General features: G+C 44.6%; 6 protein-coding genes and 1 pseudogene across 9 annotated transcripts; 3 read left to right on the plus strand and 4 right to left on the minus strand.

Annotated features, from left to right (window-relative positions):
* Positions 1-19,584: 19,584 nt before the first annotated feature.
* PROCR (protein C receptor) lies at positions 19,585-23,157 on the plus strand (the record flags this gene model as incomplete). Its single annotated transcript, XM_079719743.1, has 4 exons — positions 19,585-19,663; positions 21,863-22,114; positions 22,506-22,784; positions 23,039-23,157. The coding sequence occupies 4 exons, from the start codon at positions 19,585-19,587 to the stop codon at positions 23,155-23,157; spliced, it is 729 nt and encodes a 242-aa protein (XP_079575869.1).
* Positions 23,158-64,202: 41,045 nt separating this feature from the next.
* MMP24 (matrix metallopeptidase 24) lies at positions 64,203-109,027 on the plus strand (the record flags this gene model as incomplete). Its single annotated transcript, XM_079718800.1, has 9 exons — positions 64,203-64,427; positions 84,765-84,913; positions 90,586-90,702; positions 92,364-92,668; positions 100,049-100,210; positions 102,295-102,509; positions 104,925-105,063; positions 106,475-106,741; positions 108,690-109,027. The coding sequence occupies 9 exons, from the start codon at positions 64,203-64,205 to the stop codon at positions 109,025-109,027; spliced, it is 1,917 nt and encodes a 638-aa protein (XP_079574926.1).
* Positions 109,028-110,698: 1,671 nt separating this feature from the next.
* On the minus strand, positions 110,699-112,299 carry MMP24OS (MMP24 opposite strand; the record flags this gene model as incomplete). Its single annotated transcript, XM_079719091.1, has 1 exon — positions 110,699-112,299. The coding sequence occupies one exon, from the start codon at positions 112,297-112,299 to the stop codon at positions 112,063-112,065; it is 237 nt and encodes a 78-aa protein (XP_079575217.1). The 3' UTR covers positions 110,699-112,062.
* A 784-nt stretch (positions 112,300-113,083) lies between these two features.
* EIF6 (eukaryotic translation initiation factor 6) lies at positions 113,084-119,631 on the minus strand. Its single transcript, XM_079719423.1, has 6 exons — positions 119,317-119,631; positions 119,093-119,178; positions 116,953-117,128; positions 116,237-116,413; positions 115,868-116,049; positions 113,084-113,358 (listed from the first exon to the last, which is right to left on the minus strand). Exons 1-6 carry the CDS (start codon positions 119,421-119,423, stop codon positions 113,349-113,351), a joined length of 738 nt encoding a protein of 245 aa, XP_079575549.1. The 5' UTR covers positions 119,424-119,631; the 3' UTR covers positions 113,084-113,348.
* Positions 119,632-122,109: 2,478 nt separating this feature from the next.
* Positions 122,110-127,198, minus strand: FAM83C (family with sequence similarity 83 member C; the record flags this gene model as incomplete). Its single annotated transcript, XM_079719744.1, has 4 exons — positions 122,110-123,544; positions 124,059-124,183; positions 124,400-124,663; positions 126,728-127,198. 4 exons carry the CDS (start codon positions 127,196-127,198, stop codon positions 122,110-122,112), a joined length of 2,295 nt encoding a protein of 764 aa, XP_079575870.1.
* A 10,454-nt stretch (positions 127,199-137,652) lies between these two features.
* UQCC1 (ubiquinol-cytochrome c reductase complex assembly factor 1) lies at positions 137,653-228,759 on the minus strand (the record flags this gene model as incomplete). Of its 3 annotated transcripts, none has more annotated exons than XM_079718570.1 (10): positions 137,653-138,270; positions 141,148-141,261; positions 147,152-147,229; positions 179,225-179,333; positions 192,237-192,294; positions 198,551-198,623; positions 204,817-204,924; positions 205,843-205,926; positions 217,412-217,516; positions 228,721-228,759. In XM_079718570.1, 10 exons carry the CDS (start codon positions 228,742-228,744, stop codon positions 138,136-138,138), a joined length of 888 nt encoding a protein of 295 aa, XP_079574696.1. In that variant the 3' UTR covers positions 137,653-138,135. The 3 variants fall into 3 exon arrangements, with proteins under 3 accessions (XP_079574696.1, XP_079574694.1, XP_079574695.1); XM_079718568.1 differs by having other exon boundaries at positions 205,843-205,917; positions 228,721-228,744; XM_079718569.1 differs by lacking the exon at positions 147,152-147,229 and having other exon boundaries at positions 228,721-228,744.
* Positions 209,363-209,913, plus strand: LOC307062735 (large ribosomal subunit protein uL5-like; annotated as a pseudogene). Its single transcript has one exon. The product of its transcript is annotated as a large ribosomal subunit protein uL5-like (transcript).
* Positions 228,760-239,098: the final 10,339 nt, after the last annotated feature.

Genomic DNA, 239,098 nt, shown 5'->3' on the forward strand with positions numbered 1-239,098 from the left:
TATAGATTGCCTGGGGTAGTATGGCCATTTAAAAATATTAATTCTTCCAGGCTTCCCTGGTGGTGCAGTGATTGAGAGTCCGCCTGCCGATGCAGGGGACACAGGTTCGTGCCCTGGTCCGGGAAGATCCCACATGCTGCGGAGCGGCTGGGCCCGTGAGCCATGGCCGCTGAGCCTGCGCGTCTGGAGCCTGTGGTCCGCAACGGGAGAGGCCACAACAGTGAGAGGCCCACGTACTGCAAAAAAAAAAAAAGAAAAAAATATTAATTCTTCCAATTCAAGAACATAGTGTATCTTTCCATCTGTTTGTGACATCTTCAATTTCTTTCTTAGCAACAGCATTTTAAAGGACTTGTGTACTAAGACTGTATGGGTACTTTAAATATATTATCTTTTTTTAAAACCACCTTATTAAGCATGAAGGCAGAGACCAGTGGGGCCTCAATATTTATTAGTGGATGTATTTAAAGATGGATGAAGAATGTTCAGCCTTTATCATAATTAGAATTTTATTGAGTTTCCCAAAACGAGTTCCTTGCTAATCATGTAAGATACAACTTACTTCCAAAGCTGCTACTCTCAGGATTTTCAGAAATCCCTTCAGTTCTAGGAATTCATGAAATCTTGACATTCCTTTCCTCCCATTTGGGATATGGTCACATCATCATGGTCTCTTCAGTTTCGTCCCAATGCAGAAGCTACCCCCTCCCAATCCCCTGGACCATCTCAGCCCTGCACCTCAGGGCTGCAGCCCTGTAGGTTACCCCATGTGAGAATGAAGACCTGGGACACTATAGCTTTGAGCAGGTCATGACCCATTTTTCCATTTTCCTTCTTGCAAGTTCCCAGAGTTTTGTCAGCCCTTTGGACCATAGCAACACACATGACTTTGGGCAGTGTGATGTGCAGTAGAATCAACCCTAGATTTGAAGTGCGACCAGGACTTCAATCCCAACTTTATCACGTAAAGCCTCTATATGTGACCCTAGGCAGGGCCCTCTCCTTCCGTGAGCCCAGCTTCTTCATATGTACAATGAGGAATTTGAACAAATGGATCTCTGAGGTCCTTTTAACCTGAGCTTTCTGTGATGCTAGGATTGGCCATCCTCTTCTCTTTGCTAAAAAATGGCAGCTCAGTTCCTTGAGCTGTAATGAAGGCATGTTTGGTCTCCTTTGGTCCAAAGTCCTTGAAAATATCCCTCAGATATATATCCTGAAATTTCGCCACTAGACACGAGAATTAAAACCTTGACTTACCGCAGAGATCTTGAGGTAGTACAGTACAGAAGTTAAAAGTGTGGGCTTTAGATTTGAGCAGACCTGAGTTGGAATACTAGCTCCATCACCTGTTAGGAGTGTGGCCCCACCAGCTTTTCTTCTGAGCCTCATTTTACTCATCTGTAAAATAGGAATAATATTAGTATTATATTCACCTAATAGGATTATGAGGGTTCAGTGAGCTACTGCATACAAAGTGCTTGTCACAGTGCCTTTCAGAAGAGACAAACAAAAGATATTAGGATGCTTTTGGAAACTCTTCTTGGAAGTGCCAGATGGAAGGGAAAGGAGATGACAGTAAACTGAGACTTGGATAACAACACAGGGGCACGGTGTTAGTTTTCTGCGATTATGGTAACAAATTATAATTACCACAAACTTGGTGGTTTAAAGCAACAGAAATGTATTCTCTCACAGTTCTAGAGGCCAGAAGTCTGAAATTAGTTTCACTGGGCCAAAATCAAGATATTGGCAGGCCCGGAGCCTCTAGGGAAGAATCTGCTCCTTGCCTCTCCAGCTTCCCAGGGAAAAGAGAATGTTACTGACATTCCTTGGCCTGTGGCCGTGTCACTCCAACCTCTGCTTCCATGTTCACATCACCTCCTCCTCTGTGGATTAGTATCATAGCTCCCTCTGCCTCTCTAAGGACACTTGTGACTGCATTTGGGCCCTACCTAGATAATACAGGATAATCTCCCATCTCAAGATCCTTAACTTGATCACATCAGCAAAGACCCTTTTTCCAAACTTAAAGATTCCAGGGACTAGGACCTAATTGTCTTTAGGGGGCCATTTTTTTTAGCCTAGCATAGGTACTAAGCATTTTTCGGGTCTGGGCCCTTCCATGCTATGAAACTCAGCCAGGACTAAGTGTCCTTCTCTACATAAGTCCTGTCACTTATCTTCTTGTCTCCATTCAAAACTCTCATGTGGATTAAATGTTTGCAGGGAGAGTGGGGCCAGGTTGCCTGGATTTGGTATTGATGGGTCTCTTTTGATGAGCAAGATTGAAATACTCATAATTTTTCTTTTTCTTTTTCTAGCTTGATAAAAATGTGCATTTCCACATTGTCACAGAGTAAATACAATCATGACTTATATTTTCACAATTTATATGGTTGATTTCATGGTTTTTCATGAGAAAAAAACTCTCTTTTTTTAAAATTTTTAACCTTTTGGAATGTATTAGGTCTCTTCCTTCCTGGCTTTACCTCTCACTCTGTGATTATCATATTAGATTCTAAAAGGTTGTAGTCCATCAGAGAAATGTCAATCTTGAATATTTACTCATGAAGACTCAGAGTAACCTTAATTTCCTGATTCAAAATCTGGAAATTGACAATGCTACAACGGATGTCTGGGGATTAAATGGGATAGTGGTGAAAATTCTAGCACAGTGACTAGAACGTATTAATTTCTTAATAAATATTCTCTTCCCTGTGCCTCATTCCTCTTTTTTTTAAAGTGGGGGTATGTTAATTAGTTCCATTTATTGAGCACCTGTCCCTGATAATCCCAGCTGTTATAGGCAATAATTTCTGCCCTCAAGAACTTGAAGCACAGTACTGGGTATACAACGAAGATTACAAATCAAGCCACAGACCTTTCCCTTGAAGTGCCTGAAATTTTGATAGAAAGGAAAGACATCTTTTGGAGAACACCTGGAATCACAGAGTGTTCAAGTTTTCCTGTGCGTATTTGGAGGATAGGCAGAGTGTATTAATACCCCAGGTCAGTATTCTTGAACTCTGTGTCAAGTGGAGCAAGCCGTGGACTTGTGGTCAGAAGTCCTTCGTTCTATTACTGGTTTAGTCATTGTCTCTGTGTGATCTTAGACAAGTCACTTTCCCTTTTGGGGATTCAGTTTCCAAATCCAGAAAATGAGAGAATGAGACTACCTTTCAGTACAAGGAAAATGTTAACAGATTCATAGAGTTATTGCAAAAAATCAAGAAGCAGAATTCAATACACATTAACTGCAGAAATTTTCCCCCAGAAACAATCATGAAGCAGAATAAAACTATAGGATGACACTCCAAATAAAATTTGATTATATCCCAACTGAATAATAATAATAAAGAAGAGGAGAAGGAGGGGGAGGAGGAGGAGAAGGGGAAGGCCAAAATGTATTGATAACAGCAAGAATTTATATAGCATTTACTATGTCCCAGGCTCTGTTCTTGGGACGTCAATCCTCACCACGATCCTCTGAGACAATACTATTATTATTACCATTTTAAAGATTTTAAAATTTGAGACACAGATTTTAAAAATTGAAGATAGGTTTAGTAATAATCAACACCTCACACTGAATAAGTTGTAGAGCCAAGATTCAGACCTCGTCTATATTCTACTACATTGATGAAACTAATGACAACTGTATAAATAAAAGTCCAAAACAGAATTAAAACGTGGGGATCTGATTGACTTCGGCAGTATCCTCTAACTTTAGCTTCATGTGATTCTACATTCACCATTCCCTTCCGTTTTGCTGGAAAGTCAGAATAAAAGGTTCGATTCCCTGAAGCTGGAAGCCCAGGCATTTTAGTTCTCCTTTGGCCCAGTACTCTTAACTACTTTTAGCAGGGAAGAATCTGGAAATTCCTTTTCTAGCATCTGGAGGTCATGTGGTTCAAGCAGATTCTCTCAACTCCCAGAGCAGAGCTTGCATACTACATACTTTGGGACTGCCAAGAGATAGCTAGTTTGCTCCTGGGAAATTTCCCATCTGTTGCTTTGTAGAAATGCCCGAATTCCCCTGTCCCCAGTATACACAAAATTTAGAGCATGTCGGAGCCCTAGAACACGCTTTTAATGCTCATATTCCATGTAAGCATTCTCTAGGCTAAATCTTCCTGGAGAAACTTAGTCATCCTGGTTGTATTTAGGCAAAAGTACAAAATCAAGAAATGACCACCCACAGATGGTCTCATAGTCTGGTTAGTCCCAGGCCCTGAGCCAGATTATAATCTTTGAGATCTCAAGCCTTGAAAATGGTATCCATCCCTCATATGCAATTCAAAACAAAAAAAATCTTATTCTATAAAATAAAGGGAGATGATAGCCAAAAGAAAGATGGAAGCAATGCAAGCATCCATCAATGGATAACTGGATAAACAAAATGTGATATAAATACAATGGAATATTATTCAGTGTTAAACAGGAGGGAAATTCTGACACGTGGTACAACTTGGATGAACCTTGAGGACATGATGCTCAGTGAAATAAGCCAGCCACAAGAGAACAAATGTTGTATGACACCATTTATATGAGGTACCTAGAGTAGTCAAATGCATAGAGACAGAAAGTAGAGGGTGGTTGCCAGGGGCTGGGGGAAGGGCAATGTGTTACTGTTTAATAGGTACAGAGTTTCAGTTTTGCAAGATGAAAAGAGTTCTGCAGATGGATGGTGGTGATCGTTGCACAACAATGTGACTGTACTTAATGCCACTGAACTGTACACTTAAAATGGTTAGGATGGTAAATTTTATGTTATATGTATTTTCCCACAATTTTCTAAATTGAAAAATTGAAAAAAAATAAATGGGCAACCTTGTCTTGTTCCTGATCTTAGTGGAAATGGTTTCAGTTTTTCACCATTGAGGACGATGCTGGCTGTGTGTTTGTCATATATGGCCTTTATTATGTTGAGCAAAGTTCCCTCTATGCTTACTTTCTGCAGGGTTTTTATCATAAATGAGTGTTGAATTTTGTCGAAAGCTTTCTCTGCACCTATTGAGATGATCATATGGTTTTTCTCCTTCAGTTTGTTAATATGGTGTATCACGTTGATTGATTTGCGTATATTGAAGAATCCTTGCATCCCTGAGATAAATCCCACTTGATCATGGTGTATGATCCTTTTAATGTGCTGTTGGATTCTGTTTGCTAGTATTTTGTTGGGGATTTTTGCATCTATGTTCATCAGTGATATTGGCCTGTAGTTTTCTTTCTTTGTGACATCCTTGTCTGGTTTTGGTATCAAGGTGATGGTGGCCTCGTAGAATGAGTTTGGGAGTGTTCCTCCCTCTGCTATATTTTGGAAGAGTTTGAGAAGGATAGGTGTTAGTTCTTCTCTAAATGCTTGATAGAATTCGCCTGTGAAGCCATCTGGTCCTGGGCTTTTGTTTGTTGGAAGATTTTTTTATCACAGTTTCAATTTCAGTGCTTGTGATTGGTCTGTTCATATTTTCTATTTCTTCCTGATTCAGTCTTGGCAGGTTGTGCATTTCTAAGAATTTGTCCATTTCTTCCAGGTTGTCCATTTTATTGGCATAGAGTTGCTTGTAGTAATCTCTCATGATCTTTTGTATTTCTGCAGTGTCAGTTGTTACTTCTCCTTTTTCATTTCTAATTCTATTGATTTGAGTCTTCTCCCTTTTTTTCTTGATGAGTCTGGCTAATGGTTTATCAATTTTGTTTATCTTCTCAAAGAACCAGCTTTTAGTTTTATTGATCTTTGCTATCGTTTCCTTCATTTCTTTTTCATTTATTTCTGATCTGATTTTTATGATTTCTTTCCTTCTGCTAACTTTGGGATGTTTCTGTTCTTCTTTCTCTAATTGCTTTAGGTGCAAGGTTAGGTTGTTTATTCGAGATGTTTCCTGTTTCTTAAGGTGGGATTGTATTGCTATAAACTTCCCTCTTAGAACTGCTTTTGCTGCATCCCATAGGTTTTGGGTCGTCGTGTCTCCATTGTCATTTGTTTCTAGGTATTTTTTAATTTCCTCTTTGATTTCTTCAGTGATCACTTCGTTATTAAGTAGTGTATTGTTTAGCCTCCATGTGTTTGTATTTTTTACAGCTCTTTTCCTGTAATTGATATCTAGTCTCATAGCACTGTGGTCGGAAAAGATACTTGATACAATTTCAATTTTCTTAAATTTACCAAGGCTTGATTTGTGACCCAAGATATGATCTATCCTGGAGAATGTTCCATGAGCACTTGAGAAAAATGTGTATTCTGTTGTTTTTGGATGGAATGTCCTATAAATATCAATTAAGTCCATCTTGTTTAATGTATCATTTAAAGCTTGTGTTTCCTTATTTATTTTCATTTTGGATGATCTGTCCATTGGTGAAAGTGGGGTGTTAAAGTCCCCTACTATGATTGTGTTACTGTCGATTTCTCCTTTTATGGCTGTTAGTATTTGCCTTATGTATTGAGGTGCTCCTATATTTGGTGCATAAATATTTACAATTGTTATATCTTCTTCTTGGATCGATCCCTTGATCATTATGTAGTGTCCTTCTTTGTCTCTTCTAGTAGTCTTTATTTTAAAGTCTATTTTGTCTGATATGAGAATTGCTACTCCAGCTTTCTTTTGGTTTCCATTTGCATGGAATATCTTTTTCCATCCCCTTACTTTCAGTCTGTATGTGTCTCTAGGTCTGAAGTGGGTCTCTTGTAGACAGCATATATATGCACTCTTATTCAACATAGTTTTGGAAGTTTTAGCCACAGCAATCAGAGAAGAAAAGGAAATAAAAGGAATCCAAATCGGAAAAGAAGAAGTAAAGCTGTCACTGTTTGCAGATGACATGATACTATACATAGAGAATCCTAAAGATGCTACCAGAAAACTACTAGAGCTAATCAATGAATTTGGTAAAGTTGCAGGATACAAAATTAATGCACAGAAATCTCTGGCATTCCTATATACTAATGATGAAAAATCTGAAAGTGAAATCAAGGAAACACTCCCATTTACCACTGCAACAAAAAGAATAAAATATCTAGGAATAAACCTACCTAAGGAGACAAAAGACCTGTATGCAGAAAATTATAAGACACTGATGAAAGAAATTAAAGATGATACAAATAGATGGAGAGATGTACCATGTTCTTGGATTGGAAGAATCAACATTGTGAAAATGACTCTACTACCCAAAGCAATCTACAGATTCAATGCAATCCCTATCAAACTACCACTGGCATTTTTCACAGAACTAGAACAAAAAATTTCACAATTTGTATGGAAACACAAAAGACCCCGAATAGCCAAAGCAATCTTGAGAACGAAAAATGGAGCTGGAGGAATCAGGCTCCCTGACTTCAGACTATACTACAAAGCTACAGTAATCAAGACAGTATGGTACTGGCACAAAAACAGAAAGATTGATCAATGGAACAGGATAGAAAGCCCAGAGATAAACCCACGGACATATGGTCACCTTATCTTTGATAAAGGAGGCAGGAATGTACAGTGGAGAAAGGACAGTCTCTTCAATAAGTGGTGCTGGGAAAACTGGATAGGGACATGTAAAAGTATGAGATTAGATCACTCCCTAACACCATACACAAAAATAAGCTCAAAATGGATTAAAGACCTAAATGTAAGGCCAGACACTATCAAACTCTTAGAGGAAAACATAGGCAGAACACTCTATGACATAAATCACAGCAAGATCCTTTTTGACCCGCCTCCTAGAGAAATGGAAATAAGGACAAAAATAAACACATGGGGCCTAATGAAACTTAAAAGCTTTTGCACAGCAAAGGAAACCATAAACAAGACCAAAAGACAACCCTCAGAATGGGAGAAAATATTTGCAAATGAAGCAACTGACAAAGGATTAATCTCCAAAATTTATAAGCAGCTCATGCAGCTCAATAACAAAAAAACGAACAACCCAATCCAAAAATGGGCAGAAGACCTAAATAGACATTTCTCCACAGAAGATATACAGACTGCCAACAAACACATGAAAGGATGCTCAACATCTTTACTCATTAGAGAAATGCAAATCAAAACTACAATGAGATATCATCTCACACCAGTCAGAATGGCCATCATCAAAAAATCTAGAAACAATAAATGCTGGAGAGGGTGTGGAAAAAAGGGAACACTCTTGCACTGCTGGTGGGAATGTGAATTGGTACAGCCACTATGGAGAACGGTATGGAGGTTCCTTAAAAAACTACAAATAGAACTACCATATGACCCAGCAATCCCACTACTGGGCATATACCCTGAGAAAACCATAATTCAAAAAGAGACATGTACCAAAATGTTCATAGCAGCCCTATTTACAATAGCCCGGAGATGGAAACAACCTAAGTGTCCATCATCGGATGAATGGGTAAAGAAGATGTGGCACATATATACAATGGAATATTACTCAGCCATAAAAAGAATCAAAATTGAGCTATTTGTAATGAGGTGGATGGACCTAGAGCCTGTCATACAGAGTGAAGTAAGTCAGAAAGAGAAAGACAAATACTGTATGCTGACACATATATATGGAATTTAAGAAAAAAAATGTCATGAAGAACATAGGGGTAAGACAGGAATAAAGACACAGACCTACTAGAGAATGGACTTGAGGATATTGGGAGGGGGAAGGGTAAGCTGTGACAAAGTGAAAGAGCGGCATGGACATATATACACTACCAAACTTAAGGTAGATAGCTAGTGGGAAGCAGCCGCATAGCACAGGGAGATCAGCTCGGTGCTTTGTGACCGCCTGGAGGGGTGGGATAGGGAGGGTGGGAGGGAGACGCAAAAGGGAGGGGATATGGGAACATATGTATATGTATAACTGATTAAATTTGTTATAAAGCAAAAAAAAAAATAAAAAATAAAGATGACCAAAAAAAAAAAAAAAAAGAGACCCACTTCAGACCTAGGGACACATACAGACTGAAAGTGAGGGGATGGATAAAGATATTCCATGCAAGTGGAAATCAAAAGAAATCTGGAAAAGCATTCTCATATGAGACCAAATAGACTTTAAAATGAAGAAAAATAAAAAATAAATGGATAGTGGTCCCCAAAATTTCTGATGTTTTTCCAGACTGCCTTTTTGGAAATATCCAGTTCTTTCAAAAAATATATATATATGTTCTTATGAAGGGGAGGGATATGTGCCTGCTTTGCTGATGCCCAAAGCAGATACTTCTTATGCCTATTTAATGAGACAGAATTAGCATTACTACACCCCAGGCTGAAGGAAGGAAGAGCATAGGGTCCTGCAGGGTTCCCCACTCAGTCTACCAGTTCTGTAGGTCCCAACTCTGACACTGGGGAGAAGGAAAAAAGCCTAACAGAATGAAAATCCTTTCAGCAAATATTTATTGAGAGCCTTATAATAATAACAACAGTATCTACTAAACTAAACTTACCAGTGTTAAGAAAAACTATCTAAAACATGTTAGTAAAGTAAAAAGATGATTATGTGACCTTTTGATGTCACAATAAAGCATTGATCAGCAAGTCTACTTAAGAGTCATCTGCCTCTGAAGAGAAATTTAACATTATTTACACAACTGATTAGGGCCCAGACATTTCACAATTCTGTTAAGTAATAGGACGGGATGATTTCCTTTTCTGTCTAGTAGAGAAGATAATCCTTAAGGTTATGGTTTTATTACCCTGTAGGACCTTAATCCATTTGAATATAATTTAGCAATATCATTTCAATATTTTTCTTTCTCCTCTCATATTATATTCTTTTGCACCTTCTTCTCCCTCTATCTGAAACAACTCTTCCCCACACCTTCTGCCCTTCCCCCACTGCCATCCCTCATTTGCTCTGCAGGACCACCTTAGGCATCACCTCCTCCAAGAAGCCTTCTCTGACCCCCAGGCTAAGTTAGAGGACTCTACTCTCATAAGCTCGATCCCCCTCATGCTCCCCAACCCCAGACCTCCACCTCCCTGGCCCTCTCTCTTAACACTTCTCACACGGTATTATCACTGTCTGCCTATACGTCTCTCTCCCCTGCTTGATTGTCTGCTTCCTGAGGAGGGATCTTGTCTGCTTCAGGTCCTAGTACACAGTAAGTGCTCAATAAATGCCGACTGAATGAAAGAATGAAGCAGCCTATGAACAGATTTAGAGGAAATAAAGGAAGATGAGATGGCTCTCAGAAGTCCGTGGAAATAGGGAGTTCCCTGTTGGTCCAGTGGTTAGGACTCAGCATTTTCACTGCTGTGGCCCAGGTTCAATCCCTGGTTGGGGAACTAAGATCCTGCAAGCTGATCCCACATGGCACGACCCCCCCCCAAAAAAAGAGGCTCCTCTTGGAAAATGAATTGTGAGCAGTTCAGAGTAAGAGAAGCATAGAGTGAAGTGGCAATTGCTATGGACTAAGATAGCAAAAATACTACATGCCCGGATCTGTACTAAGTGGTTCACTTATATCATTTCATTCTCACCACAACTCTATGAGACAGGTATTATTATTCTCCCTATTTAACTGATGGGCTCAGGGAGGCCAGGTGGCATGCCCTATATCCCAGAGCTAGCAAGTGGTCAAGCTGAGATGTGAGCCCAGGCAGCTTTACCCCAGAGCCCATGGCCTCATCCTTGGTGTTACACGCAATATCATCTCTGCTCTGGGTCCTGGGAGGAGGAAGCAGCCTGAGAAGAGAGCACAAAGATGGCCTCCGGAGTTTACAGTCCAGGAGAGAAGACAAGGGGATAGAAGGTGACAATATAGCTACAATGAAGCTACCAGGGGAGGCAAAGTTCCATTGGTTTTGTGAGTAGAGTGAGAAGTCAAATACAGCTGGGGGCATACTGGAAGGCTTTCAGAAGGAAGTGGTATCCCAGCAGGGCTTTGAAGGAATGGAGAGGACATGGAGAAGTCTAGAGAAAAACAGAAGAGTAAAATATATGTAACAAGGATAGTACCTCATGAAGAATTGTCTTCAACAGCGCAAGGTTAGTTTAACACTAGAAATAATGCATTTGCCACATTAACAAATTAAAGATGGAAAATCATATGATCATTTCATTAGATGATGATAAAGGATTTGAAAAACTCAAAACATTTATGATAAAAACTCAGCAAACTGGGAATAAAAATAATCTTCCTAAAGAAAAAAAGAATCTTCCTTACTCCAATAAAGGGTACCTGGTTTTTTTTTCAATATAGCAAACAACATAAAAGCCTTCCTTTTTAAGCCAGGAAAATGAAAAGAACACTCACTTATATTTCCTTCATTTCTGTTCAACATTGTACTAGAGATCAGAGCCAGAACAATAAGTTAAGAAAAAGAAACTGTATAAAAACTAGAAAGGAAGGAATAAAACTATCACTATCTACTAATGATGTGACTATGTATATAGAAAATCGAAAGAATCTACACATAATTATTGAAATAAATAAAATAGTTAAGGTTTCTAGATACAAAATCAATGCAATAAAATTATCAGTATCTCTATTTACCAGCAATAAACAGAACATGAAATTTCTTGTAATTACCTTGTCAATAACATTTTAAAATATGAAGGACCTAGGGAAAAAAAATCTAACAAAGGATGGGCAAGAAGTCTAGAGAGAAACTCATGTAACTCTGGGAGACATCGAAGGAGATAGAAATAAATGAAGAGATATACTCTATCATGTGTTGGACAATTCAATATTGTGAAGACGTCAATTTTCCCCAAAGCCATTAACACATTAAATGCAATACCAACTAAAATCCCAACAACTTGACAAAATTATTCTAAAATTTATGTATAGAAATTCAAGATTCGAAAATAGCCAAGACATGGGAATTCCCTGGTGGCCCAGTGGTTAGGACTCCGTGCTTTCACTGCCGAGGGCCCAGATTTGATCCCTGGTCGGGGAACTAGGATTCCGCAGGCTGTGTGGTGTGGCAAAAAAAAAAAAAAAAAAGCCAAGACACTCTTGAAGAACAAGGTGGGAAGACTTGATCTGCAAGAAATGAAGATGTATTTTAAGTCTATACTAATTGAGAGGCTGTGACATTGGTGTAGGGAGAGAAGAATAGGCCACTGAAACAAAAGAAACACATTTACTATAAGTCAGAGATGTCACTGCAGATCAGTAAGGCAGGGCAGACTTTCAAGAAGTGGTGCTGGGACAATGGGCTATCCACATAAAGGAAACTAATCTTTTCTTTTTTTTAATTTAATTTAATTTATTTATTTTTATATAGCAGGTTCTTATTTGTTATCTATTTATACATATTAGTGTATATATGTCAATTCCAATCTCCCAATTCATCCCAACACCACGACCACCCCACTTTCACCCCTTGGTGTCCAAACATTTGTCCTCTACATCTGTGTCTCTATTTCTGCCTTGCAAACCGGTTCACCTGTACCATTCTTCTAGATTCCACATATATGCGTTAATATACGATATTTGTTTTTCTCTTTCTGACTTACTTCACTCTGTATGACAGTCTCTAGGTCCATCCATGTCTCTACAAATGACCCAATTTCATTCCTTTTTATGGCTGAGTAATATTCCATTGTATATATGTACCACATCTTCTTTATCCATTCGCCTGTGGATGGACATTGAGGTTCCTTCCATGAACTGGCTATTTTAAATAGTGCTGCAATGAACATTGGGGTGCATGTGTCTTTTTGAATTATGGATTTCTCTGGGTATATACCCAGTAGTGGGATTGCTGGGTCTTATGGTAATTCTGTTTTTAGTTTTTTGAGGAACCTCCACACTGTTCTCCATAGTGGCTGCATCAATTTACATTCCCACCAACAGTGCAAGAGGGGTCCCTTTTCTCCACAACCCCTCCAGCATTTGTTGTTTGCAGATTTTCTGATGATGCCCATTCTAACTGGTGTGAGGTGATACCTCATTGTAGTTTTGATTTGCATTTCTCTAATAACTAGTGATGCTGAGCAGCTTTTCATGTGCTTCTTGGCCATCTGTATGTCTTCTTTGGAGAAATGTCTATTTAGGCCTTCTGCCCATTTTTGGATTGGGTTGTTTGTTTCTTTAATATTGAGCTGTTTATATATTTTGGAGATTAATCCTTTGTCTGTTGATTAGTTCACAAATATTTTCTCCCATTCTGAGGGTTGTCTGTTCATCTTGTTTATGGTTTCCTTTGCTCTGCAAAAGCTTTTAAGTTTCATTAGGTCCCATTTGTTTACTTTTGGTTTTATTTCCGTTACTCTAGGAGATGGGTCAAAAAAGATCTTGCTGTGATTTATGTCAAAGAGTGTTCTTCCTATGTTTTCCTCTAAGAGTTTTATAGTGTCCGGTCTTACATTTAGGTCTTTAAACCATTTGGAGTTTATTTTTGTGTATGGTGTTAGGGAGTGTTCTAATTTCATTCTTTTACATGTAGCTGTCCAGTTTTCCCAGCACCACTCATTGAAGAGACTTTTCTCCATTGTATATCCTTGCCTCCTTTGTCATAGGTTAGTTGACCATAGGTGTATGGGTTTACCTCTGGGCTTTCTATCCTGTTCCATTGATCTATATTTCTGTTTTTGTGCCGGTACCATATTGTCTTGATTACTGTAGCTTTGCAGTATAGTCTGAAGTCAGGGAGTCTGATTCCTCCAGCTCCATTTTTTTCCCTCAAGATTGCTTTGGCTTTGGCTTCCCTGGTGGCGCAATGGTTGAGAATCTGCCTGCCAATGCAGGGGACATGGGTTCAATCCCTGGTCTGGGAAGATCCCACATGCTGCGGAGCAACTAAGCCCGTGTGCCACAACTACGGAGGCTGCGTGCCACAACTACTGAAGCCCACGCACCTAGAGCCCCTGCTCTGCAACAAGAGAAGCCACCACAATGAGAAGCCCGTGCACCGCCACAAAGAGTAGCCTCCGCTCACCACAACTAGAGAAAGCCCGCGCACAGCAACAAAGACCCAACCCAGCCAAAAATAAATAAATAAAATAAATACATTAAAAAAAAAAAGATTGCTTTGGCTATTCAGGGTCTTTTGTGTCTCCATACAAATTTTAAGATTTTTTTGTTCTAGCTCTGTAAAAAATGCTATTGGTGATTTGATAGGGATTGCACTGAATCTATAGATTGCTTTGGGTAATATAGTCATTTTCACAATATTGATTCTTCCAATCCAAGAACATGGTATATCTCTCCATTTGTTTGTGTCATCTTTGATTTCTTTCATCAGTGTTTTATAGTTTTCTGAGTATAGGTCTTTCACCTCCTTAGGTAGGTTTATTCCTAGGTATTTTATTCTTTTTGTTGCAGTAGTGAATAGGAGTTTCCTTAATTTCTCTTTCTGATCTTTTGTTGTAGGCATATAGGAATACAAGAGATTTCTGTGCATTAACTTTATATCCTGCAACTTTACCAAATTCATTGATTAGCTCTAGTAGTTTTCTGGTGGCATCTTTAGGATTGTCTATGTATGGTATCATGTCATCTGCAAACAGTGACAGTTTTACTTCTTTTCCAATTTGTATTCCTTTTATTTCTTTTTCTTCCCTGATTGCCACGGCTAGGACTTCCAAAACTATGTTGAATAATAGTGGTGAGAGTGGACATCTTTGTCTTGTTCCTAATCTTAGAGGAAAGGCTTTCAGTTTTTCACCATTGAGAATGATGTTTGCTGTGGGTTTGTCGTATATGGCCTTTATTATGTTGAGGTACAAGGAAACTAATCTTGACCTCTATTTCCCACCATACACCTAAAGGTGAAAGACAAAAGTATAAAGCTTTTGAAAATAAATAGGAGAATATCTTCGTGAACCCAGAGTAGGGAAGGATTTCTTGAACAAGGAACAAATAGCACGAACTAACAGAAAAGATGATAAAGTTGACCATCTTAAAATTAGGAATTTCTGTTTATCTAAAGATAAGATAAAGAAAGTGAAAAGATAACATTTGTGTGCTCTGTGTTCAGGAAACCAGAAGGAGCAGGTTTGGCTGAGACTGGAATACGTGGAAAGATAAGCCTGGAAAGATAAGCAGGTACCAAGCCAGGAATGCCAGGCTCCCACCACTTGCTAGGCAGGCAGGAGCTGGAATCAGCCTACTTTAGGGGCTTCTTTTTGTGTTTCCTAAGTTGGGGTGTGTGAGTGTGTACAGGGGGAAATCTTGAGGAAGATTCATATCTATTCCTTTGCCTCTCCTTCAGGAAATCCTACTTAATGTCTGCCCTCCACTCTTCCTGTTGCACAGTCAGTTCTGTTTGCTGCCCCCAAAGCCAAGTTCCTTTCTTATCTCTCCCACCTACTGAATACGTACTGTGTTCTGGCACTTTGTATGAGTCATCTCATTTACTCTTTTAGGATGGCCTGATAGTTAAGAAAACATATTTGGGATACAACTCACTTGGATTTGAGATCTGTCTTTACTAGTTGGGTGTCTTCCAGCAGGTCAAGTCACTGTTCTATGCCTCTGTGTCCTCAACTGTAAAACGGGAGTAATGGCTATGTCTTCCTACTTTTCACAGGGCACTAGTGAGAATAAAACACAAGTACTCTGCTGACTTAATACCATGCTTAGCACATTGTAAGCTCTCAATACATGCTATTGTTATTATTTCACATCTTAAGGGGTAGGTGATCTCTGAAGGGACCACACTCCGCTGTTATCTGTTGTTATCTGAGTTGGCCCTGGTTGCTTCAACTGCCTCTCTTCAGTAGCTAACAGGGAGGGAGAGGGCTGGTCCTGTGAAGTCCCGCCAGGCACTCTGCCAGTCCCCAGCTCAGCCTAGCTCCTACGGCCCTGGCAGGGCCTCTCCTCACCTACTGGGGCTGCACCGGCACTGGCCCCTGCTCAGCTTCCTGTCTCCCTTATCTACCCCCAACATGTGTGCTCTGCAGTGGGAAATGCTACCGCTTGCTTCCTTTACTCAGCAGGACCCTCATTCTTTAGGCCGCAGTCAAATCCCAGCAGCTGGCCCTGTGCCCACTCTGCTCAGGGGTTTTCTGCCCCTCAGCCACCCAGGCCAGATGCAGCAGAGGCTCTTCCCCCAACCCTCACCCCTGGCTTTAGAAAGGGAATGGGGACGCCCCTTAAGCTGCCCCCACTTACCAGCTTCCCCAGCCCCAGTACTCTTTGTTCTCCCTGTACCCAACCCCATACACCCATCCTCTTTGAGTTCCAATCTCTGCTCTGAACTTCTCAACTCTGTGACCTTGGGCAAGTTAATTACACTTTCTATCCTTTAATTATCCAATCAGTCACATGGAGACAACGAGCCTGGTGCTATCTGCCCCAGAGGAAGCGATAAAGGTGTAGCACTTAGTATAAATTTTTGGCACATTTTATATTATACATAACATAAATATTCAAGCACGTTGGAAGTATGTGTTCAAAAATATACTGATGGAGAGTTATCTCCTCACAGTTTTGAGATACTATGTGGTGGTTAAATTCACAAACTTTGGCATCAGAGAGATGTGGGTTCAGATTATAGCTTTTGCTATATGACCTTAGGTAAGTCACCTACCCTCTCAAAGCCTCAGTTTCTTTATTAGTAAAATGATGTTAATGAAACCCACCTGGTAGGGCTGGTATATGAATGTGAGATTATTTGTGTAGAGAGCTTAACACTGTTCCTAGCCACGATAAATGTTACCTATAATAATTGTTGTCTCTGCTATTTAATTTTCAGGACACTGGTGTGTGAGGAGGATGCTTGGGAAATAGCTGTAGCTGCTGCCACTTCTGTCCATGACAGATCTTAGCTTGGTGGGAAAGATCTCTCTGTAATTAGCTCTGTGCATATTGGTGTGGATCCACTTTAACCCCAGTGACCCAGGCCCTATCTGCTTAGATCAAGACTCACAGCTCTCAATTCCAAATTGGTTCAATCATATGCTTTATTACCCTCCATCCCAAAGTACCCTTCTAAGCCCCCAAGGGAGAAAAAAGGCAAAGCAAAAATGCACAAACTCACTAGGAATCAGAAAAAGCAAAGTAAAACCAAAACAAAGTGCCATTTTACACCCAACCATCTGACGTCAATGGCTAGCAAGGAGGTAGACCTAGGGAACTCTCACGCACTGCTGGGGTATAAATTGGCCCAACCTTTTTGTAAATCAGTTTGGCAATATCTAGTAAAATTGAAGGTATGCATATACCCTATGACTCAGCAATGCTACTCCCAGGTTTGCACCTACAAAAACTCTCCCACCCATGCACAAGAAAATGTTTATAAGAACATTCATACCAGCACTGTTTATAACAGCAAAAACCTGGAAAAAAGACTGTAATGTCTAACAACAGGAGAATGGATAAATAAATTGTGATACAGTCATAAGATGGCATATTACAGAGCAGTGGAAATTAATGGACCTACACAGGGCAACATGAATGAATCATTAATATGTCAGGTAAAAAAAGCAAACTGCAGAGAAATACGAGCACTTCAATACTATTTCTATAAAGCTCAACTTATGCAAAATACCACTATATATTACTTAAGGATATATGCATATGTTGTGCAAGTATACAGAAATGCAAGGATATAAAAAATAGCAAATTCTGATTAGTGGTTACTTTGGTGGTGGGGCACGGGGGAGAGAGATGCAGTTGGGGAGGAGTACAGAGGGGGCTGCAATTATATTGGTAATATTTTATTTCTTATGCTGAGTAGTGGGGCCTTGTATGTTTGTAATAAAATTCAAGCGTGAATTAATTCTTCAAATATGAATTATTTCATAATTTTTTTTTACAAAAGGCAAGACAATATAATTGGCAGTGATTTAAGTCCTTTTGCTTTCCTGAGTCCCAGTCCAGGAAAACAAGGCCCCCATTCTCCTTCTAACTAGACCACTTTGACGAACTGGAAAAAACTTTGTTATTTCTATGCTGGTTTATAACAACTGAGAGGTGAGTACGGACACTCTTGCATATTTTCAGCTCAGAGACTGGGAGTCTGGTATGTGCCTAGGGTTTGCCCCAATTCTGCTATGACATCTACTCTCCCTCCAAGAAACAGTACATAAAATAAAAAGTTAAAGTCCCCCCTCAGCCCTTTATCTAATCCCATTCCCCAGAGGTAATCTCTACAGATGGTACCCTTCCAGGCATTTTCCCTATGCATATATAAATACATAGATACACACATAAAGTTTTTTTAAAATATAAGAATGGAATTAAATATGGATTACTTGGACAGAAGTAAAAATTTTAAACTAAAAATATATGGAATTTTACTATATGTATCATTTACTATATAAATTGTTCTACAGTTCCTTTTTTCATTTATCAGTCTCATGTCAACACATCAGTTCATAATGTGTCTTCTACCACAATCTGTTACTTAAACTTCTATTTTTAATTCAACAAGAGATATACGATCACATTCTAGATGCAAAATTTTCAAACAATACAGACAGAGTGATAAAATCCTTCACAAAATAGAGTGAGAAAGCCTTTCACAAGATTGTCACCCCTAACGCATACACCAAACACACACACACACACATGCACACACACACACATACACTTAATCTCAGGCCCCTCCCTGGAGATGAACTACTGCTATATTTGACGTACATCTTTCCAGATTCCTTTACTCCCATAAAGAAATAGGTTGTTTAGTTGTTGTGTGCGTGGCTGACACATAAATGGTTCTAAACTGTACATAATATTCTGTAACTTACTCTTGGTAATTTATGCATATAATCATTATCTCACTGAGTCATCCATTAGCTGATATTTATTATTTATTATGCTATTATTTATGATGTGCACTGTTCCAGGCACAGTAGCAAATAAGATGGACAGCCTCTATCCTCATGGAGCTTACATTCTGATGGGACATTCAGACAATAAACATGTAAATGAATAAGTAAAATCATTTCAGGTAGTGCTAGGTAATATGATGAAAACAGAGTGGGCATTGGGCAGAAAGGGTTTTTTTAACAACTGCACGGTATCCCACAGTATAGATTAACATAGTTTGGGAGAGTGACTTTCAAATTTTTCTACTTGCTTCCTAGAATAAGAAATAAACTTTACACTGCTACCCAATATCCACCATAGAAATATACACACACAGAACCAACACACACACATATACAACTGAACAAATATTTCATGAAATAATGTTTACCCTTATTAAGGGTGATGCACTGAAAACTTTTATACTGTTCTATGTCATTCTTTTATTATTTTTTTTAATTCCTTACATCTCTCTGAGCCTCAGTTTCCCCACCAGGAACATGCTGATCTCAACGTTCTAGAATCTGCTCTAAGTTGATGCCCCACCCCCTGACTCAGCGAAGGCAGGACTTCTCTCTGGCCCTTCTCCCCCTTTTCCGCTCCCTGTTCCTCAGAAGTGGCCAGGGAAAAGGGAAAAGGCAGGTCCCTGCAGGCAGGAGAGTGTGATTCAGGGTGGGGCAGAGGGAGGGAAAGAGAGAGGCCCGCCTCCTAGTAGGAAATGAGACTGGGTAAGAGTAACACTTTATAAGCCTGCCGACCTCTTTCTCTTCCCATGCCCTGGCCACCTTCCAGCCTCCTCCGTCCAGTCTCCTCCCCTCCCAGACAGTCCTCACTTCTTTTTCCCCTAGGCTGCAGTCAGCCTGAGCCCCCAGCCTGCCAGAGCCAAGAGTCCAGGTGGGGTAGAGAACCTCAGCTACAGGATGTTGACAACACTGCTGCCCCTGCTGCCACTACTGCTCCTGCCCCGCTGGGCCCTCTGTAGCCAGGAAGCCTCAGATGGTGAGTCCAGGGCACATCTCGTGCCCCGGGATGGTTCTGGAGACTCTCAGCCTGTCTGGGTACACAGGCAAGACCAGAGGGGAGCTTATCCCACAGTGTCTGTGTCTGCAGCTGGCTGGATCTCTCCAGGGGGCAGGCAGGTCCTGGGGACTGGTTCGTGTCCCAAAGCCAAGGTGAGGAAGCATAGTTCAGCCCCTGGGAAGGGGGAGATGCAGGAGGCTGGGGGGAAACAAGAATGGAAAAATGGGAAAGGGGCTTGTAGAAAGGGTGAGAGAATTAGCCATGGGGAGAGAGGAAAGATGGGGCGAAGTCTGGAGAGGGAGGTCTGGGGGTGATGGTGGATGGAGGTGAGTTTAGGGAAGATGGGAAGAGACTTAGGGATGAGACGAGAGATGGAAGGAATGAGAGACACTGGGAGAACTGATGGGAGACTTGGGGAAAGACTGGGGCTGAGACCTGTGAGGCAGAAGAGGAGACTAGAGAAGGTGGAGGAAGACTGGGGGCAGCTGGTGAGGGGAAGCGCAGGGGAGAGACAAGCTGCGGTGGATGGGAGAACTTGTGAGAGATCAGGCTGCCACAGTGGCTCCATTTAAGCAGGGGAGGGGAGTTACTACCTTGCACTGTAATTGCACAGGGGCCTCGTCTCCTCTCTCCCACAGCCTCTGTAGCTTCAGTCTCCCCCTCAGAGAGGGAGCAAATAATAACCAGTATTCAGTCAGTGCTCACTATGCTTAAGACGTGTATTGACTCATTTCACTCCCACAAAATCTTTACAAGGTGGGTGATATTATTACCTCCATTTTACAAAGGAGGAGACTGGTCAAAGCAGTTAAGAACCTTGCCTGGGGGTGACCCACAGAGCAATACTCGTTCACATCTGCAGACACAGAGCACAACTTCTCAGAGGCAAACGTGGACGAGACACACGCCCCCACGGAGATTTACAACGCCAGACTCATTCCCCCCTCAGACATTCTCTGGGCACCAACTCCATGCCAGGCCCTAAGTAGGTGTAGGAGGCAGAGATAACCAGACATGATTCTGTAGCCTATAGGAATGGAAGCCTATGTGTTTGGAGACAGTTATGCAGAATCTGGGATCGCTGAAACTGACCCACTGTGTCTGGGAGGGTAAAGAGGAGAAGCATTAGGAAAACTTCTTCAAGGGGAGGGCAACAGAGCTGGGTCTTAAAGCATGAACAGAAGTTTGCCAGGAGGCACAGCAACCCTGGCATGCTATTCACATGTTACCTGAAAGGCAGCATGACGGACTCCAAGTACTTTGAGGTACTATCTAAGCACAGGGAAGAGGCCAAAAAAGGCAGGTGGGGCCCAGTCTCCGGCAGCCTTGAATGTCAGGCTAAAGACTTTGGACTTGATTCTATGGACAGATATCCTATGGGGAGACAGTATAGTTGAGTGGCTAAGAGTGCTGGGCTCAGACTGCCTGCATGCTAACCTTGACTCTGCTATGCCACTTTCACCTGTTTTCCACATGGACTGGGGTTAATAACAGTAGCTACTGCATCAAGTTAATGGAAGGAAGGCACAAATAAGATAATGATGCATGTAAAGTACAGTGCCCAGGTCATAATAAGCACCTAATGGCTATTACTATTGTTGTTGTTGATAGGGGACTGTGTCCCTGGAGGATTTTTAAGCAGAAGGACATAATCTTATTTCTGGGCCAGGTGGAGGGCAGATTAGAAGGGGTGAGACTGAAAGATGAGTGGAGGGGGGATGAGGAAGGAAGTTACTACTCCAGGACAGACGAGAACCACTAAGGCCTGAAGTGGGGCAGTGGCAGAGGAGACAGAGAACAGGAGATGGAATTGGGACTTCATTGTAGGTCAGGATTTGTTAACCAACCGGAAATGGTGGGGGGAGGAAGGGGTGAGAGAGAGAAAGCAGACCAGAGTGGCTCTTCCACTGACCGTCTGGATTATCCTGGGGCAAGTGGCTCCTGCACTTCTAGCCTCAGTTTCCTCATCTGTAAAAACAAAGATAATAGCCTCTGTCCTGCCTTCCTGGCAGGGTTCCTGAGAGCGTCAAATGGAAGGAAGGGTGGGAGGGCACTTTATGGTTTAGGAAGGGCCAAGAAGGTGGGCGGCCGACCTCTGGGTGAGGAGTTATTATCTCGGGTTACACGCCGACCCCTCCCACGCCGGCCTGGGCCCGACGCGCTGACTCCTGCCCCCAGGCCCGCGGTACCTCCACATGATCCAGGACTCCTACTTCCGCAACCCCTCTCAAGTGTGGCACCGGGGCAACGCGACGCTGGGGGAGGTCCTGACGCACGTTCTGGAAGGCCCGGGCAACAACGTCTCGATCCAACAGCTGCAGCCCTTGCAGGAGCCCGAGAGCTGGGCTCTCACAAAGAACAGCCTGAATCGCTACCTGCAGGAGTTCCTAGGCTTGGTGCAGGTGGTGCACCACGAGCGGGGCGTGGCCTGTGAGTGACGCACGAAGGGGCGGGGGCTGGCGAGGGTGGGCCCTTGAGGTGGGAGGCGCGGCCTATGGGCGGGACATAACTGGGGGGCGGGTCTGTGGAGGAACCGGGCGGGGCCAAGTTCTGGGATGGGTGTCCTTGCCGGGCGTGGTCTTTTTGCCTTTGCTGATTGCTGGGTGGGAGATTGAGGCTGGAGAAGAGTGGGTGTCCTCGCTGACGTACTGTACTGTCCGTCAGGCCCTCTTCCTGCTGGCATGACCTCGGGGTAGCCCCTGTTAAGAGGCCCTGTCCTGATCTACCCTGCACCCTGAAAGCTCACTTCCCCCTGACGGACACGCCCCGAAACCTGACACCCTTCCACATAGCCCCCTGACCCTGAATCCCCCTTCTACAGTTCCTCTGACCATTCGCTGCTTCCTGGGATGTGAGCTGCCTCCTGAGGGCTTGAAAGCCCGTGTCTTCTTCGAAGTGGCTGTGAATGGGAGCTCCTTTTTGAGTTTCCAACCGAAGACAGCCTCATGGACAGCAGGGCCTCAGGCACCTTCCAATGTGGTCACCTACGCCATGGAGCAGCTCAACAAGTACAATCGTACTCGGTACGAACTGCGGCAATTTCTGCAGGACACCTGTGTGCAGTACGTGCAGAAGCACATCACTGGGAACAACTCGAAAGGTATGGTGGGATCGGGGAGGGTCCTGTGTGTTGGGTGGGTTCCAGGCAAATGCGTGGACCTGAAGGATGGATACCTTGAGCAACAGGAGGCCCAAGGCTGGCGGTTTGGGACAGAGTACACACACCTTCCGTAAATTGGTGAACTAGCCCTCCCTGCCCCGCTTCCTTTGGGGAAGGAATCCCTTGGGGTTTGATTCAAACCATGGACTCCTTGGGGGTATGTTCTTCAAGCTAACTCTCCGCATGTTCTGCAGGAAGCCAAGTAGGCCGCTCCTACACTTCGCTGGTCCTGGGCATCCTGGTCGGCTGTTTCATCATCACTGGAGTGGCTGTAGGCATCTTCTTGTGCACAGGTGGACGGCGGCGGTGTTAATTACTCTCCAGCCCTCTCTGAAAAAGAACTAGACTGATGGGGCCTGGCAAAGGAAGATCTCAGCTCAGTGCAAAACTGTGCAGATTCTCCATCTGGGACATTATACTCCAGAAGATTTAGAATGGCAGCTCATTTCTTCTCCGAGACCCGCCCACCAAGATTTTGAGGGAGGGGAGGGGAGGAGTCTAGGTAGACAGGGTAGTTGGTTTGCTAAGAACCTAAGAACTGGCACCTTCACTGAACTGGTCTGAGAAGTGAATGCTTATCTATGTTTGTGGAAAACAGATGATGGAGTTGGGGAGACGGAGGTGGTCTGTGGCTCACCCATCTTCCAAAGACAGAATCACCTGAGGCGTTCAAAACACATAACCAAATAAAACAAGTCATCCACAACCCAAACAACCAACATTCAGTGCTTCTGGGTATGTTAGACTTGGGAAGGGACACTGGTATTATACAATAGAGGTAGAAATAACCAGAGAAATGATGGAAGTGTGCAATCGAAGTAATATGGGAGCAAGGAATTATTAATTAATCAATTAATAACATTAATAAGATTCCTTACTTATGAATACAGCATTATTATTTCCTCTACTTTGCAAAACTTTGGGGAAAGTAGCCTATACCCTTTGCTTCTGCTTCCTCACCACCCACTCTCTCTTCAACCCACTGCAATCTGACTTCTCTGTAAACCGCTCTAAGATCATCAATGACCTCTAATTGTGAAACCTTCATCTCCCATGATATCTGCAACATTTCACTTTGTGGACTAGGACTCTCTTTTTACCCCAACTTCTGAGACAGCATACTTCTCATCTTTAAAAAACTGTTCTGGCTGCTCAATCAATCCCATTGCCTATGTCATCTTCCTCAATTCACCTTTGAAATGTTGACTTCCTTTTTTTGGCTCCTTTTGTTCCCCTTTAAACTGTACCCTTTCTGGTGACCTACTAACTTCCATGACTTCAAATACTGTCCCTGTTTTACCTCTATGAGCCAGGCATTTAACTTCTTCAAGTCTTAGTTTCTTCATAAACGAAAGGTATAATAAAATATACTAAAAGGGTATAATAAAAACAATACCTATCTCATAGAGGCATTATAAGTATTAAATGAGATAATATATATAAGGTAACATATATATACTCAATAAATATAGCCCTTGCTGCTGACCTCCAGACCCCCCCATTTGCCTTGCTTCTTGAAAATCATCTGTACCTTAATATTTTGCAGACATTTCAGAGTCAACATGTTCAAAATGAAATTCCATATCTGTCTCCCCAAACCTGGTCTCCCTCTTCTGTTTACTCTCAGTTAAACAGAATTACCATCAAATCATATCAATGTAGAGACCTCACTGTTAACCTTTATTTACTCCCTTTTTATCCCAACCTATAAAATACAATATCTGTAGAATCCTCTCCCTCCTTTCCACTCTATTGCTTTTGTTCAAGATATCATAATTCATCTCTTTCTCTCTGGTAGGCACAGAGGTGTACCACCCAGTTCTGCCTTCAAGGAAGGATGTGCTGTTCAGCTACAGGAAGTATAGTCAGCAGATATCCTCTAGCTGCTTCAGTTCCTTTAGGGTCTGCCTCACCCACAGAGAACAGTCCTGCACAAGGTCATGCTCATCCTGGGGCTGTCTTCATCCAGTGCCTGAACGAAGCAGGGGGTATAAAGTTTCAGCCATTCTGACCCACTGTATTTCTGATGAGCTGTGTTCATTCCAGAGCTCCTCACCAGGTTGGCTGGGTCTTTATTGGATCTACACTACAGTCTGATTTCTTCCTCTATTCAATCCTGCTTCCTCCCCATAGTTAATAATATCTTGCACCTCAAACCCTGTCTTGGCATCTGCTTCCAGAAGGCCCAACCTGTGATTGACAATCTCGCTCTCTGTCTGTCTCCAAATTGAGAAAGTCTATCAATCTTTTGACTGGACCATGGCAATAGCTCTTCCTCATTTTTCTCCTGGTCTCTAATTTCTCTAATCCTCTACATGGCAATAAAAATATATACTTCTGATCATGTCATTGTTCTGTTTTTCCAATTTCCCATATTTATTGAGCTAAATTCAGAATCTGCAAAATGACTGTCAAGGCCTTGTAAAATCTGGCCCCATCTTACTTTTCAAATTTTTTTCCCTACCACTTCTCTTCACCCAACTGTGCTTTAGATTTACCAATTTTAAAAGCATATTTTTATTTTTATTTTATTTATTTATTTTTTATGGTACGTGGGCCTCTCACTGTTGTGGCCTCTCCCATTGCGGAGCACAGGCTCCAGACGCGCAGGCTCAGCGGCCATGGCTCACAGGCCCAGCAGCTCCGCAGCACGTGGGATCCTCCCGGACCGGGGCCTGAACCCGTGTCCCCTGCATTGGCAGGCGGACCCTCAACCACTGCGCCACCAGGGAAGCTCTTAAAAGCATATTTTTAAATGACAGAAGTAATACAACAACAGTAGCAACAGAGAGGTTTACAAAGAGAAAAGTGAAAGACCCCTGCTTTCCCCTTCTCCCAAAAACCTTACCTCAAAGTTATGCCAAGACTCTTAGTTGCAAGCAATAGAAATCAGCTCTGCCAACTTAAGGGGGAAATAAATATATCAGAAGGCTATCAAGTAATCCTCAGAGTTTGGGGGAAGGCCAGCTAATCAAGCTCAGAAAATAGAACCAGGGATGACAAAGTCACAGCACAGGAATGGTCTAATTAAGGATACCACAGCTGAAACCACTACCTTCATCACCACTGCATGGTGCCATCTTAAATGAATACTACCCTGTCCCTTGTGTCTTACACTATTTGTTCAAGATTCAAGGTCCTAATGGAAGCATTCAAATGGTCACGCCTAGATCATGTTGCCTTCGCCATAGTTATAAGGAGGTGGTGGGGAGGGAAACTTTAAGTATCTTTGGTTTCTTTGAATTAAAACTCATGCCTTCATGTTCTAGAATTTATGCTTTTTCTAGTCTTTCTAAAACTAAGGGAATCAGAGGAATCTGAGGGGGAAGGGGTGGGATTTGTGTATGGGTAAGATATGACCATGCACAGATAGGAAACATAGACGGAATAGCTTAAATAATGGCATAGAGTTAGAAAAAAGCAGAGTAAATTTTAGGAAGGATAACCAGCCCAGTGGGACTGGAGAATGGAAGAATGGTGGAAAATGAGACTGGAAATCAGGCTGGGGTTTCATTGTACTGGGCCGCTAAAGCCTGGTGAAAGAGTGTGTTTTTTAGGTGGTAAAAACCTGGGGAATTATTAAAGCTGGTTGGATAGAAAACTGCTGAAGTCTTCTTTCCCTTTCCAGCTGCGTTGCATTTTTCTTTTGGCTGCACCCTGCTGCATGTGGGATCTTATTTCCCTGACCAGGGATGGAACCGCGCCCCCTGCAGTGAAAGTGCAGAGTCTTAACCACTGGACCACCAGGGAAGTTCTCAGCTACATTGTAAAAAAGAGGCTTCAGATAGACTGAGACCCATCGACCCCAAGCTTAAGGACCTTGCCTCAGCACTGTTCAGATCAAGACTAGACTAGACCTGGGACTTCTCTGGTGGGACAGTGGTTAAGACTCCGTGCTCCCAATGCAGGGGGCTCAGGTTCAATCCCTGGTCTGAGAACTAGATCCCACATGAATGACACAACTAAGAGTTTGCATGCCACAACTAAGGAGCCAGCAAGCCTCAACTAAGGAGCCCACAAGCTACAACTAAGGAGCCCGCCTGCTGCAACTAAACCTGGCGCAACCAAATAAATAAATTAAATATATTTTTAAAAATTCTAGACTAGGCCTTCTCCCAAGTTAGGGAGCAAAAGGGAAAGGAGAATGTGGGAAGAAGTCAGCCTGGAAAAGAGTGAAATCTTGGGCTTCCCTGGTGGCGCAGTGGTTGAGAGTCCGCTTGCCAATACAGGGGACACGGGTTCGTGCCCCAGTCCGGGAAGATCCTACATGCCACGAAGCGGCTGGGCCCGTGAGCCATGGTCACTGAGCCTGTGTGTCCGGAGCCTGTGCTCTGCAACGGGAGAGGCCACAACAGTGAGAGGCCCACGTACCGCAAAAAAAAAAAAAAAAAGTGAAATCTTGGAGAGTGAGTCAGATGTACTCAGGCTCTGAAATATTACACCACCCCATTTCATCAATGCTGGAACCGCGGTATTTCAGACCTTCACCAACTCTAACTTAACCTATTAGAATCAGAGCTTACTCTCTTTTAGTCCCCTCAAAAAGTTGCCATCAGAATGTTTTTTCTAAAACATGCTAGTCTTCTGCTCAGAATTGTTTAGTTATTCCATTGTCTATAGGATAAAATTTAAACTCCTTAGTATGGAGTTCAAGACCATCCACAATCCAGCACCAACCTATCTTTTCTCTGACTTCGTCTTCAACCCCTCTGTCTTAGTCTGTTCAGACTGGGTGGCTTAAACAACAAGCATTTATTTCTCACAGTTCTGGAAGCTAGGAAGTCCAAGATTGAGATGCTGGCATATTCGGTGTTTGATGAGGGCTCACTTCTTGGTTCACAGGTAGCCATATTCTCAGTGTCCTCATAAGGTGGAAGTCAGGAGGGAGCTCTCTGGGGTCTCTTTTTTAAGGGTACTTATCCCATTCATGAGTGTTCTACCCTCATAACCTAAGCACCTCCCAGAGGCCCCATCTCCAAATATCATCACATTGGGGATTAGGTTTCAACAGATGAACTGGGGAGGTGAGCACAAACATTCAGTCTATAGTACCCTTCCTCTCTCTCAACGTACCTTCTAGCTGCTCCAAACCACCTTTGTTTTCTCCAACATACCTTGTCCTTTCTGGTCATGCCATTTCATGTCATATTTTTTTCTCTCCCTGGCAAACTCCTATTCAACAATAATAGTTGCAGAGTCCAATACTCCATTTTTAATAATGGCAGAAAATCAATGACACAGAAGACTTGAACAACACTATAAAAACCAACTAGACACATCTATAGGATACTCCATCTAACAACAGCAGAATATACATTCTTTTCAAGCACACATGGACAATTTTCAAGGACAGATCATGTGTTAGGCCATGAAACAAGTCTTAATATTTTAAAAAGAAAATCATTAAAGGCATGTTCTCTGAGCACAGTGGAATTAAATTAGAAATCAACAATAAAAGGAAATTTGGAAAATTCACAAATTTGCATGTAAACAACACATTCCTAAATTTTAAAATGGGTCAAAAAAATTATGAGGTAAACTAGAAAATAGTTTGAGGTGAGTGAAAACAAAAACTCAACATATGAAAACTTATGAGATGTAGCTAGATTAATTAGAGATGGGGGAAATGTATAGGTTTAAGTGCCTATATTAAAAAAGAAGAAATATCTCAAATCAATAACCTAACCTTCCACCTAAAGAAGCTAGAAAAATAGGAGCAACCTAAACCTAAATCAAGCAGGAGAATGGAAGTAATAAGAATTAGAGCAGATAAGTGAAATAGAGACTAAAAAAACAATAAAGAAAATCAACAAAATGAAAAGATGATTTTTGAAAAGATAAACAAATTTGACAAAACTTTAGCTAGACTTATCAAGAAAAAAAGAGAGAAGATCAAATTACAAATATCATTACAGAAATAAAAATGATTTTAAGGAATACTACAAACAACTATATGCCAACAAATCAGACAACGTTGATGAAACTGACAAATTCCTAGAAAAACACAATTAACACAGACTAAGAAGAAGTAGAAAATCTAAATAGACTTATAACAAGTAAAGATGTTAAATTAGTAATTTTAAACTTTCCACAAAGAAAAGCCCAGGCCCAAATTAATTCACTAGTGAATTCCACCACATTTAAAGAAGAATTAACATTAATCCTTGATAGGGGCTTCCCTGGTGGCGCAGTGGTTGAGAATCTGCCTGCCGATGCAGGGGACACGGGTTCGAGCCCTGGTCTGGGAGGATCCCACATGCCGAGGAGCGGCTAGCCCCGTGAGCCACAATTACTGAGCCTGCGCGTCTGGAGCCTGTGCTCCGCAACAAGAGAGGCCGCGATAATGAGAGGCCCGCGCATCGCGATGAGGAGTGGCCCCCACTTGCTGCAACTAGAGAAAGCCTCGCACAGAAACGAAGAGCCAACACAGCCATAAATAAATAAATTTAAAAAATTAAAAAAAAAAAAAAAAAAAAAAAAAAAAAATCCTTGATAAACTCTTCCAAAAAACAGAAAAGGGAACACTCTACAGGTCATTCTATGAGGCCAGTATTACTCTGAGACCAAAACCATATAGATAGATTATAAGACAACTACAAATATCTTACAGACACGAAAATCCTCAACAAATTCTAACAAATTGAATCCAACAACATATAAAAAGGATGATATACCGTGAACAAGGGAGATTTATACCAAGGATGCAAAATTGGCTCAATATATGAAAATCAGTCAGTGTAATACACCATATCAACAAAATAAAGGACAAAATCAACATGATCATCTCAGTAGATGCAGAAAAAGCATTTGTTATAATCCAATACCCTGTATGATAAAAACACTCAACAAACTAGAAACAGAAGGGAACTTATTCAACCTGATAAATGTTATCTACAGAAAAACCCACAGCTAACACCATACTTAACCTTTTCCCTAAAATCAGAAACAAGACAAGAATTTCTGCTCTCCCTACTTTTTTTTCAACATTGTACTTGAGGTTCTAGCCTGAGCAATCAGGCAAGAGTAAAATCAGGCAAGATAAAAGGCACCTGTATTAGAAGGGAATAAGTAAAAGTATATCTATTCAGAAATGACATGATTTTATATATGGAAAATCCTAAAGAATGTACTAAAAAAACAATTAGAGCTAATAAATAAGTTTAGCAATGTTGCAGGATACAAGATCAATATATAAAAACCAATTGTAGGGCTTCCCTGGTGGCGCAGTTGTTGAGAGTCCGCCTGCCGATGCAGGGGAGACGGGTTCGTGCCCCGGTCCGGGAAGATCCCACATGCTGCGGAGTGGCTGAGCCCGTGAGCCATGCCCGCTGAGCCTGCGCATCCGGAGCCTGTGCTCCGCAACGGGAGAGGCCACGGCAGTGAGAGGCCCGCGTACCGCAAAAAAAAAAAAAAAAACCAATTGTAGGGAAAAGAATCTAAAAAAGAATAGATATCTGTATATGTATAACTAAATCATTTTTCTGTACACCCAAAACTAACACAACATTGTAAATCAAATATATCCCAATATAAAATAAAATAATATTTAAAAAAATAAAATAAAATATTGATTAAAAACATTTGTATTTCTATGCACTAGCAATAAACAATCCAATAATGAAATTAAGAAGAGAAATCTATTTATAATAGCATGAAAAAGAATAAAATACTTAAGAATAAATTTAACAAAAGGAGCATAAGATCTACACACTGAAAACTACAAATCCTTATTGAAAGAAATTAAAGAAGGCCTAAATAAATTAACAAATGCTGTATTCTTTGGTCAGATACTTAACATGTTAAGGCAGCAATATTACCCAAAGTAATCTGCAGATTCAACGCAGTCCCTATTAAAATTCATATGGAAGTGCAAGGGACCCAAAATAGCTCCCAAAAATATCTTGAAAAAAAAGTTGAGGACTCACACTTCTTGACTTAAAAACTGACTACAAAGCTACAATCATCAACACAGTGTTTTACTGGCATAACAAGAGGTATATAGATCAGTGGAAAAAGACTGAGACTCCAGAAAGAAACCCTTATGTTGTGGTCAATTGATTTCCTACAATTTGCTAAAGTAATTGAATGGAGAAGGAATAATTTTTTCAACAAATGGTACTGGGACAACTGTATATCAACATGCAAAAGAATGAAGTTGGGATCCCAACCTCACGCTCTAAACACAAATTAACTCAAAATGGATCAAAGTACTAAATATAAGATCTAAAGTCATAAAACTCTTAGAAGAAAACGTAAGTGTAAATACTGCCCTTAGATTAGGCAATGGTTTCTTAGATATGATAAAAAAGTACAAGAAACAAAAGAAAAAAATAGATAAATTGCAATTCTTCAAAATAAAATATTTTGGTGCTTCACAGGACACTATCAAAGTGAAAACATATCCCACAGAATAGAAGAACATATTTGTAAATCATATATCTCATAAGGATCTAGTATTGAGAATATATAAAAAGCTCTTACAACACAAAAATAAAAAGACGGATAACCCAATTTAAAAATAGGCAAAGGAGGGCTCCCCCGGTGGCGCAGTGGTTGAGCGTCCACCCGCCGATGCAGGGGACGCGGGTTCATGCCCCAGTCCAGGAGGATCCCACGTGCCGCGGAGCGGCTGGGTCTGTGAGCCATGGCCGCTGGGCCTGCACGTCCAGAGCCTGTGCTCCGCAGCGGGAGAGGCCACAGCAGGGAGAGGCCCGCATACCGCAAAAAAAAAAAAAAAAAGGCAAAGGATTTGAATAGGCATTTATTAAAGAATATATACCAGTAGTCAAAAGCACATGAAAAGAGGCTCAACACCATTAGTCATTAAGGAAATGTAAATCAAGACTATAATGAGATACCACTTCACACCATCAAAAATGGCTAAAATTAAAAACGACAGACAATAAACAAGTGTTGGTGAGGTCGTGGAGAATGTGGAACCCTAAGATATTGCTGGTGGAAATGTAAAATGGTACAGCCACTTTGGAAAACATTTGACAGTTCCCAAAAAGTTAAACGCAGATTTACCAACTGACTCAGCAATTCCATTCCTGGTATGTACTCAAGAGAACTGAAAACACGTCTACACAGATACTTGTACATGAATGTTCATAGCAGCACTATTCATAACAGCCAAAGGGTGGAAACAATCCAAATACCTATCAATTGATGAATGGATAAACAAATTGTGGTATATTTCTACAATAGAATACTCTGCAAGCATAAAAATGAATGAAGTATTGGTACATGCTACAACATGAATGAGCCTTTAAAACATTACAATAAATGAAAGAAGCCAGTCACAAAGAACCACACCTTGTATGATTCCATTTACATGAAATGTCCAGAATAGGAAATCCATAGATATAGAAAGTAGATTAGTGGTGCCTAGTGCTGGGAGGAGGAGGTGGTGACAGAAAGTGACTGCTAAAGGACACAGGGTTATTTTGGGGGTGATGAAAATATTCTAAACTTAGACTGTGATGATGGATGCACAATATAGTTAAAACATTGAACTACATACTTTAAATGGATGAATTTTATGGTATGTGAATTATATCTCAATACAGGTGTACCTTGTTTTATTGTGTTTTGCTTTATTGCACCTCACAGATATTGCAGTTTTTACAAACTGAAGGTTTGTGGCAACCCTGCATTGATCAAGTCTATCAGAGCCGTTTTTCCAATGGCGTTTGCTTACCTCCTGTCTCTGTGTCTCGTTTTGGTACTTCTCACAGTATTTCAACTTTTTCATTATTATTACATCTATTATGGTGATCTGTGACCAGTGATCTTTTTTTTTTGTGGGATCCTCCCAGACTGGGGAAAGAACCCATGTCCCCTGCATCAGCAGGCGGACTCTCAACCACTGAGCCACCAGGGAAGCCCGATCAGTGATCTTTGATGTTACTATTGTAATTTTTTGGGGCTCCATGAACTGTGTTCATATAAGATGGCGAACTTATTAAATGTTGTGTGTGTTCTGACTGCTCCACCAACTGACTGTTCCTCTGTCTCACACCCTCTCCTTGGGCCCCCCATTCCCTGAGACACAACAACATTGAAATAAGGCCAATAATAATCCTACAGTGGCTTCTAAGTGTTCAAGTGAAAGTTGCATGTCTCTCACTTTAAATCAAAACCTAGAAATTATTAAGTTTAGTGAGGAAAGCATATTGAAAGCCAAAATAGGCTGAGAGCTAGACCTCTTGTACCAAACAGTTAGCTAAATTGTGAATACAAAGGAAAAGTTCTTGAAGGAAATTAAAAGCACTACTCCAGTAGCACATGAATGATAAGGAAGTGAAACAGCCTTATTGCTGATATGGAGAAAGTTTGCTCTGGAGAGATGATCAAACCAGCCACAACGTTCCCTTGAGCCAAAGCCTCATCCAGAGTAAAGCCCTAACTCTCTTCAATTCTATGAAGGCTGAGAGAGGTGAGGAACTACAGAAGAAAAGTTTGAAGCTAGCAAATGTTAGTTCATGAGGTTGAGGAGAGAAGCCATCTCTGCAACATAAAAGTGCAAGTAAAGCTACCAGTGCTGATGTAGAAGCTGCAGCAAGTTATCCAGAAGATGTAGCTAAGACAATTAATGAAGGTGGCTACACTAAACAACAGATTTTCCATGTAGATGATACAATCTTATATTGGAAGATGCCGTCTAGGGCTCTCATAGCTAGAGAGGAGAAAATGCTTGGCTTTAAAGCTTCAAAAGACAGGCTGACTCTCATTAGGGCCTAATGCACCTGGTAATTTTAAATCGAAGACATGGTCATTTACCATCCTGAAAATCCAAGGGCCCTTATGAATTATGCTAAACCTACTCCGCCTGTGCTCTATAATGGAACAACAAAGCCTGGATGACAGCACATCTGTTTACAACAGGGTTTACTGAATATTTCAAGCCCACTGTTAAGACCTATTGCTCAGGAAAAAAAAAGATTCCTTTCAAAATATTACTGCTCATTAATGCACCTGGTCACCCAAGAGCTCTGATGGAGATGGACAGTGAGATTAATGTCATTTTTTTAATATACTCTGCTTGTTGACACTTTATTTCTTTTTTTAATTGAGATTAATGTTATTTTCATGCCTGCTGACACAACAGCCATTCTGTAGCCCATGGATCAAGGAGTCATTTCAACTTTCAACTTTATTTTTTTTAGAATTTTATGTATTTATGTATTTATTTTATTTCTTATTTATTTTTGGCTGCATTGGGTCTTCATTGCTACTCACGGGTTTTCTCTAGTTGCTGCAAGCGGGGGCTACTCTTTGTTGCAGTGCGCAGGCTTCTCATTGTGGTGGCTTCTTTTGTTGTGGAGCATGGGCTCTAGGCCCACGGGCTTCAGTAGTTGTGGCACGTGGGCTCAGTAGTTGTGGCTCGCGAGCTTAGTTGCTCCGCGGCATGTGAGATCTTCCTGGACCAGGGCTCGAACCCGTGTCCCCTGCATTGGCAGGTGGATTCTTAACCACTATGCCACCAGCCAAGCCCTCAACTTTCTTTATTTAAGAAATATTTTCCGGGGCTTCCCTGGTGGCACAGTGGTTAAGAATCCGCCTGCCAATGCAGGGGACACGGGTTTGAGCCCTGGTCCGGGAAGATCCCACATGCCGCGGAGCAGCTAAGCCCATGCACCACAACTACTGATCCTGCGCTCTAGAGCCCACAAGCCACAGCTACTGAAGCCCGCGTGCCACAACTACTAAAGCCTGTTCGCCTAGAGCCTGTGCTCCGCAACAAGAGAAGCCACTGCAATGAGAAGCCTGCACACCACAACGAAAAGTAGCCCCTGCTCGCCACAACTAGAGAGAGCCTGCGCGCAGCAACAAAGACCCAACTCAGCCAAAAATAAATAAATAAATTTATTTTTTTAAAAAAGAAATATTTTCCGTAAGCCTATAGCTGCCATAGTAGTGATTTCTCTGATGGATTTGGGCAAAGTCAGTTAAAAACCTTCTGGAAAGGATTTACCATTCTAGATGCCATTAAGAACATTAAAGGGATTAAGCAACATGAACAGGAATTCGGAAGAAGTTGATTCCAACCCTCATGGGTGACTTTGAAGGGTTCAAGACTTCAGCAGAGAAAGTAACTGCATATGGTGTGGAAATAGCAAAACAACCTGAATTAGAAGTGGAACCTGAAGATGGGACTGAATTGCTGCAATCTCGTGATAAAACTTGAACAGACGAGGAGTTGCTTCTTATAGATGAGCAAATAAAGTAGTTTCTTGAGATGAAATCTACTCTTGGTGAAGATGCTTTGAAGATAGTTGAAGTGACAGCTAACAATTTGGAGTATTACATCAACTTAGTTGATAAAGCAGAGGCAGCCTTTGAGAGGACTGCCTCCTATTTGGAAAGAAGTTCTACTGTGGGTAAAATGCTATCAAACAGCATTGCCTGCTACAGAGAACTCATTTGTGAAAGGAAGAGTCAATCAATGTGGCAGACTTCACTGTTGTCTTATTTTAAGACATCGCCACAGCACCCCAGCTTCAGCAACCACCACCCTGATCAGTCAGCAGCCATCGCATCAAGGCAACACCCTCCACCAGCAAAAAGATTACTGCTTGCTGAAGGCTCAGAGGATAGTTAACATTTTTTAACAAGAAAGTATTTTTAAAATTAAGGTGTGTACATTGTTTTTTTTAGTCATAATGCTATTGTACACTTTCGAGACTACAGTATAGTTTAAGTATAACTTTTGTATGCACTCAGAAACCAAAAATGTCGTGTAACTGGCTTTATTGTGATACTCACTTTATTGCAGTGGTCTGGAACCAAACCCACAATATCTCCAAGGTATGCCTACAAAGATGTTACAAAGCGGTACCAATAAAAAAACTTGAATATGAAAAAAGAAAGCAATAGATGCTTAAATCAGAGGCCAGCAAAAAAATGTTAACGATTATTTGAAAGAAAAAAAAGAGCCTCTAGAGTGAGGTTAGGGAAGTTAATTCTCTCTCTCTTTTTTTTTTCAATATTTATTTATTTATTTATTTATTTATTTATAATAGATCTTTATTAAGTGTAATTGCTTCACAATACTGTGTTAGTTTCTGCTGTACACCAAAGTGAATCAGCCATATGCATATATATATCCCCATAGCCCCTCCTTCTTGAGCCTCCCTCTCTTTATGCTTTATCAACCCACAGTCGGATTACTCTTCCTCTGAGTCCACAGGGAAAATAAAGAGGCAGAACTGTAAAATGTTATATCGTATATTCTTTTTTTTTTGGCTGCTTTGGGTCTTCATTGCTTTCTCTAGTTGTGACGAGCGGAGGCTACTCTTGGTTGCCGTGAGCAGGCTTCTCATTGCGGTGGCTTCTCTCGTTGCGGAGCACAGGCTCTAGGCCCGCGGGCTTCAGTAGTTGTGGCTCACAGGCTCACTAGTTGTGGCTCACGGGCTCTAGAGCGCAGGCTCAGTAGCTGTGGTTCATGGGCTTAGTAGCTCTGCAGCATATGGTATCTTCCTGGATCAGGGCTTGAACCCATGTACCCTGCATTGGCAGGTGGATTTTTAACCACTGCACCACCAGGGAAGCCCTACATCATATATTCTCGACCTGATGGTAAAATTGAATCTGGGAGAGACTAAGCAGCTTGTCCAAGTTTCCACAGCTATCTGGTGTAGGAACTAGCACTAAAACTTGGGACTTCTGACTTTTGACCCTGAGCTAATGCTGCTACACCATGCTGTGAGAGGTGGTGGGAGTCATAAACTGTAGAAGTAATGGGATTACTTGCAGGGATTTTCTTTAAATTCTTATTCACATTCCAAAGAAGGAGAGGTAAAGCATCAGAAAAACTATGGGATGAGTAACTCTGACCTTCTAGGGAGACGATACGATCCTCATTTGTAGAAGGTTCTACACGGAGTAGAGAATGAATGGAAGGTTCATTGCCTATGCTTACACGTGAATATTTGTTCAGAGCTGTGTGACCTTGGCTAAGTCAGTGCCCCTCTGAAAGGGAGCTTATAATTTCTAAGATACTTTCCAGTTCTGATAACTAGGATTCTAAGTTCCTAAGTCCAGACAGCCGGCCTTTGGGCAAATGTAAGAGTTCTAGGAGTCCTATTCTTCTTCCCAGACAACTGCAGAATGTTTGGCTTATGCCTACCTTCCAATAGCCAGACTACTGGAGGCCAAATTTGAGTTTGCACAAGAAGTAAACAAATCGGGAATAAATTTAAACAAGTGACTCCCTAGCATATTCTAAAAGCCTCCTTCTGGGTAGCTTGGCTTACTGTCTTCCCCATCCTTTTAATTCAGTTCAATGTGTATGTTTTTATGGATCAGTGGAGCAGAATAGAGAGCCCAGAAATAAACCCACTCACCTATGGTCAATTAATCTTTGCCAAAGCAGGCAAGAAGATACAAATGGAGAAAAGGCAGTTTCTTCAGTAAGTGGTGTTGGGAAAGCTGGACAGCCACATGCAAATCAATGAAGTTAGAATACTCCTTCACACCATACACAAAAATAAACTCAAAATGGCTTAAACGCTTAAATATAAGACAGGATACCTTAAAACTTCTGTAAGAGGGCTTCCCTGGTGGCGCAGTGGTTGAGAGTCTGCCTGCCGATGCAGGGGGCACGGGTTCGTGCCCCGGTCTGGGAGGAGCCCACGTGCCGCGGAGTGGCTGGGCCCGTGAGCCATTGCCGCTGGGCCTGCGCGTCCGGAGCCTGTGCTCCGCGGCGAGAGAGGCCGCAGCAGTGGGAGGCCCGCATACCGCAAAAAAAAAAAAAAAAAAAACTTCTGTAAGATAACATAGGCAAACATTCTCTGACCTAAGTCATAGCAATGTTTTCTTAGGTCAGCCTCCCAGCAACTGAAATAAAAGTAAAAATAAACAAATGGGACCTAATCAAACTTATAAGTTTTTGCTTAGGAAACCATAAACAAATGAAAAGACAGCAAAGGAAACCATAAGCAAACAAAAAGACAACCTACAGACTGGGAGAAAATATCTGCAAAAGGTGTGACCGACAAGGGCTTAGTTTCCAAAATATACAAACAGCTCACACAACTCAATAACAACAAAATATCAAACAGTCCAATCAAAAAATGGGCAGAAGCTCTAAATAAACATTTCTCCAAAGAAGACATACAGATGGCCAGTGGGCACATGAAAAGATGCTCAACTTCGCTACTAATTATCAGAGAAATGCAAATCAAAACTACAATGAGGTATTACCTCACACTCAGCAGAATGGCCATCATTAAAAAAGTCTACAGGGCTTCCCTGGTGGTTGAGAGTCCGCCTGCTGATGCAGGGGACACGGGTTCGTGCCCCAGCCTGGGAAGATCCCACATGCTGCGGAGCGGCTGGGCCCGTGAGCCATGGCGCTGAGCCTGCGCGTTTGGAGCCTGCGCGTCTGGAGCCTGTGCTCCGCAACGGGAGAGGCCACAACAGTGAGAGGCCCGCGTACCACAAAATAAATAAATAAATAAATATTTTTTAAAAGTCTACAAATAATAAAGGCTGGAGAGGGTGTGGAGAAAAGGGAACCCTCCTACAATGTTGGTGTGGGAGTATAAATTGGTGCAGCCACTATGGAAAACAGTATGGAGGTTCCTTAAAAAGCTAAAAATAGAATTCCATATGATCCAGCAATCCCACTCCTGGGCATATATCCAGAGAAAACCTAACTCGAAAAGGTACATGCACCCCAATATTCATAGCAGCACTATTCACAAGTGCCAAGACATGGAAGCAACCTAAATGTCCACTGACAGATGAATGGATAAAGAAGATGCGGTAGGGTTTCGCTGGTGGTGCAGTCGTTAAGAATCCACCTGCCAATGCAGGGGACACGGGTCCAAGACCTGGTCCGGGAAGATCCCACATGCCGTGGAGCAACTAAGCCCGTGCACCACAACTACTGAGTCTGCGCTCTAGAGCCCGCGAGCCACAACTACTGAAGCCCACACGCCTAGAGCCCACGCACCACAAGGAAGAGTAGCCCCCACTTGTCGTAACCAGAGAAAAGCCTGCGTGCAGCAACGAAGACCCAATGCAGCCAAAAATAAAATAAATAAAATAAAATAAATAAATTTATATTAAAAAAGGAAGATGTGGTATATACATGAATACTACTCAGCCATAAAAAAAGAATGAAATAATGCCATTTGCAGCAACATGGATGGACCTAGAGATTATCATACTAAGTGAAGTAAGTCAGACAGAGAACTACAAATATCACATGATATCACTTTTATGTTGAATCTAAAATATGACACAAATGAACTTATCTACAAAACAGAAACAGACTCACAGACATAGAAAACAAACTTATGGAGAAGCGGGGTGGGGAGGTGGGGAGAGGGATAAATTAGGAGTTTGGCTTTAGCAGATACAAACTACTATATATAAAATAGGTAAACAGCAACGTCCTAGCATATAGCACAGGGAACTATATTCAATATCTTGTAATAACATATAATGGAAAAGAATATGAAAAAGAATACATATATTTATATTCTTTTCCATTATACATATATACATCTATATATAACTGAATCACTTTGCTGTATACCAGAAACTAACACAGCATTGTAAATCAACTATACTTCAATTAAAAAATAATAAATAAATATAAATAAAAACAAAACGCAAAAAAATGTGTGTTTTGATTTTATGCCTCCTGCCAGGTCTGAGGTGTAGGTTTCTGTAACTTATTCTTCTTCCAATTCAACCAGCTGTTGCTGGGGCCTATTTGATGTAAAGTATCGTGTTAACTGCTCTCAAGATGCAGAAATGGGTAAAACATGATCCCTGAAAGGAGCTCATAGTCTAGAAGGAGAGGCACACAAAACAGTTTATTTTCACACAATAGGAATGAAAAGGATACAAAGTAATTATAAGCCATGTACTGAGGGAAAGGATCTGGGAAAGCTACACAGAAGCCATAGATTCACCTGGGCCTTGAAGAAGGAGAAGGATTTCAGTAGGTGAAGGGGGGAAAGATGTTTCTCCCCTCCCAGGCTAAGATCTTTGAGGGCAAAGTTTATATCTTATTTATAAACATGTTCCTGGGACTTCCCTGGTGGTCCAGTGGTAAAGAATCCGTCCTGCAATGCAGGGGACACAGGATCGATCCCTGGTTGGGGAACTAACATCCCACATGCCACGGGGCAACTAAGCCCTGCGCCATAACTACAGAGCTTGCCCGCACCTCAACTAGAGAGCCCCGTGTGCTGCAAACTACAGAGTCCACGTGCTCTGGAGCCCATGCGCCACAACTAGAAAAGAGGAAAAACCCCAAGCCACAACTAGAGAGAAGCCCCTGTGCCTCAGTGAAGAACCTGCGCGCTGCAAATAAACACCCTACGCAGTCAAAAAAAAAAAGTTCCTGACGTGTCCCAGCATAAAACACAACACAAGGAAAGAGTCCAGTACATGTTTGTTCGATGAATGAATAATGACTGGATTCTGGATGGACATAAAAGTATAAAGGCAGGGCCTCCCTGGTGGCGCAGTGGTTGAGAGTCCGCCTGCCGATGCAGGGGATACGGGTTCGTGCCCCGGTCTGGGAGGATCCCATATGCCGCGGAGCGGCTGGGCCCGTGAGCCATGGCCGCTGAGCCTGCGCATCCGGAGCCTGTGCTCCGCAACGGGAGAGGCCACGGCAGTGAGAGGCCCGCGTACCGCAAAAAAAAAAAAAAAAAAAAAAAAAAAAAAAAAAAAAAGTATAAAGGCAAAGAGAGTGAAAGAGAACCGTATGTTTGAGGAATAATAAATGGTCTCATGTGGCTGCTCTGAGTATAGTTTACGTAAGGAAATGTCATGGGAGATAAAATGGGTCATTTGAGTACCAGATTAAGAATGCCATGCTGGGGGCTTCCCCGGCAGTCCAGTGGTTAAGACACCATGCTTCCACTGCAGGGGGCAAAGGTTCGATTCCCTGGTCAGGGAACTAAGATCCCACATACTGGGGCTTCCCTGGTGGCGCAGTGGTTAAGAACCCGCCTGCCAATGCAGGGGACACGGGTTCGACCCCTGATCCTGGAAGATCCCACATACCGCAGAGCAACTAAGCCCGTGAGCCACAACTACTGAGCCCACGTGCCACAACTACTGAAGCCCACGCACCTAGATCCGTGCTCCACAACAAGAGAAGCCACTGCAAAGAGAAGCCCACGCACCGCAACAAAGAGTAGCCCCCGCTCACCGCAACTAGAGAAAGCCTGCACGCAGCAACAAAGACCGAACACAGCCAAAAATAAATAAATAAATAAAAATAAATGAATTAAAAAAAATAAAGATCTCACATGCCGTGTGGTGTGGCCAATTAAAAAAAAAGAATGCAATGCTAAGAAGTGATACTTAATTCTACAGGCAGTAGTTAACTAGTTCCTTCTCTAGGGAAAAAAAAAACTCTTGTTCATCGTTGTAGCCTTAGTATCTAGAAGAGTACCAGGGATCTAGAAGAGTGCCAGGGATTTAGAAGATAGACACCAAATGACTAGATGAATAAATAAATGGACAATTTTTGAGAAAGGAAGTTATTTCATCCAGTCTTCCACTAACTTTAATAATAATAACCCCTTTTATATATAATTTTATCATTACAGAAATATTTTTATTCTATTATCTTGTTGAAATTTTTGTTGATCTGGCAAACAAGTTTATTAGGGAAGAAGGGAAGGTATTATCTTCATTTCCTGGCAGATGTTATTAGTCTCATTTCCTGGCAGATGTTACTATTCTCATTTCCAGTATCCAAAACTCATTTCCACAGAATCCAAAACTCTGTTTCCTCTGATCTCCTCTCGTCTGGCTGAAGGACTGATGTATGTGGACCTGGATATGACGGCCCTCTCATGAGCAGCCTCATCCTGGCTCCACACCCACCAGACTCAAGACTTCTACATATTCCCCCCCAAAATAGATCCAACTCTACAATGCAGGAATATTGTACTGATTACTTAATGGAGAGCCTAGTAAAAAGGTTCATCATGCCTGCCCCATACAGCAGAAAGTTAATCAAATTCTCCCTTAGATATTTCTGTCCTTTTCCCCAAGATTCCTCTCCCGAGCCATCAACTCATCTTTCTTCTTTGTCTTTCCTCTCACAACTTCACAATACCTTCCCACTTACAACAAGCAACAACACCCGTGATTTTTTCAAGCCTCCCATTTTTCCGTATGTGTATTCCTTTCTGCAAAACAAAAGTCATGTCATTTTTTTGGTTTTATTCTGTTTTTTAAATTTCCTCAGGCATACGTGTTGGTGTTCTCTTTCTCTCTCTCTCTCTCTTTTTTTCTTTTTTTGGCCACGCCATGCAACATGTGGGATCTTAGTTCCCCAACCAGGGACCGAATCCCAGCCCTTGGCAGTGAGAGCCTGAAGTCCTAACCACTGGACTGCCAGCGAATTACCCCTATTGGTGTCTCATTTCATCCAGTTAGAGGTGAAGAGGGAAGGATATTTGGTCTGGAAGCTCCGGAGAACAGATTAATGAATAAGAAGAAGTCATAGAGAAATAAATGTTAGTTCAGTATAGTAACTTTCTAACAGAGCAATCCAATAACAGAACTGGCAGCTTCAAAAAATAGTGAGCTCCCTGTCACTAGAAGTATTCAAATGGGTCAGGTCCAAGTTCTGACCTCCAAAACCACATGTGACAGCCCTGCATACTTTTGAAGACAGTGATCCTGTTCCCCCAAATATTCTCTTCTTTAGGTTAAACATCTCTGGCTCCCTCAAGTGTTCCTTATGTGATGTGGCTTTTCAGTATCCCAGTATTATTCTTCTGGACTTATCACGTCTTGTCAATTTATATGAGTTTATTCCAAAAATATTTATTGAGTGTCTACTATGTTTCAGACACCATTTGAGGAGCTGGGACTATAGCAGAGAACAAAATGAAGTGTCTGTCCTCATAGAACTTACTGTCTACTGGGAGAGAAGACAATAAACAAGTAAAGTTTTAAAATGTCAGTGATAATAAGTGCTATGTGGAAAAGTAAAGGAGGTGAGGGACAGTAATAAAGGGATAACATGTGCCAGGGTGTGGTGAGTTGCTGGTTTATACAGCACAGTCAGGGCAGTCCCCTAAAATAGGATGACAGGTGAGCAGAGATCTGAAGGAATAGAGAGAATGAACCATCATATGGCCATGGGAAGAACAATCTAATCTAAGTAGACAGAACAAATGCAAAAGTCCCGAGAGTAAGCTTGGTTTATTTGATTAACAAGGAGGCTCGTTTATCTATAGTACATGGTTGGGCAAAGGAGAGAGAAGTAGCAGGACGCTCATCCCTTACAGCCTTGTAGGCCAATTATAACTCCTTTGATTTTTATTCTAACTGAGGTGGGAAGCCATGGGAGGCTTTTGAGAAGAGGAGTGATGTGATCTGATTTTTGTTTGAAGAGCATCACTGTGGCTACCATAGGGGAAATAGGGCTCAGGGGCAAAGACACACTCAGGGAGCCCCAAGGACACATACATTCCTCTTGTGAAGCTACTATAATAATATGGGTGAAAAATGATGGTGGTGTGGACCAAGGTGTTTGCAGTAGAGATGGTGAAAGTACATTGATGCTGGATATATTATGAAGATAGAGCTGATAGAATTTGCTGACAGATTGCATGTGGGTATGAGAGAAACAGAGGAATAAAAAAGTGACTCTAGAGCTTCCCTGGTGGCGCAGTGGTTGGGAGTCCGCCTGCCGATTCAGGGGACATGGGTTCGTGCCCCAGTCCGGGAAGATCCCACATGCTGTGGAGCGGCTAGGCCCATGAGCCATGGCCGCTGAGCCTGGACGTCCGGAGCCTGTGCTCCACAACGGGAGAGGCCACAACAGTGAGAGGCCCGCGTACTGCAAAAAAAAAAAAAAAAAGTGACTCTAAGAAATGAAAATTAAAGCCACAATATGATGCCACTTCTTACCTACCAGAATAGTTAAAAAAAAAAAAAAAAGACAAGACTAGGGAGGAAGGGAAGGAGAGAGGAGGGAGGGAAAAACAGTATTTGTGAGGCTATAGAACAACTAGACCCCTACTACTCTGCCGTGGGTAATGTAAACTGGTACAACCAGTTTGGAAAACTGATAGCACCTACTAAAGCTGAATATATCCCTCCTAGGTATATTCGTAATAGAAATGCTTACATATATCCATTGAAGAACACACATGTTTACTCATAGCAGCATTATCTGTAATAGCCCCAAACTGGACACTACCCAAACAGCTGTCAAGAATAGAATGATTGTGGGGACTTCACTGGCAGTCCAGTGGTTAAGGCTCTGTGCTTCCAGTGCAGGGGCCGTATGTTTGATCCCTGATGGGGGAACTAAGATCCCATGTGGCACGGCTTAAAAATAAATGAAAAAAAAAAGAATAGAATGATTGAACAGATTATGCCATATTTACAAAATAGAATATACAACAATGAAAATGAATAAACTTAAATTATGGTGATTGGTTCAAGATGGCGGAGTAGAAGGACGGGCTCTCACTCCCTCTTGAGAGAACACTGAAATCACAACTAACCGCTGAACAATCATTGACAGGAAGACACTGGAACTCACCAAAAAAGATACCCCACATCCAAAGACAAAGGAGAAGCCACAATGAGACAGTAGGAGGGGTGCAATCACAATAAAATCAAATCCCATAACTGCTGGGTGGGTAACCCACAAACTGGAGAACTCTTATACCACAGAAGTCCACCCACTGGAGTGAAGGTTCTGAGCCTCACGTCAGGCTTCCAAACCTGGGGGTCTGGCAAAGAGAGGAGGAATTCCTAGAGAATCAGACTTTGAAGGCTAGCGGGATTTGACTGCAGGACTTCGACAGGACTGGGTGAAACAGAGACTCCACTCTTAGAGGGCGCACACAAAGTAGTGTGCACATCGGGACCCAGGGGAAGGAGCAGTGACCCCATAGACACTGCACCAGACCTACCTGCTAGTGTTGGGGGTCTCCTGCAGAGGCGGGGGGTGGCTCTGTCTCACTGTGAGGACAAGGACACTGGCAGCAGAAGTTCTGGGAAGTACCCCTTGGCGTGAGCCCTCCCAGAGTCCACCATTAGCCCCACCAAAGAGTCCCGGTAGGCTCCAGTGTTGGGTACCCTCAGGCCAAACAACCAGCAGGGAGGGGACCCAGCCCCACCTATCAGCAGACAAGTGGATTAAAGTTTTACTGAGCTCTGCGCACCAGAACAACACCCAGCTCTATCCACCACCAATCCCTCCCATCAGGAAACTTGCACAAGCCTCTTAGATAGCCTCATTCACCAGAGGGCAGATAGCAGAAGCAAGAAGAACTACAACCCTGCAGCCTGTGGAACAAAAACCACATTCACAGAAAGACAGACAAGATGAAAAGGCAGAGGGCTATGTACCAGATGAAGGAACAAGATAAGACCCTAGAAAAAAAACTAAATGAAGTGGAGATAGGCCACCTTCCAGAAAAAGAATTCAGAATATTGATAGTGAAGATGATCCAGGACCTCGGAAAAAGAATGGAGGCAAAGATGGAGAAGTTGCAAGAAATATTTAACAAAGACCTAGAAGAGTTAAAGAACAAGCAAACAGAGAGGAACAATACAATAATTGAAATGAAAAATACACTAAAAGGAATCAATAGCAGAATAACTGAGGCAGAAGAATGGATAAGTGACGTGGAAGACAGAATGGTGGAATTCACTGCTGCAGAACAGAATAAAGAGAAAAGGATGAAAAGAAATGAAGACAGCCTAAGAGACCTCTGGGACAACATTAAATGCAACAACATTTGCATTATAGGGGTCCCAGAAGGAGAAGAGAGAGAGAAAGGACCCAAGAAAATATTTGAAGAGATTATAGTGGAAAACTTCCCTAACATGGGAAAGGAAATAGCCACCCAAGTCCAGGAAGCACAGAGAGTCCCATACAGGATAAACCCAAGGAGAAACACGCTGAGACACATAGTAATCAAATTGGCAAAAATTAAAGACAAAGAAAAATTATTGAAAGCAGCAAGGGAAAAATGACAAATAACATACAAGGGAACTCCCATAAGGTTAACAGCTTATTTCTCAACAGAAACTCTACAAGCCAAAAGGGAGTGGCAGGATATACTTAAAGTGATGAAAGGGAAACACTTACATCCAAGAGTACTCTAACCGGCAAGGATCTCATTCAGATTCGATGGGGAAATCAAAAGCTTTACAGACTAGCAAAAGCTAAGAGAATTCAGCACCACCAAACCAGCTCCACAACAAATGCTAAAGGAACTTCCCTAAGTGGGAAACACAAGAGAAGAAAAGGACCTACATAAACAAACCCAAAACGATTAAGAAAATGGTCATAGGAGCATACATATCGATAATTACCTTAAACGTGAATGGATTAAATGCTCCAACCAAAGGACACAGGCTTGCTGAATGGATACAAAAACAAGACCTGTATATATGCTGTCTACAAGAGACCCACTTCAGACCTAGGGACACATACAGACTGAAAGTGAGGGGATGGAAAAAGATATTCCATGCAAATGGAAATCAAAAGAAAGCTGGAGTAGCAATATTCATATCAGATAAAATAGACTTTAAAATAAAGAATGTTACAAGAGACAAGGAAGAACATTACATAATGATCAAGGGATCAATCCAAGAAGAAGATATAACAATTATAAATATATATGCACGCAATATAGGAGCACCTCAATACATAAGGCAACTGTTAACAGCTATAAAAGAGGAAATCAACAGTGACACAATAATAGTGTGGGACTTCAACACCTCACTTACACCAATGGACAGATCATCCAGACAGAAAATTAATAAGGAAACACAAGCTTTAAATGACACAATAGACAATATAGATTTATTGATATTTATAGGACATTCCATCCAAAAACAGCAGATTACACATTCTCATCAACTGCACACGGAACATTCTCCAGAGTAGATCACATCTTGGGTCACAAATCAAACCTTAGTAAATTTAAGAAAATTGAAATCATATCAAGCATCTTTTCTGACCACAACACTATGAGATTAGAAATCAATTACAGGGAAAAAAACATAAAAAACACAAACACATGGAGGCTAAACAATATTTTACTAAATAACCAAGCAATCACTGAAGAAATCAAAGAGGAAATCAAAAACTACCTAGAGACAAATGACAATGAAAACATGACAATTCAAAACCTATGGGATGCAGCAAAAGCAATTCTAAGAGGGAAGTTTATAGGTATAGAAGCCTACCTCAAGAAACAAGAAAAATCTCATATAAAAAATCTAACATTAGGGCTTCCCTGGCGGCGCAGTGGTTGAGAGTCCACCTGCCGATGAAGGGGACACGGGTTCGTGCCCCAGTCCGGGAAGATCCCACATGCCGTGGAGCGGCTAGGCCCATGAGCCATGGCCGCTAAGCCTGCACGTCCGGAGCCTGTGCTCCGCAACGGGAGAGGCCACTACAGTGAGAGGCCCGCATACCGCAAAAAAAAACAAACAAACAAACAAAAACCTCCAACATTACACCTGAAGGAACTAGAGAAAGAAGAACAAGCAAAACCCAAAGTTAGCAGAAGGAGAGAAATCATAAAGATCAGAGAAGAAATAAATGAAATAGAAACAAAGAAAACAGTAGCAAAGATAAATAAAACTAAAAGGTGGTTCTTTGAGAAGATAAACAAAACTGATAAACCATTAGCCAGACTCATCAAGAAAAAGAGGGAGAGGACTCAAATCAATAAAATCAGAAATGACAAAGGGGAAGTTACAACAGACACCGCAGAAATACAAAGCATCCTAAGAGAGGACTGCAAGCAACTCTGTGCCAATAAAATGGACAACCTGGAAGAAATGGACAAATTCTTAGAAAGGTATAACCTCCCAAGACTGAACCAGGAAGAAATAGAGAATATGAACAGACCAATCACAAGTAATGAAATTGAAACTGTGAATAAAAATCTTCCAAGAAACAAAAGCCCAGGACCAGATGGCTTCACAGGTGAATTCTATCAAACATTTAGAGAAGAGCTAACACCCATCCTTCTCAAACTCTTCCAAAAAACTGCAGAGGAAGGAACACTCCCAAACTCATTCTATGAGGCCACCATCACTCTGATACCAAAACCAGACAAATATACTACAAAAAAAAAATTACAGACCAATATCACTGAGGAACATAGATGCAAAAATCCTCAACAAAATACTAGCAAACAGAATCCAACAGGACATTAAAAGGATCATACACCATGATCAAGTGGGATTTATCCCAGGGATGCAAGGATTCTTCAATATACACAAATCAATCAATGTGACACACCATATTAACAAATTGAAGAATAAAAACCATATGATCATCTCAATAGATGCAGAAAAAGGTTTTGACAAAATTCAGCACCCATTTATGATAAAAACTCTCCGGAAAGTGGGCATAGAGGGAACCTACCTCAACATAATAAAGGCCATATATGACAAATCCACAGCAAACATGATTCTCAGTGGTGAAAAACTGAAAGCATTTCCTCTAAGATCAGGAACAAGACAAGGATGTCCACTCTCACCACTATTATTCAACATAGTTTTGGAAGTCCTAGCCATGGCAATCAGAGAAGAAAAAGAAATAAAAGGAATCCAAATCAGAAAAGAAGATGTAAAGCTGTCACTGTTTGCAGATGACATGACACTATCCACAGAAAATCCTAAAGATGCCACCAGAAAACTACTAGAGCTAATCAATGAATTTGGTAAAGTTGCAGGATACAAAATTAATGCACAGAAATCTCTTGCATTCCTATACACTAATGATGAAAAATCTGAAAGAGAAGTTAAGGAAACACTCCCATTTACCATTGCAACAAAAAGAATAAAATACCTAGGAATAAACCTACCTAGGGAGACAAAAGACCTGTATGCAGAAAATTATAAGACACTGATGAAAGAAATTAAAGATGATACCAACAGATGGAGAGACATACCATGTTCTTGGATTGGAAGAATCGATATTGTGAAAATGAGTATACTACCCAAAGCAATCTACAGATTCAATGCAATCCCTATCAAATTACCAATGGCATTTTTTACAGAACTAGAACAAAAAATCTTAAAATTTGTATGGAGACACAAAAGACCCCGAATAGCCAAAGTAGTCTTGAGGGAAAAAAACGGAGCTGGAGGAATCAGAGTCCCTGACTTCAGACTATACTACAAAGCTACAGTCATCAAGACAGTATGGTACTGGCACAAAAACAGAAACATAGATCAATGGAACAAGATAGAAAGCCCAGAGATAAACCCACACACTTATGATCAACTAATCTATGACAAAGGAGGCAAGGATATACAAAGGAGAAAAGACAGTCTCTTCAATAAGTGGTGCTGGGAAAACTGGACAGCTACATGTAAAAGAATGAAATTAGAGCACTCCTAACACCATACACAAAAATAAACTCAGAATGGATAAGAGACCTAAATGTAAGATTGGACACTATAAAACTCTCAGAGGAAAACACAGGAAGAACACTCTTTGACGTAAATCACAGCAAGATCCTTTTTGACCCACCTCCTAGAGTAATGGAAATAAAAACAAAAATAAACAAATGGGATCTAATGAAACTTAAAAACTTTTGCACAGCAAAGGAAACCGTAAACAAGATGAAAAGATAACCCTCAGATTGGGAGAAAATATTTGCGTATTCAATATTATCCAGAAAATTCTAACTAATGCAACAAGGCAAGGGGGGGGAAAGACATATGGATTGGAAAGGAAGAAATAAAGCTCTCTATTAGTAGCCAACATGATTGCCTATATGGAAAATTCTATTAACTCTACAAAAAAGTTCCTAAGACCAATTAATGAGTTTGGCAAAGTCACAGGATACAAGTCATAATATAAAAATCAATGGTATTTCTATATACTGGCAATGAACAATTGGAAAACAAAACTAAATAAATAATAATTAACAGTTGCACCAAAATAATGAAAGTCTTAGGGATAAATACAACAAAATATATGAGGGATCTTTATGCTGAAAAACTACAACACACCGATGAAGAAAATCAAAGCGATATATCATGTTCACTGATTGGAAGCCTCAATTCTGTTAAGACATCAGTTCTCCCTAAATTGATATGCAGATTCACTACAACCCCAATCAAAATCCCAGCAGTTTTTGTAGATATCAATAAGTTGATTCTAAAATGTATACGGAAAGACAAAGAAACTAGAATGCTAAAACAATTTTGGAAAGGTAGAACACTTGTGGAGAAATACCACTACATTGATAAAGATAGCATAGTACTGGTGAAAGCACAGATGCATAGATCAATGGAACGGAACAGGGAGTCCAGAAATAGATTGACACAAATATGGACCATTGATTATTTTACAAAAGTGCAATGGGAAAGATTGTCTTTTCAACAAATGATACTAGAGTAACTGGGCATTCCTATGCAAAAATGTAAACCTTGACCTATATCTTATACTTTCTATTTTAAAAACTTAGTTGAAATGAATCTTGGACCTAAATGTAAACCTACGAAACTTTTAGAAAGAAGCAAAGGAGAAAAATCTTTGTCACCTTAGGTTAGATAGAATTCTTAAACGCAACATTAAACCAAATTCATAAAAGGAAATCTTGGTAAACTGGACCACAGGGTAGAGAGAACATCAGTGTGGCCAGGGCTTAAGGGTGGGAGAAGGTTTTGGCTACAAAGGGTTAATACATGGAAATTTTTAGGGAATGATGGATCATTCTGTATTTTTATTGTGGTGGTTACATAACGGTGCAAAACTCACAGAACTATACACCAAAAAGTCAATTGTACTGATATAAATTACAATTAAGTTGTATATACAGATATATATATACATATATTATATGGATGGATGGATGGATGGATTTATGAATTTTTAAAGAAGCTTTTCTCCTCATATCAAGTCATATCTAACAGATTTTGTATTTGTACAATTATTTTTCTTGAGACCAAGATTAGGACTGCCTTAATCCCAGTTAACTTTCCATTTTCTTTTATTCTATGGAACCTAAAACGTCATCATTTTAAATTTATTCTTTTTTGAGTAGGTTATTCTGTCTCAAGAAGGTCCAACTCCTATTATTGGGAGTGGTAAAATAACACACTATCTGCCATTAGCACGTTAACAGGCACCCATTTATAGGGTGAACTAGCTGTCATCGTGGATGGCAATGAGTAGGCCTCTGAGGGGCTGGGACACAGGACAGACATACTTTGATGGGAGGAAAGGGAAAGAAAGGCCTGCAGCTCAGGACAATGATAGGGCACCAGAGGCGAGAGGTGGAGGTGGGAGGGCAGTGATCAGAGAACAAAGATACGAGCCTGCCAAGAACACACTGTGATAACAGCTTTGCCTCCCGCTGGCTATGGACTTAGGCCAGTCTCTTCCTTGAGCTTTCATTTCATCTCTTATGAATCTGTCAAGTCTCTGCTCACATCTGATCCATAAGATAACCAAGATCCTCTTCCTCTGCCTCCATTTATTCAACAAATATTTATCATAACTGACTCCAATAACACTCTCTTCTGTTTGCACTAAAGCTCTTTTATATCTGCTTATCCACAGGGAGGAGAATTAGCCCTGATTTCCGAGGAAGGAAATAGAGTCCCAGAAAAGTTAAATCATTTACCTTTCAATACTGAAGTGGACTCTTTCCATTATCTATACTCTGCTGCCCCCTACTGTGCACATAGCATTAGGCACTAAACTGCAGACACAACACACAGTTGCTATCAATACAATCTGACGGTTTACATTTGTTAAGTTAACAAATATTTATCGAGATCCGACTATGTGTCAGAAAAAAGACAAGCATGATTCTTGTGCTTATGGAGCTTGTGATGTAGAGGCGGGGAGAGATCATTACATAAATAATTACATAATTACAATTTGGATGAGTACTAGAAGTACAAGGTGCTATATAAGGGTACAGAATAGGGGTATAGTTAGTCTAGTCTGCAGGCTTAGGGAAATCTTGCATGAAGTGTAATCTATAGGAATAGATTATTTATTGGCTATGGAGCAAGTTAAGGAGGTATCAGAGATGCCTCCCAGGCCTCTGGCATGAACTGGGCAGAAGGAATACTGTGACTCAGCTGGGGAAGCCTAGCAGAAGACGAGACTCTGACTGGGAAGAACATGAGCTTGGCTTTGGTTTTTTTCAGTTTGTAAATTCTGTGGGACCTTCAGGTATAGATATGGAATAATTAATTGGATTTAGGAGTTTGGGAGCAAGGTCCTAGGCTAGAGATAGAAATTTGGGAGTTGTTGGGATGCAGGTGGTATTTAAAATTGTGATTAATGGGGACTTCCCTGGTGGCCCAGTGGTAAAGAATCCACCTTACAATGCAGGGGACGTGGGTTCGATCCCTGGTCGTGGAACTAGGATCCCACATATCGTGGGGCAACTAAGCCTGTGCACCACAACTACTGAGCTCACGCGCTCTGGAACCGGCGCACCACAACTACAGAGCCCACATGCCCTGGAGCCTGTGCGCCACAACTAGAGAGAAGCCCACACCACAACGAAGATCCCACGTTCACAAATAAGACCTGATGCAGCCAAAAAAATTGTTTTAATTAAAAAAATTCTTAAATAAAATTGCAGTTAATGGATGAAATCTTTTTTTTTTTTGCAGTACGCGGGCCTCTCACTGTTGTGGCCTCTCCCGTTGCGGAGCACAGGCTCCGGACGCGCAGGCTCAGCGGCCATGGCTCACGGACCTAGTTGCTCCGCAGCATGTGGGATCCTCGCGGACTGGGACACGAACCCGTGTCCCCTGTATCGGCAGGCGGACTCTCAACCACTGCACCACCAGGGAAGCCCTGAATGAAATCTCTTTGTAAGCAAAGAAGAGGAAGGAAAAGTGTTTCTAGTGGCTGGATTATGAGTCTGGAGAAAATCACTCAATGCCCATTGGCATTTGTTTCAAGTATTACTTTCAAGGAAAAACAAAAAAAAGACTTGTTTGTTAACATAAATTGCTAGAAATAAAAATAACCAAAGGCAGAAAAAAAAACACACACAGAAAGAGAAGAGGGCTTATAACTGCCATGAGAAGCTCTTGAATTTAAAAGGTCAGTTGGAAGAGATGGGACTAGAAAAGGAAAGTTAGAATGAGGGGCCAGAGAGGTTGAAAGGAAAATCAGAGTGTGTAAAAGCCAAGGGAAGAGTGTGTTTTAAGAGGGAGACTGTCGGGGCTTCCCTGGTGGTGCAGTGTTTAAGAATCCGCCTGCCAGTGCAGGGGACACGGGTTCAATCCCTGGTCCAGGAAAATCCTACATGCCACAGAGCAACTAAGCCCATGAGCCGCAACTACTGAAGCCTGTGCATCTAGAGCCCATGCTCTGCAACAAGAGAAGCCACCGCAATGAGAAGCCCACGCACTGTAACAAAGAGTAGCCCCCGCTTGCCGCAACTAGAGAAAAGCCCGCGCGCAGCAACAAAAACCCAACACAGCCAAAAATAAAAATAAATAAAATAAATAAATATATTAAAAAATAATAAGAGGGAGGCTGTCAACTGTAATGGAAGTTATAAAGTAATCAAGTATAAATTAAACAAATAAATAAATACGCTTTTTAAAAAATCAAGTAAAAATTATTTACCTGACTCTCCTAGTAAAATTGAAGTCCAGTTGTAGAGGCCTGGAGCTTGAGAAGCCCAGGATCTCCTAGAAAAACCTCCAGAGGCTACCATAGTGTGTTGTCTTGGACCAGTGGTCTTCATACTATTTTTTTCACATACCACCCAAAAAATTTTCATAAATGATGTAACCCCAAAATTAAAAGGTATTTCCCTGAAAACTATCAACAAAATGAAAAGGCAGTCTACTGAATAAGAGAAGATATTTGCAAATGATATATCTGATAAGGGGTTAAAATATAGCAAGAACTCATCAACTCAATATCAGAGAAAACAAACAACTCAATTTAAAAATGGGCAGAAGACCTGAGTAGACATTTTTCCAAAGAAGACATACAGATGGCCAGCAAACACATGAAAAGATGCTCAACATCACTAATCATCAGGAAATGCAAATCAAAACCACAATGAGATATCACCTCACACCTGCCAGAATGGCCATCCTCAAAAAGACAACAAATAACAAGTGTTGGTGAGGGTGTGAAGGAAAGAGAATTTTCATGAACTGTTGGTGGGAATGTAAATTGGTACAGCCACTGTGGAAAACAGTGTGGAAGTTCCTCAAAAAGTTAAAAATAGAATAACCATGTGATCCAGGAATTCCACTTCTGAGTATTTTTCTGAAGAAAACAAAGACACTAATTCAAAAAGATATGTACATAGCAGGATTATTTACAATAGCCAAGATAAGGAAGCAACCTAAGTGTCCATTGATAGATGAATGGATAAAGAAGATGTGTATATATACAATGGGATATTACTCAGCCATAAAAAGAATGAAATCTTGCCATTTGTGACAACATGGATGGACGTACCTACAGGGTATTATGCTAAGTGAAATGTCGGACAGAGAAAGACAAATACCGTATGATTTCAGTTTTATGTGGAATCTAAAAAACAAAACAAATGAACAAACATAACCAAACAGAAACAGACTCAGAGATACAGAGCACAAACAGGTGGTTGCTAGAGGGGAGGGGGGTGTGGGGATGAGTGAAATAGGTGAGGAAAATTAAGAAGTACAAACTTCCAGTTACAAAATAAATGATTCACAGAGATGAAATGTACAGCATAGGGAATATAGTCAATAATATTGTAATAACCTTGTATGGTGACAGATGGTAACTAGACTTATTGTGGTGACCATTTTGTAATATATAGAAATATCAAATTACTATGTTGTGCCCCTGAAACTAACATAGTGTTGTAGGTCATTATGCTTCAATTAAAAAAGGATGTTTCCCGGGCTTCCCTGGTGGCGCAGAGGTTGAGAGTCCACCTGCCAATGCAGGGGACACGGTTCGTGCCCTGATCCGGGAAGATCCTACATGCCGCGGAGCGGCTGGGCCCGTGAGCCATGGCCGCTGAGCCTGCGCGCCCGGAGCCTGTGCTCCGCAACGAGAGAGGCCACAACAGTGAGAGGCCCGCGTACCGCAAAAAAACAAACAGACAAAAACAAAACAAACAAAAAAAAAGGATGTTTCCCTGAAACTGGTATTTTGAATTGTCTCTTTGTCACTTCCAGTATTTTTTTTTCTTTCTCAGACTATTTTATTTTATTTTAAAATTTTTATTGGAGTACAGTTGACTTATAATGTGGTAGTTTCAGGTGTACAGCCAAGTGAATCAGTTTTATATACATATCTCCATTCTTTTTCAGATTCTTTTCCCATACAGATTATTACAGAATACTGAGTAGAGTTCCCTGTGCTTTACAGTAGGTCCTTATTAGCCATCTATTTTATATATAGTAGTGTATATATGTTAATCCCAATCTCTTAATTTATTACTTCCCCCCATGTTTCCCCTTTGGTAACCATAAATTTGATTTTGAGATCTGTGAGTCTTTCTGTTTTGTAAATAAGTTCATTTGTATCATTTTTAATTAGATTCCACATATAAGTGGTATCATAAGATATTTGTCTTTGTCTGACTGGCTTCACTTGGTATGATAATCTCTAGGTCCATCTATGTTGCTGCAAATGGCATTATTTCATCTTTTTTTATGGCTGAGTGATATTCCATTTTATATCTGTACCACATCTTCTTTATCCATTCCTCTGTCAATGGACATTTAGGTTGATTCCATGTCTTGGCTATTGTAAATAGTTCTGCAATGAACATGGGGTGCATGTATCTTTTTGAATTCACTTCCAGTATTTTGTATTGCCCCATGCAATAAATGTATTTTTAATTGCCCCAGGCAATAGATTACCATAGTAAGATTCATGTTGACCCAGGATATGCCTTTCTTATGAAGATTAGAAGAATTACAATTATGAAAGAAAAGTCAGCTTGGAGCCTCAACACCAGGAACTTTCTCAGGTAGAATGCATATGGAACTTGAGGACCTGGAAATTAATGCCCTTAAAATGATCAGTACATGAGAACTCCATAGAAAGTCTTCCTATATCATAGGGGTGTCGCATACCTCCATTTGAAAGCCAATGTTGCAAAGGATTAGAGGCAATCTGAAACTACTACCAGGTTCCTGGAATCTGGAACTGACTGATGGGGTCAGCTGGACCTGATGAAATCAAACCCCCATTTTTAAATGCCTGAAGGGTATAAGGAGATGCAGAGATAGGGATAGGTGGCTTGGGGGATCCTCCAAAGGCTTTCAGGTTCAGGCATCTCCTACCGCTCCAGGGGACCATCTGAAACTATATCACGGCTCTTAGAATCAAGAGCTAGCCATCAGGGCTTGCTGGCCTCAGTGAAATTAGAGTCCAATTCAATTTAGCAACATAAAGGTGAGGTGTAATCATGAAGCAAAACAACTGATTATTTAACGCACCCACCCAAACAGATCCACTCCAATTCATTCATTCTCTCAATTCCCAGGTCCCCAGCAATGTATGAGGTTCTAGGGTTACTCAAATAAGCAAACAAGCATAACCCATAGGCCAAGACTTTGAGAAGCTTAGAGGGAGAGATTTTTAAACAAATCATCATTATACACTGTAATAAAGAGTTAATAAAACGATGGGCAAGATCTAGGGGAGCACTGCAGAAAGAGTGTCTTGAGTGAGAGGGTCAAAGAAAACTTCCCAAAACATTTGAGTTATTTCTTGACAGGCATGTAGTACATCAGATGGTGGGGAAAAGATGTGGGAGGCGGAGGAAGCAGCATGCCACTTTGGCAGCCAGTGTCTAAGTTGGCACTCCAAGAACAAAGCCAGCTTCACGGGCATGTGACCTCGGCAGTCACACAGGTTCTCACACTTAGAAGGGTCCCCGCACTTGTTTTAATGCTCTGCTGTCACCATCTTGGAATTCGTAATATTTTTTAAACAAGAGGCCCTGAAATTTCATTTTGTACTGGGCCTGCAAATTACACAGCAGGTCCTGCGAGGGGGCAAGATAAAGGCAGGGAAACCTGTCAGGACACTGTAGCCCAAATTGGAGATAATGAGGGGGATAAATTAATCTTGTCATAACAGTAATACAGATGCACACTGTTCTTTTCAACACCTACCTAGTGTTTCTCTGTTTAGATGTAGCAGTTTCCCCAGTTGGAAAATATTTAGGTCGATTTTGATCTTTTGTAATTACAAAGAATGCTGCAGTGAATAGTTTTGTACATTTGTCTGTGTACATATGCAAAGATTATCTGTCTAGGATAAATTCTCAAAATTAGAATTGATGAGTCAAAGGTACGCTCATTTTCAAGGTTGAAAGGCATGGCTAATTTGTGCTCCAAAGAAAGTCTACCAGTTTATATCCCTTCTCGAAGTAGTTTAATCGTGCCCTCTTTAACACTCTGTAATATTCAACTTTTTGATATTTGTAGTCTCGTGGGTGAGAAAGCAATAGCTCATTGTTCCAATTTGCCTTTCTTTGATTACAAATAAGGTTGGACTTTAAAACAAAGAATATAAGTCCATATTTCTGTTTACATGAAGCCCATTTTATCCTTTGCCATTTTTGAATTGGGTAATAGGTCCTTTGCTTAATGGTTTCTAAAGAGCTGTCTTATGTTAAGAAAATTAATAATAAATATTTTACCGTTCTTTTTTTTTTTTTAACTTTATTTCTGGTATTTTTTTTTGGCCAAGCAAATTAAGTCCTGAATTTTTGAAACTGCCCACCTAAGTGAACTGCTTTTGTTTATATCATACCGTAATAAATGCCCTCTTTTCAGGGAATTTCCTTTAGAGACTAATACACTTACTTTTTCAAAAGTTCAACTTATATTTATGTATTTTTTTAATAGATAATATATTCACAGGGTTAAAATGTCATAGAGGTATACAGTGAAAAAGAGGGGGCTCTCACCTTGTCCTCAAGCCACATAGCTCCTCTCCGGGAAGGTATTCACTGTTATCAGTGTCCTGGGTATCCCTCCATATTTGACATGTAAACAAGCAAATGCACACACACACACACACACACACGCACTCTTTTCTTCCCATTACTGCGTAAATAGTAGCATACCATAACCAGTATTCTGCACCTTCCTTTTTTTCATTTAACATCACATTTTGGAAATAATTTCCTAACAGTTCATAAAATACTTTCTCATTTTCTTAAATGACTGAGTGTGTTTTATTGAATGTACATCACTTTGAGGATGTTCTTAAGGGAAAAAAATCTAAGTGGAAAATACCTTGGAGTCATTTGAGGCTGGATTCTGAGACAGAGGCAGGGGACTAAACTGGGGCTTCTCTACATCCTGAACAATCAGACCCTTTCCTTCCTCCATGCCTTCACCCCTATTTTCTGCCAATTAAAACTTCACAGTCTTCCATTGCTTATAACTTTTAAACACATGTGTGGTAATGTTCAGTGTATATTGCATATAAAACAATTAGTTTTAAACATATTACTTGGTTAGATAGGCTCATCTCAAATGCTATTCCTTTTGGAAGCCTTCCTTGATCTCTGATTTTCCCCAGCCAGAGTGACTTCACTCCCTCTGAAATCCTATAGGACGTTATAATGTGTTGTGGTTATTTGTCACATCTTACGTGTGCTCAGGTCTTAGCTCTTTTACCTGAAGACAGTCTCACTCGCCACAGTACCTTCCAGAACGGCAGCTTAGTAATGTTTATAGAATTTTTGAGGTGATTAATGAATGAACAAAAGAACAAGCAGATATGGACATAAGATTTAGTGTCAGACACTTGGGCTTTATTCCCACTTTTGCCATTTTCTAAGTGTATCATTGGGTAAATAGCTTCTCCTCTCACCCTTTCTTTGGAATCTGCCTCATAAGATAACTGTGAAGATTAAGTGATGTAACAAAGATAAATTGCTTTGCACATAATAAGCCTTCATTAAATGTCAGCTGCTGTAATAGGAATTCAGAGGAAGGAGAGAAATCAAGAAGTCTTTCTGAACTGAATCGTGCTCTCCAGCCTCCCATCTATACTTCCTTTCAGACCCCAAATCAGAACTTCACTCTCCTCTCTTCATGTTTTCTTTTTTTTTTAATTTACTTATTTTATTTATTTTTATTTTTGGCTGTGCGGGCTTTCCCTAGTTGTGGCGAGTGGGGGCTACTCTTCATTGCGGTGCGTGGGCTTCTCATTGCGGTGGCTTCTCTTGTTGCAGAGCATGGGCTCTAGGCGCGCAGGCTTCAGTAGTTGCAGCATGCAGGCTCAGTAGTTGCGGCACACAGGCTCAGTAGTTGTGGCACGCAGGTCCTAGAGTGTGCGGGCTTCAGTAATTGTGGTGCACGGGCTTAGTTTCTCTGCCGCATGTGGAATCCTCCCAGACCAGGGCTTGAACCTGTGTCCCCTGCATTGGCAGGTGGATTCTCAACCACTGTGCCACCAGGGAAGTCCCTTCCCTTTTTCTAGTACCTCATATCCAATACACTGTATGTTTGGTCAACTCTACTTTCAAAATCTATTAAGAATCCAACTACATCTCACTATCCCCACTTGGACTCGGGTCCAAGCCACCATCATCTTGCACCTGATGGATTACTGCAATAGCCTCCTAGCTGGCCTTTCTGCTTATGACTTTTCACTTGTTCTCAGCAGCAACCAAAGTGCTTCTGTTAAAGGTAAGTCAGAAGATGTCTCTTCAGTTCTCAAAAGCTTCTATTGTCTTTCTCTCTCAGGGAGAGCACCCCTTCCCTCCATAACCCTCATCTTCTAATACCCTCAACCTTCTTCCACTCCAACCACACTGGTCTCCAAGATGCTCCTCAAACCTCCCAGGCGTGCTCTTGTCCCAGAACGTTTTCACTTGCTGTTCCCTCTTCTGAATTCATTTCTCTCAGATGGCTGCATGATCCACTCCCTTCTTGTTCCTTCAGTTCTTTACTGAAAACACGCCTTCTTACTGAGGTTTTCCCTGGTTATTCGATCCAAAATTACACACACACACACAGCTTTCAGCTTTCATATCCTAGTTCCCTGCTTTTCTCAACAGCTGTTACTATTTAACATACTATATATATTAATCATTTTGCTTGTTTTCTGTCACACCTAGTATAAGTTCCATGAAAGTGGGGCGTTTGATTTGATTTGTTGACTGCTCTATCCCAGCACCTAGAATATGTAGATTATATCTATTGAAAATTACCACACTAAAAATCAAAGCTAAGATTAAAAATATTTGCATATTAATTCATTTAAAATGATAAATGCATCAACATAAATAACATTTTTATGAAAAATAACTATATTTTCCAAAACAAAACAAAAAATTTAGTGAGAAGAGTGGTATTGTTTTACAGTCTTGAAAACCTGTTTAAAGTCTGACTTAATAGGAGATAGGGCTTCCCTGGTGGCACAGTGGTTAAGAATCCACCTGCCAATGCAGGGGACATGGGTTCGAGCCCTGGTCCGGGAAGATCCCACATGCCACGGAGAAACTAAGCCCGTGCACCACAACTACTGAGCCTGCGCTCTAGAGCTGGTGAGCCACAACTACTGAGCCCGTGTGCCCACACACCTAGAGACCATGCTCTGCAACAAGAAAAACCACTGCAGTGAGAAGCCCACGCACCACAACAAAGAGTAGCCCCCGCTCACCACAACTAGAGAAAGCCCGCGTGCAGCAACAAAGACCCAATGCAGCCAAAAATAAATAAATTAATTAATTAAATTTTTTAAAAAAAGAAAACTCCCCCAAATCTCAAAAAAAAAAAAAGAAGATAGATGTCTTCTTATGTCTACTCTGCAGTCAATCTGTCGTGACATGTCATAAAGCCTCTGGTCAATCACACAGTCTACTCATGAGAAAATGAGAGTTAAATATATATATATAATGTCTTAGTATTATTAGGAAAATAGTTTTGATCTCACAGACCCACTAAAAGGGTCAGAACCACACTTTGAGAACTGCTGGCTTAGAACATGAAGTCCAAACTCCTTAGCGTGGCATTCATATATATCCACACCTTTGTGTATACAGTTCCCTTCTCACCCTACCCAGCAAATCCCTGCTGGTCATTCAAGGCCCATCTCACCTCCTGACAGCTCTAGACAGTTGTTCCCTCCTCTCTACTCTCATAATATTTTTCTCTTCTCTCTTATAGCACATACTATGTTATCTTTTTGGTGTCTATTTAAGTGTCTATCTCCTCAAATGACTATCTTTCTAAAGGAAGCAACTATAACTTAATCTCCTTTATATCCCCCAGCCCAGCTAATACCCAAAAGATATTTCATAAATATTTGTTGAATAAAGAAATAAGAGAGGAGGTAAAGGGAAGAGAGGGTTCCAGTTTCCCTACAGGGAGCTCTGGCACTGATATAAATAATGCTGCTTGATAAGATTATCAATACCTAACTTTTTCCTAACATCGGCTCAGTTAACTATATAGTTTACAACGTGAATCCCAAGCATTCACATGGTCCTCCCCATGAAGTGGAGAAGGCAGAGTCATTAGTTTTACTTTACAAATGAGGAAACCAAGGCTCAAAGAGATGAAACGACTTGCCCAAAGATGCACTACAAATTAGTGACAGCCAATATTGAATCCAGGTTTCTGACTCTAAGTCCAGTGCTTTTTCCCTGGAAGAGGAGAAAAGAGAAGTCAGCGCCCTAGTGATTCCATCTTAGGCTGTTACTCTGAAGCCTGCTAAACCCCCTCTTGGGCTGGCTTCACAATGCTCTCTAGACTTTTCCTACTAGGGACCTACCTTAGGGTTACATTTTATAAGCATCCAACCTCTTCTTTCTTTATCATCAATTACCTACAGCTACTCACATCTACCACCTTTGGTAGCTGGCTCATGGACACTACCACTTGAGCCCTACATTCTCATTAGCAGTTCAATGAGCATTTGGCATTAGGAGTAAGGAGATGAATAAGACAGATCTTATTCTTAGATGCTCAGTCCAGTCTGTTTCCTTTCACTCTCTGAATGTACTATTTCCTCCTTCTGGAATATACCCTCTGTGAAATCTTCTACCTTTGAGCAGTTTGTTGCTCTTTCCTCAATGTTTCCATAACACTTTGTTCTCATCACTGCCCTAATTTATCACGTAACCAAAATGATTTGCTTATGTCCGTCTCCCTCCTAGACTGTGAGCTGTTCAATTCAATGGTGTGGGTGCCCTCTTCCATCTCTGATTTCCCCGACACTGCCAACCCCTCTCCCTCTCCTCGAAACGTTTCTCCCCCTTCCTGTATATTCCATAACCCTGATTCCTCAATCGTTCTGACCACTCTTTAGACTGAACATGTCTCAACAGGGGGCCCTCAGGCTTTTGCTCCTTCCTACTCCTATCTTTCAGTTTCAGCTATCATATTGACCTGGATGTTTCCAAAATACCTATTCTCCACCCTCCTCTGAACTCATTGCTGGACCCATCTCACGGATCTTGAGGTCACCTCCACCTCAGCAGGCCTAAAACCAAAGCCCTTGTCAATTCCCTCAAGCTGGTTCCTCCTTATGACAACGCCATTTCTGTGAAGACACCACCACCCATCTTTCTGGACTTGCCATCACTCCAAACTCCTTTCCCTCTTCTTTGCCCAATGTGTCTTAAATTTGTCTCTTTTTTTTCCCCCACCCTTAAAAAAAATTGGGTTCTGAGGTCAGATTGCTTCAGTTCTGCCACTTATGAGTCATGGTTAAATGAGATATAATACAGTAAAGGGCTTAACCCAGTGCTTGATACATAGTAGACATTCAATAAATGCTAATTATGTTTGTTATCATCATTTCCTTGTATGCAGAAGGTTGCAGTAATCTCCCAACTAATCTCTTTGCCTCCTCTGGTCATTCTTCTATATACTGGGAGGGGAACTAATATGGAACATCTATTAAGTGCTGAGCACTTCATCCTTACAGCAACCTTATGCAGTAATATCAGCATCATTTTATAAAAGTGAACAGAGCCAAGAGATCTGAACATAGGTCTGACTCTAAAGCCTGTTCCCTTTCCACACCTCCAAATTACCAGGTAACCATAAAACATCATTTTCCACACACCATCTTGCTCAAAAAAACCTTCAATCGCAACCACTCCCATTTCCCTTCAGAACATAACCCAAATTCATTTTCCTAGGGTTCACAGTCTTAGACTATTTCCTTACATCCCAGCACTTTCCTATGGGAACCCTGTGCTTCAGAGAAACAGATCTACTGCCCCAGCCATGTCTTGTACACCCTCATCTTCCTACCTGACATCATGCCCTCTCCATTCCCCTTCCCTTGTCTAAATCTGGCCTTTCCTTCAAGGCTTAGCTAGAGTTGCCGCCACCCAACCCCTAATGCCTGTCCTGACTTCTCCAGTCCCCCATCAAGCCTCCTCTGATCCCTGGAGCACCTGCCTGTATGCTTTTTGACACTTGGTGTTTGCCACTCTGTGTTTCTTTGTACTTATGCTTTCTCACCAAGCTGTAAACATCTACACTTCAGGGAATCAGCCTCTTTTTTTTTTTCCTTTTTTTTTGTATCCAAGTAGCCCAGAGCCCTACATATATATAGAAAGTGTTCAATAAATATGGGTTGTTTTGGATGAAAGACGATCTTCCCAGCTGGTTGATGTCTCTCCCTCTGTGGGTAAGAGAATGAGCTTCACCTTAATTTCACCTAATGTCTCCAGGGCTACCCCCCTGAAATGCTCCTCGGGTTTATTCTTTAGTTTCTCACCCTCCCTGCCCTCCCTTCTCCACTGCCACCCTCTCAGACCCTCTCCTCCAGGGCCATTTCTTCAGCTCATTCCCTTCAACCTCACCATTACCCCAGGGCAGCTCCTCATTCCCCTCCCCCAGGCCCAGACCCCCTCCTGCAGTGTCCCGCCTCAGACCCTCTCCCCCAGGACTATGCCTTTGGCTTCGGACCCCCAACCCCGGATATCCTCTCCCAGAGCCGCGGCGTGGTTCTATTTCTAGGATTATTTATTTAGCCTCTTCCCCCTCCCCCTGGGCTGCCACTCAGGCCCCCCTCCTCCAGTTCCACCCCTTTGGACCCTGCCTCCAGAGCGGTTCTTTTGGCCTCTGCGACTCCCACCCCAGCGTCGTTCCTCGGCCAGTGTCTCCGGGCTGGCCCGGAGCCGCCGGCTCCGCGGGTCCCGCCTGGGTGCTGCCCCCGCGCCCCTGGCCGTCCCTCGCCAGGGCGCGGCGCGCGGAGGCGGGGGCGCGCTGGCTGCCGAGGCGGCGGCGGCGGCGAAGACAGGCGGGCCGGGCGCGTGTCCGCGGCGCGGTGACTCGGCGGCTCCGCAGCGGCTGCAGCGGGAGGACCCGGCCGGAGCCGCCGCCGCCGCCGCCGCCATCGCAGCCGGGCGGCCGGGCCCCGCCGCCGGGATGCCGAAGAGCCGGGGCGGCCGCGCCGCGCCGGGGCTGCCGCCGCCGCCGCCGGGCCTGGCCCCGCGCTGGAGCCTCTGGCGGGCCCCGGAGCGGCTGCTGCTGCTGCTGCCCGCGCTCTGCTGCCTCCCGGGCGCCGCGCGGGCGGCGGCGGCGGCGGCGGCGGCGGGGGCCGGGGACCGGGCGGCGCGGGCGGCCGAGGCGGAGGCGCCCTTCGCCGGGCAGGTGGGGCTGGCGCGCCGGGCTGGGGCGCGGGCTCGGGACCTCCGGGCAGGGCGGGGGGCGGCGCCGGGGCCGGGCCTGGGCTGGGCCGGGCCGCGCCGGCCGCCCGGGGCGCGGAGGTGGCGTGCCGGGGGTCCGGGCTAGCGGCCCAGGGCGGGGGCTTGGAAGGGCCGCGCCAGGCCCGCGGGGGCCCGGAGCCGCTTCAGCACCGCGGACAGGGGCAGCGGGCGGGGGCGGAGCGGGAGGGTCGGAACTGTGGCGGTGTGGCGTGTGGCCTGACTATGTGTGAGGAAAACCGTACAACGCCTGGGAGTAAATAGTAAGCGCAGCCAGTCTGTTGTGGTTTGGGAGAAGGACCCGAGGATGTTCAGGCTGGAGACGAGAGGACAGGGCGGGAGGGAGCGGGGGGCGGGAAGGGCGGCGGGGGACGGGGGAAGGACTCGATCACTGTCTTCGTATCTGAAGGGCTGTCACGTGGAGGAAGGACGGCCTTGCTCTGCGTGGCCCCGCAGGACAGAACTAGGGCCAATGGGGGTGGGGGTAAGGGTCGCAAGAAGGCGAATTTCGCTCAACATGAGAAGAAGTTTGTAACAATCGGAGCTGCTCATCGCAGACATGTGCAAGCAAAAGCTCCAGGAGGGGACTGGATGGATGGATGCATAATACCTGCCTGGATACAAGCATAATAATAACAATAATGCCAGCTAGCATCGACTGAGCACTCACTATGTGCCAGGCCTGGTGCTGAGTTTTATGTGAATTATCGCGTTTAATCCTCGTAACTACGCTACGAGATAATTGTAATTATTTTCCTCATTTTACAGATGAGGATACAGACTCAGAGAACTAAGTAACTTGCCCAAGATCACACAGCTAGTGAGTAATGGAGCTGGGATTCTAACCTAGGCAGGCTGACTCTAGTCTCCACATATTTAACCATGATATTATCCTATGTCACGCAAGGGGGGCGGGGGGCAGTTAGACTAGGTAATATCTCTGGTCTCTTTCAACCTACAGGACTGCAATTCTGATAAGTGACGTTGAGACGGTGTTTTTTTTGCTGAGGAATATCAGAGTGATTGCCTCACTTATCGTAAGAGATGGAGTGTGTTTGTTGAAGCAGTGTATTTGTTCAGAAGAATCTGCCAGAACAGGAATTCTTAATTGGGCATGGGACTCAGGGAGTCTGAAATCTTGTGTAAAATTGTGTTCGTATGTGCAAATGGGTTTTTCTTGGAGAGGATCCCTAGGTTTCTTCAGACTCTCAAAGGGGTACATGATCCCCCCCCAAATTAGGGTGTGTAGAAAGTCTCTAGTCCTGCTGGTAGTTTTCTTCCAAATGCCTTATAATTGCTGTTGACGTTTAGTGAAAACTTTCCCTAGCTTGTTTGTGTTTTCAGCTTTATTTCCTCTCAAAGTAATGCATTTCATGAGTTTGTACCCTATAAAAAGTAGGATTCCTTTAGTCTTCCTGAATGCACAGGGTGAGGCTGAAAGACCCTAGCCTGGGATTTAGGAGGCCTGGGCTTCTAACACTACCTTGGCTCCTGGTGGCTTCTGTGACCTTGGGCCATTTCCTTGTCCTCTCTAAGCCTGAATTTTACCATCTCTAATACAAAGAGATAGGGCTAAATGATCTCAACTCTGAAACCCTTTTATTCCTATGATATTTCAAGCATTAAGAGGATGCTTTTTGGTTGAATATGTTAGGATTTGGAGGGAAGGTAATGCTACCCAGTCCTTATCTTTATCAGTTTTATAGGCTTTGATTATTTCACCTCTCTTAGCCTTTGTCTTTTCATACTTGTTTCCCCCTTATAATAGGCACCTCTAGAATAGTCACATTCATCCTCGTGAATCATTTTAATTATCCCTTTCTAGATATCCTTGGGTCCTAACTTTCAATGGATGTCAACCTGACCATTCTCCCAGATATGGGACCTTGTCATCTTACACAAAGGAGGATGATTTCCTCTTTGATTTTTAGGTCCCTTCCTGCTTCTGCCTATCTCTTTGTCAGCCTTCCTGATCCCAACACATTAGGACACTGCCTTTAGGAAACAATCCGCAGTAGCTCCCCGATCCCTTTCCTGGGTCAAAACTGATAGCCTGGAACACAGCACCCTATCTGTGTATTATTCTTACCGGAGTACATTGTTACCTTACATTTCCCACGTTGACATTTATCTGCCATTTTGTGTCCCACTCAGTACCTTCCTTCAGCTCTCTCTCTCTCTCTCCCCCTCCCTCCCTCTCTCTCTCTCCTTTGGCAGAGCATGTCCCTACCTGAAAGGGCTTAGTATGATCTGCGGTCCTGAAATGTTCACTTTGCTCTACTTTTCTGGATCACTGATAAAAAATGTAAATCAGACAGGTCCCAGCATGATCTCTTGGGGACCCCTGCATTCTTAATCTCCTTTCATTTAGAGACGTGACCAGCTCCATCTATTTATTTATTTCCACCTATTTATTTATTGCCTTCTATTGTTTATTTCCTTCTACCATTTTCTCTCTGAGTTCTCAGGCCCTCATCACCCTCAGTTCCATGGTGTTTCCATTTTCCATTTCTAATATATTGTCCAAAACTTTCTGAAAGATAATTATATCCACTCCTTCTGTGGACAATTTGCACACTATTATCCCCTCATTGAATCCTAGTGGATCACGTGATTGAAACCTTATAGAAATATTGCTGCTTTTCAGCGAGAGGATAACGTTGCTTAGTCCTCTCTCTGTCTTTTAAGGCCTCTGCAGTCTGACTCCACCCTACCACCTCACTAGAAGCTGCCTTTTCCCCTGCTCATCCATACACATCCTTACTCCAAACAAGCTTGTCTCTCCTTTATCCTAAGATAAGCTCCCCATGTTTCCCTGGACATTTACACATGCTGTACCTCCCCCCATCCATCTGCCTCCTTTCTTAAAGTTCCAGCTCAAGCCCTGCCTCTCTAGGAAACTCTCCCTGACTTCTCTAGGCATTTATTTCTCTCTTCTCAGAAGAGCACTTTGAGGCAGCTCCAGCCAGCTTGTCATTTAATTTTTTTTTTTAATACTTAAACATTATTTTCAGGAAAAGGGTTGTGGTTCTTAGGCAGGGCCTTCCCCAACCAAAGTGCTTTATGTTTTTAGATCCAGCACAGTCCTCAACTCTCAATGTTCGTTGTTAATTACTCAGAAAGCCTCCAGTGATTCTTCTCTTTATCCTTTAGGCCAAAAAGTTACATGCATCTGAAATAGACACTCATGGGCATGTGGTCTCAAGGTGCCTTCTAAAACCCTTCTTAGGGATAAAACTTATTGCCTGCCTGTCCTTCCTTCAATGAAAATAGAGGCTATTCTGCTTGTCAGTGGTTCCACAATGACACCCTTGAGTTCTTTCATATAGGCTGTCATCAAGTGGTAGTGATATACAATAGAGAGGAATTGAGAGGTGGCCATGACCTTAGAGATCCCTAAATAAGCGCACTTAACAGATACTTTGTAAATTGCCATAAGTGAGTTGCCCAAGGTCTCTAAGCCTGATAGTAGGTGATTCAGAACTAGAACTTTTCCCTGGTTTCCTGACTTCTTGGTTGAAAGCGTTTTCACTATCTTTGGCTTTGATTTCATATTTCTGATCTTTTATTACCAAAAGACAAAACCAAAAAAAAATTTGTTCAATCTGTTTTCTCCTTTGCTTTCTTCAGTCTTTCTTTTGTATTTTGCACATTGAGGGGTCCCACTGATTCTCTAATTGGCTTCCTGTGTTTGGTTTATTTAAAGCATCTCTTTCTATTATTATTAGCTGAGTAGAATGCCCCATAAATAGATTTTTGGCCCTCCTAACTTCCAATGTGATTGTGAGGAAGGTCAGCATAGGCAGAAAGAGACAAGCCAATCAGCACAGGCCACATGAGTGACAGAGTGTGACTCCAGGACCCAGGGCTTATTGGATTCCTGCTCTGTAGACTGGTTTTGAGGGGTCTGCTCTGGGCAGATGGAGAAAGTTCCTCAGTTTGCACCTGTAGTCAAGGAAAGTTAGAGCCCTAAATGAGTTTAGGGGTGGGGTAGGCCTATTAAGAAGCACTAACAGACTCCCAAGCCAAAAATGTATTTCAATGTGATCATGGCCTCCAATATATCTTCATTCTTGTCTGAAAAAAAATTCTCACTGTTAGGAAGTTCTTCCTTTTACCTAACCTGAGTCTACTCTGCTGCATTTTAAAATCATTTTCTCTTATTACTACTATGGTTTTTCCTATCACATTAATAGCCTCATATCTGTAAAGCACTTTGCATTTTCCAGATGCTTTTATGTGCCTGGCCCCACTTGATCCTGGCAACAACACCATGAGGTGGACTAGGAAGATACTGTCCTCGTTTTATAGAGGAGGAAACGGAGACTCAGAGAGATGATGTGGCTTGTCCCCACATTGTCCAGAGACCCATATGGAGCTAATAAACAGTAAAACAAGGACCAGAAGCTGGGTTTTCTGTCCTAGATCTGAGGTTTTCCCTATATATGAAACTGTCCTATTCTGGATTATTATAATAGCCTTTTAGCTAATCTCCTCCACTTTCAGGTATATCCCACTCCAGTCATTGAAAGAGGTAGTTTTAGAGCAAATAAATGTAAATTATAGTTGTACCAGAGAGATTAGTCTTAGAGATTAAACCTAGCCTTATGAATGGTATAGTTTAGACTCAAAATCAGAGGAAGCAATTCTTAGTAGACTGCAGCCAATGACTCCTCAGGACCTAGCACAGTGCCTGGCACATTCTAGATACTTGATAAATATTTTAAAATCGATTGTATTATATGTGTCCCCCACGAACTTCTTTCATAGTGCTTGGCACGCAAAAGTCCGTACCTTTTTTGAAGAAAAATTAATGTATGCTAGAGGTTTAAAGGTCTGGGGAAGCACCAAAAGGGGAGGAGATAGGGTTGGGGAAGTTAGGGAATGTTCTAGAAGAAGGTTGGTATCGAAGATGAACCTTTGAGGGAGGAAACGGACAAAGAACAGTGAGTGAGGCAGTCCAGAGGGAAGGAAAACATGAACCAAGGATCCACACACGTGCAGGGCGTATTTAGGAAATGGTAGAGGATTTGATGTGCCTGAGGCCTTGAGTTATTGCTATTTCCAGTAAGAGTGTTTGAGAAGAGGCTGGAAAGGGAGGCTGAGAGCAGACTGTGAAATTGGCTTTTGTCCAAAGACTGAGAGGAATCATGAAAGGTTTCTGAGCAGAGAAGTGACCTGCTCAGGTTCTCAGAGCCGTGTTGAGGGGATGGAGGCACCGAGACCTGTTCTGAGTTGTTCTGGGAGCTGGCTGCTGCCCTGGGCACTTTTAGCTTTCTTCACACAACTCAGGTCTGTATACCTACCTGTTCTAGTGTGTGGATAAAAGTTGTGCACCCCAGCTCTGGCCCTCCCCAGCTGAGCAATTCTGAAACAAATCATTTGGTTTCACTGGCCCTCAGGATCAGTTTCGTTCAAGTCCTTCCCTGGTTTTTCTTCATCATTACTCCATGCATTCATTTTCAAGGGCAACTTGAAACTAGGCTTTGATGATTTATAGGATAACAGCAAAGCCACATTTATAAAAGGTAATATTTTCTCAAAAATCAGACACGTTGTTATAACAAAGTAGGTAGAGAAAAGCAAGGCATGGTTATTAACAACTCTGTTAGCAATAATTTTTTAAATTTATTTATTTACTTTGCTATGCCGGGTCTTAGTTGCAGCATGTGGGATCTTTAGCTGTGGCGCGTGGGATATTTGTTGCAGCACACGGACTCTCGGTTGCGGCATGCACACAGGACCTAGTTCCCCAATGAGGGATCGAACCTGGGCCCCCTGCACTGGGAGCGCAGTCTTACCCATTGGACCACCAGGGAAGTCCCAGCAATAATAATTTTAAAACTCACTTCTGTACCACAAACACTCACATGCATACCATTCTCTGTGCCCCAAAAGCACTGGGACAGAAAGAGCCATCCTTCAGCTGGTCTTCCTCTCACCTGCCTCAGTAGAATCAGCCGCCAGCCCAGCACTTCCACCTCCTGAACAGATCTTCCCTGTGGCCGCTTCTCTCCACCACTGTTGCCTCTACTTTAGTCTAAACTTCCATCCTGTCTCACCTGGATTCCAGAAACTTCCCACCTGATCCGCCTCTCTTGCCTGCCTCTAATCCTTCTTCCCACGGCAGCCAAAGTGACCTTTTAAAAATAAATCTAGGTGCTCTGTGACGACCTAGATGGGTGGGATGGAGGGGGTGGGTGGGAGGGAGGTCCAAGAGGGAGGGGATGTGTGTATGCGTATGGCTGATTCACTTCACTGTGTGGCAGAAACTAACACAACATTGTAAGGCAATTTTACTCCAGTAAAAAATAAATAAATAAATAAATTTAAATAAATAAATACATCTGCATAGGGGCCATTTATATCTGAAGCAAATATGGCAAAAGCCAAGATTTAACAAAGCCGGTTGGTGATTATCCAAGGGTTTTTGTTGTTGTTGTTGTTGTTGTTGCTTTTATTTTTGGCTGTGTTGGGTCTTCGTTTCTGTGCGAGGGCTTTCTCTAGTTGCGGCGAGCGGGGTCCGCTCTTCATCGCGGTGCGCGGGCCTCTCACTGTCACGGCCTCTCTTGTTGCGGAGCACAGGCTCCAGACGCGCAGGCTCAGTAGTTGTGGCTCATGGGCCCAGTTGCTCCGCGACGTGGGATCTTCTCGGACCAGGGCTCGAACCCATGTCCCCTGCATTAGCAGGCAGATTCTCAACCACTGCGCCACCAGGGAAGCCCCTATTCAAGGGTTTTTTAAAAGTTGTTTTTATGACTTTCTGAATGCTTATAATATTTAATTTTAAAAAATTTTTAAACAAAAAAATCTGGTATGTGACTCCTACTCTCACCTTGCTTAAAATGGCTTTTAAGGTAAAGGCTAAACTCATATTACAATACTATGGCCACTTCTCAATTTAAAAAAAATTTTTTTTTTTTTGCGGTACGCGGGCCTCTGACTGTTGTGGCCTCTCCCATTGCGGAGCACAGGCTCCGGACGCGCAGGCTCAGCGGCCATGGCTCACGGGCCCAGCCGCTCCGCGGCATGTGGGATCTTCCCGGACCGGGGCACGAACCCGTGTCCCCTGCATCGGCAGGCGGACTCTCAACCACTGAGCCACCAGGGAAGCCCCTCAATTTTTATTATGGAAAAATTTCAAACACACACAAAAGTAGAACAAATAGTGTCGTAAGCCCCTTGTACCCAGCAGCCCCCCAGGCTGCTTAATCAGGCCTCTGAGCCCCTGCATCACCGAGTCCTCCCCACCTCTCTGCTCCCTTTTATACCAGCTTCTCAGTCAACTCCAGCTGCCCTGGCCTTCTTTCTCTTTTCTTAATAGGCAGGCTCCTTCCCATCTCAGGAATTCAATAAGCTATTCTTTTCCTGGGGCACTCATTATTTGACCTTCACCTTCACCTCTTCTGCTCATACACAGGTCTCAGCTGAGATGTCACATCCCCTGGGAGGCCATCCCTGACGTCACAGCCTAGATCTCCTGTCACACACTTTCTTTCCCAGCACCTTTTCCTTCACTTATCACCGTTGGAATGAAACATTTCTTCTTTCCATGTTTCCCTCCCCCTCCAGGCTGTAAGCTCCATGAGTAAGAGTTCAGTAGCAGTGACAGGCATGGAAACCACTATTGATAATGTACTATGAAAGATGCTGTAAGTAAGGGGTGCATATGGGAGCACAGAGGAAGTCCATTTAACCTTGGATAGTCCTCCCAGGTGAGGTGACACTCAAGTTGCATTTCAAACGAAATTTATCTATTAGTTCATCAGGGAGAGGCCAGTATCCACGTGGGAAAGGCCTTCTAGGGAGAGGGAATGAAAAAAGGCAGAGAGGAAGGAACTTGCAAGATGTGTTCAGGCAACACAAGTAGATCAGTAGCTAGAGGAGGGGGCACTTGGTGTAGGGAATAGACGGGTGGGGCATACAAGTTAGAGGGTAAGGCTAGAAAGGTGCATTGGCATCAGACTGTGAGGCTTGCTGAGTGCCATGCTGAGGAGCTTAGAATTTAAGACTGGCCGTGAGGACCAGCTCCACGCTCAATCCAATTAAGCTAAAGTAATAGAACTTTATATAATTACTTAGAGGTTATCTACTTCAGCCATCTGCCTATTTCAGTTGAGAAACTAAGGCCTGACCACGGTCTTTGTCTTCCTTCTTCCCTTTTCTAAACTCATCAATAAGTTAAGCCCCATCGGACAGAAAATGATGGCAGATTTGCAGGAAGGTGCTGGAAAGGGCAAGGAGGACTAAGGCGCCTCGCTTCTCAGAGAGTGAATGTGCGCATGGCTACCCTCCTGGCCATAGGAGGAAGCCTCCCCAGAATCGGGAAACTCAGACATCCCAGTGTCTGGCTGATCCAAAACCCCTGGGCATGGTGATTGTCTGGCTTGTGGTGGCCTCCTGGGAGTGGGCCAAGGACACGGTGCAGAGCGCCAGGGAATTCCCGCTGGTGCACTTTCCACCCACTCGAGAGATGGTGGCAGCCAAGAGGCAATGCCGTGCCATTAAGGTGTTTGTCAAGAAGCTAAGTTGGGATTTGTGGGCGATCCTGAGGGCCCTTTTTAGACTGGCTGTGAGTGGGAAAAGAAGAAAATTTAAAAAAGACACAGCCTTTGGAGGCAAACCAGAGCTAGCGTGGAGGGTGTAGCATGGTAGAGAGAACCCTCCCTGGGAGGCAGGGACACTAGCCTCCGTTTTCAGCTCCTCCACTAACTTGCTCTGTGACTGTGGATAAGTCATTTCTCCCTGAGTTTTATTTTTCTTTTCCGCAAAATAAGCGTGTTAAATTAGATGATCCCTAAGTATTTGTTGATGAGTGCATTTTCTAGATACCTCCATGGTTAGGCCTTCACGTCTGAAGTTTTAAAAAAATTAGTTATAACTCAGGTGGGTTCAGCGGCAAGGCTGGGACCTCAGTTCTGTGGGTGGAGGAGGAAGCGGGGTTTTGGTGGGACGGGAGTTGGAGGGAACTGCCACAGTGATAAGGCTGATCTCTGAGGAGTCACCAAAGGACACAGTGATTCAGTCCAGCAGTAATGACCAAAGGTGGTGGTCCATGTACTGCTGAAGAGTGTGGGAGAAAAATACAGACAATAACATTGTGAGAACGCTTACTATGTTCCAGGATCTGCTAAATGCTTTACATTCATCTATTAGCTTCTTACTGCTACTGAAACAAATTACCATGAGCTTTGGGGCCTCTAACAATATGAATTTATTTTCTTACAGTTCTGAAATTTATTAGTTCTTATCTTACAGTCTGAAGTTTGAAATGGAACTAAAGGGACTAAAATCAAGGTGTCAGCAGGGCTGCATTATTTCTTGAGGCTGCAGGGGAGAATTCGTACCTTGCCTTTTCCAACTTCTAGAGGCCGCCCCCATTCCTTGGCTTGTGGCCCCCTTTCGACAATGGCATTACTCTGACATCTGCTTCTGTCTTGACGTCTCCATCTCTGACCCTGATGTCCTGCCTCCCTCTTATAAGGACCGTTGTGATTACACTGAGCCCAGCTGGATGAGCCAGGCTAATCTCCCCACCTGAAGATCCTTAACTTAATCATACCTGTAAAGTCTCCTTTGCCATGTAAGGCAACATAGCAGGTTTCGGGAATTAGGATGTGGACATCTTTGAAGGGCCATAATTTTAGCTAGTACTGAATCTTACTGAATCATCATCTTACTGAATCCTCCTAACAACCCTTCTTTTAATATCCTCTATGTAACGGATGAATAAAAATGATGGCTTAAAGAAGTTAGGTCATTTGCCCAAGGACACTCAGCTGGAAGCAGCAGAGTTAAGTAATATTTGGCATGTGGTGGCATCTTGGTCCCAAGTGACCTGTCTTTTCAGATACAACCTCACTCAGCTCCCAGGTGTGTAGGGACTAGAGTGTCACTCTCTGGAGGACACTGAGAACCAGGCAGGGAACATGAGGTCCTGAGAAACAGATTAGCGTCCTTACAATCTCAGTTTAGGACCTGAGTGCCAGCCAGGGAAACTGAGGCCAAAACCCACTTGTGAGGGCTGGCTGAGGAGACAGGCGGGTGAAGGACCCAGGGATGAGAGCAGAGCTGAGGCACAGAGGGCAGGGGCTGGCTTTTGAGCCAACTTTAACAGAAGGCTTTCCTAAATGGCAACATGCTTCCTGTCCTCGCAAATCAGAGGTGATACTGAACGTAACATGCCCGTTCTTTGTGGCACAGGGTCATCAACTCCCAGCCGTCCTTACTGCGGTGGTTCTCAAACTTTGGTAGGCAACAGAATCACTTTAGGTGCTCTCTTTTTTTTTCTTTCTTTCTTTTTTTTTTTTCAGGTGCTCTCTTTTTAAAAATGCAGATTCCGGGCTTCCCTGGTGGCACAGTGGTTGAGAGTCCGCCTGCCGATACAGGGGACACGGGTTCGTGCCCCGGTCCGGGAAGATCCCACATGCCGCGGAGCGGCTGGGCCCGTGAGCCATGGCCGCTGAGCCTGTGCGTCCGGAGCCTGTGCTCCGCAACGGGAGAGGCCACAACAGTGAGAGGCCCGTGTACCGCAAACAAACAAACAAACAAACAAAACACGCAGATTCCTAGTTCCCAACCTCAGAGGGTCTGATTTTGTAGGTCTAAATTCATGTTTGGGAATACGTACTTTTAACAAGTTCATTGGATGATGTGATGCTGACAGGCCATGATGCACAAGGACTGCCCAGTGAGAAACACAGCCTCAGTGTTTGGGACTACAGTGCAGTGAGGGCTTCAGAGTTGTTTGTCACCTATCAGGAAAATAACAGCCATTATTATTGCTATCTTTTACTGAGCACTCAATACCACGTATTATGTTATTTAATCTTTACAACCCCTCCGTGGGGCACATGCTAAGGACATTATGCAGATGGAGCTTGATGTGAGCAGTAGCGAGGCTGAATAATTTGCTGAGGGTTGTGTAACAAGCAAATGGGAGAGTTAGGATTTGAGCGCAGCACGGTGTGTCTCCAGAGCGTGTACTCTTAACCATACCCGAAATGTCCTCTCAAGCTGCCTCGCTCCTCACTGCTCTCCACGCCTCACTACCATTCATGTCCACCTGCTCAGATAAGGAAACCAGCTCTCCTTCTGAGCCCCATCCGAGGAGGCTATTGACTGAATGCCTAGTGCTTTCCCTAAATGCCTAGTGCAGAATTTAGGGTTGAAAGGACCCTTAGAGAATATTCAAGGCAGCCCTATATGGGAATCCCTTTATAATAGTGGTTCTCAACATGGGACAGTTTTGCCCACCGTCGAGGGAACTCTTTGGCCAATGGAGACATTTCTGGTTGTCACAGCTGAGGGGGTGGTGCTGTTGGCATCTTGTTGTAGAAGCCAGGGATGCTGCTAAATGTCCTACGATGCACCGGACAGCCCTGCTACAACAGAATTATCTGGCCCAAAATACCAGTAGTGCCGGGATTGAGAAACTCTGTTCTATAGCAAATTTTGACCAGCAATCACTCATCCTCTCCCTGAGCACTTCAACTTGTTTTATTCAATAAAGAGGTATCTATGCTGGCCCTGTGCTAGGTGTGGGGATACAATAGTGAAGAAGACAAGACTATGGGCCCCGCCCTCGGGCATTGTGTAGTCAAGCAGAGGAGACAAGCAATTCCATTGCAACACTGTGTGATAAGAATTGTGATAAGGAGAAGGATGGGTACCGACCAGGGATGTAGAAGGGACTCCTGAGTTAAGGGGTCAAGGAAGGCTTCCCCAGAGAAAGAGAGAGGAGCGTGATCTAGACAGAAGGAACTATTTATGTCAGGGTCTGGAAGAATTAGAACACACTAGAACACAGAGCGCTAGGTGGGGAGTGGTAAAGGAGGCTGCAGAGGTAGTCAGGGACCATATCATAAAGCCTCTTGGTTTTTTTAAAACCACTTTATTGAGGGATAATTGACATACAAAAAGCTGCACATATTTACTGCATACAACTTAATGAGTTTGGAGCTAAGTATACACCTGTGAAACCATCACCACAATCTATGCCATAAAGAAATCCATCCCCTCCAAAAGTTTCCTCCTGCCCTCTTTATTTCTACCATCATCATCACCACCACCACCACCATCATCATCACCTTGTGCTAAGAACTAAGGTCTGCCCTTTTAGCAAATGTTTTAAGTGTATAATACAGTATTGTTGACTACGGGCACCATGCTGTACAGTAGCCCTCCAGGACTTATTAATCTTGTGTAACTGAAATTTTGTACCCTTTGACTAATACCTCCCATTTCCCCCTCCCTCAAAAGCTCTTGATGGGAAGACGTTGAAGCTGCCTCAGGGTATTTACACTTTCTGTTCCCTCTTCCTGGAACTCCCTTGCCTCCTTCAGGTCTCTTGCTCAGATGTGACTTCCTCAGAGACGTCCCCTGACCATTCTCAATAAAAAAAGTTGTCCCATCACTCTCCATCTCCTTACCCTACTTTATTTTTCATAGCACTTATGGCAACATGGTTCATCCATTAGACTGTAGCTAGAAAGTAAGGAGAGTGTTTTTGTTCGATGTTCTATCCCAGAGCCTAGCCCACAGTGCCTGGACGTTGTAGTAGGTCCTCAATAAATACTTATTGAATGAATAGACAGAAACAGATTCGATGTTTAGGAGGTAGAGCCAATAGTTCTTTGGTAAAAGACAATGAGGACCAAGGAGAGCGGGGAGACGTGTCATATGAAGCTTCTGGTTTGATAACTGGGTGGGGGGTGGCGTAGGAATCACAGCAGAAGGGTATTGAGCTCACTGTGATCTGAGATAAGGTACAGAAAGGAGTGTGAGCTATAGAAAGTCCTGTGAGGGGAAAGGGATGCCTGTCCAGTGGTCTGACAGTGTGAAATGCCTGGTTTCAGAGACAACTGGGTTTGAATCCTGCTACTTATTAGCTTTGTGGCTCTGGATGATTATTTAACCTTTCTGAACCTCAGTTTCTTCAGCTGCAAATTGGGGATCATAATTCCTACCTTGTGGGGTCGTTGCAGCCTAGACTGCCTGGCACAGTGCCAGGTATGTAGTAGGAGTTCTAATAATAGTAGCTATATCCTTGTTACTATAATTAGAACATCTCTGTTAAAAAGCTGTTTATTTGAGTGAGTCAAGATCTATGTCCTGTGATCTCCTGTGCTGGTCTTAGCTTGGCCGTCTGCCAACCAGGATAAATCTCCTTTATCCATAGCCGTTTGGCCTTTTTTTTTTTTTTTTTTTTTGCGGTACATGGGCCTCTCACTGCTGTGGCCTCTCCCGTTGCGGAGCACAGGCTCCGGATGCGCAGGCTCAGCGGCCATGGCTCACGGACCCAGCTGCTCCGCGGCATGTGGTATCTTCCTGGACCGGGGCACGAACCCCCGTCCCCTGCATCGGCAGGCGGACTCTCAACCACTGCGCCACCAGGGAAGCCCCGTTTGGCTTTTTGAAGACCGTCATGTCCCCTGCAGTCCTCCCTTCTCCAGCCTAAACATCCCTCATCTTTCCTCGTGGGCTATGGTTCCTATGAATGACGCCCTCACTCTCCTGGCCACTCTCCCTTAGTCATGCTCTAGCTTGTCGCTGTCCCTCTAGAAGTGGACTTGGACTTCCCATGCATGTTGAGGTCGATGCCTTGTTCCTGTTACTCACATTGTCACCCTAGATTATGACCTCAGCTGCCCAAACTCTTTGATCAAGATCTTTGATTCTTTCTTTCTCATTCCAGCCCATGCTTCCAAATTTAACACCTTCCTGCCTGTCCCTTCTTTGTAGACTTCGCCTCTGGCCTTTCTGACATTACCTTCAGACCCACTGGATTCCTGACCAAACACCAGATCCTAATCATTCCCCTGCTCCTTCTCCAGGCCTGTACAGTCTGGTTTGGGCTCACACCCAACCAGATGCAAATGCTCCTGAACAGCCCCAGGAGACGCTGTTTTGACCGATCCATCTCTCTCCTCCCCCATGGCCATCTCTGTTTTCCAAGAGCAAACGGCAGCACACCAGTTGATCTGCTACTTGCCGCCTCCATTGACACTTCTAATCTCACCACCGCCTCTGCTGTCTGCCGCTCTCTTCCCTCTTCGGGCCACTTTTTTTCTCCTTGTTATTCTCCGCTCTCTCCTTTGCCTGCCGCTGCAGCTAAACGTCTCAGCTTCGGCTTCTCGGGAACCAAAATCCCGCCTTCTGGCCAGCGGACCAATCACGCGGTGTTGTTGGTAATCTCTCCATCTTCGGTTCAGCCCAGCTATTTTGGTCCCTGCTCGCACCCTGAGATCTTTCTCACTTTCCTCTGGGTTTACACCTTTTTCAGCACTTAAAGGGTGACAGACATCTTAGAGTTGGTTAACTGAGCTGTAAAGGTTAGAATTCTGACACGGCTGGTGATTGATTATTGGATCCAGGTGTAAAACGATGAAAGGTAGGTCATTCTGTTTAGAACTGAATGGGGCTTTTTTTTTTTTTTCCTTTAGTGGATTTTATCTTTTTTCAAAGGGGACAGTGGAGCCTCTTGCCTCATCAGGCAAAGAAGTCAAACCACAAAAGATTGAATTTCAGCAAACGTTTTTTTCAGTCCCTAATAGATACCGAGGATTGTGTTTGGTGCTTTCACGTGTGTCACTCATTAAACCTTCCCAAGATGGAATCCCTTCGTTGGTACCCAGACAGTACCTCCTAGACCAACTGTTTTGTTCACTCATTCATTCCTTCCTTCACTCACTCATTCATTCAGTGATTACTTATTATGCCAGGCAGTGCGCTAAGTACTGTAGCAGATATAAAAATAAATGACAGTCTCTGCTCCTTGGGAGCTCAATCTAGTGGGGAAAACATATCAACCAACAGGTGTGATACACCGTGGTAGTTAACGTTTAGAGCAACGTTTAGAGAAGTAAGCACTGCAGGAGTAAAGAGGGTGCCCCCTAGCTCTGCCAGGGAGAGTTAAGGAAGGTTTTCCAAAGGAGGTGACATTTCAGCTAGATTTTGAAGGATGAGTTTGCGAACATGCATAAAGAGAATGGGCTCTGTTGGCAGCAGGAACAGCCTGGAAGTGTGAAAGGGCAGGGAATGTTCTGGACTTGGGACGACTGGAGTGTAGAAGACTTCCTTCAACATCAGGAACTTCTGCTCAGAGAAGTCAGAGGATTGCCTGGACCACAGAGCAGGTGAATGGCAGAGACAGGGTTAAACAGCAGAAGTTGGAACTGTCTGGTACCTAATGCATAGTCCTTAGCCTCCCACCCTGTAACACACACACACACACGCACACGCACTCACGCACAACCCAGGTCCAGTCTCAATGCCCTGTTCCCTGGCTCAGAGCTGTCCTTTGACCAGTTCCTCCCCCTCCCTTTTCCCCTCTTAAGGGTCTGCCCCTGAGCTCCCAGTGAACTTGGGAGGGAAGCAGAACCCAGAGAAGGCTGATCCATTCCAGTGTTTGGCCCTGAACTAGACATTTGCCTAAGACCTGAGTCCTTAGATCCTAACTCCTGACACTGCTGAGAACTTCATAATGGATCCTGATTGGCTTTGAGATGCTCCTTGCTTGAGTATCCAAAAAAAGGAGCTGGGTAAACCAGGTTGCCCTTTACAGAGGAGGAGCTACTTTCAATTCCCCAAAGTTTTAGAAGGCTGAAGAGAGTTTATGCCCAAAATTCCCTGTTCCCTATCTCCTACCATATGTAGTAATGAGGGCAGGAGGGAAGAAGATCCTTAAATTCCATACTAGCTTGGAGGTAGGTGCTCAAAAAATACTCAGTCGGTTGACTGGTTTGTCAGAATTATCTGTCGAAAGTTCCCCAGCCATTTCCCAAATGCTGTAATTCATCCTAATTGGATTTTAAGAGAACTGAGTCCACAGATAGGGAGGAATTGGATTTTAGTTTGTACCATGCCTCTTTTTGGAAGGGTTTGAGGCAGTTTACAGAGTGAAGCAATGTTTTTCAGTGAGATTTTTAAGGATGAAACATAACTTGGTGGTTGGAAAGATGAAAAAAGTAATAGCTACTTCCAAGCACCACCATGTTCAACACTTATGCTATAAATTCGACTGAAAGATTTCAGGCAGAAAGGCCAAAAATGGAAAACCACTGGGTTACCCAGTGCGCATTTTCTGAAACCAGAAAGTATGCAGAATCTCCTGTAGGGAAACCATTTTCCTAAGCTAAAGCTTGATAGAAAGTGATTGTGTTTGGTCCCAATAAAGCTGAGCGACAGGGCGAAGAGAGCAATTCAAGTCAGCTGTCATCTCTCTGCATGCAGTGTTCCCAGTGCTGTGTGAGAGATGGTCATAACCATAGGTCACCCGAGAGCAGGTAGACTTGACTGTGACAGATGCACTACCCTCCATAGGACCCACGAGGACTGGCTCTTGGTCCAGGGGGAGGGTAGGATGACTAGATTTCAAAAGGCAGGGAAGGAGTCAAAGACCATGTTTTCCACGTTGATTTTACAAAAGGTAACAGAGACACCATCCAAAGGGATAACAAACGAATCACTTTTGAGTGATTATATGTCAGGTACATTTGATCATTTCATCTTAACAGCAATCCTGTGGAGGAAGGTCATTGTTTACGTTTTACAAAGAGGGGAACTGAAGCTCAGTTTGTCCAAAGTCACACAGCTGGCAAGTGGTGAAGCCGGGATTCCATCTCAGGACTGTGCGCCTCTTTCCCACTATACCGCCCTGTTTATTCAACCCAGCAATTCTTCATTGAAGTTTCTGTAAAGAAAGAACGGAATGTGGCATGCTGGCTGGGAGGGGCTGAGGAATACTGTGCAGGAACTTAATGCTTTGATGACATAACTGACCTGGGAATAGAAACTGGAGCTGGATGAATGGACAGGCAACTTGTCAGTTGCCCTATCATGTCCATTTCCAGATGCTTTACTTGAGCTTTTTGGCTGATCCGAGACCACAGTCAAGTCACAAGTGATTCTCTGTAAGTTGCCCACTTTGTGAACAGATAATTAATGGCAAATCATCTCTCCCCACTCCCCTCCTTTCCAATCCTCTCCACTCATCACCACACTCTTCTCCCGCAAGTTCCAGCCATTTTAAATACCGCTCAGAATGTGCTATGCATCCCAACACCTCCAGGCAATTGCACATGCTGTATCCTTCAAGACTTAGCTCCACCTGGAAGCCTCCCCTGAGTTCCCCCTTGCTCCCCATCCCCACCCCTCCATGTGGATAAGGCCCCCCACCTTTGTTCTCCCATGGAACCCTCTACACACCTGATTTTTAGTGCTGTATTTTCATGGTGGGTTTACTTGTTGGTCTGTGAGCTCCTTGTTCATCGTTGTATCCCCAGAGACGTGCACAGTGCCTAGCAGGTAGTCAGTGCCCAGCAGGTAGTCGGTGCCCAGCAGGTAGTCGGTGCCCAGTAATGTTTGTTGAATGGAGACAATGATCAGCTACTTTGTCAGGCACTTCCTGGGCACCGGATATAGAGAGATGAGTAAAACACAGACCCTTCTCTGGAGGAACTCAGGGTCTGATACATAAAGTAATGATTAGAGCCCAATATTATAAGAGCTATACCATCTGTAACAGGGGATTTAGGGAGCACAGAAGAGGAAAAAAATAACAGGCTGAGGAGTGAGACAAGTCTTTCAGAGGGAGTAATTTATGGACTGAACCTTAAAATAATGAAAGATTTTTGCCAAACTTAGAAATATGCCAGGCATAGGGACTTCCCTGATGGCGCAGTGGTTAAGAATCCACTTGCCAGGGCTTCCCTGGTGGCGCAGTGGTTAAGAATCCGCCTGCCAATGCAGGGGACACGTTCAAGCCCTGGTCCAGGAAGATCCCACATGCCGCAGAGCAACTAAGCCTGTGCGCCACAACTACTGAGCCCGTGCTCTAGAGCCTGAGAGCCACAACTACTGAGCCCACATGCCACAACTACTGAAGCCCGCATGCCTAGAGCCCGTGCTCCACAAGAGAAGCCACTGCAATGAGAAGCACGGGCACTGCAATGAAGAGTAGCCCTGCTCGCCGCAACTAGAGAAAGCCTGCGTGCAGCAACGAAGACCCAACACAGCCATAAATAAATAAATAAAACATTTCTAAAAACTAAATAAAATGGTTACAATGGTCAATTTTAGAAAAAAAAGAAAAGAAATATGCCAGGCAGATGGGGGAAACAAACAAAGGCATGAAAGAGATTCAAAGTTTGGGAAAGTGCAAGAAGTATTGAAATCCTGTGCCAAAATTTAGAATGAAAAACAGGTTTTGGATCTCAAACCTGAAAGAGGTAAGGTTGTCACTCTGTTGTGGATGTTTTAAGACTTTATTATTCTATTTTGTTTTGGGGTTTTTAAAAAATAGTTAGTTTGTTGTCTTAGTTGTGGCAGGCAGGCTCCTTAGTTGTGGCTCATGGGCTCCTTAGCTGCAGCACGCAGGCTCCTTAGTTGTGGCATGCAAACTCTTAGTTGTGACATGCATGTGGGATCTATTTCCCAGGCCAGGGATTGAACCCGGGCCCCCTGCATTGGGAGCGTGGAGCTGTACCACCACTGTACCACCAGGGAAGTCCCATGACTCTTTTGTTTTTACTCAGTCAGATGGATTTCATCACAAGGCAGTAAAGATGTGATAGCCACCTGGGATGAAATAAATAATAATTTATTTATAGTTTCTGGTCTGCCTCCTTCCCAAAATGGTTTGATTTAACTTGGAACAGATGCATCCACAATAAGACTGTTCATATAGAAACAAGAAACAAAACTATAGATGGGAAGGACATAATACAGCTTCCTAAGATATTTTTGCTTCATTAGCTTACTTGGTGTTCAAGATAATCCTCTGAGGAAGAGCAGCAGGTCCTGTGTGGTTTAGAGACCAGTGTGTAGGTGTGCTCCTTATAGGACATGCTTACGGATTCCATAGATATGTGGATATTTCCCCCATTTTCCAATTGGTGCCACAGATATTTCCTGGTGCTGTGATTTCTTCTGATTTCTTCTGTTTCCATCCCTCGTGCTTGTTGGTGGAAATAATCATCTTTACTTTGCTGTCCTTCAGATTCATTGTTTGTTTGAGCTTCATCCAAGCTACTTTCAGACTCTCTTGCCCTTTTAAAGTTTTTCTCCTTCTTTAAAAAAAATGACTCCATGCATAAAACTTAGAAAAGCACAGAAAAAATTCCCCCAAGATACTATAACAAAGGATATTCAAATTAATTCTTTTTTTTACTGAAAAAAAAATTGACATTATTTTATACTTCCAGAAAAGTTTTCAAGAATAGGACAAAGGGGCTTCCCTGGTGGCGCAGTGGTTGAGAGTCCACCTGTCGATGCAGGGGACACGGGTTCGTGCCCCGGTCTGGGAAGATCCCACATGCCGCGGAGCGGCTGGGCCCGTGAGCCATGGCCGCTGGGCCTGTGCGTCCGGAGCCTGTGCTCCGCAACGGGAGAGGCCACAACAGTGAGAGGCCCACATAACGCAAAAAAAAAAAAAAAAAAAAAAAGAATAGGACAAAGAATTCCTGAATATGTTTCGCCCACATTCCCCAACTCCTAACATTTTACTACATTTGTTTTTTTTTCTCCCTCTCTCTCCTCTCCCTCTTTCTCTCTATTTTTTCCCTGATTCTGTTGAAGAAAAAGTTGCAGACACCGTGTACCGTTATGTAAGCTGAAATACTTCAGCATGTATTCCCTAAAAACAAAGAATTCTCTTACATAACCATACTATTATTATGTTATGTGCGCCCTTCTAGGCTTTTTTCTATGCATATATTTGTGTACTCATATTTAAATTAAATAATATGTTGTTTTGCTTATTTTGTTTATATTTATTTATAATGGCTTGCTCTTTTTGGAGGGATTAACAATAAAGACAGCAGATAATCTCATGCCTATTAATATTCTACAACATGATTCTTCAGCAGACTCTGCCTTTGGACACAGTGAGTTTCTGGGTGGCACAGCGTTTTATCAGGCCGGTCTGCTTCCGAGAATGAACTGTTCTGGTGCTCTTGCATGTCTAGTCATATGTCAGTGGAAAACACATACATGGTAAAGAGGCAGGGTACTGGAAAGCCTGGAATGCAATTTAATCTTTATTCTGCAGCCAATAGAGATCTAGTGAAAGTTTTATAGCAAAAGAGTCAGCCAACAAGAGCTGGGCTTTCTGGAGGTTAATTTGACAGTGTCTGCAGGAGGGAATGGAGGAGGCAGGAATCAGAGGCTGAGTCCATAAGTCCCTCTGGTAAAAAGATCCCTGGTTTCAAGGGCAAATCTCTGCCCAAGTAGAACAGAGCCTTCTCTCGAGTAATGCATCCTTTTCTTTTCATATGTCTTTCAGAACTGGTTAAAGTCATACGGCTATCTGCTGCCCTATGACTCACGGGCATCTGCGTTGCACTCAGGGAAGGCCTTACAGTCAGCAGTCGCCACTATGCAGCAGTTTTACGGGATCCCAGTCACCGGTGTGTTGGATCAGACAACAATCGAGTAAGATTTGTATAGGACATTGTGCCTTTGAACTTTCCAGACTTACATTTGGGTTCACATTTGTCATGGCCTCATCTGTATATCATGCCCATCCTACCTTCCTATCTTTTGCCCCTGCAGTGTCATCCTGGGAGGGAGTACCCCAAGGTGCCCTTTCCTATGTGAGCTGGGGGTGTGCTCTGCCGTAAACTTGCTGTGTGACCTTGGACAAGACTCTTAACCCTTCTGGGCCTCAGTTTCCTTATCAGCACAATAAGGGGTTTGGTTATAGATGGTCTTAAATCTCCTCTGACACTAATAACTTGTGGGTCTGTGAGTCACCCCTCTGGCATTCCTGAGATGTACACATCTCACTTGATACAGAGAACTCTAGAATAATAATGAGTTGGCAAGTCTTATTCCACTATTCCCATTTAACAAGTATTTGCTGAATGCCTGTGTGTGCCAGGCACTGGGCTTGGTCCTTTGATCCCTGCCCTCCAGAGGCTCCCCATTTAGCAAAAAAACACCATCATCTAGCTACACTGGTCTAGAACTCAGAAGGAAACACTGAGGTTCGGGGAGATACTTAGGAGGTAATGACAAGAAAGCCAAGCTACAGGGATGGTTTTATACTCAGGGAGAGGATAAAGAGGAGGGAGAGAAGAGTGCTGGGGATGGAACTCACAAAACAAGCCGAGAAGGAGCAGCCTGAGAGGTGAAGGAAGCCCAGGGCGGGGATGCCATGGCCTTGAAGGGGGATGGTCAGCAGGGTCAGCTGCCATGGTGGTCCAACAGGAGACTGAAAGGTGTCTGCTTGCTGAGTTTGGTAACAAAGAGGCTGGCCGTTGAAACCTCCCTGGAGTGGTGGCAGGAAAGTCAGATTGCGGTGGGGAGAAGGGGAGATGAGGAGTGGAGATGACAAAGGTAGGGACAACTTTCAAGAAGCTGATCCGTGGGAGTTTCCTGGTGGCCTAGTGGTTAGGATTCTGGGCATCCACCGCCGTGGTCGGGATTCAATCCCTGGTCGGAGCTACAGAGGGATGAATTTTTGTTTGTTTAAGTTGGGAGAGAGTTGAGTATATTATATATATTTTTAAGGAATAACCATGAAAGTTATTAAAGCTGTTTAAGAAAAGCCATAACTGCCACGAAGGCACGACCAAGAGCTGGAGTGAGTTTCCCAAGCAGTGGGGGAGGGGCAAGAGCCCGCGCTCAGGTGGAAAGAAGGAGCGGGGCTGGGGGAGGATGCGGGGAAGTCAGTGGGTGGAGAACAGGAAATCTAGCCAATTGTGGATCCAGGATCAATCCATCCCTTGGGTGAGTCACTCCTTGAGATAAGCATCTCTCTGGGCCTCATCTTGTTCATTTACACAGGGGTGGGGGGGGGAAGTGTTGGAGTTTTGACTCTTAAATTCTAGATTCCATTATTCTAAGCTTTTAAAATTTAGTGAGTCTGGGTTTTGTTTTGTTTTGTTTTGTTTTTTGGCTGTGTCGGGTCTTAGTTGCGGCATACGGGATTTTTCGTTGTGGTGCGCGGGCTCAGTAGTTTTGGTGTGTGGGCTTAGTTGCCCCACAACATTTGGGGTCTTAGTTCCCCGACGAGGGATCGAACCCGTGTCCCCTGCATTGGAAGGCGGATTCTTTTTTTTTTTTTTTGGCTGCATTGGGTCTTTGTTGTTGCTGTGCGCGGGCTTTCTCTAGTTGTGGCGAGCGGGGGCTACGCTTCGTTGTGGTGTGTGGGCTTCTCATTGTGGTGGCTTCTCTTGTTGTGGAGCACGGGGTCTAGGCATGCGGGCTTCAGTAGTTGTGGAACACAGGCTCTGTAGCTGTGGCTCGTGGGCTCTAGAGCGCAGGCTCAGTAGTTGTGGCGCACGGGCTTAGTTGCTCCGCGGCATGTGGGATCTTCCCGGACCAGGGCTCGAATCCGTGTCCCCTGCATTGGCAGGCAGATTCTTAACCACTGTGCCACCAGGGAAGTCCGAGTCTGGGGTTTTATGATACTAAAATTCTGTATGAACATTTTCTATTCCTCAGATTCTCTGATTGTGAGATTGTGAAATTCTGAGATAATACATTTGACCGCTCCTATGATGCTGTGAGTACAGTGGACTCCTTGGCCCTGTGGCCTCAGGAGCCAGCTGGTCAAAGAGAGCCTGACCGCCTTTCAAAGGGGAGGTTATTTTGAGGGCTTTGTGCAGGCCTCATGGCAGCGCATCCCGGGGCAGGAGCACTGGTGTGTCTGCTGAGGCACCACCTGGCCTTGGGTTTCGCTCTGTTCCAGAAGCTGCAGGCCTGTTGGACAGGCTTCAGAGAGTGGCAGGTGGCAGCAAGAGAAGGAGGCAGAGGGAAAGATCTGAGGGAGGAAGATGGCATTTCCCACTTGCCACTCTGCCCCCAGCTCTTTGTAGGAAGGCGGGGGAACGCTGTTTTGGAGGCTTGGGAAGGAGAAAGATGCTCGCACTTAATCCCAGACCTGATGCGGAGGGTGTTTGCGGGTAGAACTTGGAGACCTTAGTTTTGGCTCCAGCTCTGTGACCTTGGGCAATCGCTGCCTCTCTCTGGGCCTGTTTCCTCCCTGGGGGCCCTTCCAGGTCTAGTTCAGCCTCCTGGAGGTGCCTCCTGTGTCTCTTCCCAGGGACTGTCAGTGAAAGGAAGCTAGATTAGCACTTTAAAGTAGTATTTTTGAGTGCCTACCTTGGGAAATGTCACACATTATTCACTCCTTCATTCATTCAACAAACATAGTTCCTCTAACCCAAACTTGTACTAAGCACAGAAAAGAAAAGCCCCAGCTTTTTTTCTCAAATTGCATTAATAGTTCATTCATTCATTCAACAAAGTCCCAGTCCTGCCTCACAGTTTGCTATAGTTTGCAAGTTACTCAATTTATCTCTGTACCTTTTCCCTCGTCTGTAAAATTGGGATCAATCATTTCTGATTACCTCACAGAGCTGTTTTGAGAATCAAATTTATTTATTTATTTACTTTTATTTATTTATTTTTTTGCGGTACATGGGCCTCTCACTGTTGTGGCCTCTCCCGTTGCGGAGCACAGGCTCCGGATGCGCAGGCTCAGCGGCCATGGCTCACGGGCCCAGCCGCTCCGCGGCATGTGGGATCTTCCCCGACCGGGGCACGAACCCATGTCCCCTGCATCGGCAGGCAGACTCTAAACCACTGCGCCACCAGGGAAGCCCCCAAATTTATTTTTTTAAAAAAAGAAAGTGAACACTGAAAATGATAAACGTTTATACCCATGCATGTTATTGTTATTATTTTGTCTTTTGTTATTGATTTCCGAGTGTGGGCATTCTAGGTGATGTAAAGCATACAAAATGAGTAAGACCTGGTTAAGTCCCTCAAGTCCCTTAATATTTGGTTAAAAGAGTCTCTGTCTCCTTTTCTCTCTGTTGCCAAAGGCAACTGCTTTCAACAACTGCAAATAAGGCCAGACTGTTTTTCCCCCAGCGATCTCAATCTATAGTTCAGTGAGCTGGTCATTAGGGCAGCACAGAGACATGAAATGCAAGGATGGCCCATCCAATCAGCCATGATCTTTTAAATCTCCTATCCTGGCCCCTATTTTATATCCCCAATGAAGTCCCAGGCTCACTGTTCCCTAATGCAACTTAACCTGACAACAAACAGTTATCAGAATTTACTTAGTTCCAAGCACAGGGCTAGCTTCTAAGGACACGATGATGAATACAAAACAGTTCCTGTTCTCAAAGAATTTACTATTTACTAGAGACAACAGACTAATAGATTTCAAATCACAATACAGTGTAATTAAGTGCTGCAGATAATTACACTCCAAGTCCTACAGTTGTTCAGCCACTTTTTGAACACCTGGAGTGAAAGAGAATTTACTGTCTTCCAAGCTATGCCTTTCCACCATGGGATAGTTCTCATTCATTCATTCAACAAATCATTCTTGAACACTTTCTGAGTCAGGCACTGTGCTGACACTGGGGATACAGGCAAGGTTCCTGTCCTTATGGAGTTAGAACCTGGTAAGAGAGACAAAGAATAAACAAAAAGCTAAGATATGATGTAATTTCAGACAATGATAAAGGATATACAGAGTGAAGTAAGTCAGAAAGAGAAAGACAAATACCGTATGCTAACACATATATATGGAATTTGAGAAAAAAAAATGTCATGAAGAACCTAGGGGTAAAACAGGAATAAAGACACAGACCTACTTGAGAATGGACTTGAGGATATGGGGAGGGGGAAGGGTAAGCTGTGACAAAGCGAAAGAGAGGCATGGACATATATACAGTACCAAACGTAAGGTAGATAGATAGTGGGAAGCAGCCGCATAGCACAGGGAGATCAGCTTGGTGCTTTGTGACCACCTGGAGGGGTGGGATGGGGAGGGTGGGAGGGAGGGAGACGCAGGAGGGAAGGGATGTGGGAACAGATGTATATGTGTGACTGATTCACTTTGTTATAAAGCAGAAACTAATAAAAAAAATCAAAAAAAAATATTGATAGCTATCTTTTGGTAAGAATATTACTCATAACCAATATCTGTCTGTAATAAATTATCTCCCCAATCTTTTAACTACCCAGAAAAATCCTCTAAGGATCATAGTCTCATTGAAAATAAATTAAATTTGAAGCCAAAAAAAAGGATATAAAGAAAAATTAAGCAGGATAAACAGATAGAGGTGGGATGGGGAGGGGGACATTATTTTAGGGAGGGTGGCAGGGAAGTCCTCTTGGAAAGGGTGACATTTGAGCAGAGACCTTCATGAAGTAAGGGAACAAACCGTGTGAAGAAGGGCATGGCAAGCAGAGGACACAGCAAATGCAAACCCTGAAGCTGAATGATCTTAGCATGTTCAAGGCGCAGCAGGGAGGCCACTGGAGCTGGCGCAGAGTGCCTGTGGGGAAGCAGGGGGTGCCGGTGTCATCACGCGTAGGTGGGGGTTAGATCGCGGATCACGCAGGGGCTGTGGGCCAACGTGAGGAGTTTGAGGTTTTTGTTTTTTGGGTTTTTTTTGCGGTATGCGGGCCCCTCGCTGTTGTGACCTCTCCCGTTGCGGAGCACAGGCTCCGGACGCGCAGGCTCAGCGGCCATGGCTCACGGGCCCAGCCGCTCCGCGGCATGTGGGATCCTCCCGGACCGGGGCACGAACCCGTGTCCCCTGCATCGACAGGCGGACTCTCAACCACTGCACCACCAGGGAAGCCCGAGGAGTTTGAGTTTTATTCTAGGTGATTGGGGAAATCATTGGAAGGTTTTAAAGCAGGCAGTGATGTGATCTAATTTCATTTACAGAGCATTTCCACGTGCATTCCCTCCTTGGAGGCTCCCCACAAGCTAAGACCAGCGAGAACTAGAATTCTCACATTGCCGATGAGGAAACTGAGGCTCACATTGACTCAGTCGCTTGCCCGGGCTCCTATGATTAGTGATGGAGCTGGAACTAGCAAGCCCGTGTCTCCTGACTCGCAGTCTCTTATGCAGCAGCACTTCTTCATATTCAGTTAGGAGTGAATGAAGTGATGAATCGAGCAGTCGATCGTGTTCCTTTCGGGGATCCCATCAGAGCCAGGGGCCCAGAGTCTGGGTTGAGTGTGCACGTTGCCATTCAGCCTGGGACCGGGAGCTGCAGTGCCTTCCTAGAGTGTCCAGGGACCACAGTGTTGGTGTGTTTGTGTGTCCTCTCTCTGCCCAGGTGGATGAAGAAACCCCGATGTGGTGTCCCTGATCACCCGCACTTGAGCCGAAGGCGGAGAAACAAGCGCTATGCCCTGACGGGACAGAAGTGGCGGCAGAAGCACATCACCTACAGGTGCCTCAACTCCCTCTCCTCCTCCTTGGCTTTGGCTCCACCCTCACTCTGATTTTTCCTGGCCTGAGTTTCACACTGTAGGTGGGTCTGTAATCAGGGCCAGGCTCTGAGACCCCATGACTTTGTTCTTGTAGCGTCCAGAGGATGCTACGTCTCCAGCTTCAGGTTTGTTTGGTCCTTTAGGGGCTCACGAGTTATGCTCTGTTCAGATTCCTAGAGTTTTTAGTTACGGGAAGTGGGGTATGTTCGGTAACTTTCACCTGGGATAAAGAACCATGGCTGAACCCATCCTCCCTACCGCTGCTTGCCAAACCCCACTCCCTCTGATCTGGATCCCTTCCCCACTTAGCCTGATTGATGGACTTCAGCCGAGATTCCCAGCACAGAGTTCCAGTTGTTTCTTAAGGAACATAAAGAGCTGGGAACTGAATTGCAACACTTGTCATCCTTTGACTGTCTGGGCAAAGCAGGATCAGGCTCCAAGTCAGCCCAGTGACCAAGGGCAGGGATGATGGAACCCATCACAGCAGACGCAGACATCAGGATTCAGGTGGGGTGGGGTCAGGGCCAGGCATAGGGCAGGCTCAGCTGGGCCCTGTTTTGTACCTCTCAAGTCTCTGATTCCATCTCAGGTGGATCCCTGGGTTCAGAAGTAGGATCTGAGACAGAGATCCTTTGGGTTGAGCTAAGGACTCTCCTGCTCACAAGCTGTAAGACCAGAACAGGATTTTTTCAGAAATCTGACAAGAGGAGGAAACTTCAGAAGAATCTGGGTTAGTAACTGCGTAGACTTAGAGTCTCCTCAAGAGTAGAGTTAGAAGTGGCTTCTAACCCAATTCTAACCTTAACTTCTATCACGCAACCTCTCTGGGCTTCAGTTTCCTTACCTGTAGAATGGGTGAATAGTCTTTGCCCCAGGTGTTCATGGGGCAGAGCAGCCAGAAGTGGTGATGCTCCATCGTGGAGAACCATGCAATATGGATACAGTAACCTTACGTAGTTAAACCTATAACTGATTTAATCACATGCCACCCTATACCAGCTTCTATGTAGACAAACAGTAGTAGCTGGTGCCAAAGACTTTTTTACAGGATATTTGACTTAAACTCTCCACTGTTTAAGTGGGTTTTTAAAAAATATTTATTTATTTAATTTATTTATTTGGTTGTGCTGGGTCTTAGCTGCGGCTCGCGGGCTCCTTAGTTGCGGCAGGCGGACTCCTCAGTTGTGGCATGTGAACTCTTAGTTGCGACATGTGGGATCTAGTTCCCTGACCAGGGATCAAACCCGGGCACCCTGCATTGGAAGCATGGAGTCTTAACCACTGCACCACCAGGGAAGTCCCTGTTTAAGTGTTTTTATAAATTTTATAAATGTACATTTTTATGTATTGGGAGAAGAACTTAAAATTTAGGAAATGCCATGCACAACTTAATTTTTTTTCTACAAGTTCAACACAAACTTTTTCAGAGATCAAATATAAAACACTAAGTAAAAGGCAGGGGTGGGGACCCAGAGCCCTGCCCACCCAACCTCTTTATCAACCCCTGAGGTACCTCAGCAGAATTCTAGGCCCACATGGCCTCTGGTGTTCCTTTTAGCTCTGCTGGTCTCTGATTCTTGGTCTGTTCCCCCCTATCAATCCTCCCCTCTCTCACCAGCATTCACAACTACACCCCAAAGGTGGGTGAGTTAGACACGCGGAAAGCTATTCGCCAGGCTTTCGATGTGTGGCAGAAGGTGACCCCGCTGACCTTTGAAGAGGTGCCCTACCATGAAATCAAAAGTGACCGGAAGGAGGCCGACATCATGATCTTCTTTGCTTCTGGCTTCCATGGCGACAGCTCCCCGTTTGATGGTGAAGGGGGATTCCTGGCTCATGCCTACTTCCCTGGCCCAGGGATTGGTGGAGACACTCACTTTGATTCAGACGAGCCATGGACATTAGGAAATGCCAACCATGATGGTAAGGTCATGAGGGGACAGGGGGTTACTTGGCTGTCAGGGAAAGAAGCCCTGAGGAAGAGCTTGGAGGATACCACAGTTGAGTTTCCTGGTTTCTAGAGCTTCTTGTCCAAGAACTAAGACCCTAAGAGGGTGGGAACTGTGGTCTCTGATAATATTCAACAGCTGATCCATCAGGGCCAGGGCCAGGCAGATGGGTCAGATCACTTAGTAGTAAATGGTCTAATTGGACTGAGTTAGGAGGAAAGTCTAGGCCATGAATAAGACGATAAAGTAATGGATCAGAGGCTGGAGGAAAAGGTTAAAAGGCTTAAAGCTGAAAGTGGTAGGCTCTGGCCTGACTGATGAGGGCTTCAAAGGCCATGCTGTGGGAAAACATGACAGACTCTCTCCCTTATGTCAACCTCACAAGTGAATAATAGGCCCCGTAATTACTCTAGCATCCTCTCTGCAGTAATCGTAACAATACTCCTCAGGTTGCAAGAGTTCCTCATCAGTACTTACTTGCAAGGCAGCTGCTTAGTAAGTAGGCAACTGTACACCATTATGCCCTTTTCTAAGATGAAGAGTTTGAGGCTCAGATGGCATAGCTGGTAGGCAGCAGTGCCAGGGCTCAGGCTGTAGTTCAACCACTGGCCATGTGACGAGGGGTGCATCATTCACCCTCAGTCTCCTCATCTGTCAGATGAGGGGCTGGATTAGGTGACTTCTAAAGTCCCTTCCGACTCTAATGGAACATGATGCACGTGTTTGAACATTTAAAAAAGACACAGTCTCTGCCCTTTGGAAGTCCAGAGTTGAGTCGGGGAGACAGATGTATACATAAGTCACCCTGTCGCAAGGCAGACTGTACTGAAGGACGCAGCAGAAGTACCAAGAAAATGCAGTAGGACTCTGGAGGAAGGAGGGACGGAGGATCCAATTCAATTCTATTTTAGATTATAATAGATTAGAATTAGTATGTTAATATTCTGAGGCCCATGTCAAGAGTTTTCCACATACTGTATAATATGTATGTGTTATTATCATCCCCATTTTACAGATAGGTAAACTGCGGTGTAGAGAAACAGTAAGTAACCTACTAAGGTCCCACAGTTGGTGAATGGGGAAATACATTTTCGAACCCAGACATGACGATTCCAGAGCCCATACTCTTTGCTACCATGCTGTTTCCATGGCTCTCCAACTGCAGGGCACAACAGAATCACCTAGAAACCTTTTTTAAGAATTCAGATTCCAGGCTCCAGGCCCCTAACCTCTTGCTATTCTGATTCTCTGGTTCTGGGTTCAGGCCTGGGAATCTGCACGTGGTCTCATAAATTCCCCAAGTGCTTCTGAGGCAGGTGTCCATTACCTTGAGAAACACTGTCTTAATCCCCAGAGTTTCCCTAACTTGCCTGATCATAAGAATCAACCAGGTTCTTGTTATAAACATGGATTCCCAGGCCCTTACCCTGGAAATTCCAATTCTTAAGCTTAGGCAAGTTGGGGAAACACTAGACCTTCTTTTTCCTTGGCGATGCTTCAGGCTGAGAGCAGACTTTAAAGGCCTGTTTCCTCAGAGGCTGTGTCTGCTGTCTGTAGGTGAGGACTGCCTCCTTAAAAGCATTTCATATCATTGCATGGATCAGGGATCACAACTCTTGTCCTGTCTGTCAAAGGGTGGTTCAGGAGGTGATGTGGCCAAGGCTCAGCCTAGGCAAAGTTATGAAACTGCTACATTTCTCTTTGTCCCCCACCCTCTTCTTTGGTCTTCTTTCCTATCCAGCTCCATTTCCTCAGCCCAGGAATCCTTTCCCTTATGTCTTGGATGTGTTTCCTGGCTTTCTGAACACCTATTCTTTATCTTGTTCTTATTCTTGGATCAGTGTCAACCAGTGGAGGTCTGTACTAACTGATAAAGTGTGACGAGAGGAGAACTAACATTTTTGAGCCACTGTTATGTGCCAGGCACTGTTAGCTGATAACAGTCATAGCCCTGATAGAGATACATGAATTATTAAGGACATTCCTCCTCTACCCTGCCTTTCCCAGCTCTGGGTGTTTACTTCCCACAACTGCTCCTTGCTGGTAGAGACCTTGGACCAGTCTCAAAATCCTGAGAACTTCTGGTGGTGTGTGTGGGAAGGAGCTGGGACCTGTGGATGGGCACCATCCCAGCACCCTCTCATCTGTCCCACCCCATCCTGACGAATGACCAAGAATTCGGATAGAAATTCCAAGATAGCTAATGTCTTCTTGGACGAGAGTCAGGACTTTGCTCTGGAAAACCAAGCAGAACTCTATCCAGATGCAGCTCATAACGCCAGCAATAGACTGCTAGGAACCGGAAGGCAGCCATTGCCATTGGACGGCCTTTGGAAGGAGAGGAAAGGAACCAAGATTGATTGAGCACCTATATGTTATCTCGTTTAATTTCCACATAAACTCAGCGAGGGTGTGAGCGCAGCCTCCGGGAATTTTTTGTTTATTAGCTTTCTTCTCTATTCTAAATTTCCATTATGGAAAATTTTAAACTTACCAAGTAGGGAGAATGATCATGTGAACGCCCCCAGGCACCCATCACCCTGCTTCAGCAGTTATCAACATTATGTCAGTGCTGTTTCATCTACCCTCCCCGACCCCCTTTATTTTTTGGTGATGTATTTTAAGGAAAATCTCAGGTCTCACCTCTAAATACTCTAGTACATACCTCTAACAGACTGCCTTTAACACAACCACAAAATCATGACCTACCCGACAAAATTAGCAATAATTTCTTAAAATCCAATACCCAGTTTGTGTTCATTTTCCCAAATTACCTCAAAAATGTCTTTAATGGTTGTTTGCATCAGGATCCAAAGAGCATCCACACATCATTCGTCTCTTAAGGCCCTTTTCATTTACAGCAGTCACCTTGCTTCTCTTTTCTCCCTGTAATTGTTGAAGAAATTAGTTATCTATTTTATATATAGCAGTGTGTATATGTCGATCCCAATCTTCCAATTTATCCCTTGCCCCTCCTTACTGCATGGTAACCAGAGGTTTATTTTCTACATCTATAACTATGTCTGTTTTGTAGATAAGTTCATTTGTACCCTTTTTTTTAGATTCCACATATAAGCAATATCATATGATATTTGTCTTTCTCTGTCTGACTTAGTTTCACTTTTACCATGTCTCTCTTCCCCATATAGCCTGAATAGATCTACAGGCCTGACTGGATTGACTTTTTTGGCGAGAATGCTTCCCAGGTGGTGCTGGTCCCCCCTGTTGCATCACGTTAGGAAGCACGTGTGACACAGGCCTTCCCACTCTTAGTGACGTGAAGTTTGAGCAGTTGCTTCAGGTGTGTCAGCCTGACCCAACCACTATAAAATTCCCGCGGGGGACTTTATTTTAAAAAGGTTGCCTAAGCCCTAACCGCAAACTCCTGAATCAGAATCCCCGCCACCTGTGTGTTGAAAAGGCTCTCCTGGAGAACCACTAGAATGTAAAGGGGACTCTGATTCTCCACTTCTTTGGGGTCTGTGTGAAGGGCGATCTGGCCCACCACACCTTTAAGCTGATCTCGGGGAGTCTCCCAGGCACCCTGTGTCCTCATCCCTTTCCAATGGGTCAAGCAGTGAAGTCAGCAGAATTCACTAAGCTCTGCTGGGGAGGAAGCCCAGCCCTGGGGAAGGTGACAAGACGGGAAGCATCATGGGGACCAGCCCTTCACAGGGGACAGTCCTTCCGCAGTTACTACAGTGATTCCTCCCCACCCTGGGAGCTAGACTGGGCAGGGTGGTGAGGAAAGGAAAGTTCTGAGTGGTTGAGACGTTCACACAGTAAGCGGCAGAAGAATAGAGAAGAAAGCCAACAAACAAAAATTCCCGGGAGGCTGCATCACGCCCTTGCTGAGTTTATGTGGAAATTAAACGAGATAATATATAGGTGCTCAGTCAATCTTGGTTCCTTTGCTGTCCTTCCAAAAACCATCCTAGGGCAATGGCTGCGTCCCAGTTCCTAGTGGTCTATTGCTGGGGTTATGAACTGCGTCTGGATAGTTCAGGCTTGGTTTTCCAGAGCAAAGTCCTGACTCTTACCAAAGAAGACATTAGCTGTCTCAAACCCAGGACTCTGAATTTTTAACAATCACCCCAGTTGGTTCTGCTGCAGATGGTCCAAAGATAACGCCTGGAAAAATACTGAACATTTGGCACTGTTCCATCCTGGCTTGTCCAGCACAGAGCTTTCCCTCAAGGAGCTCATAGTCCTGGGGCAGAAGAGAGTGTGTGCTCCTGGTTATGATGTAGGGTGGAAAGTGGTCAGGGCCATAAATATGGTACAGATACACTGCTGGGAGAGTGTATAGGAGGAAGCAGTCATTGCTGGTTAGGGAAATCAAGGAAGGCTCCCTGGAGGATATGGCATTCAGCTGAACTTTGAAGGAGTAAGGATATTCCAGGCAGAGGGGACAGCATTGGCCAAAGAATAGAGGCAAAAGGAAATGTTGCAACCTTTGGGAGGGTTTCAGGAGTCAATGAGATGGGACTCACCAAAGATGGAGGTCCCAAGAGAAGGAAATGAAGCAGAGACAAGATACACTGGAGTAGCCAAGTAGACTGTTGGGTGCTTGCTAGGAAGCCCAAGGACTTGAGCTCCCAGCTCAAGGGAACTCTCCCTGTTGAGGATGCTGGTCCGTCATACATAGCTTAACGTGAACTTGCTAATTAACCGTGATAGTTCTGTGCCTGGAGGTAGTGTGAGTGCTTTCTGTACCTTGCCTCATTAATCTTCACCCCATTCTTGTGATGAAGGTACCATTAATCCCTTTGTTTTACAGAGGAAGAGATTTAAAATGTCACACTGCTAGGACATGGCAGAGCCAGGAGTCACAGCAGTCAGACACCCAGGGACTACACTTCCGACCACTCTGCTTCTCTGCCTTTCACCCTCTTGGGTGGTGAAGCCCTTACCAGCCTCCTGCCCATTAAGCATGTGGGTCTTCTCCATCCCTCTGCTTTTTCTGGAGTTCTCCTGCCCCTCCCCGCTCTTCTTCCATCTCCCCAGAGCAGCCCCCACTTAACAGGTCTCTCGGGTTTCTGTGCAGTAGGATGCCAGCTCCCCAGCTCTCCTCTGCCTTTTGGTCCCTGGAACAAACCCACAGACCCCTTTCCTTCAAGGGCTTACTCCTGTTCTCTGCAGAGACCCAGCACAGAGGCTTACAGAGTAATAGACACAGGCTGAGGACAAAGGTTTAGAGTCCAGCCAGGCGCTCAGAGCCCCGCTCCCTGGTTCTCAGCTGAAATCCCTGTGGATGCTCCCTGAGGAAGAGCCTAGTCAGGAGACAGAGGCCCAAACAGCTTGTCCCGGGTCACAGAACGTGCCAGGACCAGAGCCAGGACCGGACCCCAGGAAGCAGGGCTGCCTTCCATTGGCGCTAGCAGCCACCTTTGTTTGGGATGGAGCTCAGAGATGAGCTCACCCTTCCCTGCCGCCAGAGGGGCCAGGACCTGAGGAAGGAACTGGGGGCAGCCTGGCCTCCTCATGCCAGCTTTGCCCTGCCCCAGCAGAAGGCCAGCCCCAGGCTCTTGGCCAAACTTCCCCTGATCTTGCCCATCCCCCCTTCGCTGAAGGTACTGGTGGTGTCCGCAGAGCGGCAGGCATGCATGTGTGTGACTGAGTCCGCCCCATAGGGCTCTTCTCTCTTCCCAAGGCCTTAGCCAGGAAGGCCAGACACAATCCCCAGACTCATCTGACCCTCGTGGGGCCCTCAGGCGGGCTGGGTAGGGCAGCTTGGCCAGTGCCACTGGGGCCAGAGTGAGCACTAGGACTCCTGACCACCTCCTGGGCTCTTGGCAGCCTCCCCTGCACTTCAAGGTGGCAGGACTGGACTGTGACAGGCCTTAGGGCTGGGCAACAGAGGCAGGGCTCAAGGGACATTCAAATGCCAGAGGTCAAGGCAAGCAGGAGTCTATAACTGGACATAATATGAGTCAGGACCGTTGATTCGACGGCCTGCTCAACTTCCTGCCCCTTGCATTTCTTTCCCAAAGCCAGGGCTGCTTAATCCCCCCAAAGTCAGGCCTTGCCCTGTCCCAGGCCTGACCCAGAAGTTCAGGGGAGTTGGCTTTAAGAGGATCTGATTGCTGGGACCCCAAGTGCCTCGTGCTTCCTTTCTGGTCAACGGGCTTGTTCCAGGGACCAAGCTCCTGTCTTATGCATGGTGACAATAGCTGCCATGCAGCATCATGCCCTTTACACATCTTATCCTATCCAGTCCTCACACAACCCTCTGAAGTAGGTATGACCTCCGCATTGCACACATAAGGAAATTGGGGCTCAGAGGAGAGACCTTCTGACCGAATTCACAAAACTCACTGGGGTAGAGCTGGAAATGAACGAGACCTGTCCTATTCAGGGGCCCAGGCTCACGACCACTCTGCTGTGTTGCTGCCTCAGCTTCACCCTCAGGACCCCGTGTCCCACTTCCAGTACCTGGACCTTTCGCCTTCACTCGCATTTGAATCCCTGTGTTGATCTTGGCCATAGTTCAGTCCTTTCAGGACTGAGAGCTCCTGCACGACCAAGGCTCCGCCTGCCCCTGGGTCTCTGAAGATGACCGCCAGCCTGCCGCCCCCAGGACTCCCCTCTGCCCGTCGCACCCCCTCTGCCTTGGCTCAGGCTCTTTTCATCTCTCACCGGGACCCTCATACTGGCTTCCAGACCAACCCCACTGATGCCCCTGCCTCTGGTCTCATCACCCCCTAATCCTTCCTCCAACTGCAGCCAGAGTGATTACATCATGTCACCACCGCCCGCCCCCCCCGCCCCTGACACCAACCTGCTTAAACCCCCCACTGGCCAAGAAGCCAATCCAAATTCCTTTGCATGGCATCACAAGCCCTGCTTGCCAGCCTGGCTGACCTCATCTCCCTCCGGCCCTCCCCTCCTGCTTTGTTCCGGAGCCAAGTGGAATGAAACTGCTTGTCCCTGGACGTTGTTCATAGCATTCTCTCAGCCAGGAATGGCACCCCCGCTCCTCTTCCTCTCCTTCCCACTGAATCCATTCTGCTGACTAACTTCTTATCTTTCTAGACTCACCTTAAGCTTCACCTTCATGAAGCTTTCCCTGAACATCTTCCTTCAAGCATAAATGACTCCCTCCTCAGAATCCTCACTCGACCCTTATAGACAGCTGTAGAAGCACCTGGAACACTAATTTCACTTATTTTGTTTCTCTGTCCCTATCCACCACTATATAGAGAGTTCTGGAAGGCAGGGGTGTGTATGTCCCAGTGTCTGGGACAGGGCCTGGCACAAAGCTTATGCTAGGTGTTTGCTGAAGGAATGGATTGACTGACTGACTGACGCCTGAGTGGGTGCCCTGGGCACCTCCCCATCTCCCCCTCCACAGGGAATGACCTCTTCCTGGTGGCTGTGCATGAGCTGGGCCACGCGCTGGGACTGGAGCACTCCAACGACCCCAGCGCCATCATGGCACCCTTCTACCAGTACATGGAGACACACAACTTCAAGCTGCCTCAGGATGATCTCCAGGGCATCCAGAAGATCTACGGTGTGTGGCAGGGGAGAGGGGCCACCGTTCCTTCCTTGGGCTGGGCCATGACTGCCTGCCTGTCGGGGCGGGGGGTTGCGGGGAGGCCGGGGACCTGGGTCTCTGACTGCTGTCTGCAAGGCTCCTCCCCCACCCCCCTCCTTCCCTGCACACTTGGGAAACCTAGGGGAGGGTCTGAGCTGCAACTGGGAGGGACAAAAGTGAACAGAGAGCCTCCCACTCCCCCTACTCTACCTGCCTCCCCCCTCCACACACCTCCCTCTCACCTCCTGTGGTTCCCTCTCAAGGGGTCCCACCTCTAGCCAAGAGACTCACCCATCTGCCCAAGTAATGGTGATACAATAGGATAAGTATTATTACCAGAGCTTTTCTCTTAAACAAGAAAAAGACAAACTAGGCTGATATCTTGATAAGATTTGAGGGGCCTGCTACCATGCCACCCCATTCTCTGTTCACACTGGTGTGGGAAGTTCTTGTTCTTGTGAAGTCGCTTGAGATGGGAAGACCAGTTTATTGCGGCAAACGCATGTCCACATGGCACGGCCACTACAGCCCCCGGGCTGTGGAGTACGGGAGGAGGGCTCTCCTGGAGGCCCTGAGGACCTCACAGAGGAGGTCGCCCCACCCAAAGCCTGGAGGATGAGCAGGATCTCCACAGGTGAGGCAGCAGAGGACTGGACAGGTGGTGGGGACTAGGAGGTATTTTGAAAATAAAATGGAACTTATTTGCTGATAGATTAGACACAGGGGTGAGGTTCCTGGCTTTTGTAATTGTGGAGCAATAGATTGACCTCTGTAGCTCAGAGATCTGGGCTGGAATATTGATCTGGGATCTTTGGTGTTCAATATGGTAGCCACTAGCCACATGTGGCTATTTAAATTTATATTAATTAGAATTAAATAAAATTAATATTTCAGTTCTTCTGCCGCACTAATAACTAGTCGCTCATTTCAAGTGCTCAATAGCCACACGTGGCTAGAGGCTTCTGTATTGGACAGTGAAGATATATAGAACATTTATATCATCACAGAACGTTCTATGGGATGGCTTGAACAGAGGTCTTTAAAGCCATGAACCTGGAAGTGATCACTTCGGGTAGTGATTCTCAACTTGGCAGTGCATTGGAATCACCTTGGGATTTCAATTTTAAAAAATACTGATACCCAGCCTTCACCCCCAGAAATTTGGTTTCAATTGGTCTGGGGTGACTTCTGAACATCAGGGGGTTTAAAAGTTCCCCAGGTGATCCTAATATGCAGCCCAAGTTTAGAAGCACTGACCTAGGGACCAAAATAGAGAGAGAAAGACAGAGAGAGAGACAGAGACAGACAGACAGACAGACAGAGAAGGGGAGGGGAGGGGAGAGGAGAGGACCCAGGGGCATACCGACCTTTAGAGCCGGGTGGATGAGGAAAGGCTGCCAGCAAAGCAGGCTGAGAAGGAACAGTACACGAGGTAGGAGGAAAACCAAGAGAGTGTAGCGTTCTGGAAAAGAGAGAAGAGTGTTTTAAGGAAAGTGTTGGTATGATCTTGCTACTCAAAGTGCGGGCCTCAGACCAGTAACTCTGGCATCACCTGAGAGCTTGAAGAAACACAGAATCTAAGGCCCCATCCCAGACCCTCTGAGTCACAATCTGCATTTTATCAAGATCCCTGAATGATTCATATGGACATCAAAGTTTGGGTCAAGTAATGTTGGATTTGGCAACATGGAGGTCATTGGTGATCTTGACAGCAGTTTCAGTGGGTGACGAGGCAGAGGCCGTACTGGAGCAGGATAAAGAATGGGGAGAGCAGACAGAGAGGGTAGGGGACACTGAGCCTAAGAAGGGACATGTCCTCTCTCGTAACAGGAGAGAAGAAAGAGAAGATACCAGACTTGGGGGTGGAAAGATGGGAGTTCCCATTTAATGGCTCTTTTCATGGATTTTCTCAAAGACTGGGGGAGTAAACAATGGGAGGCGGGGACAGGAGGCTGGAGTGTGACAGGCTTGTCTCAGAGCTGCCGGGGTGAGGATGAGGCAATGGCAGCGGGGGGCAGGGCATGCCTGGCCCTTCTCTAAGATGCAGAACCTCTCTCCAGGACCCCCCGCGGAGCCCCTGGAGCCCACAAGGCCCCTCCCCACACTCCCCGTCCGCAGGATCCACTCACCGTCTGAGAGGAAGCATGAGCGCCAGCCCAGGCCCCCTCGGCCGCCCCTCGGGGACCGGCCAGCCACACCAGGCGCCAAACCCAACATCTGTGACGGCAACTTCAACACGGTGGCCCTCTTCCGGGGCGAGATGTTTGTGTTTAAGGTAGGACCTCGGTGCTGCCCTCCCACTCCTTCCCCCACCTGGGGCAGGAGAGAGCTGCTGCTCTGGGATTAGGCCTGCTGTGGGGCCTGGAGGGGAGCTAGCCCAGCGGCCAGGCCATGGGGTCTCTTCCTGGTGCTGCTGGGTGAATGGACTTGTTTCCAAGAGGGAGGCGGGAAGTGGTGACCCTGCCCCTTCCCGAGGGTTAACGCTGGGGGAAGAGTGCTGGAGACCGGCCTCTGCTCTGTGACTCTGAGCAAGTCACCTCCCTTGTCTGGACCTCAGTTTCTCCATCTGAGAGCTGGGAGGGTCATTTCTCTAACGAAGGGTGTGTGCAGATCAAAGGAGTCATGGTTGTGAAGACGCTGGCTTGGGGTAGGGGCTGGCACAGCAGTACCTGGACCTTTCGTCTTCACTCGCATTTGAATCCCTACGTGGATCTTGGCCATAGTTCCTGCCAGGGCTGGTTCAGAGGAGCGCCTGACAGGAAGCTGGCCAGGCTACATCTTGTCCCCTGGTCTGTTCCTGTCCCTCTAGCCATGGGCTGCAGGGTGGCAGCCTGCTCAGTGTGTTGCAGTTGGGTTCTCAGGGAAGCAGGCTCTGGGACAGTGTTTGGGATGCAGGATTTTGACTAGGGAGCACCTTTGGGATCCACATCTGTGGGAAGGAGGGGTGGGAAGCACGATGGGGCAGGAGAAGATAAGCAGGAACTAGACCCACCGCAGACCCGGCCACGCCCACAGCGAGTTCTGGAGCTAGAATGGCCCATCAGAGTTGTCCCGTGTTGGGCCCCAAATGGCTGGAACTTTATTCAGTCAATGGGTGGGGGGGGGCATGACCTTGGGGGAGCTCTCTGGAGCTAGGTCATCCCCAGCGAGGTTGACAGTTGAAAACTGCCTGCTGACCACACTCCCGGCCACCAGCACAAGAGGCCCTCTGCTGACAGCGTGTCTCTGTCACACTGGCTGGTTGTGGAGAGCTGCCCCACTCACCTTGTGGAATTCTCCCCAGCAAGCTTTGAGCTCTGACCAAGAATCAGGCGACAGGGGTCAGCCCCAGTCCTGCTCTCACCGCGTGGCTCAAGGAGAGTCACTTGGCCTTCCCTAAGACTCTGTGTATCTCAGATCTACTTAACAGGAGTTGTGAAAGTCAAAATAAGGTTTAAAAAACTGGATGTGAAAGTGCTTCGTAAAACACCTTAAAAAAGAAAAAAACTTTTCTAGCTTTTGTACCTTTTTTTTTTTGGCTGTGTTGGGTCTTTGTTGCTGTGCGTGAGCTTTCTCTAGTTGCGGCGAGCGGGGGCTACTCTTCGTTGCGATGCACGGGCTTCTCATTGTGGTGGCTTCTCTTGTTGCAGAGCACGGGCTCTAGGCACGTGGGCTTCACTAGTTGTGGCATGCGGGCTCAGTAGTTGTGGCTCGTGGGCTCTAGAGCATAGGCTCAGTAGTTGTGGTGCACAGGCTTAGTTGCTCCGCGGCATGTGGAATCTTCCCAGACCAGGGCTTGAACCCGTGCTTCCTGCACTGGCAGGCGGATTCTTAACCACTGCGCCACCAGGGAAGCCCCTGTACCATTTTTATGTATCATGTTCTTTCTTCTGCACCCTTGGATCCTCCAACTGAACGGTTCCTAAGCGAGTCTGGGTTTTATCATTCCCATTCACACATAAGAAAACTGAGGTCCTAGGAGGTTACAGGTCTCACCCAGACTGCCTACCAACCAGGGCTGCAGTGGGACCAGGCACCAATTTGAGGAGGAGGGCTTTTTTCACATTCTTGGCCTATTGAGCTGCCATTTACTTAACGTTGACTATGTGCCCTGTACTGTTCTAGGCACTTCACCTATAATCTCTCATCTGACCCCCACTATTACCCCCCTTTGCAGGTGAGGCTCTTTAAGTACTGAGCCCCAGGTCATGCAACTGTAAGAGGAAGAAACTGAATTCACATCCGGGGCTTGGGGGAATTTCCACGGCTTGCTTCCCACAGACCTTACCCTGCTGGCTGGAGCCAGCCATGAGGAGAGCACTCTGCCCGGGATCAGTGACCAGCCCCTGCTTCCCACCAGCCTGGGGAGGGGCCCTGCTGACGTCGGTGACTCTCTGCTGCCCTCATGTGGTCATCCCAGGCCCTGCATCATCCCTTCCAGCTCCCCCCACGCCTCCTCTGCCCACCAGGCCTGTCTGCTGGCTCTGTCTCATGGCCCCTTGGGCAGCAAGAGCCATCAGGAGCCTTATGTGAAGAGAGTTGATGGGCATTTTATCTTCCTCATTGGGCTTTGAAAGATAGAAGCAGACTTCAGGGAGGGTTGCAAGGCTGGGCCCAGGGGAACGTGTTGGGTTGTTGGGGCCTGAGCCCCAGGGCTGAGATCACTGGGTTCAAAGGCTATGCCTCTTTCTTTCCTTGCCTTAACCCCCAGGATCGCTGGTTCTGGCGCCTGCGCAATAACCGGGTACAGGAGGGCTACCCCATGCAGATCGAGCAGTTCTGGAAAGGCCTGCCCGCCCGCATAGACGCAGCCTATGAAAGGGCTGATGGAAGATTTGTCTTCTTCAAAGGTAACGTGGCCTGTGCAGAAGGACCTGGCATGCTTTCCTGCCCTTCTTGGGACCCCCTTTTTCCACCTGTAAACTGGAAGAGGCAGGGTGGGAGGCAGATGAGCTGCAAGGGTCCTTCTAGCCCTAACAGAAGCACTGCCATCTGACAGGACAGATCCCTACAGGCAGGGGAAATTAAGTCAGGGAGTGATTGTTGAGGGTCTGTACGTGCCGAAGTTGGTGGGGTGACAAGCCGCACCCCCACAAAGTAGAGGGTGGTGCAGACAACTGAAGACCATCCAGTGCTCCATGGAAAGCCACCCTGTGAGTTCTGTAGGAGCCTGGAGGGGGGAGGTCACGCAGGCTGGAGAGGCCAGGGGAGGAGGGGGAACTAGCTGTATGGCAGGCCCACCCTGTGCTAGGTTGTTTCACTTCGAATATCTTGACTTGGGCCAGGCCTCAGAAGAGTAAGATTCAGAGAGTGAGGAGTGAGAAAAGCATTCCAAGAGGAAGGAACAGCATGGGCAAAGGAGTAGTTCAAAGGGCTTCAGAAGACCACCAGACAGCCATGGAGCCCCATGAGAGAGCTGTGAGAAGTGGCCTGGAAAGGTAGTTTAGGGGAGAGTCCTGAGGAGCCCTGGCTGCCCAGCCGGACTGTGGTCTTAATCCATCAGGGCAATGCTGGAAGTTCACTGTTTGTTTCTGAGCAGCAGAGAGTCAGAGGGCAGGCGGCAATCCAGGCAGAGGCAGGAGGCTGTTTCTGAGACGGCTGCTGGAGTTGAGGAGAGCGATGTCTGTAAGGCCTGTTCCAGGGAGGAGCAGTGAGGCTAGGAGGCTGGCAAGGCCTTGTGAGAGGCTAAGTGCTGAGAGGAGAAGGAAAGAGAGGGTGATGCCACCTTCTTGGGGACCCTGGGAGGCAGACAGGTGGTGAGGGAGGGAGCCCCTGGGGTGGAGAGGAGGAACTCCGGACGCCGACCTGGAAATGCCCAGAGGACGGTGGGCAATCAGGGTCCTGGGCCTGGTGCCCAGGTCCACTGGGAGAGCAGCAGCCTCAGAGTTGGGTGTCACTGGTAGAAGGCTGGGGGAGTCCTAGTTGTGTGTGAAGCCATGAGAGGCTGAGGTCACCCGGAAAGGAAAAAGGAGCAAGTCACACGAAAGGAAAAGAGGGTGGGGCACGGAGCCTGGGCAGTGTGGGGCGAGTTGCCCAGGATCTGAGACTGGATTCTGGCTTCTTGCCCCCTAAGCTCTGCCTGGGCCAAGGGGCCTCAGCCTCCTCCGCCACAGGGATCAAGCAGGACTAGGGCCGTCTCCCCCTGACACTGGCTCCATGAATTCGACTTCAGTCCCAGTGGATGATGGGCAAGTGGCTCTATCCACAACCTTCAGCATGAATGACCGGGGAAGGCTAATCCTGGGTTCCTCTTGGCCACAGGTGACAAGTACTGGGTGTTTAAGGAGGTGACGGTGGAGCCTGGGTACCCCCACAGCCTGGGGGAGCTGGGCAGCTGTCTGCCCCGAGAAGGCATTGACACAGCTCTGCGCTGGGAACCTGTGGGCAAGACCTACTTTTTCAAAGGCGAGCGGTACTGGCGCTACAGTGAGGAGCGGCGGGCCACGGACCCTGGCTATCCCAAGCCCATCACCGTGTGGAAGGGCATCCCCCAGGCTCCCCAAGGGGCCTTCATCAGCAAGGAAGGATGTACGTAAGAACCCGGCTGGGTTTTGTGAGGGGGGGTCTGATTTCACGTGGGTCTCACCGGGGCCCACGGGCATACTCTCAAGGTATCCAGGTTTGAGAAACACTGCCTGGTGGCAAAGGCAGCTGCCTCATATCGACCCATGTTCACACAGTAAATTAATCCTCTCTTACCAGCGGCCAAGTCACAGTTTCTCATCTGTAGGGATCATCCGCAATTGAGAGATGTTTTCATAGACTGACTTCATTCCCTCAGATAGCATTTCTCAAACAGTGGTCCTCAGGTGTACTCTAGGAGTCCCTCAAGTTATCAGATCTGAAATGATGGATGTGGTGGTTCAAAGGTGCTTTTTCACAGGGCTTAAAGATAAGAGAGAAGCATTTTCTAATTATGAGACATTTCCTAAGCTCCTCCTGGAGGCCAGGCTGACTCACAGCCTCTCTCCGCTCCGGACTAGAAGCGTCTCAAGAAGAGGGGCTGGAACTTACCAGGTGCAGAGTGGCTATCCATGGATATTTGTTGAATCCATCTCTGCTCATCTGGTCAAAAGCACACACCCTGGAGCCAGCCTGGCTGGTTTCATATCCCACCTCCACTGCTTACTAGGAGTTTGTGCAAATCACTTAAGTTTCTTCAGTTTCTTCATCTATAAAATGGGGATAACAATGGTACCTACCTCATAGGGCTTTGTGAGGATTAAGTAAAATAAATTATATAGAGCCCTTGGCCCATGCCATGTAAGTTTTAGCTGTTATCATCATTATTATCTTGTTGGGGTGTTTTAGTTTTTATGGAATGACAGGTGTCATTCATTCACTCCACAATAATTGCTGAGAGCCAGGTTGTGTGGGAGGGCTGGGGATGGAGCTTAGAACAAGACTTGCCTTGCATCCCTGGCTCCCAGTCTAGAGGCAAAAAACAAAGTGGCAACAAATGCAATAAGGGAAAGCATTTGCAAGAGAGCATCTAGGCAGAGGGCCATGTGAGAGAGGGTCGTCAGGAAGGGCTCTCCAAGGAGATGTCACCGGTAAGAAAGCCAGCAGCCACAGGGGCAGAGCTGCTATTTGGTGGCTCTCTTATGTACCTGATGCTTTACACACATGGTCTCACTTTCCGGGGAGCCTCAGAGACAGGTGACATCAAGAACTTCAGCCAATGAAAATCCCAGCCAAGGTGGGGAGCCGGCCAATAGGAGAGTGTGAGTTGCTCTGTGTCTGTGGACTGGCGGGGCGATAAGGCTGCTGCAGGGAGCCTTGTGGTGGTTGCCAAGCCCTGCTGCCTCTTTTCCTTCCAGCCCCTCCCCCAGCAGGGTCCCAGCGACCCTGCAATCTGTGTTGCACAGTCACGTGTGCCAAGCCAAAAAAAGTCTACGATAACTGAGAAGAGGTGGTGCCCTCCGTCAACAGGAGAAATCTTGCTCCCTGCCTCCCTTGGCTCAGGCAGGAGCTGGCTCAGCCCTAGAGCTATGGAGACAGTGCTGTCCAAGCCTTAAGTTGGGGACTTGATCTGACTCACATGGGGGAAGGGGGAGGCTATGGGCACAGGATGGCAGAGCTGAGACCCAGGGCTGAGAAGAGTCCTATCTGGGAAGCACAAAATGAGCTTACCAATGCTACTTCCAGCTCCTCAGTGGCTTCCCAGCACCTTTGAGATGACAGGGTGGGCTGCTCCAGATCCCAGGTGCCTCTCTGCAGCTGGGCAGGTCATCCTCCACAACCAGCCACACCACTTGCAGGGTGTGCGAGGCACCACACGCCTACCTCCAAGAGTTGCAACACGCCCCCACCACGTCATGTGCCCACCCGCCTTTCAGAGCTCCTCTTGGGCTCCCCCCAGGTGGGAGAGGCGCCCCTCCTCCACGCTGCCACAGCACCCTGGGCCCTCTCACGCTGGCGCAGAACAGGTGCAGGGAAGTGTCTGGGATGGTGATGATGGGCCGTGTTTCTGCAGATTACACCTACTTCTACAAGGGCCGGGACTACTGGAAATTCGACAACCAGAAACTAAGCGTGGAGCCCGGCTACCCACGCAACATCCTGCGTGACTGGATGGGCTGCAACCAGAAGGAGGTGGAGAGGCGCAAGGAGCGGCGGCTGCCCCAGGACGATGTGGACATCATGGTGACCATCAACGACGTGCCAGGCTCTGTGAATGCAGTGGCCGTGGTCATCCCCTGCATCCTGTCCCTCTGCATCCTGGTGCTGGTCTACACCATCTTCCAGTTCAAGAACAAGGCAGGCCCTCAGCCTGTCACCTACTATAAGCGGCCAGTCCAGGAGTGGGTGTGAGCAGCCCAGAGCCCTCTCTGTCCACTCAGTCTGGCCAGCCAGGCCCTTCCTCACCAGGGTCTGAGGGGCAGCTCTGGCCACTGCCCACCGGGGCCAGCATGGCCCTAGGCCAGGGGTCATGTAGCTGAAGTGATGGTGCATTGGCCTAGGCTGAGCACGGGGCAGGGCGTGATGGCAGCTGTGCCCCAGGGTGGGTGTCTGGCACCCAGCTGCCAGCCTTCTGTCCTGGGTAAACTGCTCCCTACTCAAGGGAATAGGCCAGGCCCCATCAGGAGGCAGGGACCATGCCAGGAGGAGGCCCATGGTCACTGCGCCCTGTGGCGTCCACGAGGCACCACAGCGCCATTTGTACCTGGCTGGACCCAGCACCTTCTGTGGGAAGCCAGTGCTAGCGCTCTCAGCCCCATGTGGGAGATGCCACCAGTCCTGGTCCCCCATTGCCAACACCTGCTGGTCAGATGTCCCCCCACCCCTACCCCACTGTCCTCCAAGGCTACAGGACCCCTGCTGCCGACACAGTGGGCAACAAGCCTGGGTTTCCTCTGCTGGCAACAGCAGATCCCTCAGGAAACCTGCTCCACACGTCAGGGTCTCCTCTGAGACCCAGGATTTAGGGTCACATGCTGCAGGCAGGGCTGTGGCCCAGCTGGGTCTGACAAGGACCCAGCTGTCATGTCGTGAATATTTCAATGTCCTGTCACTATTGTTTAAAGTCCCATTCTGCAAAGGCTGCTTGAGGCTTTAGGTGAATTAGAGGTGACTGTCTTGGTGATGAGGCCAGCCCTCCCCCCAGCGATAAGGACCAAGGTGCTGTTAAGGCCACTCTAGTGCCCAGACACGCTGGGAGCTGGGCCCTGCTAATGAGGCTAAAGGGCTGGAGCAGGAGCTGACCCCATCTCGGAGGCTGATCTGACTTTGTAGCTGTCCTCCACTCTCCCGTTCCTCTCCCCATCCCCCAAGTCCCTGGCCCTGCTCCAGCCTGTCGCTTGTGGCCTGAGGACACAGCCTGACTAGTGAGGTGAGACGGAAATAGCTCTGGGCCAACATTCTCACAGCCTTGGGTTAAGGGGCCCAGGGCAGCCTTCTGAAGTGCTCAGAGCCCACACCCCTAGCTACCCTGAGACCAATTCAATCTCTCAGCCCAGAAGCAGTGTTTATACCATGAGCTTGGCCCCTGCTAACCCAGCTCTCTGGGCCCATCACTCTGCATTGCTCTTTGGAAAAGAGCAGCCACAACTGGTAACAACCCCAAGCCTAGGGGCCCGCCCGTCTCTGGCAGGAATTCCTAGGGCTCGGCTTGCCTCACCCCAACCCAGTAAGAGGCAGCCCTGCTTGTCACTATGGAGCCGTAGGCAAAACCAATCGGTTCAACTATGTCCACTGGCTCCCTGCCAAATCCAAGCAGAGGTGTCAGTCTTCAGGGTGCCGGCAGGGTCTCTGAGCTTGCATGGGCCTTGCCCCCACCCCGTGGCCTCTGGGCTTTGAGTCTGCTTAACCTGTAGCAGACAGGGACTCTGGGAGCTGTCTTGAGCAAAATCTCTCATCCCAGAGACACCTATATGGGTCCACTGTGTTCCCTGTCATCATCCTTCTGTTTTTTCTCATTTTGGCCAAGGGCGGGCTCCCTGGGGCGGGTGGGGAACAACTGCAGAGATATTAGTGATTCATAGGTTTGTACAGTGTTTTATACTTTGCAAAGCACTTTATTAGCTCACCCCTGTCTGCTCACATGTAACTCATGCAGTCCCTGGGAGGCCAAGGATAACTCTCACTGTGCCCTCAAATGAAGCACAGAGAGGCTGTTACTTGCCCAGGCCATCCAGTGGGCTTGCTAGACCCCTCTAGGGTCCAAGATGAGATCAGAAGTGTCTCTTTTATCCATCTTTTCTTGGCCTCCCTTCTCCCCTTCCGGGTCCCTCTCCACTCCTCAGGTTGGTGCTCTCACTTCTTGAAAGCTCTAGGGCCCCCAGGCTCCCCACTGGCTCCTGGTACTACTGAGGTCAGCTGAGAAAGAGCAGGAGATGGAGGCAGGCAGCCCAGGCTGCAGATGTGAGGGATGCAGGGCCAGGGCCAGAGAGGGCTCAGCCTGGAGGCTTCCAATCATGGATTCTCCTGCCTTGTGGTCATCCGTTTGTCCATCATCCCAGGACAGGGCAGACAGAGGGGCAAAGCACTGGGGGTCCCAGAGCCCAGCTTCCCCTCAGTCTGGGGAACATCACAGCATTTCAGTGTCAGTCACATTTTAAACTGATCAGCCTTTGTATAATGTTTTTTAAATCATTTCTAAATAAAACAAAAATACAGAGTGTGTCATTTCCCTGGGATGTGGGAACAAGGATCAGGTTCTGGGTGGCCTTAAGAAGCTTCTGGGAGACAGGGTGCTTTGGGGTGTCTGCGAGCCGCCCCATGCATCTCATCTGCCAGCCCCAAAATCAGATGCCCCCTCTCTCCAAAAGGCTGGCCCTGGAGGCCCTCTGTTACTGGGGTCTCAGGAAAACAGCCAGATAATGCCAGGGTGGAACCCAGGATGGCGGAGCAACCCCTCCCAGGAGAGGTATGGGCAGATTCACTGTGGCAAGGTCTTTTCTGAAGTCAAGGCACATGGTGCCATGACCAAGGACAAAAGCAAGAGCCCAGTTCTTGGCAACAGGGAAAAATGAGGTGAGATTAGGTCAGCAGCCTTGGGGTCTTCTTATCAAGAGCCCTGGCCTGGTTCTGGAAGCCAGTGACAGGGAAGGCTGCCCCAGCACCCAGACGGCTGGAGAAACTGTGGGGTGGGGATGAACACGAAGGTCTGAGCTGGTCTGGGTGCAGGCTGAGAAGTCAACGAATCTGGGGTAGCGGGAGGGGCCAGAGGCAAGACGGTGACCCAAGGCGAGGCTGCGGAGGAGGCTTCCTTCCAGTCCCCAGCGAGCTCCCCGACTCTCCGCGCGTCTCCGGGGTGGCGGAAGGTGGGGAGAGACGACAAGGACCCGAGCAGAAGAGGCGTACGGGATGACAGGAGGCGGCGGGCGGTAAGTGCGGAGGGCGACGGGTCAGTACCAGGAGGTGCAGACGATAAGGAAGCGCACGTCGTCCAGCGGCCCCCAGGGGCCGGGCTCTGGCCAGGGCCGCCCAGGGCCCTCGGGCGCCGCGGGCTGGGGTTGGGGATGGGTCTGAGGTTGGGGTTGGGTCTGAGGTTGGGGTTGGGGCTGGGGCTGGGGCTGGGCTTGGGGCTGCGCGGGCTGCACCGGCTGCGCGGCGCCCTGGCCACCGCTCAGCTGAGCTCCCATGTTCTGCAGGACGAGAGGCCCGTCAGGTACGGGACGGGCCGCACGCCACCCCCGCCCCGGCCGGGCCCGACCCTCACCTTGCACCGCCCGAGCCGCCGGTCAGGAGAAACCCAGCGCCAACCTCCGCTTCCGGCTCGCCTGCGCAGCGCCGTCTAGAACGACTGGCGTCGTGACGTCACGGCGCACAAACCCCGCCCTCTGACCGCCAGCGAGGAAGGTTTCAGGGCACAGGGGCGGGGCCCAGCAAACCCGACCCACCCACCAACAACCGGCCACACCCTCCCCGAAGCCCCGGGTCCCCGCCCCGCGAGTAGCTCGGAGACGCTTGGAGCCGCCCCAGCTACCCTCGCCTTCTCCAACCCGGCTCCGCACCCACCCAAGGCCCGAAAGGAAAGGGCCTACTGGTCTGAGGCGGTCCTGGGCACCTAGCAGCCAGGCCAGCAAACCTCCATCCACCCTGGATGAAAGAGGACAAGACTGCCCTGTAGCCAGGTGCCCCAGAGCCCTTCAGGATCCTCACACTGGCCTAGGAGTTGAAACAGACTCATCTTTGAAGCCAAAAGTATGAGGCTGAAGTTGTGTGGAAAATGGGAGAAGTACAGTGGAGAGTGCTGCTTCCTCTTGTCCTGGGATGAAACCGCCCACCTGGTGATGGGGGGAGAGGAGTGGGAGACTGTAGAACTAAGGGGTGTGTGTGCATCCTACCCCACCTCCCCCCTGGAACAATGGTGGGGGGCTGAGTGCAGGCTGAGGTTCCCAAAGAACACATTCAGAATGACCGGAAGAAGCTGCCCTTTAATGGGTTGGCACAGACAACAGAGCTCTCAGCCAGAAGCCATAGGACCTGCTGGCCAGCATGATGTGGCAGATTTTTGCAGTAACTATGGATTCAGGAGATGGGCACAGGTGAAGAAGGGCTGTGCATCCAGCCACTGAGTCCAGGTGAGCTCTCTGCCACGGCCCTGCCAGCATCCAGGACAGACTGGGTGGGGCGTGGAGACGGAGCCAAAGTCCAGAGCCAGAAGCCCATGAAGAGTATGGAAGGTGACTCAGGTGAGGCTAGAGAGAGAAAGAGCATTGTCAGTAGGTGCTTCACAGAGCACAGCTCACCCTCCATTCTCAAAGTGCTTGCCTCCACCCTTACCCCAGGACCTCTGTTCCAGCTCAGCCCCGAAGGGCCACACACAGAGGCCCTTCCAGATTCCACTGCTCCCACAAGTCACAAATCCAGTCTAGCACTCTCAGTGCTTAAAAACTAAAAGTAACTCCTCCACTCGGGTGGGTGAACTCAATAACTTATTCAAATCGTTATTGATCATAAATCAGAGCCTCACAGGTCAAGCCCAACAGACAGCAGACAAGGGAACAAGATGGCTCAGAGAGGGGAAGGGACACGTCCAGGCCCCAAATCCTCTAGTGGCAGGGCTGCGGCTAGAACATTCTTCCTGGAGGTGATAATCACGTGCACGATTATAAACATGAAGTACGTATTTCTTTTTTTCGGCCGCCCCTCACGGCTTGCGGGATCTTAGCTCTCCGAACAGGGATTGAACCCAGGCCCTTGGCAGTGAAAGCACCAAGTCCTAACCACTGAACCACCAGGGAAATTCCCTTAAGTACATATTTCTTGTTTGTTTTTCTTTTGTTATCTGAAGTTTTTCTCTCTTTAAAGTATTAAAAAAGTTGGATTCTATCTTAGTTTTCCTAGGATTGGCTTTTCCTCATAAAATCTTAAATAGGAGAAATGAAAGAACTTTGGGGAAGCTGAAGTACATATTTCTAATCCCCTACCTGACACATTCCTTGTGAGGTCTCATGAGCACCTCAAACTCAACAGCTTCAAAACCAAAGGAGGCTAATGAGTTTTGTCTCTTCTTTTCCAACACCCATTTCTTTATCTTAACTGCAATGCTAACCAGGGCTGCTGACTGTAGGCAGTTCTGCCTGGCAGTTTCTGAAGTTTCACCATTAAATACAACACTGGCTGTAGTTTAGTAGGTAACCATTATCAGGTTAGAGAAATTTCTTTCTGTTCTTAGGTTGCTAAGAAGTTTTTTTTGTTTTGTTCTTTAATTAAATGGTTAATTGTGGAAGTACTATTTTCTTTATGAGGTTCAATGTTCCAAAAGGGGAGGAAGGGTACATTTTATTCATCACCCCATCACTACTGTCTGGCACATAGTAGGTGCTCCAAAAAAAGTTGTTGAACAAATAACAAAACCACTGGTACCACTTTCCTGTTCAGACCCTTTCAGCTGCTCTCCAGGGCTGACAGCAGAGTTTTTCAGTGTGGTCTCCAAACTGCCCTCATCAGAATCACCCAGGAAAGATTATTAAAACCACCACACATGGTTGGGTCCCACGCCAAACTGAGGGAATCGGTATCTGAGGGGTGATGGCAAGAAACTACGTTAACAAGTATCCGAACATAAACCAAAGGTCAAAACACCTACAGTCAAAACTTCTTGACATGGGCATTCAGAGTCCTCAACAAGGGGAATAAAACCTTTCCCCTTCACACCTTCCACACTTCCCCATCCCTGGTTCTGTCTGTAGTGCTTCCCCACCCTATCTTCGCATATTCAATTACCTACTCATACCCTGAAGCCCAGACTAAATGATCTGTCCTCCCCAAAACCTTCCTGGATTCCAGAAAGTGTATCACAGGAGCTTCCAAAACCACAAAAGGCACCTTTTACTTCTTTGAAGGTAGCTAAGTTATATATGGCCACTACATCTTCTCTCCCCTGCTACAATCTAAGTCCCTCTCAGAGGCAGGATGTAGCACTAAGCTGCCTGACTACCCCACATGGGGTCTTGTCCATAGGGTTCAATGAACATCAAGCAATTGAATGAATGAAGGAGGGAAAATGAAGGGAAATTCTGCCCCTGGTAAGTAGGGAGTCTGCTACTGGACACTTGCTCTACTTTGGGGTTTCTATCCTCATAAAGACTCCTGTGCTAGCTGGGTATGGCGTGCCTTGAGAAGGATCCTAAATGGGGGGGGGGGAGGCACTAAATATCCAGCACCTGCTGCTCTTCCAAAGGAAGAGATTCTAGAGCCTAACACCCCAGAACCTTCCAGGGTTAGAGCCCAAGAACCCACTCTTGTTTTAAACCCACAAAGTCCAGATGACGGTGATTCTGATGCATTCCCCACACCCTCAAGTCCCTTAGGCACCTGGGTCTCCTCTGTTCCTAAAAGCAGCCTTCCCTCCTTCCTTCAATTAAAAAGCTCTTTCCTGTCTCAGGCTACTGGCTGGGGACACTGACACACAGGCAAATACAAACTGCAAAAGAATGTGGTCAGTGATAAAATAAAAGACAGACTACAGAAGGGATATACTGAGCCAGCGTCTTCAAGGACGGCAGTGGGCAGATACTCAGGAAATACTGGTGGACTGTACCCTGTGCTTGCTCAGCAGTGTGCAGATGTGGCCTCACACGCAAGGAGAACCTACCAGTATGAATACAGTGTGGCTCCCATTACAGGTGGCATCTCCCTCCCCTCCCCTCCCCTCCCCTCTCCTCCCCTCCCATCCCCTCCAAAGAAGAGAGGCCCAGATACCTGTCAATGAGGGAATCCCGCATGCTGGTAGCAATGGTGCTAGGCTGGGCTTCATTCAGCTTGAAAACACTCTCCACCACTGACAGCTCTGTGCTGGTTGTGTCCAGGCCACAGAAGGCACACCAGTCGTTCACTACCATCCCAGCGGCGATCACCTCGCTGCCTCGGTTCACAGTGCCCGCCTGCCAAGGGACGGCTCAGTGTGGATCGTGGCACCAACAGCCAAAGTCATGAGGACTCTCCCCAAACCCTTCTCCCTGACCCTCAGCCCAAACCCAAACTGTGACAGGTAATAATCTAGATTCCCAAATACTGGGCAAAGGGATCTGCTCCAGCAGGAGAGAGAGCTCAGAGAATAAGACTGCTTACCACAAGGGGGACCTGAAGGAGAGAGGACAGCTCATCCTGGTCTTCAATTGAAGTCTTGGGATGCACCAGCCCTCCCTGATTGCTGAAGACACAGTAGCTTCCTACCAGCACATGGTCAGCTACTGTCTGTCTGAAGACTTCCACCTTTAGCACATCAGCCAGGATTTCTTCTGTTTCCTGTCAGCCAAAGGTACTGTGCTCAACGCCCAGAACAAGCAGATCAAAGAACCCAGGACCTCCACACCCAGACCCACCCAGGGCATGACTCCCTAAGCTCATTCCTCTGCTATGTAGCTGCATATGGAAGCTTCACCCGCAAAAAGGAGGGAATACAGCTTGGAGCAGAGTCTAGACCAGCTATGGAGCCCCTAATATCCATGCATGCCCTGAAGAGCCAGAGGCTGGTCTCCACATTACCCTCCTTTCCTCTAACCCACAGGCAAGAGTTCACCTGTTAATCTTCTCTCCTAGCCCTGGCTTCAAGACCAGATGGGTCAATCTCCCTGATTCTGAAGGACTAATACACTCCCTAGCTTCTTTCTGACACTGATCACACCATGGAAGGCCTCTGTTCACTATTCCAACCAATGTCTGAACTGCAGGAGCCCAGGTATAAAGAGAAACCACAAGAGATGCCCCTAATTCCTGTCTGATGGGCAAGAATGGTGGCTAACCACTGACTCGGCTAATATCCTGTGACTCCTGGGCCGCCTCACCCTGTCCAGGTCTGGGTGGACTAAGGCCACGTAGTCGTTGCAGGTGGTGACATTGCCCAGGGCTGAGAGCCGCTCCTCCACCCGCCGGATCTGCACTGAGTCTGGGAGGCAGTTGCGAATGTGTTGCAGCTCCTGGTCCGTGGCGTTGCTGGGCACCAGGAGGCCATGCCTGTTCCCTGGGGAGACCCAAGTTAGGGAAGGTGGGACAAGGATGGACCATGAATACACAAGATGCCTGCTGAGCCCTGGGGGCTGGGGATACAATCCAGCCCAATTAGCTTCCCCAGCAAAGCTTTAGATCCAAACCCCAGTCCTCCAAACCACTGATCCATACAACACCCGGGGGACCAGGAGTCCCACTGGGCAGGCCAGAGATGGCCTAGGAGTTTGTCCCAACACATCCTGCCCAATTCGCCATCATCAGCCAGGAGGAACCAGGACTAACAGGAAGCGCTCTTGGGCATTAGTTGTATTCTAAGAAACTGAAGTAATACTCCATACCTACCAGAATGGCTAAAATTTTTAAAAGAATGTCAATACCAAGTGTTGGCAAAGATATATGGAGCAACCAACAGGAGTATAAACTGGGCAACCACTTCAGATAATTATGTGGCATCATCTACTACATTGAATACCCAGCCATTCCTCTCCTAGGTATTATATATCCAATAGAAATACATACATTTGTTCACTAAGAAACATAGCAGCAATACTCATAACAGACCAAACTGAAAACTACCCAAATACCCACTATCAACAGAATGAATGAATACACCGTGGTATACTTACACAAAACACAGTACACGGCAACATGAATGAACCACAATTATCTTGTGACAACAATGACTAAACCTCTGCCTAACTCTGCAAGGACACAACTCTGAACTTCTCAACTATAAGTTTCTCCCATTATTAAAAATAAACCACCAAAGGTCAGGTTAAGATCTCCCTTGTTACATAAGAACTAGCTTCAAGTCCAAATGTCATGGTTAGGGATAAGAATGTTCTGCCTGACTAAGAAAATACTCAGAGTCCAAGATCATCATCAGGCTTATGATTAAAAATAAAGGAACAAACTCCTATTTGAGCAAAACTAGAAAGAAGGGGAGGCAGTAAAGGCAGACAGATCCAGCTCAAAGAAAGGACAAATGGGCTTCCCTGGTGGCGCAGTGGTTGAGAGACCGCCTGCCGATGCAGGGGACACGGGTTCGTGCCCCGGTCTGGGAAGATCCCACATGCCGCGGAGCGGCTAGGCCCGTGAGCCATGGCTGCTGGGTCTGCGCGTCCAGAGCCTGTGCTCCGCAACGGGAGAGGCCACAGCAGTGAGAAGACCACGTAATGCAAAAAAAAAAAAAAAAAAAGAAAGGACAAATGGCCAGAGTCAACCGTGCTGAGAGATACAGGGGTACATGGTAAAGGGAACTGAAGATCGAAATGCGTAACTGAACAGTATGCCCCAGAATCTTAGCTTGTCTTTTTTTTTTTTTTTTTTTTTGCGGTACGCGGGCCTCTCACTGTTGTGGCCTCTCCCGTTGCGGAGCACAGGCTCCGGACGCACAGGCTCCGCGGCCATGGCTCACGGGCCCAGCCGCTCCGCGGCATGTGGGATCTTCGTGGACCGGGGCACGAACCCGTGTCCCCTGCATCAGCAGGCAGACTCTTAACCACTGCGCCACCAGGGAAGCCCAGCTTGTCATTTTTTAGAGGCAGAAATAGACGCTCAGAAAGTGGAAGCAATTTGCCCAGAGTCAGTGGCCAGGGAGAGATGACAATCCAATCTTCCCTCACACCAGGTGTGGAACTGGGCGAGTCACTTGGGTTGAGTCTCAGCTTCCTCATCAGTCAAATGAGGCCAATAATTCTGACCTCCTAGGGTCTTCGTGAACAAGGACTGAAACAAGGGTAAAAGTGAAACCCCTTAATGTTATTTGTGATAACAATGATCCAGAAGACTTTGCCAGAGGTTGTCCCTGATCTGTTGACACTTAGGGTCCAGCACAGGTCTGAGAGATTCTGTAGTCCCTGGAAATAATGGATGAAAGCCCAGGCATCCCTGGGTCACCCGGGGTCCCTTCTAGGGGTATAATTAAAGGCGCTGGGAGGCTCCATTTCCTCCCTCGGCGACTTCCAGCTAGCTTACCCACACACATGCGCCCGATGATGCGGCAGCCGGCGATGGAGGCGTGCACCACAGGGATAGTATCAGCAAGCTCACCCTCGAACACACTGCAGGGACAAGGACTCCGTGGTCACGGGACTGGGGGGCCTAAGCCCTCCCTCTGCCCGAGCCCCAGGCTCCCAAGTACCCCTCCCAGCCAGCCACCCACCCACACGCTGCCCGCGGGCCCGGGGCTCCCGCCGCACCTGTAGAAGTTCTCTGACCCTCCGATGGCCACCAGGCAGTAGGTGTTGGTAAGTTTAGCAAAGCAGCCGATCTCACAGTTGTTCTCGAACGACGCTCGGACCGCCATGAGGCCTAGGGGCTGCGGGACAGGGAGCTCAGGGCCGGCGGATCCTCTCCCGGGACAGGATGCCCCGGCTTCGACCCTGGGTCCGGGTCCGGGTCCGGGTCCGGGTCCCGCGGCCTCCACGCCTCAGGCCCCGCCGCGACCCCGCCCCTCTCGGCCCCCAGCCCTCGGGGCCCGCCCACTTAGCCCTTCCAGACACGCCAGCCCCGAATCCTTCGGCCCCCACCCCTCACGACCCAGGGCGCCCGGAGCTGACGCTGCCGGTGTCCCGCCACAACCGCTCACCACGTAAACGCAACCTCCCCACGCGCAGGAGACCTCCTCGGCCCTCGGTAGGTTTCCGTTTCCGTCTCCTCCCTGGGAGACTTCCGAGAGAACGCGACGCACGCTGCCACGCATGCGACCACTCTAGCGCCAGCCTCTGGGAGGACTCTATGGCTACAAGTGGTCCGGTCTCTACCCCGCCTGGCCCCGCCTCCAGCAAGCTCGCATTCATTCATTCAGTCAGTCAGTCAGGAGCTTTGTAGGAGATAATATCGACCCAGACCTGTGCTGGTTGGATATGAGGCATCAGAATGGAGGAGCCAGGGATGTCTCGCAGAAGATGGGTTGATGATGGAGTTATATCTTAGTTCCCCCACCAGGCATCGAACCCGCGCCCCCTGCATTAGAAGCGGGAAGTCTTAACCACTGGACCTTCAGGGAAGTCCCAGACGGAGTTATACCTTGAAGTAAAGCCTGAGGAGGAAGAGCAGGTGTGGGAGAGGTGAGGAACAGAGTGAGGTGGGGGACAGATGCCCAGGCCGGGTCTGGAGCCTAGGGGAGACTGAAGGGCTGAGATGTGGAGCTGAAGCCTGGAGTGGATGAAGTCACCCACGGAGAAGGTGTCCATCAGGGAGAAGTAAGACCACGACAGAGGCTGGAGAAGGAGGCGCGGCCAGAGGAGGAAAGGAAACCATGCTGAAGAAGGTATTGGAGAGGAGAGGATGGACGAAGCGGGGTGTCAGGGAGGGTCCAGAGTGGGCAAGGGTGTAGGGGCTGATGGGCAGCCACTTTCTGCCTCCCTCCCCCACCCCCGACCCCGCCCCGCCCGCAGATGGTGGCAGTCAAGAGACCTGCTCTGGTGGACGGATGAACTTGGCCCCCATTTTGTACAAAAGCCCCAGGGTCTCGCAGAATGTCACTCTCAGCGAGGGCAGAGGGAAGCTTGGAGCCCCTTTCCTCCTCACCCCCCAAGCCCTCCTGCAGCCGTCCACTCTCCTCCAAGGACCTCTCCATAGTTGGCCTGAATGGTGCCCTTCCCCTGTCGCCAACCTGCAGTTTCATAACTCTGCCTTCTTCAGGATACACCAGGCTGCTGCTGGGTCATAGCATGTCTGCTTTTATTGATTTGTATCACGTATACTGTCCCAGGCCGGTCGCAAGCTCAGGAAAAGGACCTACATCTGACAGAGCCTATACTTCTAGGGACACTCAGCAAAATGATGCTGGGGTGTGTGTGTGTGTGTGTGTGTGTGTGTATCCACGTCCTCTCCATCCTCCCAGGTTCATCTCAGACCCACTCATTCAGTCCTCTCCATGGTCTCTCTTCAGCTGGTTCCCTCTACCAGGAATTCCTCTAACCCTCACCTCCATCCATCCAAGTCCTTCCCACCCTTCAAGGCTTGGCTCAAAGGCTGCCTCCTCTAAGAAGCTTTTCTCACCACTCCATCATCACCACCACTTGCTGGCCTTCATTCTCTACCACCTTCTGTCACTGGTTAGCCTTTAATTAGATACACCAGTCATTTATGCATTGAATCCTTGTCTCCCAGGGACTGAGTCTGATTCATTTCTCAACCCTATGGCATGTCCGGCACAGGACTGGGTACACAGCTTAGGTACAAAAAGATACTGGTTGGTGCATGCATGCGTGCGTGCGTGCGTGTGTGTGTGTGTGTGTGTGTGTGTGTGTGGTTATGTGCATATTTATGGTCTGTGGATCCTAAGGGGTCTACGGTGTGCACCGAATGTAGCCATTCATTTACCCAAATGACATTTATTGAGTACCTGTAACTAGAATCCTGAGTGTTTTGGTTTATCACATGGACTGCATCTGTGGGTGTAGTTTGTGGGTGTGAACCCTGTCAGTGTGCAGTGTATATTGTGCAGGCATTTGGAGCATCTCTGTTATATGTGGATTTTGCGTGCATGGGGACATGGGAACTGTTGATATTGTGTGTCCTGTCTGCAAAAACACGATCTTAAGAAATTAAGAGTCAGAGACACAGATTTGAGCCCCTGTCACTTACTCAGACCTGATTCCAAGCAAGTCATCAAACTTCCTGGGTCCCAGCTTCTAAATTTATATTATAGGGAAGATAATATCTATGATCCTAGAATTGTACACCTACTAGAGCTCTATCTCGTAGGGTATTGTGAGGATGAAGGATGAGAAGTAACTGGTGAGAAAGGTTCAGCACAGTGACAAACGGCAGGTGCCCAGTAACTGTGGGTTCCATTTCCCCATGTGTGTGCATGTACGTGTGTGAGCAAGAATCCCAAGCCCAAGGAATGTCTAACCTGGGCCTCTAGACTCCCTCTCCTCCCCATAAGGCCCCTGCTCGAGCTCCCACCCCAGAGTCTGGGACCTGAGCCAATCTAGAGTCACAGTGGATGGAGGACAGACATGTCCTTTCTGGAAGCAGGACTACAACTCAAAGCGGCTTCGGAGCAGCTTGGACTTGGACTTGTGGTACTGAATAATGAGGTCCAGTTTGCTGTGGCCCAGGGTCAGCCATTTCTCATCCCCAGACAGGCCATCGCTACTGCCATTGCGCTGGCCACCTGTGGGGCCCCTGGGGAGGCCAGGCTCAGGTCCCTGCCTGGTGCCCTGTAACTTATGATACTTGGTGATGAGGTCCAGCTTGCTGTGGCCCAGAGTCAGCCGCTTCTCATCCCCAGAGTCCACTCCAGGCTTTCTGGCAGGGCTCGGTCTCGGGAGATCATTGGGCCCAGGCCCCTCACCCCGGAATGGGCCAAACTTCATGATGAGGTCCAGCTGGCTGTGTCCCAGGGTCTGCCGTTGTTCATCTGGATCCTGCTTGCCAGGCCTGGCCAAGGAGTTGGCTTCAGGGGGCACTCTGGAGCCCCCAGCCTTGGGGGACTGTACCTGGAGGTCCAGTTGGCCATGGCTGTGGTTTGGGGACAGCCTCTTGTCCTCTGGGGTCCGATTGCCAGGCCTGGGAGAACCTGACTCAGGGGGACCCCTGGCATCCTGGGCCTGGGGCAGGAGATCCAGCTGGTTGTATCTCTGATTTGAGGCCAACCTCCTGTCCCCTGGGGCCTGCTCACTAGGCCAAAGGGAGCCTGAGTTGGGGGTCACCCCAGAATCAGGGCCTCCTGCTTCTCGTGCCCTGGGGAAGGGGACGAGGAGATCCAGCTGGCCATGGCTCTGACTCAGAGACACCTTATTCTCCTCTGCTGCCTCCAGGGCTGTGCCGGGTACCCAGCGGCCTCGTGGGGGGCTAGGCTCCTGGCTTCCTGTGACCCCAGGAAGCCGGGACAGAGCTGAGACACCCCGGGGAAAGGAGAGGAGGGGGCGAGGGCGAGCAAGCAGAGGTGACCCCCCTTCCAGGGTCACAGGGCTGGTGCTATTGGGGTTGAGGGCAGCGGAGGACTGGCACCAGGGGGACGCCCCCAGCTTGCTCAGGTTGGCCCTGTAGGGCCCAAGCAGGGGGCCGTGGTTAGGGTCTGACAGCTGGCATTGCAGGGAGGGCTGGCCATCGGCCCCACAGCGGGCAGGGCCCGGGGAGGAGGATCCCATAGCCATGTCACTGCAGCCGCCGCCTCTTGGCAGAGCGGGGTAGGAGGAATGACCCATGTGAGGTGAGCACTTGATGCTGCTGGGGCTGGTGCTGGAGCGCGACAAGGATGTGGTGCTGGGGATGCCGGGCCCGAAGGCCAGGGCCACTGGGGGAGGGCACGGTGCCCTGGGAGACAGGGGATCTTCACCTCCGCAGAAGCCCTCCACGGGCCGGGACTCGGCATAGAGACAGCGGAACTCCCGGTCAAAGTCTTCCACGATGCAGCCCCTCAGCTGCAGCACCATGCTCGTGTGGGCCTGGCTGCAAAGCCAGGTGAAGCTGGGGACAGAGGATCAGGGTCAGGAGGCAAAGTGCAGGACCTTGGGGCCAGGCAGGAGTCACAAACAGGGGAGCAAGACAAAACCACCACCACCCCGAGGGCCCAAGTGAGGGGGCAGAGCTCTGACTCTGGAGTCTGTTCTAGCCCTAGCTCAGCTTAGTGGACTTCGGCACATGGTTTCGCATCTCAGCCTCAACTTCCCCGTCTGTAAAATGGACCAAGGGCCAGGTTCCTTGAAGTCCCTCCAATTCCGAGGTGCAAAGAGTTATTTTCTATGTCAAGGGCATTAAAGTAATCCTTCCACAGAGTGAGCTCCTCCAGGGCCCAGCCCAGGGCTGTCTTGCTCCCCACACTGGCCCCTGGGCCCTGCACCATGCCTGCCACATGGCGGCTGCTCAGTTCAGGGTGGAAGGGATGGATGAAGGATGGAAAGTTCAAAGCTGCCAGGTCCCAGGCGCCCACGCAAGCCGGCGGCTCAGCCCCAGACACCCTCCCCACCATCCACTTGCTCACCTGTAGCTGCCTGCCACCACCTGCTCACCGTCAATGATGACGAACTTCTCCAGGGCCTGCCCCGTGAAGCGGCGGCCTGCCTTGCTGCAGTATGTGTCCCCACACGTGCTCCGCACACGCATGTTCTGGGCCAAGGAGGGAGGGAGGTTGGGAATTACCTTTAGAGGATGGGGCTCAAGCCATGTCTAAATCCCCTGGGGTCTCTGACCCAAAATAGCTATAGGAGAACCCGGCCTCCCACTCCCATTGACTCCCGATGCTCACAAACCACCCGACTGACTCTCCTGCCCTCCCTGACTCCTCACCCCACACCCCAATTCCTGCCCCCGTCCCTTGCTGACCCATAGGTGCCCTCCATTGAGGTCCATCTTGTAGCACATCTCCAGGAAGTGCCTCAGGTGTTCCTCGGCCAGAAGCAGGTAGACGGGGACACCACGCCAGCCCGAGGCCTCCATGAGGTCACACAGAAGCTCCATGTCGGTGAAGATGTCCATTACCACAGCCACCACCTGACGGGGGTGGGGCAGGGTTGGGGGGAGCTCAGCCCTGCCCGGGGCACTGCTGAGGCCAGGGGCAGAGGCTAGATCCCCGGAAACAGCGCTGGACTGAAAAGCAGGAGGCCAGAGCCCGTGAGAACACCTGAACTGGGAGGGCTTTTAGTGGTGACCAGCCTGGGGGTTCCTGACTTGGAAGCTGGGGGGTTTCACTGTCTTGAAGCCCAGAAGGCTGTTTGAAAGTTTTTGTGTGCATTTTTCTAAGGACAGTTTGTTTATCTGTCATCTGATTCTCAAAGAGGTCTGTGGATCAGCTGTACCAATCTAAAGGTCTACTCTACAGATGGGAAGACTGAGGCGCAGAGGGGGAAAGAGTCAGAAGCAAAACCCAGACCGCACTTCCCAGGCTAGCACCTCACACTCCCCCCAACTAGCTCAAGCTGTAGCTGTGGCTGGCTGGCTGAGGCTCCCTTCTCACGGAACAGAGCTGCAGGCCAATTACTGGCGTCTTCAGTGCCCTTTGCTAGACCCACCTGTTTCCCTGAGAAGCTGCAGAGACCTGCTGTGACCTCTTACAACTGGGACCAAGTTTTCTGCTCGGTGGAGAGGCGGGGCTTGCAGTATCTGCCGTGAGAACCTCCTCTCCCAGTCCAGGCTGAGAGGCAGGAGGTGCGGAGCAAAGCACTCCAGCTCTGGAGCCAGACAGAACTGGGTTTGAACCTGCACTCTGCTACTTCCTAGTGCTATGACCTTAGGTGAATTCCTTCACCCCTGGGAGCCTCAACTTCCTCATCTGCTAAATGGAGATAATGATAGCTACCTCTCAAGAGTTATGGGGAATTTAATGTGAAAATACTCAACACACAACAGAAGCTCAATAAATGTTCCTCTCCTGCTGCCTCCTTAACAAACAAAGCCATTGGGCCACAGGGGGAGGAAGCACTTCCCAAGATCACTCTGAGAGTCAGTGACAGCCCAGAGTGGAAGCTTGGCTCCTGGCCCAGAGGTGGAGGGTCTAGAAGGGAGGATGAGGAACCAAAGCACTGAGGGATGCCCTAGTCCATGGCACAGGCCTGGCCACGGGTGAGGCGAACAGCACAAGCAAGAAAGATCAAAGGGGCAGGGGTGATGACAGCAGCCATCTCACTAATAACCCCATTCCCTGTGCCAGTCAGGTCTGGCCCTCCCCTGCCTGGGACGTAGGTAGACTTGCCAGGGAGGCTCTGGAGGTACCAGCAGGATCCCAGCATCCTGGCTCCTAACATCTGCAGCAGGTACCCTCAGGGCTGCTCCCCTAGCAAGGACACTGAGTCTAAGCTACCCCAAGCCCTGCCTAGGGTCATCTGATCCATCTCCCTGCCTCCTGAGTCAGAGGTCAGGGCTCCAGGAGTGAGGCTGTGCTAGTCTGTAGCTGAAGGCTTCCCAGGTACCAACACCCCACCTGCTCTGCCGCTTCCCTTTCTCCTGAGCCCTGCTCCCCATCCTTGAGCCCAGCAGCCTCCGCTCCTCTTTCCTTTGGGTGCAGAGCTAAAAGCCCAGCCCTCAAGGCCATGCTGAGGCCCAGGCACCAGTGCCCCTTCCCCTGCTTCAGGCCAGTGGAGATACAGTGCACAAAGCGAGGTGCGGTTGGGACCATTTGTCAGGAGGCAGGGCTGTGCCTGGGGCCTGGGGCCTGAGTCTAGAGCCCTTTCCCTCTCCCTGAGCCCCGGGTTCCATTTCACCAACTGACTGGACCTCCTGAGTAAGTCCCAGTCCCTTTCTGGCCTCAGTTTCCTCCTCTGTAACTCAAGGGGGTGGCTCAGATGCTCACCAAGGTTGAGGTTCTTAGTTTGGGGACACAGACCTTTTCGAGAATCTGATGAAGGCCATAGGCCCTCTCCCCCAAAAGAGAGAGGATCCCCCTCTGCAATGAGCACCACTTTTCACGCGTTTTCAGGGTGTTTGTGGAGTCCCTGAGGCCCATCCCCTGTTCTAAGCTTGTTCAGGATGTCCTCGGGTGTCAAGAGGTTACCAAGGTAAATAGAACACGCCCACACTCTAGGAGCTTGTGATCTGATAGGGGGCAGAGGTTCTCGTCCCGTACTGCCCCCAAGCTGCCGTGTGGCCACACTTCCCCTCCCTGGGCCTCAGTTTCCACATCTGTGAAATGAATGTCTGAAGAGACAAGGCCCTTACCGTGCGGGCCTGGCTGAAGAGGAAACGCAGAAGGTCCTTGATGCTCTTGGCTTTGTCCCGCTGGAAGTGGATCACAGCCTGCGTGGGCCTGAAGCCCGTGGACCGTGGCACCTCGGGCCAGCCCAAGTCCAGGTCCGGGGGGTCTATGTCGGAGGCCAGGGGGAAGTAAGTGCCGGAGGTGACTTCGGAGAGCAGGCTGAGGGGGTCAGGCCCGGCAGCCCCTGGCCCCAGGGCCTCGCCTAGCTCAGAGCCCCCGCGCGCATGGCTGGTCATGTAGTCCACATCCAGAGGGCTCAGGAAGGGCAGCTCCCGCTCCTCGGAGAGGACCCGCAGGTAGGCAGCCTCCCCCCGCTCCAGGAGGGCATCGGCCGCCAGCCGGGCGGCCTCGCTGTGCTGGAGCACCCGCGGCGAGCTCTCCCGCCACCGCTGCCGCTTCAGCTCCTCCACCCGGCACCGCAGGGGCCCCGCCATGCCCTGAGCTCCCAGGGCCTCCGAACACGCCTGCCCACCGGCTACCCTCACCCTCCAGCAGGCTCCATGGCCTGCACCCCGCGCTGGCCGCAGCAGGAAGAAGATACCAGGAGAAACTGCCTCCCGCCCGCCTGCCTGCCCCTTGTCAGCGCCACGCTCCACCCCGTTGCCCCCGGCCTCGGCCTCGGGAACCTGTTGGGTCAGCCTCACCTGTCCGCCTGCTGTTGGGACTCGCCCATCCGCTGCCCGGGGAGAGGGCAGGTCCTTACTCAGCACACACTCCCTCCGCCACCCCGGCGTCACCTGCTGCATCCCCACCAGGCTCCCAGCAAGTTTCCTCCAAACCCTGCCCTTCCAGGGAGTCCCAGTGAAAAATGCTGTCGCACCCCTGAAAAATTCTGTTCCGATGTCTGCGTTTCCACCATCCTCAGCTCTGGGGAAGCTCTTGACCTGGTGGCGCCAGACCCCAGCCTTTCTCCCCTCCTCGGGGGCTGAGTATTAAATGGTTAGTGAGAAAGTTGGTTGAGAGGATCGGGGGACGCACTGCATGGTCCGGAGGCAAACAGCAGGCCAGTTTCCGTTCTCTGCCCCCATCAAGGGCCTTAGTCCCGGAGTCCTCAGGAGCAGGGTGAGGCTTTGCACTGGAGAAGGGGGCTCAGCAGATGGCAGCTAGCTGGGGAGGCAGGCCGGGCAGAAGTGGTCACAAGGGTGCCAGCCCCACCTTTCTGTGGAGAGACAAGGTCCCATGAGGGTGGCCGGGACAGCAGGAGACCTAATGCCATGTCTCAACGACCCCGTTTAGTACTGGCTGCACTTGCTTTAACTGATCTGTGATCATGTCCAGATCAGACACAGGTTCCTCTATGTCCACAAAGCAATGCATGCACAGCGGGGCTGGTGCTGGCGAGGGGATTTAGGGGCTCCCTGCGTCAAGCTGGGCCCTGGGACTGAAGACGAATGGGGCTTTGTCTTTGAGGATCCTAGAGGGGCCCAGGAGGGGCAGGAGCAGAGATCCGAGCCCCCGGTACTCTAAGGAGGCCCCTCCCTGGGCGTGGGGAGGCTGCGTGAGGGGCAGGGGGAGGAGTAAGCAGAGCCAGACTGTGGGAGGGTAACAAGCCACGGGGGTAGCCGAGGTGGCAGGGCCTTATCTCTGGATTTGTTTAGGGGGAGAACAGGGGCCGTATCTGGGTCAGAGAAGCACTCCTGGGAGGGGAGGAGTCATGTTTCTGTGTTGCTGAGTTCCTGTGTTTATCCTTCAGTGTGTATATGTCTACCTGACGGAACATATTTTTGGATCTTTTTAAAAATTATTTTTAATTAACATAAAGTTTACCATCTTAACCATTTTTAAGTGTGCAGTTCAGTGCTATTAAGTACACTCATATTGCTGTGCAACCGTCACCACCATCCATCTCTGGAACTTTTTCATCTTCCCCAACTGAAACTCTGTACCTATGAAGGGCTAAGTACCCTGCTCGCCCCCTGATAGCCACCACTGTACTTTCTGAGTGTGAATTTGACTACTCTGGGTACCTCATGTAAGTGGAATCATACAGTTTTTGTCTTTTTGTGACTGGCATATTTCACCTAGCATAAAGGTTCACTCATGTTGGGCTTCCCTGGTGGCGCAGTGGTTGAGAGTCCGCCTGCTGATGCAGGAGACACGGGTTCGTGCCCCGGTCCGGGAGGATCCCACATGCTGCGGAGTGGCTGGGCCCGTGAGCCATGGCCGCTGAGCCTGCGCGTCCAGAGCCTGTGCTCCGCAACGGGAGAGGCCACAACAGTGAGAGGCCTGCGCACCGCAAAAAAAAAAAAAAAAAAAAAAAAAAAGGTTCACTCATGTTGAAGCATGTGACAGGATTTCCTTCCTTTTTAAGGCTGAATAATATTCCATTGTGTGTATATACCACATTGTTTATCCATTCACCCACTGATAGACACTTGGATTGTTTCCACCTTTTGGCTATTGTGAATAATACTGCTTGAACATGGGTGTACACATTTGGCTCTGTATTTTTTAATATTTCCCTCCATGCCCACATTTGTATTAGATTCCATCTTGTTAAGTAAAAAAACCACTGAATATTGACAATTTCATGTGGCTCAACTCGACATATACAGGAACACCTCAGAGATATTATGGGTTCAGTTCCAGACCACTGCAATAAAGCAAATATTGGTATCTCAATAAAGTGAATCACAATTTTTTTGGTTTCCCAGTGCATACAGAAGTTATGTTTATACTATACTGTAGCCTATTAAGTGTGCAATAGAATTATGTCTAAAAAAACAATGTACATATCATAATTAAAAAATACTTTATTGCTAAAAAATGCTGGCCATCATCTGAGAACTCAGGGTTGCTATAAACCTTCAGTTGGTAAAAAAAAAAAAAATGCAGTATCTGCAAAGCACTGTACAGTGAAGTACAATAAAATGAGGTATGCCTGTACACTATACCTATGCATAACTATATACCTGGGCATGTGTGTACATTACATACTGTCTATTTGTGATGTTTGTGTGTCTGCTTGGCTGTCTTTAAGTATCTAGCTGCACATCAGTGTATATTTACTTGCATGTGCATCTGTGTATGTTCTCGTGTATGTGTCTGGGTGCATATCTGTGTGCATGAATGTCTGGGCGGCAGGGGTGGTCTTTGACCCTAACATTGGACTGTGGTACTAAGTGTCTGTACAAGGGAGCTCAACTGAGAGGGGCAAGGATGGGAAGACTGAGTTGAAAAGGGCTCCAAGGGCTCCCGGATACCCTGATAATAAAAGCGTATAAATCAAACGAAATCCCCCAGGGCTGCAGGACTGTGCACCCGTCCTATGGGCTGAGTGGGTAAAGGGCAATGGGAGGGCAGACAAGTATATCCTAGCCTTGGGACTGAGCCTAGGGGTGGGGACCCAGGGTGACAAGAGCCATACAGATAGCTAAGCCCAGACCCTGGATGCAGTGGGTCGGGCACAGGCCCCTTAATAACTGTTATTAAGAGGAAGAAAAGTATTTTCCTGTCCAGGGGGTGTGTCAGGCACCTGCCTGGCATCATTCTGCTATCCTAGGGGCCATTTAGCCTTGTCTGTTCTCTCTTAGAAGCTGAGTGGCACCTGGGCAGGTGAATGTCATGTGGGGCTGGTGGGAGCAGAGGCTGGGCTGCAGCCCTTCAGTTGCAGGCTGCTCTGATGCCAACACTGCCACACACCTTTACCGTGGCACCTCTGGGTCAGGTGAGACAAGATTCCTGTGAGGAGCAGCCAGGGCTAGTAGGGGCGCCAGAGAGTGCCTAAATCCCTTGAATCAAGGCAAAGTGACCTAAGAGCCTGACACAGGGACAAGTCGTGAGGATTCCCAGAGACTGGCTCGAGCTGGGTATTAAGGGATGAGAAAGATTTTGAGACATGCAGGGTGGAGGGCTGGGCGTTCCAGGCTGGAGGACTAGAGGGGCGGGGGCCTGCCTACTGAAGGTATTGGGAGCAGCAGTGCAGGGAAAGGGCTGCCGGAAAGGCCGTCTGGAGCCACACCCTGAAGAGGGCCTTGCTGAAGCCCAGAGGTTGGCAAGATCCATCGAGTGGTATTTTAGAATAACTTAGGAAGCAGGCGCCCGGGGGCAGAGTGGCCCAAAGCAGGAGTCCCAGAAACAACCCAGATGGTGTGGTTTGCTGTTCTTGAGCACCACACAGGCCTTCAGGAGGCCACACTGGCTCTGGCACTTAATGGGTAAGCCAAACAATCACAACTCTGAGTCACAGTGGCGTAATCTGTAAAATGGGACCAACACCATCTCCTTCACCAGCTTGTTGTGAGGAATAAATGGACTACTCTGTGTCAAGTGCCTGACTAAGAGGACGAGGAGCTCAGTACATGCTGAATTTAGAGCTTTTCCAGCCATGAAGGGACAGGGGCTCAGTGAAGGCCTGACGGCAAACGAAGCAGCACCACGGAAGCTCCTTCGGGTCCGTCTCCGGCCCCTTCCAGACCAAAGGCCAGCCCTGAAGGTGAACATGGCCCTGGGCCATGTCAGTGGAGTGTGGCTCTGAGATTTGGCCTCTCATCCCAGCTCACAGGAGTCAAGGTCCTCTCTCCACTCTGCATACACAGATGAGCACTGGGCAAGTGCGATCACAGGAATAAGGATTTTGGCATCTGCTTTGGAAAGGTGACTGTGTCTGGGTCGACACTGTAACACTTGACGATGGGGTCTCACCCTTTCCCCCACGTCCTTCCCTCCACCCCCTCTACCCATCTGTCCACCGTAACCCATCCCACAGTGGGAGACCTGTCCCCACTCCCCATGTTTCCATAAGGGGAGAGAATTCCCACTCCACTCTCCTGGAGGAGAAGGGTAAGAGGACCACTCCCTAAATCCTCACAGGCTGCATCCTCCCCAGAGGAGGGGAATGGCTTGGCTGATTAGTGGCTTAGGGAAAGAGCTGAGCTCCAGTATTTCTGGGTTTCTCTCTCTCTCTCTGTCTCTGTCTCTGTCTCTGTCTCTCTCTCTCTCTCGGTTCTGCTGTAGGCAGAAGTAGCATATTCTCCATTGATCTACACTGTAGAATTCCACAGGAGGTTCTGTCACTGCCAGGAAGACAGGTCTGCCCCTTTTTGGGGGGCGGGGGGGTGCATGTTTATTTGGGGGAGGATATTATTAAGTCCATTTGGCCCAAAAGCAAAAGCTACATTCTCCAATCCGCTTTATCAGAAATACTGGTAAAGCCCCCATTTTGATGTCCATGTGTCTGTCTCTTATTTTTCAATTCATTCTGGACTTGGGAGGGGAAGAAGATATATTAGCCATTGATCTCTTAAGCCCCCACGTTATTGATCCAGCCACGTCTCCCTCCCCATCCCCTCCCCCTCTGCCCATGCAGTCCACCCAGTGTATATTTAATGCTTACTGTAGGCCAGCACTGTGGTCCCAAAGATGAGTAAGACTTACTTAGTCTGTGCCCTGGAGGAACTCAGTTTAGTGGGGAAGGCAGACTCAGAAATAATTATAAGCCACAGAATAAGCCGAGGTATAAATCAATTGCTTGGGGTTTAGAGCTCATGAGCCATTCTGGAAGCTTAGAGGAACCATGTTCCACCCTCCACACCCAATCAGAGTACAGCCCTGTTGTAGGCTCTTTCTCAGATGGTGACTGGGAGGTGAAGGAACTGTTTCTGGCCACAGGGAGAGAGAAAAAGAGGGAAGCAGCAAGCCAGCACAGGTCAGTGATTCTGGTTCCCGACTGTGAAAACTTGAGTGAGCCTCTCAAGGCCTCAGCCTCCCATCTGTAGAGCAAGAGGCTGGAGGTCTCCAAGTCCCCCCTTCTAGTGCTCACATTGTGTTCTATCACTTTTTGACGTTACGGGTCAGTGCTTGAAGATTCCCTTCCCAGAAATCCCCGGCCAGGCTCTCCGGGACCTTTTCGTACCTCATCAGAGGGATGGAGGCCCTTGACCTGGGCAGGGTCTGGGCCCTGGGCTCAGCAGCATGGCTTGAGGGAAGTCCCCTGGAAGCCACAGAACACTTGTGAGGGGTGGTTATCACCAGGGCAGAGTGAACGGGTCGAAGATCATGGCCAGGGGCCTGAGGTCTGGCCTATCCTCCCTAAGGCCAAGTCCATGGTGTCAGAGGTCAGGGCACGGTGGGATGCAGTGGGAGAAGGCTGAAGGGGGCAGAGCCAGGGTAGCAGGTAAAGGGCTGCTCCCACGGGAAGGGTTCACTTTGGGACCGTCGTGTTCTCGGCCCACAGACTGCCCACTCCCCTTCCTTCCCCACCTCACCCCAAGCGCTGATAAACTCTAGGTTCCCCGGGGAATGGAGACCAGTGTGAACTCCCTTCCCTCTGGGCCCTCGCCTCAGGAATCACTTGCCCCCCACCTGTCCTCCAATGTCCGGTCTCAGGAAAGGCTTCCCTCCTCCCCTCCAAAGCCAGGCCCTTGTTCTCCAGACCAGGCTTCCACTTCCAGAGGGATCTAACCCTAATTCCTCACGTTTGAGGGACGCTTCCTACTCCACTCATTGCTTTACACTTAATCAGACTCCTCCCCACCTCCATGCACATCTTCAGTTCTTTCCTGTGCTGAAAACACCTGCTCTCCTATCTCCTGCCCGATTCTTCTCCGTTCCTTCTCATCTAGGCACCTCCCAAGATACCACAACTGTTGCCATAACCTGCTCTCAAAAGGCTTGTTCTTGGGGCTTCCCTGGTGGCACAGTGGTCGAGAGTGCGCCTGCCGATGCAGGGGACACGGGTTCGTGCCCCGGTCCGGGAAGATCCCACATGCCGCGGAGCGGCTGGTCCCGTGAGCCATGACCGCTGAGCCTGCGCGTCCGGAGCCTGTGCTCCGCAACGGGAGAGGCCACAACAGTGAGAGGCCCGCGTACTGGAAAAAAAAAAAAAAAAAAAAAAAGTCTTGTTCTTGGAAGAGTCTAAAGCCCTTAAGCTCCACCCACTTACCCCCCAACAACACCCCCCCACCCCCCGCCCTAGCTCTGCAGCACCCGGCCTTAAGAGCCTCCCCTCCTGGAAGGCTCCACCCACACCGCCCACGCCTGGCTTTTACTCCTGATTCCGCCTCCTACGCTAGTTCCTAATCTCTGCCTACCCCCGTACCCACCCACCCGCGGTGGATGCTCTCTCCCACGCCCACCCCACTCCCTTTTCTACCCTCCACATTTCGTCTCTGGGAACTCATCCAGTTTCATGACTTCAGGTGTCCCTTCTATACCCAAGACAGGGCCAAAGTCCTTGGCCCCGAGGTCCTCATCATCCCCCAAGGTCCAGGCCTGCCCTATGCCCTTGCCCTCCCTGATGCATCTTCCGTCAGACCAGCTCCCCATACAGACACAACCAACATGCACCAAAGCAGTGGGGTGGGGCTTGAAGACATGAGACTGGTCAGCTTCGCTATGTAAGTGGTTTCTTGCACCGGTAAGTGGTTTCTCCTCAGTGGACCTGCTTCCCTAGTGCATCATGGGGGCAATAATCCCTGCCCTATCTCATAGGACGATTTTATTCCCTGCAATGCCTCTGGGGTTTGAACTTCCTCTGAATTTCTACAATCGCTCCCAGGCCTTCAAGCCTAGATGGCTAGAATCCTTCCTGACTGCGCCCATCCACCCTGCACGCCGCTGTGCACCTGCACTCCCATCACGTCACAGTCCCTGCCAGATGCAGCGTTACCCAGGCTTCCCTGAGCCGTGGCCCCATCTGGATCTCGGCGACCTTTTCTTCCCTGGCAACCGACTCGGCTGCTCCACTTGAGTCTGAAGTTTCCTGCTCCGTGCCGCGGATCCTCACTTGCTGTTTTTCTTTCCACCTACCTAAACCTTGCCCATCCTTTATGTTCCAACTCCTCGAAGGCTTTTCTTAACCTTGAACCTGAACTCCCGTGTTCTGACTTTTCCTGTTAGTATGTGTATGCGCCCACAGAAGCCCACGTGGCTGGAATACCGCTTTAGTTTTCCTTTTACTTTTTAATGTAGCACAACTGACCCTTTCCCCATCTAGTACTCCTTTTCTAGAACTAAAAGCATTGGACTTGGGTGTCAGAACCACCTGAGTCTGCATGCAAGGTAAATCTGGGCTTCCCTGAGCTTCAGTCCCCCTCAGCAGTAACATGAACTTATAAATAACACTTACCTCACAGAACTGTCACTGAGGATTAAATGAGATACTAACTGAAAACACCAAGCAGCATCTGGCGCAGAACAGAAACACAAAAAACACTGGCTGAAGTGTAGCCTGCGCTTTAATCTCAGCTTGGTGTAAGAAAGCAAACCTTGCAATTTTTAAAATTTTAGGCAAATCTGAAATCTTAGGGGTACTATTCGCAACATTGTTCAGTGTTTCTCATTTTCAGACCCTATAATATATTCTCGGAAGAGTAAGGAAAACATTTGTTTCTTCTGATGAATAAGTATAATTCCTTTCATGTGACAATGGGAAGTACATAACCTTCAGCCTGTCTCATTTCTGCCTTTGGCTTCCAGGGAGCTCAGAGGAAGGTTTTATACTCAGTTGCAGATTTCCTCACTGACCTGCGGGAAGCAATGTGGGGTGGGGAGAGAGCAAGGGCCCCAGGGCTGAAGATGAAGGCTGGGCACTCTAGGCCCCTTCTCACCCTGGTTCATCTTCCAGGCCTCTCTGAGCTGTAGTCCCTTGTGTAAAGGGGATAAGAATCAGGAGAACAGCACCTATTTTACAGGACTGCTGCGAGACAATGCACACCTGAGATCACACTTTATAAATTGCTGAAAAAGTCACGTGAAAGTTGGTTATTAGCGGGCTAGGTTTTCTAACCTACCAATACTTGCATCTTATCTCTTAAACTTTGTTTCAATCGTTTTGCAGTTTTTACACCTGTGTCTCTTAATTGGCTGTGATCCTTTCTGGACGTATACAGAGTACAAATAAAGGACAAAATTATTCCTAGAGAGCAATCTCCCTGAGAGCAAAGAAAACATCTTTCACTTGTTCTGTATAATAACAATTTGCAATAGAAAAACGTTTAGCTATAGAAAGAACATCTGGCTTTCGTTCCTATTCGAAGGCCAAAGGAGGTACTTCGTACTGAATTATTAAAATAAGCTGAACCGTAGCACAGACTGAGAGAATGGTCCAGAAAGGGGCTTTTTGTTGGGCTTGTATAGATAATGATTGGTGATTTAGTCATTCATTCCTTCTTTCATTTATCAAAGCTTACACTGATGCCTACTAAGGTCCAGCCATGCTGCTGGAACCTGGAAAAACAAAGGCGACTGACCCAAACACCAATGCCCACTCTGAAGATGCTCACAAGTGCAGGATGGAGGGTGGGTATGTAAAAAATAGTGCCTCTGGAGAATACTGCCTGGGGTGAACAGGAGAGGGTGGTATTAGGGGACAGGTGGAATTTCTTTAGTCAGAAGAGCAGACAGGATTCCAGGCAGAGAAAACATACAGGGTAGTCTCCTCAGGTAACCCCAAATGGTTCAGTTGCTCAGAAAAGAAATGGGTTAGAGACTCAAAAAGACAAACAAGGATCAAACTAAGAAGAGCCTTGCAGCTTCCAAGGAGCCTGGATTTTATTTTGGGGGGGCGGGTGTAGTCAGTGAAAGATGCCTACGGCCAGGAAGTGAGGGCTTCGGGACATCACAGACATGACAGATCGACTGGCTCTTTGAAACATGGCTGCGTGTCAGAAGTTGCAGTGTTTGGTGATTACTCTTCTTATGGAGACAGGACTTGGCTCTGCAGGTGGGGGCTGTCTGCTGCTGGAGGTATTCAAATAGGGCCCGTATGAACATAGGCAACTGGGATGTTGAGAAGGGGCGTCAAGTTCCGGACCAGGGCTGGACTAAATGACCGCTAACGGTCCTTCCTATCTGAGAGGCCATGATTCTAAAGCAAGCCCGGTAGCTGAACTGGTGCTGCAGGCTGGGATCTGTGGTTGGGGAGCTGCCCTGGGCAGCAAATGGGTTAAGGCTCAAATAACTTTTATATATAAATTAATGTGTAGAGTTGAGAGCCAAATCTGTTCCATTAATTTTTCCATCCATTCCAGGAGCAGTTAGGTACACACCGTAAAGTTTATTTTGGTGCATGGTATACTTCACTCCATTAAAAATAAATTAATCAGCAAATTCCTGCCTGGCCCAGCTCTGGTTTATGTAAATAGTGCCCAGCTGTAATGAGTTACAAGGTGTTATTATCTCACACACACAGGAGGCTTCACTCTAGAGCTCCGTGTGCAACAAAAGCATCTTAAATAAACTCAGAGAAGGTGGTTTGATTTGTAATGTTTTCACAGAAGTGAGATATACCTCACCCTTATAGAGTTTCTTTATATGACTCATTTTATAGCAAGTTAAATGAAGGAAGTTTGATGGGGGAGGGGCGATGTGGTTCTCCGCCCCCTTTCTTCAATTTAAAGAAAATTCCCCCAGAGATGACCCACACTCAGAGGGAGGAGGGGACTGGTCCTCAAGTGCTCAGACCAAGGTGGCTCTGCAGCACATGCCCCTGGAGTTGGGAAGGGGGTGGAAGGCTGGGCACGGGGCTGGGTCCTGAGGCGGAGCGACGAAGCCAGGAGGAGTGTGTCCTCTTCTCCCCTTCTCCCCAGTACCTCGTGTAAGGGGGAGCCAAGAGAGGAAAAGGCAGTACGTTCCTCACCCAGTTCAATGGGAGTGTGTGACAAAGGGACCTTTCCCTTGAGGCCTCTTCCCAAATGACTCAGGATGTGACAAGCCCCCTGGCCATAGAGGCCTCCTGGGTCCCCAAGGTCGTGGCCTGGAAGGCTGTACCTTGGCCAGAACAGTGACATCTCCACGAGCTGGAGGCAGAAGCAGCAGCAGAGACCCCCCTGAGCCTCTCCGCCTCCCTGTCTCTAACTGAGCTGGGCAATGCTCCTCAGCTCGTGGCATCCACCATCCCAGGTAAGTTTCTAAAAGACCCAGGAATAAAGAGCCATGGCAGAGCGAAGTCTCTGTTTCTTTTAATGGCCAACTCAACCCCACGGCTCAACGCCGGAGGACAGAGCGTGGTTACCCGTCTTGACTCAGAAGCATTACAAACTGCTCCTAGGCCACAGTGGGCCCTTCGGGGGGAGGGGGTGTCCCCTTTCTAACCTACCCCCATTCCCTTCTGTGGCCTTTGGGAAAAGCTGTCAACTGCATGTTTCCTAGAGGGGACCTGGGGAGTGCGTAGGGGAGCTCTTGGCTCAGGGCTTCTCTTGAGGGAGCGGACACCTTAGAAGGGCTAAGGGTTCTCCCAGCACCGTACCCCACCCAATCAGACTCCTGGGTGTACTAAGAGGAAAATCAACACAAATGGGGCCAGGTGTTTGACAGATGCTATTCAAAGGTCAGTTCAGGCCACTTCCTGCAGGATCCTGGGCCAAACAGCCCAAATTCTTCTGGCAGTTCCTCAGAGATAGTTGGCCAGCTGTTTGGAGGGACCAGCCCATCAAAGACCCTCGTCATTGTAAGTTGGGGAATGGGGCTTCAGGATGCTCTTAGGATTCTCCTCCACTAGAGGGCGCCAGCTCACCTCCCCTGTCAGAAGCAGATCCTCACCGTTCATGGAGTCCAGGTACTGTATCTGCAATCAGGAGAACAGGAAACAGGAAAGGGACAAGGGCAGGATAGACGTGAGATGGCACAAGGAACCAGCCTCCTAAAGGAGAGAACGGGGCGGGGGCATGAGGGGCTTCCGACCATCCCAGCTCCCAAGCCTGGGGCAGGGGTAGGGGGGATGCGGGTAGTGGTCTCTGATCTCCTGGATTATTTCATTTACGGGGGTTCAAAGAAACAAGTCACTAAGGAAGCTTTCTCAGGCTTTAGGGAATTCCCCATTGTGCCTCTGAATGGACAAATGTCTGACACACAAGCCCTGACTTTGTGGACCAGAAGAACTGTGTGTCTGATTGTCCATTCAGGGTAGCGATGTTACCCAAGGTGAGCCAATTCCCTTCTCGGAGATTTAAGTTCCCTTGTCTGAGGAAGGGGCCCACAATAGTAACGTGTACCCCACAGGATGAAGGACACTGCTAGTCCCTGGAACTTAAAAAAAAATGTGTATGCTTCTACTGTCCTCTAGTGGGCCCTGACCCCATGGTTAGTGCGCCCCAGCTTCACCCCTCTAGGATGACTGAGGGAGTTTATCCCCCTGAACAATGCGGAGAGGGGACACCTGTGATGGAGAACAGGAGCAGCTGCAGGGAGGCGTGGTCGGGCAGTTTTGCAAGAGGCAGGTGCTCTAACGAGTGGCAAGTCTTAGGCGACAAAGGCCACCTCTGGGAGGATTGCCAGGCTCCTGCTGGTAAGGAGATGAACAAGGACAAGTACTTTCAACTGCACAGGCAAACTCTAGGGCGAGAGCTGGATCAGAGCAGGAGTCAGCACTGGATTCAGAAAGATGAGGCTCCATTTGAGGGTGAGAAGGCAACTGGGGGGAAAGGAGAGGTGGCAGGAGTCCAAAGGCCTCATCTTAGGCCTTGCATCGACTTCCTCTTCCAAGAATTGCTTCACTCCCGCTGCTTTGTTTTTAGGCTGCAGACCCTCGCACTCACCCCCAGTCTCTCACACACACCTCAGGTCTGGATTTCCACATGTCTCCAGTGCAAGGAGATCAACTGACCTGTTATCTCACCTAAAAGCCACTCCTCTTTCCAATTACTCCATTTCTGTCCCTAATGCCAACACTATGCCCATCTCCTGAGTTGAAAATCTCAGCAAGATCTCTGAATGGGTCTCAGGCCATCTACCAGACCAACTGGCATCATGGCCCAGGACTAGCCTCCTGGCCTTCCCCGATCCACTCGGTCAGACTTAGTCCCTCCTTTCTTTAGCCTTTCATAGACTCTGCTCCTGCCTGTATACATCATTGCAGACTGACTTATTCCAGGGTTAGCCTTGTGCCTGACTGGCTTCCTTGCCAAATCATGAGCTGGATCCTAGAGGGCAGGACTGGGTCTTACTAATTCCTGCTTTCTCAACAGAGAGGCTGGTAGAATAGGTGCTCAAAAGGTTTGCTGACAGAACTGGGTCCCCATCAGAGCTCGCTGCTTCCCTAAGAGCTCCATCACTGTTTTCTAGTGCCTGCCTCTCACTGGGGCAATCTGGGCCTTCTTATTGGTGTGGCAGCCCCTTCCTTCAGGGCCCTCGGAGAGGTCCCAGCTGTGCCCTTGTTGTGGCCCCTGGCACAAGCCCACCACGGTAGATGGAAAAGTTGGGCTGGTCTCTCAGAAAACATAGCATTTGCTTTGCCAATTGCTACTCCTGTCTGAGGGCGAGTCCAGTCAACAGTGTGAGTCTCAGAACTCTCTGTGGGTGGGGTCCTCTGGCCACAGTGCCTTCTTCCCAGATCTGGCAGATTTGAAGAATGGTCAAACAGCAGTCCTGGCTTCTGGGGTTCTCTACCCCCTGAAGAGCCTTAGTATGTAGTTTTCCAGTAATCAACCAGCTGGGCCTGTTGGACCTGTCTTCTCCTTGGAGCCAGAGCCTGGCCTTCCCTCTCCTGGCTGTTGGAGGCTTGAAGGCCGTGGACACAGGTGAATAAGAGAATAATTGTGAGGTGAGGCCCCTTTGGCTCCAGGGGCCAGGCCCGTGAAGCAAAGGTGTGACTCATGGGACAGCCTGAGCTGGTGAGCGGTCTGGAGCAGCTGAGGCCTCTAGTGGCTGCATGAATCACCCAGCTGGGGGCTCTAGACCAGCTGCACAGCCTGACTCACCGGGAGACCCTGGGAAAGCCTACACGTGCCTCTTCCCTGCCACTCAGCTCTCCCTTATCTATAATGTATGGATTTCCCATCAATACAGGATCCGGGGGCAGAGAGAACAGGAGTGAATTCTTCCTGGGCTGGAGGAAGACTATGTAGTTAAGCAGTCCTCACCCTGGAGCTTTCTCTTAGAAGCTTTGGTGTCAGGGAGCCCTGGGCAGCCAGAGGGGTGAGGAATGAAGCAGGGGGACTCTGCTTGACGACAGATAGCACCCAGTGGGAAGAGGCTTACAGGATGTTGTGGAATGCTGCCTGGAGCCCAATCCTGTTGGAAGCCAGGAGCTGGAAACATGAATCCTGGGGCTCAAAGTGGGTACCTAAAGGGAGCTTCACTGCACCCCGTGCTGCTATCTTACAGGAGGACTGTGTGTGCCCAGGATCAGTAAGGCACTGCACACACAGCAGACAGTCGAATGTGCAGTGAATGAAAGACAACAGGTTTATAAAAGCAGCAGACTTCTCGGTGCCCTTTATTCTTCTATTCCTACTCCCTGACCCCTGACCTGGCTCATGGCTGGATCCACAGAAGGTGTTCTTTCTTGATTGGTGCCCACTGCTGACATGATCTGGTCAGGATTCCCTCAGACTGGACTCTGGGAACTCAACCTCTCATGATCCTCTGAAAGTCCAGCATCCACAGACCTCAGGAAGGACCTGTTGTCCAGGAGGCTCTGGAGGGGAGGGGAAGGACTGCTCACCTGTTTCCTTACATACTCCACCAACAATTCAAGTTGTCGAGGGTCTTCACATTTCTGGTTGAAGAAGGTTCTCCAGAGGGCAGCAGCCAGCCCACGATCATCTGAAAGGACCCCCTAGAATACACAGCACAGCTGTTCTTCTGGGGCATATGGCAGAGCCAGGATACAAAAGCTGGGGATACTGTGAACACGCTAGCAACACAAAATCAGCTCAGAGGGACCTTACAGATACCATGAGAGAGAAATGGGACAGCTACTTGGTAGAGTTTGGAAGGGGTCTTCAGAGAGCATCTGGTCTGACCCCTTCATTTTATACAGGGGAAGAACATGGGACCCAGAGGGGCCAAGTGACTGGCTAATAAGGTTGATACAGAGATGGGGCACATGTCTGATGGACCCTCCTAGGCCACAACTCCCTCTACAGCCCGCCCAGGCCCAGGCAACACCTGAGAGGAAGAGAAGAGAGATGGGAGCAGCAGTGGGTCCACTGCCATCCACAAGGAATGGGCGTGGAGTACTGTGAGTATTTATTTCTTCCCAAGAACAGAGGTGAGTGTAGGTTGCATCTTCTCCCCTGGTCCAAGGGCACACATCTGCAAGGCAGCTAGCTCTTTAGCGATGAGAGCCAGGGACCCTGGCCTCACTGTCACCCAGCTCTGGGCTGGCTATGGCTGGCCAGCCTCTCCCTAAGCAGAGGAACAGGCTGCTCGGCAGGACTGCCATGGGCCCCAGGGGAGCGCTCAGAGCCTGTGTGTGCCTAACGTCAGCTGTCCCGACACAGAGGAGAGAGAGCTCTGTTGGGAAGCCCAAATATCAAAGAGGCCTTCATCCTGGACTAGGGCCATTTTCTAACTTGGAGTTCTGAGGAGGGAGAGAGGAGGGTCTTGCTTCCTGGGCAAGGGTGACTAAAGGGAAAGGCCCTGAGAAGTTGCTCTGTCCAGGTGCCAAGGTAGTGTACGGAACCAGACAAAGTGCTGACTGGGGCTTGGAAGTCAGTTAGGAGACAAGATCAAGTCCTGGCCCTGCCAGTACCAAGCTCAGAGACGGTGGGCAATTTATTAAAGCTGTCTCTTGACCTTCTCATCTATTAAACAGAGACTAAAATGCCTGCCCTACTTACAGCGCCTTTGAATTATAAGAGATAACGTATGGGTGTTTTGTTAAGTGTAATATGTTAGGTACAAAGATTAGGAGCTTGTTTGGGCATGAAGCTGTGAATATAGTTGAAACAACAGTGAGATCTGCGGATCGGACCACCTGAGTTCAAATGGCAGCTCTGTCACTTGACAGCTATGTGGCCTTTGGAAAGCCACTAGCCCTTCCTGAGCCTCAGTTTCTCACAACCTAAACAAGCAAAATAAAACCTATCCCACAGAGTTGTGAGAATTAAGAGACAATAGCCATGAAAGGCTCTGTAAGTGATAAATCATTACACAAAGAGCCAGGATCATTTATTCGATGTCACGCTGTGGTCTGGCCCCCGAGGCACTGCAGTACGTGAGGTCTGGCTTTAGGGCTGCTGCCAGGAAGGGCCATGTCCAGTATGGGGTACTGACAGTTTGGTGGAAAAACCGTCCACCTGTCCCAAATGCCCCCTGCTAAACACCCCTACAATTCCAAGAGACTGTCCTGGCACAATGGCTGAGTCGGGAAAACCAGCTTCTTCCGGCAGATGGGGACAGAAGCCAAGGACAAGCTCAGGCACATCACTGTTCTCCAAGCTATCTGCTAACACAACAGCCCGCCTGTGTCTGAAGTGCCCTGGGCACATGCCACAGTGCTGCTGGCAGCGACTCACATAGGCTACACGGGAGGGAACACGAGTGGGAGCGAGTGTTATAAGGACTTAGAAAATGAGCCCAGGACAGCAAAAGCCCCGGGAGCCATGGCCTGCCACAAACAGGCAGCCTTGGCGATGGGTGAGATGGCTGGGAAGGGCCAAGTCCATAATCAGTCAGGAGGAAAAGGATGACTCACAACTCAGATTAACAATGATAGCAACCTGACTGTTCCAGACTGTCAGAGCTCCTTCACACACCTGGCTCTGATGGTGAGGTATGCCAGGAAGAAGAGATGCTATTACCCTCACTGGAAAGGTAAGTACACTGAGGCTTAGAGCTTCTCTAGCTAATTGGTGGTAGATTTGGAACCAGAATGCACTGGTGAGGTCAAGGGATGATGCTGACTGGCTCTAGTCGGGATGTGGTGCCTGGCACAGAGCAGGAGAGCAACACAAATGGCTGAATAAACCAACGACCCCAACTTCTGCCTTCTTTCCACCACACGTCTAGTAAGTCAGTGAAAACCAACTGGTCTGAGAGAGGAAGCGGGAAAGAAAAAGGGGTGCCTCGGAGGCAAAAATTAGTTTGCATAGCAATTTTCCCACAATCTACAGGGATGCCTACTTGTTTTCCCTCACGATACAAAAAAAGCATCCTTCAGGAAACTGAGACACCTAGGTCTAGAGTAACCGAGAGGCAGCCAAAGGGACTGTCCTGGCCCTGGAGGACCCTGGTTATAGTTAAGAGTTTAAAGTGGTGGAGTCTCACTCAGCGAGGGCTGATCGGACACCACTACGTGCTTAGCACGGTGGTAAGAACGCAGAGTCACAGTGATACAGTCACAGCTCACAAGCAGCTTGCAATCTAGTTGAAGGGACAAAGCTAGAGCACATCAAACAGCAGCACAGAATTAAATCCTGGAGAATGAACAAATGCTCATCTGTGCAGGAGACTGAGGAATAGTCAAGACATGGTTGGTTCCTCAATCTTCAGTCTTAGCTTCTATGAAAACTCCTCAGAGACCTTCCCAGTCCACACTAAGTACACCCACCCCGTTATTCTCTATCACTGTGCTCTATTTGTAATTAGATATTTGCTTGTTTACTTATTTACCGCCTGTCTCTCCATTAAGAGATAAGCTCTGGTAGGAAAGAATCAGACCATGTTTGTTTTATTTACCAGCATATCCCCAGTGCATCACACATGGTAGGCACTTAATAAATACCTGTTAAATGGATGGATGGATATTGAAATTCAGGGTGAAAAAACACAGACCTAGAGAGGTCAGGGAAAGCTCTGTGGAGAAGGGGGCCTCAAGAATGGAGACTATTTGGAGAGCTACAGGACATTCTAAGCAAGAGAGAATAATATTAGTTCACTGAACATTTACAGAGAGAATGCCTACAAAGTGCGAGACCCTGAAATCCTCAGGTTCAAAGCTGACAGCCTCAGCTACTGCCCCCCACACCTGGTTGTCCAGGACAGCCTCAATCAGACACGGCATATCTGTGGAGCAGTGAGGCAAATGGTCTCACTCAGAAAGAAGGCTACACACTGGAGGGCCATGGGAGATAACGGTGGACAGGACATGTCACAAATGGGGACAGTTCACAGAAGGCCTGGAAGTTCCATGGAGGAATTTGGACCTAATGTAGTAGAAAACAGGAAGGTTCCAAAAGTGTTCAGCGTTGGGGCACAATCCAAGCAAGATTCTAGGAAGTGGGTGCTGTAGAACAGCACTGTCCAATCGAACTTTCTGTGATGATGGAAACAATCTACAGCTGCACTGCCCAACACAGTAGCCACTACTAGCCACACACAAGTACTGAGCACTTGAAATGTAACCAGCGTGACTGAAGAACTGCATTTTCAATTTTAATGAATTTAAATCAAAACAGCCACATGTGGCTAGTACTGGAAAGCACAGCTCTAGAAGCTCTAGAACCTTGTGACTCCCGGTGTGGCCTGCAGAATGGCTGCACGTCCCCTACAGCTCGTGGGCCACGCAGAATCGCAGGCCTCACCTCAGACCTGCTGCGTCAGAATCTGAATTTTACCTAGGACTCCAGATGATCTGCATGCACACTAAAATATAAGAAAAACTGTTCCAGAATTACACCTTTAAATTACTTGGGGAACTTTTACAACTACAGATGCCCACCTACAGTTAAATCCAGAACTTCTGAGGGACAGGGCCCAAATAATGGTATTTCTAAAGTGTCCCAGGTAATTAGTCTGTTTCCCAAACTTTCCCACTCTGAAAAGTCACCTGGTGTGCTTGTTGAAACACCAGGCCCCACTCCCACTGAATGGGAATACTTAGTGCAGTTCTCAATAATTAGATTTTAAAAGCACCCCAGGTGACTCTTGCACTCAAGCATGTTTCTAAGATGGCTCTGCCAAGATGGATTTGGGATGGGGGTACAGAACATCTTTATTGATGTGGGTGAAAGGAAACAACGGAGCCATCTGCAACAAAGACCGCAAACAAATGCTAAGAGAAAGAAAATTATATTTCTTCAATTCTAAGCCTCATTCTTTTATATACTGTAAGGTTTCTGCAATCAGAATGTATCTAATTTAACAACTGATGCATAGATTTAAGCAGTGTTTCTCAATTCCCACCCCACAAAGCTCATATTGAATTAATGATGTATGCAGACTTAATTGCTCTCTTATAACTGAGGATATTTAGTAGACGGGGAATTGGGAAACCTCCATTTTAACTAGTCCTATGACCCTAAGCAAATCATTTAACTTAATGTTTTTGTAAGCTCATGTCCTAGCTTTGATTATTATCTTCAGGCTGATAACATGTCCTCCAGCCCGAACTCTAGTTTCTTACTTTCACCCTTTATGCATTTCTTCCCTTCTTCACTCTTCACCTGCCATGTGCCAAGCACCATGCCAGGCAACAGAAATACAGAGTAGACACTGCAACTACACAGGAGAAATCCTCACCCAGTGGGGTGACAGTTAGTGCTAATGCAGCAAGTGCTGTGGAGCCCAGGAAGGGCAGAAGACGTTGAGCCTGGGGGAAGTTCTTGGGCCTGTGTCCCAGAAGGGGTGATGCTTGCATTAAATCTGAAGGTAACCACAAAATGAATATAAAAGCACATGGTTTGTTAAAAAGAGGAGGAATGATGAATCCTGGTGGTATGCATACAGGTTCATTACACCATTCTTTTGCCTTTTCTATGTGTCTGAAATTTCTATAACAGTTGAGGAGAAAAAGATGAGAGAGATGCTACAGCATGGATGAATCTTGAAGACATTATGCTAAGTGAAATAAGCCGATCAGAAAAGAACAAAAACTGTACGACTCCACTTATATGAGGTACTTAGAGTAGTCAAAACTATAGAGACAGAAAGCAGAAGAGTGGTTCCCAGGGGCTGGGTGGGGGAGAGAATAGGAGAATAGTGTTTAACGGGTACAGAGTTTCAATTTGGGAAGATCAGGAAAAGTCCTGGAGATGCTCAACAATGTGAATGTACTTAATGCCACTAAAATGTACACTTAAAAATGGTAAATTTTACGTTATGTAAATTTTACAATAAAAAATGAGATAGATCTAAATGTTCTCATGTAGAAGGATACCCAAGATATATTGCTCAGTGAAAAAAGCAAGTTGCAAAACAGTAGTATATGCAATGTAACTTACATTTGCATGAAGAAAATAAATACATAGGTGCTTGTGTATGCACAGGTAACACTTGTAAGGACACCCAATAAACTATTAACAAAGTTTTCCTCTGGGACAGAGAATTGGGCAGGAGAGGAAAGGGCCCTTTTATTTTTTATTTCAACCATTTATGCACAGTTTTATGAATTTTTAAAATGAGTATGTATTGCTTTTATAATTAAACCCCCAAAAAAGTGTGTGATTTGACCGTGATGTTGATGTGTGCATGTCTTCCTCTCTCTGAACGCATCTGGGGCTGAGACTATGACTGATTTGCCTTTGTCCCTCCATCCAGCACTCCACAGGCAATCAATAAATGCTCTGACCATATTGCATAGTGCTTTCTCTCTCAAGTGCTAGGCAAACTGCTGGGCACACTCATTCTAGTTGCTGAGTCAGCGAAGGTGAGGAAACAGTAAAATACTAAGCCATAATGGCAGGCAGTGATGGTGGCCCCTGAAGCTTCTCTCAGAGGCTCTCATCAAATGCCTTTGTTGGGGGAGGCCATTGTTCTGCCTAAGGCTTGGTAAATAAGCTTACCTCATCATATCCCAAGATTGCCACATAGAAATTATTTGTCATAAGCATCATGTTCTTCTTCAGGATATAGGAATTAACCTACAGAAACAAAATGGCAAAAACAAAAGTATAAAAGAAAGGAAAAAACCAAAAAGTATGCTCTTAACTTAGCAGAACAGAGAAAGAGGGCCCCTAACAGGTCAAACTGCCAGTCCATCCCCATTTCCCTGATCTGTCAGGATTCTCCCCAATTTGACAGCTTCTTTTAGATGCTGGTCCCAAATTATACAAAGCAGTAACTCAGTTTTATGAACTGAGCCCCAACTACGCATCGGGCTTTGTGCTAGATACTATGAATACAAATTAAAAGAAACGCTTCTTGACGGGAGGAGCACACGGTCTAGTAAAAACAGACATGTAGAAAATAATCACACTGCAATGTACTGCCTCAAATTCTATCCCAAAGGTGGTGAGTGATAAATACATGTCAGTACAATGGCCTCCACTTGGTGGGGCTGGGAAGAATTCTCTAGGAGGTAATGTTTAAGTGGACCTCAGAGGAGGAGGGGTCTGACAAGAGAGGGTTGGGGGGAGGAAAGAGGACATTCTAGACACAGGGAGTAAGCTGTACAAAGTGCAGGGGCAGGAAAGAAAACGGGGAGTGCCAGGGAGGATGAATGGGCAGGAACACTGGAAAGGTAGGTTGGGACCAGGTTAGGAAATGTCTTAAGGGTTTCTCAAAGGAGCTTGTTGTAGTGAAAGGACAAAAGAAGGAAGTGGTCAGAGGTGGGAAGAGGAGGAAGAGAGGCAGGGCTGTGAGTGAGATGCTGAGGAGAAAGGTGGGCCCCTGAGGCTGTGGACAGGAGGGGAGAATAAGCCGGGCTGAAGAAGTAAGACTGTTCATGTGAATGGACTGTTTTAGAAATGCAATGCCAGTGAGACCGTGGAGACTCAGGTAGAACTCCTCTCAGAGAATAGCCAGTGAGCCTTCAGAACCTAGAGTGCAGTTCATGGAATCTCTTCAATAGGATAAAACTCTGACCTCCGGGAATATGCGAAAGGAAAGGGTACCGTATTTCATTCCTCTCTGGGATCCCAGCAGAAAACCTGGTGTAATGTGTAACACATAGAAAGGACTCGTTGACTATTTAAACTGACAAGTTTTAGAAACACCCCGAAGTCATCTGGAACTTTACGTGGAGAATAAGATTTGTGCTTAACAACCATGACCATTGCCCACCATCATTTCCTCCATTTACTGAGCACCTGTTATGGGCCAGATGCTTTATGGACATCATCTCCTCTAACTGTCACCGGGGCTCAGAGAGGCAGATACGCTATAGTCATGCGTTTATAGACACAGAAAACTGAGACTCAGACAGGTGAAGTGACTTGCTGTAGATCCCACAGCAAATTAGTGATAAATCCTCCAGGTCAGTCTGAATCCAAAGTCCATGTGCCTGACATTCCATCAGGTTCCTGCCTGCAGGAAGATAATTTTACTTTGGATAATAAATCAAATACTGAATGATTTCATCCTGTGGTTCATAACTGGGCTCTGAAGGAGGGCAGAAAGGAGTAGTGAAAGGATCTGGATTTAGTCAGAAAACTGGGTTCAAGTCATAATTCTGCTGTATACATAAGACGTGATCTTGGGCAAGTCACGTAACCACTCTGAGTCTATGTCCTTGTCTTTTCAATGCCCTATACAGAGAGCTGGTTTGTAGAGCAAATGAATTAGCATGCACTTCATTCACTCATTCATTCATTCACTCCCCAATGTACACTGAACGCCTTGGTAAGCTGCAAAGTGCTGTGCAAATGCAAGGGATTATGAGTAATACCTTCGGGTTTGTTTATATAAAACTACAACCAGCTCCAATACTTTATAGTCGTGGACAATTTTCAAAAAGGGAAAGAGAACTGTGAAGCTCAAGACTGGAAAATGTGAGATTGGATGCAGCTGTTTATGAAATCCATGACCTTTCCCACCCCACCTTCACCCTAGGCCAAAATAGCCATCCATCGTCTGTGTTCCCAGAGCTTTCTGTCTACACTTCTCCTGGGGGCACAACACAGTTTAGAGTTGCTTTTGTACCTGTCTCTCCCACTAGTTTGTGAGCTGCTCAAAGATCATAAGAAACTGTCTGATGAATCTCAGCACCCCTGACACCTAGGCCAGGGCCTGGTCAGAGCAGGGTTTGAGACTGGCATGCTGATGACTGAAGCCTCACAAGGCCTGAGTATCACACATAGTGTGTTCTATCCAATAATATCCTTTTGTTTGTTTCCTTTTTTTTTTTTTACTGCTGAGTACCTTCCATGTTTCTGAAATTTCAGAACTGCCAAACTTTTTACTGCACCATCCTTCAGAATGGGCTAAGGTAAAAGAAGAGTCAAGGAACAAGCCAGAGCTAGAGTTAATTCCTTCTGTAATGAGAGGATGGGACTACAACCCAGATCTGTTGATGCCCATCTTGGGGCTCTCCCTACTCCCATACTAGTCGTTCTCCTAACTGTGCAAGAAGAACCAGAGCCACAAAAGGACAATGTCAGAGAAGTCAAGCACAAAGGCAGCATCTCTCAGAGGTAAGCATTCACTGAACCTGCTCAGCAGAGCTGGCTTATGTGTTGCATCAAGCCAGTAAGCTTTAGAGCTGGAAGGGCCCTCAGATATCACCTAGCTCATCCCTTTGAGGAAATGGTAAACTGAGACCCAAAAGGAGAAGGGACTTGTTCTGCAGGTCACAAGAACCTGGTTTCTGGACGAATGCTTTCCCTATTTCACCATCTGCAGGGCATTTCCAGAGATCACCAACACATTAATCTGCAAATTTCAATTCCAGCTTTCCAACAAGGCTCATTTACATACAAACATACTTTCTCCTCTTGGAATGCACCTGCATTCTGGCTGGCTACTGCCCAGAAAGAATGGAGAGCAGGAGTAGAATTCCTTATTAGCCAGGATCCTCTACCTCCTGGTCCTATATTCTAACTCCAGTGACCTATAAGCTGCCTCTCCCCCTCACCTCTAGCTGAGAGATGGCAAGCTGCCACAGCTAGAAATGGTTTTCAGATATCATCACCCAGGCTGGATTAGATCATGAAAAGGACCCTTCCTGGAAGAGGGTGGAAGCTCCATCAGTGCAGACACATGATCTGTAGGCAACAGGTGAGGGTGAGAGCATCTTCCTAAACTACTGGACTCGCCCTGAAGGGCCCTTCTAGCCAGCCCAGCAGCCAAGGGGAGCTGGATAGTCCCTCTGGTGAATCTCTGTTGGGACCTTATTCCCTCACTTAAGCTTTTGTTTGCTGGTGCGCAGGTTCTGTGTCCTCACTGCCAGATAACTCCATACGGAGCACCCTGCCCATGAATACATAGATGGACAAACCGGATGAGAAACTCTCCCTGGTTAGCATTGGGTTGTTCTCTGATTAAACTCTTATCCTTTCCACAATGCTTTGCTTTTTAATAAAAACCCATACATAAGGGGCTTCCCTGGTGGTGCAGTGGTTAAGAGTACGCCTGCCAACGCAGGGGGCACGGGTTCGAGCCCTGGTCCAGGAAGATCCCACATGCCGCAGAGCAACTAAGCCCATGCGCCACAACTACTGAGCCTGTGCTCTAGAGCCTGCAAACCACAACTACTGAGCCCGTGTGCCACAACTACTGAAGTCTGCGTGCCTAGAGCCTGTGCTCCGCAACAAGAGAAGCCATCGCAATGAGAGGCCCTCACACCGCAACGAAGAGTAGCCCCCGCTCACCACAACTAGAGAAAGCCCATGCACAGCAACAAAGACCCAACGCAGCCATAAATAAATAAATTAATTTTAAAAATCTATTCAAAACAAAACAAAACAAAACAAAACCCATACATGTAGCACCACCACAAGGAAAAGGTTCCTTTTATATCAGTTACTCATATTTTCCCATTTATTTAAGCTATTAAAATTCATGCAGATATTTATAAGCCATCAGGATTTAGTGACTGGTATTACTGAATGTTTAATAATAAACTAAACAGAAGAAATCAGAGGGTTAAATGATGACTGCAATTCCTGTAATGACTTAATTAAATTTTTACTGAGTACATAAACTATGATGTCATTTCTAGCCAACCATGGGTCTGCTTTCCTAGCATGTCACAGGGTGGGAGCACTCAATAGGAGGCGAGGCTAAACGAGCAGCAAGTCTCGGCTGTAATGGGGAGGGGAGCAAGGCCCATGTGGCACACTCAATAAATTATCCGTTCATTTTTAAACAAAGTCCACAAGTTATAATATATTTGCCATGCACTTTTTATGACATAATAAAAATGTTACCTTAAGGATTACTTAACACATACTACAGATGTTATAGCAGAGGCAGGCACAAGGGGCAAAGAAAACAAACATGAGCAGGCCAGGGACAGGTCCTGGAGTTTACATCCCAGGGAGAACAGCACAGTATATTAAAAAGGGAATGCAAAAATGGTCAGGGAGGGGGGCATACAAGAGTTCAGGGTTACTAATCAGTAGATTAATGAATGAGACAACCAACGGGGAACACAAGTAAAGCAATAATGAATCTTGCAAGGCACATGTTTAACTAATGTACTATTCTCAAGGAAGAATATTTGCTTTAAAGAGATGCCAGTTCATCTGAGGCCAATTCACTGCCCTCTTTCCCCTTTTCCCTGTTGCTGCTCTTAAAGACATTTATGTGACTGCTTAACAGAGGAACCAGATTATGTGGACGGAGGGTCTGAAGGAGGATCAAGTTTAAACTCCTCTGTGAGCTCTGGAAGGTTTTTCGTGATCTGTTCTTGGTCATCTTTCCTGCCTCACCTCCTCCCACCTCCCCACTTTTATCTCACCCTCAGTCAGAGTAAACTATGTGCAATTTCCACAAACATGTCATGCTCTCTTATAGCTCTCAGGCACACTGCTGCCAGGAATCCCTCTCCCTTCTTTATCCACTGGGATGCTAACTCCTTCTTATCCTCTAAGACATAACTTACAAATTATATCTTCTGAAAAGCCTCCTCTCTCCCCAGTCTACAAAAGTGTCTCAGAAACAGTTCCCATAATTCACTGTTTACCATGTGCCAAGAACTACACTAAGAGCTTTATACATATGAGCTCACTTAATCCTTCCCAGTGACTCTCTGAGATAGGTGTTATTACTGTCCCCACTTTAGAGAAGAGGAAACTGGTGTTTGGGAAGGTTAAGGTTATACAGCTAGGAAATAGTGGGTCAAGACTAGAATACAGAGCAGTTCAATTCCATTGCTTATCTATGTTGGAACAAACACCATAAATAATGTGGCTGCCCTTTCGTATGCCCTATACCTCAGGTTACCTGTAGAGGCTGGGCGAATGCTACTATGGTCTTGGGTAAACACAACGCAGATACTCCCGATCACAATGGTAGCTAGAGATGGGCTACGAGATGGGTGATCAGTGGCCAATTACTAATACGTCATACATTTCTAGCATAAGCTAAGCCCCACTCCTGGGTAAACTGGAGGGAAAAAAGTATAATTATGGTGTAGGAGGGAAGAATGGAAGAAGGTTGGTATGGGTAACACAAAACTGATGAGAATGAAGATAAGAATAAACTTTAAGGCTACTGAGGCAAAGCTGCTAACAGTAGCAGGCTAATAAGGATTTGTTGCAATGAGTGAATGATAAAGCGTGCCTAGAGTTGCTGACTGAAGCATAAGGAATATATCAAATTCACCATAAGGCTACAATGCAGCACAAAAGATAGCAGGTCAGGTTTTAGTGTCTTTCTAGGGGTTAGTAATGACATCAGCAACACTTTGCAATGTCAACACCACAGGCTACAGTCACTGAATGGCAATAAACTAGTGTGCACTGAACATCAGCCAGTCTATTTTTTTTTTTTTTTTTTTTTGCGGTACGCGGGCCTCTCACTGTTGTGGCCTCTCCCATTGCGGAGCACAGGCTCCGGAAGCGCAGGCTCAATGGCCATGGCTCACGGGCCCAGCCGCTCCGCGGCGTGTGGGATCTTCCTGGACCAGGGCATGAACCTGTGTCCCCTGCATCGGCAGGCGGACTCTCAACCACTGCACCACCAGGGAAGCCCCAGCCAGTCTATTTAAATTTAATGTTAGAAATGAGCTCACTGTGCAATATTATATGAAATACACAGAAACGGGTGAAAGTCGATAGAAAGAGAGAAGGGCACATGGAGAGACCAAATACACATGTGTGCATGTAACTCACTCGCATTATGACTAAAAGATCTACTGAGGCTCTTTCAGCAATGATCACAAAATACAACAAATAAAACTCTCTGTGTGCGTGCGTGTGTGTGCATTTGGCAGGTCCAGAGAAAACTGTGTTAATACCAAGAAGAAAGAAAAGGAAAAATAATAAAATATGAAAAGATGGACAATTTCTTTTCCTTTTTTTAGAAAATGATGTGAACATATGAGTATAGCATGTTCCAGCTGTGATGAAAAGCCAACCTAAACAAGGCATGAGATAATCCTTACATCTCATTTTAATAAATCACTTCAAACTTTTAATGCACCAGAGAGGCTTGCTACATTGAAATGCCTTTTAAAATACTCTTCCTTATTATTTATTTATTTATTTATTTATGTGTTTTGAAAGTCTCAGTTTTATTGCTTGGGATCTGAATATTCAAGATCTGCATAGCTTGATATGGTCCTGAAAAACAAGGTACATGGTTGCTATTTTCTCAACCTTAATTTCTAAATGGTTACAAAGCACAGGAGCCTTTTCCTCAGGCTTGGAAAACAGCAAAGCAAGAGATGGCTGTCCTTGGAAATTATAGTCATTTACCCTCTTAATAAGGCAGTCAAACATACCAGTAAGCCTGTAATCACCTTGAAAAGAAGCTGATGAGGTACATTAAGGTCCTGGGAAGATCAGACTATCACGCCAAGTTCATTTTCTTCCATGCCAAGACATACAACTGAGGGAGATAGCTCTAATCTACTCTGATTTCCAAAGTTTTTGATTGTATCCCACAGGACAAGTCTCATGCACTGTTGTCCCAATTCTATAAACAAGGAAACAGAAGCTCAAAAATGCTGAGTAACTTGCCCCAAAGTCACACCCTGCTTGTGTGCTGGCAGTGTTGGAATTTTTATCTCAGCTGGTACCTAAATCTAGTGTCTTCTCTACACTGTCACACCTTTCTGCTTCTGATGAGTCATATCAGAAATGGAGAATCACATAAGCAAAAATTGCTAATTTCAGTATGCTGGAAAACAAAAGTAAAATGGAAATGTCCCTGAAGTATTGAAAAATCATCCTAGAAACTGAGATGAGATTCAACAAGGTCAGATGCACAGTAGCATGTCTAGGCCAAAATAAATAAATAAGTAACAGGATGAAGGAAGGGTCTGAGTATGTGGTCATAATTAAGACCTAGAGCAAATCCCTGATCATGAGCTGATAAATGAGAAATGTGAAAAGGTAATCATAATTGAATACATCAAAAGAAATGCAATATACAAAGCTCAGAAAGTTTTCCTTCCTCTATTATTGTAATAGTCAAGAGTCTTTGTTTTAGCTACAGTACTTAAGAATAAACACGAAGAAACCAGAGGAATTTCAATGAAGAATGTCAGATTGGAATGATCACATTGGGTTGGCACTGGTCACAAGCCAGGACAGTCGATTCTATGGCCAACAGAAACACCCAGAGGCTGTTCCATGGGTTGGCCTGGTTGCTTACATCATCAGCCTCAATGGATCAGTAGATCTTGGAAGTATTCTGATGTTGTCTAAGGTGACAATCACTCACTCTCTCAGCATCCCTTCCTTAGAGCCCGCCTACTCCTCTCCAACTCCATATGAGTCAGTAGGCTGCTGATCCTAGAACCATGTCCCCTCATCACAGAGAGGGGCCCAGAGTCCAAGCTAGTCTAATGAGACTCATTTCTGAGTAGAAACATCCAAAGATAAAAGACAGCTAAAACTGGATCATCCCAAAGAGATTACTAAATTCCTATTACTTTTTTTTTTTTTTTTTTTGCCGTACGCGGGCCTCTCTCACTGTTGAGGCCTCTCCCGTTGCGGAGCACAGGCTCCGGACATGCAGGCTCAGCGGCCATGGCTCACGGGCCCAGCCGCTCCACGGCATGTGGGATCTTCCCGGACCGGGGCACGAACCCGTGTCCCCTGCATCGGCAGGCGGACTCTCAACCACTGCGCCACCAGGGAAGCCCTAAATTCCTATTACTAATACTAGGATCCCTGAGCTTCCTTGTATCTTTCCTTCCTGAGGCCTGCTGTTAAACTCTCCTTTCCATTCTGTGAGCTTTAGTTAGCCCCCAATGAACTCCTTTGTTTGCTTAAATTAGCTGCAGTCTCTGTTGCTTGCAATCAATGGATATACTGTCATTCATCAACTCAATAAAACCTCTCCATAATAATAACATTAGCTAACAATTAACATTTGTTGAATGTCTACCATGTGCCAGAAACTATATTAAAAACTTTATATGTGTTATCTCTTTAATTTTCACAATAATCCTAAAAAGGGGGTGTTACTGTCATTTTATAGAAAAGGAATCACTCCGTTTTCTGTGAAGTCTTTCAAGCTCCCCAAAGCTTACTGCTTTTTCCTTCACATGGTTTTTAATATTTCCACCAGGAAGATGCACTGTATTATTTTAATAATCTGTTTACAGGTTGCCCCTCCCCCACTGTATTAGAGCATGAGCTCCTTGAGGGCAAAGATGGCACACTGCTCAGCACATGTCTGTAGAATGAATCGATATAATATTTCCTGTCATAATTACCTCTTGTATTATTGATGCCCACGTACCTTTTACAAATTTTAAGAAAGCTCCCTGAATACAAGGATTTGGGAAGGGGTTGAGCAACTTTGTATACGTGCTGCTACTGTTTTCATGGTTTTCAAACACAACTCTGCTCTAGCCAGAAGAGGTTCAACTCCTGTCCTTTTAGTCTATTTTCACATGGCCTCTGAAACTCCACACCTCTCTCAAAGCAATCTCTTCCACTGAAAAAAGTTTCAAGACCACTTCTAGTTCCACTACTACCATCTAATAGAGTTCTAGATTTGGAGGCAAAATACATACACAAGGGAATTCCCTCGTGGTCCAGTGGTTAGGACTCCACGCTCTCACTGCGGACGGCCTAGGTTCAATCCCAGGTCAGGGAACTAAGATCCCACAAGCCGCATGGTGCAGCCAAAAAAAATAAAAATTAAAAAACAAACAAACAAAGAACCCAAAATACATACACAAGCAGTTTCAAGTAAAAAGGAGACTTTATGACTGAAAAGAGAAGGAACTTCATGATTGCCAGGGTAAGAAAACACAAAGTGGGCAATTGAGTTTTCCTCTCTCATTAGTCACTCTAACAAGATAATAGCCAACTAACTCTCTGATGTGAACAGATCAAACATGAACAAACCTTTGATCCCTGCCTGCTCTATAACAAGTACTATGGAAGAATAATTAGGAAACTAAGAAGTGCTTTTCTGCTGATATTTCCAAGTTTAAGAAAGGACTTATGCCCTGCAAACAAGTGCCAATGCATGAAAGTTTTGATCAGGATTTGGTTTTCTGTCGTTAAATACAAGATTTGGAAAGTGAAAACAGTCTAACTTATTAATGCCACGGGGTGCGACCAAAAAAAAAAAAAAATCCTATGACAGACAGTGGTGACGGTTACACAACATTGTGACTATATCTAATGCCACTGAATTGTATACTTATAATGGCTAAAATGATAAATATTATGTTATATATATTTCACCACAATAAAAGATAATTCCAACTACAAATGGTTCTTCCCACACAAGTATTTCAGGCTGCGACTTAACCATGTGTATGTATATATTAAAGCCTCTCATGATACTTCTCGATTTTGAGCAGTAGTGTCATGAAGTAATTTACGTTCCTTGCTAGACCATAAGCTGTCTGGGTGCAGAATTCTACATTGCCTTGCACGCATTTGATAAGTATATATTGAGTGCCTACCATATTCTAGGCATTGTGGTACATGCTGGGCATAAAAGATGAATAAAACACAGAACCTGTTCTCAAGAAGTTTGTAATCTCATATGAAATGACATACAAATGATTGTAACAACATACTGTATGTAAAAAATGGCAGTGGTGAGTCTGGGGGCTCAAAGGCTTCAGAGATGAGGTAACATTTATTATATTGGCTATTAAAGGATGACAGGGATTTGTACTTTTTAGACAGAAAAAATAGTATGTGTAAAGCCACAGAGAGGGGAACAACTACAGCATCCTCAGAGGAAAATCTGTAACAAAGAGCTCATGATGGGACGAAGCAGAAGGTAGAGCTGGAAAGGCAGTTTACGTTTGACTGTAAATGGCCCTGAATGCCACATGAAGGAAAGACAAAGAAGAGTTTTTAGCACAGGGAAGCTGCACGGATAGATTTGTTGTTACTGTTATTTCACTGAAGTATAGTTGATTTACGAAGCTGTGTTAGTTTCAGGTGTACAGCAAAAGTGATTCAGTAATATATATATTACTGAATATATATATATGGATAATTAACAATATATATATTCTTTTTCAGATTCTTTTCCATTATATATTATTACAAGATATTGAATATAGTTCCCTGTGCTATTGGATAGATTTGTTTTTGAAAAGTAACCCGGGACTTCCCTGGTGGTCCAGTGGTTAAGAATCTGCCTGCCAACGCAGGGGACACAGGTTCAATTCCTGGTCCGGGAGTATCCCACATGCTGCAGAGCAACTAAGCCCGTACGCCACAACTACTGAGCCTGTGCTCTGGAGCCTGCGAGCCACAACTACTGAGCCCACGCACCGCAACTACTGAAGCCCAAGTGCTCTACAGCCCATGCACTGCAACTACTGAGCCCTCGTGCTGCAACTACTGAAGCCCGCGCACCTAGAGCCCGTGCTCCGCAACAAGAGAAGCCACCGCAATGAGAAGCCTGCACACCACAACGAAGAGTAGTCCCTGCTTGCCACAACTAGAGAAAGCCCGAGCGCAGCAATGAAGACCCAGCGCAGCAAATAAATAAATAAATAAGGGGGAAAAAAGAAAAGTAACCCAGCAAGTACAAACCATAAAGCTGGGGGAAGAATCGGAGGCAGGAATCCCAGAGGAGGCTGCTGCAATGGCTCAGGTGAGAGTTGGTAAGAAACTGAATTAATGTAAGTGGCGAAAGGAATAAAGAGGAAAAAGTCCAGCAAGATCAACAGGATTTGATTATGAAGTGAATGTGGAGCAGAAGGTGAGGCCATGGCTCACACCTAATCAGACTTCACTGAATGCCAGCTGAAAAAAAGAATGCAACAGTTATACGCAATCATAGGCTGATGACTTTCTGACCCTGGCAGCGCTAAGTGTAGACAACCAGTCTTGTAGGGTTTTAGCAATCACGGTGCCCTCAATGTCTCCTATGTTGTGGTAATGGAAAATCTTACTTGGACAAGATGTAATATGAGCAAGATGTGTATTTAGCTTGAGCCCGCAGGCGTCTCCAGCAGAGCAGCAGTATAGCACACCAGGGCCTAGGAGCCTGAGCCCCTTTCCTAGTAATTTGTTCACCACGTGTCAGTGGCTGTCATTCGTCTGGGTCCTCTGCGTTCTACCTGCAGCCATGAGGTCTGATTTCTGTCAGCAAGAAGATGCTGACACACCTAGGTTTCCAGAGACACTTGCAGGCTCCCAATTGCACCCTGGACCTCATGACTGTATTTATAAGTGCAGAAAAGCTGCAGGCACAACTTTGCTTTTTTAATGATTTTTTATTAAGTTTAGGCAGACTGCGGACAGTGGAGAACTAGAGGATGCTTGCTCCTCATCAATGCTGGCTATCTCAGATGCACAGACATATACCCAAACAGCTGAAAATGGATAATTAACAAGTTTGAGAGTTCTTTGTGAATGGAGCCTGGGCACTGTCACTTTTCCTGGGTGCTGAGGATCTAAACAACCTAGAGGATCTAGAGGCAACACTGAGCTCACAGGCCCCAGCCAGAGTCCTTTCCCACTCAGAGATTTTAAGACAGACACCATGTTACCTGGACAGCAACATTTTCTTAGACAATCCAAAATCTAGCCCCTTCCCGACCTTGAGATTGGAAGCCCTTTTATCAAACAGACCTGAATTCTCCTTCTCTGCAGTAATAGGGAGCAAAAGAGATGGGAAACCCTAATTAACTGAATCACACATGTTAACTGGTGACTCCAGCTGGGCAGAGGAGGCCAGACAAAAATCTATAGCCCCGAACAATAAAGTGGATATTTCCATTGTTCTGTATGGATCACAGAATGCTTGTCTTTTACTGTTGTTTCCTTACTGCTTACTGTTCAGCACCATACAATTTCCAAAATACTGACTCTGTGGTAATCTGAGAAAGAAGCTGTTCCCTGCTGTAGAGATGAGGAAACAAAGGCTCAGAAAGGTCAGATGACTCACCTAATTATCACTCAGCTCATAAATGCTCTAGATGTTTACAGAAACAAGGTATTCTGACTCCTAGTCCAACATTCTTTTACGACTCAAACAGAATTGTCATTCAGCTGATAGTTTATAGAATCTTGTAGAAGTATCCTGGGAATGGCTGAGCCTGGATTCTGGGTAGGAGTGATATGATCACTCCTGCTCAAGTAATGAGGAAGCCAAGGGTGAGGCAAGGAGTAACGTCCAAATACCCGCTGAAAACGGAATGGACGCTTGGCCTTACGAGCTCTGAGAGTGACCCCATCTCTATAGGGTAATCCTTTTTTGTCCTCTTTTTTCTGTACAATGTTCTTAAAAGGGTAAGCATTTTTCAAAAAACATAAATTTATTTATTAATTTTTGGCTGTGTTGGGTCTTCACTGCTGCGCACGGGCTTCCTCTAGTTGCAGCGAGCGGGGGCTACTCTTCATTGCAGTGCGCGGGCTTCTCACTGCGGTGGCTTCTCTTGTTGCAGAGCACGGGCTCCAGGCACACAGGATTCAGTAGTTGTGGCTCGTGGGCTCTAGAGTACAGGCTCAGTAGTTGTGGTGCACAGGCTTAGTTGCTCCGTGGCATGTGGGTTCTTCCCGGATCAGGGCTCGAACCCGTGTCCCTTGTATTGGAAGGCAGATTCTTAACCACTGCACCACCAGGGAAGCCCAAAGGGTAAGCATTTTATAAAGGAAAAAGAAAACTGCTGCTGGAATGCTGTATCTGTTAAAGAGATGCTCTCTCTAGTGATCTGTATTCAAATCCCACTCCAGCCTAAGAAATACTCTGAAATCTAAGCAAATTCTGGGCCCAAGCAGCTCCATTTCCCCATCTTGTGACTCTAGAAGACAAATCTCTGAGTCTCAGTTTTTCCATTCAAACTATGCAAAATTGCCTTGCTTTTTTCTTTTTACATTATCACATGAGATAAAAATGCTTAACAATAAGTAGTAAAGTTTATACAGCAAACACCTATCTCGGTCGCAGGTACTATTCAGAGAGTCTCACACATGATAGCTCATTTATTCTCTACAAAGCTGTAAGGTGAGGCAGGTAACATAGCTATCCCTATTTTACAGACAGAAAAACTGAGGCACAGAGATTAAGACTTTGCCCAGGGTCACACAGCTGGGGTGGGACCTGAGCCCAAACAGTCTGGCTTCAGTGCCCACGTGCTCTCAAACACCGTGACACTGCCTTGGAAGGGAGGTGAGAAACCTGACCCACTCCATCACCTGACACAAGAGCCTGGCAGTCTCCGTCCCTCCCTTCAGCACCTGGGGGCTGCCTAGTTCCCTGTGCCATCCTGCCACCACTCTCGACCCTGCTCTGGGCCAGCTTCTCTAGGAAGTCTGCACCTAAAACAAAACAAAATGAAATAAAAACCAGGTGAACTCTATCTTCCTTGTTCATCTATTTAGTTTGGAACTTAATCTATTAAAGATTCAACTTCATTTCTCTTCTTGGCAAAGACCAGATTGTAAACCCTGTAAGATCATTTCTCTATGGCATACGCTCTACCAGCAGCATTTAGGGATTAGCACGTAGTGAGAGACCAAAATGTTCCTGGAATAAATGAGTGAAAACAATCCTTAACAGCGCCATACAAATTAATAATGCTGCTGCACCTCGAGGAAAAAAAGAATTCAGTAATGCCCTCATCATTCAACAAATGTATATGCGTGCTAACCATGCACCAAGCACTGCTCTGGGAGTTGAGGCTATAGCAATAAATGAGAGATAATTCCTGAACTCCTAGAGCTTACAATCTAGGGAGGGAGGAAGGGTCACAATAAGCAAAATAAAATATATAGGATGCTAAAGAGTAATTTAGTGTTATTATCCTAACCCTGTCATTCAAGGTCCCTAAGATTGGAAGGGCCTGTGTCTGGTGTACAGATGTCGGGATAGGGTGGGAGCCTGCTGCTGCTAACAGTTGGCAAGCACCGACGTGAAGGTAGGGAAATGACTCAAGGACAGAACCAGGGATGTTTGATGGAAGCTTTACTACAAATTCCTGAAGGACAAGGCCACATGGTCCCATCTGTGTCCCCAGCACATAGCAGGCACTGAGTGAACCCTTCATGATGGTACAGGGCATCTGGGGACTGCAGGAAAGGAAAATGGGAAACCCCATGCCTCCATATGTATCACTCTGCCCTGCACCGCCACGCCAGATAAGAAAGGGTCAAGGCAATAGCTGAGGAAAATTAATCAAGAAAAAATATTATTCAGAATACACTTTACCCAGCACAGATGTCTCAATACAATGTTTCAACTTTTGAAAGGATTATCTTTACTTCATTTACTTCAAGGGCTTCATTCCCCTTGGAGTCCCTTGCAATGCAACAAAATTACTTCTTAAATCAAATCAAGCAGCATTTCCTGTGTACTTACAATGTGCCTTGCTCTGTGCTGGGCCCTAAGGAGGTTAACCCAGGGACGCCCCATGATTCTTGCACTTGAGAAATTTATAATCACACTGGTAGAATAACACACAAATGTAAATCTGGATGAGTTAGGGAAGATTTCAAGAGGAGACAGTAGACTATGGACAGGCAGAGACTGGAAGAAAAGTGGGGCAGGCAGAAGAGAAAATGATGGTGAACCACAAGGAGCCTTGAGGACAGGTTAAGGGGGATGGCACACACCTAGCCGGCACTGGGCAGCCGTTGTGGGTTTCTGTGTGATGAGTACTTGACATGAGTTGTGTTCAGGAAGATGAGCCAGGCTGTTAAATGATTTGCAGGATGGAACTGAGATGAAGAGTCGAGAGGCAGGGGCACCAGTGAAGTAGCCTACGGTGAGTTCAGGTGAGAGGTCAGGACCTGTTCTGAGCGTAAGACAACTGAAGTCCTGAGACTGGTTGTTTTAATGAAGGGCTCCTTGTAGTTCTTCCCGCTCCTTTGAGCATCAGAGATGTCACGTTCACGGCACGTATGGCTGACACTCAGAAAAGATCAGCTAAATAGATGGCAATTGACATGGAAAAAGAAGTGCTTGCTTTCCAGCTAGGCCCTTTCAGCTCTAACCAACCCCACAGCATCATTCAGCCAGCATTTAGGGAAATGATCGGGAAAAGGAGTGTTGCAGCTGTCTCACCAATGGATCCAGAAATACTCACAGCACATCCAGGGCAGCTGCAATCAATGTATAGCTCTAATGTATCCTGGGTCTGACATCTTGGCTTCCAGAACTTTTTTTCACATAGGTATCCCGATCTTAGGAGAACCATTGCCCTCTGGTAGTGCCCAGTGCCAGGTTAAACCCACAGGGGAAAAGAGCAGACAGCTGCCTACTCTGTGGTAGGACATGGAGTGGGGGCACCATCAATCCTCCCTGACCCCAAGAGCTCCCCAGTGCTACTGCAATCACTCCTCCTTCCAAGGACACTAGTTACAAGAAGCCCCCCATTCAAATGCAAATGTTATCAGGGACCATTAAAACATTATCCTATTAACATCCATCAACAATTTAGCGTCAGTTTATCAGGAAAGGTAGCAATAGGGGGCTGATTCTAATGAGTTAGGAAAAGACTCTGTGAGTTCACTCACTCATTCACTAACATCTGATAAAGGCCTATTATGTAGGAAGCACTGCACTAGACACAGGAACACTGACCTTAAAAGGACCAAAAGAGGTCTGTAAGAGAGGAAGACAAAATGGAAGGTGTATATGGTGGCTCTAGGGAATGGCAAAGGTGGCAGGATGATGGCAAAGGTGATAGGATGATGTAGTGAAAAGAGCAACAAAATGAACCAGCAGTGAGTTTTAATCTCTGCCCTGCTACTAATATGTGACACTGAACAAGCCACTTTCCTTGCCAGGATTTAGTGTCCTCAATTGGAAAAGGCTGAATTAGGATTATCCTTGTGGCTGTCAAGCTTCTAGATCGCCAGCCACTGAAGCGGCACAAAATATAAACACTGACTGCTTTGCAAATCTGATCAGCTAGGGCTAGCCCTGACTGGGGCTTCCGGTCACCAGCCAGAGCAGTCTGGACTTCCTTTACACAGTCCCTGGGGGTCGTCACCAAGTGGGATTCTTCTGACATCCACATCTACCCACTGCTTCAAACCAGACTACTCTAGCATGTTTGAACCCACATCTGTCCCCAAACCACTCTAGTCTCTCATGGGCCTTTGAGCTGAGGATATTAGTCATCCAGGGCTACAGGGCAAGAGAGGCTTGGAGAAAAAGTGGGAAGTGTGGCAAACTACTGTTCACTCTTGTAAATTCTCCCCAGGGTTGGAAAATTCTTATCTCACAGATTTTTGTCTGAGCTGGAAGGGGCCCTTAGAAACACCCTGGTCCAGGTTCTTCATCTGAACCTGCTGATTAATGGTAGGACCAAGTTTTAATTCCCTGCTCTTCCAGCTCTAAGACTAGTGAGTGGTTTTTCAACTTTCTCATCCTGTTTCCTCTAGAGGGAGGATCCTCTTTGCCAGGCAACTCAGCTGGGGACCCAAAGCACAGCAGATGATAAACATCTTCTGTCTTTGAAAGAGAAGAGGTATAGCTATAAACAAGTATGCTCAAAATACCAAAGAAAATAGAGTTCACGTGAAATTTGAAGAATTTTAGCAAAAGGGCATAGGACAGGGATGAAAAGAAGTAGTGTGGGAAACACTGAGAATGCCATGGAGTGCTTAAGGGGAATTGTCTCCTACTTGCCCCATAACCAGGTACAAACCACAAGCCCGTTGATTCTTAACCCCAGCAGCTGAACTACCCAAGGCCCAGAAAAGGGGCAACACACACAGTTTACACCTTTTATTATTCCGCCAGAAATTTCTCTCCTGGGAGCAGAAAGGGGTCAAAAGTCCAAAACCAAAATTATATCTCTTTATAAGTCAGAGCAAAGAAGCACTACAGCAGTTATGTTATTTTTTTAAAAAAGCCTCAGTGAACAGAGCAGAGTAGGAGGTGTTAGAAAACTCACTACAAGTAATTTATTCACTGGGAACCACAAAGGCTTTCCTAAGAACAGCAAAAACACCATTAATTTCCCCAGTACCTTCCCTTCAAAGGACTCCAAACACTTCACACATATCGTTTTAAATTGTCCTCAAAGGCTCCAAAATAAGGGGTTACTATTTCCCCAGGTTCAGATGGAGAAACTAAAACATTCACGCCTGCCCTATCTGTCCGAGTCATCCTAACAGGTTCAGCTAACATCGACTGAGGGCCCGCTATGCGCATGACCCAAGCCAGGCAAACGGGTGATACAAAGATGAAAGATATGATCTCCATCCTCCAGCGAGTCAGAATCCAGTGGGGCATGACAGATGTGTACACAAATCCTTTTGAAATAAGGCAGCCTATGCTAGGTGTTGTAGAAAAGGTCCAAATACAGTGCCTTATTTTACCAAGTGGCACTAAAATGTGCCAAGTACTGTGCTAAGTCTTCACTACCATCATATTGTTTAAGTCAGACTATGTGTGGCTTATAGAGAAAGAAATGCGAGGTAAAGAGACTTGCCCAGGGTCTCAAGGCCGCACTATGGCAAAGCAGGGATTAGCACCCAGGTCTGTCTGGCTCCAAAGCCCATGTGATGGGAGGTAACTGCTTGCGAAAACGGTCTTTGGAGAGTTTAGCACAAAGTACCCATACCTTAGAGGTGAAGAGCAGGACACATGGGCCCTCACTAGGTTGTTGGGGAAAGGCCTGTCTCCTCAGCCCCAAACTGCATATGCATGTACACATCCGGATCCTCCACCACAGGGACCGCCCTTGTGGATCAAGAAGCCAAAGGCAAGGGCCTTCCAAAAGGGAACAGAGATCTCTCTGAGCAAAGAAAGACTGCAAGGTCCTGAGCACTTCATCTTCTGTTGGTGGGCACTGAAAGTGGATCCAGGCCAGAGGGTGTGGGATCCCCCGGCTGGCTGTGACAGAAAGTCTAGAGCCTGTGGAAGCAGGGCATGGTGGTCATGGTATACATACCAGCAGAGCATCCTTTTCTCAGAGCTGGAGTGGAACTCCTGCAAGGGAAGGAGCCCCCTGCTGGAGGTTCCTAGAAAAGGGCCTGGCCTGGAGATAGCTCTGCAGAGCTCACCTGGTGGGGGTAACCTCTGCCTCTGTTTGCTAAGGCTCCATTTTGGAGGCTAAGGAATAAAGTGCCAGATTTGGAGGAAGAAGAGCTTATGGGGCAACAGGCTACTGTCCCCAGACCAGGCAGGTTAGAGTGCATAGTCAGCCCTGGGGAATCCCTGGGTCTTAGCAAGGGTCAGGTTAATATATAGCTCTATATTAAGGCTCCAGGACAAGAAAGAGATGGCAGAAGGAGAAGGTCCTCCAAACTCTGGAAGGAAAGTTGGGCCTGGAACTAAGGAAGCCCAGTCGCCAGCCTAGCAGTCTTCCCATTTAACACGTGTGATCCTTCTGCAATTGTTTTCAAATCTTAACTTCGACCTAACAAGACAACAACAAAAATCCTTTGATGGATAAAAGTAAAAGAAAAGTGTTAATAAAGTGTGTGTGAGAGAAAGGGGATAATGAATAATTATATCAAATACCCAAATAAGGGAAGCTCTATACTTTCTGGCAGCCATGGCAATAGGAAAGCAGGAATGTTACATCATTCTCATTGTTAAATCAAGGGAAGCACAGAAGTTCATCAGGGCAGATAAAGTTCTTAATTCTCAGTGCAGAGAGACTCATATATACACAAGCGAATGTGTATCTGCACACATACACATACGCTTACCCCATTTCTCTTTCCAAGGAACAGGGCAAGCCGCTCTCCAGAGCCCTGCTGCCTCTCTCACACCACACTACCACTGCATGCAATGAAGCACTTCAACAGTTAAAACATTTTTGTGCCAATATTTTAAGAGTGCAGAAGGTTCCAAATTACATGTAAAATAAACAATGCCAGACTGTGAAAACTCTTGGCTGCAACGTTCTCTGATGTTAACAAGAGTTTCTTTATTACTGTAACCTTTCAGAAGTGAATAAAAATTATTTCTCTGCCCTAGTTTTGCCCTCCAGTAAAAAGGAAGAGAACAGGGACCATGGAAAGAGCTGTACAATGACCTCTCATGAAGCCTCGGAGGCTGGGAAGGGGGCAGTTTAAAACACAAAGCCTTCCATATATGTTTCTAGTCAAAGGTTAGAAATTTAGTTTGTGCTGCGCTGATCATATTGTAGAATTTCACGTTCCTAGTATTTTTATGTAACTAAAACCCTCAGGGGGACAAAAGGGCATTTTCAAGAGCCCAAACTAAGCTGCTACTATGGAGAAAACCCAAATCTTGATCAAGGCTCTTTAGCCATTCAGTGAATCCTCTGACTCAGAAACTGAGTCTGAAGTGCCCTTAAAAAACAAGGAAGAAGACCTATAGGCGGCCAGGACTTTGACAAAATGTGTTATTTTGCAGACCTTTGAGTCGATGAGTCTGTGAATACTGGACACACAGAAGGATCTCAAAATGGAGCTAGTCTGGACAGTCTGTTTTCACCGCTGCAGGAGAAAGAGGAAAAAAGCCACCAAACAAAGGCAAACATGCTCTTGTCCTCTCACAGAACACTGCCTTTACCCACGCCATTCCTCTGCCCAGAATGTTCCTGTCTAGCAAACACTTATCCAAAAAGATACAAACCAAATGTCATCTACCCCAAGCTTTTCTTCTGGGCAGAGCAATTTTTAAATATCCTAATCTCTTACTATTATAATTACCTGTTTATATGTTTGTCTTCTCCTACTAGACTGGGGAGTCAGGGACAATATCTTTGTCATCTTTGTATCTCCAGTGCCTAGCAGAGTACCTGGAAACTAGCAGACCACAATAAAATGGTTGGATAGATGGGTAAAACCTTGTTTGTGTCTGGGAACAGAAATCAGACAGAGAATGATTAACTGCTAAAAAAATAGAACACAAGCTCTGGGATTTAACACAAGGCTAGCTTTTCAGACTTTCACAGAGTTGCAAATGTTAAGTCTGGAAGAGAATTTAGAAATCATCAAGCTCTCCTCCCCGGAGAGGTGAGGTGATTTGACTTACTCAAGCTCACCCAGAGAGTGGCCAGGCTGGCCAGAACTCCTTCCATTATACCACACCATCCTTTCTCTTAACTGTCAAAAATTGCAGGTATAAATATTTATTTGGCAATAAGATGAGAAATATGATTAAGACTACAAAATATGAGAATGTTATTTCATTATAAACAAATGAACAATGGATGTCACACTAGGAATTCAAATAACTTTATATAAAATACAATTATCTGAGTTGCTCAAAAAGCTAAACATAGCATACCATATGACCCAGCCAGCAGTTCCACTCTTAGGTATATACCCAAGAGAACTGAAAACATATGTTCAGATAAAAACTTGTACATGAATGTTCACAGCAGCATTATTCAAAAAAACCAAAAATGGAAACAGCCCAAATGTCAATCAACTGATGAATGGATAATAAAATGGGGTATATCCATACAGTAGATTATCCATAAAAAGTAATGAAGTACTGAAACATGCTACAACATGGATGAAACTTGAAAACATTATGCTAAGTAAAAGAAACCAGACACAAAAGACCACATATTATGTGATTCCATTTATATGGAATGCCCAGAATAGGTAAATCCATAGAGACAGAAAGTAGAGTAGTGGTTACCAAGGGCTGGGGGAAAGGGGAATGGGGAATGACTGCTGACGGCCATGGGCTTTCTTTCTGAGGTGATGAAAATGTCCCAGAATTAGATAGTGGAGATGGTTGCATAACATTGTGCATTTACTAGAAAAGCACATTCAAAACGCTGAATTTTATGGTATATGAATTATATCACCATTTTTTTTAATGGAAAAAAAATACAATCTCTTCCTTCTAGTAATTTAACTGAAGGAGTCAGGACCAGAGATGCTTCAGGACTCACAGGTTCTGAGTTATATGACAGTAGTATAATGCAAGTTTGGGGAAGAAGTAAACACTTTTAAAATCTTAATGCTAATGTTAGAACCACGTTTTTAGCAACGACCTTTTCAGGCAGTACAGAGTAGTGATTAAGAGCATGGGCTCTAGAGTCTGGCAAGTTTGGGTTCCAATCCAGGCTCTCATATTTACTGTGTAAGTCTGGTTCAGTTACCTAACTGGTAGGCTAATTAACGGTCTCCCAAAAGATATCTACATCCTAATTCCTGGAACCTGTGAATGTTACCTTATGTAGCAAAAAAGGACTTTACAGCTGTGATTAGATTAAGGATCTTCAGATGGGAAGATTATCCTGGATTTCCAGGTGGGCCCTAATTGTAATCACATGCACCCTTGTAAGAGGGAGGAAGAGGGTGCTTAGACCCAGATAGAAGAGGAGAATGCAATGTGCCCACAGAGGCAGACATTAATGTGGCCACAAGCCAAGGAATGCCAGCAGCCACCTAAAGCTTTCTAGCTTTAGGGGCAAAGAACAGATTCCTCCCTCGACCATGGCCCTGTTAACATCTTGATTTCAGCCTACTGAAAGTGATTTCTAGCCTCCAGAAGTATGAGAATAAAGTTCTATTGTTTTAAGTCACCAAGTTTGGGGTAAGTTGTTACAGCAGCTATAGGAAACTAATATACTAACTTCTCTGACCCTTAGTTTCTCCATCTGTAAAATGAGGATAGGATTTCACAGGTAAGATTTCTGTAAAACATAAAACTGAAATGGTGCTTATAAAGTGCACAGCAAAAAGAAAGTGCTCAATAATTGTTAGCTATTACTATTGCTGACCTCTGTTTCTGTATTGTGCTGAAATCCTCAACTTTCACCTCACTAGTCCATGCCAGACCTTGCTCCTCTTAGCAGGGAGAGCAGTAGGAGCTGGCCATCAGGAAACCCGAGTTCTGTTCTTCGGTTGGTTTCTAACGTAAGCTTACTCAGCTCTCCCAGAGCCAGTTTCTCCATCACTTAAATGACAGGATCAGGCTAGAGCAGTGGCCCTCAAACTGGAGGGTTTGTTAAAATACAGATTGCTGGGCCTCACCTCCAGAGTTTCTCATTCGGCAAGTTCCTAAGTGATGTTGAAGCTGCTGGTGTGGGGACCACTTTGAGAATCTCTGGATTAGATTATTTCAAGGTTCTTTTCCAGTTATAAGTCTGAGATTCTCCAGGAACATCCCATAGATGGAGCACTCCAGTAATAAACACAGCTGTTATCAGGCTGAAATAGCCTTTAAACTAAGTTCTTTTCCCCGTGGGGGACAGGAGGGTATGAGGTTATATGGTCAAGACTGCTTTTAACTTTTGAACGAGGCAGAATGAAAAACCTTAAGCAATGGTGGGAACAGGAAGAGGCTGTCCCCTTATCCAATGTGCTGGCCCCATTTTAATTTATCTTAATCCCACCCTTCTGCCTTTTCACCAGACCCCTCCCCCAATGCCCTCCTCTAGAAACACATCTAGGTGTCTCCTGAATACATTTATTGGCTTTGCACAGTATAATACCACCTTTGTTAGCCTCCCAGCCCAGCCTCTCCAAGCACAGGGTTCAGTGTCGGTGTCCCTCTACTCCTAAAAAAAACATAACCGAGGAGTCTCTGAAAAATAATTGTAAAATCAACTAAGGCGAATTCAGACGATGTGGAGATATTCAGACTCTAAATGCTAGAAAAAGAAACAAATTCAGAACATTGTTAGCATTCTCATCTGTCTTTTTTTTCTCCTTAATCTCTATCTGTCCTGTTGAATAGGAAACCTCTGCCATATTGGGTTAGAAATTCTGAATAAAGGGGACTCAGGCTTGGGACTGCACTGAAGAAATGGAACACCTCTAGATTCAAGAAAAGCTGTCCTCTTGGTCTTTGGAAGTCTTTGGTAACAAGACAGGGGAGAAGGAACCTGCCATGAAGTTGATTTCCACTTCCCCCTCACCCCCAGAGGTATCGTCGTACAGTAAAGCATAGACACTGGACTGGGAATCAGCATACCCTAGTTTTTGGTCCTCATTTTGCTGTTTTCTAGCTGCATGACCTTGGGCAAATCAATTAACTTCTCTGGGACTCCATTTCCTCACCACAGAAGTGAGAGGGTGGGAAAAAATCTATAGTCCTTAACCTGAGATGGGCATCAGAAATCTTCTGGGGAAGTTTTTCAAAATACACACACCTGAGCACCTTCAGACCCAGAGAATCTCTGAGGCTCCCAGTCTAATGTTCTAAGGTTCATCTATCCTATAAAGTGGATTAAAAGTATAAATGATAAGAGAGCCAGGGAATCCATGAGGCAGGTCAGAGAGAGAAAAATGAAACTTTTTGGGGGAGGTGGGGGAATGGGTCAGAGAAATTGAATCCAGGTGCCATAAGAGATCATTAAGTCAGTATTTGGGAGATAGTGCTGGCCAGACATTAATAATAGAAGCACATCTTTATCCATTCATCCGATGATGGACACTTAGGTTGTTTCCATCTCTGGGCTATTGTAAATAGAGCTGCAATGAACATTTTGGTACATGACTCTTTTTGAAAGATGTGGCACATATGTGCAATGGAATATTACTCAGCCATAAAAAGAAACGAAATTGAGCTATTTGTAATGAGGTGGATGGACCTAGAGTCTGTCATACAGAGTGAAGTAAGTCAGAAAGAGAAAGACAAATACCGTATGCTAACACATATATATGGAATTTAAGAAAAAAAATGTCATGAAGAACCTAGGTGTAAGACAGGAATAAAGACACAGACCTACTAGAGAATGGACTTGAGGATATGGGGAGGGGGAAGGGTAAGCTGTGACAAAGCGAGAGAGAGGCATAGACATATATACACTACCAAACGTAAAATAGATAGCTAGTGGGAAGCAGCCGCATAGCACAGGGAGATCAGCTCAGTGCTTTGTGACCACCTAGAGGGGTGGGATAGGGAGGGTGGGAGGGAGGGAGACGCAAGAGGGAAGAGATATGGGAACATATGTATATGTATAACTGATTCACTTTGTTATAAAGCAGCAACTAACACATGATTGTAAAGCAATTATACTCCAATAAAGATGTAAAAAAATAATAATAATAGAAGCATATACATACACCCAACAAGTATCTGAGGGGTAGGCACTCTGTGTTAGGCACTAGGGATCCTAGGATCCTTATCCCATCTAATGGGTGTGACCTACACAAACCCGTAATTACAGTACAGCATGGTAAGTCCTATCTCAGAAGTTTGTGCAAAGTGCTGGAGGAATACAGACAAGGGAGTGGCCAAATATACTAATATTACTGGGGGGTGCTGGGAAAAGCTCCTTGGAAGAGGTACTATCCAGCTGTGTCTTACAGTGCCATGAGCAGAGGAGACAGGGTTAAGACCACTTCAGACAGAGGGAACTGCATGAAAGAAGGCTCAGAAGCATAAAGGAACATGGAATATGATAGCACCAGTGAAAATGAGGCATGAGGGGAACATGTGTTAGAGTGTGTGTGTGCACACGCTCAAGCATGAACATTTGCATGTAGGAGAAGTTTGCTGGAAATTAGACTAGAAAGGTGGGCTGGGGCCAGAATGTGAAGGCCTCTCCCCCAATTTTTCACTTTGAAAGGCTTCAAACTTACTTTTTTTTTAAGGTGTAAGATTAATACAACAAAAGTTTGTTGTATTACAACCAAGAAGGTTCTCCGATATAACTGCGAAGGGTTCTTTATGCCATTGCTAAGAAGTTTGAATTCTGTCCCTCAGAGATTTCTAGACAGAGGAGGGATATGATCAGATGTGGGATTTAGAAAGAACACCTCTGGCAGCTTATATGGTGCCAGGTTCACTAGAGGAGGAAAGTCCAGGAACTAGTTAGGAGGCCATGTCTAATAAAGGACAGATGATGAGGAACTGACAGGAAGCAATGGAACAGAGGAGAGGATAAAATCCAGAGATATTCTGGGCAGAAAAGTGACAAGACAACTGGATGCAGAGGATGAGGCAGGAGTTGAGGACATTCTAAGAATTCTAGCTTGGGGGGCTGGACTGGTGGTGATGACCTTAGATGTGAGACAGGAAACACAGGAAGAACAGGTTCGTGGAGCTCTGTATCCCATCTCCTGAGTCAGATTTATTTAGGAGTAGCATTAGTGATTCCTGAAAGAGAGGTGTGGAAAATGGCTTTAGCTGTGCCCGATGCACACAGCTCTAAGCAGTATTCTAACTATGGTACAAAAGATACCAAATGGAACCAGGCACCCAGAGAGATTGGAGGCAAAAGAAATGTGATGCACTGGAGAGGTAAACAGCTCTGCAGTGATGAGCTGAACTGGGAGTACTTAGCATGAGGAGTACTTAAGAAGGTATTAGGGGAAGGCAGGACTGTGTCATGCACTGAGTCAGCCAGGGCTTTGCAAAATGGAATTAGGTCACTGTTTCTCCTACAGAAATTCCAGGAGGTAAACTGAAGATAAAAAAGTGGATGAAATTCACTTATTTATTCAGTCAAGAAACATTTACTGAATGCCTACTAAACACAAAGCTCCACTGAGGCACCATAGGAATACAAAGACAAACAAGTAAGAATTAGACCTCAGGAAACTCACAATCTATAACTGAACGTAAAAATGGCCATGAGAGAGATAAATGACCATGTGCATAGACAGCAGTTTCACGCTTTATTTAATTTCAAATACAGAAACGTTTATAACTTCTCTTTTAGGGACACTCCCTGAAGTGGAGTGAATCCAGTACGCCACTCAGAAGGTCACATGACCTGAGCCATCAGACTGGCATTCTGGTTGTATGCACCCAGGCATGCAGTCAGTTAGAAAACCACCTAAAGCATACACTCCATGCACTCTTGCTACCTCTTAAGGCCTGAGGATAAGAAACTTGTGTAGAGAAAGGAATGCATCTATTAGAGGTACATCTTCAGCTGGCTCAAATTCATGGGCCAATTCCAAAATGGAATTGCTCTGCCTTCTAAGAATTTAGTCTTCTCTCCCCTAATAAATAAGTATCCACTCCAACAGCTTAGGACATTTAAAAAATGTTCAAAAGAACGATTGCTATTGGAAAACAAACATGTATTCTTACTTTACAAGCTTCGAGCCCATGGGATTGCTCTGTATTTACACTCCACCATTCATATTACTGGCCACAAAAACTATACCCTTAAATGGTCCTTGCCTTTTAAAACAATACCCTTGGCAGTGAGTTTTAACTCTGACCTAGAGATGCAAAGTATAGCAAAATTTTTACCTCATGGTAAAACAAAGGAGTTTGACTGAAGATTTTTGTGGGGGGACGGAAGAGATGGGAATGGAATTAGAGGTCTGGAAGGAAATTTCCAGAAAAACTAAAGTACATGTAAATCTTATTTCTACTACCTTTTATAGATTTAAAGCTTTTCTGGTTTAGAAATATAAAGTACCTTATTTACAAATTGTTTCTTTTTAATCAAATAATTCCACTAGAAGATGAGAAATCATGGACAAAGAAAAAGAAAAATTGAGAGTGGAGACAACTTCTCATTTCTTTTTCTTCCAATATTTAAGGCTAATGAGCAGGGCTTCCCTGGTGGCGCAGTGGTTGAGAGTCTGCCTGCCGATGCAGGGGACACGGGTTTGTGCCCCGGTCCGGGAAGATCCCACATGCCGCGGAGCGGCTGGGCCCGTGAGCCATGGCTGCTGAGCCTGCACGTCCGGAGCCTGTGCTCCACAACGGGAGAGGCCCGCGTACCGCAAAAAAAAAAAAAAGACTAATGAGCAAACAAATATCCTCAGAATAAAAAGTATACCGCCTCATCCTACTTTTTCCAACACTTATAGTGGGCTTCCAGAACCATCTCCTTTCATCAGATATTTACTGGGCACACATTCAGCCAAGGAGCAATGATTGGCACTTTGGAGAATACAAAGAGGGATGCATGTGATCCCGCCCCTCAGGAATTCACCCAGAAGGCAGTCAATACATGAATGACACTGATGCAAAATAGAAACAGTAAAAGCCAGAAGAAGGGTGAAGATAAATTATTAAGGTACTAACAGCTAGGGGAAACCGGGATTGGCTTCCAATTTGAAGTGGAGGGACATGAAGGAATTGGGGCTGGCATGTTAGGGCAATCTAGGTATATGTACCACATGAGAAAAGACACAAGACAGGAAGAGCAAGACATTCAGCTTGGCTGCAGTGAAAAGTATGTGAGGCAAAGATGGAATGTGATGTTCACCAAGTGCTTCCTATGTACCAGACCCATGTGTAGAGGTTTCTCATATTTAAGGTTCAAGAAGAGTTGGGGAAATGAGTTTGGAAAGGTAGTCTGGAGTATGATCAGAGGACTTTACAAAGCAAAATGCTAGTTCTGAAAAGCAAAGTAGAATTTTACAAAGGAGTCCAATTCAGCCCACAGCTCCTCCACCTCTTTCCAGGCCCTCTGCACCATTCCATCAAGCAGCTCTGCTACAGAGAGAGCAGGAGACCATGAGCTGACAGGAGGTTCATCCTTATTCAGAAAAGCAGCGAGCAAGAAATCACCTGACATCCTGCTGAAGCCAACCGTCATGCCAGGGACCACTGACAGAGATAAACTTGCAATTTCTTAACTAAAGCCCATCCCCACCACTCCTACCTTGTCTCCACAGTTTGGAAAGCTTAAACCTGCTTATTGTAAGCCACAAGGTGGAGATGTCTGGCAGGGCAGAACTGAAAGGAAGTCGTTTAGCCAGCCTAAGGTTACCATTAACACTTTGAGCCACTGCCTTGAGCTAATTTTTATGTTTGTTTTTTAAGTTTGGTTGAAATGTCACAAATGGAAAAATTAAGTAAAGCGCTCCAGTTAGCCACAAGACTGGACACACCTGGCTGCAAACCCAGCAAAAGAAAACTTACTTCATTAGTAGGAGAGGTAGAAAGTGAAATTTACATCTGAAATCTGCCTGCACCAGGAGAAAGTGCTGAGGCCAAAGGCGCTGTCTGTTTTTACAGCTGTGGCAAGTCTTAGTTCTCTACTCTTACCAACACTCAGGAGTGAGGCAAGGGCCCAAGGAAAAATGGTCTCCAACCTCTTCAGCTGCAACTCAGCTCACAAAGGTTTTTAAGAACCAGTTAATGAAATAAAACAAGACCAGATGAGGTGATATAATGAACTTTATTTCCACAGCTAACTTATATGTTTAAATCCCAAATAATGTTTTCTTTTTAAGTCAGAACACTCTAAATTATTGATGTGATTTTTGTAACCTCAAATTTAACACTTACTTTTTATACCAGCTTCACTGAAGATATATGAGGCTGCCATATTTTTCACAATAGTTGGGCTCCTAAAAAGCTGGTAAAAAGCAAGTTTTTGGAAAGTGAAAATCTTCTCACCAAATAAGACTGGAACTCTGATTTCAAAGGATTTCTTGATCCAAATTTCTAATGTGTCATTAATTCGCATTCTCAATCTTCCCCACACAAATCCACTCAAGTAAAGTAATGGCCTCTAAGAATTCTTTGGCATAAGAAAAATCACCACTACATTGATCAGTCTTATAAATTCTACTTTTTATATGAGTTTTCTTAAAGATGCCAAATAACACAGAAATAGATTTGCAAATTACCACCTTCACATCATAGGTTTTCAAAGCTGAAAAGAAACTTGGAAATCGTGTAGCCACCCACCCCCCAAGTTTTTTTTTTTTTAAACCAAGAAACTGAAGCAAGGGGAAGAGAAAAGACTTGCCAGCCAGGGTCAGAACCAGGCCAGACTGGCTCCCTCTGGCTGCTACTTTTCTCCAGCCACATGCCATTCTTCTCCAGCCTAACCTTCTCATTTCTTTAGGTTGTACAAACGCCAAAGACTGAGGTCCCCTCTAAACACACACAGTCACACTCACAACTTAGAAGTGGCTAATATATAATTTTCTTGCCTATATAAAGGGTGTCTGTTTATAGCATGAGGTTGGAAAGGGAGGAGCAAATCAGTTATAACAGAAACGTAATAATATTAATTCCCCAACTCTTTGAAATCTCTATTATTTTTTATAAATTTATTTATTTATTTATTTATTGGCTGTGTTGGGTCTTCATTGCTGCGTGCGGGGTTTCTCTAGTTGCGGCGAGTGGAGGCTACTCTTCGTTGCGGTGCACGGGCTTCTCACTGTGGTGGCTTCTCTTGTTGCTCGCGGAGCACAGGCTCTAGGCACGCGGGCTCAGAAGTTGTGGCGCACCAGCTTAGTTGCTCCGCGGCATATGGGGTCTTCCCAGATCAGGGATTGAACCCGTGTCCCCTGCATTGGCAGGCAGATTCTTAACCACTGTGCCACCAGGGAAGTCCCTATATTATTTTTAAATCATCTTTTATTTATAGTCTTTGTAACTAAACTTGGGCTTGGCATTTCTGTTCATGAAGATAAATTTAAGAGTCTATACTTGGGGAGCATTATGGATCATCTGAAACCCTGCTATTCAACGTGTGGTTGCCCCTCCCCCACCCAGTCCCACCAGTGGAATTGGCATCACCCAAAGCTTTTTAGAAATGTAGACTCTCTGGCCTCACCGAAAACCTACTGAATCAGAATTTGTATTTTAACAAGATCCCCAGGTGAACTGTAGGCTCATTAAAGTTTGAGAAATGGTGGTCTAACACACTTCTCCATAGGACAGCATCTTATGTAGAACAACTGAGATAGAAAAAAATGGTTGGATAAAATGGGAGAAATAAAAAAGAAAGGCTAATTCCTGCAGGACTGCATTGACGTACACCTGGACCAGAGACTAATAAACCGAGTATGATCTATCTGACAAATAAGTTGGCTTTAAAACAGAATTTCAGAAGCTGAAGTTCAATTTATTCATTCATTCAACAAGTATTTATTTATCCAATGTTTACTGTATAAACAAAAAACTGGATAAGACAGGTTTCCTGCCTTTATAAAGCATACAGTCAAGTAGAAGGGACATTATAAAGTAACATGGGAGAAGGTTCAAATTGCTGAACCTTGTGATGGAGATATATATATGTAGGTCCCAAAGGAAATCCATCTGGGGGTGGAGGTGGGGTAGAGTAAAAGGTTCCTGTGGTCCAGGAATTGGCAACCTATGACTCATTAAGCTATTCAGGTTGGGGACAGCTGTGGTCCACCTGGCTCTAGTGGTCCCACTTCCAGCAGAGTTTAATCAACAGTGATAAGAAAACAGACTAACTCATAGAAGAACTACTGTGTAACTGCATGGCAGTCAGTCGAGGCTTTGGCTGGCCAGGGGGTATCACTGGTCATCATTAAATGGGATGATTTGAGACTGCCAGCACTACTGTATATCCACTGTGAGCTGCCACAGAGTTGGGTAGTAAGTACTTGAGGGCATGTGGAACACTCAGCTGGATGAATAGCTTAAAGGCTGCTGATCCCACTCTGGGCAGCTAAACAGCAGTAAGGTATGACAGTGAGAAAAATGAAGAAGGAAGCAAAGAGTGTAATTACAAAGGCAGGTGAATATTGACTCCAAAACAGATAATTATAATGATTATGATGACGAAGATGATGATGACAGCAGCTAAAACTTTGAAATATGCTATCATCTTCTTAGAATGAACAGAAATGCTAATGGTCTGCTGTCCCAGAGAAAGGCATGTAAATGTCAGTGAAGCTATCTAAAGATGAACCCATGTCTACTGTGCTTTCTATACACGCATTTCCTCCAAAGTCATGAGAATCTGAAAATACCCTCAATCCAGATTCTCAGTAGGCAACGATCATTTCCATGATTTAGTCTCAAAGACTATAATTTCACACATAGAGTGAGCACATACCATCAGACAATAACATAGGAAGTGTGTGAAAATAATTATAGTAGATAAAAGTAAGACATGGGAGATCTCCCACTTAATTCCCATGCAGCATGGAAAGATCTCCAAGATATATTGTTGACTAAAAAAAAAAGTTGCATTTAAGTGTATAGAGGATGATATCATATATGATAAAATATATACACACAAAACCACAGAACTTTGTGCTGTAATGAAAGAAACCAAATTAACCCATTTTGTGACCCTGTCTGATGGTTTGGCTTTAGATGCTCCCAAGCTAGGAGGCAATGATATGGGAAAAAACAAGGAACTACAATCTACTAAAACACGGTCTAGATACACAAAATACACAATATACACAAAGGAAGAGATTACTATTTATATAACCAATTGTATCCTAATGTTTTGGTTTTGGTTTTCTATTGTCATCATATTGTTATACACATACTACATATTCTCCTTTCTCAGGTTATTAAATATACTAATGTACCTTTTCAGTAGATACCTTGCCAAAGTATTCTAGGTTGTCAGTGATCAAGAAGCTTGTTTTTAAGTTCTTGAGCACAGTGCAGGCCCCATGCCAGGGTCTTTCCATCCAAACTAATTGTGAACTGACACTCTGAACTGGTATCAAAGGCAAAGAAAGTGTCCCAAAACTGGATTATTATTATTTGATTTTATCTGTTCACCAAATCCATCCCTCCTATCACCATGATTTGGACTTAATAATCCCATCTCTGTACATAGGATGTACTCACACTTGACAAACCATGATAATGTGTGCAAGTACATAAATAAAGTGTCTGTAGCATGCCAGTCTTCATAGAGGCAGAAGTGACTCTAGGTGAATTACCACTTGACATCAGGCCATTCTAGAACAGATAAAACTTCAACTCAAGTCAGGCAATCCCTCATTGGAGTTTTCCAGGACCAGAATCTGATAGCACTCACTTACCCCCATGATTCTGCCACGCTGCTCAACATCCTCCCACATAAAATGAACTATGATACGACACATGTATTTCCCACTCCGGCCTTCCTGCTTCATTCGGACTAGACACATCCTGGGTGGGAAGAAGACATAAAGAGTCACTGGCTGTTTGCATTTTTCACATCACTCATTTCCACTGAAGGTCAGCTCATCTGAGTGATTTTATCAAAGGGCACAGAATCAAAAAACTAGAAGTGATTAAAAAAATCTTTTATTGAGCTATAACATAGATACTGAAAAGTACATAAATCTTAAGTGTACAGCTTGATGAATTTTTACATATAATATACACCCATGTAAGTACCACTCACATCAAGACAGATTATTTAGAGCACCTCAGAAGGCTCCCTCAAACATGAAAGGGACCGCTTTTAGTTGTTTAAAGATAAGTCTGAATCCTTCATTTTACTGATGAAAACAGGAGTTCTAAAGAAGGAAAATGATTTGCCCAACACCACAGAGCAGTCTATAAAGGTGGGTATAGTACTGAGCTGTCCCATATGGACGCCACTAGCTACATGTGGCTACTGAACACCTTAAATATGGCTAGTTCAAACTGAGATGTGGTATAAGTTTAAGATGTCAAAGATCTAGTTCAGGAAAAAAGAATATAAATATCTCAAATTTTTTACATTGCTTACATGTTGAAATATTATCAGGTATATTGACTTAAAGAAAACCTATTATTAAAATTAGTTTCATTTTTTTCTTTTCATTTTTTTAAATGGAGCTACTAGCAACTTTTAAATGTGTGACTTGCATTATATTTCTGTTGGATAGTACCTGTCCAGAATATAGATGACAGAAAGTATTATGATTCCATCTGTATAATTATCAAATTGTTTCCCCCATTAGAATGTAAGTTCCATTGAAGGCAGACATCAAGTCTGGGGTTTTTTGGGGTTTTTTAAATCATTGTATATCTAGGGCTTAAGTATAGTATGCACTCAATACATATTTTCTGAATAAATAAATGAATAAAACATCTCAGGGCCAAGTTTAGGGCTCTTTCCCCTATACCACACTGCCTCTAATCAGTCCAGAATGCTCTCTGCTTAAGACCTTACATAAGAATATAAGAATATAAACAGGGTCACCAACTTTCCAAGATAGCTCCTAATCTCATTCTTATGACCATACGTATTTCTATTATCTCTTGTTAAATAGTTATTGAGCAGCTACAATAGGACTACTCACCTAAAAGACAACTCCTACTATAATTATGGAGTATTCAGTCTAAACCGACAATTCTATCTCCATATACAATTAATCCTGCCCATTTAAATCTACAAGCAATAGTAAAGTCTAATGGAATGACTCCAGCCTGGCCTGCCTCAACATCTCTGTTAATGACTAAGATGGAGAAAAGAAAACATACTTATCAAATTTGTAGATTGCAAGAAGCTGGGCAGGAAGACAAATATGTTGGATGACCCAACCATGAACCAAAAATACTTCAACAGACTGTTTCAATGGGCTAAATCTAACAGGGATAAATCTAAGGTCCTGCACTTGGGTCTAAAAGAACAGCTGTAGAGGTACAGGATTGGTGAGTCATGCCCACCTATGTGTGAAAAAGCCTTCCAGGCTTACGTTGACAGTATACACTGAAGGGGAGTCAAGAAGATGATATGGTTGCCCCCCAAATTAATGTGATTTTAGAAACAGTAATGCAAATATAATATCTTCATGTACAAAGTGAGATTTTTGTTCTATTCAGCACACGTCAGACTCTACTTGGAATACTGTCGACAGTTTTGAACATTATATTTTAAGAGACAAGAGGAACAGTTGTAAGATCAGAAGATATTTAACCTGGAGAAAAACAGGACAATTGCCTTAAATATTGCAGAAAGGTGATTAGACTGTTTATCCAAAAGGTAGAATCAGAACTAATGGGTGGGTCACAGAGGGAGAAAAACTACTCAACATTGAATGCTGAAAGTAAAAACTTTCTAATAGGGGAGTTTCTGAAGATTTGAATAATGTAATGGATGACCTCAAAAAGTAGAGAATTTGCAGCTCGGCTATCTATCTGACGGAAGGCTGACTACACGATCTCTAAAGTCCCTTCCAACCTCGGGATTTGCTGATGCTGTGATTCTAAATTTGTAACCTCTGAACCCAGTTAGTGCCTAAGAAATAACACTTTGTGACAATAAAAACAGGTCATGGAAAAAGACTTGGCCACTTTATATGATATAGAGCATATTCCAAGGCAGAAACAAACTGGGGAAAGTTCAACAGTCCTTTTTCATAACATTTTTCTTAAAATTAACCAAAGTTAGCCTCTCCACCTGAAAAGACGCTGTGTGTTTTGATGCTTAAGTGTCGTCAGAGGCCAATTCATCAACAGCAATAGTGAGGTAATGGAATTCTTCATTTATATGAAAATTCTGTAGTTTGTTAATACACCTGCCCTCTGAGGTTTAAAAGGCACAGATTTTCTCAGACCATAAACTTACTAACTATATCAACATGCAGTGAAGTGTTTTTTGTTTCAGAGCAGTTTGTTTTATAGCCCTTACAGTCAAATGGTTATCTGGGTTGAAAAGGTAAAGCGAATTGAAGATACTTTCAAGATGCTGACTGACACTTAGTTCACTCAGTGGACATAAATTGAGTTCCTACTGTGTGGAGATTAGAGTGATGGTTAACAAGAGCCCAGCTTCCAAGGGGCAGTTAGTCTCCTTAGGGGAGACAAGAGCCCTAAGAGAGAATGCAGTAAGTGTCCCGAGAGGAACACAAAGTGCAATGGAGTTTGAGAGGATTGCTCTTGGCTGAGTGGGATCAGGGAAAGCTTCATGGAAAACGAAACATTGTACCTGGGGCTTGGAAAGGTGAGCTGCAGTAGGACAGGTAAAAGATAAAGAGAATTTCCAGCAGATGGAACATTATGAGCAAAGACAGGGCCATGGAAAGCTCAGCACACGGACAGGGACAATACCTAGATTTTGTGGAAGGGAAGTATAGGAAACAGAAAAACATGCCAGAAAGGTCATGAAGGGCTTTTAAATGTCATGCTGAGAAGTCTGGATTTCACTCAGTAGACAAAGGAGAGCCACTGAATGTTTTTCAGGAAGAAGGGGTGTAATAAGATTAGGGGTGTAATAAGACCTTGGCTTTAAGAACAGATAAGTCTCTCAGAAGTTAACGCTTTCTTTCTTCCCAGCTGGAAACCCTTTCTTTCCAAGGCTGAAAAATGACAAATTTGGTGAATATTTACTTCAGTAGAACTATGGTATTCACAATTGTCTGATCCAGAAATTTACATTAAGTGTGCATCTACCTTTTGAGAGAAATGCAACAGCAAAGTGTGCTGCAACCTGCACCTAATTTTGCTGATACTAAGAGTTTAAAAAATATAGATTCAAGCCTGATAAATGAAAGAAGGGCAAATTCTAATTATTCCTAAAATACCGTACCTAATTAGTTCAGTAGACAATTGATGACAATTTGAAAACACTATCAAATATAAAGTTCTACAGTAAATTTCATCTCACATAGTTAAAGTTATAAAATCAAAACAATCAGTCTTCTCATCAACAGGAAGTGTACTGAAGATAACCATGAGTTCTACTGGGAAAATAAGATTCTGATCCACAGGGCTGTCCATTCATCCACCATCACCAAACTCAGCTAACCAAAGGCTCAACTTATTTTTGTCCTGAATTTGTGAATCAAATTCTCTAGGTAGTTAAGGACAGAAAAGTCATCTTGTTGTGAAGAACTTTTGTGTTTGTCCTCTTCAAGGAAAAAGCACAGCTGAAGGCTGGGGCCCACATCTTAGAAAGTCAGCTGTCTGGAATGTCCAGATCAAGCTGAAGGTCAATTCTTAGGGTACCTAACCTTGGAGCCTACAAGTTCAGTCTACTCCTTTCTTTGTTTAGTAAATATTTTGAATAGATAATACATGCACATGTTAAAAAAAAAACATTAAGTCCCCTTCCTACCCACATCTCCCAATCACCAGGTTCCTCTCCCTAAGGCAACCACAGTTAGCAGCTTCTTAGGAAACCTTCCACATGTAATCTATGTATATACCAACTTAGTGTATATGTACTCTTTTTACATAAATAGTAGCTTCCCTTTTCTCCCCATTTTCCACAATGGTAGCATTCTACACACACTTTTCTTACGGTGAAAAAACAATCTGTTACAGAAGGATGGTGGTGAAGAAATCTCAACTCCAACTCTGTGTTTCATTCACAGATACTACAGTCACCCAGTGAAACCCTTTTTAGGATAATAGAGTTGTAGTAATTTATTTAGCAGTTGTTAGGGTAACATCTGATCCAGGCTGAATTCAGCTTATCTGGCAATTTTTTCCTATTCTAATAAGACTAAGAAATAGGAAGAAAGCAAAAAAAAACCCTTTAATAGCAAAAATGGACAAGTGCTGTAATTAACAGCTAACACAACTATGTGCCAGGCACTGTGCTAAGTGATTCAGATACATTATTTCATTTAATCCTTACAACAACTATAGGAGGCTGGTATTCTTACTGTCCCCACCTTATAGTTGAGGAAACTGAGTCTTACAGAAGTAACGTGCCCAGAGTTACAAAACTTGTTAAGTGTCAAAGCTGAGATCTGAACCCTGATAATCTGATCCCAGAGTTAGACTGTTTTTCTGCCTCTTTAATGACTAGAACGAACCTTCCAGAATCCATTTACTTCGTTTTTCATTTAATCCTCACAAGGGCAATAATTTAAGTTTCAAAACTAGCATCATATTAGAAATAAAATATCAGAAGGGAAAAGACTGGCTAACCTGAGGCAAACACACCTACAACAGCAAAAAGTAACTGCTGGCAGACTAAAAGGAAAGAACCTAAAAATGAATTTAACACAAACACAACAGCAGTTCAACATGGAGGCTACAGCTACGAGTACAACTCAAAGAAGGCAGCCTGGCAAAATACAGTTGAGAGTTATCAGAACCGGGACTTCCCTGGTGGTCCAGTGGTTAAGACTCTGTGCTCCGAATGCATGGGGCCTCGGTTCGATCCCTGGTCAGGGAACTAGATCCGGCATGCAGCAACTAAGACCCAGCACAGCCAAATAAATAAATAAATTTTTTTTTTTTTTAAGAAAAAGAGTTATCAGGACCTCCTGAATGATCCAGAATAGGTTAAAGTATGTTGGAAGGTGAAAAGAAAATGAGTAAAACAAGTTCAAAATGGTAAACAAAAAAGATTTGATGGTCCTGGTACCCACTACAAAACAAAGCCAACACGTGTCACAGGCTCTGACCATACAATAATATTTGAGTCATTAAGTAAACTATTCCACAATTGAGAATACTAGGCTTAAATAAAAGATCAGGACAGCTTTACTTCAATTTACATCATGGATGCCTTCCTCATAATAAATGCTTAAATTAAATGTTGAGGGGTCAAATTACATTTTGCTACTGATTAAACTTCATAATTTCATAGCTGTTCTCGGGGGGAAGAGGAAGGGGGAGAGAGGAGACTTCAATGCTAAAACATAATAAAAATTGCCCTTAAGAATGCAAAAGAAACTTTAAAAAGAGACAATATTCCACTCAAAGCTAAAACTGCTCTAAAAAATAAAGTCTATTTTTTAGTCTTTTTAGAAAGAGACAATCTAGTAATTTTAAAATTCTTGTATTAAATAATTAATTTAATCATTCATTTAACAAGTATCTCCTTAGTACCTACTCCGAGTATAGACTTAATCTATGCATAAACTGCTCTCTGTTTAGGAGCAATTCCAGTTGCCCCTCCCGCGTTTGATGATGTTCTTAACCCACAATTTATTATTGAGGTTTTGAGCTTCACAGTACTATCCTTGTCTCTCAGTGATTCCAGAGCCTCATAAATAATACTGATCTCCTTTACATATAAGGAAAGCAAATAACCCAGTTAGCAAAGTAAAGAAAAAACGGAGTGTTCAAACCCTAGTCTCATGGTTCTCTAGTATCTAAAAGACAGGGGGAAAGGGAAGAAAGACTCATTCACTAGGAGTCTCAAAATATAAAGGGCTAACTAAGATTTAAATTTTGCCTGATGGCAAATAGTAATAATGACTATTACCATCTATTAAGTCCTCTAATATGAGACTTGTCACTGTAAGATGCATTTTCATTCACCATCTCTTTCAATGTACATCACCATCTAAGTATAACTGTCCCCATTTCACAGGAAAGAAAACGGACACTCTGAGGAGGTTAAGTACCTAAAGGTTGCTCAGTGAAGGAGAGGGGAGCTGGAGTGAAGCCTGGGCTCCCCCTCTCTCCCTCAAGCCACAGTGCCTCCCAGGGCAGTGTCAGTATTGACTGCGCCCCCATCCTGTGACAGCACAGCTCCAGGGGCCTCTTCCTGCTAGGTCAGACTCGGAGGAAGACGACAACACTGCCTGCAGAGTTCAAAGGAAGGAGAGTTTCCTAGCCACGCTTTCCTCCTCTCTGCCTAAATCTGGGAGGGAAGAATTCTTGTTATTCCTGACTCTGACCTCCTGCCATGTCCTGGCAGCTCTCAGCATCCTGTCTCACTTGCTCTGCTTGGGCCTTCTGACAATGCCAGTTGTGTTTTGGCCTTGTTTCTCCCTCATGGTAGTTTATAAGCCACTCAGAGAGGATCTGATTTTGAATTCAGTGAAGACTAGTGGGCACTTGGGCAGGTTTGTCACTCTGGCTGCTATGAAGGAATCCCAAAGGGACTTTCACGTAGCTTGTTTCCCTTACTCCGCCACCGGCTGGGGCCAAGAAAGCAGAGCTGACATGGCCACACTCAAGTCTCAGCAGTGTGCTAATGAATGAGTTTATTTATTTGTGAGCTGGCACGCTGACCCTTTCCTGGGGCTGTGTGCATGGCTATCTCCACCTGGTTTCCTAAACTCCCTCCCCACCAAGCCTACCCTTTATGTGGGGAGCATGGGGGCCACAGGACAGTCTGTGGGCAAATAGACAAGTGGGGCAAGGCACTTCCTTAAGCCATCTCACCTGACAGAGAGCCTCCTCCAAGAGCTACACCTGGCCTGTGGCCTGCCTGTCAGATCCAATATAACGAACAAGCTCCTGGGGAGCAGGTACCAGTGCTCTTAGGTTGTGCAATGTTGGTAAAATGATGCTGCACAGGCCTTTGGTTTGGGAAAAAAAGCTACGTGTGTGTGTGTGTTTAAACAGAGCGACTCTGGCTGGAGGAGGCAGAGAGAGGATGTGCACATGGCCCGGGCTCACCATATACAACAGGTCTGGAGCTGCTGGAATCCAGCATGAGCTCGAAAGCCCTACAGCTACATCAGAACTGCTGTGGTGGTGTTAAAGAGCCCTCTTGAAAAGGCCAGGAGTGTCTGCCAGGGCAGTTCTCTGGCTGGACTGAGACTGGACCCAGTCTGTTTTCCAACCCCTTCCACCTCCATACTTTACTTCTTTCTCTTCGTTCCCAGAGGCTTCTTCCCTTAGGCTTATAAAAATGTTCCAGTGTTTCCCCATCTTAAAACAAAGAACAAATAACAAAATGCTTCCCCCCTCCATCCTGTTTCTCCCTCGAGTGATCATCCTCTCATCTTTCTTTCTCACTTGGGACATCTTAAAAAGTAGTTTACAATTAATTCTTCCTCTCCTAATAACTCCTCAAGACCCCATGTCCTCTAGTTCTAGACCCCAGAGGGCCGATGCAACTGCTTTCTCTGACTACCCCCAGGCTGCTTCCCTTCCCTGTGCTCCATAAGATCTGTATGTCTGCTTATCAAACACGGCCCTTGGCACCCTGTACTATTTTCAGGTTTACTTGTTGCCTCTCCCGGGACACAGACAGTGAGTGCTCAGAAACACAGTTTCATACAGTTGCTGGTCGGTGGTATGCAGTTCAAATTCAGGGCCACAGACTCCCATCCCACAACCACCGAAAGGGGACACACACGCAGGAAGCAAAGTGTTGCAGAAGGAGCAGTTCGCAGAGTCAGTTTTGGATTTGAGTCTCGGATCCTCCATTACTGATAGAGAGGCCTGTGGAAAATCCTTTAAAATTGCCAAGATCATCTCCCCGTTTGTAAAATGAGGGAGCTGGACTAGATCTGCGGTTTTTAAACTGTGCTCTGAGTTTCCAGGGAGCTACGTAAGGGTCCCTTACCAGTGGGCGTGTTGGGAAGACCCAAAGTGAGCAGGTCATTCCCACTTCTTCAACCCAACTGGCAATCCTTTTATCTATTCATACACTGTGGCTGAGCATAAAAGTTCATCTGTAAAAAGGGCTCTGCTGGTAAAAAGATGGAAAACCATGAGGTCCCACTGCCTGCAATGCTTTTTCATCCACTCTTTGACTTGCTAACTTCTACTCATTATTCAGGGGTCAGTTTAAATGTCATCTCTTCAGTGAAACCCTCCCTGAGTGAGCCACACCCCCTCAACTAAGTTATATATCCCTCTTCCCCCACAGAGCCCTGTCACTTACTCTCACAGCACCCATCCCAGTTGTATTTTATTAATGATTTCTTTCAGGTTTCTCTCCAATACCCTCAGCCTTATGAGGGCAGGGAACAAATCTGCTGCATACCGTAGGTTCAATTAGAAAACAAATGCTGTAATTTTATGGATTTATGTTTAAGAATAAGCAGGTACTTAACTAAGTAATAAATAGTATTACTAATATTAAATATTATTCATCTTAATAAATAATTATTTAATTAGATACTTCAGTAGTTTTAGTTACCAATGAGGAAAGCAATTTAAAGCAACTCGAAGTTAGCCAGACCCATACTGGAATTTCCTCTCTACCATGCGCTAACTAGCTCTGTGGCCAAGCTCTCTGATGGCTCTCAGTCTTTGATCTCTCATGTAAACAGGAATAAAGCAGTTATAAGAATGTGTGAGATAATATAAGTAAATAATTTTAAAAATAGTACTGTAAGGGACCCAGTAGTTATTATATTTATGATATACCTGACTTTAAAATAATTTTTAAAAATACAAACTGCATTTTCCTCTCCACTCTACCTCCATCATAGGCATATTCTAATTTTATTTGTTCCATTCCATTTTCTAAAATTAATTTCTGCATCTATAACGTACTAGTGTTCCATGACAAATTTTAAAATGGGGGTCTCTGCAAATCTATTAATACTTAGAACACCAACATAAATTCTACCTACATACATCTCACCCCCCAGGGAAACTTAAGTAGGCGCAGAGCTTTTGCCACTAACAGGCAGTGGCCCCGAACCCTCCAACTGCCATAGGAGCCAAGTCAGACCTGAGGCCATAAATTATTTAATCAACATTTACTGAGCCGAAGAAATACCTCATTTTCATATCTCTCCAAAAGGAAAATAAATATAATTCTTGGCCTCAATAAATTCACCATCCACAAGGAAGATTATACATACACAATAAAATATAAAAATGTTATGTGATGAGTGCTATAAGAGAGGTATCCAAAATATTAAAGGAACTCAGAAGAGGAACTAACTCTGCCTTCAGAGGGAAGGGAAGGCTTCAAAGCAGATATCTGAGTTGGATATTGAACAAAAAATAGGAGTTTGTCAGATGGAGAGGAAGGAGAAGGACTTTCTAGGGAGAAGAAAGCTTTGTGCAGAAGACCTGAAATTGCTATTACATAGTTTAATTTTTTCTTGCAGGGGAGGGAGTGATGGTGGTAGTGGTACCTAGAACGGCACCAGACGAGAGTGGTAAAGGTGGCATATTTGGTGGGATATGAATGCCATGCTAGGAAACATACTTTATCCTGAGAACAATGGAGAATATTAAGGAGAGAGAGTGTGTGTGTGTGTACTAATCCAATTTGTATTGAGAAGACTAATGGCACAGGAAGAGGGAAGCTGGAGGCCAAACACCAGTTTTCAGGTACCGTTACTTGTAACCCAGTGAAATCAATTTAGTGGGTGACATCTTGAATTTCTGTCTTAAATGAATTCAAATGGAGTAGAAAATATCAGAGATCATCTGACATTGTAAGGATAAGTTTTATAAATCTTTTGTGTCAGATACATGTGTGTGTTCTGGATTGCAAGGTAAAATGCACTTGTTACTATGGGTCATGGTCAAAAAAGTTTCAGATGGTGAAACTGGTGCCTGACCAGATGAAGGGAGTGAGGGAAAAGTCAAGGAGGCTTCCCAGGTTTCTGGTGTGGGTACCTGAATGGATCACAATGCCACTGTCCCAGACAGGGAACAAAGGAGGAGGCTGGCTTTTATCAAGTCCACATGGGAATGCTGGAAACCCCACACAGCAACCTCTCTCAGCATTTTTTCAGTAGCCATGGTGAATACTAATCTTGTTCAGCAAAGACAAAGGACACATAGTCACCGAAGCTGCAAGCTCACAAGAATACACAACTGATAAGGGCCTTCTAGGAACTGGAGGGGTCCCAGTCCTAAATCCCAATACACATAAAAACTTGGGAACCAGAGAAAGCAGACAGGATAAGGGAAACATCAACACCTCTTCTAGAGAACTAACAGGATATGAGAAATCCTGTCTCTATTCTGAGAGCCAACAAGGAGTCATCACCCTTAGGAACCTAAGCAAGCTTTCTGTAAAGTCCACTGCCAGGGTATTCTAGTTTTGTGGGGGTTTTTTTTTGTTTCACGGGGTGGGGGGATTCTATTTTTATGACTGCTTTCTAAGCCTCCCCACCTCTCCCTCACACTACCACCCACAGGAGGTATTTCAACCCTGCGCATCCCTAGCAAGTCCACTGAGCCCTGTAATACTGGATTTGGTGATCCCTCAGTTACACTCCTGGAGCTTCGGGCTAAGAAAACAGGACTTAGAAAAGCATAGCTTTTCTGCAGACTTGGGGTGGATCCCTTATTCCCTCTAAGAATCCTATCCCCTAGAAGAGAGTTTCCCCAATTCTTCTTGGAGGATCATAGCACAATTGGACACTAAAGTAACCTTCTGGTGACCCTTTCCACTACATTCCTCCACAAACCAGCCCTGAGTGCTTCAGACAACTTGGCTGCCCTCAAATACTCCATGTTCTTGTACATGTTCTATGTTTTGCTCCTAATAATTCCCTCAACTCAAATGCCCTCCTTTTCTCTGACAGAAATTCTACTCACCCTTCATGGTACATCTCAAATGTCACCTCTACCACAGAGCAACTCTTTATCCAATACATACTCCCTCATCCACCAAATTTGGATTTAGTCACACCTCCTTGTCCTTCCATAGTATCTGCTTATGCCTTGGGCACAGCACTGCTTTCATTGTCATCCATTACAGGCAATTGTACTGTGCCTGTTTTCCACTCGACTAAGTTTCTTGAAGGTGCACACCATGTCATATCCTACTCTCCAGTGCCCCCCAGTCCTTAACACAATAAGAGTTTGCTGATTCATCCCACCCGCAGATCATGAGAACCAAGGAGGAAGGATGGAGGGGACACCAAGCATAGACAGGCCTCCCTCCCCCTACTTAACTGGTGGTGGTACTCCCTACTCCTCTGAGAAATTAAACCAACCTCAGCAAGGAAGGCTCAGCAGGCACATTTGGAAATGGTGGCTAACTGGGAAGAACTACAAGTAGTTTCAAGGTTCTCCCAGCTGCTAGTAGTCAGGTATTGACCTTAGGATGTGGTCACAAGGATTATATTTTTTATTTTGCCATCCACTCCCTCTAACACTCTGATACCTCTGGCTATTGGGCAATAAAGAGTCTTTCATTCTGACTCTGAATATTATCTTTGAGCTCCTCTGGGAACAGCCTAGCCTCCTCTCAACCCTCCCACCTTTCCAGTCAGTAATTCCACAGGGCCACCTCTGCAGTCCTCTCCTCTTGAAAAAGTAGTTTTCCTCTCAGTACATCCAGCTGCCCTCCCTGAACCTTTTCCTAACCTTCACCATTCAGACAGAAGGTGGTTGGCCTTCTTAGCTGCCTGACTAAAAGACATGACACATTTCAAGGGTTCTGATAGTTGCAGCTTCCTCTGTGATCCTACAGGCGCTACTTATTCAGATTTATTATAGAACTTAGCCAGTCCAATTTATAACTGACTATTATATATGTCTTGTCTCCCTCACTAGACTGTGAGCTTCCTGACATAGCTTACTGACTGCCCAGGACACAGTGTACACTCAACAAACTACCGGCTTAGGAAAAAACAACATGAACTGCCACCTTAGGCCCCTTAGCCAATCTCACTGACTATATGAGTTCAGAAGAAATATTTCAGAGGTGATCAAAACCAAAAAGTCTTTATATAGTAGTCAGTCCTGTGATGCAAAGCTCAGCTGAAGGCAGTCTCAAACAAGGGTCCTTTTAACAGGGCAACCATTCCCCACGTTCCTCAGATACTCACTACGGTCAAAGTAGTAAACTTAGTTCTCCAGAATTTACTTTCCCAAGATCTGGCAGTTCAATAAATAGTCCCCAGCCCCCACTTCAACGTCTCTCCTATATCCTTCTGACCTTTAATACTGTGTAACATCAGATGAAAATTTGATTTTTTTGGCTACTTAATTTGCAGCTGAAGAAAAAATATACTGTTTAAGGTGTTAAATATTTTTACATGCAACAAACCTGGCATGAATCTAACCTGTATGCACATTTTAGAGGTACAGGCGTAAATGTCAGTGCTATAATTTGTTATAGGTTTCTGATGACCAGCAATGAAAATGACCACGGATGCTCACAATTCAAACCACTTTTACGTAAATGTGAACTTTCCTAAAACAGCGAAGGGAAAGAACTTTCCACCCAAGCTCATAGGGTCTCTTACAGATACTGATAGCATTGTTCACTGGGTTAGGTGTTCTCTGAGAAAATCCTACAAATATTAGTTTCTTTCTGGGATTATGCTTTGACCTTTAATTTAAAAATGTGCTATAAGACACCAGTTATTAAAATGAAAGGAACAGCTTTTAATGCCTGAACAACTGCGATTTCATATAAACAGCCCTGCTGAAGGCTATACCTTAACAAGTCAGCAGTGTTTTTAAAAAAAAAAAATACATTTGGTGACTTCACTTAAATTGCTCACTTACCAGACATGAAGTAGAGTTATAAGAAACCATGAATTGAATGTATCAGGCATCTGACACCCTAGAAAATAACAATAAAGTATAAATATGTGAAGGTTTAGAAGAGGAATATGGACTATATTTGAAGTATCAGTAGGAATTTGTTCAACTAAAATATATGGTAGTCACAGTGCTCTCTGATTATGCTATCATAGAGAAGGCCAATGGAACCACAAGGCAAGCCCATGGGTTGACAGAGCATTGAATGCAGTCAGACAAACAGGCTTCTAGTTACAGCCCCGTTACCACCTTGCTGTGTGGACTTGAGAAAGTCACTTCTCTTCTCTGAGCCTCAGTTTTCTCACTTTGTATAATGTGGCCTGGACGATCTTTATAATTCCTTCCAACTCTGATTCAATGTTATTTTCCCCTCCTGGTCTCCAGTTCTTCCGGAAAGCTAGGCAGACACCACCTTACCTACCCCACTTAACTAGAGGCTTTTTTTCACTTGAGCTCTGCTGAGAAATGTAAGTTCTTCTTGTCCATCTCCCTTTCCTGTTTTCTTTCTCTAAGGTGACCCAATGGGTATGCCAAATGATTCAACCAAAATAAATGATCAGAAGAAAGGAGCAGGACTCCAGGGAGCTACAGTTGAATAAGAAAGCAGATAATATCTAACGAAAGGTCGTTCATCACCCCCAGGAATGACAAACCTGGTAGAGCTTCTCCTTGGTTTAAGAAACCAAAAATCAGCTCAGGGCTTAGACATCCAAGCCTCTCAATTCTCAGATCTCTAAGAAATGCCTCTGGCTGGATGAGGGGCCCCCACAGAACATGCCCTCCTTATTACATGCAGGGAGAAAAGCTGGAGCAAGAGGATAAAGAAAAAAGAGAGGGCTTCCCTGGTGGTGCAGTGGTTAGGAATCCGCCTGCCAATGCAGGGGACATGGGTTTGAGCCCTGGTCCGGGAAGATCCCACATACCACGGAGCAACTAAGCCCGTGCACCACAACTACTGAGCCTGCACTTTAGAGCCCGCGAGCCACAACTACTAAGCCCACGTGCCGCAACTACTGAAGCCTGCGAGCCTAGAGCCCGTGCTCCACAACAAGAGAAGCCACCGCAATGAGAAGCCCACGCACCACAATGAAGAGTAGCCCCCGCTCGCCGCAACTAGAGATAGCCCACGTGCAGCAATGAAAACCCAATGCAGCCAAAAATAAATAAATAAAACAAATAAATTTATATAAATAAATAAATAAAAAAGAGAATCAGTGGGAAACTTGGGCCCTTAGAGTAGAATCTGTCCTTTGGAGTAATGACTCAGGAAGGAAGTAGTATCTTCTGCCTTTCAGCAAACGAAGTATACAATGTACTAAATGATAATAAATAGGGGACACTAAGATAGAAAACAGAGAGGACCCCTGTGAGGTACACTAACAACGCCAATAATAATAAAGAGCTGTAATTCATTGTATGCTTACTATGTTTCAGAAATAATAGGTATCTTACAAGCATTAGCTCAATGACTCCTCCTAACATTCCTAAGAGGTGGGTATTGATATTATCCGCATTTGACAGGTGAGAAAACTGACTTAGAGAGATCATGACAATTGCCCAAGGTAACACAGCTATGAAATGAGACATCTGGGATCAAATTCAGATCTTCTTGATTCCATACACTGTTGGCTTAATCGCTAACTGCCTCTCTAATACTAGTATCAGAAACTAACATTCACTAAGGGTCCATACTTCCTGTCAGGTCCACCGTTAGTCATGTCAATACATTATCTCACTTAATCCTCACTTTAACCCTGAAGGAAGGCTTTATAAACCTCATTCTAGAGATAAGGAAACCGGGATCGAAAAGGCTAAGCAACTTGCAGGCAGCCACAATATTAACAAGCTAGTGGCTGGGCTGGGATTTCAGTCCAGGTCTGTCACAAACTGACACCAAAATACTCTGGTGAGCTTACTGGGAGGTGCCCAGCAGCTGTCAAGTGGACTTCCTCTTGGAGCCCAGCAGGAGGGAGGTGAAGGCTGGCCTGGCTAGCCATTCAGCTATTAAGACACATGCCATCTGAGAGTGGGCCAACCACCCTCCACCTAGAACAAGAATAGCCATGAGAAACTCTCAAGCCTGGATCTAAAGTTGGGTCTTTTTTGGATGCTAGAACAAAACATTAAAAAGAAAAGTTTTCTTGGAAGTCTGTCTTTCAATCTGGAAAATGAAATTTGGCTGCTTCTAAAGGACAATCTGTTCAGTTGCTACCTCTACATCAAAGCTTCTCAGCAGCCTCCAGGAGCCTTTCCAATTTTCTCAAAGAGGGAATCAGTTCTTCGGCTGGAAAGCACAGACAGACAGACAGGCCAGCAACTGGACTTGGGTCACAATTTTCCCTCTGGGGGTCAGCTCAGGGCTGAGGATGGGAAAAGAGCTGGCATATGATTGACTCCCTGTACCCACTGGGGTCAGAACAGAAACCCACGGGGTAAAGCCCTAAAAAACAAGACCGCTGAAAGTTTGACTGTGAGCAACTCAACAACACAGCAGACTCTAGCTTCATGAAATGTCTTTAAACACTTCAAAGTTAAAACCTGCTATAGGGTCTTGCCATGATCACACTCTTGCTCCAGTACACACTCAGTGCACTATTTTCTGAGGCTAGGTACTTTCCTCCTCAACATCAAGTTGGATAAAATTAAATAATTCATTACTATTATGGGGCAGCAGTATTAACATAGTTGTTTGTTTAACGCAGACACCAGGGTCAGATATCCTGATTCAAAACCTTAACTCTACCTCTTACTTGGATTATGACTCTGGGTAAAGTTACTTTACCTCTCAATGCCTCAGTTTTCTTCTCTGTAAAAATGGGAAAACAAGAGAACCTACCTTACAGGATTCTTGTGAGGATTAAACAAGATAAGGCCTGTAGGACGTTTAACAAAGTAGTTAGTATTTAATAGGTACTCAATAAATATTCGCTATTGTTTTTTAGTGAACTGTTTAAACACTAGGGTTTAAATTATCGTTTAAAAAACTCACTATTTAAGACTGTATCAATAAAATGATGAACCTCAATCTTTTTTTTTCTTCAAGTTTTAAAAAATATTTATCATACACTTACACAAAATTGATATATTTGATAGCTGAGTATTAGTAGCAGAAAGAGGTAAAGGTAGAACCTCAATTTTATTAACTCAAAATTTATTCACTAAGGAGCCTCCTCTCCAAGGTATGAACTCTTTTAAGGGCTAAAAACAAAGCAGTCTGCAGACAACAGTGTGGTATTAAACACAAGCTTATTGACTGGCTGGACGCCTCTGCCCCTAAGTGCTCTTTATAACAGAAATGATCTCCAAAAGACCAGTTAGCAAACACTGCCTGCTCACAGAGGGTACACTCATTTATGCCACAATGACATCATCAGAACATCTTGGAAACAAGAGTTGGCTCTTAAGGTATCTCACCAGTCAGAATCCCCAATATCTAGGTCTCTGGATCAAGACGTCTGAACAGTTTGGCTCTGAGATGACAGAGTATCTATAACTTTGGCATTTTGTGAGGGCCTGTCCAAGAGGCTGATAGGCATATTGTTTACTGAGTAAAGAACTCAATCTTCATGAACTATAACTGGTCTCACTTTTGTTGGAAGAGTGAGAATGACACTGACCAGCTACCTGGGACTCTCTATCCTTTTAAAAAGCTACTGAATTCTCAGGACTCTAAAAGTCAAGCCCTAAAATACCAAAAATCCAAGGGAGCAATAGCCACTTTAAAGATGTAATCTTAGAAAGCAATATATCTATACACATTCTCTTCTTTTACCCCAAACCTGTCTGACCTACTCTTTAGAATCCAAGATGCAAGAAAGTCAGTCTCATTATTTTATAGATATTCTTTATCTGCCTCTAAATGGTACTTTTCAGATTTGCTCCCTTTTTTATTCACTGGCCACAGTTTGGAACCACTTTGGCTTGATTCTGAAATTTAATCTAACCACAAATGACAAAGATGGACCACAATGGAGCATAATACAAAGGAACATGATATAGGTCTAAAAGGTAATTCTCAAAGTGAGTCTTAGAAAACCTGAACTAAGAGTGGTGTCACTGAAAAATGTGACATCAGATAACTACTTCAAAGGGCAAGGCTAGGACAAAGTTCACTGAGATATAAACACTCTAACATACATAAACATCAGTTCACAATACTAACAGAACATCTCACAGAGGTAGGTCTCATTTAAAAACTATAAAATAGGGCTTCCCTGGCGGCACAGTGGTTAAGAATCTGCCTGCCAATGCAGGGGACACAGGTTCGAGCCCTGGTCCGGGAAGATCCCACATGCCACGGAGCAACTAAGCCCGTGTGCCACAACTACTGAGCCTGCGCTCCAGAGCTCGCGTGCCACAACTACTGAGCCTGCATGCCACAACTGCTGAAGCCCGCGCGCCTAGAGCCCGTGCTCCACAACAAGAGAAGCCACCACAATGAGAAGCCTGCGCGCCGCAACGAAGAGTAGCCCCCACTCGCCGCAGCTACAGAAAGCCCGTGCACAGCAACGAAGACCCAACGCAGCCCAAAATAAAAATAAATAATAAGTAAAATTTTAAAAAAGTAAAAAGTAAAAAAAAACCTGTAAAATACAAAAAATTATAAAACACAAAAATATTAAAATGGATTACAATTTCTATTTTGCAGTTATTTTCATTCACAGGCAATATGTTATGGTAGAAAAATTCCTGGATTTTAAGCCAGATGACACAGGATCAAGGCTTGACTAAGCAACCTTGGGCAAATCACTTAGCCTTTTTATGTTTCAATTGTTTCTGAAAACAAAAGAAAAATTAAAATAAGAATACAAGCCCTTCCGGTCTCACAACGTTTTGTAATTCCTAAATGAGACAAAAGTGAAAGCATACCATGTAAGTGTGAATTATTAAAATATAATAGTTAATAATTTTAATAAACTTTTATTTTTATAAGTAGTTTATAACAGATTATAAACTGAAGCATGAATATGTTACATAAATATGTAATAAGTCTCATTTTTCAAGAATCTTCAATAATCAGGATTAGCTAAACAAAGATAGTTAGTAAACATCCTTTCAAAATAATTATGGTAAGTTTATGAGTTATTTAATATTAAATAGATGTGTAGGATGAGGTTTTAAAAAGATCTGATGAAAAATACTTGAGCACATGGATTCAAGAAACCACTTAAGAAAAATCCAGCTTCTAATATTAATAGTCTCTTCATCAGGTAGAGAAAGAATATTTCTCCTTTCAGACTAATTTCTCCTAAAGTAAGAAATTGTTAGAGATTAAAAAAGGAGGAAAGTTTTCTTTCCTGACTATGAGTAAATAAGAAATGGAAGGTGGATACTAAATTAGGATTACAACTCAGCATGGTATTTTAAGTTTCCAATGAAATATTGTACCAATCTGCTGAAATAGTAAAATCGACAAAACTTGCATTTAATTAAAAAAAAACAAAAGTTATTAAATAATCAAAACTTCATCTCTTTCTTCATTGCTATTAACATAATTATATATAATTATTGGCTGTCCATGAAAAATATCAAGTATATTTAGTTAAGTGTTTGTTGCTTTGAGGATAATGACTATTACCACAGATGTGCACAGAACACATTTCCTTCCAAAATCTGTGGAACTGGAAACAGCTTAAACTTTCCCAATGACTTTATAAGTATCTGCTTTAAATGACTTGTTTATAACTACATCAGTTTACATTAACAAAACGAATACTGTATTGATATAATCAACTGCTAGTGATGATGATCTAAACCAGTAAAACCCTTTTGGAAAGAATTTATCAATGGGATAAAAATAAAATTATATGTGCCTTTTGACTCAACAGTCCTTCTACAGAAAGAAGAAAAATCATGAGGCATATTCCAGGGTTAACTAAAACAATTATAAACTAGAAATAAAAGAGGAATGATTGGGCAGAAGTTCATGTCAAAAATACTGAGTAAAACATCCAGAACATAAAACAGGATGTGTTTACTCTGAGTACTCTTATGTAAAAAGATGGATGTATGGACAAGAGGGAATGATGATGTCAAAGTACTGGACAAATTTTTAGGTCTTTTTTCAAACTTGTTAAAATGTCTTATTTATAGGGTTCTTTTGGCCTTTGTTTATTCTATTAAAAGAGAAAAATAAGCAGCTTTTATTATACATTTTGTTCAGGAAAAACTGTCTTACTAGTAACTTAAAAAAAAAAAACCGATCCTACCAAGACACAATCATAAAAATGAAAAGTAGATTCATTTCCTTTTCACAACTATCAAAAATAGTAACTTACTTTGAAAGAATTCCTCGAAGTCAGTTTTCTCCACGCAGCTAGTATACATGCGCAGGGCCGCAATCTTAATCTTCTAGACAAAGAAAATAAAACCAAACTCAAGACATGACCAAGTGAATGTTCTAGTGCCATTAGATGTAGGTCACAGAATCTTGTATTTTTTTCAACTAGAAGGATGGGTCCAAACCTGTCTCTAACCATTCACAGACCTCACACAATTTTACGATTTTGGCATCAAAATGTCAAAAAGGTTTTTCCAATATTTAGACAAACTCTCTCCTTTAATTCAAACCCATTTTACCACGTTTCAGCCTCTAAACCACCATTCAGAACCATCCACGTTAATTCTTTATAATCTGAAACCCTTTATATTAAAAAAATTACCCATTCTCCTGACCAAAATCAAACAAACAAAACCCTCCATCCTTTGATCTTTCCTCAGAAGCCCTATTAACTATTCTGTAAGTCTTTTTTTTCCCTGAAGGGAGGGGGTCATTTTTTTTTATGTTTTCCCTAGTTTTATAGTTTGCTGATTAACAGAATACTATGTTTATAAATAAGAGTTTCTAATGAATGTAAAATATAGTAAAAGGATCAACATTTTACTATTCCCCAAAGCACTAAGAATTCTCTTAGAATCTTGATCTGGGTGGTGATTTTAATTTATTCACTTAGCTGTATACTTAAGATTTGTATATTTTACTGTATGTACATTATGCCTTCACAAAAACCTAAAAATGAAAAATAAATTCTTGTAAGGGTTGAACTGTAGGTCTGAAGACCAACTCAGTGCTAAAAGAAGAAGAATTTCTAAGGGCTTTCAAAATATTTCCTTAAGGATACAATTAAATTAGTCCATCAACAAAAGGCTCGTAGAAGCTTATTTTTCCTTAAAATGAGAGAGAAAATTACTCAAATATACACAGACTAACTAAAAAATATGTATATGCTGGTCTTCCCTGGTGGCGCAATGGTTGAGAGTCCGCCTGCTGATGCAGGGGACACGGGTTCGTGCCCTTGTCCGGGAGGATCCCGCGTGCCGCGGAGCAGCTGGGCCCGTGAGCCATGGCCGCTGAGCCTGCGCGTCCGGAGCCTGTGTTCCGCAACGGGAGAGGCCACAACAATGAGAGGCCCGCGTACCGCAAAAAAAAAAAAAAAAAAAAAAAAAAAGTATATGCAAAGAGAATTGCATAGCAACTGAAGAAAAACCAATCTAGAATTTTAGCAAAGCTGTTTTGTTGGGCTTCCCTGGTGGCGCAGTGGTTGAGAGTCCGCCTGCCGATGCAGGGAACACGGGTTCGTGCCCCGGTCCGGGAAGATCCCACATGCCGCGGAGCGGCTGGGCCCATGAGCCATGGCCGCTGAGCCTGCGCGTCCGGAGCCTGTGCTCCGCAACGGCAGAGGCCACAGCGGTGAGAGTCCTGCGTACCGCAAAAAAAAAAAAAAAGCTGTCTTGTTATTAAGGTTCAAAGTCACCAAGGATATACTATATCCAATACTATATAATATTCATATTTCAGTTTCTGATGGGCAGAAATACCTATAATAAATTAAAGTATTATGTCTTTGATTGCAATTAAGATTTTTTCATTTGCTAATGTTAAGTTTTCAATGATTTTAGTCTAAAGTTCATATGGGGGAAAACAGAACAGAACATATAACAAATGGAAATCAGATATACTTATATGGGCAGTAAATCAGCATTGGAAGTCCACATTTAAACAAATGGTGAGACACTAAAAAAGAAAGAGCAAATTAAACCTAAAAGCAAGCAGAAAGAATTATATATAAAGATAAGAGCAGAAATCAATGAAACTGAAGACAGAAAAATAACACAGAAAATCAAAAGAGGCCAAAGCTGGTTCTCTGAAAATATCAATAAAATTGACAAAAATTTAGTAGAACTGATCTAGGGGGGGAAAGAAGGAAAAACAGAGAAGATACAAATTACCAACATCAGGAATCAGAGAGGAGAGGAACATCACTACATATCCTAAAGATATTAATAGGATAATAAGGGAATATTTTGAACAACTTTAGGCCAATAAATGTGACTACTCAGATGAAATGAACAAATTCATTGAAAAATACAAACTACCAAAGCTCACTAGAATAAATAAATAACATGAATAGTCTTATCTCTATTTTAAAAATTGGATTGTGGCTAAAAACCTTCCCCAAAGAAAACTCCAGGCTTGATGGCATCACTAGAGAAATCTATTGAATATCTAAAGAAATGATACCAAATCTACACAAACTCTTCCAGAAAAAAAGAGGAAAGAACACTTTCCAGCTCATTCTATGAGCCAACATTACCCTGGTGTCAAAACCAGTCATCAGAAGAAAACAAAACTACAAAACCATAGCCTTCATAAGCATAGATCCAAAACTCCTTAACAAAATACTAACATCAATATTTTAAAAGGAGATCATATCATGATCAGCTGGGATTTATCCCAGAAATGCCAAGTTGATTCAACATTCACAAATCAATAAGTGCAATTCACCATATCAGCAGTCTAAAAAAGAAGCATGTTTAACTTTTTAACACCTGAGGTTCTGGGAAGTATTTGACATAGAACACATTTTGGGAAGCACTGGTTTGTACCATCACCAAACTAATGATATCCTAATGATATCGTTATCCTAATGCTTTGGCCTTGACAGGCCTATTCCTATCCTTGAAACAGAGAGTTTAGGACATCTATAAACTTTTGTTTCAGTCAACAAATAAGTTATTGAGCACCGAACTCATTGCCTAAAACTGATTTGGACACTAGGAATACAGCAGTAAACAAAGCAGTTAAAAACTCTTTTCATGGAACTTAAGGCTTAGTTCAACTATCAATACATTTATAATTTTAAGTAAAATTCCTAATGGCCTATGTCTTGATTTTTTTTTTAACTTGGCAGTTTCCTTCTGATTCTCATATATAGTCTTCTGGTTCATAATTAATCACTCTGCCTAAGGAAAGGCACACTTGGCTCCAAGGCCCAAATCGTTCCATGAGAAAGAGGTTTTTCCCCACAACATGTTCATGAAGCAAGCATTCATTACAAATAATGAAGACCTCACCAGATTGGCCAGTGTATTTATACAGTGCTCATATTGCAGCAATCAGGAGCATTTTATAGTTCCTCACTTTTCCTGCAGTGAGGCCAAACCTTTATACTTGGGTGAGCCATTTTCCTGGACAAATCTCTAAAGCAAGTCCCTTAAGACCATCACACAGGGACTGGAAATAACAACTCGGGGAAAGAGCCTCTTCAAGATTCATGCACTAATATAAGTTAAAGAAGTAGGTGGACTAAATTTCCATCCAGTCAATACAAATTGTTCTGGTCCTCAGATGACTTCATTCTAACTTTGGAAGACTTCATCAGTCTACTTGACTAAAACACAAGCACCTAAGACAGGTTTAGGAAATGAGAATCAGCTCTCCCACTAACTGATGCATTTTGTACCAACCTACAAGATAAAAAACGAATCTAGTAAAAGGCCTACACTAAAACAACTGTGTGAGAGTTGGAAGGGGCTTTGAAGTCATTTGAACTTTCTATTCTGTACTGGAATTCCTTCTACAGCATTCTTGATTCACGGTCAACTATCCGGGCCCCTGTTCAAACAAGTCCAATGACCTTGTGAGGCTACCTATCCCACTGGAGGACAATTCTTGCTAAAGTTTTGTTATACTGAACATAAATCTGCTTCATGTAACATCCAGTAAACATTATCTGCGCACTGGAATACCTCAGATTAAGTCTCCATTTTTCTTTTAACATTTGCCCCTCAAACACCTGAGAAGAACCATTATGTCTTCTCTTTTCCAGGCAAAGTATCCCTATTTCCTTCAACCACTCTGCATTCAACAGTTTCTGAAGCCTTCACAAGGCTCACTGCCCACTTCTGAATGCATTCCAGTTTGTCAGTGTCCTTCAGAACAGGAATAACTTTTTGGCTTAATGCTAATCTGAAAACTGCCTATTCAATGACATGTGGCTCAATCTGTTAAATGTTACCCTTATCTTATCTGATATTGCTCCATAAAGATAATGAAAAAGAATGGTTATTTCAGGATAATCAAAGAGGTAAGGGAAAGCCACATTTAAATTCCTAAATATGGATCTAGAAGAAAAATGGAACTATGCATGAAAACATTACATAAAAAGATGGAGGAAAGCTGGCTGATACTGCTGATGCAGAGACAAGCAGACATTTCACTCCCTAATGAAAGACGTGAGAAAACACAAAATTCAAAGATTCTTGCCAGTGCAACCCAATACACGTGTCTGCCATAGATTTCTGAGTCAACATTTGCTGAAAAGGGCTCTCAATCTTTCAATACGGAAAATTATACCTACATCTTCCCACCCAAAATATACTAGAATGTCATACTTTGATGTTTTGATGTTACAAATTTAAAAAATGAAGGTTACAGGAAGTAGACACTGCCACATCACAAAAGAGTTTTTAAATGCAAATATTAGGGACTTAGTTGAGGTCACAAGGGAACCAAGAAAAATCAGAGACTAACTTAAACAGTGAAGAAATTTTCCTAATGATTTAGTAATCCTCCAAATGGTAGCCAACTTTCCCCCTGGAATCATAAAAATACGGACGAGACAAAGCATATGGAAGCAACCGAGTGGAACTCAACCATCAAGAAATGAATAAAACAGTAAATTTTTTCTCTTTCCTTTCTTTCTTTCTGCTCTCATTTCCCTTTTAATTTCTTACTTTCAAACAAAACACATATTTTAAGTTTTTCAATCCAAATATATTATCGCAAATATTTTTTTCATACAGGAAAAGATCCTGGTTAATAATATTACCAAATATACCAGTGATTATCATTTGTCAAAGAATTATGATGTAAAAAAAGATAACTTTAATGAGCATAACTAATATTTCATTAATGATTAAGAAGACACTTCATAACCTTGGGGTCTCAAGGACATCATTATAACCTAGTTATGTGTGTATTATCTTCTATACTTTTCAAAGCCCCTTACAAACAAAATGCTTGTGGAATCACCGTTCAATTTATGTAAAACGGAGATTATAGAGAGAAGCCTATATTTGCTACAGTGAGAAATGTTAGGAAGAGAGCCAGATATTATAAAAAGAAACTAAAAGTAAAGTCCACAATAAAACTGAAATTCTAATTTTACTCCAACTTGTTAAAATGGTGTAACTGGAATAATTTAGTCATTTTGGGCAAAGTTATGATGTTTTCTAGAAAAGTCTTCCCTACTGCTTTGTGTTGGTTTGCTTTAATATATAACTTATGGCTGATTAGGCTTATCCAACATTCTAGCAACCTTGAAAAGTATTAAAAGGTACTTTTGCCATAACTGTAGAGAGAAACTGTAGTACTACGAGATAACTGGGCTGAGAAAAACCCAATGACTTGTGTTTTATTATTTTAATTGGTTAGAGGCATTGCTATAAAAGTCCAGGGGCAGTAGCACCTCATGTAGAGAGGACATTCATTCATTTATAGCAAGTACCATAAAACAGATAACATGGGCTTCCCTGGTGGCGCAGTGGTTGAGAGTCCGCCTGCCGATGCAGGGGGACACGGGTTCGTGCCCTGGTCCAGGAAGATCCCACGTGCCGTGGAGCGGCTGGGCCCGTGAGCCATGGCCGCTGAGCCTGCGCGTCCGGAGCCTGTGCTCCACAACGGGAGAGGCCACAACAGTGAGAGGCCCGCGTACCACACACACACAAAAAAAACCCAGATAACATGCTAGGCTAAAACCTGATTAGGAATGACACAGTTAGCAAACAGCCCTCATAATATGAATTACAATAAATCATAGAATTGATTAATTTAAAAAATGCTTATTAGTAAAATTTTAAAGGAAGTCACTACAATGACCTAGGGGAAATCACTTATGAATCACAGAGAGTGTTTCCTTAACAGCAGTGCCCATCAGAACATTTGGCCCATCTAACTTCTTAGAACTCATCTATATGGCATAACATGTAGCAAAGACCTGGAAAGACCAGTGTTATTGGATTGCCTGCTACTGAGATACTTCTAAGCAATCAGGTTAAGGGAGTAGAGGGACTATTCCAGCCCCACGTGCTGTACAGACCTGACGTGGAACGGGGGGCAAGGGGACAACAACATATTCTGAAGCTCTCAAACTAATAGAAGCATTTCACAAAAAGCAAAGCAGAAGCTTTAAAAAATTCTTCTGTGAAGAGCAGAAAGCACAAAGCTCAAGAAGAAAAATGAAAAAAACTTAATAGACTTTACCCATTTACTGTATTTCAAAGGTCCTGTGAATCCCATGGCTTCTATTATCTTTGTGAAGGCACCAACCTTCTCCTCAACAGGCTGTGGGGAATCCTTGGTAGAAGAAAGCTATTTATTCAAAAAGAAGGAAACCAAAATTAGTTGCAAAGAAGCTTTTTTAAAAGAATGTTTTTATTTCTCACTAGGGTCTAAGGGCATTTTTTATTGCTTAGATTTTTTTTTTTTACCTAGAAATTTTAATTCTCATTTTTCTGGGTAGCTTATCACTCAGTACAAACACATCTGGAACCCTAATAGGTGTCCTCTAAATTCCAGAGCAGACATACCCACCTCACTGACCATATGTCTAAGAACCCATGTCTAGGAAATGATAGATCTGGGGCATCAGAATAAAAGTTCTACGGAAAAGAGTACTTTAAAAAAGAAATCTTGACCCCCACCTCCCAAAGAACAATTCTGAGAAACATGTTCTATGTTTATTGACATTATGGGAAAAGGAAAGAAAAATACTGTCTGACAGCAGTCAAAAGTCATTCAAAGCCATAATCAATCAAAGCATGCACTGAATAAATGTTTTTAAACTCTTGTATTTTTTATTAATGACTATAGGAGATATAAGTTTTGTAATCTGCAAATAAATTCAAAGGAAAACCTATTTTAATGCTAAGCCTCTCTAAATGAAGGCAGGCTATACATCCAATAAGAAATTCTCCGTAAGTTAAATATTACTTTATTTTTAACATATAAAAAAATCTACAACACTTTTTCTCTAAAGTGTTTTCCAAGCAAGAGAGTACAATGGAAGAAATATAGGACATGGGATCAGACACCTTAGGTTCCAATATTCAGTTGGTCTGTCTCTTCCCATCCTTGTGACCTTGGGCAAGTCACTTTACTTCCCTGAGCCTCACCTTCTGCATTTGATAAAATTGCTTGCCTCATCCAGCTAACAATTTTGCTGAACTTCAAGTAAGAATACTTGTGTGAAAGCATGCTATAGACATAGAAAGAACTTGTAAGTCTCACCTTATTTGTGGTATGATACTTCCTACTTAGCTGAATGTCTACTACTGATCCACCACATGCTAGGGCCTGGCTCATCTGGGGCCACTGGGGGATTTAAAAAAAAAAAAAAAACGGAGGTAAGCAACACTGAGCATTCACTTAGAGGGTTAATGTGATCAGAGATGCTTCAAAGTAAAAAATACAGAATCTTTCTAGCCTTGCTTAACTCAATTCCTAATGTTGCCTACTGCATGCTCAATAAACATCTGCTGAATATCTGAATAAGTAAAAGAACATAAAGTACCTTTCACAAAATAGGTACTCAATAAACAGTAAAAGTTTTCATCATCACCATCGTTATCAACATCATTGTTGTTCAGATCAGAACTGTCTTCCTCCAATGTTCACACTGCATTTGAAAGCACTTTGGCAATATAACAGCCATTAGTTAAAATTACATGCCAGGCACTATGTATCTGCCTTACATATATTACCTTATGTAATCCTCACCACAATCCTACCAGGTTGGTATTATTATAATCAAGACGAGTAAACATAGTTTTGAAAATAAATTCCTAAGGAAAAAAACAATATGCAAGAGATCCTCATTGTAGCATTGTTCACAAGAGTGAAAACTGGGGAATAAGGCCAATAAGAAAGGAGGTGGTTAATTAAATTAAGGTACAGTCACTCAATGGGAAATCAGATAATCAGATTTTTAATAGGCTTTATTTTTAAAAGCAGTTTTAGGTTCACACCTAAAAAATGAGCAGAAAGTACAGACTGCTCCCACATACCCCCTCCCACACATCCACAACATCCTCCACTATCAACATCCCCCAACAGAGTGGTACATTTGTTACAATGGATGAACCTACACTGACACATTATCACCTAAAGTCCACAGTTTACATGAGAGATTATTATTTTTAGCAACATGAAAACACACTTGTAATATGTATAAAATTATAGGTAAACACATGAATGCATAGGGGCAAGTCTAAAAAGGAACACACAGAAATGAAAGAGTTATTTTGCTATGCTGGTAGAATTCTGGAAGAGTTTAAGAATCTAGTTTCCAAACTCTCAGTAATGTTGTATTTCCTTTACAATATAAAGGGGTGGGGAAGGAGCAGCGGGAGAGTTCAATTCTGGCTTATTCCAAGAGATAGGACACATGAAATGAAAATGATTTTTTCTTTAATCCTAATGAAGGAAAAAAATAGAATTTCTAAATGTGCAGAGTTACTATTTACTTTTCTTTCCAAACAAGGATATTAAAAGATTAGTCAGGATTCTTCTGGTCAGTCCCAAGAACACTTACGCTTTAATTCACAGGTATCAAGCAGGCTCTGTAACACAGAGACTAAACACAGAACACCTCCCATTACATCACATGTATCAGTGTAATGGTCCACTAGAAAATGAAGCACTTAAACAGGCTCAAAGAACACAACTAACAGCAGTTTCAACAAGCTGTGCTTTGGGGCAAGGTGTATGTCATGATCTTTTTCTTCCCCTATAGCTCCAGGAGTAACCAATGGATTCCTTCTGTGACTGTCTCACCAACTGCTGTCCTATCACTATTTATGGGTAACACTGAACACGATATTGAACTACCAAAGTACCTAGGTATCTAGCACCAAGGACAACATCTAGGTACCCCATACCTAAACATATCTATAAATACACACATTTACTTTTTTGTATTACCCATTCTTGTCCTTGCCCCCCCAAAAGATTCCCTTGACCTTTAAAAACATTAATTTTTCCTCTGTTTAGACCAAAAAGATATCAAGTAACTTTCTGTGAAAGAGAAAAAATACCCCAAAATACTCAAATGTCACGTTTTCAAAGAGGCCTTTTCTGACCACTTTATCTAAAATAGTTTCTTATCATCCCATTATTCTCTATCATAGCAGTACCCTGTTCACTTTACTCATAGTACTCATTACAATGTACAATTATATATTTACTACACACACTTATTTTCTATCACCAACACCAAAAATATCCATGAGGGTAGGAACTAGGTGTAGTACCAGAATCAAGTACAGTGTATTATATACAGGAAACCCTCAAACATTTGCTGAATGAACAAACCCAACCACCTGTATGGTTATTTCTTATTATATCCTTCTAGTTCTTATCCATACACATGCCATGCATACATGTTTCATTTATCGAACCTTTATTAAATACCCACAATATGCCAGCCCTTGTGCCAGTTTTTAAGATAAAACAATTACTATCCTATGGAGCTCATAATGTTGTGGAGAAGAGAAAGAAAACTCACTACACAAGAAAGAGAACCAAATATCACATTTAAAAATGTTTAAAGACCACCCACCAAACACACACACACACACACACACACACACACACACATATACAAAGCACTAGAAAGGATACAGAACAACTAGAACTCTCATACTCTGCTGATGGGAGTGTAAAATGGTACAATCCCTTTGGAAAATTATTTGGCAGTATCTATGAAGCTGAATGTATACACATTCTGTAAGATTCAACAATTTCATTCCTAAGTATACATCCCAACAGAAATGTGTACATATATTCACAAAAAAACATGTACAAGAATGTTCATAAAAGCACTATCAATAAAAGCCCAACTGGAAGCAATCTAAATATCCATCAATAAATAAATGTCATATAGAGTGAAGTAGGTCATAAAGAGAAAAACAAATATCATATATTAATGCATATATGTGGAATCTAGAAAAATGGTATACAGATGATCTTATATGCAAAACAGAAATAAGAGACAGACGTAGAGAACAAACGTATGGACACCAAGGCGGGGGGGATGAATTGGGAGATTGAGATTGACACATATACACTACTGATACTGTGCATAAAATAGATAACTAATGAGAACCTACTGTATAGCCAGGGAACTCTACTCAGTGCTCTGTGGTGACCTAAATAGGAAGGAAATCCAAAAAAGAGGGGATATATGTATACGTATAGCTGATTCACTTTGCTGTACAGTAGAAACTAACACAACATTGTAAAGCAACTATACTCCAATAAAAGTTAAATAAATAACTTTTATTAAAATAAATTTAAATAAATAAATGGATGCATGAATTGTGGTACAGTCATAAAATAAAATACTATACAACAATGAGAATGAGTAAACTATTACTTCAAAGAGTAACAAAGGTGAATTTCTAAAACAAAGTTGAATGAAAGCAGACAAACACAAGAGAATACATGCCGTATGTTTAAAAGGCAAAACTACTCTCTGATGTTCGAAGTGAAGACTGTGGTTTTAACCTTGGCTAGGGATAGTGACTAAAAGGGGATCAAGGAGCTTCTGGGGTTCTATTTCTTGCTCTGGGTGCTGGTTATGTTCACTTTGGGATAATTCATTGAGCCGTACACTTAACGACATATCTTTTTTATATTTTTATTATACTTCAATAAACAACAGAAATTTAGTGAGAAAAGATCTGGAGTCATCAGAAAAAAGGTCACGGATAAGTCTTAAGAAGTGGGCAAGCTCTTCCTGTTTCCCGTCATGGCGCAGGACCAAGGGGAGAAGGAGAACCCCATGCGGGAACTTCGCATCCGCAAGCTCTGCCTCAACATCTGCGTGGGGGAGAGTGGAGACAGGCTGACCTGGGCAGCCAACGTGCTGGAGCAGCTCACAGGCCAGACCCCTGTGTTCTCCAAAGCTCGATACACCGTCAGATCCTTTGGCATCAGAACAAATGAAAAAATTGCTGCCCATTGCACAGTCCGTGGGGCCAAGGCAGAAGAAATCCTGGAGAAAGGTCTGAAGGTGCAAGAGTATGAGTTAAGAAAAAATAACTTTTCAAACACTGGAAACTTTGGCTTTGGGATCCAAGAACACATCGATCTGGGGATCAAATATGACCCAAGCATTGGTATCTACGGCCTGGACTTCTATGTGGTGCTGGGTAGGCCAGGTTTCAGCATCGCAGACAAGAAGCGCAGGACAGGCTGCATTGGGGCCAAACACAGAATCAGCAAAAGGAGGCCATGCACTGGTTCCAGCAGAAGTATCATGGGATCATCCTTCCTGGCAAATAAATTCCCGTTTCTATCCAAAAGGCTAATAAAAAGTTTTCAGTGAAATGTAAAAAAAAAAAAAAAAAAAAAAAGAAGTGGGCAGGACGGGGGAGGAATAGATTGAGAGGTTGGGATTGACATATACACACTGCTGTATTTAAAACAGATAACCAACAAGGACCTACTGTATAGCACAGGGTACTCTGCTTAATATTCTGTAATAACCTGAATGGGAAAAGAACTTGAAAAAGAACAGATACATGTATATGTATAACTGAATCACTTTGCTATATACCTGAAACTAACATAACGTTGTTAACCAGCTATACTCCAATATAAAATAAAATTTTTTTTAAATTTTAAATTCATGTATCCATTAACCCAGCAACCGTACTCACTCCTAGATACTCAGTCTTACACGTATAATCATACATATGTGAAAAGTGCATTGTTTATAACAGCAAATCATTGGAAACCACTTAAATGTTCATTTATTGAGATCTGTTTCAATATGTATGATGTGTCCATGCAATGGAATATGATGTAGCATTTCTTAAATGAGTTTTAGATGTACAGATATGAAACTACCTCCAAGTTACCTTTGTTAAGTGAATAAATGATGTATAGTATGCAATCTGCATTTATGTATGAAATTATAAATTTATCTTTGTTGTTTAAAAAAAAGAATGGAGGGGGCTTCCCTGGTGGTGCAGTGGTTGAGAGTCCGCCTGCCGATGCAGGGGACACGGGTTCGTGCCCCGGTCCGGGAAGATCCCACATGCCGCGGAGCGGCTGGGCCCGTGAGCCATGGCCGCTGAGCCTGCGCGTCCGGAGCCTGTGCTCCGCAATGGGAGAGGCCACAACAGTGAGAGGCCCGCGTACCGCAAAAAAAAAAAAAAAAGAATGGAAACAAAAAAAAACAACAAAAAATCAAAAATAAAAGCAAAATTTATTTAATTATGTTCTAACTAATACATAGCACTATAAAATTGCATATAGTTGATTGACTGGTTTATTCATTCTATCAAGCCACAGATATTTATTAAGTGCCTACTGTATGTCAAAGCCCTGTTCTAACAGCTTGGAACACTAGAGTGAATGTCTTACAGAAAGTCTTTTAGAAAGTTGTCTTTCAACTTGTATAGTTTCATAAATACTATACAATGATGATAATGAAGATGAGTACTGACCATTTAAATACTGTGTACTTCTTTCTTTTTTTTTAAATTAATTTTTATTGGCATATAGTTGCTTTACAATGTCGTGTTAGTTTCTACTCTATGGCAAAGTGAATCAGCTATACATGTACATATATCCCCTCATTTTGGGATTTCCTTCCCATTTAGGTCACCACAGAGCACTGAGTAGAGTTCCCTGAGATACACAGTAGGTTCTCATTAGTTATCTATTTTATATATAGTATCAATAGTGTATATATGTCAGTCCCAATCTCCCAATTCACCCCACCCCCCTTCCCCCTTGGTGTCCATACGTTTGTTCTCTACGTCTGTGTCTCTATTTGTTTTGCAAATAAGATCATCTACACCATTTTTCTAGATTCCACATACATGCGTTAATATATGATATTTGCTTTTCTCTTTCTTACGTCACTCTGTATGACAGTCTCTAGGTTCACCCACGTCTCTACAAATGACCCAAATTCGTTCCTTTTTATGGCTAATATGCCGTTGTATATATATACCACATCTTCTTTATCCATTCCTCTGTTGATGGACATTTAGGTTGCTTCTATATCCTGGCTATGGTAAATAGCGCTGCAATGAACATTGGCGTACATGTGTCTTTTGGAATTATGGTTTTCTCTGGGTATATGCCCAGTAGTGGGATTGCTGGGTTGTACAGTAGCTCTATTTTTAGTTTTTTAAGGAACCTCCGTACTGTTCTCCATAGTGGCTGTTATCAATTTACATTCCCACCAACAGTACAAGAAGGTTCCCTTGGGCTTCCCTGGTGGCGCAGTGGTTAAGAATCCGCCTGCTAATGCAGGTGACATGGGTTCAAGCCCTGGTCCGGGAAGATCCCGAATGCCACAGAGCAACTAAGCCCACGTGCCACAACTAGTGAGCCTGCACTCTAGAGTCCACAAGCCACAACCACTGAGCCCACATGCCACAACTACTGAAGCCTGTGCTCCTAGAGCCCATGCTCCACAACAAGAGAAGCCACTGCAATGAGAAGCCCGCGTGCTGCAACAAAGAGCAGCCCCCGCTCGCCACAACTAGAGAAAAGCCCGTGCGCAGCAATGAAGACCCAACACAGCCGAAAATAAATAAATAAATTTATTATTTTTTTAAAAAGACATGTTAAGATTTTGCTTTTATTTTTTGCTTCCTAAAAGGTTCTAAAAATGAAAAGACCTCCCTGATAGAGAGAGGGAGAGAGGGGGAGAGAGAGAGAGACAGAAAGAGAGAGAGAGAGAGAAACAGAGAGAGAGAGAGAGAGAAGGAAGGAAGGAAGGAAGGAAGGAAGGAAAAGAAAAGGAAAGAAAGAAAGAAAGAAAAGAAAAGAAAGAAAAAGGGAAAGGAAAGGAAAGGAAAAAGGAGGGCAGGACTCAAGCAATTCTTCAACACTATATGTATCTGGTCCTTTTAACAAAGCTGTAAGCTCCACCAGGAGACAGTCTATCTTATACTTCTTTTATTTTCTGTCCCATTGCTCAACACCATTCTGGGCATGGAGTAGGCACTCAATAAAAACTAGGTGGGTTTTTTTTTTTTTCCCAAACAGAAGGACAATCTGGAGAAGGTCCAGAAAAGAACCACAGGAATGATCAAAGAGATGAATAAAAGGTCCTAGTGGAAAGGTTAAAATAAATTGAAGCTGTTTAGCTTGGAGAAAAAGCAACTGAAGAACTAAGGAGTAACTTAGAATAACAACACTTGAGCTGGAAGGAATCTCAGAGATCTTCTAAGTCCAACCTTTTCCTTTCACAGATGAGGAAACTAAGACACAGGGAGAGGGTGCAACTTGCTTAAGGTAGTTTTAGGATTAAAAAAAAATTTTTTTTAAGTTTCAATTTACAAGGTGAGGAGAAAATTTACCCAAGTGGCATGAATATAAATAGCAACAAAAATAGCAGTTACAATTTACTGAAGATCTCCCATATGCCCAGCACCTGTACGCTTGCTGTTTTACTTATGTTATCTCATAACAACCTTGAAAAGTTGATACTATTTTTTCCCGTTTTAGAAATAAGAACACTAAGGCTCAAAGAAGTAAAGTTCATTAAGGGGTAAAACATGTATTCAGAGCTATCTTCTTTCCCCTATATCTAACTGATTTCAAAAACCTGTGTAGAGTTCAACAACACTGGCTCATGTACACTTAGCACCCAGATCTTAATTTCTAAATATTCCAAATATCATTCTCCAATAAAAGGAACCAGGGCTCCCAGGGGGAAACTGTTAACTCTAGGGCTAGAGCAAAGAAAATACAACATGAACCTGAAACATCTTGTGGTGCCAAGAAACAAGGAAGTGTTCAAAAAATGAAGGCACGTAGAAAGGAACTTGAAGGAGCTCTCAACAGCCAAACATGGAACAATTTGATCAACAAAATAATGAGAATAATGCATTATAACTCACAGAATAAATATCCATTAGTTCATACTGATACAAACAAAATAATTGAATAAATAAATAAATGGAGAGGAAGTGACAGCTCTTCCTTACAGTAGAATTCCAATCAAGAAATGTAGTAGGCAATGATGGAATTAGAAAATGACCATCAAGCAAACACCATAGTAATGACTGTTGCAGTCAAGAACCATAAATAGAATTGCCATATGATACCACAATCTCACTTCTGGGTATATATCCAAAAAAATTCAAAGCAGGATCTTGGAGAGATGCTTGCACACCTATGTTCACTGCAGCATTATTCACAATAGCCAAGATATGGCAGTAACCCAAATGCCCACTGACAGAAGAATGGATAAAGAAAATGTGGCACAGATATAGATAGACAGATAGATAGATAGATAGATAAAATGGAATATTATACAGCCTTAAAAAAAGAAAGAAATCCTGCTCCCACCCCTCACCCCTGGGTGCCCACGGACCCAACAATAAACCCTTATAAGACATTTTACACAGACATTTACAAGTTGTTGTAATAAATTATTCAGCTTAGGCTGCTTCATCTTTTGTAGTTCTTGGACCTCTTATTAATCCTTTAAAATGAACATCACTGATTGATCCTTTCAGTCACTATCTTATAAGATCTTGGAAGTTTTGGAACATTTTTATATTTATGCAAAAAAGGGAAAAAAATAGTTGAAATAAAAGTTTTTATCAAAACTCTACCTCCTGGGGCTTCCCTAGTGGCACAGTGGTTAAGAATCCGCCTGCCAATGCAGGGGACATGGGTTCGATCCCTGGTCCGGGAAGATCCCACATGCTGCGGAGCAACTAAGCCTGTGAGCCACAACTACTGAGCCTGGGCTCTAGAGCCTGTGAGCCACAACAAGAGAAGCCACCAAAATGAGAAGCCCATGCACCACAAAGACCCAATGCAGCCAAAAAAACCAAAAAAAACACCCACAACATTGTAAATCAACTATATTTCAATAAAAATGATTTTAAAAACTTCAAAAAAAGAAAGTATGATGAGAAACAGGATATTTGCATAATCTCAAAGTATCTTCTCACAAGACACCTACTAATTACAAAGGGGAAAATAGTACTTTATAGTAGAGGAAGCTGACAGACACCAATTTAATAACCAAGTCATCAAAGTTAACATCACCAGTAATAACTGGCATCATGTATCCCCTGATATGACCCACTGAGAAGGAAACAATATCACTTTTGCCAAAAATGCATAGCCTCAATCTAATTTTAAGAAAATATTAGACGACCCCCAATTGAGAGACCAAAAAAAGGACATTAATGGGGAAAAAAAGTAAAATTGGAATAAGGTGTATAGATTAGTTAATAGTATCACATCAATGTTCACTTCCTGGTTTCAATAACTGTACTATGGTCATATAAGATGCTAACATCAGAGGAAGCTAGATGAAGGGTATAAGGGAACACTACCATTTTTATAACTTTTTTGTAAGTTTAAATTATTTCAAAAGTTACAAAAAACTTTTTAAGTAGACTCATCAAAGTATGACAGAACTTCAAGAGGTTACTTAGAAAAGACAGATTAGAGTCCAATGTCCCTAACCTTTTGAAAATGATAATAGGATTACAGCATTGGACATTACTTTAGAGATCATCTGATACTACCACTCATCCAATGGAGCATACTTTTACGTCAAGCCCCTAACATAGCCTTCCAATCATTGCTTGAATACTTCCAGTAAAAGTAAATTTACTTTGTCAAAATACAGCCAACACATCCCATTACACCACAATTCTAGTTAACACAAAGTTCTTCCTCATTCTAAGCCAAATCTGCCTCCCTGTCAGATATGTACCTAAGGATGTCATTCTGAGGCAGAGTTTTCCAACCAGGAGAACTCAAAGATGGGAGAATGTACCTGTGAGGTAACGTCAATATGACAAAATGTCCAGTTTATTTACTATGGCTAAAATTACACCTTGTCAGCATGAGATAAACAATTTTAAGTTATTTACATGGATGCTTCACTATAATGCCATCCCAGAGCCTAATATAGTAGCTGGTATATGTTAGGTACCCAATAAATTTTATTGGGTTTATTGATTCAAAGAATGAGGCACAAGTCAGAGACTGATATAATGAGTTCCTCCTTCCACCATTTCTGCACACATTATTTACAAATGATTTAGAACTATAGGATAAATTCTACTAAAGTTTTCCAGTACACAAAAATAAAAATAAAAACAGAACCTAGCCCAACTCTGAAAAGAAACAGCTACATGACTACCCAAAGTAGATGCCTCTTCTGCACAAGCATATTCTTCATTCATTCAACATACATTTAGTGCCTTCTCTGTGCCAGACTTAGCAAGAAGCCCAGGAAATACAGGTAAAAATAAGACATGTCCTCAGAAGGGCAAGGCTTATACGCTAGCTGGAGGGAATTACTCTATATCTGAAGTATTTTAATATATTTTATTTATTTATTTAAATTATATAATATATAATTATATACATCAAAAATAATTTTTCAATGCATTAAATATGAAAAAGAAAGTGAATGGCTACAAAAGGAATTTATATAAATTGGTAATGAAAATAAATTCCCAGTAGATAAACAGAGAAATGATATAAGTATGTAATTTTTACAAACCAGAATATAACTGATAAACAGAAAAATGTTTAACCCTGATAAAGAAATGTAAAGCAAGGGCTTCCCTGGTGGCGCAGTGGTTGAGAGTCCGCCTGCCGATACAGGGAACACGGACGGGTTCGTGCCCCGGTCCAGGAAAATCCCACATGCCGCGGAGCGGCTAGGCCCGTGAGCCACGGCCGCTGAGCCTGCGCGTCCGGAGCCTGTGCTCCGCAGCAGAAGAGGCCACAACAGTGAGAGGCCCGCGTACCGCGCAAAAAAAAAAAAAAAAAGAAATGCAAAACAAGGTAACATTTTCTACCCAATTAGTTTAAATTTTTTAAAAACACCCAATTTAGGGGAAGTAATGATGAAAAACTAGTTACATAAACTTGCTGGTGGCAGTAAAAATTAAAACAACTTTTTGGAGAGGAAAACTGCTTATACCCTTTGACCTAGGGTACACCCTCCTAAAAGTTTATTTTTAATAAATAATTAAAAATAAGAAATACTATATAACAATAAAATGGTAACCACATTAAAGTCTACAAAAAAATCTAAATAATTTTAATATAAACAAAGGTTAAATAAATAACATGTAGCCATTTAAAAAATGAATTATGAAATCTATCTAACAACATGAATAATGTCTGCTCTAATAAGTGAAAAAGCACCAGAACATAAAATTCTGTGGATATTTGTTAAGGTACCTAGGGAAAAAATTAGTACACACATACATACTTAAGGACTGGAAAAGAACCAGCAGATGTTTTCAGGTTTGAGGTCATGGGTGATTTTTATTTCCTTTATTACTAAATTATTTGTACAATTAACAAAAATCAGGAGAAAAAACTCTCAAGGAGGGTCCAAAGTAAACTACATTATAAAGAATCATGTGATCAGTGGTAAACTAAGGCCTGAAATAATTGTTCCTTGGATTTTTATGTTCATAAAAAGGAAAAAAATAAAGAAACACTTCTTACCCCAAATATAAGCGGCACAAAGTGGCTACAAAAAGAAAACTGAAGAAAAGTTAACTCTGAGATGAATATCTGGAAACACTCCCAACAGTAAAAATCATCAGACTGTAGCATGGTATCCTAGGCTAAGTTCCACTGCTGGGGTATTTGGAAGCAACGCCCTAGACACCATACAGTAGGAATCAGTCCTGAGCTGGCACCACAGAGACCCAGAAGTGGTCTCATGAGGTTTTTCCATCACACAATTTGGTTGGCTAATCTATAAATACATGACATTTGCACATAAACACTAAGGTTTTTTCATACCAAGCAAAGGAATAACAAATCTTACCTGGGAAGTACCAGACAGAGCCCTGCCCCACTGTCCCTGTGTATGAGACACAAGAAGCAATCGGCTGCATACTGGAACCCACTGCGAGATGCTAATCCGGTTCCTCTAGAGAAAGAAAAAAATAGTCTGTCAGGAATCTGTATCAGACTCCATGTGTAGAAGGCAAAGAGTGTACCTAAGTCTAGAAATCCTGCCAGAACAAGGCACATGAAAGGAGAATTTCCAAAACTGGACTAGGACCAAGCCTCCCCATGCTCATCTCTCCAAGGATAAAATGTACCCCTGCCTACCACGGACTAGATGAATTCTGGTAATAGCTGACCCAAACTGGAGGACATGAGCTCCCTCTCAGGAAAGTAACAAAATAAACCTACTTCAGGCATTTTACAGTTAGCTTATCATTTAAATCAGAGTTTGCAATTCCTTTTCATAAACACTAATTTATAAGCTCTTCATAAAATCCCTTTACAGTGAACAGTGCCAGGATTACCATTAACCCCAAAAGGATGAAGAAACGAGGGCTGAAATTTTTAGGGTGGGAAAACACACTTGGGCAATTTGATTTCCAAGACAAAGGGAGATTAAGTGGCTGTTAGAGCTATGACTGAGGTCCAATTTTTCCCTCTGGCATTAACTGACCTCAAAAAGTTCTCTGGACTAAAGTGAAAGGTTAGGCTGGAGAAAGGAGGAGCTCTACCTTGCTAAATGAGAAGCCTGCTTTACTTTATGAACCTGAAATACAACCCACTGTATAAATGGCATTCACGTACACAGCACTGGAAATCTCTATTCTAGAAACCAACTCTGGGAGACCGAAGGGTTTCTTTCACTTGGCCTGTAGACCTTATAGGGCCATAAGGAGGACTGGATATACCAAACTGTCTGAAAACACTTTGCCAAGCATCAACTACAATAGTAGGAGTCAAAGATATGGATCCTAGTTTAAACTCAGCTACTTTAATATAACCTTTAGAAGTAATTGCACCTTTATGATACTCAGTTTTCTCTTAACAAATATTAGTAATACTTATAAGCACTTACTAGGTGCCAGGTATTTTTCAGGTACTTTACATATATGAACTCATTTAAACCTCATAATCGCCACCCAATGACTTAGGTATATTGTCATCATCCCACGTATATGGATAAAGAAATGGAAGTATGGATAAGTAACTTCCCAAGGTCACATGGTTAATAAATAGTGGGGTTAAGATTTGAATCCAGAATCCATGGATCCATGGATCCATGCTCATTAATGGGATGAAAGGGTAGAGGAAATATCCCCCAAAGTCCCTTCTAGCTCTACCACTCTATGACCTGGTCTTGAACCAATTAAAATACAGCATAATACTATGGGAAGAGTCCTGTACTTGGAATCAGAAAGCACTGATTTGACTCTTGGCTCCCTTGTCAGTGAGCTATGAGCCTTTGTTGCCTCTTCCATAAAATAAATAAAAATCCCTACCTCTCAGGATTTTAAGGAAAAAAAAAAATGTCCTTTGCAGTATGTCCAACTCAATAAATATTAAGTTGAATCTGAATCTCCATTTCCTCATGACTAGGCAGGAAGGGCCAGGGGTAAGGGGGAGAGAGGTATTAGAATTTTAAACCTAGAGATGCTTTCTAAAATTGTGTAACTGTTTCTAATAGGCTACCCACAGCAACTTATGTTTCAAATTAAAAGTAAAGCTTAAAAATAGGATTTTATTTCAGCTGAGGTTTGACCTGTTGGGATTGTTTTCAAATGAGATACAATTACTGGCTTCTTGTTTACTAACAGCTGACACATTTACCAGAATCATTCCATGTCAGATGTTCCTTTCCTAAAAATGTAAATACGTGCTAAGATGAAACTTCAGCAGATTCAGGCCCAAAGCAGGAGGTGGCGGGGGGGGGGGGTGGGGGGGTGGGTGGTAAGGTAGGAGGAAATTACAGTAGGAACAATGCAAACTTTTGGAAGATTTTCTGAAGAATTTCATCATATTTTTTCCAATGTCAATAAAAATTTTCTCTGTAACATCTGACTCTACTTGGTCTCATGCCAATACTTTAAATCACTTCTTATTAGAAGAAAGTAGTAATCAGCTGCTGTTTTCTTTCCTTCTCCAATCCTACAACAATTCTTTGTCGAAATCCTTAATTGAAACTGAGGTGTAGCAGAAAGGGTATCTGAATCGCAAGCCTACCATTAAATAGCTGTGTGACCCTGAACTAGTTACTCAAAACTCTGGACCTCCATTTTCCCTTACCTAAAAGTGGGAATAATAAAAGCTACCTCACAGGAGCGTCCCAAGGACCACCTGTAAAAGCACTTCAATAACAGTAAAACACACACACAAAGGCTTCACTATTGCTATTAACAACTGTTACTGAATTATGTAAGTAAACTCCTCTTTCCCCAGCAAACTGTCACAGCAGCAAGAACCATTTTCTTAAAATATTGCTTTGAACCCGGAATTCCCTTTCTCAAAAGCTTGCAGTGCCTCCAAGTGTCTCTGTAGTCAAACTTAAACACCTGATCTTTACCAACTGGACTCTGACCCATCAATATACTTACATACTCTGCCTTGCATTCTCCACTCAGCAGTTCCAAAACCTGACTCATACTCTCTGGTTTGAGAATTACTGCTCATCTCCACACAAGCTAATCCCCTTGGAGTTCCTCTGGGACTCTCTTCTTCTCTCCTACCCAAAGCATGAGCTCATTTGCTGCAACCTAGACTCCAGGTTCTGGTTCTACTGATTCTACTAAGTCCTTTTTCCTTTCCACCTCTCCCAATACTTCATTTATAAATATATATCAATAAATCTGTGGAAGTACTTACCATCCTCTTATAGGTACTAATACATTAGGTCTATAACAATTAGTAAACCTCAGTTCTCCCAAGTTCAGAAAAAAATTCCAGTGGTTAAAATCATTGCTTTAGGGCTTCCCTGGTGGCGCAGTGCTTGAGAATCTGCCTGCCGATGCAGGGGACACGGGTTCGTGCCCCGGTCCGGGAGGATCCCACATGCTGCGGAGCGGCTGGGCCCGTGAGCCATGGCCGCTGAGCCTGCGCGTCCGGAGTCTGTGCTCCGCAATGAGAGAGGCCAGTGAGAGGCCTGCGTACCGCAAAAAAAAAAACCCAAACAAACAAACAAAAACACATTGGATAGTATAAACACCATTACTCAGTGGGAACTGGTTTTATCGTCCTTTTGCCTCATCAACACTTCAACCAAAATTTTAAAGATAAGTTTTATGTTTGTATTTCCTGTGCATATTGTGATTTGCAGGTGATTTTACATCGTATTTCAAAATATTCTCACAGATCAGCTCTTTTTGTGACTACACTTTAATCAGTCCACTGACCAGACTCTTTCTTCATGTGGTTTTTAAGATACATAGTATTTTCCTTTGCTCACCCATGAGCTGGAAAAGGCTTTACAGGTAGTCAATTCTCCTATTCCCCATAGTTATGTTTTACAAAGTGACCACAAACACTAAGTTAGCAAACAGTGAACCATTGCTCCTAGGGGAAAAATACAGGGTTAGGTTCCTGCAAGCCTCTGGTCACAACATTTTCATCAACCAAACAATACATGACCTTGTTTTGTGTGTTTCTGTTTAAAGACACCGTATTTAATATGTTGTTGATTCATTAACACTGAACTCACAGCCAATAGCACTAACTCGCTCCTGAACAAAACTTATCTAACACACAAATTTTCTCCACAAGAAACATCACAGCCTTTTTGCACTTAGCAGCACTAGACAGCACTTCAGCACTACACCTGGGGGCCATTTTAAACAGGGAAATCACCAACAAAAGCACAAAAATGCAAAAACCATGACACTAAATAGACCATGAGAAGGATACTTGTTTACAGCAATAACAGCTGAAACAAGAAGTCAGAGTATCACCTCATCCAGGAATATGCATGTTGCAGTTCAAATTTTTCACCCCTCTGCACATGTCCACAAATGACTGCAAAAGCACCACGAGTATTGATTCAGGTTACAAATAAATTTTAGCAAGTATGTAAATTCACAAATACAGGAAGGATTTGAGCAAATCAGTAAATATATTAAGGATGAGGGATCAGGTTTCTATCAGAGAAAGGAGTTAACAAATATGAAAAGGCAAAAGGATAGAATAAACCCTGTACTATTGGGATGGATTTAGAGTAACTGGTATAAGTTTTTAATATACAGAGATAAATAAAGAAATCAACATATGTGTGTTTATGTATATGTATACACATACATATACTTCCTACTCCTGTACTGATAGGGCCTGGAAGCAATGACACCCCAGTTGCAATGACAACATGTAGCACCCAAACTTGGTTTCTAAATAGTAGTATTCACTGAAAGGAACTAGTCTTCTCTGGAGAAAAGTTGACTCCTGAATGGGGTTGAAGCTCCTCAAACCTTATTCACAAAGGTCTGGAATTATTTGATCTGTCTAGCAGCTCTTTGGAAGACTCCATCCTTCTTGGAACTCCTCCAGTATGAAAACCATTTGCCCCAGGAGCTCCCCAGGAGCCTTAGGGGAAAACAAATAGAGGCAATTGTTTAACTTTGTGGCTGCCTGAGGCAGTGGATAATACTTGGGGAAAACAATAGGCTCACCAAAAAGTTTAAAAGGAAAATCAGAGGAATGAGATATGCATAGGGACCTTGAAAAGTTCTGACATACTCCTGGGAATTTGAAGGCCATGCAGATGCACAGGTTTGTGCACATGCCCAGAACAGGAAAGACCTGAGACTGCTCTAAGCTCTCATCTCTGGTTGACCTTGAGGTGCTTCGCAAGCAGGAAGTGAAGGTTAAGGCAGAACTGTCAAAAGACTGGCAGAAGGATGAAGGCATGCTCCAAAATGCACCCAGAGCCCCTCAACAAATACTGAGAGACTCACTGGTTCCAGGCATTTAAGGAAATCTCCATCCAATCATTACTTGACCACTAAGCTAACTGGGCAGAGACCACATGACAAAGAATACAGACTTTACAGAATTAATTCAGAAAAGTCACTAAACAGAAAAATAACAATAAACTCTGGGAAAAGAAAGTCCTGATTTCCAGAGGTGCCACATTATATTATTTAAAATGTTTAGTTTTCAACAGAAACTTATGAAACATGTAAAAAAACAAAAAAAGCATGGTCGATACACGGGAAAATTTAAAAATCAATAGAAACTGTCCCTGAGGAAGCCCAGACATTAGACAAACAAGACAAAGACTTTGAACCAGCTATTTAAAAATTTTAAGATCTAAAGAAAACCATGACTAAAGAACTAAAGCAAAGTATGAGAATGGTATCTCACCAAATAAACAATATCAATAAAGAAAGAAATTTTACAAAAAGCCAAACAAAAATTCTGGAGTTGAAAAGAATAATAAGGGACCTCCCTGGTGGTGCAATGGATAGGACTCTGTACTCCCAATGCAGGGGGCCTGGGTTTGATCCTTGGTCAGAGAACGAGATCCCACATGCATGCTGCAAGAGTACACATGCCACAACTGAGGAGCCCCCAGGCCGCAACAAAGGAGCTGGTAAGCCACAACTAAGGAGCCTGCGAGCTGCAACTAAGGAGCCCATCTGCCACAACTAAGACCCAGTGCAAGCAAATAAATAAATATTCTTTTAAAAGTGTTTTTTAAAAGAAAAGAACAATAAATAAAATTAACATTTCACTAGAGAACTTTAACAGCAGATTTGAGCAAAAGAATCAGTGACCTTGAAGATATATCAACTGAGATTATCCAGCCCAATGAACAGAAAGAAAGAAAAAAATGAAGAAAATTTAATGGAGTCTCAGAGACCTACCAGCAAACGTATCTACACCATCAAACATACCAACATATGTATAATGGGAGTCTCAGACAGAGGAGAGAAATAAGGAACAGAAAAAATATGTGAAAAAATACTTGCAGATGGGACTTCCCTGGGGGCACAGTGGTTGAGAATCCGCCTGCCAATGCAGGGGACACGGGTTCGATCCCTGGTCTGGGAAGATCCCACATCCCACATGCCACAGAGCAACTAAGCCCATGCGCCACAACTACCGAGCCCACATGCCACAACTACTGAAGCCCACATGCCTAGAGCCCATGCTCTGCAACAAGAGAAGCCGCCAAAATGAGAAGCCCACACACCGCAACAAAGAGTAGCCCCTGCTCGCTGCAACTAGAGAAAAGCCTGTGCGCAGCAATGTAGACCCAATGCAGCCAAAAATAAATAAATAAATAAATTAATCTTTAAAAAAGACTTTAAAAATGGTCCACATCAAAAAAATCTTAAAAAAAAAAAAAAACTACAATGAGATTATCCTCTCACACCCATTAGGATGGCCACTATAAAAAAAAAAAAGAAAGAAAAGAAGTGTTGGAGAAGATGTGGAGAAATTGAAACCCTTGTGCTTTGCTGGTAGAAATGTAAAATGGTGCAGCTGCTACGGAAAACAGAATGGTGATTGCTCAAAAATTAAACATAGAATTACAATATGATCCAACAATTCTACTTCTGAGCACATACCCAAAAGAAGTAACAATAGGGACTAGAACAAATATTTGTACACCCATGTTCATGGCAGCACTATTTGGCAATAGCCAAAAGGTGGAAGCAACCAAAGTGCCCATCAACAGATGAATGGATAAATGAAATGTAGTATATGCATACAACAGAATATTATTCAGCCTTAAAAAAAGGAAATTCTGTCATACTACAACATGGATGAACTTTGAGGACATTATGTTAAGTGAAATAAGCCAGGCACAAAAGAACAAACACTGTATGATTCCACTTATATGAGGTACCTAGAGTAGTCAAAATCATAAAGACAGAAAGAATGGTGGTTGCCCAGGGCTGGGTAGAGTGGGGCATAGGGATTCATCTTTTAATAGGTACAGAGTTTCAATTTTTGAAGATGAAAAGAGTTCTTTGGATGATGGTGGTGATGGCAGCACAACAATGTGAATGTACTTAATACCACTGAACTGTACACTTAAAATTGGTTGAAATGGTAAATTATGTTATGCATATTCTACTACAATTTTTTTTTAAATCCAGTATGGCTTTCTGCAATTTATACTACTATCAAAGAAAAGTAAAAATTATTACCAATGTCAAAAAAGCTCATAAAACCATAAAAAAGTACCAGCACACTGCTCAAATGTCCAGTTCCTCTGCTAGATCTACTCAGCAATAGCAGTGTTTCAGTTTACTCCACCTTCCCAAACCCATCTTTGGAGAAGGGTAAAAACTGGTCAAAAAGACAGAAAGAGGAAAAAGTAAGGGGAGACTAATGAGAATGTTTCAGGAATACTACTTCTCGGTGGTTCAATTTTCTTGTCTGCAAAATGGGGGAATAATAGTGCCTACCTTTTCAAAGGGCTGTCGTAAGGATTTAGCAAGTTCACACATATAAAGTATTTAAGAGTGCTTACCACAAGGTAAGTGCCCTATAAATGTTACCTATCAATATTATTCCTCGAGAAATCTCAACATTTTTGTTTCAACTACAACTTATATTTCAGCTCTCTCTCCTGAACACCAAATATCCAGCTGCAAAAACAAAATCCAACAACAACAACAACAAAACACCAAACAAACAAAAAAACCCCAAAAACTCCAGCTAGATTTTCTCAGTGAAGAACACTGCTATTAACTCAGTCATCCTAGGCTGACCTGGGACAAGCTGTTAGACTCTTCCCTCTTCCTCATCCTTAACATCTAATCTCTCATCAAGCTCTGTAGACTATTTCCTCAATACCTCTTGCAACCATCCCTTCTTCTTTAACCACACTGTCCATCTCCCACTTAGTACAGGCCTTCATCACTTCTTCCAGGATTACTTTCGTTTCTGACTGGCCTTGGGGACTCTCATCTCAGCCCTCTCTGACTGATCCATCTGTTACATCCACTCCTGTTACAGGGATCTATTAAAACAAAAATCTATGTTTTTTGTTCACTATGTTGACTTTTTTTTAACTTTTTTATACTTTCAAATTAAAAATTTTAAATTTCAATTTAAAAATGAGAGAAGGAACAAAGTGTTCCCCTGATCAATGGTGGCTGGAAGCAGGGAGAGCAATACAAGGATTGCAAAAGGGTACCAAGAAATTTTGGGGAGTGACGGATATGTTCCTTATTTTTATTATGATTATGACTTTTCGGGGGTATACTTGTGTCAAAACTTATCAAATTATACAATTAAATAAGTGTGATTTACTGTACATCAATTGTTCCTCAATTTAAAAAATTTAAATAAGAAAAAAAATAAGAGTAAATGCATCAAAAAAACCTTCAAAAATAAATCTTCCCTTCGTTTAAAATACTTCAATGGCTGCCCTCTGCCTCAAGATAAATCTCCAACCCCTAACTACGACGTGCAAGGCAATGTCTCCTCTACTGCCATTTCCCCACAAGTGCCCGGGAGTCCAGCCAGAGAGATTTACTTAGAGCGCCTTTGTTGTCTAGCATAGTGGCATAAGCTAATGCTTCTCCTCTATTTCCTTTCCCCTATTCCCCATCTAATGCTCCCTCATTTAGTTTAAGTATCTAAATGCTTGTCCTCAGGCTGGGTTAGGTGCCTTTCTACTCTGCTACCATAGCACCTAGGTAAGACTTCTATCACAGCATTTCAAGAATTGTTATCAGTAGTTTTCTTTTCTGTCTCTGCTATTAGATTATAAGCATGAGAATAAGTTCTATGTTTTTCATCCTCAGTCCCTTGGAGAGTTCCTAGAATGCAGTAAACACTCAAAATAGTCGCTGAATTAAAAGGAAGGGAAAAAAAGCATTTAAAATGTCAATTGTATCAACTGATTCTCTGATCAACCCTATCAAACTTACCCTTAAGAAAATCTGAGGCTCAGAGAAGTTAGGTGATTTGCTCAAGGCTATACCCATAGTAAGTAATGGGGCCAAGCTTTCAAACAAGGCTCTTACGACACCTAGACAGGTGCATTTTCCTGTATTTGTGAATGCCTCACAGTGCCTAACCCTAATGCCTCTTTAGCATAGGTGATAAATAAATATCTGCTACTTTCATGTTTACTGTAACTCTCTAGTCCTAAGGGAGTTTCTGTTGTTTTGTCACACATTACAACATATGATAAGAAGACTTCAAAGAATTACAGTATACAGTATAAAGTGAAAGTGACTTTCCTTAACTAATCTTGCTTTTTACCTAAAAAGATGAATAGAAAGGGATAAATGGGGGGTAGAAAAAGATTCAACTAATAGAAGGCAGTTAGAAAGGTGGTTTCACTGGATGCTACCAACTAAGAAGAAATGATCCTGTAACCATCCACATGCTCAGCAGCATGCTCAGCTGGGGCAGCCATTAACTTCCAAGACAAGTCAAGGTATTCATTTCAGATCTACAGCCCAATAAAATTCTCATCTTTCCCCCCGCAAATATCTATCGTAAAAACACCTAGGATGGGACTTCCCTGGTGGCACAGTGGTTAAGAATCTGCCTGCCAATGCAGGGGACATGGGTTCGATCCCTGGTCTGGGAAGATCCCATATGCCACAGAGCAACTAAGCCTGTGCACCACAACTACAGAGCCTGTGCTCTAGAGCCCATGAGCCACAACTACTGAGCCCACGTGCCACAACTACTGAAGCACGAGCGCCTAGAGCCTGTGCTCAGCAACAAGAGAAGCCACTGTAGTGACAAGCCTGTGCATCACAACGAAGAGTAGCCCCCGCTCACAACTAGAGAAAGCCCGCACGCAGCAACAAAGACCCAACGCAGCCAAAAATAAATACATAAATTAAAAAAAAAAAAAACATCTAGGAGGGGGACTTCCCTGGTGGTCCAGTGGTTAAGAATCTACCTTCCAATGCAGGGGACACAGGTTCAATTCCTGGTCGAGGAACTAAGTTCCCACACGCAGCAGGGCAACTAAGCCTATGCATCGCAACTACTGAGTATGCGAGCCACAACTAGAAAGAAGCCTGCGCACCGCAACTAAGACCAACCACAGCCAAAAAAATAATAATAAAAAAAATAAATAAATATTTTTTTAAAAAATGAAACACTTAGGATGGAATTCCCTGGTGGTCCAGTGGTTAGGACTCTGCACTTCCACTGCCAGGGGCCTGGGTTCGATTCCTGGTCAGGGAACTAAGATCCCACAAGCCGAGCACCATGGCCAAAAAAACCCACTTAGGACATCCTAGTTGCCATTTCCTCAGCAGTCCTCAGATCTGAATCAGTTCCTGCCCTGGCATCAACAATTACTTCATCAAGTGACTTTCTGTAGGTTACAGGAGCTACTCTTCAAAAAAACTTTTACTACACAACAATAGAGGGCACTGCACTTTTCTAGGCTGACAAGGATTACAAGAAGTAAAATCACAGGCCGTGTATGCCACATATAAAAAGATTAGACACAAATATTTCTAATATCAGAACTCAAAAGAAAGCTAGAGGCAGGAATACACAGTGTCTGCTGTGAAAAACAATCTCCTTGACCCAGTTTTTGAAAGACTTGATAAAATTATAAACTCTACTATCCCTCCATGATTAGGACCCAAGCTCTGTATCCTCCTAATAACCCTTGTTCTCTTTAATTTCTATAAGTCAGAGTCGGCTAGAAGTTCAGGACTGAATCACAAGAGGTGCAGCAGCTTCCCATATGGCTGTTAATTAGTCGAGTAGTTCTTCATCACTTATTTCATTCCTTCAACAAATCTTTATTGAACACCTATGATGTGCGAGACACTGTGCTAGGCAGAGTGAAAACGACAGATATGACCCCAGTTCTCGTGCAGCTTTCACTCTAATAGCCTATAAGAGTATTCCACTTAACTACACAGTTAATAATTGATCTACTGATCTCTGAAACAAACCCAAAGAACCTCAGAATCCCAAAGACCTTCAGATTTACGTCCTCGCTTTGTCCATGGGGGCTCTGAAGCCCAAAAGCGACTTGCCCAAGGTCACCCTGAGCGTTAGTGACAGAACAGGAACTAGAAGCCGGGTCTCCCGAAACTACAATCAGTGCCCCACGCGCTGCCTCTCTCCCTGAGGGGAAGGAGTCACAGGTGGTGACCAAGGAAAAGCAAGCTTCGTCAAATTTATATCTGACGTCAGTCTCACGCCTTCTCCAAAGAGGGGGAAGCCAGGGCCAAACCGAGGGTCGGGGGAGGTGGGAAGCTGCCTCAGTTTCCCCGCAGAGATGCGGCCGCGCAGCCTCGCTACCGCACAGGCTCCGCTCCTGCACTTCCGCCCAGTTGCTCCCGCCCCACCCTCTCCGACTCCAACCCGGAGGCCCAGTGGGCGACAGCACAAAATTACTCCTTCACTCACAAGGACTCGCACCAGCAACGCCATCTTTCTCGACAACCATTTCCGGGTGAAAGGTGGGCTTCCGGCGTCCCCGCTGCCACCACCCCTCCACTAGGTTGTCTTTTCGCGGGCGGATACCCGGCAACGGCGGCGCAGGCGCACAGAGGTCTCTGCGCACACGAGCGCGCGCTTTCACCAATGTGCGCGAGGAGGCAGGGCCTGGGGCGCGGCCGGACGGTCGGGACGCGCGCGCACCTCCCGCTCTCTCTAGTTTCCGCCAGACACGTCACAGAGGCTCAAGTCATCGCAACACCTGTCCTCTTTGACCTCTGCCTCGGGCTTTTCATAGCTCTTTCATTAACCCACCTCACCCAGCCTCACTCTTCAGCACCACCTTGTCGGAGTCCGTCTTTCCCAGACTCTGTCCCCCACAAGGATTCCCCCCTTTTCACCGATGGTTGAAAAGAACAGAATCCTGGGAGAATCCTAGCACTTCAGGACTCCCTAAGGGACTTCCCTGGTGGTGGCAGTGGTTAAGAACCCGCCTGCCAATGCAGGGGACGCAAGTTCAAGCCCTGGTCCTGGAAGATCCCACATGCCGCGGAGCAACTAAGCCCGTGCGCCACAACTACTGAGCCTGCGAGCCATAACTACTGAGCCCACGCACCTAGAGCCTGTGCTCTGCAACAAGAGAAGCCACTGCAATGCAAACCCCATGCACTGCAATGAAGAGCAGCCCCTGCTCGCCGCAACTAGAGAAAGCCCGCACACAGCAATGAAGACCCAACCCAGCCAATTACTGGAAGAAAAAAAAAAAAAAAAAGGACTCTCTAAAACGAGCCTGAGAAAGAGTAGGAGGAGGAACACAGGGCATGGCTGAGTTCTGAAATTCAGGGGAAGAGGGTGGTCACATGCTGACCTGAGACCTGAAGAAGGAACTTTAGGGGTTTCTGGTTGGTGAGTTGTGATTGGGAGCATCTTTGAGTATTGATAAGAAATTATTATAAAGATGAAGATACAGGGCTTCCCTGGTGGTGCAGTGGTTGAGAGTCTGCCTGCCAATGCAGGGGACTCGGGTTCGAGCCCTGGTCTGGGAGGATCCCACATGCCGTGGAGCAACTGGGCCCGTGAGCCACAACTGCTGAGCCTGCGCGTCTGGAGCTTGTGCTGCACAACAAGAGAGGCCGCGACAGTGAGAGGCCCGTGCACCGCGATGAAGAATGGCCCCCGTTCTCCGCAACTAGAGAAAAGCCCTCGCACAGAAACGAAGACCCAACACAGCCATTAATAAATAAATTAAATAAATAAATTTATAAAAAAAAAAAAAAAGATGAAGATACAGAAGAAAGAATCAAGGACGCAAAGAGTTTCCACAGGAGGTTGGGAGACAATGGCCTTGGCTAGAAGACCTCTTGCATTCATCGTATCCCAAGAACAGTAGAGGAGAGAAGGTGTCAGTGCTCCTGGGGTGACTGGGAGCAGAAGGGCAGGGTGCTGAAGGACTCCCTTCCCTTTCATTCAGTCAACATAGTCCCACTGAATGGTCACTATGTGCTGGACACAAGACAGGTGTGGATACTGGCTTCCTGGAGCTCATAGACCTGGGGGTGGGGGGTGGGGAGGCTGGAGGTGCTGTGTCACAAAAGTCTAGTAAGCCGATGAAAAAAATAAAATAGTTAAAAGTTGTGGTAAGTGCTATGAAGGGAGCAACAAAGAGCCAAACTAGAGAATAACACGCGGGGACTTCCCTGGTGGCACAGTGGATAGGACCCTGCCCTCCCAATGCAGGGGGCCCAGGTTCGATCCCTGGTCAGGGAACTAGATCCCACATGCATGCCGCAACTAAGAGTTCACATGCCACAACTAAGGAGCCCGCCTGCAGCAACTAAGACCCAGCGCAACCAAATTAAAAATAATAATAATAGGGCTTCCCTGGTGGCGCAGTGGTTGAGAGTCCGCCTACCGATGCGGGGGACACGGGTTCGCGCCCTAGTCCGGGAGGATCCCACATGCCGCGGAGCAGCTGGGCCCGTGAGCCATGGCCGCTGAGCCTGCGCGTCCGGAGCCGGTGCTCCGCGACGGGAGAGGCCACAGTGGTGAGAGGCCCGCGTACGCAAAAAATAATAATAATAATAATAACAACAACAACAACATGGGAAGGAAACAACACTTTAGAAACTACCCTTTAGATGCTTTGCACTCAAATGGACAGCTTATGTGTTTGGTATTTAAAACAGGGGTGTAGCGCTCCCACACATAAGTTAGGACAAGTGGCATCACATATTAAAAAGGAGGATTTCCCGGCTTCCCTGGTGGCGCAGTGGTTAAGAATCCGCCTGCCAATGCAGGGAACATGGGTTCGATCCCTGGTCCGGGAAGATCCCACATGCCACGGAGCAACTAAGCCCGTGCGCCACAACTACTGAGCCTGCGCTCTAGGACCCGTGAGCCACAACTACTGAAGCCTGCGCACCTAGAGACCATGCTCTGCAACAAGAGAAGCCACTGCAATGAGAAGCCCGCGCACCGCAACGAAGAGTAGTCCCCGCTCGTAGTCCCCGGTCGCCGCAACTAGAGAAAGCCCGCGCACAGCAACAAAGACCCAATGCAACCAAATATAAATAAATAAATTTATTTTAAAAGGGGGGGGCACTTCCCCTCCTACAGCTACTGAGCCTGTGCTCTAGAGCCCGCAAGCCACAACTACTGAGCCTGCGTGCCGCAACTACTGAAGCCTGCGAGCCTAGAGCCCGTGCTCCTCAACAAGAGAAACCACAGCAACAAGAAGGCCGCGCACCACAACGAAGAGTAGCCCCCGCTCGCTGCAACTGGAGAAAGCCCGCGGGCAGCAATGAAGACCCAATGCAGCCAAAAATAAATAAATAAATTTATTTTTTTTAACTACCTATCTATAAAAAAAAGGGAGGGATAAGAGCAATATTCTTGTTAATCAGATTCAAGAAGCAAATGTGATACAAAAACTGTGCAAATTTAAGACCAAGTAAATAATTCACACAAGAGATGATGAACTAAGATGTTGGGGACAAGAGAAAAGATTGAGAAGATTGATATTTAATTTCCTTTCTGATGGCTTCTATTTTCTCTGTTAACTTGGCAGGAAAGTTTTTCTACTCAGAGGAAGGCAGATGGTATGAGATTATAGTTTAGAAGAAGGAGAAAGTTTAAAGTTTAACAGAGAATGAAAGAAAAAGGGGCCAGTGAAATATGGAGAATCTAGTTGAAGCTGGTAACTCTCCACTTTATAAATTTTAATTTATTGATTAATTTTAAATTAAAAAGTGATTTATGATTACACTGTATTTTCTAAAAATTAGCATGTTACAGATAAAGCTAAAGTCCCTTTTTACCATCACCTTGAATCCCAACCTTCCACCCTCTCTAAAATTGAATTTCCTTTCAGATCTTTTTTAATGCTTTCACATACATATACATGTTCCCTTAGAAAATATGTCTTTCTGGTTGGTGTGAGTTTTCTTTTTTTTCCTTTTTTTTTTAAACTTAATTGACAGCATAGTTTTGTTTTATTTTGCAGCTTCCTTCTTTTTACTAGTCTCTTTTTAAAATTCTATATATGCTGCTTTATATAGATCCAGTTCATTTCCTTTTAACAGCTGTTCTATCATATGATATATATGGCATATAGTTTGTTTCTTTTTGTTGTTGTTCTTATGATCAATGTTTCCATGAATATTCTTATACACTTAAGAGCAAAAATTTTAATGACATCAATCTATTTCTGTGTGATTTTTCTTCAGAATCATTGGCTAGCTTGGGATTAGCAGAGGAGTTGATAGTTGGAGTCAATAAAGGATTGTTTTTCCAGGCCATGGAATAGATGTCATCAGTGCAAAGATGGTGATGATATTGTTAAGAAAAAGGTTCAAGGGCATTCCCTGGCAGTCCAGTGGTTAGGACTCGGTGCTTTCACTGCCGGGGGTCTGGGTTCAATCCCTGGTTGGGGAACTAAGATCCTGCAAGCCATGTGGTGCAGCCAAAAAAAAAAAAAAAAAAGAAATGTGAATGAAATGAGAGAGTGACCCATGTAAATATCTTGGAAAAGAACATGCTGGGCAGAGAGAACACAAGTGCAAAGGTCCCAACATGAGAGAATGCTTGGTGTTTCCAAGGAAGAGAAAGGAGGTTATCATGGCCTAGAGCCAAATGAATAAGGAAGAGTATGGTAAGAGATGAAGTTGACAACCTGGCCCTAGAGGCCAGATCATGGGAGAGCTTGTTGGCCATGGCAAAGACTTTGGATCCTATTCTAAGTATGTGCTAGTGTAACTGTAGAAAATCACTGGAAGGAAACACAAGAAACTGGTAATAGTGGTTATGGCAGTTGATTCTGAAGAAGAGGGCTGGGAGACTAGGAGATTAGGTCTGGAAAGGAGACATATTTTTTTCACTATATATCCTTGTGCGTTGTTTGGAGTTTGTACTGTATCTATATAATTACCTTTAAAATTGAAAGAAAAGAGAATTCCCTGGTAGTCCAATGGTTAGGACTCTGAGCTTCCACTGCCAGGGGCCCGGGTTTGATCCCTGGTCAGTGAACTAAGATCTTGCAAGCAGTGCAGTGCGGCTGAAAAAATAATAATAATAAAATAAAATAAAATTGAAAGAAAAATATCCATATCACTCTCAAAACCTTATTCTGAAAAAAAAATTTACTCATTGGTTTTATGGAAAATACAAAGAAGTAGAACTTGGTCCTTGCCCTCAGGCATATTACAGTTGTGGAGGTATAATACATATTCACAAAAATTTTAAAAGACAATGCAAAAGAATGAAGTTGGACTCCTATTTCACACCATACGGACAATTAACTCAAAATGGATCACAGATCCAAATATAAGAGCTAAACTATAAAGCTCTTAGAAGAAAACATAAGAGTAAATCTTTGTGACCTTGTTTTAGGCAAAGCCTTCTTAGATAAAACATCAAAAGTACAAATAACAGAAGAAAAAAATAGATAAATTGGACTACATAAAAATTTAAACTTTTATGTTGCAAAAGATACCATCAAGAAAGTGAAAAGGTATAGAATGGGAGAAAATATTTGTAAATCACATATCTGATAAAGGACTTGTATCCAGAATATTCAAAGAAGTCTACAACTCAGTAATTAAAAAAAAAACACCCAGTCAAAAATGGGCAAAGGATTTGAATAGACGTCTCTCCAAAGAAGATATACAAATGGTCAAGAAGCTAATGAAAAGATGATCAACATTATTAGTCATTAGGGAAATACACACACACACACACACACACACACACACACAATGAGATACCACTTCACATGCCCACTAGATGGCTATAATCAAGCAGACATGTAACACAAAGTGCTGACAAGGATGTGGAAAAACTGGATCCCTCATACATTGATGTATGTATGATGTTTGGAAAACAGTCTGGTTGTTCCTAAAAATGATAAACATAGAGTTACTATATGGCCCAGTGATTCCATTCCTAGGTATATATTTAAGAGAAATTAAAACATATGCCCACGCAAAAAATTGTATATGTTTGTTCATCACAACATTATTCATAATAGCCAAAAACAACCTAAACATCCTTCAACTGATGAAATGGATAAATAAAATGTGATATATCCAGAAAATATATTATTTCTCAGCAGTAACAAGGAATGAACTACTGATACACTACAATATGGCTGACCCTTGAAAACATTATGCTAAGTGAAAGAAGTGAATTACAAAAGGCTACATACACTATGAGTATGATTCCATTTCTATGAAGTGTCCAGCCGCCCATTCCCATGGCCAATTCCTGAACCGCATCACCAGAATTGTTTTAATTATGAAAATTTTAATTTATGCCATTCTGGGTTCTCACCATCCTTTTTTTATTTTGGCCACACCATGCGACTTGCAGGATCTTATTTCCCCGACCAGGGATCAAACCTGTGCCCCCTGCAGTGGAAGCACGGAGCCCTAACCCCTGGACAGCCAGGGAATTCCCTCACCATCCTACTCTTTAAGTGTCCATTCATTCCTAGCACACTTGTCATTTCTACCCCATTGAGACCTCCAGGCTTTTTATCTCTTCTCTTTACACAGTAGTCTGGCAACCCTCTCATCTCTCTCCTTCTATCTAGCTCAGATCGTGCAGTCTGTCACTTTAATTGCTTATCTCTTGCAATATGACCCCCTTGCTCAAATGTCTTTCTATCCCTGCCCCCCCACCTGGAGAGACACCATGCCTGCATCAAGGTTATTGAGTACTATTGGAGAAAATCATGCAAGGAACATATTGGTACCATCAAATATGGATACCAACCTTTATTGCACTCAACTCTGACCCCCTTCTCCAAAACTACTGTTTATAACTGTATTAGATTCCTAGGACTTCCATAACAACAACAACAAAAACAAACAAGCCAGGTGGCATAAAACAATGGAAATGTATTGTCTCACAGTTCTGGAGATAAGAAGTCCAAAATCAAGGTGTTGACAAGGATCACGCTCTATCTGAAGGCTCTAGGGGAGGAGGATCTTTCCTTGTCTCTTCCTAGCTTCTGGTCATTGCCAGGAATCCTTGCTGTTTCTCGATTTTTTTAACTCCAGTCTCTGCCTCTGTCAGCACATGGACTTCTCCTTTTGTGCCTGTCTCTGTGTCTCTTCTCATCTTATAAGGACTCCACTCATACTGGATTAGGGCCCACCCTGATGACCTTTATCTTAACTTGATTACATCTGTGAAGATCCTTTTTCCAGACAAGGTTATATTCATAGGTTAGGGGCAAGGAGGTTGGACTTTAACATATTCTTTTGAGGGACACAATTCAACCCATAACAGGAACCTGTTCCACGTTCCTTGACTGACCCCTTCTTACTGTCTCTGAACAGATAGCCTCACCTCCTGCTTCACAGAGAAAAAAGAAATTAGAAGCCATCAGAAGGAAACTCAACTTCCCACCACCAAATTAACAAACCTGCTTGTATAGCGTGCATGTATCCTTTCTTCTTTATATCATTTCAATGGAAGAATTGCCATTTTTCTTAGTTAAAGCTAATCTTGTAAGAGTTCTTCAAACTTGACGTGTCCAAAACTGACCTCATCATCTTCCTCTCAAAATCTGTCCTCCTTCTGTGTTCTCTCTTTTCACTGTTGTTGAATGGCACACCGTCTGCCCAGCTGCTCAAGCAAAAAAGCCACAGGATTCACCCTTGACTCTGCTTCTCCCTTATTCTCTCCATCCCAACACTCCCCAAGTCCTGCTAAGAGAGCAGAACCACAGTTTCTTTGGGTTTGTACAGTACATGTCTATTAATAAAGCCCACACTTGTATTTGCACTTAGGCACCCACATTATATTCAGTTGATTCTACTGAGTTCACAGCTACCTACAACACTATCTCTTTCCCATCTGAAGTTGTGAAATCACACTTCATATCTTGTACTTGTATGGTTGGTTTCATGCATTCTGATGACTTTCCCCCCTGTTTTATTTCATTTCCTTTGATTCAGTCTACTACCTTACCATCTTAGTATCCTTTGGGATCTTTATTTTCTCTTTCATTCATGCATGGAACTTGAAGGCATGATCATTGCAAGATAAGAGACTTATGTAAAGTGCTAAGAACAGTACCTGGCACATAATAAGCCCTCAATAAACATTGTAGTTTTTATTATTACCCCAACATTCAGAACAGTATTGGGCCATAGAAGACACTCAATAAATATTTACTGGTTAATAAATGAATAGATGGATCAAAGATGGATGGAGTGAATGAATATCCCCTTTCCTGCATCCCAGGTCCATTAAATTTGATATTATTATCCCTCTTTTACAGTTAGAGAAACTAGAGGGGTTAGGTAACTTGCTCAAAGTCACTCAGCTGGAAAGTCGTGGAACTAGAACTGGAACCCAGATCTGCTTGACTCCTAAGCATATATGACTATTCTGCTTGACTCTGCTTCCTCACATTATATTCAGATCAAAAGAACTAATTGTGAAGTCAGAGGCTTCCCAAGGTTGTGTGTTCCAAGCCCTAGAACAGCTGATTCTCCAGCTTGTGGCCCTGGGACACGGGGATGTGGAAGAGGCCAAGAGATGGCATCAGCGCTTTGGGGGCCTCACTTCTTTCCTCTGCTATGGACCTCCCATTTTCCCTGCCCTAAACTATATGCTTAGCTATTTCTCCCTAGGAACTAACAATATTCTGTGTCCCCAAGGAGATACTTTAAGACCAGGGCACCAAGCCCCGGGAGGATAATTCTACTACTTGCCAAGACTGGGGTCAGTGGAATTGGGGGTCCAGAAAAGTGGCAAGAATGGTACAAAGAATACAGAGACCTGCAGGAGCCCTGCAGTTACCTCTCTGGATTGTTAGCTTCTCATCTGTAAAAATAGGAGAGCAGAGGGTAACATTCCTTGCCCTGCCTGCTTCACAAGACAGTTTGAGGCACAATAATGATAACAGCTAACATTTGTTGAGTGCCACCTCTGTGCCAGCTACTGTGCTGAGTGTCTTTCCTATCCTCACAGTTAGCCTTATGAAATAGGTACATCGTTTACCCTTCCCCCCACCCCTTTTTTTCACAAATGAGGAAATCAAGGTTCATGGAATTAGGCGACTTGCCCAAGGCCTCTAACTCTAAGTGACAAATCTTGAAATTTGAAACTGGGCTGCCTTTTGAGGCCAGCAGAGCTGTGAGACCACAGCTGAGAGAGTGTTTGTGAACTCTAAAGAACAATATAAGCCTTGAACCCTTTGGCGCGAGAATGCCCTGTACAAGTATGCAGCCTGTTATGATTGGGACTGGAGGTGGGTGCCTGGTGGGGATAATTTTCCAAGGAGGCAGTTGAACAGATCAGATGGTTAGGATGGAAGGGCTGTTCCCACCCACAACGATCTGATTTGTTCCCCATAGTCTGGGTAGGAAAGGGGGTCAGGTACAGAGTCTGAGTGGTTCTCTTGCAAGAGTGTTCTAGGACAGGTGGAGGTGGGAGAGGAAGCTCCTAGGGTATCAAGCTGGAGCCACAACATTCAATTCAATGCCTGAGCCTCAGCAGGAAGAGCACCGTGGTTGAGAGTCCTTGAAGCTCTCTGATAGGGATAAGGCAGGGAGAGCTCCAATCTGTCAGACTTTCCAAGAAACTAGGGACGTACAGCCCAGGAAATCAGTGCATGTAGGAGCCCGCCCCCCCCATGACCCCTTGGTCCCCTGCCTCTCTGCCCTTGGGTCTCCAGCCACCCTGCTTCTACACTGCTCTCCCTGTGTCCACGGCCCACTGCTTGGCCTCCCCGGGCACCTCCCTTCCAAGCTCACTCTCCTCTCACATACACCAGAACTCTGTCTGCCATGCAGCTCCTTTGTTTACTTCCAGAGCTTGTGGGCCTGCCCCCAGCCAAACACAACGAAACTCGGCCAGGGACGGCTAGGCTCCAGGCTCAGGCTGGCCCCTCAGGGACAGGGAATGGCCTCCAAGCCAGGGAGGTAGCTCGAAGGTATGCTGTCCCCCACCCTGGGCTCTTGCTTCAGGTCCTGACAACCCAGGTTTCAGGCCTAGAGGGAAGAAACACAGGATCTGCCCAGAGCTGGGCAAGAATCCTTACTGTTGAAACAGCTTTGGCTAGGAGCCCTGGGAATCGAAGACCCAGCTGGAGAGAGATGGGGGAAATTTTGAGGCCCCCTGGGTGGGAAGCTGAGGCCTGGGCTCTCTGCTGCTGGCCCTCCCTTTCTTCAGCCAGGCAGAACCTGGTCCTGAGCCCTTGGAACAAGGACTCAGGTGCCCAAATTTCCCTACCAGAAGGCTGTATTCCCCTCCCAAGAGTTCATGTCTCGCTCTTTCCCATAGGTTCTAGTGGAAAAGGGAAGTGGGCATTTAATCTGGGCCAAGGCCCAAGCGGGAATGTGTCTGGCATTGGTTCGTTTAAGGTCAGTAGGTCAGTGGGGAGGTTACTAATGTATAATTGTGTATTTATATATGGTATAATATAAAGGGGAGGAGCTCCAGTTGTTTCTAGAGCTGGGGTGAAGGGGTGGAATGTGTGCCGAACTGGAGGGTAGCAGGTAAGATAAGATCACAGGTAAGATCATGTGAGGAACAGTGGTCAGTGACAGAAAAGAGATGCCCCAATAGGGGAAGAGGAGATCGTGGCAGCCCACGTTCCCCAGTGACAGGTGGAGGGCCCTTTAAATGGTGACCAGTTGATTCTGTGAGTATGACATGGGGATGAGAGGGGACAGAGCAGACACTGGGGAATGAAGTGGGGATGACTTTAGAGGAAATGAAATCCCCAATTTCCCTCCTATTTAAGGGATCCATTCTGGAGACAACAAACTTGACTAAGGAATGTCAAAAAGTAAACTTAACTCTGTTGCTATGCCTCAGTGGAATAGATGGAGCT

Source organism: Hyperoodon ampullatus, assembly GCF_949752795.1.
Source record: "Hyperoodon ampullatus genome assembly, chromosome: 14".
Classification (NCBI taxonomy): Eukaryota; Metazoa; Chordata; class Mammalia; order Artiodactyla; family Ziphiidae; genus Hyperoodon; species Hyperoodon ampullatus.

Bases quoted from the DNA above. Each gene is read 5' to 3' on its own strand.
- EIF6 (XM_079719423.1), bottom strand. From the start codon at position 119,423: ATGGCGGTCCGAGCGTCGTTCGAGAACAACTGTGAGATCGGCTGCTTT. The intron at 117,129-119,092 runs GTAAGCTAGCTG...GGGTCTCCCCAG, and splicing joins CATCGGGCGCATGTGTGTGG to GGAACAGGCATGGCCTCCTG. The intron at 116,050-116,236 runs GTAAGCAGTCTT...GTCCCTTGGCAG, and splicing joins TCCTTCAGGTCCCCCTTGTG to GCGGGCACTGTGAACCGAGG.